The sequence below is a fragment of the Loxodonta africana genome, chromosome 19 (assembly GCF_030014295.1).
Source record: "Loxodonta africana isolate mLoxAfr1 chromosome 19, mLoxAfr1.hap2, whole genome shotgun sequence".
Taxonomy (NCBI): domain Eukaryota; kingdom Metazoa; phylum Chordata; class Mammalia; order Proboscidea; family Elephantidae; genus Loxodonta; species Loxodonta africana.
The window spans coordinates 3,183,947-3,472,304 of NC_087360.1; the positions used below are offsets into that span (position 1 = coordinate 3,183,947).

Consider the following 288,358-nt stretch of genomic DNA (forward strand, 5'->3'; position numbering starts at 1 on the left):
ATGTGGGGAACGGCCTTTGACTCCAGGTTTTCTTTACGCCCAGCAAGGTGTGGGAACTCTAGAATGATCCAGGGAATCCTAGAATGGTAAGTGACGTGGGAGGACACTGAAGGCAAGCTGGGCCTGGAAGAATCTTATGTTGGGACCAGGAATGACTCGGCTGATGTCTGCGTGGACGGAAGGATAAGACCAGATACACCTGTCCCACCCCACTGCCAGTTCAATGTCCTGGCACTTCTCCAGCCTGTTGGAACCTGGATGCATCCCTGGAGAGAAAGGAAGAAAACCTGAGTATTGGTTGAAATTAAATTCTTGTTCCTAAAGGTAAAAACTTCATAAGAAAAATTTAATTTCAATTATAGAGAAGAAAGAAAATTATAGTTTTTACATACCTGAGTTTGTGGCCTAGGAGCCAATCTACCCGAAATAAGTTTTCGTATCTTGAGGTTGTTTAAATTGGAAACACACTTGTTTTCACTATAAAAGCTTATTAAGCAAGTCCGCCTGAGGCCAGGAGTGCCCCGATGTAAACAGTGGAGAGTCACTGAGGAAGGGAGGTGAGGACCAGCTTCTGGTTTGCTACGCCTGCACCTGGACTCTGGGTGATCGTAGCCTTTCTTTTTCATGTAACTGATCTTCACCGAAAATGCCTACTAACTGTTTAACACTGCCCTGCACCCCAGCAACTGTACTCCTCAAAAATGTATTTAATTGCAGGGTCTGTTCTCCTGGGTGTGAAATTGGCAGTAGGCTGCGGTGGAATATGACATTTCATTTCCACAGGGGATGCTGGGAAGAGGAGTACTCCTCACTCAAACACAAGACAACACACACACGCATACACACACACCCCAACAAACTGAAGAATAAAACACATTCACACACACACACGCACACGCATGCACGCACCAACAAACCGAGGAGTGAAGATGGTTGTTGACCTTGATCCCACATCCAATCTTCGATTTGGGCTAGAGAAGTCCCACAGATGTCCTTGGTAGGGATTTTTGTCATTCGGTCATCATCTTAGTAAACGGCTGGACCATCCTTGCACCAGTTGCTCCAGTAAAAACTTCAAGATCCCTCCCTTTCTCTTGACCCTGGGTGTGGTCTGTTATCAAATCTTGATGGTCTTATGTCTTAGACTGAGTTTCTCCACCAGAACCTGGGACAAGGACTGAGAGAAAGGGATTTATTCTGAAGTAGTTTTAGTTTCGTCCCTGGGTGATGCAAGTGGTTAGTGCACTTGGCAGCTAACTTAAAGGTTGGAGGTTCACGTACACCCAGAGGCACCTCGGAAGAAAGCCCTGGAGATCTGCTTCCAAAAATCAGCCAACGAAAACCCCGCGGAGCGTAACGGTTGTATCCACAGCTGACCATGGGGTGGCGCAGGACCGGGCAGCACTTCATTCCGCTGAATGTGGGGTCACGATGAGTTGGGGCTGACTCAAGGGCAGCTGACAAGAACCAGCACATGTCCAGCCCCCGCCCACGCCGTCCCTCTAATGCACTGGTCCTCTCTCTCCACGGCTGCAGACACCCTCTGATGGCTGCGGCCCTGAGCATCATCACCAGCCCCGGGCAGCCGGATGGCACAGGATGGAAATGTAGATCCTGACCTCCAACCTCACCTCGGTTTCTCTAATCGATGCCATCTCACAGTCTAGTAATTTCTTCCCACACAATTGCCCTCTTAGGACAGGGGGGAAAAAACAGAGAGAGAGAGAGCTTTTGGACAGAACATTTTGGTCAGTGAAAGATAAATTGAGAAAAATGTCATAATTTGCCTCATTCTCTGAGACCTAATGTTCTCCCTGAAAGAAAAAGGGTAAGAGGATAACCTGACTTTCCTCTTCCTCTTTGCTCCACTTTAGAAACCCTGCTGGACACAAATTCTTAAAAGACCACCTCTGCTGAAAGGAAGACCTCCTGAAACAGGACTCGGCCGTCAGAGCTCCCGGACTGTTTCGTTCGTTAGTTTAGAAGCAGGAAACCTTCCAAGTGCAGCCTCTTCCAGCTATAAATTTTGAGATTCAGAGACCAGCCCAGTACACTCACATTTGGTCTCTAGCGGACAAGTGCCTGAACATCTTGGGCCGCTGTGAAGAACTTGCGGTGCTGTGGTGGGTTAGCGGTAGAATTCTCACCTTCCGTGCAGGACACCTGGGTTTGATTCCCAGCCAACACACCTCACTCACAGCCATCACCCTTCTCTCAGCGGAGGCTTGTGTGTTGCTATGATGCTGAGCAGGTTTCCACAGAGCTTCCAGACCAAGGGGGACTAGGAAGAAAGGCCTGGCAATCTACTGCTGAAAACTCAGCCAGTGAAAACACTGTGGGTTGTGACAGCCAGATTGGTTGATCACGGAGATGGCACAGGACTGGACAGCACTTTACTCCATTGTACATGGGGTCACCATGGGTCAGGGTCTGACTTCACAGCAGCTAATGACAAAGCATGCTACGGGGTCCTGAGAGGGAGGCAGGCTCTGACTGCTGAAGCAGAACTGAGTGGCGTTGGGCCCTTGGTGGCCCTGGACCTCATGATAGCTCTTGGCTCAGTTTCTAAGACGTGGCAAGTGCCTCAAGAGGAAGCATGGCAGCCAGCGTGGGCTCCCCTCAATACGTTTCACTTCTCCCCGGCCTCACCATCTTGACAGCCATGGCTGCTTTCCAGTGCCTTCAAACAGCCCTTTTTAAGTACAGTTTGCCACTTGTGTCTTTGTTACCCATGGAAGGGTTAGTCTGCAGGAGTCCCGTTGCCTCTTTGCCAGCGAGGATCAGACCAGTCCCTGGTGCGGGCATCTGTAGCCTTGACCTTTCACACCATCGTGCAGTGCTCCTGCCAGCCTCTTGGGAGCATTGTGTACAATGCTGCCTCCTCTCGGTGGGTGCAGCCAACAGTGCTTGACACCAGACGGTGCTTGTGTCCAAATAAGCGCCATGCACCCTTCCTCCAGCAGATAGGTGCAGGTTGACAAAGAGAGACCAGGCTGGATTTTAGCCCCTTCTGTCACTCCTAAGAAAAAGGTTGATGGTTTGAATCTCCCCAGAGGGACCTGGGAAGAAAGACCTGGCAGTCTGCTTCCAAAAAATTAGCGCTTAAAGACCCTATGGAGCAGTTCTACTCTGACACACATGGGGTAACCACGAGGTGGACTTAACTCAGCATCAGCTGTTCCCCCTCCCGCCCTTGGCGCGCCCCCTTATGCAGCTCACAGCCAGTCCCACGGGACACAGCAAGCCTGTCATCTTCTGTCTAGATCTGGGGAACTGCCCTTGTTCATTATGCTTGTTGTTGTTGATGGTAGGCACTGGCCAGTCGGCTCTGACTCATAGCGACCCCTACGTACAACAGAATGAAACACGGCCCCGTCCGGCACCATCTTCAGAATCATTGTTATGCTTGAGCCCATTGTTGTGGCCACTGTGTCAATACATCCTGTTGAGGGTCTTCCTCTTTTTCGCTGACCCTCTACTTTACCAAGCATGATGTCCTTCTCTAGGGACTGGTCCCTCCTGATAACTTGTCCAAAGTACGTGAGACAAAGTCTTGCCATCTCGCTTCTAAGGAGCATTCTGCTTAAAAGTCATTATTTCCAGTTTGATCTTAACTAAGAAGGAAGAAAGAAACACTAGGGCAAACACTTGTAAGGATGTCACCAAAGTGCCAACAGAGGTGAAATAAGTCATCCTCATAAATTTTCTACAATGCACATGGGCTACCTTTAAAAACCGGAAAAATAACTTGACAGTCACATCTATAATGATATATTTCCAAAACACGACCACAGCCTCGCAAAGCTGTGAGCAATATTAGGGGGCAAAAACAAAACACTCAAGCAGAGCTGCCCCACTGGGTTTCCAAGGAGTGGCTGGTAGATTCGAAATGCCCACCTTTTGGTCAGCAGCCTGAGCTCTTAACCACTGTGCCACCAGGGCTCCGAAGATTATATAGTTATTCACTTTTATTTCTGGAAGATGGGCTAGAGGTTTTCTCCTTTATTTCTTCTATGTTTTTTCATTTTCCAGATCTTCTGTAATGAGCCTAGATTGCTTTTATGTCAGCTTAATTACATTTTTAACACAGGAAAACACATGTAAAGCTTGTATTAGCATAATAAGACGAGAGTCCTTGGAGGTGACAAGCCTGGTTTGGTTTCCCAGGAGCAGCTGGCGGATTCAAACTGCCAACCTTTTGGTTAACAGCCGAGCTCTTAACCACTGCGCCACCAGGGCTCCATTTCTGTGATAGCAGCACTAGATAACTAAGACTCCTGGCCGTCTGCTGCGTGAAGATTACAGCCTAGGAAACCCTATGGGGCAGTTCTACTCTGTCACATGGGATCGCTGTGAGCCGGAATCCACTCTACGTCACCCAACGACAGCGCTAGTGAGTATGGAGTTCAGAATTGGAGAGTGGTCATGGCTGCACAGCTCTGTGAATACGCTAAAAAAAAAAAAAAAAAAAAAACTGGTGCCATCAAGTCGTTTCCGCCAAGAATAAGATGCACCAAATTGTACAGTTTAGATGAGCTAACTGTATGGTATATGAATTGTCTCAGTAAAGCTATTATTTAAAATAAATACCAGTACTTCGTCTTCTATCAAAAAATTCTCTTCCCCAACCAACCACAGAAACAACCATCCCACTCACACCTGGAACGACGACAACAGTTTCCCACCCAGTGGCTCTGCTTTCCTTCTTCCGCGTAAACCAGGGGTTCTCAGAGTGGGCTCCCCAGACCTTTAGCACCGAATACCCGGAACTTGTTGGCAATGCAGATTCCCAGACCCCACCTAGCCCCGCGGAGTCAGACGCCCTGCGGGAGGCCCGGGCCACCTACCCGTCTTCCCAGCAGCCTTGGGGTGATCCGGCACTGGCTCAGGTGGGAGATGCTGTGCCGAAGACGGCGGCGCTAAGTGCCTGAAGGGCTTCCTTGTTAGGAGCTACCCTGGGCCAGTTCAGAAGCCGGGAGGAAAAAGTGATTGGCCAATGTATCTTTTCCCTTTAGCCTAACAGGCAGCTTATTTCTTCAGCAAGTTGTACGTTTTGGGGGTGAGGTGGGCGTAGCAACTCAAAGAAACATAAGCACTACCCCCCTGGACACTGCCCTCCTGTGAAGGCGACGGAAACACGGGACGGTCAAGGCCAGGCTCCAACAGCGATGGGCGTGATTAACGTGACTGGACGGTAGGTGTGAAGACCCTGAAGTGGAGATGTCTTACTGCCTACGTATTCACCACAATTAATCATATCCCTGAATATTTTTAAATAAGACAAATACCCCACAAGATCCTGACGGGAAGCATTTTAATGACAACTAGCAACACAGGTATAAATAAATATTTCTTCCTTTTTGTCTGTAATATGCACCAGAAATTTCTTTTGTAAAGGTCCAGCTGAGGTTATGAGGCTTCCAGACCCCCTTAGTAGCAATTAATTTCAGTAATTAAGGAAGAATAACAGCACCCCTGGGTATCTACAACATCCCCGGCTGAGGGCACACAGTGCTGGCCAGATGTCTTCCTTCTGGGGTGGATGCTGACGCTCACCGGAACGGCGGGTGTCTGGGGATCAGCAAGGGGTTGACTTTGCCACGTGTGTCCTTCCCTGCCACGTTCCCATCACTGTGGACGAACGCGTGCTTGCAGTGAGCTACTTGTATAAGTACGCTGCTAAAAACAGGGCAGATTGACAATCTGACATAGATTCGTTTTTCCATTTATGCTGGTACACCCCACCGACCAAAGAAAAACAATGTAAAGGCCCCAAACAGTTTTCATCTTTGTGCATTTTTCAGCATTAGCATGTCTCAGGATAGACATTTCCCGCCTGATTGTTTCTAGATTATTCTCGGGCACGAGAACCCCCATGCCACCAGTGCTGGGGTCGCTGAGGGTAAGGAGCAGCCCAGGGTGGCCTGCCTGATTGGTGTTACCCTATGGTGATGGTGGTGGAGGGTCAACGGTGCCTGGCAGGGCCCCACCCCTCCTCCTAGGAGGATCTGAAAACTCTCTCAAATTGTAAAACCTGAACAAATTTCAGCAAGGCTGGAGGAACATAGAAAAGCATCCAAATGACTTCGTAAGAATTCATCTAATGGAGAGAGACATGATTTGTGCTTAGATTCGGGAAAATATACCACCCGACACTCAAAAATAAACTTAAATATAAACCAAACGAACACAAAAGGAAAGGAATACAAGGAGAGTGGAAACGGAGAAGGAGAAATTATTAAGGAAGGATTAGAAAAATCCTCAGGCCTCCTGCACGAGACCCTCCGTGCTCAGAAACACCTCCGCCGGCACCCAGGTGGACAGGCCGCCCTCAGAAAGGGAAACGGTGTATTAAAACGGAAGATGTCTCTTACAGGCCCTATTTTTTAGATTTTGCTCCTTTATTAGAAATATAAACAGATTCTGATTTCTGTCTCTTTTTATTTGTCTTTTTGCATTTTTTAACAAATAATTTTTGGTAGCTTGTCTGTATTATATTTTGATTGATAAAACACTATTCCTCACCTTGCCTGCCCAGTTCAGCGCCTCGGTCAGCCCACCTGAGTCTGTTCTGCCCACCAACTTCCAAAAACCCAGCATCTTCTACCACTAAAAAACCCTTGGTACAAAAACGTCCCTTCCCGGCTTCAAAACGGCCAGCTGTCTGCCATGGACTCCCAGCCCTGCCCTGCTGAGCCCACTCCAGCTCCTCCTGCCCCCCTGTGCCCGATTCTCAGGACCAGACAGATGGTGGGATAGCTGGGGGCTGGGAGCCTATGCCTTCTCTTTGAATTTCTCCCGGTAGTCTCTCAGGTCTCTGGAGCTGCCCGTGTCCTGGCACACCCACTTGATGTCCTCCTCGTGCCCGCCCAGGGTGGAGTTGATGGTGGGGCAGCCGTCGTCTGGGGGGATGGTGGTGAACGTGGTGAACTTGACCCGCTTCCTCCCAGAGGTGGGGGAGTGTAGGGGCTCGGCCCTGCCCCCAGAGTCCGCAGCACAGGGTGGTTGGCCCTGAGTGTGCCTCTGGGAGCCCCCATTGAGGAGGAGGTTGCCCTCCTCGCAGCACCCCAGCCCACGGTCCAGGATGGTAGTGTGCTCGTCCTGGGGCAGAGACAGGTCCCCAACACTCTCCACGAGCTCCGCCTCGTTCCCCAGCCACACCCAGTCGTGGGAGTGCGTTATGGGGGTCTGGCCTTCTGGGGGCACCTGCTTGTGCCTGAACTTGAGGGCAAAGGTGGCGCAGTTGATGAGGAAGACAAGGACGGCCAGACAGAAGACCCCCAGCAGGGCATACATGCCGATCTCCAGGTCGCTCAGCCCCCGAGGCGCCGGCACCAGCCCGCTCTCCTCCAGCCCAGCCCCCGCCCGGGGTGCGTCCACCTGGGCTGGGAAGTTGGTGAAGTCAATGGGGATGTTCTGTAGCTGCCCCTCCCCAGGCAGCCGACCCCCATCCAGCCGGCTGGTCCTCACCGCCTTGTTGTCCAGCAGCGACCGGGACGTGGTGGTGGCTTTCCGAAGCGCCCCCTCCTCGCGCCCCCCAGAGGGGCTGCCCAGGGGGTGCCCGTCCTGGCCCTTCTGCCGGCGGTCGCTGGCATGGTTCTCTATCTCCTCGTCTTTGTCATCCTGGCTGGGGCTGGATTCGGCCTTGTTCTGCCCAAACTTGACCCTCACGTTGCCGATGCCCACAGCCAGCACGCTCTTGCGCTTGAACTTCTGGCAGGCCTCTGCGATGGTCATGTCCACCCGGACCAGCGGCCCCTGGCCTTCGCCCTCAGCCACCACCATGGGCCACCTTGGGGAGCGGCCCTGGGAGACAGAAATGATGGCTTCGTTCAGGGAGCTGGGGGCCAGCGAGAAGTCCTTGGTGTCGTAAATGTCCAGGGGCGTCGCCGAGCCGTCACTGAACTGGAGCCACGTGCTGACCACCGCTTCCTAAGGGGAGACAGAGAGTGAGAGGTCTGCCCAGGGCACGCCCTGCTGAGATGGTTGCCTGCCCCCCCTGGAACAGGGGGCAGGACCCCAGCTCCAGACCCAGGGGCTGCTGAACCTGGGAGAAAGCATTCAGGCCACAGAAATCACCTTAATATAAACAAGAAGGACTGCAGACGTCCACTAACAGCCCCAGTGTAATCCTTATCAGAAAACAAAAACCCTGAGGTGCTCAGCTCCGATTGGCTTGCTTTACAAAGATGTCCTTGAACATGTTCACCAAAGTGTCTTCACAGAGAAGGACAGGGAGTCCCTGGGGATGCAAACGGTGAGCCCACTCAGCTGCTAACTGAAAAGCTGGAGGTTCGAGTCCACAGAGGCCTCAGAACAAAGGCCTGGAGATCTCCTCCTGAAAATCCAGCCATCGACAGCCCTATGGAGGAGCACAGTTCCACCCCAACACACACTGGGTCAGAGGGGACTCCAAGGCAGCTGGCTGGCTTCGGGTTCAGCTTTCCTCAGAACAAACAAGGTATATGGGGTAAGCACAGCCATGAGGCTTAAAACGCTTTCAGATTTTGTATTTAAAGTTGACATTATCAAGCCCAAGGTGCCAGCCTTTGACACCCTGAGGGCTGAGATAAAACACTGTTAACTCAGTAGGGAAAACCCTGGTGGCATAGTGGCTAAGTGCTATAGCTGCTAGCCAGAAGGTCGGCAGTTCAAATCCACCAGCTGCTCCTTGGAAACTCTCTGGGGCAGTTCTACTCTGTCCTATAGGGTGGCTGAGAGTCGGAATTGACTCGACGGCAATGGGTTGGGTTTGGTTTGGTAACTCAGTAGCCTAGCTCATCTTGGCTGACTGTTCATCTTGAATTAATTTTTCTTCACAAACTCTAGGCGGAGAAAGAACATAACATAAAATGAGCCCCCAGAATGGCAGATAATCTGAACTAAATAAACCCTCCAAATGCCCTGGGCTTACCAAAATCCATCTCCATCAGCCCCGCCATGTGACGGAGGCTCAGTGCTCCCGTTAGCCCATGGCAGCAGCATGGGAACACAGGGCTTTCTCAGGAGACGCCAAGTGTCTCCCCACAGATGAGAAATTGTGAATGTCTCCAAAGCACACAGGCCAGGAATGATGTGAAACACTGCCCTTTCAAGAGTCGTGTCCGCAGGTCAGATACCAACATCCCCCCGAGTCTGCCCTGAGGTCCCCCAGTAGTCTGAGGGAGAGAGGCAGCCCTGCCCCACCACGGAGGTGGTGATGCCCATCGTCCGCCCTGATTTACCACCCACTCAGCACACTGCAGCCCACTGTCTGCTCCTGCGTCCCTCGTTCCCCAGTTTCTTGCAAATCAGAACACAGGGCACCCATTCCCTGCCCTGGGGAAAAGCAAAGAAGCCCGGTGGGCTGGACTTGGAGTTGCAGGCATCCCAGGCCCCTCCAGCAGCCCCTGGCACCATCAAAGTCAGGTCGCGCCTGCCCCCTTGTGGCGGGTGGTCTCTAGAATGGCTCCCGCCCGAGATGTCGGTTCCCAACCCTCGGAACCTGGATATAAGGTGAGCTATCGCCTCCATGATGAGCTGTGTTATGCGGTACAGGTGACCTTAAGACGGGGGGATCTTCCTGGATTGTCGTCGTTGTCCGCAGTAAACCAGGTGCCATGGACTCAGCCTCGACTCCTGGTGACCACACGTGTGTCAGAGTAGAACTGCGTTCTACAGGGTTTTCAGTGGCCGATTTTTCAGAAGTAGATCACCAGGCCTTTCTCCCGAGGTACCTCTGGGTGGACTCGAATGCCCAGCCCGTCGGTCAGCAGATGAGGGCGTTAGCCGTTTACACCACCCGGGGAGGGTGAGGAGGACAGGTTTTATCCTGAGTGCAATGGGAAGCCATCGGAGGATGTTAAGCAGGTCAAAGGCATGATCTGATTCAGGTTTCTAAAAGACCTCTGGCTGCTGAGAGAACAGAGTGGAGGGGTAGGAGGCTGGGCCCCAGCTGTCCACGCATCCCCCTGTCCCCGTCACCTTGGCCAGTGTTACCTTAAAGAGGGAAGCCTTCGTCTGAATGACGACACGGGCCGTTCTGGAGCGTGGCTCAGCTAACCTGCCTGTTCCCCGCTACTCCCCTTGCTCTGGTCGGGCTCAGGCCCCACCTGCTCCCTCTGGCTTTCGGGAACCCACGCCCCTACCTGTTTGGGGGTCCGCAGCTGCTCCTCGGCCGTGGCCACAGCTGTGATGGCCTTGCCATTGTTGGGGCTGGGGTGGAGGGTGACGGACAGCCCAGCCACCAGCTGGATGGCCAGGTCTGTAACTGCCACCTTGTCATCTAACACAGTCACCGTCTTCTCCCCCAGGATGGAATCTGACAGTGGGGACAGGACCTGTGGGATGGGCAGACACAGACAGCCCGTCACACCTGAGTCCAGGGGTTGGAACTCTCCTCAGCAATGCTTCCTTCATCCAGGACACGGGCAAAGGGGCCGCATACCCACCTCAGCACACACTCTAGTCCACACTGCACCTGTGTGAATCAGGTAAAGTCAACCCCTCAGCACACAGTCTAGTCCACACCGCACCTGTGTGAATCGGGCAAAGTCACCCCCTCAGCACACACTCTAGTCCACACCGCACCTGTGTGAATCGGGTAAAGTCACCCCCTCAGCACACACCCTAGTCCACACCACACCTGTGTGAATCAGGTAAAGTCACCCCCTCAGCACACACCCTAGTCCACACCACACCTGTGTGAATCAGGTAAAGTCACCCCTCAGCACACACTCTAGTCCACACCGCACCTGTGTGAATCGGGTAAAGTCACCCCCTCAGCACACACCCTAGTCCACACCACACCTGTGTGAATCAGGTAAAGTCACCCCCTCAGCACACACTCTAGTCCACACCGCACCTGTGTGAATCGGGTAAAGTCACCCCCTCAGCACACACCCTAGTCCACACCACACCTGTGTGAATCAGGTAAAGTCACCCCCTCAGCACACACCCTAGTCCACACCACACCTGTGTGAATCAGGTAAAGTCACCCCTCAGCACACACTCTAGTCCACACCGCACCTGTGTGAATCGGGTAAAGTCACCCCCTCAGCACACACCCTAGTCCACACCGCACCTGTGTGAATCAGGTAAAGTCACCCCTCAGCACACACTCTAGTCCACACCGCACCTGTGTGAATCAGGTAAAGTCACCCCTCAGCACACACTCTAGTCCACACCGCACCTGTGTGAATCAGGTAAAGTCACCCCTCAGCAAACACTCTAGTCCACACCGCACCTGTGTGAAGCAGGTAAAGTCACCCCCTCAGCACACACTCTAGTCCACACCACACCTGTGTGAATCGGGTAAAGTCACCCCCTCAGGACACACGCTAGTCCACACCACACCTGTGTGAATCGGGTAAAGTCACCCCTCAGCACACACTCTAGTCCACACCACACCTGTGTGAATCAGGTAAAGTCACCCCTCAGCACACACTCTAGTCCACACCGCACCTGTGTGAATCGGGTAAAGTCACCCCCTCAGCACACACTCTAGTCCACATTGCACCTGTGTGAATCAGGTAAAGTCACCCCCTCAGCACACACTCTAGTCCACACCGCACCTGTGTGAATCAGGTAAAGTCACCCCCTCAGCACACACTCTAGTCCACACCGCACCTGTGTGAAGCAGGTAAAGTCACCCCCTCAGCACACACTCTAGTCCACACCGCACCTGTGTGAATCAGGTGACTTCATGCCCTCAGCACACACTCTAGTCCACACCGCACCTGTGTGAATCAGGTAAAGTCACCCCTCAGCACACACTCTAGTCCACACTGCACCTGTGTGAATCAGGTAAAGTCACCCCCTCAGCACACACTCTAGTCCACACCGCACCTGTGTGAATCAGGTAAAGTCACCCCCTCAGCACACACTCTAGTCCACACCGCACCTGTGTGAATCAGGTAAAGTCACCCCCTCAGCACACACTGTAGTGCACACTGCACCTGTGTGAATCAGGTAAAGTCACCCCCTCAGCACACACTGTAGTGCACACTGCACCTGTGTGAATCAGGTGACTTCATGCCCTCAGCACACACTCTAGTCTATGCCACGCCTGCGTGAGTCAGGTAAAGTCACCCCTCCCCCAAGTGCTGGGACACTGAAATGAGTATTAAAATCCACACAGTCTCTAAAAGGGAACAGCCCCTCCTGCCCAGGTGAGACATCTTTGTACAGCGTACAGCATACAGCCCGGTTAACCATCCGTGGTCATTCTGCTGACGGGACTTGTGGAGAGTTGCATACAGCCTGACTTCGTGCAGCCTGGACCATGGGCCATGTGATTTATGGGATTAACGAGGACTCCCACCACAACCTGTCCTCTGCAGAGTTTGACCTGCGGCTCCTCACATCAGCCAAAGCTGGGCGTGGGTATGCGGGGGACTGATAGGAGGACACCAGCTGCGTCCACACAGGGTGGTCCTGTAGGGTCTAGCGTGGCTTTGGAGGGGTGGGACTTGAGCACTACCCAGTCACCTTTTCTGGAATTCCACCAGAAATGTGGGTTTTCTTTGAGCAAAAGATAGGTGGTAAGTGTGCGGAGAGGGCTTGGTGAGTGAGTACAGGGCAGAAGCAGACAGTGGCTGAGAGAAAACGGGGGAAGGAAGGATGCAGCCTGACCGCTCGCTGGTGGGCGCCGTAGAGATGATACACTTACTCTAAGAGGTGTAGGAGGGGTGGATCTGCAAAGTGGGGCCTTGAGGGGCTCAGAGGTATGTGGGGGATTGGGGTGGTGGTGGGAACAGAGGGTGCGGCAGTTGACAGGGTGCTGTGGGTGCGAAGGGCATGTGGCCATTTCCTTCTCAGTTCTGTTGGAGGCAGAGTGGAGCTCAAAAAGCTGGTCCACCTGTGGTCCAAGTGCTAGCCTTCCGGCCCCTCTGTGACGCCAGGGACAGCCATCACAGCAGGCAAGGGTCCTCCACAACAATAGCCCACCCATCTTATGAGCCCCTCCGCTGGTCAGTGCTCAGGGCTGGGGAGGCAGGAATTCCAGCTCCTACCTGGATGGTCGTCATGCCAACCTCCCGCCCGACCAGGACCCCGCTGTCCTCGAGCGTGGCAATGCGGGGCTCCTCCAGCTTCATGAAGTCCGTCACCAGGTGGGTGATGTCGAGCTGCCAGTCGGGGCTCAGCAGGTGGTTCAGCTGGCCCCATGGGCCAGTACCCTCTGCCACAAACTGGGTGAGGACCCGCACCATGGCGTGCTGGTACTGGAGGGCACAGCCCCGGCCCCGCCGCTCCTCCTCATCCTCCTCCTCACTGTCCTGGGTGGGCCTTATGGGAAAGCAGAGGGAGACTTCAGCTCCAGAGATAGGACCAAGGTCCTCTGAGTAACATGCAGACAGGCAGGGGTCACCCACGCCAGCCTCGGCAAGATGACACCCAAGGCAAGAGCGCCAGTTCTTTCCCAGGTAGCTAGAGGGTTAGCAAGCTCCTTTCTGAGTACATTTATTGACAAATATTAGACTTCAGAGGTAATATTCACTAAGCCTGCACTGTCCATTAGCCATGTGTGGCTCTGTATATTTTAATTTAAATGAATGACAATTAAACAAAATTAAAAACCCAGTCCGTTAGTCACACTAGCCATTTGCATGTGCTCTGTTGCTAGTGGCTACCATATTGGACAGGGCAGTTCTAGAACATTCCACCCAAACAGAGTTCTATTGGATAACACTGTAGGACTTTCTTGAGATGTGCCAGGCCTTGTCATCTCCCACGTGTGGTAACTATTTTAATTCCATAAGACTATGAGGCAAAGCTAATTATTCTGATGTTTAGATAAGGAAACTGATGCCTAGAGGGGTCAGGAAGTTTGCCCAAGGCCACAAGCTGGTAAGCAGTAGAGCCTGTATTTGAACTCAGCCAGTCCCAGTTCTTCCCTCCTCAGGGACACGGAACAGCCATTGTCCTGGCCGCTCAGGACCACCAGTCTTCAGGACACGGAGCACACCCATTCTCTCTCTCTTTGTTTTTGTTGTTGAGAACATGCACAGAAAAACATACACCTATTCAGCAGTTTCTACATGGACAGCCCAGGGATGTTGATTACATCCATTCTCGCCCTCCTTTTCTGAAATGTTCCTCCCCATTAACATAAGTTCACTGCCCCCTAAATTTCCTATCTGTATCTTTCAAGTTGGTATTGTTCCTTTGATCCCATATAGGTAGATCTTAAAAGAGCTTACTGCTCAAACCAAAAAGCCCATTGTCATCCAGTTGATTCCAACTCATAGTGACCCTGTACGACAGAGAAGAACTGCCTCATAGGGTTTCCAAGCCATGGCTGGTGGATTTGAACTGCCAACGTTTTGCTTAGCAGCCCAGTGCTTAACCACTGTGCCGCCAGGGCTCCATACTGCTCAAGGAAGATATTTTTTACTAGTTAAACTAAACTACTATTTCATACTCATTCTCTTAGCCGCTCAGGACCACCAAGTTGTGCATGGACTCTTGGCCGCTCTCTCCCAAGCAGGCCAACCCTTCATGTCTTCCCATAGAAAATGAATTCCACAGCCCCCTTTCCAGTTACTCTTCTCGAGGTGTACTCGAATTTGTCCCTTAAAATGAAATGGTTTGGGATGAAGGATTTCAGGCAGGGAACCAGCAACTCAGCTACTGGCCTCATCCAGCTAACATAGGCTGAAGTGGGGCCCACAGAGACAGGAGCTCCTGAAAGGATGAAACCAGAACTCCTACGTGTCACAACCCAGAACCACACAATATAAATAAGTTAGAGGGTCTGTTTTGTTTATATTTAAGTAAGCCTACTGTCAGCACAAATGCAATTAAATTTTATCCCGTAACGTGATTTGCAGAGAGCTTTTCAAGCTTATATTCACAAAGCACAGGAGAAGGATTTGCCACTTCACTTGGAGCAAATAAACCAGGCCTCAAACTCCCTGGGGGCGGAGGGGTTAGACAACTTACGACTTCCCTTGTGACATCCTGGGCCACTTTCAAGGGGCGGTGTAACAGAAGCCCAGGTGCAGCCTCCAGACAACCAGCCGCTGAGCACCCTTTGTGGCTGCCTGAGTTACCCTGCAGCCTTGCTTTCCTCAGGGGCTTCTTGTTAGGGTTTGGGGACATGATAACCCCTCTGATCAAACTAGCACCTGCCCTGCACCAGGTCCACGACTAGCTCCTTCAGGGTTACGGTCAGCAGAGAAAGCCATTATTATCATGGCACAGAGCATCACCCAGAACCCGAGTGGCCCAAATCGTTAAATGCTCAACTACTAACTGAAAGGTTGGAGGTTCGAGTCCACCCAGAGGCAACTTGGAAGAAAGGCCTGACAATCGACATCTGAAAAATCAGCCACTGAAAACCCTATGGAGCACAGTTCTCTGATGCATGTGGGAACACCATGAGTCAGGGTCAACTAGATGGCAAGTGCTTTGGCTTGGTTTTGGAGCCTCTCCTGGCTTGGGCTCACCTCTTACTGGCCATGATGGGAACCCTCCAGCCTTTAATCTGGCTCAGCTCAGTGTCAGAGACCTCGATCTGCAGAGGCAGCCGGGGTACCCACACAGTGATGTGCAGGGGGGCACTCAGGTGCTGGTACGTAAAGTTCACCACTGCGTCCACTTTGCCTTTCATCTCCTTGCCGTTGACGAAGACGTAGTCACAGCGGTCGGACACCTGCAAAGACAGAGGGAGGGGGTGGAGGAGACGTTCACGGGGCCCAGGAGACCACCTTGCTTCCCTTTGTCCTGTTCCTTGGCAAAACACCGTGTTCATTGAGCTTGCTCCCAAAGTAGAGCCTGAGACAAGGGTTCAGTGCAGGCAGCTTACTTGAGAGGCAGCCCCAAGGAGCAGGGGTGAGAGAGACAAGGAAAGAAGAACAGGCGATAGAAAGGCCCATTATTTTGGTAAATTTGATTGTAGTAATATATTTTTTCCACATAAATTTGCTGTATGAACCATTTGTGGTGTATAATCCAACTACTCCCAAGCCTTTTTCATAACCCCAAACAGAAGCTTGTGGTGCACTTTGGAGGTGGCTGCTGTGCGTTGGGCTCAGTTTCTCCAGGGCCTCAGGAGAAGCATCTAGAATTGTCGACCTGATGAATAAGAGGTGGGAGTACTTATCTACCGGCTCCTATCTCCCACCAGTCAGGAGCTACCTCCTGGGGCACTTTCAGGGTATGATTGCACCAGGCCAGTGGCATCTGGGAAGGCTCTTCCAGGCAGCAGAAAGAGACATGCAGGGGGACTCTCCAGTCACAAAGTGAGCCTGGACTTGCACGAAGCTTCCCACTGCAGCTGTGGCTGAGAGCTGAGGAGGGGCCCGTGTGATATCTGCAAAACTAAAGTCCTTGAATGCAAGAAGTACATCTTATTCCCTGTTGGTCTGTTGGATCCCAGCACCAACTGATCATGAGTCAGGAGCTCAGCAAAGCATAGACTGGATGGATGGATGCATGGATGGACAGATTGATGATGGATGAATGGATGGGTGGGTGAATAGATATGTGTATGTGTGAATGGGTGGTTGGACAGATGCACGGATGGACGGACAGACGGAGGGATGGATGGATGGATGAGTGGAGGGATGGATGGGTGGATGAAAAAATACATGGATAGATATATGCATGTATATATGTATGGATGGATGATGGATGGATAGAGGGACAGATTGATGATGGATGAAAAGATAGATGAGTGAATGGATTATGCATGGATGGATGGATGGCTGAATGGATGGATGGACAGACTAATGGGTAGATGGAGGAATAGATGGGCGAATGAATTCGTACATGAATGGATGGATGAATAGATGGACAACTAAATGGGTTAAGTATGTACGGATGGATGGATGACAAAAGGATGGATGGGCAGACTGATGGGTGGATAGATGAATGGATGGGTGAATGGATTCATGCATGAATGGATGGATGGATGAACAGTTCTTTCTTCATGGGGACACCTGCTTCGGCGCAACCAAACAAGGGAAAGCTGAGGCGAGAGACTGAAAGGAAATGGTGCCCAGACCATCAGGAACACCATAAGATAATTTGAAAGCTTCCAAAAGGATCTCAGGTAGTGGTTCCTAACTGTCTTGGGGCCACTGATATGCATATAAAGCTCATTCTTGCTAGGCAAATTCACACACATACAGTCTTGGGTAAAACTGCAGAATTAATGAAGTCACTCGTGAACTGCTCACACAGCACTATGTTATAACTGTCCATTTGCTTATCCGCCTCTTTCTAGACTGTGGACTCCTAAGTGAACAGGATCCCCTTGTGTGGGGGAGGGCTTAAAAACACCCAGTGCTGAGCAATGAGCTCTTTGTGATATGACACCCTGTTTCCCCGGTTCAGGGCACTATGGACGGCCACTCTGGGCCCAGTTTTCATCTTCAACCTACATTTGTATCTGGAGGGCAGCTGGTGAGGGCTGGGCTGAGAGAATTTCTCCATCTGGCCGAGACAGTGGCGCAGAGCACCTGGGAGGGGGTGCAGGGATGGATCTTCTCACTTATGGTCAAGATTGGTTTAAAAATGTTTACATGTTGACTAAGGACAGAAACCAATTTTCGTTGCTGTCCCAGGCTTGTCATTAGGAGGTGAACACCATCCAGGATTTGGACAGACGTTAGCATAACAGCCCAGTAAGAGTTCTATCAGTAATCACTTCTTTAATCAATGTTGTAATTCACAGGCCATTGACTTGCCTCATTTATTACCTCTCTGAGCCCTGGTGAGAGGGAGCCAGGCCGCTCCAGAAGATATGAACAATTAAAAGGAGGCCAAGAGTACGAAGTTGCTGTGCATGAAAGAGTCACTGTCACTGCTATCCCTGACGGTGTCACGAATGTCTGGGGGAGGCTCGGCACATTAATCATCTCCTGAGTGACCAGAGGTGGAAGCCTCCGGATCACAAAATGAGATGTTCGCCTGCACAAAGGAACCTAAGCTCCACAAGGATCTTGTAAGTCCCTTGGGCTCGTTTCTGGGAGTCTCTTGCATCCTGCATTGAGGGTGGGCTGCCCACTGAGAAAATTTCCCACTGGTCTCTGCTTGCTCTGATGTTAAAAAATGACGACTGAATGCTTCGAAGGTCAGCGGAGCGAGGGCGGGGGTTTGGGGACTATGGCTTAAGGGGACTTCTAAGTAAATTGGCATAATAAACTCTATTATGAAAACATTCTGCATCCCACTTTGAAATGTGGCATCTGGGGTCTTAAATGCTAACAAGCGGCCATCTAAGATGCATCAATTGGTCTCAACCCACTTGGATCAAAGGAGAATGAAGAACACCAAGGTCATACGATACTATGAGCCCAAGAGACAGAAAGGGCCACATGAACCAGAGACCTACATTATCCTGAGACCAGAAGAACTAGTTGGTGCCCGGCCACAACTGATGACTGCCCTGACAGGGAGCACAACAGAGAACTCCTGAGGGAGCAGGAGAACAGTGGGATGCAAACCCCAAATTCTCATAAAAAGACCAGACTTAATGGTCTGACTGAGACTAGAAGAATCCTGGCGGTCATGGTCCCCAAACCTTCTGTTGTCCCAGGACAGGAACCATTCCCGAAGACAACTCATCAGACATGGAAGGGACTGGACAATGGGTTGGAGAGAGATGCTGACGAAGAGTGAGCTACTTGTATCAGGTGGACACTTGAGACTGTGTTGGCATCTCCTGTCTGGAGGGGAGATGGGAGGGTAGAAAGGGTTAGAAACTGGCAAAATGGTCACGAAAGGAGAGACTGGAAGGAGGGAGCGGGCTGACTCATTAGGGGGAGAGTAAGTGGGAGTATGGAGTAAGGTGTATATAAGCTTATATGTGACAGGCTGACTTGATTTGTAACTTTCATTTAAAAAGCACAATAAAAAAATATTAAAAAAAAAAAACGACGGCTGAAGCCACGGCAGCGACGGGGCCAGCGACCGGCAGGTTGTAGAGTTTGGGTTGAGCAGCACCTGTTCAGTTGTCATGTTCTATCGTCGAGTCCTTTTTGAAAATTTTAGATTTGTTTTTATTGTGGCAAAGATGCATGTAACAAAACACGCCTCGATGCAGCATCTTTTAAATGCACAATTCATTGAGATGGATTTCGTTCAATCGCATTGTACAAGCGTTCTCACTGTCCTTTTCCAGTTGGTTCCACCATCATAAAAGAAGTTCAGCGCCCCCGACACAATGACCACCGCCCCCGGTGACCACTAATAAACTTTGGTCTCAATGCACTTGCTTTTTTCATCTATGTAGGATCATATTTGTCCTTTTGTGACTGAATTGTTTCACTCAGCATATTGTTTTCACAATTCATCCATGTCATGGCATGTATCAGGACTTTACGACTTTTTTTAATTTCTGTTTATGGCTGTACACACACTATGCCATTGTGTGCGTATACCACGTTTTGTTTATCCACTCATCTGTTGATGGACATTTCAGCTGTTGCTGCCTTTTGGCTATTGTGAACAATGCTGCAGTGAACACTGGTGTACAGGTTTCTGTTTGTGTTCCTGCCTTCCCTTCTTCTAGGTACACACCTAGGATTGGGATTGCTGGGTCATAAGGTAGTTCTACATTCAGCTTTTTGAGCAACCACCACACTGTTTTGCACAGCAGCTGCACCATTTCCCATTCCCACCAGCAATGCATGAAGGTTCCAGTTTCTCCACGAGCCTTGGCGACGTCCTGATGATATCACCTGCCCCCTAGGGGAGAGGCTGGGGGCATGTTCCAAGGGAAAGCAAAGGCATCTTCTCCACATGGTCGGAGCACCTGAGCAAATCAGATGAACACCTGCAGGAGACCTGAATGACTGGTACCTGAGTAACCTCAGCCTGAAAGACCGATCTGTTAATGATTGTTTTGGACTGGTAAAATGATTGGGAAGGGGAAGTTATCCTCCAAACATGAAAGAACCATGGCTAGAAAAGCCAGGGGGTGGCCTGTGGTGCGACTGATTACTTTTATGTGGCCTTTCTAGCCATGGTCTTGTGGCTCCCACCCAGGTGACTGGGCGGGACTGTGTGATGGAGTGATTGTGGCCCATCAGAGGCACGTCATACCACCAAGAAACAAGAGCCAGGAGAATAGCACATCCTTTGGATCCAGGGTCCCTCTGCCGAGAAGCTCCTCAGCCGGGGAAGATTGATGACAAGGATATTTCCCCAAAGCTGGCAGAGAGAGAAAGCCTTCCCTGGGATAGGCACCCTGAATTCAGACTTCTAGCCTCCTAGACTGTGGGAGAATAAATTTCTCTTTGCTAAAGCCATTCACATGTGGTATTTCTGTTACAGCAGCACTAAGTAAGACAGAATTTGGTCACACAAAAGACATCCAACCATTGATGTCTCATGGGACTCTGTGTCTGAATCCTCCTCCAGCCAGCAGGGTTCTCAATCTTGAGGTAGCACCAGGGTCACTGTGGGGAGGTTGGGGGTTATTAATACAGATTCCTGGGCCCCGCCCCAGAGTCTCTCATTCAGTAGGTCTGCAGGGGGCCTAAGAATTTGCATTTCTACAAAGTCCCAGATGCTGCTGGCCCGGGGACCACACTTTGAGTCCTGCTCCTTGAACTAATACAGTTGACCCTTCCTCTGTGTTCACGCGGCATCTTATGTTTGTTGTTGTTGTTAGGTGCCGTCGAATAGATTCCAACTCACAGCGACCCCGTGTGACAGAGTAGACTGCCCTGGTGGCACAGTGGTTAAGAGATTGGCTGCTAACCAAAAGGCTAGCTGTTCGAATCCACTAGCTGCTCTTTGGAAACCCTGAAGGACAGCTCTACTCTGTCTGGTAGGGTTGCTATGAGTTGGAATCAACTCGACAGCAATGGGTTTGGGTTTTGTTTTTGTTTTTTTTTTTCATAATCTTTAGAGAAGCAGATGGTCAGGTCTTTCTTTCACGGAGCTGCTGGGTTGGTTCGAACCACTGACATTTCAGTTAGCAGCCAAATGTTTAAGTATTGTGCCACCAGGGTTCCATGGGATTTTATACATCCCGTAGTTACTGTAATTCTTCCGTTAGGATGTTTTAAACCCCACCTTTGTGCTAAAACCAAAAACCAAACCCACTGCCGTCGAGTCGATTCCGACTCATAGCGAGCCTCTAAGTCAGAGAACTGCCCTGTAGAGTTTCCGAGGAGTGCCTGGCGGATTCCAACAGCCGACCCTTTGGTTAGCAGCTGTAGCACTTAACCACTATGCCACCAGGGTTTCCCCTTTGTGCTAAGGACTCTCAAAATCCTGTCTTCACGTGTCCAGCCGCTCACTCAGCACCTCCACTGGGTCTGTAATCAGCATTTCAAACGAAACGTGTTCAAATATCAGCTCCTGAAACACTGTTCTAGCCACTTAGGGGGCAGGGGCTGGAAGTGGAAGTTAAGTTCAGACACAGAAGAATTAAATTTGCATTTCTTGCACGTTTCAATTTGTGTACCTGCTCCGTAATATAAAATATCAACACCCCCTTGCTTTACATTTTCAACGTGCTTCCTCCACCATTCTCACCCTCAGTCACTTCTGGAGCTACAGGCAGCATGAATGAATGAATGAATGAATCAGTGTATGAATCAGAGACCGTAAACCATGGCCCTGGGTCCCACGTGGCCTGCAGTATCTTAAACATATCAAGTTAGTCGCCAACACTGAAAAACCATTGCATTCGTCCTTGTTACAGGGCTGTGCCCTGGAAGCACTGGAGTTCTCTGCCCTGGTGCCAGGATGGAGGGGTGGGGGCGCTGGGAGGGCTGTCACCTGTGCCCGGTGTTACAAGCATTGAAAGCGTGCCCCCAGCCCTCAGCAGGCTGCCTCCCTCTGGTGTCTGTTTCCTGCTCTGCCGTCCACACCCAGCACCCAGGGGTTGTGAGTGCCAGGGGTTATCATTATTACTTTTGCACTGTAGCCCCAACCCGCCAGCCTGCACTTCCACCAACAGGGGTAGGCTGTGGGGTGGCTGGGGAGCGTGGCCCTGGGGACTGCCCTGCATATTACATCTTCATGCAAACAACGCGGTTCTCAGCAGAGAATCGAAGGGCCAGAACTGGTCACAGCATCTCCAGGGTGGAGTGTTGCCAAGGCAACCACGGCAGTGGGCGGGGGAAGAGGTGCTCAGGTATCTGGGTCACTGAGCGCTCCCCACACCAGGGACACTCAGCCGACTGCTCACACATCGCCTCTGACGCCCACCCACCACACGGGCGCATGTGCACACACACACAGACACACAGAATGCACCCCTGCTCACAGATACAGACACAGAGAGACACACAGACATATACATATATACACACAGATGTACACACAGACACATAACTCACACACAGACACATAACTCACACACATACACACAGACATACACCCCCACACACAGATACACAGACACAGAGAGACACAGATACATACATATACACACACAGATGTATACACAGACACAAATAGACACATAGACTCACACACAGACACACAAGTACACACATATATACATGTAGACACACAGAGATACAGAGACACGCGCACACAGTTGCACACATACACACACGCACACACACACCTGTCAGAGGTTGGTGTTGATGGGAAAGCCGGGCTGGGTTGGAAGGTAGGAGGAGAAGGGCTTCTGTGGGTAAGTGCCTGTTCTATAACAAGAGCAAACACCGAGGATCCGTGATAAGAGGTTCCATGGGTCTTTATGTGTTTATAAGTGTCCGCTATAAACATACAAAAGGATCTGCCATTTCCATCATATCCCTATTACCAATGTGGAAACTGAGGCATGGGAAGTGGGTGCAACTTGCCCAAGACGACAGCGCCTGTCATCAGCGAGTCAGGCCTCCAGGCCCAAAGCTTTGCTCTTCATGCACCGTCCTGGGGCTGTGTGACTGAGCTGTCCCTTCTGACTTGTCCCCGTCTCTCCCACCGTGGATGGAGGCTATCGCCCTTCCCGGCAGATGGCAGGCCTGGCCCTAAGGGATGGGCCAGCGTGGCCAGGCTAGATGACACTATTCGAGACATTATGAGCTATTCCGTACATGTGGTTCACATCTGCAATCAGCTGACTCCAAGTAAAGGAGACCACCCTCGATAATGTGGGTGGGCCTCATCCAATCAGTTGAAGAACTTCAGGGCAAAAACAGATTTTCTAGGAAGACTGAGTCCACCTGAGGGCTACAGCATAGAAATCCTGCCTGGGTCCCCAGCCTGCTGCATCCAGGTGCTGGACTGGATGGTCCTCACAATCCCATGAGCCGGTTCCTTAGAGTAGATATCTCTCCCCGTCTCGGTCATCTAGTGCTGCTATAACAGGAATACCACAAGTGGACGGCGTTAACAAACAGAAGTTTATTCTCTCATAGTCTAGGAGGCTAGAAGTCCGAATTCAGGGCGTCAGCTCCAGGGGAAGGCTTTCTCTCTCTGTCGGCTCTAGGGTAAGGTCCTTGTCTCTTTGGGCTTCTGCTCCTGGGCAAGGCTCCCCCATCTCTGCTTGCTAGCTTGCATTTCATCTCTTTTATATCTCAAAAGAGACTGACTCAAGATATACCGTACACTGATCATGCCTCATTAACATAACAAAGACAGCCCATTCCCAAATGGGATTATAACCATAGGCATAAAGGTTAGGATTTACAACACATATTTTGGGGGATACAATTCAATTCATAACACTCCCCTTTCCCTCTCTCTCTCTCTGGGTGGTGCAAACGTCTAAAGCACTCGACTACTAGCTGGAAGGTTGGTGGTTCAAACTCACCCAGAGGTGCCTGGGAAGACAGGCCCTGGCCATCTGCTTCCGAAAGGTCACAGCCTTGAAAACCCTGTGGATCAGTTCTACTCTGCAACGCACGGGGTTGGAGTTGACTTGATGACAACTAACATGAACAACATATACATATACATGTGTGTATGGGTGTCTCTGGGCGTTGCAGACAGTTAAAGCACTCGGCTGCGTACCAAAGTTTGGTGGCTCCCAGAATGCCTTGGAAGCAAGGCCTGGAGATCTACTTCCAAAAAATCAGCCATTGCAAACCCTAAGAAAAACAGCTCTGCTCTGACACACGTGGGGTCGCCATGAGTAGTAGACACAAGGCAACGGGCTGCTGGTCCAGGGTTGGGGAAGCTGCCCCATGACAGCCGCCTGCCTGAGTGGTGACCACCTGAGTCCCGGCCATCAACACCCAACTTTGGGCCAAAACCTCCCCTCCTGCTGCCAGCCCCTCGGTGGGTACCCCTAACTTTGGCACAACGTGTTCTTCTCCCGCAGCTGCCAGAGCCCAGGCTTTACATTTTAAGGCGGCCTCCGCCGCAGTTCAGCACTTCTCATTGCTAAAGTGCATTACGGCTGCTTTTCTGACATCTCTGGGAGAGAAGGAAAAAGATAAAGGTAGAGAAAAGCCAGAATAAGCAGTATTTTCGAGGCAGTTTCTACGCACTCCCTCCTTTCCTTGCCCCTTGCAGCAGGGGCCGACAGCATGCCAGAGCCAGGCAGATAAATCACACTTTATCCAACTGACAGCGCACAGCGCTGCCAAGACCTGGAGCATCGTGTCGTTCTGGTCTCGGGACTTCCATCCACTTGGGGCTGGTGGTGCGGCCGGGGCGGGGCCGGTGGGGGGGTGGCAGGCTGCCCACCCCACTTGGACCAGTGAGAGAGAGGCAGAGAGAGAGAAAGTGAGGAAGAGAGAGCGACGGAGAGAGAGAGAGAAAGGGAGGGGGCAGAAAGAGGGAGAGGCGGAGAGGGAGAGAGCCGGAAAGAGTGAGGGAGAGATGGGGGAGGCAGGACTGCTAAGCCACCTTGAACAGTGGGGCCCACCAGTTGGTCCTTGAGCCAACTCCAATTCATGGCGTGGAGTAGAACTGCTCCATGGGGCTTTCAATGGCTGATCTTTGCTAAGTAGATAGCCAGGCCTGTCTTCCAAGGTGTCTCTGGGTAGACTTGAACCAAGTAACCCAGTGTGTTAACCATGTGCACCCTCTAGGGACTCCAATCAGGTCCACAGGAAGGCAGCTTCCCAGACAAAAGGAAGTGCCTCATATGCATCTTAGGGACATGAGTTTGGGGCCAGACAGACTTGCATTTGATTTGGCAGATACTTCACTGCTCTAAGCCTCATTCGGAGTCCCTGGTGGTACTAACAGTTACCACACTTATCTACTAACCACGAGGTTGGAGGTTTGCGTCCACCTAGAGGTGCCTGGGAAGAAAGGCCTGGAGATCTATTTCCAAAAAATCAGCCATTGAAAGCCCTGTGGGGTACAATTCTGCCCTGACACTCACGGGGCCGCCACGAGTCCGAATCAATTCCACAGCAGCGAGTTGTTGTTTTGTTGTCGTTTCCCCTCACTCTTTAAGCCAATTCTCGAGCCTGAACCATTCCATATCTGTGTGGTTTTCCCTGAAGACATAACGAGCCCTTTGGAGGCTGGTATAAAAGGCTCCACCTTACGCACCAAACCCTTGTTCTCAGGTTGCTCTCAGCAGAGGGTCACAGAGGGGTAGGAGTGATAGCATCTGGCAGGAGAAAAAGCAAGACCCAGAAGAGAACTGTTTTCCAGAATTGAAAGCTCCCTGAGGGAAAGCAGGTACCCAGATCCCAACCTAGACTTCCCCGGCCTGGGGTGCATGGATTTAGCCAGCAACTTCATCTGCACGAAGACCCTTCATCCCCAGCCACACAGACTCCAGGGCTTGCAGACCTCTGTCCCCAGTTAAGCAAATCCAGACAGAGCTCCAGTTGGCACCACTAAAATCTGACTCATAAATGCACTGTGCTGTGTTGTGCGAAAGCCTTTTATTAAAACAGTCTTCTTTGTAACTTAAGGGAGAGGGTCAGGACAACCTGCTCTTCTCTGGCCAGTGCCGTGGTTTATTTTTACCATCAACCTCTCCCAGGAATGGATGTGGCGTAGCTCTCATCTGTCCGGTCGAAGGCTCTGGGTCTGTTTCCTACAGAACTTTCGGTGATGACGGACAAGTTCTTTATGTTCCAATAGCAGTCCCCGGGTGGTGCAAACAGTTGACGTGCTCGGCTGCTAAGCGGAAGGTTGGAAGTTCAAGTTCACCCACAGGCACCTCAGGAAAAAAGGCCTGGTGATCTACTTCTGAAAGGTTAACCATCGAAAACCCTAAGGAGCATAGCTGTACTGTGACGCACATGGAGTCGCCATGAGTTGGAGTCGACTCCACAGCGTGTGGTTTTTGCCACACGTGGCTACTGAACGGAGCCCTGGTGGTGCAACGGTTAAGCACTCAGCTGCTAACTGAAAGGTCTGCAGTTTGAACCCCCTAACTGCTCTGCAGGAGGAAGATGTGGCTCTCTGCTTCTGTGAAGACTGCAGCCTTGGAAACCCGAGGGGCAGTTCTGCCCTGTCCTGTAGGGTAGCTATGTGTTGGAACCGACCGGAGGGCAATGGGCGTTTTGGTCTGCTGGCCAGTGAACAGCTGAAATGTGGCTAGTGAATTTTAACTTTTATCTGATTCTGACCAATTTCAACTTAAGGAGCACACATGGCAGGTGGCCACCATACTGCGCAGCGCATTTGGGGTGAATCCCACCATCGTCTGTGAGGAGAACCCCATCCTCTTGTCCTTGCCTGAGCCCGTGGGTGGCCTAAGACCATCACAGGCTCAGCGATCAGGCACAAGTGAGTTTCAATCCTGGCTCTGCCACTTATCAGCTGTGTGGCTTCAGGCAAGTCACTAAACCTGTCTGGGCCTCAGTTTCCTCATCTGTGAACTGAGGCTTACAATAGGACCACTCACATACTTGCCAGAGTGATCAACTTAAAATCCAGACCAAAATGTCCTGTAGCAACCTACTGCTTTTAGAGTAAAATGACATTCCGACCATGGTGACTCGAAGGCCCTAGACAACCTGGCCCCTGGCTACTTTTCCACCTCGCCTCTCTCTGCTCTCCTCCTCACCCCCCAGGCTCCTGCCCCCCTGGCCCTTTTTCTGTTCCTTGGATGCCAGAGCTTGTATATACCCGAGGGCCTTTGCTCTCGCTGTTCCTTCTGCTCGGGAAGCTCTCAGGTCAACTGTGTGTCCTCAGAGAGGCTGCCCTGGTAACCTCTCCTTACCCCACTGCCCTATGAGGCGCTCCTCGGAGCATTTGTCAATGTCTGGAGTCATCCCGTGTATCAGGTGTGTTTACCTATTTATTTTCTGTCTCTCCTACTGTCAGTAAAGTGATAGATTCTTCTTGTTTCATCAGACAGTGACCATAACCCATTTCAGATGTCCGTGTTCAGGGCCCATACAAATAGACTTAGTGAGGTTTGCTAATTTAGGATTAAAGGTCTGTCCTCCCACTTCTCCACGTGGGTGTCATAAAACATTTCTCTCTCCCTTAACTTAGTGGAAGGGCCCTCTTTCCCCTGCTGACCACAAGATTGTCTCAGGGGTGAGGAAGGTCCTGGGGTCCACCCCACCCCATGTAAAAGAAAGCCTGCAGTGTAGACAGAATAAGGAGCTGCTGTTGGCCGTGCGTCGAGCAAATGCAATTCTGAGGGACAGAAAAGTCTATTTATATTCCAAATCTGTGGTTTATTTCTCTTTAGCCAGGGATTTAAAAAAGAAAAGAATTGCTGTTTAGTCAGAGTAGGACAACTGTGTTCCACCGGGTTCTCGATGGCTGATAATTTTCAGACGGAGATAGCCAGGACCTTCTTCGGAGGGACCTCTGGGTGAACTTGAACCTCTAACCTTTTGGTTAGCAGCAGAGTGCTTAACCGTTTGCACCACTGTGGGACTCTAAGGATGGGGGCTGTTTAGTCATTTCCCACACCTATTTCTCTGGCAAACATGCAGCTGCTCGTTCCTTGGGGTGCAGGGCCTCTGTCCAGGGGAGCAGGACTTTGGGCTCTGGAGAGTAAGCAGCATGTGCTGGGGACAACAGGAGCATGGAGTGGGACGGACGTGGTGGAGACGAGGCTGAGGGACAGATCACGCAGGGCCGTGCAGGTCGTGGCAGGTTCTTGTAGAGCAATAGGGAGCCACGGATTGCTCCTCAGGAGGGCAGTGGCTGAAAAGGCTGCCCTGGATTCTGCAGATTGCTGTGCCGACCTTGAGCTCCTTTTCTTTGGAAGCAGAGGGTGCTTGCAGACACAGACCGCCAGCATTCCTTCCAGTCCCTCGGGCAGGGGAAGCGCGGATGGAAAACCCTTCCTGCCTTGGGCAGACGTGGCCCCATCTTCCTATTGGGGTGTACCCCTACGTGGTAGTAAACCCACAGGCTCTTTAAAAACTCAGGCTACACCTGAAGATACTGGCTGTCTCCAGAAGGCTCTCTCCTCTCTCAAGGAAATCGATAGTAAATTTGGCAGAGAGGAAGTTTAGTGCTGACAGGAGCCAACACTCAGGGAAAAGGTAGCTGCTGCCCAGGAGAGGTTATCAACCGTGTGGGGAGCTAACGGATGCACCTCAGTCACCAGGGACGGCGGACCTGCCAGGTGCCCACATGCATTGCTTTTATCCTGGCACTGAGATCCATTAGCTGGAATCGTGTCCTGGAGGTCAGACAGGCTGCACTGGAAATTCAATAAACGAACTTTCTCTAATAAGGTTTTAAATCAGGGCACCCTGGCCCCATGTGGGCAGCGCCCTCAACCTGTGGCTGAAGAAGTCCCGGGGAATGTGTGGAGGCAGTGTGGGGCCCCAGGGACAGTAGGGAGGGGCCATCTAGCATGAGTGTCTTTAGAACAAGGGGAGCCCCACAGAGGACGATGGATGAAGAGGAACAATGTCAGCGGCCACGTTCATAGCCATTGTTCCCACACTAGGGCCACAGTGGCTCAGTGATAGAACTCTCTTCTTCCAGGCGGGGGGCCCAGGTTCCATTCCAGCCAGTGCCCCTCATGCGCAGCCACCACCCCTCTGTCACTGGAGGCCTGCGTGTTGCTGTACACGGAACAGGTTTCATCAGAGCTTCCAGACTAAGACTAGGAAGAAAGGCCTGGCGATCTGCTTCTGAAAACTCAGCCAATGCAAACCCTGTGGATGACAGTGGTCTGATCTGCAACAGGTCATGGGTACAGCACAGGACTGGGCAGCATTTGTTCCATCCTGCACTGGGTCACCATGAGTCATGGTGGACTCAACCACAGCTGACACAGTCCCCCTACTAACTGGCTCAAGTGTCCCCTCCTCAAAGAACACGCCATCCAAAGCAGCCCCGCGCACAGGTCACTCTCCAGAGTATAACCTGGTTCATGGTCCCCCTCACCACGTGTGCTGTTCTACGTGTGTCCTCACTGTCTCCTCCTCCGTCAGGACAGCACCACGTGTGCTGTTCTACGTGTGTCCTCACTGTCTCCTCCGTCAGGACAGCACCACGTGTGATGTTCTACGTGCCTCCTCACTGTCTCCTCCTCCATCAGGACAGCACCACGTGTGCTGTTCTACGTGTGTCCTCACTGTCTCCTCCATCAGGACAGCACCACGTGTGCTGTTCTACGTGTGTCCTCACTGTCTCCTCCTCCATCAGGACAGCACCACGTGTGCTGTTCTACGTGTGTCCTCACTGTCTCCTCCTCCATCAGGACAGCACCACGTGTGATGTTCTACGTGTGTCCTCACTGTCTCCTCCTCCATCAGGACAGCACCACGTGTGCTGTTCTACGTGTGTCCTCACTGTCTCCTCCATCAGGACAGCACCACGTGTGCTGTTCTACGTGTGTCCTCACTGTCTCCTCCTCCATCAGGACAGCAGCACGTGTGATGTTCTACGTGTCTCCTCACTGTCTCCCCCTGTCAGGACAGCAGCACGTGTGATGTTCTACGTGTCTTCTCACTGTCTGCCTCCTCTGTCAGGACAGCACCACGTGTGATGTTCTACGTGTGTCCTCACTGTCTGCCTCCTCCGTCAGGACAGCACCACGTGTGATGTTCTACGTGTGTCCTCACTGTCTGCCTCCTCCGTCAGGATAGCACCATGTGTCATGTTCTACAGGTCTCCTCACCGTCTGCCTCCTCTGTCAGGACAGGGTCAGGTTCCCTGAGGGTGGGGATGATACGCAGAACGATACACAGCAAATGGACCAATAATCTTTGTTTTATGAATCACTACCATGAATTTGGGAAAACACTGTATGCTGTCCAATCCAAGGCAGCATTCCTTATAGACCATAATTAACAAAACCACTGGCAGTCACAGTATGTCCCGTCAGTGACTGCAGGCCATATCTTTAGTGTTTTAACGAGCATGTTAGGTGCCATAGTGCCGTTGCTTGGGCACTGGAAGTGCTTGGTGGATGCTATAGTTCTCCTCCTATTATCGTTCCTGGATTGTGCTGGGTCAGTCCCGGCCCTTCCCTGGGCTTCTATCCTTCCATCTGTTAAAAGTAAATCAGCATGGATGTCAATGTCCAAGGCTTCTCCTGTTCAAATGCTACAACTCCTGTTAGCCCAAGCATTGGAATCGGTGCAGGCCCAGAGTATATGAGGCAGCTCATTTTCCAGATGCTTAGTTTTTTTTTTCAAGGTGCATCCCAAGGGGAGAAGGACGACACAGAAAGGCACAGGATGACTCCATTTCTGCAAACAGGCCATGAGAGAAAAATTCTTATTTGTGTGTGTTTAATATGCATATACACACACGTGTGTGTGCAGATAGATTTGCGGGAAAAAAGAGTCATGGTAAAAAAAAAAAAAAAAAGGCATGTGTAATACGACCCCAATCTTATAAAATCACATCTCTATGTATGGGTATATGTGGTTCAAAAAAGAGGTGTAAGAAGTGGTCCCCAAAATGCTCATGATGTTTTTCTAAGGGTGGTGGGTGCACAGGTAAATCTTTCTTAAGAGTTTTCTGGGCCACTTGCCTTGATTTTTTTTTTTTTAAACTAATAGTATACATTATTCATATAATCAGGAAAAAAATCCCCCACAATTATTGCAGTGTTTAAAAGCACACAAAAACAGATGGAACAAAATACGCAGACAGCTCATTGTTTATGGAGTCCTTCTGGGAATGGTAATCCGGCTCTAACTAGGAGGAAGCCTTAGAAAAACCCCAAATGAGGAACATTCTATTAAAAATGAAAAAAAAAAAGCCTGCACTCTTCAAAAATGTTCAGTGTCTTAATAGACTAGGAAAAGCTGAGGAGTGCCCCAGATTAAAGGAGCAGAGGACATGACAATTAAACGCACTACGTGATTGTCGACTGGAGCCTGTATTGTAGGACAAAATGTACCACATGCTGTTGGGTCACCTGGCGAAACTGGGAACCAGAAAGTGGATTAGACATCAAAGCTAAATGTATGTGATTATGTAAAAGAATGTCCTTATTCTTGGGAAATGCACACTGCAGTATTAGAGAGAGATTCTTGAAGATACTCTTCCCTGTCTTTGTTTTTATCTTTTCAAGGGTGTTTTATATGATGAACATCCCTGAGAGAGACAGTGTGTCTCCTTCTGGAGCAAAGGGCAGGTATGCTTACAGTCCAGTACAATAAAGGTGTTGTTTCTCTCTAGGGAGAAGATTCAGCAGGCTTACTGCCTTTTATAAAAGAGTTGTGTTCCCTAACCTCAGGGTTCTCTGTGGTGACGAAGCCCACCGCGTGTGCAGGTGTTCGGTGGTTCCCTTTGGGAAATGCAGCAAGGTAATGCTGATACTTGTCGTTTGTCTCTGACCCAGGAGTCTCATGTCGTCTTCTAGCATCAGGGAAACTGTGATGGGCTAATTTGTTACACTGCTCAAGGGGGAAATCTCAGACCCTGCAGAGTTCCTGGCAGAGCTCAGATCTGTCTAAATTCAAATCTTCATGGGCTTACTGCAGAGCAAAAAACAAGTTGCCATTAACTTGGCTCTGACTCATAGATATGAGTCAGAGTGTGTCAGAGTAGAAGTTCGATCTGTAGGGTTTTCAATGGCTGATACTTTGGAAGTAGACTGCCAGGTGCATACGGATGGACTCCAACTTCCAACCTTTCAATTAGCAGTTGAGCATGTTAAGTGTTTATGCCACCCAGGGACACAGTAGGCACTTCTTAATGCCGCTCCCTTCCAGTTCCTTCTCTCCATGGCATGCCGAGCTGTACCAACAAGCTCTGGCGGCATCACTGACCCCACTGACCCCAAGTCAGAGGCTGAGTCTGGCTGGTCGGGACTGAGCCCACGGAGCCCTCCTGCCGGGATACCGTTCCCTGCGCCTGCCAACCTGGGACTTCACGCTGCTTTGTCAAGGGCCAGGGCATCAGCGCGGGTTCATTTCAGGAGGCAACTTCAGTTTGGATTTGCTCGTTTCCCTAAAGACACGGATTATATTCCTGGAGCTACTGGTAACAGCCTCCATGTCAAAGTCATTCAGGAGCAGCTGAGGGAAGCTGCGTATAAAACTGTGAGGAATTCTGCTTCTGGGTTTCGTTTCCCTTGGTCTTTGCAGGCTAAAGGATGGACTCCCTGCCCACCTAGGGAAATAGTCAGTGCTGGAGGTGTCCTTTCAAAGGGTCACGTTTATCAAGGGTCCTGGCTTTCAGGGAAATTACAAATCAGTGGTAAAGGCCAATGATCACAAGGACCCGGTGTGTGGCAGCGAGGGTGAGGGCCGGCCCTGGACCCAAACCATGTGCCTCTCCCTCCTGGCCAAAGTTACTTTCCAGCCACCAGAAGGCGGGGTGTTCATCTAACCAGAATCGGAGCAGGGCTCTGTTAGAGCAGGGCTCTCAACTGGGGGTGATTTTCCCCCCAGGGAACATCTGACAATCTCTGGAGACATTTTTGGCGTCACAGCTCGGGGGGCACTACCAGTATCTGGTTGGTAGAAACCAAGGATGCTGCGAAACATCCTACAACGCTCAGAACGGCCCCCACAACACCTAGCCCAAACTGTCAACGGTGCCGAGCGTGAGAAGCCGTGCCTTAGACTTCAGATCTGTGCAAGCAGCCGCCACTCATGGCCGCCGAGCACCTGACGTGGGGGTAGTCCAAACTGACATGTGCCGTCAGTGACAAATACACCCCAGATTTCAAAGGCTTACTGTGAAAAAAATGTAAAAGACCTTTAATAACTTCTATACTGATTACATGTTGAAATGTGATCAATATTGTTGGCATTTTGATATGTTGATATTTTGGCTTAGAAATAAAATAACATTAAAATGAATTATACATGTTTATTTTTGCTGTTTGGAATGTGGCTACAAGAAAATTTGGAAGCACCTATACAGGGTTGCTATGAGCCGGAATCGACTCGAGGGCACTGGGTTTGGTTTGGTTTTGATGTGGCAGGAGATTATATTCCTGTTGGGCGGTGTGATTGAGAACGGCATCCCCGACCTCCTTCCTACAGAGCACTCGGGGTCTGCCCCATGTGAGCGGCAGTTGTGGTTCGGTGGTAGAACTCTCTGCTTCCATGTCACCCGTTTATACCACCTGCCTCACTGCCTTAGGCATTTGGGGTCTGACTCCGGTCAATGTATAATTGACTAAAGCTTGGCTGGCATGGAACCAAAAAACAAAAAAGAAATGGAAACAGAAGAGTTTAGTGAATCAACCAGAAGCAGGGCATACGTAAAAAACGGTCAGATATCTTATCTCTGCGGGCTGAGCAATCCTGCTGGCTGGGTAACCCTGCTGGCTGAGGAGTCACCTACCTTGACGGTGTCCTCATCAGTGGACGTGCACTCCACCGACTCCGAGATGTCCGTCACGGCGCTATTCTCCTCCACGGAGACCACCTTGATGGGCATGGCCACTGTCCTTCCCGTGAGGATGGCTGTGTTCAGGATTTCAGTGTCCTGCCGAGAGAACCAGACACACCTGTGCTGAGGAAGCGATTCCACTCTGTTGGAAACAAGACGATTTTGGAGGAGCCTTTTCTCAAGTTGGATGCCAGGGTGTCCTCTTGTTTGAACTTAGCACTTAACCTTACGAACTTGGGTGAAAGGGGCAATTTCCCAAGAATGTTTAACGATTTAGTTTCAGTTTAGGGTCAACAATCAAAAATAGCATTTTTCTCTATTGCAGAGACCAAGTAGATGTTACACGTCAGTTAGGTAGGTTTTGGCTGTAAGCAACAGAACGTAACTCTGGCTAGTTTGAGCAAAAAGGTCCACGGGAGGCTGAATGGTTCCCCTCGCCCCCAAAGATGTCCTTGTGCAAATCCTTGGAATCTAAGAATATGTTATCTTACGTGGTAAAAGGGGCTTTGCAGACGTGATTAAGGATCAGAGGGAGAGCCACAAGGGTCAGAGGGAGAGGAGGTGTGAGGATGGAAGCAAAGGCTGGACTGATGTGGCCACGAGCCAAGAGATAAGGCAGCCTCTAGAAGCTGGAAAAGGCAAGGAACTGAAAGACCCTGGAGCCTTTGGAAAGAACCAGCCCTGCCAACACGTTGATTGTGGCCCTGTAAGACACATTTCAGATTTCTGACCTCCAGAATGGTAAGAAAATTAATTTGTGGTAGTTTTTTTTTTTTTTGCAGCAGCAGCCATAGAAAATCGATACAGTTACTTTTGAGACAGAACTTGGGTCACTCACAGAATCAAAGGAGAAGTTGAACAAGACCTTGGAAAGAGGACCAGACAACCTTCCAAGATGTTGAAAGCAGGTAATAATGGCAGCCTTTCCAGAGTGAGATGGGATGGAAGATTCCAGCGTTTCTGTCCCTGAGTCACTCTGCTAAGGCTTTACATTTTCTGGAGGGAGATCTGACTGGTCTAGCTTGGGTCAAGGAGGGACAATTTGGCTGACAGTCATATCAAGACTCATTCCAATGAGGGAAAGACAGTTTAAAAAATCAGAACCATGTTATCAGAAGAATATAGAATGGATGGAGCCTGCCAGGCAACAACAGAACTTCACTACGAGACCAATGAGTCACGCAATTTTTATCCCCGACACCCACCATCACTGCATTTTAGCAATGGACACTCGGCCACTGGGGCTTCATTATGCAGACTCTTAACAAAATCAGACTGTCATCCTATGTCGCCCCATGGGAGCCATTCCACTGCAGTTTTAGGGGACTTTGTCTTATCCTGTCCATACTGATTTCATGCAAAATTATCAGCATCTCACTTCCCATACTTGTTGTGATTTGCAAAATGATGATGCAAAGGGTGTTTACCTTCTCTTTTGAGTGTGTGGAATACTGCTGCTTGCCCTTTTGCAGTCCTTCTCTTTATGGTCAAATGAAGATGAAAAAGGCCACGTGTCTTTGGAACCTCTTGACACCTTTTACCTTTGGGCTAATTGCTCCCTAGATCTCTCTCCAGAAACACTGCTCCAGTGTGAAGCAGGAAATGTAAGGAAAGAGATTTTCTGCGTTCTTTGTCCAGGGAAGCAATTGGCACAAATATGACCTCTTCTGGAAGAGCCATCAGTCATACGGAGAGCCCCAGCCTCCTCCCTGGTGCCTGTGCCCACCAGCCCCAGTGAACTGTCTGCCGGGCCTGGGTCCCCAGGATTCCTGAAGCAGGGCTGCCATCTCAGCGGCTCACACAACGGCTGTTACAGATGCTAAGAATACAACAGACATTCCCCAAGTCCATTTCCAGGTTCATTACAGGTAATGGGTTCAGAATTGAGTCTTTATATTTCCGTCTCAGGATAGCCCTTGGCTACTGGCTTCATTAAAGCAGCAAACACCCTCATGGACTAATTACGGTTAGTTTTTTAATGGGTGATGCGGTTTCACTCACCCTCCCTCCACGAAGACACACACACACACACACACACACACTCTCCTCTGCCTCCACTCCCCATCCCTAAACTACATTCCAGCAAGACTAAGGCTGGCTGGCTATTAGATTTTTTTTCATTGCTATTGTTGGGTGCTATCACGTTGGTTCCGACTCTTAATGACTCTGTGTACTACAGAATGAAACACTGTGCCATCCTCACAATCGTTGTTATGCTTGATGCCATTGCTGCAGCCACTGTGTCAAACCATCTCGTTCAGGGTCTTCCTCTTTTTCACTGACCCTGTTACTTCACCAAGCATAATGTCCTTCTCCAGGGACTGGTCCCTCCTGATAAGATTTTTTTTATTGGCCAATATCAATTTCAGGAGCACAGAATAAACAGCCATAAAAACACCCAATGGTTGAAGGGAACATTGGCCTCCAAGACAAACTGGCTAAGATACATAGGAGAATATCTCTTTATTTAAAAGCTTCTTTCCCAACCGACAATTTTGGTGAGTGTTAATTGCTTGTTGGGTATAGGAATTCTGCAGTCCTGGATTCTAGTCTGTGCTTTGCCATGGACTTACTGTATAACCTTGATCATATAGCTTACTTTCTCGGAGTCTCAAGTTCCTCCTTTTAAAAATTAGGATCCTTGAGGCCGTCAAATCTGAGACATCCATGAAGACTCAACAGTCCTTTTGCAAATCCTATTGTGCACCTAGCACATTCTTGTCATGGGATTGTAGTTAAGGCCAATTCCCAGGGACATGTTTTTTAAGCTGGGTTCTCTAGAGGAGCAAAGCCAGTGAAACGTGGAGAAAGAGAGAGAGAGATTTAGTTCAAAGAAGTGGCTCACAAAGTTGTGGAGGCTGTCAAATTCCCAAATCTGTGAGTCAGGCGTCAGGCTGGGGGTTCTGCTGACTCATGCGGTTGCAGGGGCTGACAAACCCAAAATCAGCAGGTGGGGTAGCAGGCTACTGGTTCACATCCGAAGAACCGGAGGTCAGATGGATGCAGGATCCGGAGCAAGCAAACAAGCAAGCCAGTGAGCCAGTGAGAGACGGCCTTACCGAAATGTGCATTTATACATTGGAAGCAGGCCACACTCCCAAGGAAACTCCTTTTCAGCTGACTGGCGGCTCATAGCAGATCTCATCATGGAGGAGATCAGATTATATCAGGTCTGATCATGGAGGTGACCATAATATATTAGATCTCATTGTGGAGGTGACTGAATTTTGGAAGAACAATCAGTCCAGTGTCTGCCAAACCACGGAGAAACATAGCCTAGCCAAGCTGCCATATAACATTGGCCACCACAGATGCCTAGCACAGTATTTGAGCGCATAACCCAATGCTGTTTTCTGAAATGGACCCAAACCCAGCTGGGCAGGAGATCCCTATTGTGTGGGGGCTAGCCCGGAGCAGATGCTGTCAGCTAGGCCCTGTCACTTGGTGCTGCTCTGGAGGAGGTCCAGGCTGCAGGCTGTCTTCACTCGGACAACCTCTGAGCATCTCAGAAGGCAGTCTCCTTCTGAAAGCTCAAGGTGTGTGCTTCTGTCGCTCCAAAAGATTTTAAAAAACGCTTCTCAGTGCTGTTCTGGAGCCTCGTGGAACACCACTAAGGCACGGCTACTACCTGGGAGCTTTTTGCATTGTTAAAATTGCTCTCCTCTCCTTCTACTCTTTCTTCTGTCCCTCCACCCCCTTTTCCATCATAAATCAGAGACCTGTTCTGATTAATTGAAAAGAGTCAATAAAATAAAGTACTTTAAATCGCTGTCATTTCAAATTTGAAAAAAGCCCAAGGTTCCTGTGAAAACAAGCCTTTTTGTTTGATTTGCCCTCATAAATGTAAATGTAAAACCACACAGTAAACTACACAGTGGTTTAAAACCAGGAAAGGTGTGCATCATCCTTTCACCATACTTATTCAATCTGTACGCTGAGCAAATACCCTGAGAAGCTGGACTACATGAAGGCGAATGCGGCATCAGGATTGAATGAAGGCTCATTAACAACCTGCGTGATGCAGATGACACAACTTTGCTTGCTCAAAGTGAAGAGGACTTGAAGCACTAACTAATGAAGGTCAAAGACCACAGCCTTCAGTATGGATTGCACCTGAACACAAAGAAAACAAAAATCCTCACAACTGGACCAATGAGCAACATCATGATAAACAGAGAAAAGACCGAAATTGTCAAGGACTTCATTTTACTTGGATCCACAATCAACACTCATGGAAGCAACTGTCAAGAAACCAAAAGACTCCTTGCACTGGGCAAATCTGCTGGAAAACACCTCTTTAAAGAGTTAAAAAGCAAAGATGTCACTTTAAGGATTAAGGTGCCCCTAACGTAACCCATGGCGTTTTCAGTCACCTCATAGGCATGCGAAAGCTGGACAATGAATAAAGAAGACTGAAGAAGAATTGATGCCTTTGAACTGTGGTGTTGGTGAAGAAGATTAAATATCCCATGGACTGCCAACAAAACTAACAAATCTGTCTTGGAGGAAGTACCATCAGAATGCTCTTTAGAAGCAAGGGTGGCGAGATTACATCTCACATACTTTGGGCATGTTACCAGGAGTGACCAGTCCCTGGAGAAGAACATCATGCTAGGTAAAGTAGATGGTCAGTGAAAAAGAAGAAGACCCTCAACGAGATGGACTGACAGTGTCTGCAGCAATGGGCTCAAGGACAGCAATGATTGTGAGGATGGTGCAGGACCAGGCAGTGTTTCGTTCTGTTCTACATAGGTCACTATGAGCGGGAACTGACTCAATGACACCTAACAACAACATAAATGTAAATCATTTTGGTCATTTTCGAGGTAAAGTGTATTTTTAACTCTTTTTTTTGTTGTTAATGGAAAATATTTATTCCAAGTTAGTTATTTTATGTGGTAGTTGTTCTCTTCATAACAGGCTTGCAATAGCCACATATATTAAATCTATAAATAATATTATCAAAATAATCTTAAATTTTTGAAATCTCACAGACATTTTTATTTTGCAATCTACCCTAAATATCAAGGCTGCAAAAATAACACATTTCCTATATCCGAATATTTTATAGTTGTATCCAAAACCAGGCTGGAGGGTGGCAGGAAATGAAAGGAAACCATATTTGTTCGGATAAGGACTCAAGTTACGGAGCCACCAAAAACAAAACAATATCCTAATTATTAGCATTAATTTACTACAACTCCCAAAGTCACTTTGCCACTGACAATGACTGTCCGAGCACAGGGTGAGTGCCCCACGGTCCGGAAGTAGAAGCTGCTGCGCAGACACGTCCATGTCCCCTCTGCACTACCGGGCTTCCCTGTGTGCGTCGCCCCGTGGGTACTGCCTGTGTACGTATATTTTAAAGCCTTCCCCACCACCCAAACTTCTATTAAACAAAAAATGGGGAAGAACAACAACAAAGCCTAAACAAGCCCATCACCCTGTCTCTGGGATGATTATTTCCCATGTGCACAAAGAATTCCACAATAACGTAAGAAAAGGAAAAGACGGATTTATACTGCACACTCCCTAAACACAGGAGCCGAGTTCCGGGATCCCATTTAACGGAGGGCGTTGAGAGTCCTAGTCCCAGGCCTCGTCATCTGATGTGTCACTGCCGCTGGCATCTGCCTCTGTGTCCTCCAGCTCGGCTGCACGCACGCTCCTCCAAGGCGAGAAGGGGCTGGAGCTGCGGCCCTGGGAGAAGCCCTTCTTCCCAAAGCCATTTCTTCTTAGCTGCTCCGTCTTCCTGTGGAACTCCTGGAGCTCATCCTCTGTGAGGGGGAGGCAGTCCTCCTCACTTTTGGGACATTCCTGCCATCCCATCGCTTTCAGTAACCTGTGCTCAGCTTCCAGAGAGTGCAAGGGGACCTTCCCTTCCTGCACCACGGGGAGAGCAAGGCCCTTCTGCAGACAGCTGTCCTCTGCCTTCTCCCTGGGTTCAGGTGTATGGTTGTTCTCCAAGTCCTGCAGCTTGTCTCTGCCCCTGTTTCTTGAGAAGTCTCTGTTCTGGTTATACTTCCGGATCCTCAGGGACGCACTCCTCATGTCAGTTTTTCTGCGGGTCACCTTGGTCAGACGTGAGGCGCTGGTCCCCGCTGGTGGGGTGGTGCCTTTGGGTGAGCTGGGAACTGTGCCACCAGCCAGTGCCACTGCTTTGGAAACAGAGATAGGGCTGGTCACAGCTGACTTTGGTCCAGGGTCTACGTTCTGGTTATACTTCAGGATCCTCAGGGACACGCTCCTCCTGTCGGTACTTCGGCGGGTCACCTTGGTCAGACGTAAGGCGCTGGGCTTGGAAGGAGATGGTACCGGCTTGAGAACCTGGCTCCTACAGACCCTTGGGAGCGCGGTGGATGATTTGTTCCTGTTCACGAGGTGAGATCCTGGAGAAGTGAAGGCAGCAGAGAAGGCAGCAGCAGGACCGTCTCCGGAAACTTTTTTGATGACCGGCATCTTGGAGGGTTGCTTGATACTAGGTGGGTTCTTCCACACTCCAGAAGGGGTCCCAGTAGGTCTGCATGGCTGATGCTGTTGGCCAGCTTGTGGATTCAAAGGAGGAAAGTCTTTCTGTCCGAGCTGCAGCTTTTCCACCTTGTCTTCTTTTTCTTTCCTCATCACTGTAGGTGGCTTCTCTTGAGCAGCAGAGGCTTTCCAGGTGTGGAGGCTGCTGTCCCAGTGGCTATGGTTCCCTGCAGCACCGCCGCTACGCTGGCTCGTACCATCATGACCCCAGGAAGAGCCATGCCAAGCAGATGGGCTCTCTGTGATTTCAGCGTCTGGTCCTCCCTTAGCGAGGCCAGAGCCCACGGAACAGTAAGATGGGTCAGCTGGTTCGAGGAACTTCCGCTGTCAGAGCAGTTATGTTGAGGACTGCCGGCTCCAGATCTACCTTCCCCTCCGGGTAGGTGCTGTCCGTGTTTTTCAAAGGCAGTTGTAGGTGACTTAGCTGACAGTGGTGTGGAGATGTTTAGCCAACGAGGAACAAAGCCACACTGTGCCATTATGTCCAGGGTCTCTTCTTCGCAGGGGAGTGTCTTCTGCGGAGTTCTCTAGAGAAGCAGAATCAGTGAAGCTCTTTATAAATTTATCTCAAGGGAGTGGCTCACAATGCTGTGGAGGCTGGCAAGTCCCAAAATACCTGGGTCAGATGTCAGGTGGTTGCAGAGGCTCACTCCAAAATTCGTAGGTCAAATGGCAGGCTGCTGGCTCAGGTTCCAAGAACCGAAGGTAGACGGTGACGAGTTGAGAGCAGGATCCAGAGCGAGCAAGCAATGGAGAGAAAGAGCATGAGCCTCCCTGGGACGTTCACTTATATCCTGGAGGCAGGTCACACCCCCAAGGAAACATCCTTTTCAACTGATTGGCTGCTCATAACAGATCTTATCATGGAGATGATTGTATTATATCAGCTTTCATCATGGAGATGATCGCATCATATCAGATCTCATCATGGAGATGATTGCATCATATCAGATCTCATCATGGAGATGATCACATCATATCAGATCTCATCATGGAGATGATCACATCATATCAGATCTCATCATGGAGATGATCACATCATATCAGATCTCATCACGGAGATGATCACATCATATCAGATTTCATCATGGAGATGATCATATTATATCAGCTTTCATCACGGAGATGGTTGCATCATATCAGATCTCATCATGGAGATTATCACATCATATCAGATCTCATCATGGAGATCATATGATGGAAGAACAATAACTCCAATGACTGCCGAGCCACTGAGACTCAAAGCCTATCCAAGTTGACGTGTAACGTTAGCTATCACACATGTGTAGCGCACTATTTGAATGCATAACCAGGTGCTGTTTTCTGAAATGGACCCAAACCCAGCTGGGTGGGAGAACCCCATTGTGTGGTGGCTGGCTGGGAGTGGATGCCATCAGCATGGCCCTGTCACCTGGTGCTGCTCTGAGAAGGTTCAAGCTGTAGGCCGTCTTCCCTCAGGCCCCGTGTGAACATCTCAGAAGGCAGCCTCCTTCTGAAAGCTCAAGGTGTGCACTTCTGTTCCTCCAGAAGATTTTAAAAAATGCTTCTCAATGCCGTTCCAGAGCCTCATGGAACACCACTAAGGCGCAGCTACTATGTGGGAGCTTTTTGCATTATTAAAATGGCTCTCCTCTCCTTCTACTCTGTCTTCTGTTCCTCCGCCCCCTTTTCCATCATAAATCACAGACATGTTCTGATTAAAAGAAAAGAATCAATAAAATAAGGTTTTGTTGTTCTGTGGCCTTCAGTTGGTTCCAACACATAGCTACCTCATGAACAATAGAATGAAACACTGCCCAGTCCTGCACAATCCTCACAATTGTTGCTGTGTTAGAGCCCTTTGTTGCCTCACTGAGGGTCTTCCACTTTTTCACTGACCCTCTATGTTATCGAGCATGATGTCCTTCTTCAGCCACTGGTCCCTCCTGATAATTTTTGCCAAGTACATGAGACGAAGTCTCGCCATCCTAGCTTCTAAGGAGCATTCTGGTTCTACTTCTTCCAAGACAGGCTCCTTCGTTCTTCTGGAAGTCCATGATATATTTAATATTCTTCCCAACACCATAATTCAAAGGTGTCAATTCTTCTTAGTCTTCTTTATTCGTAGTTCATCTTTCACATGAATATGAGGCGATTGAAAACACCATGGTTTGGGTCAGGTGCACCGTAATCCTCAGAGGGACATCTCTGCTTTTTAACGCTTCAAAGGATTCCTTTGCAGCAGATTTGCCCTATACAATATGTCGTTTGATTTCTTGACTGCTGCTTCCATGGCTGTTGATTGTGAACCCAAGTAAAATGAAGTCCTTGACAACTTCAATCTTTTCTCCATTTAACATGATGTTGCTCATTGGTCCAGTTGTGAGGATTTTTGTTTTCTTTATGCTGAGGTGCAATCCATACTGAAGGCTGTGGTCTTTGATCTTCATCAGTAAATGCTCCAAGTCCTCTTCACTTTGAGCAAGCAAGGTTGTGTCATCTGCATAATGCAGGCTGTTAATGAGTTTTCCTTCAATCCTGATGCCCCGTTCTTATTCATATAGTCCAGATTCTCAGATTATTTGCTCAGCATACAGATTGAATAGGTATGGTGACAGGATACAACCACGACATACCCTTTTCCTGATTTTAAGCCACACAGAATCCCCTTGTTCTGTTTGAATGACTATTTCTTGGTCTATGTTCAGGTTCTGCAGGAGCACAATTAAGCGTTCTGGAATTCCCATTCTTCATTCAGTGTTATCCATAATTTGTTATGATCCACACAGTTGGGTGCCTTTGCATAGTTAATAAAGCGTAAGTAAACATCTTTCTGATATTTTCTGCTTTCAGCTAAGATCCATCTGACATCAACAATGACGCCTCTAGTTCCACGACCTCTTCAGAATCCAGCTTGAATTTCTGGATGTTCCCTATCTATGTACTGGTGCAACCATTTTTTAATTATATTTAGCAAAATTTTGCTTGCATGTGATATTAATGATACAGTTTGGTAATTTCTGCATCACCTTTCTTTCGAATGGGTACAGATATGGATTATTTCCAGTCGGTTGGCCAACTAGCTGTCTTCCAAATTTCTTGGCATAGACAAGTGAGCACTTCCAGCATTGCATCTGTTTGCTGAATCATGTCAATTGGTATTCCTTCAATTCCTGGAGCCTTTTTTTTTTTTTTTTACCAATGCCTTCAGTGCAGCTTAGATTTCTTCCTTCAATACCATCAGTCCCTGATCATATGCTATCTCCTGAAATGTTTGAACGTCGACCAATTTTTTTTTTTTTTTTGGTTCAGTGACTCTCTGTATTCCTTCCATCTTCTTCTGATGGTTCCTGCGTCGTTCAGTATTTTCCCCATCCCATTGCCATCAAGTGGATTCTGACTCAAAGTGACCTTATAGGACAGAGTAGAACTGCCCCATAGGGTTTCTTTATGGAAGCAGACTCCCACACCTTTCTCCCGTGGAGTGGCTGGTGGGTTCAAACTGTCAGCCTCTGTATTAGCATCTGAGCGTATTAACCACAGTGCCACCAGGGTTCCCTCAGCCATTCTTCATCTTCTCTATATTTGCTTTATCTGAGGCTTGAGAAATGCCGGGCATGTTCTTCCCTTTCAGCTTTCCAACTCCAGGTCTTTGCATATTTCATTATAATACCTTAGTCTGTCTTCTCGAGCCGCCCTTTGAAATTTTCTGTTCAGCTCATTTACTTCATCATTTCTTCTGTTTGTTTTACTCGACATTGGAGAGCAAATTTGAGAGTCTCTTCTCACATTCATTTTCGTCTTTTCTTTCTTTTCTGTCTTTTTAATGACTTTTGCTTCCTCCATGTATGATGTCCTTGATGTCATTCTACAACTTGTCTGGTCTTCGATCATGAGTGTTCAATGTGTCAAATCTATTCTTGAGATGGTCTCCAAATGCAGGTGGCATATACTCAAGGTCATATTTTGGCTCTTGTGGACTTGTTTTAATTTTCTTCAGCTGTGCAGTTAGGTATTTATATTTCTCTTACTCTTAAAAATCAAAAGGTATAAGAATTCTTGTTAAAAGAAAAAAAAAAAATCAGACAGGAACTTGATATACTTTTCCCTGCAGGGAATAGCAGCTTCCAAGGCAAACTCCTTGGTAAAAGCTCCCAAATACATCTTCTATTTTTTTGGTCTTCACTATTTATAAATTCAGAGCAAATTAGAACAAGTGGAAAGACAGGAGTGAGGGGTAGTCAAAGAGGAAGACAGTTCCAAAGTGAGGTTTTCTTCTTTTCTGTTGTATGAAAATTCCAAAATTGAGGTGAGCCCTGAGTCCATCTTAACTTTTACTTTTTTCCCATGTAACCGTCAAACCCTTAGATGGACTTCAGTATTTAAAGGATTTCCCTTGTGACCATCTAACAAAAGAAACTAAAGATACAGGGAAAGGATGTTCCTAAGGGGAGGGGTCTTGAAGCAAGACCCTTATCGGGAATTCCTTCAGCAGCCCTCAGGAAACGTTTTAAGGTAATTACCTTGTGATCACCCTGTAAACCCCCCTTGTTGTTTTTGTTAGGTGCCCTCAAGTGGATTCTGACGCATAGTGACCCCATGCACAACAGAAGGAAACACTGCCCAGTCCTGAACCACCCTCATTATTGTTGTTATGCTTGAGCCCACTGTTGCATCCACTGTGTCAGTCCATCTTGTTGGGGGTCTTCCTCTTTTTGGCTGACCCTCTACTTTACCAAGCATGACATCCTTCTCCATGGATTGATCCCTCCCGAAAACATGTCCCAAGTATGTGAGATGAGGTGTCGCCATCCTTGCTTCTAAGGAGCATTCTAGTTGTACTCCTTCCAAAACATACTTGTTCGTTCTTTTGGCAGTCCATGGTATAGTCAATATTCTTCACCAACACCACAATTCAAAGGCATCAATTCTTCTTCGGTCTTCCTTATTCATTGTCCAGCTTTCACATGCATACGGCGTGACTGAAAACAGCATACAGTCATGTATTTAAACTAACCAACCCAAGAATATGTAACTGTACCCCACAAAGCCTAAAACCCTTTACAGAGAAAGTCTTGCTGACCCCTGAACAAGCGAATCATCCTCAGGATACGACATGGCCCTCGCCTGGAGGGTCTCTCTTAACCCTTTGTTGTTCAGGTCATTCTCTTTTGTCATCTAGGTGTTGTCGTCCTCGTAGATGCTAATCTCTGTCTTTGTCCTCATAGCTCTTCCTCAGTTGTTACCTACTTTATTTGGTTGAATCCTTGTTTGCCAGCAGCTTAGCACCATTTCAAGCAGGTTTCCAAAATCTTTTTACTTGCCTTAATTAAAGCCTGTACTCCTGGCTGGACTGGCCATAGATTCGCATCACATTTGAGGGACCCAGAAGCTCTGGGCCAGCGAGAAGGACAGACGCATTGCCCCAACGCAGGACAGACCCTAGTGTTAAGTCAGAAGAAGAATTTGAGCTGGGACTTATATTTTTCTTTTTAATTGTGGTGAAAGTATATATAACAAAACGTTTGCCATTTCTACGTATTTTATGTTCACGATTCAGTGACATTATGTTGTTCGTCATATTGTCCAGCCACCACCACTATCCATTTTTAATTTTTTCCACCATGATTGGGACTAATTTTAGAAGTGGTTAATCCTTTACAATCTGACTATTTCAGCGTACGTCTGCACAGGTTTGTGGCTGTAGGCGGGTGACCATGAGACTGGATTAGTAAGTCCTCATAATTGACCTGTCCAGACTGAAGCATAGTTGATGACCAAAACCTATTGCTATTGAAAAATTCCAACTCATAGCGACTCTATAGGACAGAGAGAATTGCCCCATAGGTTTTCCAAGGGGCAGCTAGTGGATCTGAACTGCCGACCTTTTGGTTAGCAGACGAGCTCTTTACCACTGTGCCACCAGGGCTTCTAAGCATAGTCAATGGCATTGCAAAATCAACTGCTCCCCAAAGAAAAGTGTATGAATGGAAAATCAATGACCAAGTCTTCCTGCTTCTCTAGGAGGACCGGGAGACACGCCCAACAAAGAGGATGCGCTGAGATGGCTAGGAGGTGCCACGGCTCATGTGGCAGAGTCTGCAAAAACCAAAGGTCCAATTTTGAAATTCCAGCCCGGGAAAGGAAGTCCTGCTGTCGGCACTCACGGGCTGAGGCCCCCATCGCTTCTATGAGCATACAATAAACCAATGTCCCTCTTGCTGCCTCTGGACTTGCTGTGTGATCTGGTTCCAGCCTCCTGCTCTCTGTGAGCTTTGTTTTCCTCATCTGTCAAATGGGCACAGTACCACCTCTGTCTAGGTTTGCTCTGGGAGTCAGCTGGGAGGAGCTGCCCCCATCCCCTAGCTCAGTGCCTGGCACAGAGGGGCCACTTGGGAACTGTAATCCCAGGACGTGAGCCCAAGGGTTAGGCCCATGAGGGTCAGTGTGCTAGTTCACAAGACCACTCTTGAGCTGTAAGAGAAAGACCATCCAAACGCCAGTAATTTGGGAGCTAATTTAGCATGCTAAGAAGCCAAATGGTTACCGGAATAAGGTTCTTGCCTCTCACTGGTCAAGAATGAGGTAGGGCACGCAGTTTTCCACACGAGCAAAGCTTTATTGAAGAGTCTTGCAAGCGGAGACGAGGAGGGCCTAGAGCAATGGTTACCTTCATCTCACAGAACAAAAGACAGCCTGAGTTTTTAGAAGTTCTTGGGCGGGAAAAGATTCACGTTTATTCATAGGCACAGGTGGGGATATGTTAACAGCAGTGCGCGTGCAGCAGGTTTCCAAGATGGCTCCTGTCCTGGAGACCTCTGGGATTTGTAGCAGGACTTATTATGGGGTGTCATGCCTGTGTGGTCTCTCGCTCCCCGGGTTCAATTCCTCGGCTGCGGCTGCAGCCCCTCACTGCCCCTGGTGGTAGGTCACACAGCGGTCACAGGTGGATGTTCTGAGCGTGTATGTCCCTGGGCCTGGTTTTCTCCAGCCACTTCTGAAAGGCAACTTTAAAGAAGTTTGTGGGCTAATTTTAGATACCCTGCCCCACTGTTCTGGGGAATGGCTTTGTTTCTACACCCTGGCCTATTTCTTGTTCTTTCGGTTGCAGATTTGGGGGCCTCTCTGTTCTGTCTTACTAAGTCTCTAGGTTCCACACCCAACCCCGTATTACCTCCCTGACCGTATAGTCTATTTTGCTTGCTTCTCCTCTAACCGTAGCAGTCTCTTCGCTATTTTTCAAACAGGCACCCTCTGATCTCAGGGCCTTTGTTCCCTGTCTTGGAATGAGGAGCTGCTTAATTAACTTTCCCTGCAGTAAGGCAGCACCATCAGTGGGTGCTGGGGTGTGGGGAGGGCCCGCAGAGCAGGGTCTGCAGTGCCTGAGGCTGAGCCCCAGGGTGGGGGGCCGGGGCACCTGGGGGCCCTCCGCACTGAGCCACAGGGGTGAGAAAGGAAAGAAAACAAGCCTTCATCACCTTGCCCGCCAGGCAGGGATGACAGATGTATGGCTCGGTGATATTTTGAGATATTAATCCATGCTATGGTTTTTCTTCTGGGGTCTTCTTTCCTGCCCTCCCGTTCAAGCAGGAAGCTAGCTCTGGGCCGTCCTGGGAGCCGGAGGCGAAGGCTGGCCAACCAGGCAGCAGCTGGTGCTCAGGGCTTAGCTTCCCCTGAACTCAGGGAGGGGAGGGGCTCTGGGGCTGACAAAGCAACTCGGCCAAAAATGGGGTGGGGGGCAGGGTTCCCCTTCACCTACCCTGGAAAGCAGGGAGTAAGATTCCTCTCTCTTGGGAGGTACCCACCAAGGGGGACAAGGGGTCTTTGGGGTCTGGCAGAGACAGGAAACACCCTGTTTCCACAGCACAGTGGGGGAAAGGTGGGAGCGGTCCCTTGTGGCAGCAGGAAAGATCCCGGTGTGCTGGAGGGACTAGAAAGGCAGGGTGAGACAAAGGCATTGACTGGGTGTGGAGGACCTAAAGAATTACAATATTGTAGCAAATTATTGCCACTCAGTATCCATTCCCTTTCTCCTTAGTCACTGAAACACCATTTTTTTTTTTTTTTTTTAGGTGAAGGCTCCCAGCTAAAAGACTATAAACTTCCACCCCCACCCCCGCCCCCGCAGTGACGTGTGAACATGCGACTGAGTTCTAGCACCAAACCAAAACCAAAACCCGTTGCGGTCAAGTCGATTCTGACTCATAGCGACCCCGTAGGACAGAGAACTGTCACATAGGGTAGACTAGAACCGCCAACCTTTGGTTAGCCTCAGAGCTCTTAAACGCTGTGCCACCAAGTTCTAGCACAGTGGTTTCCAGACCAGCAGCATCAGCACCCCTTGAGAACTTGTTAGAGAAGCACATTCTCTGCTCTGCTCCCCCCGCCCCCGCCCCCACCTGCCCAGCAGAATCAATCCCCAGCCCTCCAGGCAATGCTGATGCCACTGAAAGCTTTAGAACTCCTGCTCTGGCCTGGCTACAAGCTGAGCTATTGTGTGGCACTTTAGGACATCTGCTTGAGGGGCAGTCCTTGTCTTTTCTTCTTTCCTGCTGCGTGGAATGTGGGTGTGATGGTTGGAACATGGCAGCCATCTGGGACCATGAGGAACACTTGGAAATGAAGGCACCACCCACTGAAAATGGTAGGGTAGAAATATAGGGGAAGCCTAAATTGCTGATGACCAAGGATTGGTCATGAACTGAATTATGTAACAGCTATTTGTTCTAGCTTTATTGGCCAGGAGGGTTTTCTGTTACATGCAGCCAAACCTAAGGCTAACTCACATAGATGCTTCTTTGTACACCTGAGTTGGTGGACTAAGACTGCTACTTGGTACCCTTGCATGGGACATTTCCGGTTCTGTTACCATGAGAAGAGAGGCAGTGGTGGTCCAGTGGTAGAATTCTCGCCTTCCATGCAGGAGACCCAGGTCCAATTCCCAGGCAATGGACCTCATGTGTGGCCACCACCTGTCTGTCCGTGGAGGCTCCTGTGTTGCTGTGATGCTGAACAGGTTTCAGCGGAGCTTCCAGGCTAAGACAGACCAGGAAGAAAGGCCTGGAGATCTGCTTCCAAAAACCCAAAAAACCAAACCCACTGCCGTCGAGTCAATTCCAACTCATAGCGACCCTACAGGACAGAGTAGAACTGCCTGATAGAGTTTTCAAGGAGCGCCTGGTGGATTTGAACTGCCGATCTCTTAGTTAGCAGCTGCAGCCCTTAACCACTATACCACCAGGGTTTCCAAAAAACAGCCAGTGAAAATCCTATGGATCACAAGCGTGCAATCTGGAACCAATCATGGGGATGGCACAGGGCTGGTAGTGTTTTCTCCCATTGTGCAGGGGGTCACTGTGAGTCAGAGGCTGGCTGACAGCAGCCAAAAACCACCACCACCACCACCACGAGAAGGCGGCTCTGTGGCCAGTTGACAGCAGCCAGCAACCACCATCACCACCACGAGAAGGCGGCTCTGTGGCCAGTTGACAGCAGCCAGCAACCACCATCACCACCACGAGAAGGCGGCTCTGTGGCCAGTTGACAGCAGCCAGCAACCACCATCACCACCACGAGAAGGCGGCTCTGTGGCCAGTTGACAGCAGCCAGCAACCACCACCACCACCACGAGAAGGCGGCTCTGTGGCCAGTTGACAGCAGCCAGCAACCACCATCACCACCACGAGAAGGCGGCTCTGTGGCCAGTTGACAGCAGCCAGCAACCACCACCACCACCACGAGAAGGCGGCTCTGTGGCCAGTTGACAGCAGCCAGCAACCACCATCACCACCACGAGAAGGCGGCTCTGTGGCCAGTTGACAGCAGCCAGCAACCACCATCACCACCACGAGAAGGCGGCTCTGTAGCCAGTTGACAGCAGCCAGCAACCACCACCATCACCACCATGAGAAGGCGGCTCTGTGGCCAGGCTGCTGAGTCGGAAGGCAGGTAACTGCTCCAGCTGGATAGGGGCATGCATTTAGGGCAGAGCTATCTCCTGGTGAGGCAGGGGAGGGGGCAGGGCGTCTCCGTGGAGCAAGGCTGAAGGCAGGGCTGGTAAGGGAGGGGGAGGCTGGTGCAGAGACTGAGAATTCGGGCTAATTTACAGCTGCAGAAAAATTACTCCGCACAGTGCCTCCTTCTGCCCGTTCCAGGCCTCCTAGTTAAGGTGATGCATGTGCCGCTCAGCCCACGTGTGCTGATTATGAGGGTGGTTGAAGAGACGGTTCCAGATCCGCCAGAGGAAGCCTGGGCTGCGCCATCCGATTAGCAAGCTGACTGTGTTAGGCACAACCAGCTATTTCCATAATCCTGCGATTAGGAATACATCCCACGCACACAGGCGTCATCGGGAGGCCTCTCAAAATTCCACCACGAATACGATTTTCCCCTCAACAGGCCGTGGCGTGCAGCCACCCAGCTCTGCTGCTTGGGGCCTCTAATGATGCTTCTCGCGGGGAGAAGGCAGATGGAACCGGATCCTGATGGCCCCAAAGGGCAGCCTGCTCACCAGGCCCGACTGGACCTGCTCTCTGGCCACACTGCCACCCCCTTTCTCACTTCCAAACGAACCAATCCCCAAGAGTCCTGTCTGATTTTTCGTGAGATTGATTTAAAAAATGCCCAGGGAGATGCAATTGGGGAAGCGCACGGCCGATGGGAGCTAACGTTCTGTCATCATTTCTCGTCATTTCCTCTTTGCAGTTGCCCTGGGTTCCACAGCGCCGCGAGACGAGGCCGGGAGAGGAGAAAGATTGCCCTCCGAAGGCCTTCTCTTCCTAACATCTACAGGGAACACAGAGTAAAGACCTTCTCCCTCGATAAATGGGCAGACCTGACCATCTTGTTAAGGAAATCTGGTGGCGCAATGGTTAAGCACTCAACTGACAACCAAAAGGTTGGCAGTTTGAACCCACTCAGCAGCTGCAAGGGAGGAAGACCTGGCAATCCAGTCCTGTGAAGATTACAGCCAAGAAAACTGCAGGGCAGTTCCACTCTGTCACACGGGGTCGCCATGAGTCAGGACAGACCGGACGGCAGCCAACAGCAGCAGCCACCTTGTTATACTTTCTTCTCAACCACCCCTTGTATCCTAACATCACAATTCCTCCCAGAAATCTTAGCATGGCAGAATGTGGTACCAGTTACATACGTTTGTGAACACAGTTTTCTGTTTCCAGTCCAGCATTCTGGAGCAGAATAAACCAAAAAACCAAACCAGCTGCCACGGAGTTGATTCTGACTCATGGAGACCCCACGTGTGTCACAGTAGAACTGTGCTCCATGAGGTTTTCAATGGGTGATTTTTCGGAAGGAGAATCCCCAGGCCGTCCTCCTGAGGTGCCTCGGGGTGGGCTTGGGTTACCAACATTTTGGTTAGCAGCCAAGCGTGTTAACCATTTGTACCACTCAGGGACTCCAGGCAGAGTGTATTCGGAGCTGAGTGACAACGGCTTACCAACTAGCCGTGTAAGCCATAAATAATCAGACCAGCTCGTACTTACTGAGCATCTACCGTGCGACAGGCTGCAGGCAATGGCCTGCTGGGTACATAATAACGACAGTCATAGTACTCGTGCTGCTGCCTTTCCATCCTCTGCAGACAACTTTCACAGGGGCTTTTACTCCATTTGGTCTTCAGCACGGTGGGATGCATCGGTGATACCACCTGGGGGAAACCGAGGTCCGGAGGATTCAGACAGGGACCCTCTAGTCTCCTGACACTCGACACCTGCACCCTGAGCTTCCTCCTCTATGGAAACAGCCCCTCTGAGTGATCCCTGAATCTATCCAACCGGCACTGTTTTTCTAGTAAAAATACCAACCCCACACGGCCACCCCAGAGCCCGAGAAGATTTGGGCTCTTTCTAAGTGCTGGTGCTGTTCCGGGGGTTTCTGCGTGCACCGGCTGACTCACTCCTCCAGCAACCCTATGAGGCAAGTGCTGTAACTCTGCCCCTTCACGGACCGGGACAGGCTCACAGAGTTTCAGTAACTCACCCCGGAATCTACAGAGCTAAGGGTGGCGGTGGGTGGGGGAGGCAGGGCGGGGTGCAGGCCACGCTCTGAGACACCATCCCTCCGCGTACTGCAGCTCGGCTTTGAAAAGCAGAGGCGTATGTCAACCAGCTCAGGAAAGCTCCTTAAAAACAAAAAAATGTTCACTGAGGTACGATTCACACCATGCAGTTCCCTTACGGTGTGGTATTCAGTCCGTTCAGAGGTTTTTACTATATTCACAGAGCTCTGCCGCTTCACCACAATCTGATTTTAGAACAGTTTCATCCCCCCTCAAAGAAACCTCGTGCCCAGTAGCGACCACTCCCCAGCCCCTGGCAACCACTAGTCTACTTCCGGTCTCTACGGATTTGCCTGTTTGGGACTCTTCATACAAATGAAATCGTACAATACGTTTGGCTTCTTTCACGGAGCCTGATGTTTTCAAGGTACATCCATGTTGTAGCATCATCAGTACTGCACTCCTTTTCATGGCTGAATAATATTCCATCATAGGGACAGACCACACTTTGTTTACCCGTTCACCCACTGCTGGACGTACGGGCTGTCTCCACTTCCTGGCTGTGATGAATGGTGCTGCTATACATATCCTTGTACGGGTTTTTGTGCACACGTACGTTTTCATTTCACTTGGAGTGGAACTGCAAAAGCTGCTTTTTCAAACTAAGTAATCACATAGCAAAGATGCCACCTTGAAGACTAAGGTGGGCCTGACCCAAGCCATGGTGTTTTCAGTCACATCGTATGCACGTGAAAGCTGGACGATGAATAAGGAAGACGGAAGAAGAGTTGATGCCTTTGAATTGCGGTGCTGGCGAAGAAGATTGAACATACCATGGACTGCAAGAAATATGAACAAGTCTGTCTTGGGAGAAGTACAACCAGAATGCCTCTTAGAAGCAAGGATGGCGAGACTGCATCTTACATACTTTGGACACATTGTCAGGAGGGATCAGTCCCTGGGGAAGGACATCATGCTTGGCAAAGTACAGGGTCATTGGAAAAGAGGAAGACCCTCGACGAGCTGGATGGATAGTGGCTGCAACAACGAGCTCAAGCATAGCAAGGATTTTAAGGATGGCTCAGGACCGGGCAGAGTTTTGTTCTGTTGTATACAGGGTCAACATGAGTCGGAAATGACTCAACAACACCTAACGACAACAACAACAATCACACAGAAGGAGTCTCTGGCGGGGCAAATGGTTAAGCGCTTGGCTACGAGCTAAAAGGTTGGAGGTTGGAGTCCACCGAGCAGTGCCTGGGAAGAAAGGTTTGGTGATCTACTTCTGAAAAATCAGCCTTGAAAGCCCTGCGGAGCACAGCTCCGCTCTGACACATGCAGGGTCACCACGAGTCAGGGTCAGCCTGACAGCTCCTGGTTTCATCGTGCAGACGCTTCTCTAAGGCGAATTATCTTTCTGACTCCTTTGTGCTGATGAGTTAAAATAACCCCAAGGGTTCATGAAGGCCTTTCCTCCCATGTGGCCCAAGCAGTTTGCTAAATACTACTGAGCCCACCCTCCCAGTAACCCCGGGAGACGGCAGCGGAAGGTTGTGCTCTTTTTAGAGACAGAACGACTGAGGCGCTGATACAGGATTGGCCCCAGGTCAGAGGCTGAGGGAAGGGCAATGCTGACAGCAATCAGAGGTCCTGGACAGGTTCGCTGATCCTGGGAGCAACCTCAGACCCAGGTATGGGGCCCTGGCTTCCCCCTCCTCCTGTGAGCACTGCGTCTCCTGATGTCTGGAGCCCCAGACACTCCTGGACCTGTCTCCTTAGCTACAGCCCAGCTCACTGGCTGCATTTCCGGCCACACCTTAATGAGCGGCCTCATCGCTGCCCCATCAGCACAGGAGCTCTTCATCAGGTCTCCAGTCTTCAGGGTTTTGAGCAGGGATCAGTGAACACCAGGAGGCTACCCTGCTTCACTGTCCAGTTCAGGGGCAGGGCAGGACCCATCAGACTCTGTAGTCTGAGCCACACAGTCCTGGCAGGGACCCCGCCCACAGCCAAGAAGAAAGCCCTGTGATGTGCAGGCGAAGGACACAGAGAGGACCTGCCTCTGTCCAATGTGCGGTAGGACACACACATTGCTAAATAGTCCACTCTCCATGCCGCAGACGAGGGTGAGAACCCCCACACCTCCTGTTTCTCCCTTCCTCACTCCCCTCCCACTCAGAAGGAACCCCCTGAGGCCTCCTGGACTCTCGCTGCTACTTTCCTCCCCCTCAGTCAGGCGTTCCAGCCCCTGTGGCTGCTCTGTTGTGCCTCTGACATGCCAGAGTCTTTGAGGACACTGTTCCCTCTGCCCTGAAAGCTTTTCCTCCAGATACCCAGAGGACTCCATCCTCACCTCCTTGGGTCTTTGTTCAAATGCCACCTCCCCAGTGTGGCCTCCCCTGGCCAAGCCATTTAAAATTGCAAGGTCCAGTTCCCAGCACTGCCCACCCCTGCTCCTCCTTTGTTGCTCTCCATAGTCCCGGCCAATGACTGGTCATTTTCTTTCAGTTCTGGGGCAATGCTGTCTCCCTCCACTGGGCAAATCCTCTGCAAAAGACCTCTTTAAAGTTCTAAAAAGTAAAGATGTCACCTTGATGACTAAGGTGCACCTGACCCAAGCCATGGTCTTTTCAATCACGTCATATGCATGTGAAAGCTGGACAGTGACTAAGGAAGACCGAAGAAGAATCGATGCACTTAAACACGGTGTTGATGAAGAATATTGACTACGCCGTGGACTTCCGAAAGAATGAACAAATAGGCCTTGGGAGAAATACAACCAGAGTCTTCTCTAGAAGTGAAGGTGGCAAGACGTTATCTCGCTTACTTTGAACATGTCATCAAGAAAGACCAATCACTAGAAAAGGACATCGTGTTTGGTAGAGCAGAGGGTCAGTGAACACGAGGGAAAACCTCCATGAGATGGATTGGCACAACGGCCTCAACAATGGGTTCAAACACAACAACCGTCATGAAGATGGCGCAGGACCTGGCAACGTTTTGTTCTCTAGTACAAGGTCACTGTGACTCGATAGCAACGAACAGCAAGAAACCTTAATGTGACCCTTACACAGGCCTTCATGGGCTTCCTTGGGGCACAGGGAAGGTCAGAATACAGAATGTAGACGATCTCCTGAAAATGACCTGCCGGGGTCTGGCCATGTGGCTTTCACCTTGCGGAGAAGAGTGCTGGCCACAGGAATCACAGGAAGTTAAAACACGCCTCATTCCTCTTCCTTACTGCAGCTCCGAGTTCTGCCAGCAGTTACCACGGGAGAAACACAGACTCTGGTAGTAAACCACGTAATAGATCAATCCTGAGGAGTTGCCACTTGTCTCAAACGGTCGCCGAGCCAATCTCCCCACCTCCCTGAGGACATACGCTAACAGCTCTGCCAGCTGGGCTCAAAACAACAGCCCAATCATTCCGCATTCTGTCACTAAGGGAAACCCAGCTCCCACCTCATTTACGTCCAATTCCTGCTCCGCGAAAACTGGGGTGCAGGAGGCGAACACTACTTATCTGTCACTTTGCCTCTAATATAAGACGAAGATTCTATTCCAAAACGTGCATTTAAAAAAAGAAAGCAATTCAATGTAAGAAGGCACAGGTTCCCAGTAGGGCCAGCGCTGAGGCTAAATTGTTAAGCGGGAATGTCCTTTGGGGTGGCACATGGAATACCTGGCCTCAACTTCCCTGAGAAATCTTAAATTTTTTGCAACGCTGCCAAGAAAGGAGGCAGTTAAGAAATCCGCATTTTATTTTTCCAAAGTTGTAGTCTCTCTTGTAGTTTTCAATCCTTCTGCATCACTGAAGTACACACGGTTGGTCTTCACGATCTGCAGAGTCCACTTTGCGAATTCGCCTGTTAGAATGTGTTTGTGACCTCAAGGTCAATGCTAACAGTGCTTTTGTGGTGATGCACTGACATGCATATTGGTAGGTGCTGTGCAGTCAGTTCCAACTCACAGCGACCCTACGCACAAAAGAACGAAACACTGCCTGGTTCTGCGCCGCCCTCACAATTGTTGTTATGCTTGAGCCCATTGTTGCAGCCAGTGTGTCAATCCATTTCATTAAGGGTCTTCCTCTTTTTAGCTGCCCCTCTACCCTACCAAGCATGGTGTCCTTCTCCAGGGACTGGTCCCTCCTGATAACATGTCTAAAGTACGTGAGATGAAGTCTCGCCAGCCTTGCTTCTAAGGAGCACTCTGGCTGTACGTCTTCCAGGGCAGGCTTGTTCTTTCTTCTAGCAGCCCACAGTATCTTCACCGTTCTTCGCCTGCACCACAATTCAAAGTCGTCAATCCTTCTTTGGTCCTCCTTATTCATCGTCCAGCTTTCGCATGCATATAAGGTGACTGAAAACGCCATGGCTTGGATCAGGTGTACCTTAGCCCTCTAAGCAACATCTTTGCTTTTTAAAAGTTTCAAATGGACTTTTGCAGCAGATTTGCCCATGGACGTGGATAGAACAGCAAAAAAATGTGAATCGATGCTCCTAGCTGAGGTTGCACGTGGCGACACTCTGCCTTCGTGGTGCTGAAGTGCTGTCTGGCATTCCTAAGCACAAGGCTGTGATGTGGCTCACAGAGCAAATATGTGCGTTAGGTCAGCTTTGTTCAGGCATGTGGCACGGTGCTGTTGGCTGTGACTTCAGGGCTAATGAAACAGTGATATGTATTAAATAAGGTGACTTTAAACAGAAACACACATAAAACAAGATTATGTATTGATTGGTTGTTGACAATGTTGTGACCAGAGGCTGGCAGAAGCCTAACCCTATATTTCTTATGGAGCAATAGATCAAACAAACAAACGAAAAAAAAAAACCCAGTGCCATCGAGTTGGTTTTGACTCACAGCAACCGTACAGGACAGGGTAGAACTGCCCCACAGGGTTTGCAAGGCTGTAAATCTTTACAGAAGCAGACTGCCCCATCTTCCTCCCACAGAGCGGCTGGTAGGTTTGAAACACCAGCCTTTCAGTTAGCAGCTGAGTGCTTAACCACGGCGCCACCAGGGCTCCTGTTTATAGACTATAACCACCATGGATAAGGAGAATTCACTGCTATGAATCGTGGGTGTTTCAAAGGTCAGGCCTGAGGGCAGAGCCTGCCCTTGAGATCCTGAGATAGGCAATAGTGGCCTGTGGTCCCTGTGTTCCTCTGCCCCTTATAATCCTCCTGTCAAAAGCACACGCCTAGTGTTGGAGTCACTTCTGGGTTCACGCATACCTGGATCTCTCTCTTTCTGGGTCCCAGGGAAGAGTACACTTTGCAGACCCTTGCAATTAGGTGAAGCCAACGAAATGAATTTGAGGGTGTGTTCCACACTTTTCTCCCATTCTACCAGGGTCCGTCTATCGTGGCCCTGATTAGGACAGATGGTCGTGGCAGCCAGGCACCATCTAGTTCTTCTGGTTTCAGGGTAGAAGAAACTCTGGTTCACGCAGACTATTTGTCCTGTAGAATAGCTTCTTCTTTGAGTCTTTGGCTTCCTCCTTTCTCTTTTGCTATGTTGGGGTCCACTGGTACACAGTGTGTTTTTCAGAAAACATGCTCACGTTTAAATCTGATGGGCTGCAGGAAATGGGCAGCTCCTTCCAGAGGCACTGGCATTTCAGAGAGAACCACAGGAGAGGGAAAAGCTTAACGCAGAGGGAGGAGTTACCAGCGGTGGTCTCTGCAGCAATAGCGATGGGCTAGCAGGGAGAGAATGTTGGAGGCGGGCTTTCTGGGTGGCCATAAAGTCACCCTAGAGAGCTGTAATCAAGCAGGGACTTGGGGATATGAGCACAGAAACTAACCCTGGTAACTCAAGCCAGAAGGGAATTTACCAGAAGGATCGTGGGTATGTCATGGAACTGATGGTCAGGCACCAGGCTCAGGAACAGGTGGGAACAATGACTGGACCCAGGCAGCAGGGGCTGCTCCACGGTTTGCCTGGGGGGTGGTGGTGGTGAATGAATGAATGGGAGCAGTGGTTTCCTGTCCTTGCTCCATGCCAGCCAGCAATAAAAGGAATCCACGTGGCCCAGTTTAGTCATCTGCCCCTCACCTTGCACAGCAGAGTAGTGGGGAGAGGAGGGACTCGGTGGGGGGGCCTCCACTGGATTTGGGGGGATCCACACTGCCATGGTCTACCCAGCCACTCCACAGGCACAACCACGCCTTCACGTTCCCGGGTACTCTCCGGTGGGGGTCGGGGACTCTGCCAGGGCAGAGTCCATTCAGCATCTGTGAGCTACCCCAGATGTGGTGAAAAAAGTGGAATTGTTCACTACAGACTAGTAAGTAAGCAGAAGTAAGATCGTGCTTACTCTGCTTACTGGGTCATCTGCCCCTGGGACATATAGGACTCATTTTCCCCTTCAATGTTACATGTCCACATCTGTAAAAAACACACCATGAATCCTAAAACCCAGGGCTGCTGAGTCAATTCTGACTCATATGACCTACAGGACAGAGTAGAACTGCCCCATAAGGTTTTCAAGGCTGTAATCTCTATGGAGGCAGATTGCCACATCTTTCTCCTGCGGAGTGGGCGGGTGGGTTTGAACCGCCGACTTTTCGATTGGCAGCCAAGCGCTTTGACTACAGTGACCCCAGGGCCCTTTCCAAGAATCCCACTTGACCGTAACTGGAGATCCAAAGCCGAGCATCTACCACACAAACAATGGGCGACACTACCCCCTAGTGGCGGAGGCCGGCAACACACAGCATCAGAACAAACACATTTCCCACGTTTCTGACTTAACAACACAAACAAGCCGCAGGCCACACACCTGAGCAGAGGGACAGTTTATTATCAGAGTTTATTCCCTTAATGCTGTTGACTGCTCTGGAGCTCTATCGAGGTATAATATAATAAAAAAAATAAAATTTATTTATTTATTTTTTTTATACTGTAAAATTTAAACATCTTAAGTGTATAGTTCGATGCGTTTTAGTTATGAAACTTTTACCACTATCTAGCTTTAGAAAAATCTACTCCTGACTTATTGACTGTCTTATTATCTGACACTTCACATTGAAGACAACAGTAAAAAACTTACCATCTGACTATTTTGCACATTAACGACCTACCGAGGTCTGAGGTGAGAGCGACGCTGGCTGTAAAGGTAGTTAAGCTATATGTCAGTTTGGCTGGGCCATGATTCTCAGTGCTTTGACAGTTATGTAATGATGTAATTTGACAGTAGTGCAATGATGTCGTCATCCTCCATTTTGTGATCTGATGTGGTCATCCTCTATTTTCATATAATGCCAATTTTTGCGTAATTACCTGGTCGTGGGAACCCAGCCATGTCCGTAAGTGAGGAGTAGGTGTATATTTCTAATATATTCTATCACCCCAAAACATAATGTATTTTAATCATCCCCCAAAGTTTCCTTGTGTCGTTCTTAGTTCATCTCTGCTCCAGCCCCAGGCAGTCACTGATCTGGTTTCTGTCACTATGGTTTTACCTTCTCTAGAAATTTCGCACAAATGGAATCATGTGGTATGTCATCTCTTACGCCTGGCTCCATTCGGCCCTGTCGTTTGGTGCGTAAAGACTTCTTTCCTTTCTACTGCTGAGAAGCGCTGTCTTGTCTGGCTATTCAATTGTTCATCTGTTCAGCAGCTGGAAGACATTTGGGTTGATTTCAGTGTTTTGGGTGGGTAATGTTGCTGTAAACATCGGTCCACATGCCTCTGTGTGGACAGCTATTTTCATTTCTCCTAGACACCTAAAGATGGAAGTCCTGGGTTGCACAATTGGTGCACATTTAATGTATTAAGAAATTGTCAGATTGTTTTCCAACAACTGTTTGCCATTTCATATTTCTGCCAGCAGTGCACGGGGGTTCTAGCTTCTCCACATCTTCCCCAATCCTTGGTTTTGTCCGTCTTTTCCGTGTTCGTCCTTACAGTGAGTGGGATTTCATTGTGGCTTCAATTTTCATTTCCCCGATGACTAATGATTTTGAGCACCTAAATCCTACCAACATTTCAGATTTAAATTAATTACTATTGGGAGTTTGGCTCAAATTCAACGATCCATTGATCTGGCATCTCTATGCGAGGTGAATTTGGAAAAAAACATACAAACTGATAACAGAATAATAATAATAACAATAAAATAATTGAAATCTGAAGAAAACAAGAAACGTAGTTAAAAGTAGCTTGATATAGAGACACAACAACATGTCTTTTTTGTTTTGTTTTGCTACAAACCATTTAAACTAAATTTTAAAATACATACAGTTAAAAGTACTCACTATTGCCCCTCCCAAATTTCACTGTTTTTTTAAACAATATCTGCCTGCTGTCTATACCAACAGACACGGTGCCTGAATAACACACTTTTTAGGAGACCAAGTGCTGGGTCCTGTGCCCTCAGCCGGAAACCCTGCTGGCACAGTGGTTAAGAGTTCGACTGCTAACCAAGAGGTTGGCAGTTCGAATTCACCAGCCACTCCTTGCAAACTCTATGGGGCAGCTCTACTCTGCTCTGTAGGGTCGCTATGAGTCAGAATCAACTCCATGGCAATGGGGTAACAGGGGTGCTGAGCACCTGAATTGCAGCTGTTCCCTGGGTGCTCTCTTGGCCTTCCTTCCGATGAGCTCCTTGGCTGGCCCAGGTTTCGTTACCTCTTCCTTAATTGTCCGCGAGCATGTCTGCTCAGGGGTCTGGGAGAATCCGCAGAACCTGAGGTCCACATCAAAAGAAAAGGGTACACCAGACAGCCACAGCCAGGGGGCCTGGGCTACCCCCAGGGTGATGTCTCAGATTAACGCAAACCTTTCACAAATTAGTGGAGAAATTTCCCAGTCTCTTCTGACTCAGCCCAGCTCTGCAGATTTAATTCCGAGACACGTGAGCAGCAATCAGGAAAATATTTTGAGTTTTCCTTCTCTGACAGCCTTATACAGATTCTTGCAAAAGGAAGCGGAAAGTCAGAGAAGGAAAACTCAAATATTTTCAACTAACAGAGAGCGACAGAAAAGTGGTAAGATTGTACCCTGTCAAAGGCGGAAAACTAGTGAGAACCAGAAAAACAAAGCAGTCCTGTCAAGTTCCGGCTCTCATAGGCTTCACTGCAGAGCCAACACAAGGCATGGTGATGAAGAACATGGACCCTGCCGTCAGGCAGATCTGGGTTCAAGCCCCGACTCCACCACGCCAGGCTGCGTGACCACAGCCACGTGAACTTTGCCCACAGGCTCCCATGCCCTCAGCCATGAAATGAAAACAAGGCAGGCTCAACACCTCTGCAGCCACTGATGTTAGGATTCAGTGAAGTTATGCACGTCAAGCACTTAGCACAGGGCCAGCTCAGTAAATGTTTACTGTTACCCTGGGCATGAGACTAAATGCCATTCAGCAAGCTTTCATTCCCCAGACTCCCCAAACCAGCATAGCTCCGGTGATCAGAAATTCTTGCTAAGTTCGTCTCTGACTCTCTCCTGTTAGGTTCCCCAGGACTAAACGACCACATTTTCAGGGGGTCCTGGTGATGTTTGCTTCTAAAGAGGATTTTCCATGACCGACACTGACGAACATCAAACGAGACCATGTATGTGACGGTATTTTATAAACTGTAGAGTGCTAAGCAGACAGCAACGGGGGTTATGATTCTTATTGTTCAGCCTTCAGCTGCCCGCAGAACCAAGCCCAGTTCTTTATCCCAGCCTCTAGGCAGAACCGAGAAGAAAACACACAAAATCAGGCCCCCTTCCCTACGTAGAGCCTGAAGCCCCTGGAAGTTTTGCAGAGAATGGGGACATTCTCATATTCCCCTGGTGGCCCTCTGTAAAATGACTGTTTTGTACATAATCTCAATTAAAAGCAGCCCCAAGATTATAGGCGGCATTTTCTTTTGCTGACTCTGAAGTTCCCAGAGTCCCTACCTAGACACAGAAGCTGAGGAGTAATCAGGTCACGGAAAGGCAGATATTCATGGTGAACTTGGCAACGTTCTGTGCTGGGAACTTCTACTCTGCCAGCTGTGGGGTCCGACTGGGGTGTCTGCAGCAGGGGAGGTTTCATTGTGTCTCTGCATCCCCCAGAAGCAGGGTTGTATGGTGGGGAGAGGGGCGTAGGGGACGCCTTGAAAGAGAGAAAGCTACAGTGATTTTGAAAAGGTTGCAATAAAAAGTATGCCTTAGAACAAAACTCCACCCTCTTAGCTGGCCTCCCGGCTTCGTGAGTGGCTACCGGGAAGGAGAGTGATGTCAGACAGACCAGAGTTCAGACCCCGTGTCCGCCGCTTACTAGCTTCATCCCTCTGAGCCTCGGTTTTCTCACCTGTGAAGTGGGAGCAGTAACACCTGCCTGATGGAGCTTTTGAGATGACTTAAGGAGATACTGTCTGCAAACACTTCGCATGGTGCTAGCATGTGGTGGTGGTTAGCCGCCGTCCAGTTGCCCCTGACTCACGGTGACCCCAAGCAAAACAGAACAAAACGCTGCCCAGTCCTGCGCCATCCCTGTGGTCAGCTGCAGATCAGACTGTTGTGGCCCATAGGGTTTTCACTGGCTGATTTTCAGAAGCAGATTGCCAGGCCTTTCTTCCTCGTCCTTCTTAGTCTGGGCGCTCCTCCACTGAAGCCTGTTCAGCAACACAGGAGCCTCCGCTGACAGACGGGTGGCAGCTGCGCAGCAGGCGCATTGGCCGAGAACTGAACTCGGGTCTCCCACATGGAAGGTGGGAAAGCGTCCGCTCCTGCTGTTCGTGGGGCCTGCAGAGTGTGGGGAGATGTTCTACCAACCCTTTGGGAAAATCAGGAGGGAGTGGATGAGAGGAAATCCATGCAGCAGAAGTGACGGAGCTCAGATCTCCTTGGTCAAGTAGAATGGCGCTGCCATCAACTGAGCCAGGGGACAGTGTGCGGGCGGCTGCAGGGGACACCTGGACCCACTCCTGGGGTCTCTGAATGTACAATGGGCAGCAGCTTGTACTCTTGTGCTCAGCATTGTGACTTGGTCCCATTTCACAGGTAAGAAAACCGAGGCTCAGAGGGGTGAAGTCACTCACCCTAGATCACAAAGCTAGTTAGCAGCAGATATGGGGTCTGAACTCTGGTCTGTCTGACATCACTCTCCTTCCCGGTAGCCACTCGTGAAGCCAGGAGGCCAGCTAAGAGGCTGGAGTTACATTCTAAGGCATACTTTTTATTGCAACCTTTTAAAAACCATTTTCTGGCTCTCTCATTTTTAAGATGTCTTTCCGATGCCCCTCTCGCTACCATACGACCCTGCTTCTGGGCAACAGGGAACCCCACCCAGACTCCAGCGGGAAGGATCTGCAGCGAGGAGGTGGCAAACTGGCCGTCCACTTTGCGAACGACACTCATCTGGGGTACCCTACTGCTCAGAAGTCCTCTTTAGATTCAGAAGAGACTTGCAAGGAGCTGAGGACTTATCATTTTCTGCTGCAACCCTGGGAGGGTATCCCTTTGCCATGGGCTGCTTTTAGTTAACGGAGATCTGTTTCCAGGAGCTCACATGTAACCCAGTGGCAGGTGACCCCTCAAAGGGAACACGGGCTCTCCCACATGCATGTTTGAGAGAAAAAAGAAACACTTTTCAATAAAATAAATGAATGTGCTGATTTTGACCTTTTTATACTGCATGACAAAATCCAGATGGAGGCAAGGAGGGAAAAAAATCTCATTTCATCCAGCTGTTCTCATATTAATTTATAAAGCAAAATACAAAGATTAATTCTCATTCAAATCTGCACCCACCTAAGGTTCTTGAAAATGGAATTCCATTAACAAGTCTCTTTCATTTTTACTTTCAAGAATTTTTGGTGTGCAGGGACTAGGCGTCTGGAACATTTGAGCACAGAGGTGGTTGTATAAGCATTCGGGCCCCCCCCCCATTATATGGTACAATGCAGAATCTGAGAAAGGTTGTTGTTTGTAATACCTTAGCATTGTGCAAGGATGTATCTGAGAACATACCAGGAACACAACTAAGCGAATTTTACATCCCTTATAGCAACTGCTTTAAAACACTTGCTCTGAGTCACTCCAGGGCTTATCGTCTTTTTTGGCGATTCGTTCACCCACGCTGGTCAGCGTTTTTCAGTAAGAACGAGGACTGCTGGGGCCAGGATGGCTGCCTGGCAGCAACGCTTGGCAGAGGAACGAGGACTGCTGGATTCTTGCCTTCTGATCAACGCTGCCTCTTCCAGGCCCCTTCAGATGAGGAAGGAACGAAAGGGACAAGTGAATTAAGGCTCCGGTGATGCTCACTTGAGGCTCTGACACAGCGGTGCAGTGGTAGAATTCTCGCCCTCCATGAGGGAGACCTGAGTTCGATTTCTGGCCAATGTACCCCATAGTCTGTCAGCGGAGGCTTGCGTGTTGCCATGATGCTGAACAGGTTTCGGTGGGGCTTCCAGAGTAAGACAGACTAGGAAGAAAGGCCTGGCGATCTGCTCCTGAAAATCAGCCCATGAAACCCCTAGGAATCACGAAGGTCTAATCCACACCCCATCACGGGGATGGCAGAGGACTGGGCAATGTTCACTTCCTCCCCCCTTCATCCAGGTCTCTGCTGAAATGTCACCTCCTCACAGCGTGGCCCTGGACCAGCAGCATCTACAGCACCAGGGAGCTCATCAGAGGTGCACGTTCTCAGGCTCCACCCCCAGCTTGCTGAGTCAGACACTCTCTTAGGAGCCCTGCTGGTGCAGTGGTTAAGAGCTCGGCTGCTATCCAAAAGGTTGGCAGTTCAAATCCACCAGCCACTCCTTGGAAACCCTACAGGGCAGTTCTAATCTGTCCTGTAGGGTCGTTATGAGTGGAAATTGACACGACGGCAACAGGTTTTCCAGGAGATTATGAATTCCTGGTGGCACAATGGCTAAGTGGTTCAAACCCCCCCCCCCCAGTGATTCCAAGGGAGAAAGGCCTGGCTATCTGCTCCCATTAAGATTACAGCGTAGGAAACTCTATGGGGCAGATCTATTCTGTCACCTGGGGCTTCCATGAGCAGAAATCGACTTGACAGCACCTAGGTGATTTTGAGAGCCATTGGAAGAGAGTGATCAGCCTCCTGTCTTAGCCCACAGCTTGCATTTTAACTCTTGACTATTAACAGCCCTTGCGTGGCACTTGAACTCTATTCTGATTTGAACAACGGATGGATAAGGCTGTAGGGCAGGCCTAAATACACACAACAACTGCAAGGTAGACCGAAATGACTCCGGAGTATGCATTGCATCCACACAGACACAGTTTCTCCATCTTTTTTTCTTTCAGAAGATTTCCTCTTCCCCCTTGTGAAAATTTACTTACACTGAATTATAAATCCATTCAGAGATCTGAGCTTTAGCGCGTTCAAATGATGACATAATTATGGGGCTGGAGAATAAAGGCTGACAATTTTTAAGGGTGCCCTGGCACCGTTAATCATACACTGAACAGTAAAAATAACAAACCTTCCTTTAGGCTGGGTTAATTTAGGCAAAGTGTACTTACGCAGCAATCTCCATTCGTCAGGGGCTGTGCTCGGCGCCAGCAAGCAAATGAAGAAAAAGACAAGAGTCACTGACCTCAAGGAGCTTACACTTGGGTGGGGGAGACAAATCTGGTGGTGCGTCCTTCATAGGGAGGACCCCCAGATCTGTCTCATTCAACAGCTCCTTATTAAGCACCTACTGTGTGCCATGTGTTGTTCTACATGCTACTGAAATAGTGGTCCCTATTTTTATTCTAAAGGAGAAGGAGCCCTGGTGGCCAAATGGTTAAGCACTCAGCTGCTAACTGAAAGGTTGGTGGCTTAAACCCATCAGTGGCCCTGTGGGAAGAAGACCTGGCAATCTGCTCCCGTAAAGATTACAGCCTAGGAACCCTTATGGGGCAGTTCTGCTCTGAGTTGCTATGAGTCAGAATCAACTTGACGGCACACAACCACAATACAACACTTTAATGGAGGAGTCCTTGAACGGTGAAAACCAAAGATCAGCTAATGATGATGATAATACAGCGAGTGACAGCAATAACTACTAACACTTGTGGAACAATTGCCTTGTGCCAGGCAGTGCGGTAGGTGTCCATTTATTGGACAATTATCCAGTGTGATGTTATATTGTGTCAACTTAAGCAGGCCATGGTTCTCAGTGGTTCAGTAGTTATGTAATGAGGTAATCTGACAGCTGTATAATGATGTAGTCATCCTCCATGATGTGATCTGATGTGATTAGCCAATCAATTGTAAGAGGAGTTTCCTCAGGGGTGTGGCCTACATCCACTATATATATATATATGGACATTCTGGCAAAGCTTGTTTGCTTGCTCTGGATCCTGCATCCAGCTTGTCATCATCTGACCTCCAGTTCTGGCGACCTGAGCCAGCTGCCTGCTGTACTGCCTGCTGATCTTGGGATTCCTCAGCCTCCGCAGCCTGGGAGCCACTGGCCTGCTATGTGACCTGCTGATCTTGGATTTGTCAGCCCTTGAAGCTATGTGAGTCAGGAGAAGCCTCCAGCCTGACACCTGATCCACGGACTTGAGACTTGCCAGCCTCTACAACCGTCTGAGCCATTTCCTTGAGATAAACAACATATATATATATGCTTCACTGGTTTTGCTTCTTTAGAGAACCCAGCCTAAGACAGCCAGTAACCTTGCAAACATAACTATCAAATCAAAACAGCTTTGTCTGAGTCATAGGTTGCTTTTTACAGCAACATTTATGCCAGTTAATTGAACTGAAGGGCCATTTTCAAATTTAATTCCCAAGTAAACCTCCCGCTGTGACGAGGAAACATTTATTCTGCTCATATTGTTACTTTTCACTGAGCAACGTGTTTCACCTGCCCTACAATATCAAAAAGGGACCCTTAAAATGCTCTCAAGAGTTACAAACGTAAAACTATCAAGTTGAAAAGGAGCAGAGAGATCAGGCTAGGATGCTTTTGAAAAACAATAAAACTCTATTTTTTCCTTGTCTCTTTAAAAACAGTCTTCTCCACTCCCTGTCAAAGACGATTCCCTCACAGTCCTTACAGTGCCTGCTCTCTCCCTTCTGGAACACGGAGCATATCGCCAGCACGCTTCCCTGAGGACCGGAAGTGGAGGTAAGCCCCCCATCACTAGCTGATTGGCAGCTGAGTCCAACAGCATCCCAGGTACGCCACAGGCCTGCTGATGCACACCCAGCCTCACGGGTCTGGTTCCCTGAACCGAGCACAGGCAAGGGTGCAAAGAAGTGACCCCGTGATGTTTCTGGGTGGAAAAATCCAACAATGGCGCCAGTGCCCCGATGAGATCCCTAATCTCTCCCTTCAGTTTTGATTGTTTAGGAAGAGAGGAAGATGGACTGAGAAAGCGCTTTTTTAAAGATGAGTGCAGTGTGTTCTCTGTGAAGGAGAGCCTCAAGGAAGCATATAGCATTTACCCCTCAGTTCTCACCCAGGGTCCTGGCCAGCAGCAGACGGCCCACCGAGAGGCGCTGCTTCAGAGAACGTTACATGAAGCCTCCACCACCCCATCTGTCAGTCTGTCCCGCTGCGACGGCTCGCGTGTTGCTGTGATGCTGACAGCTCTGTCACCAATATTTCAAATAATAGCAGGGTCACCCATGGTGGACAAGTTCCAGCAGAGCTTCCAGACTAAGACTAGAAAGAAAGGGCTAACCATCTACTTCCAAAAACCAGCCAATGAAAACCCTGTGGATCACAACAGAATACTGACCGATGGAAGATGAGCCCCCCAGGATGGAAGGCACTCAAAATACACAGTGGCCACCACAATGGACTCGAACACAGCACGGGTAGTGAAGATGGTGCAGGACGTGGCAACATTTCATTCTGTCGTACGTGGGGCCCCTGTCAGAGCCAATTCAACAGAAACTGACAACAACAACAAATAAAATGTAACAACTTCCAGGGTGAAGGAATATGGGAAACTCTTAATATAAAAAAAAAAAAAAATTTTTTTTTTTTTTTTTTTTAAACATCGCCATAAGAAAATTGTAAGAAACATCCTGGGAAAGGAAGGTTGAGCAAGGATAGGATCAGGCAGCCACGTTCAGGGGTGTCCTCAAAAGCACAAGTCTTACCATGGGGAGGGGGACAATGCCCACCAGGTCCTTCTGGCTGATGAAGATCTCAGACACAGCAACGTCCGTGAGACCTCTCTGCGGGTACTCCACCTGCCACGTGATGGGCTGGGTCCCTGAGAGGCTGCTGAAGCCGGCGATCTCGAAGTTCATCTGTACCACCTCGCTGAATAGACCGGTGCTCCTGGAAAAGTGCAAGAGAAGAGCTTCAGGCTGACTTTGTTCAATGGAAGGGCCCTCCTCCCCCCTCTGCCCACCCTCCTCCACCCCACAACTCTGCCCAGAATATAAGGACAAAGGAAGCACTTGCAGGTGTTTTCAGAAGACCTGACACCATGTGTAGGCTCGGTGGCTTTAGGGATGACTGCCTAATGCCGGGAGTCCCTGGTGGTGCAAAGAGTGAACACACTTGTCTGATGATCAAGAGGTTGGAGGTTTGAGTCCACCCAGAGGCACCTTGATAGAAAGACCTGGCATTCTGCTTCTGAAAAAAAAAGCCTATGGAGTGCAGTTCTAGTCTGACACATACAGGGTTGTGTGTATCAGAGCCAGCTCCGTGGCACCTGGTGGGCCCGATGCCAAGTGTAAGCCGTGCCCCTGAGGCTGGCCCAGGCACTCCCTGAGGACGGCCACCCCCGAGATGGTGATTCTCAGGTATTCATGGTGGCCTGGGATTCACTCAGACGTGCTGGAGCAGGTTTACTGGCATCTGTCTCTGGGAAGTGACGCCGTGGTGCACGTTACAGTGGAGGGCAGGGACCAAGAAAAGCAGATAGTGCAGTCTGCCTGTCCTCCGTGCCTCCCTAGCATCCCTAAGCAGGCTAAAATCTCTGCTAAGCCTTTGCCTGGGAGGGGACAACTAGCCCCCATGCCAGCCTAAATGGGGCTTGTGATATTGCTGAAGTAATAAAGAGAGGAACTTAAATACTTCAGTGACTCCAGAGCGCACCCAAGAACCCCCACTTGCTGAATCAATAGTGTAGATTTATTGCAGTAACTCTAGAAAGAAATTTTCAAAATTGGCTTTAAGAAAAAATAAAACCTCTTACTCAGAAGCAAATGAATTCCCCCAATAGTCACAACGAGGTTTGAACCACTGGAAACCCGATTGACCAAACCTCTTAGCTTCCGAACTCTGTCTGGTAAGAAAATGGAGTCTGAAGTGTGTTAAAAAGCCAAAAGGGCTTCACCTCCCCACTGTGGGGTGTAAGGGTTTTTAGATCCAAAGTCATCAACTGACACTGACAGCTTAGTGCCTGCAGAAAGAAACGAGACTAACAAAATGAAGAAATCAACCTTGTAATAGGGAAACAGCTCTAGGAGAACAGAAGCGTTTGGCCCAGGCTTTGTTTTACTGATTCTATTTTATGTCAGTTTCATGCAGGTGAAGGCCATGTGCTTCTCCCCCTGGAACCTGGAAGGCAAAATCAAAGTCATGCCACACACCCAGAAAGGCTTTCTAGAAAGTTCCTCTGACCCCAGGGTTGACACAAAGGCCCTGACGGTCTGTGGGAGTTCTCCACGGTGCTGAGGCCAATCCTTCACAATCCCTCCAAGTTGCAAGCAGCAGAAAAAACTCGATTTGATTTAGACAGAAGAGGGAATTTAACAAACGCATCAAAATCACCAGGAAGAGAAGGGTGGAGAAAAAAGACCTGGAGAATGCTGCCGTTGGCTGCTGTTGCACCGGCTCAGCCTCATAGAGACCTTCTGCACCACAGAATGAAATGCTGCCCGGTCCTGTGCCACTTTCATGATCCCTGGTACGTTTGAGTCCACTGTTGTGGCTACCGTCTCAGTCCGTCTCCTTGAGGTTTTCCCTCATTTTCACTGACCCTCTACTTCACCAACCACAATGCCCTTTTCTAGCAGTTGGTCTTCCCTGATGACGTGTCAGAAGCAACAACATAAGGAGCCCCAGCAAAACCAAGAGAGGAACTGCCAACCAGTTGCCCTGTGCTGTGAGAAGTTGTAGCTGTTGGGAGGCGGTAAGCTTGGGGTGCTGGCTGAGCAGTGATGGGCCCTGACGAAGGTTCTGACTGCTGAGCTCTTTCTGTGTGCTGACTGGTTCCACAGCCTTTCTCGTACTTTGCCAGAAGGATAAGACAGAAGTAGGACTGAGAAGGCCTGAGAAGCACCCATTCCCCAGCCTCCTAAGGCCCTGAGTGCACTGGGAGTTTTGCCTCATTCCCGGAAGATCCCTGAGGTTAGCTGAGGGAGTGAACTGAGGCCGACCCTGACGTGGCCCGGAATCATGCAGAAGGGGATGGCTGCTGCAGCAAAAGTGACAGGGACTGTGCACTCAGGGTCACTGGGTGGAGCAGAGGGTTAATGCGCACAGCTGCTAACCAAAAGGTTGGAGGTTTGGGTCTGCTCAGAGGTGCCTTGGAAGAAAGGCCTGGCAATCTACTTCCAAAAAAAAACAGCCATTGAAAACCCTATGGAGCAAAGTACTACACTGACACACGTGGAGTTGCCACGAGTCGGAGTCAACTTGAAGGCAACTGGTTTTTGCACTGAGACCAGATAGAAAAACGGAAAACTCGGTGAATGTCACTATTAAAGAGTGGCCACGTCCAAGCATGAGATGAGAGTGGACATTCTGTGAATGAAGAGAGAACATCTAAAGCCCTGACGTCTTCCCCCGGTTCAGTGCCATGGGGACCCCCCTCCCCCCCGGGCCAATCTTGGGGAGAAGCAGACAGCCCTCCATAGACTGCAGGTTAACTTCCCTGCTGCCAGGTAGAATGGGGGCTCGAGGTGTAATTACAGATAAACAATGGGAGTCGCATATATTGTTTTGTACACCCGAGCTTGTAGACTGGAAAATAGACGGCATTTGTTAGCTGAAGATGAACGTGGTTTGACAACTTTTATCGAGTGACCGTTCTAAGCCTGGTCCTGGTATTAGCAATACTCTCATCTGTCTGTCAGTAAAGCTCTCTGTCTGTCTGTGGAACCTTGTTTGTCGCTGTGATGCCTAACAGGTTTCAGCTGAGCTTCTAGACTAAGATAGACTAGGAAGAAAGGCCAGGCAATCTCCTTCTAAAGCTCAGCCCGTGAGAAGCCTACAGGTCAAAATGGCCTGATCTGAAACAGATCATGGTGATGGCGCAGGACTGGGCAGTGTTTCATTCCACTTTGCATGAGGTCGCCACGAGTTGGGGCCAACTGAAAGGTAGCTAACAATGATGACAAGGACAAGCCATCCCCCAAACCCTGACAATAAGATGTCCTCCCGCTCTGATTGCTTTCCTGCCATCTTCTCCCCCGTACATTCCACTCTGGGCTCCGTGGTGTTCCTCAAACACACCCAGCCTGCCCCCACCTCTGTGTCTTCGCACTTGCCTTCACACCTGAGCATTATAGGGTCGTGCTCATTCTCTGTACTCATCCCTGTTCTCCACGGCCCCATTCACGACACTGACCCTAATTAATCCTTACACCCCCACACACCACTGTATACACTTACATGCACTTGGCAGCTCACCATCTGTCTCCCCTTTCCAGAATGCGGTCCCAGGTAAGCCAGGGCATTGACTGTCCACTGCTCTGACCTCACCACACCTTGGTGCTGACCCCGAGGAAGTGCTCCGCAAATATTTGTGGAGTGAATAATGAATGAGTGGTTGCACGAGGAGCTGCGTTCCCTGATATCCACACCTCTCTTCCCTCCCACTAGTCAGGTTAATATTAATTTTCCTACTCAAGGAGGGAGTAGGAGGCCCTGCTTCGTTGGGGAGAAAGGCAGGGGCAGCCTTCGAAGCTATCAGCGCTTCCAGAGGGTTGAACTCTTTCCAAGAGAAAACCTAAACGCAGAAACCACTGGAGACCTTCCAGAAGAGACACGCTCCAAGGTCCGCTATGAAAACTTCCCATTTCCCAAATATCACAGGAGAGAGGACTTGGATCTGCTCCAAAGCTTGCTGTTGAATTTTACACACGCTGAGCTCTCCCAAATACCTAATGAAGAGGCTGAATTAACTATGCAAAAGCCTGATTTACAGCTAATGTTTGTAATTGATGAGCTGGGGGGTCTCCATGGTAGCACTAACCGCTAAGACCAAAAGGCACTTGAGGGCAGAAAGCGAAGTTTTTATTTTTTAAATGGAGCCTTCCTCTGCTCAGTGCCCAGCCGGTCTGTCCATCCATCCACCCGTCAAGGGTCTTCCAAGTGCCCGAGCCCTGCCAGAGTCTGTGCTCAGACACCAGGGACACGGAATTGCCTGCTGTGAGGTCCATAGTGGGTCCCGGCTGCCTGCCGGGGGGAGCTCACACAAGCTGCTCTCTGTCCCCACTTACGTGGTTAAAGAAGCAAGGAGACTGTCTGGAGTGAACGCAGGTGCAGCACACCTGGGGGGTACTTTGCTCTTGTCCGTGGGTTCCTTTGGGTGGCACCCATCATCAGGGGCACGTGCCAAGCAGGCAGGGTTTTGCTAGAACTGAGAACGCAATCTAATTCTTGCTATGCCTCTTCTCTTTGTGCTTGGGGGCTCGCATTTTCATTCTGGAAGAAATTTTTGTTAGTGCTGCAGCTGTTGCATCAATCCGCCTCATGGAGGCTTTCCCTCGTTTTCACTGACCTCTACTTTACCAAACAGGATGCCCTTTTCTAGAGATGGGTCTTTCCTGATAACGTGTCCAAGGTAAGCGGGCTGAAGTCATCCTCGCTCCTAAGGAGCACCGTGGCTGTGCCCACTAACAATCTACATCCTCCTATTCCAGGCAGTGGCCTTTACCCAGGCTGCATGATGGAATAGCCTGGTGAGCTTAAAAAAAACACCCATCCAACCCTTTCGCCCTCCCCTTCAGAGTCCCTTAGCCTGCGGTGGGCTGGGATCTGATTTTTCCAGGATCTGATTATTCCGTTAGTACTTCCTGGCCACTCACGGGTAGCCAGGGTTAAGAAGTACCTTTTTTTTTTTTTTTTTAAGGGGGATAGTTTTGAATATGGAGATGGTCTTTCTCTTGTACCGATGTCAGCAGCAGCAGCAAGACAAGTCTCCTTGGGGCAGAAAGGCAGAGGCGGGCGTGTGAAAAGCCATGCCCCACCAGGACCCTAGAAGGGTTTGGTGCACTGGGTGCCATTTACACTCTGCTGAGCAGGAAAACTGAGCCTGTGCCAGGTGGTTCCACAGAGGGGATTTAATTCAGGGAACTGGTTATCACTGGGATAAAAAACCCAAAACTCACTGCTGTCAATTCAGACTCATAGTGACCCTATAGTCAAGTCAGACTCACAGCAGAACTGCCCGATAGGGTTGGAACTGCTGGTGGATTTGAACTGCCGACCTTTTGGTTAGCAGCTGAGCTCCTAACCACTGCACCACCGGGCTCCACTGCTGCGATTGGGGAGCTGAAGCGGCAAACGGGATGGCGAGGCAACCCGTGGACTAGGAACAGGAGGAGGTGCTACTACCCCTAGGGCTGTGGACGAAGGTAGAGGTGGTGGTACCAGACCCCAGTAGCTAGGGCCCACGCCAGGAGCTGTCAGTGGGGGCCGGAGCCACAGAGGAAAAGCAGAGGCCGCCAGAGACATCGTCAGAAGCAGAAAGAGCAAAAACTACCATGCCTTTCCCCTCCAGCCCCCCTCCAGTCTCTCTCTAGGGCGCCCACCAGGAAACTTCACCCCAGTCCAGTTGGCCAGGGGTTTGCAATGCAGTTTGCAGGGGTCACAGGAAGGGAGGGGGTCACAGGAGGGCAGACGACCAGCACACGTTCCCAGCCGAGCCCCTGCACGCAGAGTGCCCACTCGGCAGGACGCTGAGGCCCATTCACTGGAGAAGACAGCTTTGCTGATGAGAACACAGAGCAAATGAGCATTCCACAGACATCCAGTGGCTCATACTATGGGCTGGGGCATCCCTGGGTGGTGTAAACGGTTTATGTGCTCAGCTGCTAACCAAAAAGCTGGGGGTTCAAGTCCTCCCAGAGGTGCCTTGGAGGAAAGGCCTGGTGATCTATTTCCAAAAGCCGTACGGAGCACAGGTCTGCTCTGACTCACGTGGGGTTGCCAGGAGTTAGAGGTGACTTAACAGCAACTTTTTTTTTCTTTTAATAAATCCTAATTAGTTAAATGGACGAATCTGAGCTCCTCTGCTGTAGCCTTCAGCCTCGTTATCTCTGGATAGTGTGGCCGCCTGCACCAGCCAGCTCTCCTGTAGATCCACCTGCTGTTCTTTCCTCGTGGGACTTACCAGCAAGACCCTGAAGGGTGCATCCAGCTGGCTGAGCTGATTTGGGGAGGAAAATTTACCCTGGAGAAAAGTGGGGAGAAGAAACTCACTTCTGGAGGTGGACTGTTGAAATGCACAGCCGCAGTAATTCTTCAGGAATCTGCAATTCCTCACAGCTCAACGGGACTCACCGGCAAGCCTGGCTTTTGCACTTACAAGTCTTTCTCCCCGCTTTCCCCTTAAGAGTCCAGGAAGCAGACAAGGGGCCAGCCCTCCTAGCCACGCCAGCCCCTCTCAGCTCCACTAAGACTGTTTGAACCACTCAGCATCTCTGCAGAGGCCTTCACTTAGGAAAAGCTATTATTAAGTGCTTTAAAAGCATCCCTAATAGAAAATAGATGAGCTCCAAAGGACCACCACCTTGGAGGAACGTGAAGGCTTCAGTACCACAAGTCTGTGCGCTATGGCCATGGCAGGGCATTTGACTCAATTAGTGTTAACAAACGGGTTTCCGCCAGACAAGCTCTTGTGAGCGGTGGGCTTAAGTGTGATGGGGCAGTCATGTTACATGCAGGGGAGGTGGGTTCTTTACACTGTGTTTCCCATCTGCCTCTGGACCCACAGAAGGGCAGCCTGATGCAACAGACGGAACACTGGATTAGGAATCGGAAAACAGTCGTAGCCCTGAGAGAATGGGAAATTCTCATTTCAGAGTCTCCCACTACCCATCCTTTCTTTTATCATTATTTTTTAATTGTTGTAAAGTATATATAATAAGGAGTTCCTGGGTGGTACAAATGATTACCATGCTCACCTGCTAACTGAAAGGTTGGAGGTTCAAGTCCACTCAAAGGTGCTTTGGAAGAAAAGCCTGGCAATCTACATTAAAAAAAATCAGCCATCGAAACTTTGTGGGGCACAGTTCTACCCTGACACACATAGGGTTGTCATGAATTGGAGTTGACTTAATGGCCCCTGGTTTTTATATATAACATTTGCCATTTCAACCATGTTTATACGTACAATTCAGTGAATTAATGACTGTACTTCTGCCACGCTGTGCGACCATCACCACTATTTCCCAAACTTCTTCATCACCCCAAATGGAAATTCAGAACCTTTTGAGCAATAACTCCCCATTTCCTCCTCCCCCCACCAGTGACCACTAATAAGCGTTGGTCTCTATACACTTGCCTATTCTAGATATTTCATATAAGTGGGTTCATACAATATCTGTCCTTTTGTGCCTGACTAATTTCACTCAACGTAATGTTTTCGAGGTTCATCTGTGTCGTAGCATGTATCGGGACTCCATTCCTCTTTATGGCCGAGTAAATGTTCCACTGTGTGGCTAGAGCACGTTGTTCATCCATTCATCGTTGACGGACGCTTGTTCATTGCAGCATAATTCACAACAGCCAAAAGGTGGGGAAAACCCATCCTGTTCTAACAGCATGACGTGTCCTCTTGGGAAATCACCCTTCTATTCCACGGAGCTGGGATGGGAGGTTCATTTCTGGTGGTCACCTCCACCCTAAAGCTCAAGTGGCCAAAATATCCACTCTGCAGATTCGTACAGCCAAGGTGGTGTAACCAAGTGGATGTTCCCTTCTGGGACCTTGCCAACAAGGGTCAAGGGAGGAGGAAGGAATGGCCTGAGGTTGGTCATCACCTGGCCAGATGCTGACAGACGTTCCTGCAGGGGGCTCTGGATCCAGCTACCACTGCCCTGCCTCCTTCATTCCCTGGTTCCTGCCCATTCCAATCTGTCCTGCCTCTCGCCCTCTCACCAGCCCTGTAGCCCCTACTGTCGGCTTCAACACATTCCCTTTGGCTTACAGTTGCCATATTTGGTTTCTGTTGCTTGGTTTTGCCATTTCCCTTTCTCCCTCTCTGGGCCTCAGTTTCCCCCTTTGTAAAATGAAGATATTGTAAAATGGCCAGATAATCTCTTCTCTTTGCTTTAACATGCTAGACTCACCAAAAAAACCCCAAACCCATTGCTGTCAAGTTGACTCCTACTCATGGACACTCCGCGTGTTACCGAGTAGAACGTACCCCATGGAGGTTTCTTCCGAGTAATATTTACGGGAGCAGATAGCCAGGCCTTCTTCCTTGGTGCTGCCGGGTGGGTTGGAACCCCCTGATGTTTAGGTTAGCAATGGAGCACCAACTGTTTGCATCACCCAGGAACCTCGCTCTAGGCTATAGTGATGTTTATCCCGCATCTAACGTGGGCACTTTGTTGTTGTTGTTGTTTTTTTTTTTTATTGTGCTTTAGGTGAAAGTCTGCAGAGCAAGTTTCCCACTCGACAGTTTGTACACAAACAATGCATTGGCTGCATTCCCCACGATGTGTCAGCACGCTACCCATTTCTGCCCTGGGGTCCACGTTCGCTTTCCTCTGGATTTCCTACTCCTTACCTTCGCATCTTCGCTTTTGGGCAAATGCTGCCCTTCTGATCTTGTATAATTGATTGTTCTAAAGGGCTGATTCCTCCCAGGTGTTATTGTTTGTATTATGGGCCTGTCTACTGTTTGGCTGGAAGGTGGTCTCTGGGAATGGCTTCAGTTCCAGGTGAGACGGGTATCTTAGGCCATAGACTCGGGGTTCCTCCAGTCTTTGTCAGACAAGCAAGTCTGGTCGTTTTTGTGAATTTGATTTTTTTTGTTCTGCATTTTTCTCCTGCTCTGTCCAGGACCCTCTGTTGTGATCCCAGTCAGAGCAGTCGGCAGTGGTGACATCAGCACTTTGGAAGCAGATTCTGAAGAAATACGGCCCCAGAAATCCCTGCCCTCCTCACGTTCCCTGAGGCGGCACCGCTGCTTTCATCTCTCAGTGGTTCCCTGTGCTCCACACAAGGCAGTCTGGCTTGAAAGGCAGGCAGATGCCCTGGACGAACGGCCTCCTCCGTGGGGTACCAGGGAAAAATGTAGCGGGCGGAAAATAAACAGAGGCTTGAACAGCGCTGCCCCGCTGTCTTCCCTGGACAGCAGTGTTTTCCTCCAGCTGTGCGGACCGTTTGGCCCATCCTAAGGAAGGAACACTTGCTGGCAGGCAGTCCCAATCCTCCCATGTGAAGGACGCCGCTGCCACAGACAGTTTTCCCTGAGCAGCTCTGCTGGGGAGGGGACCATTTTTCAAATCGAAGGCACTGAAGCCATAACTATTTGGCCGAGGCAATCCAAGGGGACCTCCAATTTAGCAAAAGCCATCTCTAGGTGTCTCGGAAGCTGCCCGAATAGAGTGTAAAGATGCCGAAATGAACTGAGTCCTCTGAGAAATCAGTTTAAAGGCTGCAATTTCATCTTAGAGTAAACGTCGCTGATGCCTGCGCCCTGGGCTGCAGGCTGCAGGGACTTGAATAATAGTGTGTTCATGCTGGAGATGGAAAACTTCATCCTGGCTGAAAAATCCTCTCCATTCCAAAACCCCCATGCTCTGAGCAGGGCTACAAAGCACCCGGGAGAGCTGTTCCTATACTTCCCCCAGGTGCCAGCTTCTTGGGAGGGACAGGCTTGGAGATCTCCAGGCACAGGGCCAGGAGCCGCTGGCTACCTCCTTCAGCACGTGCCCCATGCATTCTCCCAGAAAAATTCACCGAGTGCCTGCAATATGGAATCCCTAGGTGGTGCAAACAGCCCAGCGCTCGGCTGCTAACTGAAAGATTGGAGGTTTGAGTCCACCCAGGAGAGCCTCACAAGAAAGGCCTGGTGATCTACTTCCAAAAAATCAGCCACTGAAGACCTTATAGAGCACAGTTCTACCCTGACATAGAGGGGGTCGCCAAGGGTCGGGATCGGCTCAGTGGCACCTGGTGTTTTGGTTGGCCTACGACATGCGAGGCACTTTTTGAGGAACTAGGGACACAGCTGGTGTGTGTGTGTGTGTGTGTGTGTGTGTGTGCATGGGGTGGGGGCCGGCAGTTAACAGGTAATAATAATAACCGTTGCTGTTGTTGTCAGCTGCCGTTGAGTCAGCCCCCAACTCACAACGACCCCATGACAAGGGAACGAGACGCTCCCCCTTCCTGCGCCATCTCCATGGTCACTTGAGGATCAGATGGTTGTGATCCACAGGTCTTTACTGGTTGATTTTTGGAAGTAGATTGCCAGGCCTTTCTTCCTAGTCTGTCTTAGTCTGGAAGCTTCGCTGAAACCTGGTCAGCATATTAGCAACATGCAGGCCTCCACGGACAGACGGGTGGCGGCTGCACATGAGGTGCATTGGCCGGGAATTGAACCCAGGTCTCCCACACGGAAGGAGAGAATTCTAGCACTGAACCACCACTGCCCCCAAGTAGACGTAGAACACTTAGCCTGGAGCCTAGCACTGTTAATTGCACAAGAAACCTTGGTTGGAATTTAATCCCACAGGCATATCCCCTTTCACCTGACTTCCCAAGCTGTAGGGGCTGCTAAGAGCTTATCAGGAACAGTAGTGTGCTGGGGAGGGAGGCACTCAGTGCTAACCCTGGATGAACTTGGTTCTCAGGCCCCAGGAGGCTGTAGGAGCCCTTGGTGCAGCGGAAGGGTCCTCACCTGGTCTATCTTCCTTCTTCTCTGTCTCCTTAGTGAGGGGCTCAGAACAAGCCTCACACTGGGGTACAAACAGGTCCCCCTTTTCCCTCCCCAGCACTCAGGAGAGCCAGGACTCAGAACCCAGACTCCTGACTCCCAGGCCTGTAGGCAAGAAAGACTCCACTACAGAGGGGTGGAGGAAGTGATACTGGAAGAATTAGCCACCTTGATACATCCCCCATCTTCAAAGATGACCCAGGGAATTAGGACTCAGCAGGTCAGCTGGCATACTCCGTTTATTGCCCGAGTGATCGTGGGGAGGTGTTTCTACTCTGAGATCTGCCAGGTGGGAGTACTACCTCACCCCTCACAGTCTGTTCTAGAGAACCGAGAGCAGAAGGCCCCTGGTGCAGCTGAGGGCAGAGATCTTGTTCTTACTTTAATCTGAAGAGAGAGAGAGTGTGAGACTGGTCCTGGAGGGAGGGAGGGGGGAGGAATCGAGGGAGAGGAGCAGAGGAGAGAAGAAAGAAAAAGAGCAAGAGAGTGAGAAAGGCAGAGAGGAGAGAGAGAAGAGGGGGTGGAAAGGGAAGGGAGAAGAGAAAAAAGGTGGGGTGGGGGAGAGGAAGAGGAGAATTTAGGGGATGGCCGCCTGTGTGATTTCACCGCGCCCACGGCAGAGCCAGGCTTGCTACAAGAGGAGAACGCAGACTTGATACTCAGAGCTGAGGGCAGTGTCTCAGTTCCTGAAGGGCCCAGGCCTCTTAGTCTTTGAAGAAGACAAACGGGAGGGCCAGGACCTGCTGTTAAATGGTCCGCATGGAAGCGGAAGAAGTGTGCAGCAGAGCCCTCGTGATGGAGGCAACCCAAGGTCACCAGCCAGCTCCCTTGAGTGCTCTATCCATCCAACCGTCCGTCCGTCCATCCACCCACCCACCCACCCATCCATCCATCCATCCACACACTCACTCACCCTCCCACCCACCCATCCATACACCCACCCATCCAGCCAGCCACCCATCTATCCATCCATCTGTCCGTCTGTCTGTCCATCCATCCCTCCCCCCCTCCACCCATCTATCCAATTTTTTTGGAGGAGGACTTCAGAGTCATCTACTGGGCTCTGGTGAGCGTCATTTTTGACACTCTAACCCCCGCATCATTTCATCGTCTTTAAAATGGGGATGCATTCAAGGACCCACTACACAGAGCTGTAATGAGGCTTAAATGAGTTAATATATAAAACATGCCTGAAGCAGAGCCTGGCTCGATGTTACGCTCTCCTTAGATGTAGAGTACTATTCTGTTATTTTTATTGCTATTGTCCTTTAGTGCCGTGTCTCCAAACTTCTAATGTGGATCACCCACCGCCTTTGTGACTTTCCGCCAAATCTACGTCTGTTTGTTCCATTATGTACTGTGTGGGTTTTCTCTTTAAAGAGGCTCACTTTTTCCGTAAACTTTCAAAAATTTATTTAGCAGAAAATTTTACATCAATGCACCAATGATACATTTCAACAGTACAAGGTGAAAGTGTGAGTCACTTGCCAATAAGAAAATAGCCCAGGGAACACATCCATTAGAGCTTGAGGCAGGAGAAAGACCAGAGGGGCCGCTCCACTGGCCTTGGCTGTCCCAAGGATGTGTGGAGGCAGATGTGGAGATGCCTTTCTCGCTTTGGGCTCTGACTGATTTAACATCCTTCTGTCTGCGATCTATATAAAGACATCTCATGGGATACTTTGGGAAAGGCTGCTTCTGGGGTTTGTCTGGCCACTGATGTTCACTGCCGGCAACACCCACGGCAACCACCCCGCATTGCAAGAGAACATTCTCAGAAGAAGCTGCAGATTATAGGTCCACGTGCCAAGAAGTTCTCGCTCGATTCTCCTTCCTCATCTATGGCCTGAAGTACCCAAGAGTACCCCACTAAGTGGACCATGCAGAGCAGCAACTTGAACTCCTGGTCTTCAGGTCCACAGCATTCTGTCTTCTGTCTGTTACTCAGGTCTCTGTACCCCCACGTCATCAGGGAAGACCAGTCGCTGGAAAATGACGCCAAGGGGTGTCAGCAAAAACAAGACAAACCCTCCATGAGATGGATTGGCATGGTAGCCACAACAGTGGGCTCAAACACACCAACCAACCATCATGAAGATGGCACAGGTCTGGGCAACGTTTCCTTCCGTTGTACGTAAAGTTTCTGTGAGCTGGAGCCAACTCGATGGCAACGGACAACAACAACGACTACACCCTCAGAGATGATAAAACCAAAAAACTAGCTGCTGTCAAGTTGACCCCGATTCATGGTGACCCCGTGTGTATCAGAGCAGAGCTGTGCTCCCTCCATAGGGTTTTCAAAGGCTAAATTTTCAGAAGTAGATCACCAGACCTTCCTTCCAAGGTGCCTCTGGGTAGATCCAAACTGCCAGCCTTTCAATTAGCAGACGGGCTCTTAAAGAAATGCCGCATCACGTTATCAGGGAAGCAGTGACCTTCCCAGCCAGCAGGGCGGCGCTCCTCCCCACTCAGCTGCCCTCTCTGAGTGCCAGCTCCCGAAGCCCGTGTCCCAGGGCTGAGATCTGCCTCATTTTAACCAACCACGACTGCAGAGACAAGTTAGGGGAGGAGTGCAGTGGAGAAACAAACAAAACCGTAAACCCAGGGTGCTCGCTGCTTAGGGCATTTCTTTTCAATGTCATATCATTTGGGTTCAAGCTGGCTCAATGTAAGAGAGGAACAAGGAGCCCTGGTGGCGCCGTGGTTAAAGTGCTTGGCTGTTAACCTAAAGGTCGGCAGTCTGAACCCACCAGCCACTCCGTGAGAGAAAGATGTGGCAGTCTGCTTCTGCAAAGATTACAGCCTTGGAAACCCTATGGGGCAGTTCTACCCCATCCTATAGGGTCACTCTGAGTCGGAATTGACTTGATGGCAACGGGTTTGGTTTTAGGTTTTTTAAGAGAGAAACATCTCCCTCCTTCTTCAGCTTAGCTTCCTGTTTCATATTGGCCACAATTTTCTTTTCACAAAAGGCATGATTGTTTTTCTTAGAGAAAGAGAAAAAAATCAGAAGATGCAGAGGAAAAGACTCGCCCATCATTACGGGGTATTTTAATAACGTCAGCAATTTGGCGGGTTTATTCGCTTATGTAATAGTGGAAAAAGACAAGCCCAAATCTCATTTCACCCGGTAGCTAATAATCCTTTGAACCATAACAGGGCAGAATTCTAGTCTTGCAAACTAGGTCACAGGTTGCTAAATACATATTGTTATATACATCTTTATAATATGCATGATGTATTTCTATAAATGTAATATAGTAATATAAATTATAAATAAACATACTTTATAATATATATATTGCTAAAATGTATTTGGCTACTGTAGTTATTTAACGATTTTTTTGACATTAAAAAAAATCTTAAATGCAATACATGCACACAGTAACAAAAACACAAACTCTACCAAAAGGAATATGGTATAAAGTAAGGTTCCCTCCCAGCACTGACCCTTAATTTCTCAAATCCCTTCCCGCTGTATAGCTCTCCAGAGGTTTGTTACAGGCCTTTTTCTTCACCCCAAATAGCAGCATGGCACACATACCACTCAATGCCTCCTTTTCTTCACTTAGCAATTGTTCTTAGAGAGCTTTCCAGGTCAGTGGACACAGATACGGCTCATTTTAAATGCTGTGTAATTCTCTATTTAATGGAAGTGCCAGGATTTATTTAACCAGTTGTTTGCCGTCTACCACAGCTAACTACAGGAGCCCTGGTGGCACAACAGTGAAGTGCTCAGCTGATAACCCAAAGGTTGGTGGTTCAAGCCCACTAGTGGCTCTGTGGGAGAAAAGACCTGGACATCTCTTCCCAGAAAGATTACAGACCAGGAAACCTGTCGTGGATTGAATGTGTTCCCCCGAAATGTCTGTCAACTAGGCTAGGTCATGATTCCCAGTACTCAATGAATGTCTACCATTTTGTCATCTGATGTGATTTCCCTGTGTTGTAAATCCTGTCACTATGATGTAATGAGATGGATTAGTGGCAGTTATGTTGATGAGGTCTACGAGTTTAGAGAGTCTTAAACCAATCTCTTTTGAGATATAAAAGAAAGAAGCCAGTATAGAGACGTGAGGACCCCATACCACCAAGAAAGCAGCTCCGGGAGCAGAGTAATCCTTTGGACCTGAGGTTCCTGTGCTGAGATGCTCCCAGACCAAGGGAAGACTGATGACAAGGACCTTTGTCCAGAGCCGACAAAGAGAGAAAGCCTTGCCCTGGTGTTGGCACCCTGAACTCAGACTTCTAGCCTACTGGGCTGTGAGAGAATAAGCTTCCCTCTGTTGAAGCCACCCACCTGTGGTGTTTCTGTTATAGCAGCAGCAGGTAACCAAGACAAAACCCTACGAGGCAGTTACACTCTGTCCTATAGAGTTGCTGTGAGTTGGAATCAACTTGACGGCACACAACGACAAAAAATAATGCTACAATGAACCAAAGACCAAACCAAACCCGTTGCTGTCAAGTTCGTTCTGACTCACAGCAGCCCTATATGACAGGATAGAACTGCCCCATAGGGTTTCCAAGTTTCATCTGGTGGATTTGAACCGCCAACCTTTTGGTTAGCAGCTGAGCTCTTATCCACTGTGCCACTAGGGCTCCCAGTGAACCATACCTCCTAGTATCCAGGTCTTGTTGAGCCCCTCCTCTGGAAGCTAGGCTGGCCTGGTATGTTATTGTCAGCTGCCTCCGAGTTTACTCCGACTCATGGCGACCTTATGTACAACGGAACAAAATGCTGCCTCACCCTCCTGACTGCCAGCATGTTTGAGACCATCCTTATAGTCACTGTGCTAATCCACCCTACTGAGAGTCCCCCTCACCCTCGCTGGCCCTCGTTCTACTTCACCAAACATGATGTTTTCCTCCAGTGACTGCTCCCTCCTGCTGCTGTGTCCAAAGCAAGTAAGTCGGACAAAGTTCTGCTGTGATTCACAGGGTCTTCACTAGCTGGTTTTCAGAAGGGCTCATGAACTCACCACCTCCTCAGCTTTCTATCTGACCTTCCCCATTGCTGGTGCCAACGGGATCCCGTATAGATGGTTCTTCCAAGGGGCACAACTCTAAAGGCAAACATTTGTTGTCGCTTGTCTTCATTTTCAAAAACTTACTATTCAGATACATGTTTGATAATGTACATACTATATCAGCATGGAAGTGCATCTATATATCCTGATAAAATTACACGCATATCGAATACCTGCTCAAAAACATTTATAATTAGGAGTGCAAAATAAAAATAAACAGAGAGCCCAGGGTGCATATTGATTTAATTAGTCCTTTTTCTGTTGATGAACTTTTAGGTTGTTTTCAGTGTTTTTCTCTTAAAAGTATCACTGCAATAAATAAAGTCTGAATGCCTCTATGTGGCTTTGTCTAGGGCAGTCACTAAGTGGGACTGCTGTATCGGAAGGGGGTGAACATTCACAAACTGAAAAGAAAACTCCAAATTGTTTCCCACGTGTCTGTACCAATAGTCCCACAGAGGGGTGTGAGTCTCTGCTTCTCCTGCCCCAGACAACATGTGATATTATTAAATGCTTGAATTCACACTGCCCTGATGGATGAGAAATGGAACCCTACTGCAGTTTTAATGGGGATCTCCCTGGCCCCGGAGCATTTTTTTCCTTAAGTTTATTACAACTTTTATTTCCTTCTCCATGCATTGCCTGTTAGTATTCTTAGCCTATTTTCCATATGGTTGTTTACCCTTTTTTTTCAGTCTCCAGTGCTGCTTCTTGTCTATTACATGGTATAGTGGCTCGAATGGCACTCCCCAAAAAGATACGTTCAGGTCCTAACACCCAGTACCTGTCAATATGACCTTATTTGGAAACACAGTCTCTACTGATGTCTTCAAGGGCAGATGAGGTCACACGGATTAGCTGTTAGCTGCTGTCCAGTTGGCTCCAGCTCACATGACTGCGTGTGCAACACAGCAAAACTCTGCCCGGTCCGGAGCCATGTTCATGATCTAGCACTATACTGGACAATATTCTTTTGTGACCCATAGAGTTTTCACTGGCTAACTTTCAGAAGGAGATCACCAGGCCTTTCTTCCTAGTCTGTCCTAGTCTGGTAGCTCTGCTGAAACCTACCCACCATGAAGGATCCTGCTGGTATTTGAAATACCTGTGGCAAAGCTCCCAGCATCACAGCATTATGCACGCCACTGCTATTTCAAACCCCAGTGGGATCCCCCATGGTGCGACACACTGACAGACAGGTGGGCCCTAAATCCAATGACTGGTGCCTTTATAAGCGAGAAGAGAGAGAGGTCTGGACCCAGAGACACCCAGAGGGAAGAAGACCATGTAATGATGGAGGCAGAAGCTGGAGTGACGCTGCCACAAGCCAAGCAATGCCAGGAGCCACCAGAAGCTGGAAGAGACAAGAAAGACTCTCTCCTAGAGCCTTCAGAGGGTGCACAGCCCTGCGGACCCCCTGGTTTTGGACTTCTAGCCTCCAGAACTGTGCCAAGAGTAACTTTCTGTTTTCTAAGGCACCAGTTTGTGGTTTTGGGTTTTTTGCCCCAGTACACAAATACACATGAGTTGTAAATATTTCAACCTCTTCTTTTTAAGTTTGTCTCCCCAACAGGGCATGTGGTCATGGAAGTTTGGGACCATATTGCTTTAATTCCTGTCTCCCTAATATCAAAAGCCCCTGGCTGGTGCAATTGGTTAATATGCTCACCTGCTAACTGAAAGGCTGGCATTTCAAGTCCACACAGCAGTGCCTCAGGAGAAAATCCTGGTGACCTACTTCCAGAAAGTCAGCTACTGAAAACCCCACGGAGCACGGTTCTACTCTGACACTCACGGGGTCACCACGAGTCGGAGTCGGCTCGATAGCAACTGGCGGCTTATGCCTCACGGTGGGGTGCAATGTTTGCGGAGTAAATGTAAGACGTGAGAAGTCCTGGATTGGAAGCTGCTCCTTCAGGTCTGCTAAGCTGGAATCTGAGGGCACCCCCTGCCCCTCAGTCTACAGCTCCATGTTCCCCGCCTTTTGTTGGTGGCATCAGACCTCAGCTATACATCACTCCAATCTGTCCCCTCAGGGAGCAAGGATAAAACACCTGCTTTCACCATTTCCTCATCCCTGTTCCTTTATGACTTGGCACCGGGCAGATGGCCCTGAACCAGGCCCCTTCGAGCTAACGCAGTAAAAAGGGAAGAGGAGAAGCAGGGAAAATCAACTTCAGCTGCCTGGCCCTGAAACCCGCTCCAGCTGGGCCCCACGAGTGCCTGCCATCCCGGCTGGTTATTATAGTGGCCAGTATTTTAAAGACCGGGGAAAAGACTCAGATCCAAAGAGACCGGGACTATCGCAGCCACTGTGATAAGAGTCGACCCTCTTCAAAGGGAAGTCCGCGTGAGCGATGAAATGCTGCCAAACCTCGGTGCCACGTGCCCTCTGCAAACGCAGTGAGAGTTTCCTCGCTCGCTGGTGGAAGCAGGAGTCTGCAAGGCGCCTTGTCGCTGACCTACGCTGCACACTTGTTCAGGGCTGGCTGGGCTCGGGAGTGCATCGTGATTTGCAGATTAAACATGTCTTTTCTTAGTGTGTATTTTAAAAGGAAAAGGAAAAAAACAATCCTGGGAATGGAGACTCCAACAGAGCTGTAGGTAGAGTCTGGGCGTTCCATCCTGGGGCAGTTCTACTCTGTCCTATAGGGTCACTATGAGTCGGAACCGACTCGAAGGCAGTGGGTTTACTTTTCAATAGCACCCTCAGCCTCGGGACGGCAGGAGGGTGATAGCTTCTCAGTCAGGGGTGATCTGCCTCCAAGGGGACAGATGACAAGGCCTGGAGACATCAGGGCTGGACAGAAAGACTGCCGCCGGCACCTAGTGGGTAGAGGCCAGGATGCTTCTAAACATCCTACGGTGCACAGGGTACTTCTCTCTCCAACAGAAGATTAGCCTCTTGCCCTTGAGTAGACTCTGACTCATGGTGGCCCCAGGTGAGTCAGAGTACAACTATGTCCTATGGGGTTTTCAGTGGTTGCTTTCTTGGAAGTAGGTCACCAGGCCTCTCTTACAAGGCACCATTGGATGGACTTGAACCTCCAACCTTCCGGTCGGCAGATGAGCATGGCTTGCCCCACCCAGGGGAACCAAAGCAAAGCCCAAACCACTTAAATTTCCCTAGCCCCCCTTCAGGTAAGCGTAATAGGGGGAAAGGGTCCCCTTGGGAAATAACTTGCCTCTGCTCCTTCACAATCAGAATAGATGCAGGCCTAATGAATTTGGATGCGTGGGCAAGAGAAAGGGTGACCCTGGTGGGGGAAGCAGACAGACCAAAGCCGTGGAGATGCAAGTGGGCCCTCACAGAGCTCCAGCTGAGGTGGGAGGAGGGCTAGGTGAGGTGAAGATAAGAATGTGAGTCAATAAAAAAAAAAAAAAAATTTTTTTTTTTTAGGTTGCCTGAAACCTGAAGATGGGAGCCTTGAATGCCAGACCCAAAGCCACCTCTGATACCAGGGGCCTTGAATGCCAGGGCCAGGGCCACCTCTGATGCCAGGGGCCTTGAATGCCAGGGCCAGGGCTGCCTCTGATGCCAGGGGCCTTGAAAGCCTGGGCAAGAGCCACCTCTAATATCATGGGGCCTTGAACGCCAGGGCAAGAGCCACCTCTGATACCACAGGGCCTTGAATGCCAGGGCAAGAGCCACCTCTGATACCACAGGGCTTTGAATGCCAGGGCAAGAGCCACCTCTCATGCCAGGGGCCTTGAACACCAGGGCAGTAAGCCACGCCCTGATAGCTCAGCCACCCCTATGGTGATCTCTGCATACAGCAAGCTGCGCTCAAGTTGATTTTAAGCTGAACAATCCAGGGTTGGGGGTGGCTTCAAGGCATGACCTACATTCTAATTCAAATGCCTCCTCTCCTTCCTACAAAGAGAAGGCTTAAGATGAAAGCTCTCTGGGGCAATCAGAGACCAGGAGGGAGCCTTTTAGGACCTCCTGACCCCCCTGGGGTGGAGACAAGTGGGCTTCAAGCCAAGAAGGTAATTGCATTTATTTTTATGTTTCCTTCTATTTATGGCAAATGATATTCACGTTTTGTATTCAGTAAATGACATACAGTTTCCCTTGGAAATAACTTTAAAGTAGGAAAAAAGAGATGAACTCACTTTAATAAGAAATGCTAACTAAATAATCCTAGTGCCAGGTTTCTGTGGCTTCGGCAAACATTGTGAATGGCATTTGGGAAACATCGTGATTCCAGCCCTGACAAGAGTGGTATTTCAAGCCAGCAAGGCAGTGAGTGGGGCAGCGGTGGTTTTGTGGGAGAATTTGTACCCCCTCTTTTTCTGGGGGAGACCCTGGTTCTGGTGGTTTTGTGGGAGAATTCATGCCCCCTCTTTTTCTGGGGGAGACCCTGGTTCTATTTTGGGCCAACACACCTCATGTGCGGCCACCACCCATCCGTCAGTGGAGGGCTGTGTGCTGCTATGATGCTGAACAGGTTTCAGCAGAACTTCCAGACTAAGATGGACGAGGAAGAAAGGCCTGGCAGTCTACTTCTGAAAATCAGCCAGTGAAAACCCCATGGATCCCAGTGGTCCGATCCTGTTGTACACGAGGCCACCATGAATCCGGCTGACCTGACAGCAGCTAACAATAACAAGGCAGCGAGGGCAGATGCGGGTTACCTGGAAGTGAGGAGGAATCTCACCCCAAGCCCTGGGGGGAGCCAAAGGCCACGGCCCTCTTTGTGACTCCAAGATGAGGTATTAAAACTTTTGAAAGATCAATAGCCACTTCCAGATGGTAAGGCCAGGGCGCAAGTTAATAAGAGCAGACAGAGCTGGTTCAATCTTTCTAGGGGCCAATTAGTTTACAAGAGGACACCTCCAAGGTGGGGGAACAGAGGCACCCCAAAGGCCCCAGGCAGTCATTTCACAGATGCAGTCTTTGGCTCCAAGGAAGCCTGAGGGAGGAAGCTTTGCTGGCACAGAAGGAGCCTCCCACCCTCTCCCAGCCCGAGCCGAACGGGACCACAGCCTCTGCGCGTAGCTGCTATGCGCCCCACACTTCATTGGCCAGGGTTTCTCCCCAAAGTGAAAAGAGGCAGCAAAGAATGGGACTGAGAACTCAGGTTCCTGTCGTTCATTCATACGATGGAATACTCCTCAGTCATAAAGAGGAATGGCGTACTGAAAATCACTACAACACGGACGAACTTTAAAAACTTCACGCTGCGCAAAAGAAGCCAGGCACGAAGGCGCAAACGTGGCCCGGCCCCACTTGGGTGAAATGTCTGCAAAAGGCGAGAATTTATACAGACAGAAAGCAGGTTGGCAGGGAAAGGGGCAGAATGGGGAATGACTGCTAATGGGTTTAGGGTTTCCTTTTGGGGTGATGAATACATGCTGGAATTAACCATCGGCGGTGACGGCTGTACAAGTCTGCGAATACACTAAAAACACCTGAGCGCACTCTGTAAAAGGTCTGGGGTGTAAATTATATTTCAATTTTTTAAAAAAGTATGGGAAACAGAAGACAAGACAGGGGTTAATCCTTAAAGCATCTTTAAACTGTTCTGAGGAGCCCTGGTGGTGCAACAGTTAAGTGCTCGGCTGCTAATCGAAAGGTTGGCAGCTTGACCCCCCAGTAGCTCTGAGGCAGAAAGGCCTGGCAATCTGCTTCGGTAAAGATTACAGCCCAGAAAACCCTATGGGGCAGCTGCACTCTGTAACACGTGGGGTCACTGTGAGTCGGAATCCACCGGACTTCATCATTGGCAGTAACAACAACAACACAGGCTCGGGTCCCAGAATCAGAAGACCTGCCCTCAAAACAATGCCGCTTCCAATCACAGGCGAGTTCCTTAGCCTCCGTGCATCTCTTTTAATGCAGGGACAATTGAAGAGGTTTGGGGTGACAAAGACGCAAGAAACGTGCTTATGAAAGTCTCCAGCAGCTAGACAACGTACCAACGTGCCAGCTATCGCCATGAATGAAGAGCAACAAGGCTTGGAGCTGGAGAGCCCCAAGACGCTGCACCCAATTCACGGATCCTAAAGGAAGTCTCCTTTCCAGGAGGAAGAACTGGGACCACAGGAACCACTGAACAAAGGGATCACGGCCACTGATGGGTGGTTTTAATTAACTGAGCACAAACAGAAGCACAAACCACCAGCCTGTCCTTTCTCGATGGCTCTGCCATCTCTGCCCTAGACGATGTCAAAGGTTCCGGGTGAGAGGGCTTTGGGTCCATCCCTGCAGACAAAGGGACACCGGAAAATCTCCCAAGTGGGTGCTGGCCACGGATTATACCACAGGGGCATTTGTGATGTCAGGAAGGGTACACTGTTTCAGCTTCCTGTAATTTCGTGGCCATATGTTGTAGGAAATATCTTTAAAGGTTTTGAAATGGACTGAAAGATGACCGAGTGTCCCCAATGAGAAACCATGCGTTATTCAGAACAGCGCCTCTGGTTACCTGGTTCTATAGGGTTGGGCCTTGTAAAAATGGCGCTGCAGCGACCTCATCTAACTTCAGGGGTAACGCGAATCCAGATTAGCCCAAGGCTGGTCCCTGTGAGGCAGAGGTCAGACAAGCCTCCACCTTCCAACTTTTTTTTTTAACAATTCTGACACCAGTGGTCTCTCTTACGGCACTCCCTGCTTCTCTGTGGGGTTTGATAATTCCTTGCAATGGCCACACAGAGCTCACAGACTATACTCACAGTTATGGGGCTTATTAGGGAAGTAACAGGTACAACTTGGGATCAGGATCAACAGGGTACAAGTCAACAACTCAGGCTACAGTTCTCCCATCAGGACAGCTTCTTCTTGCCTGTGCCTGCAGGCACACCTCTCTCTCTCTCTGAGTCCCCTGAGGACAGGCTTCTCTCAACTTGACCTTTGTCCTGCTCCAGTAAGCGTAACAAAGCTCTTTAGCTCCACCAAATAGTGCCCAGAGGCGTCCTACTCCACCAGGAAGCCTCCTGCCTGAAGGTGCTCAGCTTCCTTCCTCCATGGCTGGGAAGCCCATAGCACCACCTCCTGCTGGTCTCCTGGTTCTGCCGCCACGCCGTTTCTCTACCGCTGGCCTCTGCTGCTCACTGCTGCAGTGCTGTCTCTCGCTGTCGTCTTTAGTGTTTAGCTCCCTCTGTCCGTCTCTCGCTGTCGTCTTTAGTGTTTAGCTCCCTCCGTCCGTCTCTTGCCGTCTTTAGCGTTTAGCTCCCTCTGTCCGTCTCTCGCTGTCGTCTTTAGCGTTTAGCTCCCTCTGTCCGTCTCTCGCTGTCTTTAGTGTTTAGCTTCCTCTGTCCATCTCTCACCGTCTTTAGTGTTTAGCTCCCTCTGTCCCCTGGGTCTAGGAGCTTTTCAGAGCAGAGACCCCAGGTTCAAAAGATCAAAAGACGCTCTGCTCCTGGCTCTTCTTCTTGATGGCAGTGAAGTCCTCTTCTCACCTCTGGGATTGGCTCCCTTTAAGCCTAGCAGGATGGCAAAACTGGCCAATCCCCTTGTTAGGGTGCCATACACCTTATTTGCATGGTCTTAACCCCACAAGTGTTCCATGCACCTTATTTGCATAGTTCCACCAATCAATCATTTTGAGGGAGTCACCAGATCATGGCCAGAAGGGCCATATGAGCTAATTCACAGCACCACAGGCCTTCACTGTCCATCTACTTCACAACTCTCTAAGTTGTAGATCCATGATAAAAACCAGTTGCCATGGAGTCAACCCCGACTCGTGGAGACCCCGTGTGTATCCTGTGCTCCCCGGGAATTTCAATGGCTGGTTTTTCAGAAGAATACCACCAGGCCTTTCTTCCGAGGCACCCCTGGGTGGATTCGAACCTACAACCGTTTGGTTAGTAGTCAAGCATGTTAACCATTTGTACCACCCAGGGACTTCAGATAAATAATAGTAATGTAAATAACCCTTGTTTATAGACATACAAATAAAGTATGTCCAGTGGAGGGACAACTGATATCTCTCTCCACTCATGTGGGAAAAAGTCAATTTTGTACCTCCTTATAAATTTTTTTTTTTTTTGGCCTATACATGTCTCCGCTTTTGAAATTTTCCTTTGAACGGTCGTTACGTTTTACTGGTTCCCTCATTAATCAATACGTTAACTAAAATTTTTGACCCACGTTCATCTTATATTTGTAAAAGAGTCATGGTATTACATTTAAAAAAATAATCCTTTAATAATATAAAACCCCCCCAAAATAAAAAAAGCTAGTCTAAATTATTATTCCACAATCCTGCTGCCTAGAGAATTATAGAAGGCACAAGGGTGTTCATGTTCCAAAGAAAGACAAAGAATGAGTTGTGTGCACACAGAGAGGCGCATAATTTGAGACAGAAACTTCCTTAGATGTCTGTCCTTCACTCGGCCACAGGTTATCCCTGGTGTGGCTATTATTCACCTATTGACCAAACATGGTGACCCATGTGCTACATAGCATTTTCAATGTCTATGATTTTTTGGAAGTAGCCTGCCAGGCCTTTCTTCCAAGGTGCCTCTGGGTGAACTCGAACCTCCAGGCTCTCAGTAAGCAGGTGAGCACATTAACTATCTGCACCACCCAGGGACTCCTCATTACACCTGGGAGGATGAAAACCAGGCACCAGGACAGGAGAGTCTGATCAGGATGGAACCAGCTGAGGAGAAAATGGAGCCACTATAGAAAGAGAAGACGAGCCCAATGGAATGGTTCTAAATCCCTGCGCCCAAATGTGCCTGACTTTGTGGTTTCACGAATCAACATATTTCTTTGTAAAAAAGTTGTCTTAACAAAATTTCAGTTGGATTTCTTTGTTACCTACAGCCATAAAAGAAATACAACCAGAATGTTTCTTAGAAGATGTGAATTCAGTCCCCTTACTGTGAGTGTGTCATCAGGAAATATCACCCAAGTAAACATGATCTCCTCCCCAGACTTCCTTGTGCTCAGGGTGGCTATGGGGGTCTTACCTAGCCCATGGAATCTAGGCAGGTACCTATGGGCGGAAAGCTATTGTTTTCCCGATCAAAAGGAGCAGAACTGGCCAGACTTCCCCTATTGCTTTACCCCCTACGCCCTGCATTTGTCCTACCTGGAACACAAATATGGTGCCTGGAGCTTCAGCTGCCATGTTGTGAACATGAGGAAGGGCACCCCCTGCCAAAGATGGCAGAGCAGAAAAAGAGAAGGAGCCTGGGCCCCTGATGGCCACGTGAAGCCACCAAACTGTTGACCAAGCCCTAACCTGCTTACCTCTAGATATGCTGTGTTAGAGAGAGAAAAAAAAGAAAAACAAAAGGAAAAACCAACGATTTAGTTAGGCCATTGTTGTCTGGTTTCTGTTTACGGCGTTAGCAAGAGTATCCACGAAGGCAGAGTATGCATACACAAAGAAAAGAAAACTAACCAAACTCTGGAGGAAGGACCCCAAGACCCATTCATCAGAGCAGTTTTTCCCCGACGTGCGTGTCAAAACAAGATTTGTGAAGACCCACGGATGCACTCAAGTGTTGTTAATTATTTGGAAAGGAAACCGACAAGAGAAAGCACATCCCAAATGGCTGTGCTCCAGCAAAACGTCGGAATGTGAGAGTGTGTCTTGCATCTTTCTCAGTGTGACTGGAGTTAGGGGGTGTGTGGAGAGGTAGAGAGATGATAGGTAGTTTTTGGTTCTTGTATTTTTTTTTTTTTTCTTAACCTCTCCGCTCCTCTTTGGTGCTAAGGGGCTTCAACAACGAGAAAATAACCCCAGACCACCTCCACGGTGCGGTCTGTGCTTTTCCGTATTTTTTCCCCTAATATGGCTGGAGTGTATTCTTCATCTCTCCTCTCCCACTTCGCATGCTAACAGCACGATAATAAAATAGCATTGAAACTGATCAAAAGAAAATGTGGCAGACAAAGAAGGAATCCAGGGGCTTGGAGGGCAGGAATGACTTCAATGCATCCAACGCTGGGTTTTGATTTAACTTTTTTTTTTGTCTTTTATGATTTTGGCAAAAGACAGAATGCAGCCAAGGTCCTTCTGAGGCAGCTGTGTAAGCAATTCTCGTGTAAGGCTGGAGACAATGAAAAATTAATCCAAGCCCAGCGCAACTAAGTTTTCACGGAAACACTGAAACCTCTTGAATATTATTATCCTCAACAGATGTTTGCTGACTGTCTTGATTTACCAAATTACCTGTCAGGTTTTACTGCCCCCTCCACAAGAGCGTCTAGTGAGAGCTCCGTCTCGGTGTCACCTGGTTAATAAAAAGCTGACGGTATAAATGGAAAATGTAAATTGTGCTTTCTTTCTTTGCCTCCACTCCCTTCCTCCACTCCTTGGGTAGAAAATCCAGACTTGCTCTTTTTCAATGCATTCTTTAGAAGGCAAAACTTATATATGGATTCCTTTGTGAGCGCAGAAACCAAACCCATTGCCAAGGAGTTGGTTCCGACTCATAGCGACCCGATAGGACAGAGTAGAACTACCCCATAGGGTTTCTAAGGGCTGCCTGGTAGATTTGAACCGCCAACCTTTTGGTTAGCAGCCGAGTTCTTAACCACAGCACCACCAGGGCTCCTGTGGAGGTAGGGGAAAGCACTTTTTCTTTTTTACCCATTTAAGAGCTCACCTGTTTTCATAAGAGAGGTAGAGGAAAAACTATATTTGGACCTGCTTTTTGCTGAGGAAGGAGTCCCTACGTGGTGCAAACAGTTAATATGCTCGGCTGCTGACTGAAAGGTTGGAGGTTTGAGTCCACCCAGAGATGCCTTGGAAGAAAGGTCTGGTGATCTGTTTTCTGAAAACTCAGCATTGAAAACCCCACGGAGCACAGCTCTTCTCTGACACACAGGGGGTTGCCATGAGTCGGAGTCAACTCTACTGGGAACCGGGTTTAGCAATCTCGGGCGAGTTTCTTTTTTCCCATTTCTTATTGCTGTAAAATATATATAACACGACACTTGCCAATTTAACGTTTTTCCTGTCTACAATTTAGTGGCATCAATAAGATTAATCATTTTGTGCAACTACCACCAATATCCATTGTCAGATTTTCCGTTACCATAAACAGAAACTCAGTAGCTCCTAAATTATGATTTGGGGCAAGTTTCTTAATCTCTGTGCTTCCATTTCCTCGCATGGAAACTAGGAACGATAATAGTACCTACTTGGTAGGGATCTTAAGTATTAAGTAAGTAAATATGTGTAAAGTGCTTAGAACAGTGCCTGGGACGTGGCAAGCAGAGTTAAGTACTTGCTATTATCATGAATTGGAAATTCGTTCTGGCATGCTACATTGCATAAAAAATGTAGGGTTGTAAATCACCGAAAATCCTGTATGGTAAAAGGTGCAAGCACAAATAATAAAGCTGTTGGAGTGGAGCCAGAAGGAGAACGAATCCTCACTGCCACGCACATCCATGGTTTATTCTTGTCTTCAATCCCCATACTCCTAGGCCCTCTCCTTCTGGCTGGAACCCCTGCCTTCCACGAGCGGTTAAAGGAAAGGTCTCGTACCTCATTAAGGGGCCACGGAAAGGCATCCGGCTGTGATTGCAGAGAACCACTCTGCTCTTAGATTGCAAGATGACATTATTAAGAGGTGTTTTGGAAAGGAAGTCAAGCAACCACACCGTCTACTACATGCTCCTCCCGCGCCACTTGTTCCCCAAATTACACACCTCTTCTGAACCGTGGGGCCCTGGTGGCACAGTGGTTAAGAGCTCCACTGCTAATCAAAAGGCTGGCAGTCCGAATGTACAAGGTACTCCTTGGAAACTCTAGGGGGCAGTTCTACTCTGTCCTATAAGTCACTAGGAGTTGGAATTAACTTGACAGCAGTGTTTTTTTTTTTTTGTTTCCTGAACCATGGGGCACAATGGAGGACACTTGCACAAGATGCCTTTGTGAGACCCTTGCCTCTGGAAGGGCTATGGAACGGACATCAGTTCCCCCTTCTTCTGGCTTAGGGGTCCTCTCCTCCCTACCTCTCAGTCTGTGTGACTGTGGGGCTCCAGGTGCAGCACATGCCACAGGTTAGCCAATCAGAGCACATCCCATCACCAGGGCGCCATGTTGGTTTAGAAATGGGAATTTAGCCCAGGACCTTGATGTCAGAAGGGACCTACAGCCCCTGTAACAGAGCTTCTCTCTGCCCTACTGGACTGGAACTACAGAGGTCAGGAGTTTGGAGCTGATATGGGCACCTGGCCACCATGTGAAACAATGGAAGAGAGGAGAGAAACCAAAGTTTCTTAAAGTGAGGGAGGCCATTTTCTGTGACAGCATTTGAACTATCAAATCCCCTTGTGTAGAATTCAACCTTACCCTGGCTTTCTGTTTTGTTTTTCTTTTGCCATTCAGTTTGGGTTGGCTTTTCTTCCTTTGGCATTGAGTCATTTTTGACAACGACAGGTCTGGGTGGGGCACCCCCAAAGGAGGCATTGCCATGTTCTCCATCTGCGATTGGACCTCGGTGTCTTCTGAGGGGCCAAGGAGCTGCCTTTGCTCTTCAGTAGACACCTCTGTGTGATGACTCTGGTACTACACATACGTATGTCTCACTTTATAGAAGCCAGGGTCCTTGCAACAATGCACAGCAACAACAGTGCTTAATGTTTGCAAGGCACTATCGTAAGCACTTTAATTCTCAAAACAGCTGTAGGAGCTAGGGTCCCTGGGTGGTGCAAGAAGTTTGTGCTGGGCTACTAACCCGACGGTTGGTGGTTCAGACCCACCCAGTGGCACCATGGAAGAAAGGCCTGGCAACCTACTTCCATCAAGATTACAGCCAAGAAAACCCTATGGAGCACACTTCTATTCCACAGCACATGAGGTCGCCATGAGCCAAAATTGGGCCAATGGCATCAGGTTTTATGGGAGCGAGATATTATTATCAACCCTGCTTCACAAATGAGAAAACCTAAACATAGAGAAACTCGGTAACTTGCCAAAGACCAGTTAGTTAGCGCATCGAAGTGTTGGAATCTGAGCCCAGCAGTCTTGTTTCAGAGTCCACGCTCTGAACCACTGTGTCATGCTACTCAGATGACATGGCGGTAAGGCCAGGGGTATAGCCACGCATGCGTTTACCCCTTACTCCTACGGTGGAACACGCATTCACAGAGATCAACTTCATGGAGGCCGGGCACCACTCTTCCATCACCCTCAGAAGTCATCTCATAGGCGTTTTACGTCCGCCCGCCATACTCCAGACTGGGGGAAGCAAAAGCAAACCCTAACGTTCCCCTGTACTACAGTCACAATCAATACAGGGCTAAAAACAATGGTTTACACTTCCAGGTAATGGCTGAAACCAACCCAATACATTTAAATAAAACAGGTAAAGAAGCAAGGCTTTCAGGTGCAAAAAGCCAATAACTTCCTTAGGAAAACCTCCCCCAAACAACATACGTTGTCAGAAATATGCACATAAAATGCCAATCAATGTTCTCTATATTAGGCCAATGATTTTACGCTCACAATTTTTTCTAGTAGACTTCTTTAATGTGTAAACCCAGAATGCCAGGGAATCTGAAAGATCAGAGATGACTGATTTTTTAAAAACTTTTCCCTGTTTAGATTATATACACTGCTGATCTTTGTGCATATTTTACAGGTCAAGTTAGGGCAGAAGAAGCAGATTTTTGACAATGCAGAGAACGATCCCCAAAGAGATGGTGAATTTCTTGGAAAGAACATAGGATTTGAAGATAGATTACCATTTGCTGCCCCTCCCTAAACTACAAGGTGGTTTTGGGCTAATTACTTTTCATGCCTTTGGATCTCAGCTTCTTCGCCTGTGACAGTATTATGCATTGAACTGTGCTCCCACACACACTCAAGAGGACGAGATTACATAAGGGCATGAACACCAGGAGGAGGAAAAGAGGAGGGGAACACTGGGGGCCACAACAACTCTGGCTCAGCTGTTTGATTCCGGAATCTTCCACTTCAGAGCATTCCTCTAGTCCCAGCCCCCAGTGCCATCTTGGTTTTCCTCCAACATTCATCCTCTCAATACTTTCAAATTCCTATTTGTGGCAGAGGGTACTAGCTGTTCCGTCCTACTCTTGTGCCCTTCTAGCTCGGCACAAGACTAACTAGGACAAAAGACAATCCTTCCAATTTTCCCTTGCAGCTAGGATGGCCGAGTGTCTATGTCCTGGCCAAGGGATGTGAGGGGAAGTGCAAGTTCTGGGTGCTGCCTTTGAAGGGTAGAGACAGGCTCTCCAATGCCCTATCCCTCCCCACTGGCTGGAACTTACAGGGGTAGCGGTGAGCCATCTGAGATTGTACTAACCACGGCACTGCCTTGGGGTGGTGGAGCAACAAGTGGGAAGGAGTCTGGGAGCCTGACAACTTTGCAGAGCAGAGCTGCCTCACCAACTCAAAGCTTTGCACAAGGGAGAAATCAACTTCTATCTTTCATTTTTATTAATTGTGGTAAAAATATGTATACATAACAAAACATTTACCATTTTTACATATATAATTCAGTGACATTATGTTCTTCATGTTGTATAACTGTTATCACTACCCTTTTCCGAATTATTCCACCACCATTAACATAGACTCCATGCCCCCTAAGAAAAAATTCCTCTTGCCCCCTGCCTCTCACCCCTGGTAACCACTAATATTCTTTGGTTTCTGTTTTTGTTGTTGTTAAGTGCTGTCATGTCGGTTCTGACTCATAGCAACCCTATGTACAACGAAACAAAACACTGCCCAGTCCTGTACAATCCTCACAATCATTGTTATGCTTGAGCCCATTGTTGCAGCCACTGTATCAACCTATCTCATTGAGGGTTTTCCTCTTTTTCACTGACCCTCTATTTTATCAAGCATGATGTCCTTCTCCAGGGACTAGTCACTCCTGGTTTCTATACATTTGCCAATTTCATGTAAGTGAGATCATACAATATTTACCCTTTTGTGACTGACTTATTTCACCCAGCCCAATCTTTTCAAGGCTCATCCACTTCGTAGCACGTATCAGGACTTCATTTCTCTTTATGGCTGAGCAATATTCCATTGTGTGCATATGCCATGTTTTGTTTATCTACTCATGTGTTAATGGACATCAACTTCTATCTTGCTCCATCAGTGGTTTTGAGGTTCTCTGCAAGAGCACTTGACCCTTTTATCTTAACCAACCCACTACAGGATGACCATAGCAGGTTGCTTGCCCAACAAAGAGCCATGACTCTCAGCTGAAGCTGCCAGGGAAGTATTAAGGTGACTTGCTTTTATCCTTAACTTCAGCTTCAGCGCCTCCTCCCCAGGTGGAAAATTAAAGGCATGATGGATGAGGTCTCTTTGCCATTTAGCTGGCCTAGTTTACACACCGCCGGTGAGAAAATGCTGCACTTGAGATGGAACAACCGAGGAATAATAAGGACCACTTGTGAAGAATTAATGTGATGTTGGAAACAGAAAGAAAAAAAATTATTAAGTAACCCAGGAAAGGCACAGAGAACAGCCTCACAGAACAAGCTGTCACTACGCCTCTGAGAAGAGAAGTAAGTGAGGGGTCTGGAGGACCAATTTAAAGTTATTAACATAATCTCTCTGTGTTAGGAGACTGTCTCTTTTCTACACTGCCTTTTTTTTATTTTTTAAGTAGCTGTTGCTGTGTTTTCTCCCAAACAAAAACCTCTACCAATTTATGGGGCTTGGGTGCCATTTCAAAATGTTTGGTGCCAGGAGGGATGGATGCATGCAAATGGTAGAGAAGAGGGCAGACAAGGTCCCTGGGCTCATGGAGACAGTGGTTTGTGCCAGGTGGTCCTGGGAAGGTGGATAGAGACCCAGTCTTCACTTTGGGCCACTGCAACAATCTAACTGTATCACTCGTATCTTCTTGGACCCTTTAGGATCTCCAGTCCGTTCTCTACACACTTTGTTGTTGTCTCAGTTGTCTAGTGCTGCTGTAACAGAAATACCACAAGTAGATGGCTTTAACAAAGAGAAATTTATTTCATAGTCTAAGACGCTAGAAGTCCAAATTCAGGGTGCCACCTCCAGAGGAAGGCTTTCTCTCTGTCAGCTCTGGGAGAAGGTCATTGTTATCAATCTTCCCCTGGACCAGGAGCTTCTCACTGCAGGGACTCCTGGTCCAAAGGACACGCTAGTCTCCTCCTGGCTCTTGTTTCTTGGTGGTATGAGGTCCCCATATTTCTCTGCTCGCTCCTCTATTTTATATCTCAAAGGAGATTGACTTAAGAAATAACGTAATCTTATAGGTTGAGTCCTGCCTCATTAACATAACTGTCACTAATCCCACCTCATTAACATCATAGAGGCGGGATTTACAATACACAGGAAAATCGTATCAGATGACAAAATGGTAGACAATCCCACAATACTGGGAATCATGGACTAGCCAAGTTGACAGTATTTTTAGGGGACATAATTCAATCCATGACAGTTGTTTTTTTTTTTGTTGTTAGTTGCCCCTCAACTCATGGCAACCCCATGCACAACAAAACAAAACGTTGCCTGGTCCTACGCCATCGTCATGATCTTTCATATGCTTGAGTTCATTGTTCCAGCCACTGTATATTTTGAGTGCTTTCCAACCTAGGAGGCTCACCTTCCAGCGCTATAGCTGACAATATTCTGTGGCACTCCATGGTGTTTTCATTGGCTGATTTCATAAGTGGATCGCCAGGCCTTTTTCCTAGTCTGGCTTATTCTGAAACCTTTCCACTATGGGTGACCCTGCTGGTATTTGAAATACTAGTGGTATAGCTAAACCCTATGGAGCACAGTTCTACTCTGGCACACTTGGTGTCGCCATGAGTTGGGGTCAACTCGATGAGAACTGTTTTTTTTTTTTTTTAAGCTTGTTGGCCATGTGTGAGTACAGGTAACATGCCAACATCTATGAGGTTTACAAGTACATACACTATTTTGCTCAGCTAGTCCACTTCTGGAGCCCTGGTGGGGCAGTGGTTAAGAGTTACAATGAGCTACAGCTGCTAACCAAAAGGTCGGCAGTTCAAATCTACCAGCCACTCCTTGGAAACCCTATGGGGCAGTTCTACTCTGTCCTATAGGGTCGCTATGAGTCTGAATCAACTCGACGGCAACAGGTTACGGTTTTTTAGTCCACAGCTGGAATTTATTTCCCAGATATAATAGTAAAAGTGCAACATGGTGTTTGGACAAGGTTATTCAAAGCAGTATTAATAATGGCAAATGACTGGAAATAACATAAAAGCCAGTTATATGGGATTGGTTTAGATAAATTATAGTATATGCCATAAAATCCAGGTGTTTAAAAAAAAAGAATAAGGAACTTTATGTACTGATACAGAAAAATTGCCAAGATAAATTGTTAGGTGAAAAAAAATGATGTTTAAAGGTGAAGAGGGGGAGGAAATACGTGTGTGTGTGTATAAACATGGAGCCCTGGTGGTGCAGTGGTTAAGAGCTATAGCTGCTAACCCAAAGGTTGGCAGTTCAAGTCCACCCAGCTGTTCCTTGGAAACCCTATGGGGCAGTTCTACTTTGTCCTATAGGGTCACTGTGAGTCGGAATCGACTTGATGGCAACGGGTTTGGTATTTTTTTTATGTGTAAATCTCTGGAAATACATATGACAAACTGTAAACTCTACCTCTGAGGAGGGGAACTGGGTGGCTGGAGGAGTGGAGTAGTGTTTTTCATGTAAATTTGTGTTTGGGATTTTTGAGTTTTGGACTGTGCGAATGTATTACATCTTACTCTCAAAATAAGTTAAAATAAAAAAATAAAAGTAGAGGGGGAAAATGTGCCTTAGACAAGCCTTGGACCTTTGAGGTTGGCTTATAAATAGTTGAAGAAGCGGGTATTCAATCCACAGGTGCCCACAGGACACTGATGCTGCTCTGACTGGACACGGTCTTCCCCTGTAAGTTCCATCTGCCCTGACGCTGGGATCAAAGGGCAGAGCCAGCAAGCTACCGACAATGCCAACAAGAGTGTGAGCCCAGAGGGTCCCCAGGGACAAGGACGCAGGCCCCAGCAGGAACACGCTTAAGTGCAATTTTAGGGATAGAGTCTAAAGCGGTAGGCAGGGCTGGGGATCTTGTTAAAATGTAGATTCTGATTCAGTATATCTGGGGTAGAAATGCAAGCTCTTAGCCTGAGTTTGAATGGGAAAAAGAGCCAGTTTGAAACCCTGGCAGCAGGACAGGTGGCTGCGTGACTGCCACCTACCGGGAGGAGTCTGTGCCTTTGTCAGCATTAAAATGCAAAGAATTCAGGGCCACTGTGCAAAAAAAGTCTGGAAGAACTTAAGGAGGTCTTGCTTCCTGGAAGAATACAAGAACAAAGTTTGTATGTGGACACTTGACATGTACCAGCTCATTTAATCCTCACATCGTTTCTATTATGAGTTGTCGCCCCCATTTTCAGTACGACCCAGGAGACTCAGTAATTTACACAAAACAACCCAGCTTCCAAGGAGAAGAGCTGAGACTGAATCCAAGGGCCCTGGCTCCAAAGGCCATGTTCCAAATTGTGGTGCCATATTGCATCATGGGATCCCTGGGAATGCAGACACCAGGTGTTACAGATTGAATTGCGTCCCGCACCCCCCCCACCCCCCCCCCCCCCGCCGCCCAAATATGTACTGGAGTCCTAGCCTGTGTATCTTTGGACATAATCCTATTTAAAAATAAGGTTTTCTTTGTTATGTTAATGAGGACATGCCAGTGTAGGATGGGTTCTAAATTCAATCACATCTGAATTGTAAAAACTGCAGATTTAGACAGAGAAGGTCACACGCTGGGGAAGAGAGACACCATGTGAGGATAACCAAGGAACCAAGGAATGCGTGGGGCTACTGGCAAGGAAGGAATCCACACGGCCGAGACCCTGATTGGGACTTTGAGCCTCCAGAATTGTAGAAAACAAATTTCAGTTCTTTAAAGCCGCTCATCTGTGGTATCTCTGTTACAGCAGGACTAGCTAACGAAGGCACAAAGTGAGCAGTGCTCTCACTTTTGAGGCAGAAAAAATAAAAGTTAAATTAAAAAAAAATAAAAAAGAAAGCAGCTCATTTTTTTACCACAGTTTTCCGTTTTCTAGGTACAAGAAAGACCAATAACCTGAATGGGAGACCCTGAAATGTAAAGGATTTGGGCCAAGTGGATACAATCTGTATCTCATGACAGCTCAGGGGTGGCTGGGAGGATTCTGGAGTGTCCTCTGTGACACACTACGCCTCAAGGTACTGGATGGATGTCCCCACAACCCTGCTCTGTTACCTGGTTTGCTCTCTGAGACCAGTAACGGAGTAACCGTGGCAGCATAGCTTCACCTACACCACTGGATCACACAGGGCCTTTAAGGCAAGGCCAGGTGTTCTGAAAGGCACCTGCTCTGTGTCAGAGGCTCCAGCTAGGCCCCATAGCCTTCCCCTAATGTTGCTGGTCTGGCAACGGCTTGAGGGATGTGGTGAAAAACATGTGAAACTGTTTATAGATTAGTAAGTAAGCACAAGTAAGCCCATGCTTACCTTGCCCACTGGGCTCTCCGTCCTTGTCAGGGACTGTAAATTTGAAAAGAGGCTCTGATTCTGTAGGAAGGTGCTGTGGGGTTGGGAGAGACTGATGCTCACCATACCTAGAAGCAGAATCTTTGATGTGGTTAAAAAAAAAAAAAAGTGAAATTTTTCACTATGGATTAGTAAGTAAGCACAAATAAGCCTGTGCTTACCTTGCCTATTGGGTAATGCAAGATTGGGAGTAAAGAAAACAGAAACTCTTTGTTCTGACCATAAGACACCTTAAATGGGGCTGGGATGCACAAAGCAGAGGAAAGAGCTTCTGGAGGTGATGTTGGGATTGAGGGGTCCCTTTAGTTTAGGAAAACAAGCTCCTCCGTTTCTCTTAACGCGAGAATCTCTTCCTCGTTGTGGAAGCAGAAGGAGGCTTTAGAATTTGAATTTGTTGTTGTCAGTTGCTGTCCACTTGATAATAGGGTTAAAATACGAATGCTCCCCCTTAGTAGCCGTGCAAGCTTGGCAGGTGGTTTAACCCTTCTGAGCCCCCAATATTCCAACTATATGTTGCTTGTAACAAATCACTCTAAATCTTAGAGGCATAAAACCCACACATGGTTTCTGTGAATTTAGATTCCAGGAGGGCTTGGCTGGGTGGTTCTGGCAGTTGCAGTCAGATGGTGGCTAGAAATGAAAAAGGGGGCTGGAGCAGCTGAAGCTTGGCTGCACGTCATTCTCTCGTCATGGGGCCCGGAGGTTCTCCTTTGGCCTTTCCACACAGGGTAGCTGGGCTTCCTCACAGCATGGTGGCCTCGTGGCAGCCAGGCTACTTACACATTGTTTCAGAGCTCTTTTATGACTTGGTGTTAGAAGTCACATAATGTCACTTCCGCCATACATCATCAGTGAACCCATCACAAACTCCTACGCAGTTACAAGGGGAGCTGGATTCCCCTTTTAATGGGGGAAAAGCAAGGTTCTCTAGCCCCGTCTGTCAGTTCGTTGTGCTGTGGTGACTTGCGTGTTGCTGTGATGCTGGCAGCTATGCCAACAGTATCTGACACGCCATCAGGGTCACCCACGGTAGACAGGTTTCAGCAGAGCTTCCAGACTAAGACAGGCTGGGAAGAAAGGCCTGGTGACCTACATCCAAAAATCAACCAGTGAAAACCCTATTGCTTGATATAGGGCTGGAAGATGAGCCCCCTAGGTTGGAAAGCACTCAAAATACACAGTGGCCGCAACAACGGACTTGAGTATTCCAATGACGATGAAGACGGCACAGGACCAGGTGGTGTTTCCCTGTTGTGCCTGGGGAAGCCATAAGTCGGAGCTAAGTCAACAGCAACTAACAACAACAGCAGGTCTGAGAACAGCACGTGGGACGGGGTACCCACTGGGAACAGTTCTGGAAGATAAAACCAATCACAGACGGTGTCATCATCTCAAAACTGATTGTGCTGACATTTGTTGTGTACGGTGTGGGAAAAATTGGCGATGGTGTGTACAGTTTGTGAAGGTTCTCACAGAGCCATGTCCCCTAGACGCTACTCCCCAGCATCTACTCCTTCCCCATGGGGGCATCCTAATTTCCTTCAGGGGAATTAATTTCCTCCATTTCAGGCGGCCTTGGTGGGACGACAAACCATCCAACCCTGTACAGTCACACATCGTTTAACATCCACAATAGGTTCTGTGAAACAGGAAGTTATGCGATTTGGACACTGTGCATACACCATGGAGTCATGAGTTGCATAGCATCCATTCAGACAACGTCCGACTGCACATATGTCCATGGTCCCATAAGGTTATAATAAAGTTATGAATCCTGACAGGAGAACGGGATGTAGCGGACATAACTGGACGTAGCAAATGTACCAGCCACCTCCAGCAGCTTCCCTGGCACAGCCATAGCTTTGAACACAAGAGACATGAGATACAGGTGTTCCGTTCAGGAAGCTGTTGGTTTGCTCCGCCTAACTCCATCCGCTATGTCCCATTCTCCAGTTGGGATTTCTAAACTCTGTTATAAGCTTACGGGAACACGGATGTATATGCGGTTGGATGTTGGCCAAATGGGTGTTATGTGGTGTGTGACTGTACTCTTAAACAGCACCAGACGGTGCAGAAACCCTTTGGCCATTCCAGACATCAGATCAAGACTTGAGCTGCCAGAGCTGGTCCTTCAGTCTCCAAGAAAATATTTTCTCTCAGACCCCTTCAAAGCCATGTCTCCACCTCTTCCAACCAAAATGCTTCTAGAAAATTCTCTTGGAAGAATTTAACTTTTTACAAATGAGAGGAAACACCAACTTTGTGCTTTAACTGCTGCCCCAACCCCACACAGCGTTCAGGAAGCCAATGGCCTGGCCCCTTGCTGCAAATGGGAAGGGAGGGGAAGTTTTAGGGCAAAAACACACAATTTGTATATCAATAAATTATCCTGACACTGTTTATGTGAGCTGGCTATGAGTTTGGGGTGGGTGGAGTGGGAGACACTTAACTTCTTCCTTTGGGGACCCAGAATGTCAGCTTATGCCATTGATTGGGAGATTTTATTTGTGGTAGAACTTGTCTAGGATATTATCTGTGCTAACTTAAAATATTTCTTATAGAAAGCACTCAGTCTGGGCAATTTCCTTTACGGAAAAACAGATTATCTTAGATTCCACTATGCTCTGCTGAAACTGTTTACATTAAGGAGCTATGAGCATGTTCACATTCCAGAATTCTCCAAAAACAAATAGTTGAGTATACAACCGCTCTTCACTTATCACCATGGTTAGGTTCCAAAGACCAGGCTGGTATGTGAAAATCCATTATTATGCAAAAATTGAGGATGACCACATCAAATCACAAAATGGAGGATGACTACATCATCACATAACTGCCAAATTATATCATGACATAACTGCCAAACCACTGAGAATCACAGCCCAGCCAAGGTGACACATAAACTTAACCATCACAGCCAGCGTCACTCTCCTTTGCACCTTGGCATTCGTTACTGCCAGACGTGCATCATTAATGCAAAAAACTGTTGGGTAGTAGATTTTTTACTATTATCGTAAATGTAAATGTCAGATAAGGAGAGAGCTGATAAGTGAGGAACAGGTGTATTTATGTATGTAAGATTTACAACTCCCACATGTCTGTCAGATGGATCCTGGCTGAAGGCAGAGAATACCAGAAGGATGTTTACCTGTGTTTTTTTGACTACTCAAAGGCATTCGACTGTGTGGATCATAACAGATTATGGATAACATTGCAAAGAATGGGAACTACAGAACACTTAACTGTGCTCATGAGGAACCTTTACATAGATCAAGAGGCGGTTGTTTGGACAGAACAAGGGTTTACTGATTGGTTTAAAGCCAGGAAAGGCGTGCGTCAGGGTTGTATTCTTTCACCATACCTATTCACTCTGTATGCTGAACAAATAATACAAGAAGCTGGACTATATGAAGAAGAACGGGGCATCAGGATTGGGGGAAGACTCATTAACAACCTAAGTTACGCAGATGACACAACCTTGCTTGCTGAAAATGAAGCACTTACTAATGAAGATCAAAGACCACAGCCTTCAGTATGGCTTGCACCTCAACAGAAAGAAAAGAAAAATCCTCACAACTGGACCAATGAGCAACATCATGATAAACAGAGAAAAGATTGAAGTCGTCAAGGATTTCATTTTACTTGGATCCACAATCAACAGCCATGGAAGCAGCAGTCGAGAAATCAAAAGACGCATTGCATTGGGTAAATCTGCTGCAAAGGACCTCTTCAAAGTGTTGAAGAGCAAAGATGTCACCTTGAAGACTAAGGTGCACCTGACCCAAGCCGTGGTATTTTCAATCACATCATATGCATGTGAAAGCTGGACAATGAATAAGGAAGACCAAAGAAGAATTGACGTCTTTGAATTGTGGTGTTGTCAAAGAATATTAAATATACCATGGACTGCCAAAAAGACGAACAAATCTGTCTTGGAAGAAGTAGAACCAGAATGCTCCTTAGAGGCAAGGATGGTGAGACTGCGTCTTACATACTTTGGACATGTTGTCAGGAGGGACCAGTCCCTGGAGAAGGACATCATGCTTGGCAGAGTACAGGGTCAGCGGAAAAGAGGAAGACCCTCAACAAGGTGGATTGACACAGTGGCTGCAACAATGAGCTCAAGCATAACGACGATTGTAAGGTTGGCTCAGGACCAGGCAGTGTTTTGTTTTGTTGTGGATAGGGTTGCTATGAGTCAGAACCAACTCGACAGCACCTAAGAACAACAACAACAAGGTATACAATTGAGACTGCTTAAATTAATACTGATGGGTATTTTAGTCACTATTTTCAGATTTTTTTTTTAAAGGCCTTCTCATTTTATTACCCGCCTGATTGACTTTTCTCCCCTGCAGTGGAAAGCAGGGCTCTGAACTGGCTCATTTCAGTTCAACCCCTGCTAAGAATTTTAATTTCCACCCCAGATATACTGAATCAGAATCTACAGTTTAACAAGATCCTCAGGCAATTCTTATGTATACTCATCTACCCCAGATATGTTGGATCAAAGCCTACATTTAAAAAGATCCCCAGGTGATTCTTATGTACACCCACCCACCACAGATATACTGAATCAGGGTCTACATTTTAACAAGAACCATAAGAATTACCTGGGAATCTTGTTTATAGATCCCCAGGTGATTCTTATGTATACATAGGAATAATCTGAGAATCTTGTTGAAATGTAGATTCTGATTCAGTATATCTGGGGTGGAAAAAGCAATTTCTCAGCAGGGGGTCGAACCAGAATGAATCAGTTTGAAGCCCTGGTCTCTATAGTTTTTCCACATATGAGTTTTTTTCCATTAATTTATAGACATTAAAATTATTTTAAAAGAAAACCTTTTAAAATCATTGGCACAAGAGCTCAGTTGGGTGCCTTCTCCCTCTGAGTCCTCATTTCTTTATCAGCTCCATGGCGTGACTCCTTAGTACTCAGACCATTGAAAGGGTTTACTGAGCGTACATAAAGCACTGTTGTAAAATGTCAAGCACTATGAAATACACAGAATGTGACTGTTACTTAAAGTTCTATTTTTAAGATACTATGTTTGTCTCCCAGAAAGACCGTAATGGTAACATTTTAATAATAAAGCCTAAGAAAAAAACAAAACCAAACCCATTGCCGTCTAGTCGATTCCGACTCATAGCGACCCTATAGGGCAGAGTTGAACTACCTCATAGCATTTCCAAAGAGCACCTGGTGGATTCAAACTGCCGACCTTTGGTTAGCAGCTGTATCTCTTAAACACTATGCCACCAGGGTTTCCAAAGCCAAATCTGTTGCCATAGAGTCGATTCCGACTCATAGCAAACCTATGGACACAGTAGAATTGGCCCAGAGAGCTCCCAAGGAGCACCTGGTAGATTCGAACTGCCAACCTTTTGCTTAGCAGCTTACCTCTTAACCACTATGTCACCAGGGTTTCCAAAGCCTACGAGAAAACTTAGAAATGCACAGGTGAGTTGACTTCTGCATAGGCTCTGTGGGTAACACAGCCCAGGTGGCAGTTCAGGGGTCATGAAGGTGGTGTGTTGTCGTTAGGTGCTGTCCTTGAGTCTATTTTTGACTCATAGTGACTCAATGTGACAGAGTAGAACTGTCCCACAGGGTTTTCTAGGCTGTAATCTTTACGGGAGAGGGTTACCAAGTCTTTCTCCCATGGAGCTTCGGGTGGGTTTGAACCGCCAATCTTTCCGTTAGCAGCTGAGTGCTTAACCGCTGGGCCACCAGGGCTCCTCGAAGGTGGTGTTCATGACCCTTATTGGGGACCTTAGCTCAGTTACATCCTGCACTGCCCACACGGAGTCCCCTGTTAGCTTCAAAGAACACCCATGCCTTAAAGAAACACCTAATTTTTGGCATTGCCCCTAAAGGAATGAATCTGTTGGGGAGTCAGGCTCAGGGTGACCTGAGGGCAAACTCGTTTGCTAAACAAAGGTGCCACACTGGACTCAGAGGCAGCCAGGTCAGCTCTGCTCTTCCTCCACCCGGGGCCACCTCCCAGGCTTTATGAAATTCTTGCTTAGTGGGTCCCCAGCTGCTCAAACTGGCCCGAATGCCAAGCTTTACACCCAGGCCAGGATGAAGGGGGAGGTAAGGGGGGAGGGGAAGATGCCCCCAAGGAGCACAGCTGCAAGGAGCACGGCTGCAAGGAGCACAAAGGTGCTATCTTCTCACACCACCTTCTGTGCCCTTCCTTGCTGACCTCCAGGACACCTGGTTGACGTGAGTCCTGGGGCTCTGATGGAGAAAGGGTCTGAGCTGGATGCCAATGGCTGTGTGTACCGAAAGCGCAAAGGAGCAGGCTGTTAGCTGACTTTGCTGACTGCCGAGAGGCTCAGACACCATAATAGTAATCCAGGGACCAGAGACTAAATATGACACGGCTGTGTATGTATGGACCTGCTGCAGCTGTCTTCTCGGCAAGCATTTACACAGAAGGTTTCAGGACCATAAGCCCAGTAGATTTCCAAAGGCCCAGGGCTGTGGGGAGAAAATTTTCCATCTCAACAGGTTTCTTGTTTGACAGCTTTCCTAACTAGCTCTCTCTCCCAGGTGTGCACGCCTGTGTGTGTGTGCTTGTGTGCATGTGTGTGTGGAGCATCTAACACCGTCTGTCAGTGATTGATACTGTGGTGGCTTGCATGTTGCTATGTTGCTGGAAGCTGTGCCATCAGCATTTCAACTCTCAGTAGAGTCACCCATGGTGGACAGGTTTCAGTAGAGCTTCCAGATAAGACAGACTAGGAAGAAAGACCTGGCAATCTACTGCCAAAAATCTGCCTATGAAAACCCTCTGGATCACAACAGAACATAGTGCTGGAAGCTGAGCCCCCTAGGTTGGAAGGCACTCAGAACGCATAGTGTCCACAACATGGACTCGAGCATATCAACCATTCCGAAGACGGCACAGGACTGGGCCTCGTTTCGTTCTGTTGGGGCAACTCCATAGTGACCAACAAGAACATCTGGAGTCCGATGTGGAGTGTGTACTTGGAGTGGCTTTGAAGGATGGGACTGATGGAGATGGCGGGGTGTATAGCCTCCAGGCCGTACACCTCTCTGCACGTGTGTGGCAAAAGCTGAGTGTTTTGCAGACTCCCTGCTGCCCCAGCTTGTGTGGCAGCCCCTCCACAGACTAACCAGCACCAGGCCTTTGAAGCTGCTTCCACCTCCCAGTGCCCTGTGTTGTGAGCCAGACCACAGGGAGGCTGCAGCGCCCTGGAGACGTAGCTCTGGCTCTCATGGCTCACTCAGCCACTCACCTAATTGCAAAAGTTTTCCAGATGCCTCCCTGGAGCTGGAGGCCAGGAACAAACCACTCCTGGGCCTCCACCTGCTATCATGGCTCGTAATAACTCACAAAATTCTGCTAAGAGGCTCCCATGGGCAGCCACGAATTACAAAGTAGGGAGCGAGGGCTCAGAGGCAAAGGGACCCTCAGATAACTGACTGATCTAACCCTCTTGTTGAAGGAAAAATACCCCCTGCACACTTGCGGGCCAGAGCTGTCATCGGCACGCACTGACGCAGCCAGAGAGGGCACCCCAGCCACCGCGGCGGTGCCACTCATCGGGAAGACCTTAATACGTACCAGCTGTTATCCACCCTACCTCATGGCAACGGGTGTATCCGGGAAGAACTGTGCTCCGCAGGGTTTTCAGAGGCTGATTTTCTAGGACTTTCTTCCTAATCTTAGTCTAGACGCTCCAACATTTTGGCTGGACTTGAACCCCCAGCCTTTCAGTTAACTGAGTGCACCGCCCAGGGACTCTCCGTCTTAATATTGTTGCTGTTAGGTGCCATCTAGTTGGCTCTGACTCATGCTGACCGTGTGTATAACAGAATGAAACGCTGCCTTGGCCTTCGCCATGGTCACAGTCATTGTCATGTTTGAGCCCACTGTTGCAGTCACTGGGTCACCCCATCTCATTCCTCTCTCATTGAGCATCTTCCTCTTTTTTGCTGACCCTGTACTTTACCAAGCATGATGTCCATCTCCAGGGACTGATCCCTCCTGATAACATGTCCAAAGAATGTGAGATAAAGTCTCGCCATCTTCGCTTCTAAGGAGCACTCTGGCTGTACTTCCTCCAGGACTGATTTGTTCATCCTTCTGGCAGTCCGTGGTATATTCGGTGTTCTTCACCAACGCCAGAATGCAAATGCATCAATTCTTCTTCAGTCTTCCTTATTCACTGTCCAGATTTCACGTGCATATGAGGCGAATGAAAACACCATGGCTTGGGTCAGGTGCACCTTCGTCCTCAGAGTGATATCTTTGCTTTTTAACACTTTAAAGAAGTCTTTTCAAACCTCCGACCTTTCGGTTAACTGAGCGCACTGACCATTTGCACCACTCAGGGACTCCATCTTAGTATTAGACCTCCTCAACTACATAGGAAGGGGCCAGGAGTGGAAACGGCATTCACTGCCCCTGGGGGAGAAGAATGGGAGGTACCCTGATGACCTGAGCTTGGTGCTCCACCGAATCAAAACCTAGCCTTCCAGTGACTCAGGACAGAGTGAACATGACAGGTTCATCATATATCAGGAAGGACGTGGCAGGCAGAATGCTGGCCCCCAAAGATGCCCAAGCCCGAGTCCCTGGAACCTGTAACTATGGGACCTTATATGGCCGAAGGGGCTTTTCGGGTGTGATTAAGCTAAGGAACTTCAGCTGGGAGGGTGATTCTGGGTTATCTGGTTGTCCCAACGTAATCACAAAGCTCCTTATAATGAAAAGATGAAGGTCAGAAACACAGAGATTTGAAGATGCTACGCTGCTGGCTTTGAAGATGGATGAAGAGGCCACGAGCCAAGGAATGCAGGCAGCCCCTGGGAGCTGGAAAAGGCAACAAAATGGATCCTCCCTGGAGCCTCCAGAAAGAACCAGCCCAGCCGATACCATGATTTTAGCCCTGTGAGACCCGTGCCGGACTTCTGACCCCCAGAACTGTGAGATAATAAAGTTGTGTTGCTTTAGGGCCCCAAGTTTGTGGCAGTTGGTAACAGAAGCAATGGGAAACTAACACAAAGATAGAGAATGTTCCAAACTTGCAGAACGCATCACGCAAGAGAGTGGTTTCCAACATCATAAAAAGATACCTTCCGTCACCACTTGGTCCTTGAAAGTGGTGCTTTTTCAAAAGGATGCTGTGGTGCCTGGGGGTATTAGAGGGTGTCCGGATAGCCATTTAAGATAAATCTTAGGGCTTTGTAATAATTGTTATGGACATCAGAAACTAATATAATCAGCATTTTAAGCATATAATTTCAAGGATATCATCAGTAAAAATGAAGGTACTTTTTCTTACAAACAAGACAATTTAAAGGGGATGTTAAGAAATACTAACTGTGTCTGGGTGTGCGTGGACATGGAGGAGGACGATTTTAGGTGAGGTCCGGCTGCTGCTGAGTCTCCCCTACTACCACCCATTTTCCAAGCTGGTTCCACAGCCTTTTAGCAATATCCTTTGCATAATTTCCTCTTCTGCTCAAATCAGCTAGGGTTGTGGATTTTTGACGCAGGTAGTGACACAAAGTTCCCCTTTTAGTCACTGACTTATATTGTTGTTAGTTTCTGTCCCGTCCACTCTGACTCACAGCGACCCCGTGGGACAGAGTAGAATTGCCCCATAGAGTTTTCGTGGCTGTCATCTTTATGGAAGCAGATTACAAGGTCTTTATCCCTCAGAGCTCTAGGGAGGGTTTGAACTGCCAGTTTTCAGTTAGCCGCTGAGCACTTAACCACTGTGCCACCAGAGCTCCTTAGTCACCAACTTAAATAAAAAGGTCAACGGATTGGAAAGTTAGAGTTGTTTGCCGTCAAGTCGATTCTGACTTATTTTGCTGTTGTTAGGTGCTGTTGAGTTGGTTCTGACTTATAGGAACACTGTATACAACAGAACAAAACACTGCCTGGTCCTGAGCCATCCTCACAATTGTTGCTATGCTTAAGCCCATTGTTGCAGCCACTGTGTCAATCCATCTCATTGAGGGTCTTCCTCTTTTTCTCTGGCCCACTATTTTACCAAGCATGATGTCCATAGTGACCCTACAAGACAGGGCAGAACTGCCCGGAGGGTTTCCCAGGCTATAAACTTTATGGGAGCAGATTGCCAAAGTCTTTCTCCCATGGAGCAGCTGGTGGATTCGAACCACCGACTTTTCGATTAGCAGCTGAGCGCTTAAGCACTTTGCCATCAGGGCTTTTTAAGATTAGGGTAGGCAGTAATTAGTAGGGAAATGTGAATTTAAACTATTGGTCTGGCCCTCACGTCCCTCCATAACACGGCCTCAACCTGCCTTTCCACGGGCACCTAACTCAGGTCCTGACTGCAGAGTTGGGAAGAGATGTGGGCCGTCAGCTCTCACAAGCTGGCACATCTGATTTCAGCACGCAATTAACACCTGTCCTGACTGACATTCTTCCAAAAACCCAAAGCATCACACGAGGGAAGCTGAGGGCCTGCAGGCTACAGCCTGGTCTTCCACACCCCTGCCTGTGGCCAGCCTCATGGCAACGAACAGCTGACCTTCACAAGTGAGGACACACCAGGATGGAACCCCAGCACCTCTGCCCAAACCCCCAGAATGATTCCAGGACATCATACACAGTGGTCTCCCTCTCAGCAGACACAACTGGGCCCAAATCGGAGTTGCCAGAAGCCTCAGAACACGCAGCTTGCCGCCGGGACTCTCCAGAACTTGCAAGGTGTAGCTCCCTCACGTGGAAACTCCTTCTGATTCTGAGCTGAAGAACTACTTACATATACAAATTCATTGTCTCTTAATTAACGCTTTATTTGCAGAATCAAGACTAATCTTGTGGGGTAATTTGACTTTATGTGCATTCGATTCAGGAGATTTGATTTGCCTTCCGATCTCTTGCTTAGAACGACGGGCCCCTGCACACGTTTCTTCCCTGACATTTTTTCACAAGTTCAAACATCCAGACACCCTTCACCCCATCTTCACCCCAAGACACAATAAAAATCGCTCTTGGGGCATGGGTAGCGAACACTGCCGTTCGAAGCTGTACGCTGTTCAGGAGACCAGATGATTTTGCTGGCTACAGATTAAAGGAAGGGCCAGCGAGGGGGGTTTTAGATAATTCAACAGAGCGTTTCTAAACAAGGTGGAGAATGTGCGGATTTTTCACGGCAGCCTTACAGTATTCACTTCAGAAAACATGTACGGTAATTGGAGTTCCTGAGCAGTGCAAATGGCTAAACACCTAGCTACTAACCACAAGGCTGGCAGTTCAAATCCACCCAGATGTGCCTCGGAAGAAAGGCCTGGTGATCTACGTCTGAAAAAATCAGCCACTGAAAACCCTCTGGAGCACAGTTCTGCTCTGATACACACAGGGCGTCATGAGTCGGAATCTACTCAATGGCAACTTGCTTATGTATTTATTTTTTTGTTTTCTTGCCTTAATAGTAATTTCTTCAGGAAAACACCCTGGTGGGAGGTATCAAGAGCCCTAAAAAACGATCACATGTTTTGATCCCAAGACGCCATGATAAGGACAAAGGTGAGGACAGAGATTTACAGGGAAGGTGGTTTACTGCTACAGCAACCCTAAGAACGAAGTTTGGAAACAAGTAAATGTCTGAAAACATGAAAATGATTACTTACATTAAATCCATAGGATGGAATATCATGACGACATTAAATTCTTCTGGGGGAATATTAAATGTCGTGAGAAGAAGTTTTTAATGTAAATGAAAATAAAATTATCCTAAAAATCTATATGTATATTATGATATCAAATTTGTAAAATAAATCTACTACACATTTACTATATATAGATATTATATATGTATAAAACACTGAAAATAAATGAACCAATATGTTAGCAGTGGGTTATCCCCGGGCAGTAGGGCTGCTGATATATTATTTTTATTTTTCCCCATCTACCTGGGTTTATGAGACATTGGTGGTTCAGTGGTAGAATTCTCGCCTTCCAGGCAGGAGACCTGGGTTTGATTCCCGGCCAATTTACCTCACATGTGGACACCACCTGTCTGTCAGAGGAGGCTTGCATGTTGCTGTGATGATGAGCAGGTATCCATGAAGCTCCCAGACTAAGATGGACCAGGAAGAAAGGCCTGGGGATCTACTTTTGAAGACCAGCCAATGTAAACCTTATGGATGACAACGCTCCAATCAGGGGGATAGCGCAGGACCGGGGAGCCTTGTGACCCACGGTGTGTGGTGTCACCATGAGCTGGTAGCTAACGAGACAGCAGCTAACAACAACAACAACCTGAGTGTACCAAACATTCTACGATGGAGTATGCACTGTTTCTATTACTAGAAAACAATTACTGTAAGTATTCCGGTGTCTATATAGAATTGCACATAACACGCTTATGTTTGTGATGGTCACTGATGTCACCCCGTCTTTAGGTACATCTCATTGAAGACTAGATCTAGCCGACTGAGCTGAGGCTGGACACTGCAATGAAGCAGCCCTGGAAATGCAGAGAGCAAAGGGGATGAGTTGAGGTGGGGAGGACACAGAAGCCCGGCAGAGGGGACTAGGCCACCCTGACCGAGGCTGCCTGCTCGAAGCCCAAACCACAGCTTTGCAGCCTGGCGCCCTGCACTGCCCCACGGCAGAGTGCCAGAGGATACCAAGGTCACTGTAAGTGCTTCCAGATTTCAGGTGTGGGTTTCAGGGCTCCACGATGCAGTGGCTAACGTATGCCTACGTGGTGGAGCCTCCTAGACAGCAGCTGCGTCACTGGGACACGTGAGTGGCCTGCTGAGTGGCGGCCCCCTTACCTGTTGCGTGGCCCCGGCCCCAGGCGCTGACACACCACAGTGGTGGTGGCATGCTTGCCGCCGTTGCCCGTCTCCTGTGTGGAGTCCCACAGGCGAGGCTCGCTGGTCTGCGCACTCAGGATGTTCACGCCCTTCTTCACCTTGGCTCTGTGGGGATGAAAGGGCAAGAGAGAGCCGCGTGGTTAAAGACATGGCCTGTCCAAAAGCTCCCACGCCACCAAGCTGCACTCAGGCTTGTCTTTTCTGCTTTTCCACTGTTTTCATGCCTGGTGGTACAGATGACACCACAGACCAGATGGCATTAATGCCCGGGTTGGGCCGAGACAGTGTGGGAGAAAGACCCGCCACAGGCCCAGGCATCATGGAACTTCCTGTCCATCTCAGGGCGAGGGGAAGGGGCTCCCAGACATTCATTAAACCAGGAGGTAGTATACAAAGTGGTCAAGAGCACAGACTAGCCCACCTGGGTGAGTGCTTCTCAACCAGGGTGACTGTGTCCCCAGGGGACATGTGGCATTATCTAAAGAATTTTTTTCAGCAGAACATACACCAATTCAACAGTTTCTACATACACAGTTCTGTGACACTGATTACAACCTTGGAGTTGTGCAAACATTCTCACCCTCCCTTTCTGAGTTATTCCTCCCCCGTTAACAAACTCACTGACCCTAAGTTTCCTGTCTAAACTGTTGAGTTGCTGTTGTCAATTTGATTCCAAATAGTTTTTTTTATTTGAAGTTTATTTCAATGGCTTATAATTTTTTTACATAATCTATTGTACTTTTGTCATTGTCGAGAATATACACAGAACGTACATGAATTCAACAGTTTCTACTTGCACAGATCAGTTGATTACATTCTTCGAGTTGTATAACCATCCTCACCCTCCTTTTTTGAGTGCTCCTTCCCCTTTAAGATAAACTCACTGCCCCCTAAGGTTCCTATCTAACCTTTCCAGTTGCTCTTGTCAATTAGATCTGTCTGGAGAAATTTTTGATCGTCCTGATGTCGAGGGTGAGGTGGTTGTTACTGGCATCCAGTGGGTGGAGGCCAAGGATGCTGCTAAACACCCTGCAATGCACGGGCCAGTCCCCACCACAAAGAGTCTTCTGGTCCAACGTGTCAGTGGTGCTGAGGCTGAGAAGCCCTGGCTGAGGTTTACATCCTAGTTCCACCACTTTCTGGTGTGTGACTTTGAGTGAGTTATATAACCTGTGTCTCAATGTCCTCCTCTGTGAAAAGAGAATTATACTAACCCCCATTATAAAGATGTCGTGATGATTAAGTGAATTAACACATAGAAAGAGATTAGAGGAGTGTCAGCCATATATGGCCATATAATGAGCAGTTGATAAACGTTAGCTGTTGTTACATTACGCCACCCGTCTACCAGTTTGTTATCCCGTGGTGGCCTGAGTGTTGCTGTGACACTGGAAGCTAGGCCACCGGCACTTCAGATAACACCACAGTTTCCCATGGGGGGCAGGTTTCAGTGGAGCTTCCAGACTAAGACAGACTGGGAAGAGAGGCCTGGGGATCTATTTCCAAAAATCAGCCAGTGAAAACCCTGTGGATCACAATGGTCTGTTCCTATTGAGCATGGTGCTGCCACGAGTCGGGGGCCAACTCAGTGGTAGCCAACCACAACAATATACAGTTTTTACCAAATTTAGAGAACTATTTGACTACTTAACTTATGTGCAGGGGTTATCTCTTATGAAGGTAACATCTTTAAAAAATTATATATGTATAAGTTGTTGTTGTTGTAGTTGGATGCCATTGAGTTGATTTTCACTCACAGTGATCCCATGTGACACAATAGGACTGCCCCATAGGGTTTCCTAGGCTGTAATCTTGCTGAGAGCAGATCTCCAGATCTTTTCTCCTGTGGAGCTGCCAGGTGAGTTTGAGCTGCCAGCCTTTTAGTTAGCAGCCAAGCGCTTAACCATTGCACCACCAGGGCTCTCTCTCTCTATATAGACACACCCCTGCCCTGCTAACATCAGAGTGGAGAACATAAACCCGTGTGAGCACGTAAAAGGATAACCTAGCCGAATGAACGTGATGACCAGGCAGACACCACGAACTGGCATGGAACCAAGGGGCTGGGAGTGGTGATAAATCCCATCTCCACCTTCCACACTCAGAGTACCAAATCAGCACCAGCCCAGGGTGGGAACATCCTAGGAGCCTCAGCAGCCACCTTTCCTTTAGAAACTTCTCTCAAGTCTTACAATGATTTGCTGAACACGCTTGCTGGTCTTACCAGCCAGGAGTCCAGCTGTGCTGAGGGGACAAAGAGGAAATACACACTAGCCAAGTGGAAGCCTCCATTTATCCTAACACAGAGGAGTCGAGGACACCTCAGCTGTCTGCGTATCACGGGGACGCCCCAGCCGTCAGCGTATCACAAGGATGCCCCACCTGTCAGCGTATCATGGGGACCCCTCAGCTGTCAGCGTATCACGGGACCCCCCCAGCTATCAGCATATCACGGGGACGCCCCAGCTCTCAGCGTGTCACGGGACCCCCCCCAGCCATCAGCGTATCATGGGGACCCCCCAGCTGCCGGCGTATCACGGGACCCCCCCAGCCGTCAGCGTATCACGGGGACCCCCCCAGCCGTCGGCGTATCACGGGGACACCCCAGCTGCCGGTGTATCACGGGACCCCCCCAGCCGTCAGCGTATCACGGGGACCCCCCAGCCGTCGGCGTATCACGGGGACCCCCCAGCCGTTGGCGTATCACGGGGACCCCCCAGCCGTCGGCGTATCACGGGGACCCCCCAGCCGTCGGCGTATCACGGGGACCCCCCAGCTGTCGGCCTATCACGGGATGCCCCAGGCATCAGCGTATCATGGAGACCCCCCAGCTGTCGGCGTATCACGGGACCCCCCCCAGCTCTCAGCGTATCACGGGGACCCCCCAGCCGCTGGCGTATCACGGGGACCCCCCAGCCGTCGGCGTATCACGGGACCCCCCCCAGCTCTCAGCGTATCACGGGGACCTTCAATCTCAACTGCCCGGAATAAACGCCTCGTGAAATGGGACTTTGCTTGAAATGAGGTTTTGCAGGATCTGGATTTTGCTCAAGATGCCGGATTTCACTGAAGCCACAAACTGTTCTTCCTACTGAACGGTTCACGCAGATGGGAGGGTTCCTGTTGGCGGGTGCAGGGGTGGTTCCGTCTCTGTGCTGGGTGGGAGAGTAAGCCATCCAGATGGGAGAAAGTCGTAGGTTTCAAGGCCCCTGCTGCTAGTCAGGCATCTTCTTTGATGAGGACAGTGGGTGTTTCCGTCTATTGCAAGGAAATGGCTGTTGTCAGAGTCTGGGTCCAGGACCACAAAGTTGCCACAAGAGTCAATGTTAACAAAACAATTGGGGGATAAACCTGGAGGAAGGTTACCACCCAGGTACTAGTACCGGCCTGTGGCCTTCGAGTCGACTCTGACTCATGGCGACCCCACGCGTGTCAGAGTAGAACCGTGCTCCACAGGGTTTTTAGTGGCTGATTTCTCACAAGCAGATCGCCAGGTCTTTTTTCCAAGGCACTTCTGGGCTGGCTCAAACCTCCAACGTCTTGGTTAGCAGAGGAGCACGTTCAGGATTCGCACCACCCAGGGACTCCACTTTTCATGTCCACGTCGATGACAGTGACTCTGTCCCAGGCACCATGCTAGATGCTGGATGCGTCATTGTTGGATTCGGGCATGGGCCTGCCCTCGGGGTCTTTGGTCGTATCTGAGGGTGCCAGAACAGGGCTCAGGTGGGCCTTATCCCCACAACTTGCTTATGATGGGCTCTGTTACCCAGTTTTTCCCACCCCTCATCCATCAGTGTGCCCAGCTGTGGGGGCCTGCAATGTTGCCATGATGCTGAAAGCTCTGCCAGGCACTAGCAGAGCTTCCAGAACAAGACAGACTAGGAAGAAAGGCCTGGAGATCTACTTCCAAAAATAGTCAACGAAACCCTGTAGATCACAACAGAATATTGTCCGATACAGTGCTGGAAGATGAGCCCCCTAGGTTGGAAGGCACTCAAAATACACAGTGGCAGAAACAACGGGCTCGGCCATACCAGCAATCACGAAGATGGTGCAGGACCGGGCAACGTTTTGTTCTGTTGAACATGGGGTCTCCATGAGCTTAAGCTGACTTGATGGCAGCTAACAACAAAAACAATCCAGTTTTTCACTGGTTAAAAACCAAAATAGTTCCCCCTGTTTTCGGAATATGCTTGGCTCAGATGTAACACAGGGATGATTAATTGTTCCTTGAAGGAAATCAATGTTCAGTACAAATTCTGAACACAGGAACCCTAATTTCCATCCTCCAAGCCATCTATCCCAGGTCAGGAAGGATCTCCCTGTAAAATTCTCTCCTCTAGAAGCTTCTGGGGCGCTGGGATGTGTGCACACCCCTGTGTGATGAGGAGGATATGGGGAGGGGGGCCGGGCACCACCTGGACTCTGGTCCCTGTATGGCTGAAGTACACACTGCTCAGGGCTGAATCGGGCCCGCAGAGTACACGATTAGTTGCCAACATTAAAGTAAAACCAGAAGGTTTCCTATAAGAATCTGGATCTCTGCTTTCTTAAAACAAACAAAAAAAAACCCAAACCCGCTGCCATCAAGTGGATTCCAACTCACAGCGACCCTATAGTAGAGATTTATTCATTCAAGAAGCAGTTACCAACAGCGCAGTAGGTGCCAAGCGCTTCCTAGGGGAGGAGTGTCCAAGAAGCCCGGTTCTCTGCCCCTGGGGTGCTCATGTTCCAGCTGGAAAGCCAGGCAGTCAGCAAAACGGAAGTGAAATAAACGGTTCTTCAGGGTCACGGAGGTTATGGAGGAAAACGAAGCTGGGATGGTAAACACCGGGGTAGGAAGAAAGGGGCAGTTTTAAACAGGATGGCTGGGGAAGACCTCTCTGAAGGGCAGAGCCCCGAGAGGCGGTGAGGAGACAGCCATGTGGTCAACTGGGGGAACCCATTTCCAACTGGAAACCACCAGTGCAAAGGCCTGGGGTAGGCAGAATTACTTAGGAAGAGTTGTGTGTGCGTATGCGTGTCTGTGTGAGTGTGTCTGAGTGTTGCCGTGTGGGCATGTGTCTGTGTGTGAGTGTGTGTATGTGCGTGAGTTTGTGTGAGTGTATTTGTGTGAGCGTGTATGTGTGTCTCTGTGTGTATGCGAGTCTGTGTGTGTGTGTTTGTGTGAGTGTGTATGTGTCTGTTTATGAGTGTATGCGAGTGTCCTTGTGTGTGTCTGTGTGAGTTTGTGTGTATATGTGTGTGTACGTGTGTCAGTGTGTGTCTGCGTGAGTGTATGTGTGTATACATGTGTGCGTTGTGTGTGTCTGTATGAGTTTGTGTGAGTGGATATCTGTGTGTACGTGTGTGTATGTGTGTTATGTGTGAGCGTGTGTGTGTGCAAGTGTGAGTGTGAGCGTGTGTGTGTGAAGCCCCCAGAGCTGGCCCTTTCCCCCACGTACGTAAGTCGTTGCTCTCTGACTGACCTAGAGCTGTAGCCAGCTCATCCAGAACAAACGTCCCCACCCGTCTCAGGTCTACTGTGAAGGCTGCAGCGGTCAAACGCTTTTCCTATCGAGCGTCTTTTTCATCTCCCATTTCGCTCACCAAAACTGACCCCTTTGACCATTACCTTTTGCTGTGTCAGTTTTTCCTTTGACCTTTGGTGCTAATGAAAACTTTACCAGCAACTCATCAAGGGTCAGAAAAGGCTGGAGCTAAGAGACCACTGGAATTTCCATAGTGTTTTTGCTACTTCAAGCTCCGTATTTCTTTTTATTCCCGTTTTTCTGGTCCCAGACAATGGGCTAGACCTACTGTTACAGGCTGTGGTACAAGGATATTCATTCCTGAAACAAACACAAATGCTCTGTTTCCACAGGTTTCCTCCTGTTGTTGTTGCTAGATGCCGCTCAGTCAGCCCTCAGCTCGTGGCGACCCCATGCACAACAGGATTGGACAGTTGTGCTCCACAGGGTTTTCCCTGGCTGATGTTTGGAAGTAGATTGCCAGGCCTTTCTTCCTAGTCCATCTTAGTCTGGAAGCTCCACTGGAACCTGTTCAGCATCACAGCAGCACGGAAGCCTCCGCTGACAGATGGGCAGTGGCTGAGCGTGAGCGTGAGGTCCCAGGCAAACCTGCCTGCACCTCTGTAAACAGCCCCTTCAATGAAAATATTTTCCTTAAATGCTGAGTGTGCTTGTTTCCTGCTGGGACCCTAATACGTACCCTGCGGTTCTTCTGTCTATGGTGCATCTAGCTGCCGGTCCTTCCTGCTAGTTTGCAGTCACGTTGACCATGTTCTTCGTAACGACAAAGAACTCCATCCTCCCCAGTGACTGCTCACCTTCAGCACACTTCCCCCCAGGTTCCTGAAGGCGTTGAGCTGCTTCCATACACTGCAAAACCTGTCTTTTCATATCCAGCACGACGCACCTTTCCTTGGCATTTTGGCGACATGCTCAAGGCTATCTCTTAAATAAGTTTACTCAACCGCTGTGGATCAGAACAATGGCAGAAGGAAATAACATGATACATGTCATTCGGGCCAAAGATGGCAGAGTTTGTTGCGCCAACATTCTTTGTCTGGGTGAGTCTGACGGTGCTTTCTCTTCCATGAGAAGGACTGGCATTCACTCAGCTGTTTAAAAAAATTAGCATTGACTATTTCAAACAGTGCAGAGGAAAGGGGAGTATTATAATTAACCTGTGTGTACTCATTGATCAGCCTCAACTATCAATATTTTGCCAGCTTTGTTTCACCAACTGAGCCCACTTTTTTATGCTGGAGTACTGACAACCAAAACCCAGACAGCACACCACTTCACTCATGAATGCTTCATCATTTGTGTTAACATAATCACCTTGCCATTATCATACTAACAAAATGAACAATAATTCCCTAATAGAAACATTCCCCTAATTACCTGAAAGATATTGTTTTATGTAATTGATTGGCCTGTTCAAGTCAGAACCCAGACAAAGTGCGCATGTAGCACCTGATGTTATGTTCTTCAGTCTCTCTTACTGTGTTGACACTTGTTTCCCCTCCGCCCCACCACACCTTTTTATGCCATTCACATTTTTGGAGACACTAACTCATTTGCTTATAGGAAACCCTGGTGACGTAGTAGTTAAGAGCTACGGCCGCTAACCAAAAGGTCGGCAGTTTGAATTCACTAAGCGCTCCTTGGAAGTTCTATGGAGCAGTTCTGCTCTGTCCTTTAAGGTTGCTATGTGTCGGAATCAACTCGATAGCAACGGGTTTGCTGTTTTTTTTCAAAGGTGCACCTGACCCAAGCCATGATATTTTCAATTGCCTCATACGCATGCGAAAGCTGGGCAATGAATAAGGAAGACCAAAGAAGAGTTGATGCCTTTGAATTGTGGTGTTGGTGAAGAATATTGAATACACCATGGACTGCCAAAAGAACGAACAAATCTGTCTTGGAAGAAGTACAACCAGAATGCTCCTTAGAAGCAAAGATGGCGAGACCGCATCTCACATACTTTCGACATGTTGTCAGTAGGGATCAGTCCCTGGAGAAGAACATCATGCTTGGTAAATTAGAGGGTCAGCGAAAAAGAGGAAGACCCTCAACGAGATGGATTGACACAGTGGCTGCAACAATGGGCTCAAGCATAACAACGATCAAGAGGATGGTGCAGGACTGGGCAGTGTTTCATTCTGTCATGCATAGGGTCGCTATGAGTTGGAACCGACTCAACAGCACCTAACAACTACAAGTTGTTTGTCAAGGAGCCCTGGTGGTACGCTACTAGCATTAATTGGGCAGAGTCCAAGCACACTACTAAACATCCTACGATGCACAGGACAGCCCCACAACAGAGAACGATCTGGCCCCAAATGGCAGCAGTGCTGAGGCTGAGAAGCCCTGGCTTAAGGTAAAGCCAGAAAGGATCACAGCCAGGTGAGTCTGGCACACAGACAACGGCGAGCTGTAATTACCGGAAGAGCTGCAACGTGCCCCCAAGCCCCTGGCGTTCATCCGCTGCTCTGAGATGACCACGCTGTGATCCTACATGCGCAGAGAAATGCACTTTTATGATTGCCCCGTATCTATTCCTCAGTGCAGACTGGCATGATGCTTATTTAATTACGGGGAATAAACCACAAGGAGGATTGCTTGCACAGCTGCCCAGGTGTGCTTCCTTGCGAGGACCACAGGGAGGGAGAGCCTAGAACTGTGAAAAGCGAGGTTCCCCGGCTCTGGTCTGCGTGCCGGCCTGCAGAAACACGACCAAACGTATCTGTGCCTTAGTTATTAGATGCTTGTAGGGGCAGGGATGTGGCCATGGGGCCAGCATTTTGCTGGGTTTGCGAGAATGTTCAACACCAGCAGCAAGGACACCGTCAACACCGATGACAACAACAATGACAGCAGCAACAGCAGGGAGGCTCACCACTGGTATTTCCAATATCAGTCAGGCCCTCTGCTGAGTGCTTTTGTGCTTTTTTTTCAAACCTCCTACCAACTCCATTGAGTAGGTTCCCTTACTAAGTTCCTTTTTTAAAAACAGGTGAAAACACAGAGACACAGAGTGACCAAGAGACTTGCTCAAGGCCACACAGGAAGTAAGTGGCAGAGTTTGTGTTTGAACCTGTGCAGTCCGACTCCAGGCAAATCTGTCCATCAATAGAGGGACCAGGGCTCCGTTAGCAAGTGTGGGCCTGGACACACCGTCCCTGAGGCTGTCGTCTTCACACTGGGCGGGGTGACACACACACAGTCCCATACACACTCACACAGGCACACACTCACTCCCTCACACTCTCCTTCATACACACACACACACACAACACACACTCTCATACACACACACTCTCACTCTGAAACACAAACAGGCACACACTCACTCCCCCCCACTCCTTCACACATGCACACATACACTCATATATATTCTCATACACACAACAAACTTATACACACACAACCACAAACTCACACATATACACAGAAATACACACACTCATACTGACACACATACACCCACGCACACTCATATATACACACACACTCACTCCACTCCTAACTTGAAAACCAAAACTAAACCAAACCCTCTGTTGTTGACTTGATTCTGACTTACAACGACCCCACAGGGTTTCCAAGGCTGTAATCTGTATGGAAGCAGGCTGCCATATCCTTCTCCCGCAGAGCTGCTGGTGGTTTGAAACCACGACCTTTGGGTTAGCAGTCAGGAGCCTTGACCACGGCAGCCACAATTGTCCTTAGGGAAGAGTCAGTGGTGCAAAAGCCTGCGTTAGTAATAAAAACCAAAAAGGGCAGAAGAGCTCTCCCGGCCAGATCGGTAGTGGCTCCGAAGTCCCTTCTCACCAATGTCCGTGGGCTCCTTGGGAGCCTTGGTGGCTGCACAAGGCAGCTGAGCGGCTGGAGGACGGTCAGTGCAGCTGGCCCATCAGTATTTGATGTGCTGACCTCCCAGTGGCCCTGAAGGAGCTGCACTGCTTTTCAGGCAAGGGCGTGAGACTTTTCCTAATAACCAGCTGAAACCGGAGAGTAACACCAACCCCCGCTGAGGCAGCACCCACCCCAGACACCTTCCGGCCCCCCAGGGCCCCAGGACCCCATCTCTCTCATGCCCCTCGCACTCTGGGATGCCATCCACGAGGAGGGGACGCGCCGTGCTCGCTTCCCGGGTCTTGCACAAACTCCCCAGAATTTCTTCCTGAGCTGCAGCAGCAGGTTCTCAGAAGGGAACTGAGAGAAGCTTCCAGAGGCTGCGTGGGACACATGATTTCCTGGACTTTCCAGGAAGCCAGGCAGTGTGTGCGGATTGGAGCATCGGGCCCACCTGTCTGGGTTCGAGCCCTGCCACTTTCTACGTGCTCCCTGCTGTCACCTGCCATCATGTCACCCCCGACTCACGGGGACCCCACACACGATGGGACAAAATGCTGCCTGGCCCTGCTCCATCTCCATGGTGGGTGCGGACCGGACAATTGTGATCCACAGGGTTTCCATTTGGCTGATATATATATATTTTTTTTCAGTGTCCACCTGATTTAATTAGCTCACTCTTCATCAGCATCTCTCTCCCCCCCACTGACCAGTCCTTTTCATGCCTGATGATTTGTCTTCGGGAATGGTTCCTGTCCTGTGCCATCAGAAGTTCTGGGGAGCATTGTCTCCGGGATTCCTCTAGTCGCAGTCATACCATTAGGTATGGTCTTTTCATGAGAATTTGGGGTCTGTATCCCATTGGTCTCCTGCTCCCTCAGGAGTTGTCTGTTGTGCTCCCTGACAGGGCAGACATCGATTGTGGCCGGGCACCAACTAGTTCTTCTGGTCTCAGGATAATGTAGGTCTCTGGTTCACGTGGCTCTTTCTGTCTCTTGGGTTCTTAGTTGTCGTGTGACCTTGGTGTTCTTCCTTTGCCTTTGCTCCAGGTGGGTTGAGACCAATTGATGTATCTTAGATGGCCGCTTGTTGGCATTTAGGACCCCAGGCGCCACAATTCAAAGTGGGATGCAGAATGTTTTCATAATAGAATTATTTTGCCAATTGACTTAGAAGTCCCCTCAAACCAAGTTCCCCAGACCCCAGCCCCTGCTCCGCTGACCTTTGAAGCTTTCATTTTATCCCGGAAACCTCTTTGCTTTTAGTCCAGCCCAATTAGGCTGACCTTCCTTGTATTGAGTGTTGTCTTTCCCTTCACCCAAAGCAGTTCTTATCTACAGATTGATCAATAAAAAACCCTCTCCCTCCCTCCCTCCCTCCCTCCCCCCTTTGTAACCACATAAGTCTGTGTTCTTCTCCGTTTTTTCTATTTCTCAAGATCTTATACTAGTGGTCTTATACAATATTTGTCCTTTTGCAACTGACTCATTTCGCTCAGCATAATGCCTTCCAGATTCCTCCATGTTATGAAATGTTTCACAGATTCGTCACTGTTCTTTATCGATGCGTAGTATTCCATTGTGTGAATATACCACAATTTATTTACCCATTCATCCATTGACGGACATCTTGGTTGCTTCCAGCTTTTTGCTATTGTAAACAGAGCTGCAATAAACATGGGTGTGCATATATCTGTTTGTGTGAAGGCTCGTGTATCTCTAGGGTATATTCCCAGGAGTGGGATTTCTGGGTTGTATGGTAGTTCTATTTCTAACTGTTTAAGATAACGCCAGATGGATTTCCAAAGTGGTTGTACCATTTTACAATCCCACCAGCAGTGTATGAGAGTTCCAATCTCTCCGCAGCCTCTCCAACATTTATTATTTTGTGTTTTTTGGATTAATGCCAGTCTAGTTGGTGTGAGATGGAATCTCATTGTAGTTTTAATTTGCATTTCTCTAATGGCTAATGATCGGGAGCATTTTCTCATGTGTCTGTTGGCTGCCTGAATATCTTCTTTAGTGAAATGTGTGTTCATATCCTCTGCCCACTTCTTGATTGGGTTGTTTGTCTTTTTGTGGTTGAGTTTTGACAGAATCATGTAGATTTTAGAGATCAGGCGCTGGTCTGAGATGTCATAGCTGAAAATTCTTTCCCAGTCTGTAGGTGGTCTTTTTACTCTTTCAGTGAAGTCTTTAGATGAGCATACGTGTTTGATTTTTAGGAGCTCCCAGTTATCTGGTTTCTCTTCATCATTTTTGGTAATGTTTTGTATTCTGTTTATGCCCTGTATTAGGGCTCCTAGGGTTGTCCCTATTTTTTCTTTCATGATCTTTATCGTTTTAGACTTTATGTTTAGGTCTTTGATCCACTTGGAGTTAGTTTTTGTGCATGGTGTGAGGTATGGGTCCTGTTTCATTCTTTTGCAAATGGATATCCAGTTATGCCAGCACCATTTGTTAAAAAGACTATCATTTCCCCAATTGACTGACACTGGTCCTTTGTCAAATATCAGCTGCTCATACGTGGATGGATTTATATCTGGGTTCTCAATTCTGTTCCATTGGTCTATGTGCCTGTTGTTGTACCACAACCAGGCTGTTTTGACTACTGTAGCTGTATAATAGGTTCTGAAATCAGGTAGAGTGAGGCCTCCCACTTTCTTCTTCTTTTTCAGTAATGCTTTGCTTATCCGGGGGTTCTTTCCCTTCCATATGAAATAGTGATTTGTTTCTCTATCCCCTTAAAATATGACATTGGTATTTGGATTGGAAGTGCGTTATATGTATAGATGGCTTTTGGTAGAACAGACATTTTTACTATGTTAAGTCTTCCTATCCATGAGCAGGGTATGTTTTTCCACTTAAGTATGTCCTTTTGAATTTCTTGTAGTAGAGCTTTGTAGTTTTCTTTGTATAGGTCTTTTACATTCTTGGTAAGATTTATTCCTAAGTATTATATCTTCTTGGGGGCTACTGTGAATGGTATTGATTTGGTTATTTCCTCTTCGGTGTTCTTTTTGTTGATGTAGAGGAATCCAAGTGATTTTTGTATGTTTATTTTATAACCTGAGACTCCTCCAAACTCTTCTATTAGTTTCAGTAGTTTTCTGGAGGATTCCTTAGGGTTTTCCATGTATACGATCATATCATCTGCAAATAGTGATAGCTTTACTTCCTCCTTGCCAATCTGGATACGCTTTATTTCTTTGTCTAGCCTAATTGCCCTGGCTAGGACTTCAAGTACGATGTTGAATAAGAGCGGTGATAAAGGGCATCCTTGTCTGGTTCCCGTTCTTAGGGGAAATGCTTTCAGGTTCTCTGCATTTAGAGTGATATTGGCTGTTGGCTTTGCATAGATGCCCTTTATTATGTTGAGGAATTTTCCTTCAATTCCTATTTTGGTAAGAGTTTTTATCATAAATGGGTGTTGAACTTTGTCAAATGCCTTTTCTGCATCTATTGATAAGATCATGTGGTTTTTATCTTTTGTTTTATTTCTGTGATGGATTACATTAATGGTTTTTCTGATATTAAACCAGCCTTGCATACCTGGTATAAATCCCACTTGATCAGGGTGAATTATTTTTTTGATGTGTTGTTGGGTTCTATTGGCTAGAATTTTGTTGAGGATTTTTGCATCTATGTTCATGAGGGATATAGGTCTAAAATTTTCTTTTTTTGTAATGTCTTTACCTGGTTTTGGTATCAGGGAGATGGTAGCTTCATAGAATGAGTTGGGTAGTATTCCGTCTTTTACTATGCTTTGAAATACCTTCAGTAGTAGTGGTGTTAAGTCTTCTCTGAAGGTTTGGTAGAACTCTGAAGTGAAGCCCTCTAGGCCAGGACTTCTTTTTGTTGAAAGTTTTTTGATTACCGTTTCAATCTCTTCTTTTGTTATGGGTCTATTTAGTTGTTCTACTTCTGAATGTGTTAGTTTAGGTAGGTAGTATTGTTCCAAGAATTTATCCATTTCTTCTAGGTTTTCAAATTTGTTAGAGTACAATTTTACGTAGTAATCTGAAATGATTCTTTTAATTTCATTTGGCTCTGTTGTGATGTGGTCCTTCTCATTTCTTATTCGGGTTATTTGTTTCCTTTCCTGTTTTTCTTTAGTCAGTCTAGCCAGTGGTTTATCAATTTTGTTAATTTTTTCAAAGAACCAGCTTTTGGCTTTGTTAATTCTTTCAATTGTTTTTCTGTTCTCTAATTCATTTAGTTCAGCTCTAATTTTTATTATTTGTTTTCTTCTGGTGCCTGATGGGTTCTTTTGTTGCTCACTTTCTATTTGTTCAAGTTGTCGGGACAGTTCTCTGATTTTGGCTCTTTCTTCTTTTTGTATGTGTGCATTTATCGATATAAATTGGCCTCTGAGCACTGCTTTTGCTGTGTCCCAGAAGTTTTGATAGGAAGTATTTTCATTCTCATTGCTTTCTAAGAATTTCCTTATTCCCTCCTTGATGTCTTCTATAACCCAGTCTTTTCTCAGGAGGGTGTTGTTCATTTTCCAAGTATTTGATTTCTTTTCCCTAGTTTTTCTGTTATTGATTTCTAGCTTCGTTGCCTTGTGGTCTGAGAAGATGCTTTGTAATATTTCGATGTTTTGGATTCTGCAAAGATTTGTTTTATGACCTAATATGTGGTCTATTCTAGAGAATGTTCCATGTGCACTAGAAAAAAAAAGTATATTTTGCAGCAGTGGGGTGGAGAGTTCTGTATAAGTCAATGAGGTCAAGTTGGTGGATTGTTGTAAGTAGGTCTTCCGTGTCTCTATTGAGCTTCTTACTGGATGTCCTGTCCTTCTCCGAAAGTGGTGTGTTGAAGTCTCCTACTATAAATGTGGAGGTGTCTATCTCACTTTTCAATTCTGTTAAAATTTGATTTATGTATCTTGCAGCCCTGTCATTGGGTGCGTAAATATTTAATATGGTTATGTCTTCCTGATCAATTGTCCCTTTTATCATTATATAGTGTCCTTCTTTGTCCTTTGTGGCGGATTTAAGTCTAAAGTCTATTTTGTCAGAAATTAATATTGCTACTCCTCTTCTTTTTTGCTTATTGTTTGCTTGATATATTTTTTTCCATCCTTTGAGTTTTAGTTTGTTTGTGTCTCTAAGTCGAAGGTGTGTCTCTTGTAGGCAGCATATAGATGGATCGTGTTTCTTTATCCAGTCCGTGACTCTCTGTCTCTTTATTGGTGCATTTAGTCCATTTACATTCAGGGTAATTATAGATAAATAAGTTTTTAGTGCTGTCATTTTAATGCCTTTTCATGTGTGTTGTTGGCCATTTCATTTTTCCACATGCTTTTTTGTGCTGAGACGTTTTTCTTAGTAGCTTGTGAGATCCTCATTTCCATAATGTTTAACTTTGTGTTTGTTGAGTCGTTACATTTTTCTTGGCTTTTTTCTTGAGTTATGGAATCGATATTCCTTTTTGTGGTTACCTTATTATGTACTCCTATTTTTCTAAGTAAAAACCTAACTTGTATCCTTCTATATCACCTTGTATCACTCTCCATCTGGCAGTTCAATGCCTCCTATATTTAGTCCCTCTTTTTGATTATTGTGATCGTTTTTCTATTGATTTCCATGATTTCCTGTTATGTGTATTATTTTGTTTATTTATTTATTTTTTAGAATTAGTCTTAATTTGTTTGTTTTTGTGCTTTCCCTATTTGAGTTGCGTTGATATCAGGACGTTCTGTTTTGTGACCTTGTATTGTGCTGGTACCTGATATTATTGGTCATCAGGCCAAATAATCTCCTTTAGCATTTCTTGCAGTCTTGGTTTAAATTTTTGCAAATTCTCTAAACTTGTGTTTATCTGTAAATATCTTAATTTCTCCTTCATATTTCAGAGAGAGTTTTGCTGGATATATGATCCTTGGTTGGCAGTTTTTCTCGTTCAGTGCTCTGTATACGTCGTCCCATTCCCTTCTTGCCTGCATGGTTTCTGCTGAGTAGTCTGAACTTATTCTTATTGATTCTCCCTTGAAGGAAACCTTTCTTTTCTCCCTGGCTGCTTTTAAAATTTTCTGTTTGTCTTTGGTTTGGGCAAGTTTGATGATAATATGTCTTGGTGTTTTTCTTTTTGGATCAATCTTAAATGGGGTTCGATGAGCATCTTGGATAGATATCCTTTCGTCTTTCATGATGTCAGGGAAGTTTTGTGTCAGGAGTTCTTCAACTATTTTCTCTGTGTTTTCTGTCCCCCCTCCCTGTTCTGGGACTCCAATCACTCGCAAGTTATCCTTCTTGATAGAGTCCCACATGATTCTTAGGGTTTCTTCATTTTTTTTAATTCTTTTATCTGATTTTTTTTCAGCTATGTTGATGTTGATTCCCTGGTCCTCCAGAAGTCCCAGTCTGCATTCTAATTGCTCGAGTCTGCTCCTCTGACTTTCTATTACACTGTCAAATTCTGTAATTTTATTGTTAATCTTCTGGATTTCTACATGCTGTCTCTCTATGGATTCTTGCAACTTATTAATTTTTCCACTATGTTCTTGAATAATCTTTTTGAGTTCTTCAACAGTTTTATCAGTGTGTTCCTTGGCTTTTTCTGCATTTATTCTAATTTCATTTGTGATATCTTTAAGCATTCTGTAAATTAGTTTTTTATATTCTGTATCTGATAATTCCAGAATTGTATCTTCATTTGGGAAAGATTTTGATTCTTTTGTTTGGGGGGTTGGAGAAGCTGTCATGGTCTGTTTCTTTATGTGGTTTGATATGGACTGCTGTCTCCGAGCCATCACTGGGAAACTAGATTTTCCAAGTAATCAGCTAAAAAAAATGCAGTCAGATCCCTATCTGAATTCTCCCTCTGGCTCCGGGTATTCGGATGTTAATGGAGCCGCCTGGGGAGGGTGGGGAGGGATCAGAGAGCTAGGAGTGTAGCATCACAGAATATAGAGCTGATCACCACGTTCATGCTCCGCCCCCGTCCGCCAAAATCTGGGCGGGACAGCTCCCCGGTTGGGACACCACTCTCCCCACTCCGAGACCAGTCACTTCCTCCCGGGGACTTCTCCCTCCGGTGCGCGGCACTGCTCGCGCGAACTGGGTGGGCGTCTCCCGCACGAACGGGTGGGCCCGCCCCCAGGGTCTATTCAGGAGAATATAATTGGACCCCGCGCTCACGCCCTGCCCGCTTTCACTAAAATCCCAGCGGGACGTTTCCCCGACTGGGACGCTGCTCTCCCCGCTCCAAGACCTGTCACCTCCTCCCGGGAACTTCTCCCTCTGGTGCGCCGCGCCACACGCGCAAACTGGGTGGGCGTCCCCCCCGCACGAAAGTGTGGGCCCCGCCCCAGGGTCGCTTTAGGGAAATATAGCTGACCCCCCCCCCGCTCGCGCCCCCCCCGCTTCCCACCAAACTCCCGGCAGGACGGCTCCCCGGCTGGGATGCTGCTCTCCCCGCTGGAAAATCTGTCACTGCCTCCCGGGTGCTTCTCCCACCGATTGCGCCGCTACGCCGCCCACGCCAACCAGCTAGACTCTCTCCCGGGATGGGTTCGGGGGGGTAGGGCTGGGCCCCTTGTCTGTGCCGTCTGCCCCCCTGGGCTCTGCCCCAGATCGGGCTCCGAAGGTCACGTGCCTGGTACGCTGGCTCCTAGTTCTGAAAACGGTCTCTGTCTGCCTGTATTTGTTCATTTTCCGTCTCTAAGTCTGTGCTTGCTGTTCAGAGTTCGTAGATTGTTATGTATGTGATCGATTCACTTGTTTTTCCGAGTGGTTGTTGCAAGAGGGATCCGCGGTAGCATCCACCTAGTCCGCCATCTTGGCCCCGCCTCTTCTTCTTCTCCATTTGGCTGATTTTTGGAAACAGATTGCCAAGGTGCTTCTGGGAGGACTCAAACCTCCAAACTTTTGAGTTAACCGTTTTTTGCCCCTCCCCACTCAGGGACTCTATATTTTTAGAGAGGTGACACCTTACCTACAGGTAATTTTACTGTTTCCACATGTACCCTTTCTGGCGGGGGTAGGGGCGGGGAGAATGAGAGCAAAGAAACCCATCCACCCTTCCTCCCACCCCAAAGCCTGCTTTAGAAGGAAGTCCCAACCTGGAATCCTCACCGTGAGTTTCCTGCTGCAGAATTTTAATGAAGAAGGTTCTTTTCTCTCAGTTCACAAATTACTGTTTGTGGCTCCCTTTTGATGAATTCTGCCCTGGAGTTTGGTTTCTTGGGTTAGAATTCTATTGGTTGCAAAAAAGGTGGCCAACAAAAGGAAGAAATAGCATGTCGGGCCACAAATGGTAGACTATGCACGAGCTATATAGGGCTAAAGCCAGCAGGGGAAGTACTCTGAGAAAAAGCCGTTGTGTGTGTCTGTGTGTCTGTGCGTCTGTGTCTGTGTGTCCGTGTGAGCTCTCCTGGCTTACACACACGACCACATTAGGGTGCTGCAGAGACTCTTTATGCCAATAAGCAAGGTACACATGAGGCTTTCTTGTGCTTCCTCACTAATCTGTAGTGAGCATCAAGGGTGTGGTGAAACCCATGTGAAAGTGCACTACACGTTAGTAAGTAAACACGAATAAGCCCGTGCGTATCTTACTGTAAGCCGGAGCTGACCGTGCTTACCGGTTAACCTGCCCCAATGTCAACGCTAAGAATCTGAACGCACACTCCCAAAGCTGCAAGGCTACGTAGTGACTAGATCTGTGGCCTCTACGTGCCCCAATTTCCCCCCAAATGTCTCTTAGATTGAGGATACAGCTCCATCTGACTATCTAACAGCCCCCCTCCCCTTCCAACTGACCAGCCAGCTGCCATCCAGTCAACTCCAAGTCATGGCAACCCCCTGTGTGTCAGAGTGGAACTGTGCTCCATAGGGTTTCCAAAGGCCAGTTTCTCAGAAGTGAATCGCCAGGCGTCTGTCCTGAGATGCCTCTGGGTAGACTCCAACTCCTAACCTTTCAGTTAGCAGCCAAATGCTTAACCGTTTGCAGCACTCAGGGACTCGGCCTGACATATGAAACCAAACCAGTTGCCACTGAGTCAATTCTGATTCGTAATGACCCCACAGGCGTCAGAGCAGAACAGCTGCTCTGACGCCTGTGGGGTTTTAAGTGGCTGATTTTTCAGAAGTAGCTCACCAGGCCTTTCTTTCGAGGTGCCTCTGGGTGGACTCAAACCTCCAACTGTTCAGTTAGGGGTCAAGTGTGTCAACCACTGACACCACCCAGGGCCTCCCGTCCCTAACTGCTGACACCACCCAGGGCCCCCCGTCCCTAAGCACTGACACCACCCAGGGCCCCCCGTCCCTAAGCACTGACACCACCCAGGGCCCCCCGTCCCTAAGCACTGACACCACCCAGGGCCCCCCGTCCCTAAGCACTGACACCACCCAGGGCCCCCCGTCCCTAACTGCGGACAATGCGCAGGGCCCCCTACCCCTAGCCACCCTGTCTTAACAGCCCGCCTCCTCACCTTCCAATACAACACTCTAGTATTGTTCCCTTACTGCAGTGATCACTAACTGGAGTGGTCTCGTTTATGTTTTTGTTTTTTTATAGTGTGTCTTTCCAGTGGAATATAATAAGCACCACAAGCAGAGACCTTGTCTGTCCACGGCTGTATGTCCCCAATTTAAAACTGGCATTCCATAAACACTTGCAGAAGGTGTGAATGAACCTTTATGGAGTGTTCTAGACGCTGTGTTAAACGTTGCACATAAAAAGCTGAATTTCCTTGTTGGGGTTGCCCAGCTGCTCACAGGCTTGGGGACAGGGCAGGGACTGTGGTGTAGACAAACAGATATTTGGGGGAATTAATGGGTAAAACGCAGTGGGTGCTCAATGTAGGGTGGCACCCAGCAGTCATGGTTCTCAAAGGGTGGTCCAAGGATCCCTAGGGCTCCCCAAATCCTTCCAGGTGTCCACGAGGCCCTCTCTTTTCCATCTCCATATGCTTCAAGTCAAACAACGCAGCACATTGGCCTGAACACAGAAGTCAACAGGGGAGCCCTCTTCTCACGAAATATTGTTTGATTTTGAAAAATACTTATTTGTCTTAAAATAGGCTATTTATGTTAACATGCAATGGGTTTACTGTTGATATTTTAAATGAATTCTTCTTATTATTAATTGATTAGTTAAGAGCTCAGTTGCTAACCAAAAGGTCGGCAGTTTGAATCCACCGCCGCTCCTTGGAAACCCTATGGGGCAATTCTACTCCGCCCTACAGCGTCGCTATGAGTCAGACTCAACTCAACAGCAACGGGTTTTAATTATTAGCAGGCGCGGTTCTAGTCTGTCCTATAGGGTCGCTGTGAGTTGGAATTGACTTGACAGCACCCAGTTTGGTTTTTGGTTTTGGAAAGAGCCCTGGTGGAACAACAATGAAGCGCTCGGCTGCTAACTGAAAGGTTGGTGGTTCAAACGCACCCAGCAGCTCCATGGGAGAAAAGGCCTGGTGATCTGCTCCCGTGAAGATTACAGCCAAGAAAACCCTATGGGGCAGTTCTACTCTATCGCATGGGGTAGCTATGAGTTGCAAATCAACTGGATAGCGCCTAACGACAGCAACAGTAGGAGCCTGGGTGGCACAGCGGTTTACAACTGGCTGTTAACCTAAAGATGAGCAGGTGGAGCCACCATGCAGTGCCGTAGAAGGAGGCCTGGTGGTCTGTTTCTGTAAAGATCACAGCTAAGGAAACCCTATGAAGCTCAGCTCTACCCTGTAACACATGGGTTCTCCATGAGTCATAAACAACTCGATTGGCCATGGGTTTGGATTGGTTTTAATTTTTAGTAGTTATTGTAAAATGAATTTTTTAAAAAAGTTATTAGTTTTAATTTCTAAGACTGCAAATACCAACCAACGTGTACTGCCCACATTAAGAATAGCTCTTTCGGGTTCTCAGTGATTTTTAGGAGTGTGAACAGTCCTAACAACAAGTTTGAGAACCGTTGGTCTAGACACAGCACAGTAACATGCATGTTTTGTAAAAGCCCAGGGCTAAACGAACGCGGTTGGCCACAGAGCGCGATTTACAGGCCGACAGCATTCACGTAAGTTCTGAAGACACGTGTGCACACATTCACACAAGACGTTTTAGAAGAACACAGAAAACATGTTAGAAAGGTGGCCCTGGTGGGGAGGGCAGTCGTGGAAGAAAATAGACGAATGAATGAAGCGGCGGGGGGCACCTACGGACCACGGTGACCCCTGACTGTCACCGTCTGAATCCTCGGAATTGGAAGTCCAACAAAAAATGAAAATAAAGCAACACAGGCAAGCAATATCAACAACGGGTTTTCAGAGAAAGTGTACGTGAGAGGGGGAGTCCCGGGGTGCTGCAAACAGGTTATGCACTCTGCCGCTAACCGAAAGGTTGGAGGTTTGAGTCCTCCCAGAGGTACCTTGGAAGAAAGACCTGGAGATCTACTTAGGAAAAGTCACACATTGACAACACTGTGGAGCACGGTTCCACTTTATCACATGTGGGGTTGCCATGACTTGGAATCGACTTGACAGCAACTGGAGATTAACAGGAAGTGTACAGGGGAGGGGGGCTGTGAAGAGGGCAGAAGGTTGAGTGAGTCTTGCATTGAGCAGACCTGGAAACTCGTGGCCTTACTGCACTGTGGAGGAGCCTGAGCCTGGCGTGGCAGGCTCCCTACTTGCTGTGCACATCACTAATCGTTATGATGAGATGTTACAGGGCACATGTGTCATAGCTGTGGGGACATACACTCCAGCTCTCTTGAGACAGCGTGGAGCTCCCATTTTCTCCCCCATTGTCTGGCCATGGGTCAAAGCAACGTGTTCCAGCTTTTCTAGAAAACAGACTCCACAACACACAGGACGCGCAGCTCAGCTCTGAGCGGGGAATTGCTAAACCGGTCTCACACAGGTGGCGGTGATAGGACACAGCCCTGAGAGAATTATTTCTGCAGTAACCTTAACCTGGGAGTCCCTGGGTGCTGCTAACCAAAAGGCTGGAGGTTCAATTCTACCCAGAGGAGACTCGGAAGACAGGACTGGAGATCTACTTCCAAAATGTCACTTTTTTTTTTTTTTAATTCCACTAAGAATGGGAGTTAGTGTCTCAACGAGTCCACATGGCACAGCAAACTCTGGTCTGTGCATTCAGTAACTTGGTTCTTTCCCTCTCGTTCCCTGAGGACGAGGCCCCTGAATCACTGAACCTGCAGGTGAGAGATTGATCTCAGCGTCTGCAGCCGCCTCACCCCGCTCGACCTTGCCTTTCTTTCTCCCATCTAAGCTATTGCTGGGAAACCTCGTGGGCTAATTGCAAAGCAACTCTGGCCCAGAATAAAAGACTCCTGGAATATAGACCCAGGTGCTTTCCATTCCAATCTCATTAATTGTCATCACATTATTTCGTGTTCTGCACAAATAAATCAGTGGCCCAGAAAATACACGCTTTATCCACCAAGGGATCGGGGCAGGGGGCAGGGCCGAGCCTCTGAGCCTTCAGTGCAGATTTGTTTATGCCACATAAGATGTCGATTCTAATAAGAGAGAAAAAGCTGGGCTTAGCCACGCTTTCCCCCAGGGGTAGAGACTTCTGGTACCTGCGTCTCAACGTTCCTTGCCCCCCGAAACTTTCAACGCAACATAAACCGGAGGTCCCCGGCTGACAGGTTTGTTCTGGTCTTTGAGGCTAAGCTCATTGGGCAGCTGACGTGTCCCCTTTTGTATCTTCCTGAGACATTGCTCCCCAGCACCCTGGGAAGTTTTGCATAAATAGTCCAATGCAAAGAAGGACCACTCCACCCCCAGCTCATCTCAGCTCCCAGGACCAAAGCTCATTTCCCTAAAGCTGCCTTTGCCACCAGAAGGGCACGTTTGCAGTGTAAACCTCCAGGATCATATCCATGACAGCTTCTGCAATGTCTACGGGAATGCCCTTCCCCCCAAGATTTTACTAGGTAAAGCTCCAACATAGGAGAAGTGAGAGGAACTGTACAGTGAACACCCATACACCCACCACCAATATTCTACGATTAGCATTTCATTACACATGCTCTATCCGTGCCGCTCCATTAGTCCCTGGGTAGTGCAAAAGTTTCACATGCTGGATTACAAACCCAAAGGTTGGTGGTTGGAGTCCACCCAGAGGCACCTCAAAAGAAAGGCCTGGCAATCTACTTCCAAAAGATCACAGTTATTGAAAACTGTATGGAGCACAGTTCTCTAGGACATTCACGACAACACTGTGAGTCCACTCTACAGCAGTTGGTTTTAATGCTCCATTGTATGAATAGGCCCCACCCTCCAAAACCAAACAAACAAACAAACAAAAACAGGTGTTGTCTGGCCTGCTCTGAGTCCTGGCAACTCGTGTGTGGCAGAGTAGAACACATTCGGTACTTTCTGTTCTCTGCCCCAGGCACCTCTCCCCTCGGCTGATTTTAATCCGCATCCTTTCTCTGTAACAAACCACGACCGTGAGTATGACAGCTTTCAGTGAGCTCCGTGAGTCCTTCTAGTGAATTACCGCAGTCGGGGTGGTTGTGGGAGCTCCCTGAAATAGCACTTGCTGTCGGAAGTGAGCGTGTTCTTGTGGGCTGTGCCCTAACTTTGCGTTGGGCTACCTTCTCACTCTTCCACCAGATGTTCGCTGCCTGGTCTCGGCATGTGCCTGGCTTATGGAAGGCGCTCGACAGATGTTTACGGAGGAACGAGAGCTTGGGGGCAAAGCTAACTCCTGCTGCAGGGAGGACATTGCAAGCAGTGTCTACCTGGGCGTGCGGCATGGATGAATCCAGGTGCACTTTCACATCCCACCCACTAATGTTGTTGTTAGGTGCCAGTGAATGGATTCGAAATCATAGTGACCCCATGTGACAGAGTAGAACTGCCCGGTAGGGTTTTGTAAGCTGCAATCTTTATGGGAGCAGGTTGCCAGGCCTTTCTCCTGCAGAGCTGCTAATAAATGGTGGAAACCTCTGGTCCAAATGCCAGGTCCAACCACACAAGCTGTCATGCCGCACTCAACCACACCCATGGCTGTGGACTTTTTTGCAGGGCGGGGTTGGAGAGGCTTCCAGCAGGACCCAGAGGGGAGCAGCAACCAGCCGCAGCAGCACAACATGGAACTGTTGGACCACAGAGTGAACACGGATGGGTCAGCGGGCTCAGAGCAGAAATCACAGGCTTTCTGCAGTTTGGGGAGGGTAGGTGGCAGGCATGGAGCACCGAGAGAATGCTGCTGGCCAGGAGCCTGGGGAGGGAGGCCCCCACGGTGTCCACACCATTCCATGAGCTCCCCACTCAGCATCTAAGAGCAAGGCAGAGTCCTTGCCAAGGTCCTTTAATCCTGCTTGGGGTGACCTGCAGGGAAAGCGAAGCCATTTTGGCTCCCTCCTCTCTGGCAGCTTGGCGGGAACTGTGGCTTACTCGGTTCATATCCATCTGATGGAAGTCATAGCGAAGCCAGAGATGTTTGCATTCACTGCCAACTAGCCCCAGCCATGCGGAAAATGGGAGAAGAGCCTTCTAGAGCACAGGCCACCAGAGTTTACAAATGCAGAGTGGTGGGTGGAAATCAGAATGACCCTTCTCGGACAGAGCTTGGAAGACATGCGCCTGGGGAAGGGGTACAGGGTGGATGACATGCTCTCCTGGCTTGGAGTCTTTAAAGCAATGAGACGTCACCCCCTTGGCAAATACGCCATCAGCCAGGCAGTGCGCGTGCTGTTTATGATGGTGAACCATGTGCAAAATTTTCTTTTTCTGTCATTGTTCTGTTGGCCCATAAATTTTTTTAATATAATTTATTTTTATTGTTGAGAATATACACAGCAGAATGTACACCAATTTAACAGTTTCCACGTGTACAGTTCAGTGACACTGATGACATTCTTTAAGTTATGTGACCATTCTCACCCTCTTTTTCTCAGTGGTTCCTCCCCTTTAGCATAAACTCACTGCCCCCTAAGGTTCCTATCTAACCTTTTGAGCTGCTGTCCTCAATTCGATTCCATGCAGATAGTTCTTGAAAGAGCGCAATGCTCAAGGCAGACATTCTTTACTAGTTAAGCTAAACTACTGTTTGATTTTAAGACCTGTAAACATTTCTGGGTTAAACATCTTTATAGTCTGGCTGCTTTCGGGGTCCATCAACCAAGAGAAATCCGAGATTTCAAAGAGAGAGTAAATAAATGATATAAAAAGTTGGCTTCCCCAAGTAGATAGATACCAAAAGAAGGATAAGAACCAATGGAGGCACCCAGCACTAATCCCTGCCCAGAGTAGCTGGGATCCATTCACTAAACTTCGAGTTAGGGCAGGTGACCAGTCTGGGAGTGTTGCCTAATATCATAAGAACAACCTGTAATTTTGGAGTCACTGAGGCTGGATGAAGCCTTGAAACTATTGTCCTGAGATGATCTTTAAACCTTAAACCAAAAATACCCCCTGAAGTCTTCTTTAAACCAAACAATAACCTAAAACCGAACCTGTTGCTGTCCAGTTGACTTCGACTCATAGCAACCCTGTAGAAAAGAGTAGACCTGCCCCACAGGGTTTCTTCTTCTGCCCCACAGGCCGTAAATCTTTCTCCCGCAGAGCAGCTGGTGGGTTTGAACTGCCGATATTTCCATCAGCAGCTGAGTGCTTAACCATTGTGCCACCAGGGCTGCTCTCAACCAAACAATAATTTAGCTTAATTAGTACAGACTGCCTTGAGCAATGTACTATTTTTAAGATCTACCTGTACGAGATCAAACTGACAACAGAAACGGGAAAGATTAGATAGGAAACCCAGGGGCAGTGAGTTTATGTTAATGGGGGAGGGACAATTAGGGAAAGGAGGGTGAGGACGGTTTGTACAAGCTGAAAAATGTACTCAATGTCACTGAACTGTACATGTAGAAATTGTTGAATTGTGTATGTTTCGCTGTGTGTATTTTCAATAAAAATTTAAAAAGTAATAAGATAATTTTTCTTTTCAGAAAAAGAATGTCTAACCTTTCTGCAGCACAAAACAGGCCTCCTTTTACTTTTGTGTTTTCCACCATTGCCTAATCAGTGAGGACCAAGGCACAAGGATAAGGGGACAAAGATAGGAAAAGGAGTGAGCCAGTGGGTCTTAGCATTTACACCGAGCCTCTGATAGCGGGATGATACAATATTTTCCTTGCAGCGTTTCCTTCCATATTCCTGGAATACAGTACGGAAAGCCTCATCTCATTGTTTTTAGGAGGGTGGGGACACTGATCGTTGCCTTGAGAAAAGAAAACGTTTTGAACATCACTTGGAAAAACAGTGCCCTTAGGAGCTGCTCAACGGTGGCCTTGGACCTTACGGGTGGAGGAAACCCGCACCCCTTGAATTCTAAACGTAAAATGAAGCAAACTCATTCATTCATCTCCTCACTCAATAAGCATTTACTGAGAGCCAGGACTAGTGCTGGTTTGTAAAGTGCTGGAGATTAAAGGAGGAGTCCTGGTGGCCCAGTGGTTAAAACACTCAGCTGCTAACCGAAAGATCAGTGGCTCTCCGCTCTGCAGGAGAAAAGTGTGGCTTCCACAAAGATTACAACCTTGGAAACCCCATGGAGCAGTTCTACTCTATCCTATGGTGTTGCTATGAGTTGGAATCAACTTGACGGCAGGGGGTTTGGTTTGGTTTTATCACCAAATACGGAGCCCTGGTGGTGCAATGGTTAAGCACTCAGCTGATTACTGAAAGGTTAGTAGTTCAAACCCACCAACGGCTCAGAAAAGACCTGGGGATCTGCCTCCCTGAAGATTACAGCCTTGGAAACCCTGTGGGGCAGTTCTACTGTGTCACATGGGGTGACTATGAGTTGGAATTGACTCAGTGGCACTCAACCACATCACCAAATACCCTTGCCTTGGGCTGGCTAGTTCTCTCTGAGTAGTCCAGCCTCCTTCCGGGGCTTTGTCCTCCAGTGTGCTGTTACTTCAGTTCCTTAGCCGTTCCTGCCCCACCCTCTGAGGCTCGGAGGCCTAAAATCAGCGCGTTTTCTAGGCGCTCCCTGATCAGCCGGCTTGGGCCTTTGCACAGCTCACACCAGTCCACTGGCTCGTCATCCTCGAAGGCTTATTCCTGGTTCTCCTCGTTCAGTCATTCCACAAACACCGCCTGAGGTCAGCTAAGGCAGACCTTACGGATCACGGAGGTCAGATCCACAAACGATCACGGGATGGAGCAGAACGGGCAGCATTTCATTCTGTCCTGCATGCAGCCGTCATGATAAGTGGCCACCTTGATGGCGCTAACAACGGCAACATGTTAACTGGGCCAGTACTGGTCTGTCAGCGTGTCGTGCTGTGGGGGCTTGCGAGTTGCTGTGATGCTGGACGTTAGGCCACTGGTATTTCAAATACCAGCAAGGTCACCCGTACGGGCAGGTTTCAGCAGAGCTTCCAGACTAAGACATGTGACGAAGAAAGACCTGGTGATCTAAATCAGCCAATGAAAATCCCACGATCACAACAGCACACTGTCTGATACAGTGCTGGAAGATGAGTCCCCTAGGTCGGAAGGCACGCAGACACACAGCGGCCGCAACAATGAACTCCAGTACACCAACGATAGTGCAGGTGGCGCAGGACTGGGCAACGTTTTGTTCTGTTGTGCACGGGGTCACCGTGAGTCAGAGCCGACTCGAGGCAGCTAACAACCACAACCACCACTCGGAGATCAGCCTATTCGCTAGTAGCTAGTATCGGGACGTACTACACCGGTCAGAGCCGCGTCCAGGTGTGTCTGCATCTCCACTAACAATCTGTGAATCCCACTTCACAAGATAATCCTCTGCTTCCCATCGCACGATCAATTTCCAGTCTTCAATACTCTGCGATTACCCGTGGCAAAACCCGTGCAGTCTCGGGAGTCTCTTTCTCCTTCAAACCTGCTCCCAGGAGCGTTCCTGTACTTCATCATGGGCTTGGCTGGGGAGAGCTCTCTCACATCTTTTACAACATGAAATGTTTAAGCTGTTTGATTGGTTAGGATTTCTGGCTGTGCAGGCGGCCCCGAGAAGCAGCCCGAGAGAGAAACCCATAGCGGCTCCAAGTCATATCCGTTATACACAGAGATTTGTCAATGATTTCTAACCAACGTTTCTGGGGCGTTTTCTAAAAGACAATCCAAGGAAATGAAGTGTAGAAACAGTGCCTCCGGAGAAATGCTGTCTTTTGGATTATCATCTGAAAGATGGAGCCACAGGGCTGGTTTGGTCTTATAAAAAGACACAGCCTGTACAAACATTCCCACACAATCACAAAGGTTTCCGTTTCTTCTCTAAAAATCTCATTATCACATTCCTCTCCAGTGCAGTCCGACAGTTCTTAGGCACAGTTAGGTCTCCAGGTGAAGAATGTAGTAACAGAATAAAAAATAAAACTGGGAGAGGGGTCACCAGGGCGTGGGGCTCTCTGTGTGCCGGGAGTTTTTGGTTTTAAGCATCAGAGACTCAAGCGAGTTTAAGAAAGGAGATGGCGGAAAGCAGAAATGCCAACTCCCTATGAGTTAATCCCAGGACCTGGTCTTCCTCCATCTGGCTAGTAGGGTGTCTGTGCAGGCTTCATGCTCAGGGCATGCTCACCCTTCGTGGTGGCCAACGTGGCCATCACCAGAGCGCCTCCTTCCTATCAACTACGGCCAAGTCCCAGGACTGCGTCTTGTTGGCTGTTGGGTCACCACCGACTAGTTATCACTGAATTGACTCTCACTCGTGACAACCCCATGTATGTTAGAAGACAACTGTGCTTCATAAGGTTTTCGATGGCTGATTTTCAGGAACGGATTGCCAAGTCTTTCTTCCAAGGCACCTCTGGGTGGACTCAAACCTCCAACCGTTCAGTTTGCAGAGAGTGTGTTAGCCGTCAGCACTACCCAGGGAAGGACTCCAAGAGTGTTAATGATGTCGTTGTTAGGTGCTGTAGAACTGGTTCTGACTCACAGCGACCCTATGTACAACAGGATGAGACACTGTCCGGTTCTCTGCCATCCTCACAGTCGTCGTTACGCTTGAGCCCACTGTTGCAGCCACTGTGTCAATCCATCTCATTGAGGGTCTTCCTTTTTTCGATGGCCCTCTATTTTACCAAGCATGATCTCCTTCTCCTGAGACTGGTCCCTCCTGATAACATGTCCAAAATACATGAGATGAAGTCTCGCCATTCTTTCTTCTAAGGAGCATTCTGGCTATACTTCTTCCAAAACAGATTTGTTCATTCTTTTGGCGGTCCATGGTATGTATAGTCAATATTTTTCGCCAACACCACAATTCAAAATGAGTCTTAATAACTGGTAGTAATTATGGAGGGTATTCTAGATGTCAGGCACAGGGCTAGGTACTTGCCATATGTTATCTTTAATCTTTACAGTGGCTTTATGAGAGAATAAGTGGGCATTAGGCATATTTTGATCACCATACATTTCCTCTGTTGGGGTAATACACCCCTATTTCCCTATTTCATCTTGGGAGAAATTCCCCTTTTCTGGTGATGTCGGTAAGGCTGTCTCTCAAGGCGCCCTGCCTAGCCAAGAGCTAGTTGGCAAGTAACTCCAGCTCTGCTAACAGGGATGTCTCCTGGGGTTCTGAAATTTGAGCAGAAGGATGTCAGAATGGGGTGGAGAGAACAACATGCTGGAACTCATCCATCCCAGTGATGGTCGCTGTCAAGGCTGTGGGCTTGTGTGGCTGTTGCTACCAAAACAGCACATTGGTGCTGCTTCAAGTGACCTTGTGTGACATCCAAGGCTAGGTCATAAAAGGGTATTCAGCTTCTAATCTGTCCTTTGGGTTCACTTGCCCTTGGAGCCCAGAGATACCATGTAAATGGTCTGCCTGTCCTGAGGCTGCCATGCTGTGAGGAAGCTCAATTAACCCACATGGAAAGAGCACATGGAAAGGCCCTGAGACTACTTGGGGAGACTGAGATAGAGAGCGAGAGAGACAGAAAAAGAGAGGGGGAGGGAGAGAGAGAAGGAGGGATGGAAGCAGCCACCGTCTGCAACCACAGTAAGGACCATAAGCCAAACCCACCTGGCCAAGCCCTAACCCATATAAACCATGAAAGACAATAAATGATTGCTGTTACTGTTTTAAGCCACTAAGTATTGGGGTGAATTTTTACATAGTAATAGGTAGCCAGAACAATGGTTAAACGTTGATAGTCAGATCCTGATTTGAATGACAGCTCTGACACTAGTGGTATGACCTTCGGCAACATGCTTAACTGGCCTGGGTCTCCATTTCCTTATCTGGGTAATGATGAGAATGGTGGAAACTACCTCACAGGATTGTTGAAGGGATCAAAGAAAAGGACACAGTAAGCACACAAACAATTCACAGTTACCGTCCAGTTGACTCCAACTCATGGCAACCCCATGTGTGTCAGTATAGAGCTGGGCTCCATACTTTTTTGAGACTGTCAAAATCCCAGTACTTCATTTGTGTGTGTGTGTATTTTTAACATTTTACTGTGCTTTAGGTGAAAGTTTATATAGCACATTGGTTTTCCAACCAGTAATTCATACACGGATTATTCTGTGACATTGGTTGCGACCCCTGCCATCTGTCAGCACTCTCCCCGTTTCCTCTCTGAGTTCCCCATTTCCATTCATCCAGTTTCCCTGTCCCTTTCTGCCTTCTCATCTTTGGTTTTGGGCAAATGCTGCCCTTTTGGTCTCGTATAGTTGATTGTTCTAAAGAGCACATTCCTCACAGGTGTTCTTGTTTGTTTTATAGTCCTGTCTATATTTGGCTGAAAGGTGGCCTCTGGGAGTGTCTTCAGTTTCAAGTTAGAAGGCTGTCTTGGGGCGATAGTCTCAGGGCTTCCTCCAGTCTCGTTTATATCATTAAGTCTGGTCTTTTTTTTAATTTGAATTTTGTTCTACATTTTTACTCATTCTAACTGGGACCTTCTATTGTGGTCCTGGTCAGAGTGGTTGGTAGTGGTAGCCAGGCACCATCTAGTTCTTCTGGTCTCAGGTTAAAGGAAGTTGTGGTTCATGCAGGCCATTATTCTTTGAACTAATCGCTTCCTTGAGTGTTCAGTTTTCTTCATTCTCCTTTGCTCCAGGTGGGAAGAGACCAATAGTTGCTTCTTAGATGGCCGTTCACAAGCTTTTAAGACTCCAGATGCTACTCACCAGGCTAGGATGTAGAACATTATCTTTATGAACTGTGTCAGGCCAGTTGACTTAGGTACCCCCTGCGACTGTGGTCCTTAGCCTTCAAGTCCAGTAGTTCAGTCTTGATGTCTACGTAGCTTCTATAACTGTGTCTCCGTGTGCTCTATCATATGAGTATACACGCAGCATTTACAAACATGTATGCAGAAATACTCACCACCATGCCTATGTATATATGTGGGTATACGCCCTTACGACCTCCCTCACCTATTCAGCATGCAGATTAGCCTACGTATCTACTCACATATTATTGTGTTATTGCCGTTGTTGGAGGATTATATATGTTACGCATTTACTGTGGTTGCCCTTTATTCTTGTGTACCTCTCAGTGTCTTCCTTGGCCTTGGTCACATTGGGCCGACTTCCCCCATATTGGCTTTCCCTTCACCAGAATTCACGCCTGTCTACTGTCTAGTTAGTGATTCTCCCTCCCTCCCCCCCATCCCTGGTAAGCGTCAAAAAATATTTCTTTCTGTGATTAAACCATTCTTGATTTTTTATAATAGTTGTCTCATACAGTATCTCTCCTTTTGTGATTGACTTATTTCACTCAGCATAATGACACCCAGATTCCTCCATGCCGTGAAATGTTTCTTGGATTCATCGCTGTTCTTTATCGTTGCGTAGTATTCCATTATGTGTATGTACCACTGTTTGTTTATCCATTCATCCGTTGGTGGACAGTGACGTTGTTTCCATCTTTTTGCTATTGTGAATAATGCTTTGATGAAATGGGTGTGCATGTTCCATAGGGTTTTCAATGGCTGAGTTTTCGGAAGCAGATAGCCAGGTCTTTCTTCTGAGGCACCACTGGGTGAACTCAAACCTTGAACCTTTCAGTTAGCAGCCGAGCATGTTACTCACCTGCACCACCCAGGGACTCTAAGCACACAGGGGCACTGAGTACATGTTAGCTATGACTCAATGCCAACTAGCCATAACAACAATAAAGATATTATTACTGTTGTGTTAACGTGCCACACTAAGATCATGCCAATAGGAAAGACCAGAAACACTGAAGATCAGAACCAGAAGAGTTTGGGGAGTCTCGCCCAATTCCCCACTTCACAGACGGATACACTGAGGCCTACAGGCGTGTATTAGTAGCCCACTGGAAGAAAAAGACTGCTGTGGAACGTCGCAGGAGTCAGGCACAGACAGGAGTCATCAGGCTGTTCTCACCCAGGCAGGAAGCTTCCACCCCTTGCCTGCATTTTGAATTCCTCCTTGTGAATCAGAGATGGCAGAATTTTCTTGACTCTAAAAACTGTATGTCAAACTCTCATCTGATGAGCTCCCAAAGACTCACGCATACAAACTTTGCCTTCAAATGCGAGGAGCTCTGCTGTATGGGGGTCAATGATAGCCTTCAACTTTTCTTCACTTCCTTTAGGAGAAATTATTATTTAAAGGGGGGAGCATCGAAAGGAAGGCCTCGAGAGCTAATGGCACCATTCTGGCTCGAAGCCAGTGCTTCTGGGAACCTGAATAATGAGACACATTTTACCCTTCATGTTTCAACAATGCTTGAGGTAATGGCAGAGCTATTATCCCAGCTCTGACTGAAGCGGCCTTCTCAAATGCTCTGCGACTGGTTAAGTGGGACGAACAAAAAATGCTCAGGAGAACAGCACAGACGGAAAGTGCTATTCAAAGGAAGACAGCAGCCCTGCCTGGGCTTGGAGTCACGGAGTCCCCACCACAAGTGGGGGTCTTTGGGCAGGTGCCCTCCATTGGAGCCATCAGTGTCTCTGAAGAGGACAAGGTGACTCACGGCTCACCTGTCACCTTGGCTACTTCATGTCAAAATCAGGACTTGAAAACATGATGCTGAGTGAAGGAGGTCAGCTGCAAAAGGACAAACACTGTGCCATCTGGCTTATATGAAACATCAAGAATAGGCAAACGTGTGGAGACCAGCGTTTACTAGTGGTTCACGAGGGCGGCGGGAGGGAGGGAAATGGTGAGTTATTGTTGCAGGTGATGAAAACGTTCTGGAAATGGACAGTGGTGATGGTTGCATGACACGATGGATGTCATTAATGTCACTGAATTGTACGCTTAAAAATGCCTAAAATGGCAAACTTTGTTATACATTTCACCACAATAAGATTAAAAAAAAAAAAAAAACACAAAAACAAGAGGTTGCCAACTGCCAGTATCCTCCCCTCCATGTACCCTCTGCCCCTCTGAGGCATGGGGGCCCAGTCCCGGGCCCAGGAGTCCCTCTGGGGATGGTAGCCTTGATTACTGTAACTTTGCAAGAAGCTTGGAAACAGGGAAGTGTGAGTCCTCCCAATATGTTCTCTTTCCAGATTCTTTTGACTATTCTGGGTCTCTTGCATTTCCATATGAATTTTAAGATCAGTATGTCCTTTTTTTTTTTTTTTTGCATAGCAGCCAGTTGGGATTTTGATAAGGATTGCATTGCATCCATAGATCAAACCGGGGTATACTGCCCTCGTAACAGCATTCGGTCTTCTAGTTCCCGAACACTGGGTGTCTTCCCAACTACTCACATCTTTAATTACTTTCAACCATGGTTTGTAGTTTTCAGAGTATAAGTCTTATACTCATTAAATTTATTCCTATTTTTTTGGATGCTATTGTAAATGGACTGTTCTCTTAATTTCTTTTTCAGATTGCTCACTGCTAGTGTACGGAAACACAACTGAATTTTTTTTATGTTGATCTTATGTCCTGCAGCCTTGTTTAACTCATTTTTTTGCTCTAAGTCTTTTAGTGGATTTCTTAGGATTTTCTATATACGACGTCGTGTCATCTGCAAATAGAGTTTTGCCTCTTCCTTTCCAACATGGAAGCCTTTTGTTTGTTTTTCTTGCCTAATTGCCTTGGCAAAGAGCCCTGATGGCACAGTGGTTAAGCACTTGGCTGCTAACCGAAAGGTCAGTGGTTCGAACCCACCAGCTGGTCCACAGGAGAAAGATGTGGCTGTCTGCTTCTGTAAGGAGTCCAGCCTTGGAAACCCTACGGGGCAGTCCTGCTCTGTCCTATAGGGTTGCTATGAGTCAGAATCAACTCGATGACGGATGTTTTAAATTGCCTTGGCTGGAACATTCAGTACAATGTTGAGTAGAAATGGCAAGAACAGACATCCTGTTCCCGTAAGTCCCTGGGGTGGTGAAATGGTTAGTACACTTGGCTGCTAACCAGAAGGTTGGAGGTTGGAGTCCACCCAGAGGCACCTTGGGAGAAAGGCCTGGTGACCTACTTCTGAAAAATCAGCCATTGAAAACTCTATGGAGCAGAGTTCTACCCTGACACACATGGGGGCGCCATGAGCCGAAGTGGACTTGATGGCAACTGGTTTGGTTTATAGTGAAGTACGAGGATCCATTTCGCCGAAATACAAGCATAAGAAAAATCTGTAGATCCTTGTAGAATTTGTGGATCCTACAGAAAACAAAGACCCTAAGAGGGATTGGGAAGGACCATAAATCACCAGTCCAGAGGAAATCATCAGAAACATGGCTTGGAGGGAATGTTGTTGGCAGGCAGCCAGCAGGAGGGCAGCTAGGTAGGGCAGCCTGAGGTTCAGAGCTGGTGGCACTAGGACCACCCAAAGTCCTTGAGAAGGAGTGGCCGTCCAGACGCAGGATGTGGGTCGGTGCCGAGTCTGCAGGACAGGGATGAGCTCGGGGACAAGGCATGGAGGCTGGGGTCGAGCGCACCAGGGACTGGCTTGGAACAGGAGCAGGTTGAGGACAAGGTGAAAAGGGCCCGACGTGGCTTCAGGAAAGCGTCTTAAGTGCCTGGAGCGCTTACAGAATTTCTAAGCCTGCTTACAGTTTAGATCTGCACCAAAGAGAAATCACAGAAATAGTGCGGGACTCGCCTCTCATTGACCCTCGTTCCCCTGGGTCCAGTCGGCCAGCTGACGCTGCCGGGAAAGTATGTGTTCCTCTGTGCTGATGGGGGCAGGGCCTCTTGGAGCAAAATTCATGGACAGAATCAGTCAGTAATTCCGAACTTATTAAGATTCCGGAAATGTTCAATTGCAGCCAAATCCATCAAACTCAAAGTTGTCATTCTCCAAGAAAACTGGAGGCGCCAGATAGCAAGCTGGTTAAATTTATCCCATGGCCCTTTGTCTTCGGCCAACATTCCTGCTCCTTATCATTGATAACAGTGGTGCCTACAATGCTGCGGCTTGTTTTGTGTTGCCCACAAAGCATCCTCATATCCACCTTTTGTCTGTCCCCCGAGAGAACAGCACTGTGGTTCAGAGTTTGGTCTTCAGAGTCAGACTAAGCTGGGTTGAAGCCCAGCTCCTGTCTTTACTGACACTGCTTGGTGGATGGGCCACTTCCAACTGAGCCTTGGTTTGCTCATCTGAAAAAATGGGGATTAGCTCGTACAGTTACAAATTAAATGAGAAAATGTACGCAAAGCACTTAGGGCAGGGCTGGCATACAGTCATTGCCAAAGAAAAGGTACTTGCTGACGTGAATAAATTATCCCATGGAACAGAAAGGACGGATGCTATTTATTAAACAGGTTCAGATTGGGAAATTGGGGATGAAGGACTCTTCTAGAATCACACCAACCATACAGGAGTGGAGCTAGTTCTTAAACCTCCAAACCAAAACCAAACCAGTTGCCAGAGAGTAGACCGCAACTCATGGTGACCCCATGGGTGTCAGTGCAGAACTGGGCTCCAGACACAGCAACACATACATCAGCAATTTCTACATGTACAATTCAGTGACACCGATTACCTTCTTCGAGTCGTGCAACCTTTCTCACCCTCCTTTTCTGAGCTGACCCTCCTGTTAATACAAATTCACTGCCCCCTAGGGTTTCTATCTAATCTGTCCCTAAAACACAAGCTGTGACCTAGAATCACACCACCATGCAGAACAGGGCTAGTTCTTGAGCCAATCCTAAACTCTTGACTCAAAACCCAGTCTCTTTCACTGGTGAAGCAGTTAAGTGCTCAGCTGCTAACCGATAGTTTGGTGGTTTGTATCCACTTACTAGCTCCACGGGAAAAAGACCCAGTGATCTGCTCCTATAAAGATCCCAAAAAACCAAACCCATTGCCGTTGGATCAATTCAGACTCACAGCAACCCTACAGGACAGAGCAGAACCTCCGCGTAGGGTTTCCAAGGCTGTAAGTCTTTACAGAAGCCACATCTTTCTCCCTTGGAGCGGGCGTTGAGTTCATTTAGCAGCTGAGTGCTTTAACCATTGCACCACCAGGGCTTCTAGAAAACCCTGTGGAGCAGTTCTGTCACATGGGCTCACTATGAGTCGAAATTGACTCATTGGCACCTAACAACAACAAGTGTTCACTCAGGTAGAGGGTGTAGGGGTTTTATTTCCCGAATTATCACGCCCATTAGCCTACACGTGATTCTCCCTGCTCCACACTTAGTCCCCTTAAACCAAACTTCAGTTAGACTGTGTTTCAAAGAAATGGTTAAACTGTGATGGCCAGTCTGGACTGTGAGCCAGTGATTCTCAGTCTTTTGGGGGTTCATTTCAGGGCCCTGGTGGGGCAGTGGCTAAGAGCTCGGCTACTAACCAACAAGTCAGCAGTTTGAATCCACCAGCTGCTCCTTGGAAACCCTATGGGGCAGTCTGACTTTGTCCTATACGGTCACTATGAACCAGAGTTGACTTGATGGCAATGGGTTTAGTTTGGTTTTGGTTTGGTGAACTTTCAACATGATAATTTTGGTGGCACACAAATGAATTAAGGGTGAACTCTAGCTTCTCTTGGTTGTCTGTTTGCAGGAAAAGCACGTTCGGTACGCTGTAAAAAATTCCAGTCACCACACTATTCACTTGGTGGCTCTTTAACAAGATGGAGCTCTTGAGCACCTGCCCATGATCTCTGACAAACTACAAAAAAAGACTTGAAATGGACTCATACATTGACGAAGGCCCTGGGCAGTGCAAACACTCAACGCGCCTGGCTGCTACCCGAAAGGTCGGAATTTGGAGTCCACCCCGACGTGCCTTGGAAGAAAGGTCTGGAGATCTACTTCTGAAAAACCAGCCACTGAAAATCCTATGAAGCACCGTTCTACTCTGACACATGTGGGGTCGCCAGGAGCCGGAGTTGACTTGAAGGCAACTGGTACTTTTGGTTTTTAAATTATACCTCAATTAAAAAAAAAAAAGAAAAAGCTCTCGCATAAGTCAAAAGTCCAGGAGAGAAAAAAGTAGCTCAGACTTGGGAAGCTGATGTAAAACCCCTAAGAAGTGGTCATATTCTCCGCTGGAGAGGTAGGAACAGCGTAGTGAAGTGGATAACAGAGGAGGGGAAACAGGCACCATCTAACGAGCGGCTGGTGGGAACCAGGAGAAGCGGGGAGGAAGAGAAGGCCAAAGGCTTCCCCTCACGCTGTGCACGGTGCCAGCCTTTTCGGGTGCTCCTCCGCCTGCGGGGAGCCGGTGGCGGTACCAGCCTTGCTGGGTGCTCCTCTGCCTGCGGGGAGCTGGTGGCGGTACCAGCCTTGCTGGGTGCTCCTCTGCCTGCAGGGAGCTGGCTGCATGGTAAGAGTACAGCCAAGCAGTCAGAACCTGCCCCCTGTGTCCTGGTGCCTGTTTCTTCACTGTTGATGCCACGTGGGTTCAGGTAGGAAGTTTCTAGGCTACAATTGTTGTTGATCGTTGCCGTTGAGTCAGCCCCCACCTCCGGGTGATCCCAGGCACAACGGAACGAATACCGCCTGGTCCCGCGCCATCCCATGATCAGTTGCGGATCGGACCCTTGTGACCCACAGGGTTTTCACTGGCTGGTTTTCGGAAGTAGATCGCCAGGCCTTTCTTCCTAGTTCATCCTACACAGGAAGCCTTGCTAGAACCTGCTCAGCATCACAGCAACACGCAAGCCTCCAGGGACAGACAGGTCGTGGCGCTGTAGGAGGTACATTGGCCGGGAATCAAAGCCAGGTCTCCTGCACGGAAGGTGAGCATCCTCCGCCTGAGCCCCAGTGCCTCCCTGGGCTGGAGCGGGAACCCACAAGCTCGGGAGCATTATGACTCCTTGGTGCCATTTCTTTCCGGGATTTCACACCAGTACCAGCACCGAAACCGCTGAATCGCACACGTGTGTATGCCCATTTGTGTGTCTAAAAATACGTTTTAGCTGCACAGCACTTATTTCAGCAGGTATTGTGAGTTCTCTGCAGAAACGAGATTCACGTTCGTTGATAACGAGACGTAAGGGCAGCCAGAACTCCCTCCGATGCCCACGGCCCAAGGGGCCGTACCTATCAAAATCGCCGCTCACTCCGTGTAATTTAGTTGTCACTGTTTCTTCAAAGACCGTGAGAATACAAAGAGGGGAGTGGGAAATAAAGCAGGAAGGCATGTTGTCAAGGAAACAGCATTCCTCCAGAAAGTAAGTCTTCACATCTCGCTGACCCACTGTGTCCACAAGGCCAACACCGAAAACCAAACCCACTGCAGCTCAGTGGATTCTGACTCAGGGCGACCCCACGTATGTGAGCAGAACTGAGCTCCACAGGGTTATCAACTGCTGTGACCTTTGGAAGTAGATAGCCAGGCCTTTCTTCCTAGGTGCCCTGGGTAGAGTCGAACCTCCAACCTTTCAGTTAGCAGCCGAGTAGTTAACTGTTTGCACCACCAAGGCAGGGATCTGAAAAAAAAAAAAAAAAATCCACCAGGGGGCTTTTCTGAGGCAAAAAGTATGTTGTTTGTTGGTGGGGGGTGGGGAGGGGACAAGTCTTTGGCTCTTAGCCTGTAGATACATGTCGGCTCAATTTCCACCCCGTTTATTTTCTTCATTCTTAGTATTCAGTTTCATACGTTCCTCAAAGACTTTTTTACACTTAAGAATTATTAGATTCCTCCTGCTTTTCCTGCTGTTGCCTCACGCACCGTGGTCTCGGAAATGTGAAGGCAAGAACGTCTGAAGGATGCTGTCATTTCTCAATGTCAGACAACGTCACCCAAGGGCTCCAGGTAAAGATGACAAGGATCTTCAAAATGGCAACGCTTTGACGTCAGACTGTGAAAAATGAAACCGGCGGACGTACCTACCAAGGCCTCGCCACGCAGCCAACGTGACAATGTTCCAGGCCTAGAAGATGCAGCTGGGTGGACAACAGCTCTCTGCCTCAATCAGTTATTGCATTGTCCCATTTCAAAAATGAAATCAGCCCATAGTGTGTCACTCCAGTCTCCTAAATAAGAACAGAAACCTCTGCGTATCCAGGCAGAGGCCTTTTTTTTTTTTGACTCGACATTTCGGAGTCCAACCTTGAAGCATTACATGCTATAAACATGATATACGGCGGCTATAAAAGGAAAAGGGGATGAAAATCAAAACGAGGAGGAGGCAGTGGGGGCAATGCTGGCCGTCCCTCAGGAGCCTCCACCCTCTCTATCAGTCAGCCGCTGAGATTCCCCGAGGTGGCTGGAAGGGGGAGAATCCACAGCTTTGAAAAGGAAAACTCTCCTGTCGTCTGGCTGAAGCTCTCATTATGATGTAGAGCAGTTTCTCAACCCTGACACTCGCTAGGGATTTGAGGGGCTTGTGGGGTTGCCCTGTAAGATGTTTAGCAGCATTCCTGACCTCTACCCCACTGGAAGCCGATAGCCTCTTACCCCTTCCCCGCTGTGACAACTCAAAATGTTTACCACGACAACAAACAAACAGTCTCTGTGGAGTTGACTCCGACTCGTGAGGACCCCATGTGTGTCAGAGTAAAACTGTGTTCCATAAGGGTTTCAGTGGCTGATTTTTCAGAAGTAGTTTGCCAGTCCTTTCTTCCAAGGTGCCTCTAGGTGGACTTGAACCTCCAACCTTCCATTTAGAAGCTGAGTGAGTCCACCGTTTGTATCATCCCACCGGGATGGAATTCCTCCCTGAAAGGCCTTTCCTCCTCTCCTTGGCCTCGCTGACCTCCTGAAGCTTAAGGAGTCGGAAGTGAGCCTTTGACGGTGTCTTTAAGAGCCATAAGTGATAAAGATTGGAAAAAAAAATCAGTGTTTTTCAATAAACAGCTGACGGCTAAATTGCGCTGGAAGTGCAGTCGTAATCACGGCTAACGAGCACTCCTGGAGCGTCTATCTGCATGTGGCACGGCACGCGTCCCTTTCACGCGAGCTCAAAGGAAATGACGCACTGACCTGTTTTGCTTCAAGAGACAGCCTTCGCCTGTTTGCGTTTCAGCAGGGTTTGGAGGCCATGAGGACTTGGAAGAAAACTACTCATCAACCCAGGAACTCTGGCTTGCAGGGAAAGGAAAGGCTGGGGGCCCTGCTAAGATTATGCCTTTCGTCTTGCTATGTCATTATTTTCTTCTCTGGACAAACCAGGCCTCTTGGTGGGAACACACGGCTACATCTCAAATTCCATCTTAGAATGACCTGGCACCAACCTCCATTCTAGAGGGCCGTCCCCACCACGCAGCGCGGAGGTAAATACCCACCCGTGGTACTACATGTCCCAATTCTTTACCCTCCTCGTAGCCCTGACATGGGGTTTGTAGTGCCCTTCTATTTGGAGGGAGTTCCTGGGCGGTACAAGCAGTTAATGTGCTCGCTGCTATCTGGAAGGTTGGAGGTTTGAGTCCACCCACCCAGAGGCGCCTCAGAAGAAAGGCCTGGCAATCTACTTCCAAAAAATTAGGCACTGAAAACCCTGTGGAGCACAGTTCCACTCTGACACACATGGGCTCACCATGAGGCAGAGCCTTTGACTCAAAGGCAACTTTTTCTTTTTTAATTGAGTCCTAAGTAAGTTACTCACTTGACTGAGTACCGCTTCTGGTGCATGGGGTCCTCAGTGTCACAGGTAACCAGGAGAGGAGTATGGGGCTATCGGAGACCAGCTTGAAGGGGAAGCCTACCCTTCACAGCCTGCCACAGGGAAGCAGTGCTCAGTGGCCGTTTCACATCGCGTGGTCCACAACACCCTATTTGATCGCCCCGACAGAGCTTGGGAGCAAAAGCTGCTGGTGGAGCAGAATGTTCTGTGGTTTTCGGGTCACTCTGAAGGCCTGGGAGAAGCACCCACCCCTCTGTATCAATCCCAGCCTGGTCTCTTTGTAGCTACGGGGGCCCATCGTACACTACTGGGAGGCTTTGAGGGGTTTAAGTTCGTAACTGTGGAACCTCGCTATGAGCACTCTGCACATATTAAGTGCTCAATAAATGTCGGTTTTAAGATAAATATTTGAAAGACCTGAACAAAATTTAAATGGCAAAACGATGGGTATTGGCTGCACTCTCTACCATTTTGTTTCCTGGATAAAGATGCCTTGGCTGCATCCCTAAGCCAGTCATTCTTTGAATGGAGACGTAGTTCACGTCCCTGTAATTCACCATTTTAACGCGTATTCAGTGGTTTTTAGCATAGTCAGAGCTGTGCAACCATCAACAGAATCAGTTTTAGAGCATTTTCATCACCCCGAAAGAAACCCTGTACCCATTAGCAGCCATTCCCTATTCCCTCTTCCCCCAGGCCCTAAAAACCTGTTGCCATTGTGTCAATAGCGAGCATATCGAAAACAGTAGAACTGCCCCACAGGGTTTCCAAGGCTGTAATCTTTATGGAAGCAGATGGCCAGGTCTTTCTCCTGGGGAGCCGCTGGGTGGGTTCGAACCACAGACGTTTTGGTTAACACTTAACCATTGTGCTCCTAGGGCTCCTGGCCCCCAAACCCCAAAACCAAAAAGAAAAAAAACGAAACCCGTTGCCATTGAGTTCATTCCGACGTATAGCGACCCTATAGGACACAGTAAAGCTGTCCCATAGGGTTTCCATGGAGCGGCTGGTAGATTTGAACTGCCGACCTTTTGGTCAGCAGCCATAGATCTTACCCACTGTGCTAATCTACTTTCTTTTTCAATCCATCTGCCTATTCTAGACATCTCATGTAAACGGGATCATACCATATGTGGCCTTTTGTCTAAGCCTGAGTCATTTTTATCAGAAAAAAATACTACTGGCAACTTTGTGGATGCCTAAGAAATGGCATACAGGGGATGGTTTTGATCACACCAACCTCCCCTTGTCTTTTGGCTGTGTCACCTGGTTTCTCCACTGCCTCGCTGTGCAGTGAGTTCTCCTGGGCTGAAGACCTCTTACCAACAGGCCTCGGCACCCTGGCCCTGCTCCCTCCCACACGGCCTCACTGCTGGGCTCCTGGGAGGGCACAAGGCATTGGGGAACTCACTGTCCTGAGCAGAGAAGCACTCCAGAGTGGGCATCGTTGAGACCGTCAGGCACGGAAACCCACAACATGGCTACTCCCTGCTGCTTTATACCAAGGCGTCGTTTTTAAGGAACGGGCTGGCGATTTCAGAGACCATTTTCCACCAATTTGTATAGCTCGCTGCTGGGAAGTTCTCGGCAGACCAAGCCTCAAAGGGAAAACACGGCCGTAATCCTGGAACTCATAACAAAAATAAGGAATCGCATGGGGCGTCACAAGCAGATGGTACTGAAGTTCCCCTCCTGGGATGTCAGAGGGGTCCCCACTTCCAGGAGTGCTCTCAGTGGGCAGTCTACTTATCATGACAAATATGGACATATTGCCTTTGTTGTCATTGTAATCTCACCTAAGAAAATGTGTCTGCATTTAAGAAGTGTTGTTTTGTGATTTCTGCAAAATATATCCTGTCTCCATCAGAGCTGCTCCACGTGGCAGCTGGCCAAGCCATCCTCAGTGCCCAGTGGTACCCTTGGGAGTGATGTTGTTCCCCGGAGGATCCCGTGTGCCAGAGGCAGGGAGGCCTTCATGCCACAGTCTGGGGAGTGGGGCATATCTGCAAGCATAGATCATAAGCAAATTGTGGGCCCGGACTGCTTGTGAATTCTCTCAGAGAAAGTGCACTAGACCAGCCGCTCTCAAAGTGTGGTCCCTGGGCCAGCAGCTTCAGTATCACTTGTGACTTGTTAGAGATGCAAAATTCTGGTTTCCACCCCAGACTTGCCGAATCAGACAGTCTAGGATGAGGCCCAGTAATCTGCATTTTAGTGAGCGCTTCAGGTGGTTCTGATGCACACTCAAGTGTAAGAACCACCGTTCCAGAGTTTCAAAACCGGATGACCCATCGATGCGAACGATTGGTTGTAATAGGGATCCTAGATGTCAATCAAATAAGGGTGTTACCAATAGCATCAGTAGTTTTCAAGACGGCATGGTCTGTCGTGGGCTAAATGGTGGCCCACAAAAAGATAAGTTCACGTCTCGGAATCTGTGAATGTAACCTCAATTGGAAAACAGGTCTTCGCAGGTGTAATGAAGTAAGGGTGTTGCAACGGGACCATCCTGCATTATTCGGGTGGGCCTTAAATCTAATGACAGGTGTCCTCAGGAGAGACACAGAGGAGAGCAGGGAGGAGAAGGCCACATGAAGACGGAGGCAGAGACTGAAGTGATGTGGCCACAACCCAAGGAATGCCTGGGGCCACGAGAAGCAGGGAGAGGCAAGGAAGGATCCTCTCCTAGAGCCTTCAGAGGGCGCACGGTCCTGCCAACACCTTCATTTTGGACTTTGGGGCTCCTGAACTGTGGAGAATAAATTTCTGTTGCTTGAACTCCCCTAGTTTTGGTGCACTGCCATTGGGCAAATTTGCTGCAAAAGACCTTTTTAAAGGGTTGAAAAGCAAAGACATCACCTTGAAAGACTAAGGCGCGCCTGACCCAAGCCATGGTGTGAAAGCTGGACAATGAGTAAGGAAGACCAAAGAAGAATTGATGCCTTTGAATTATGGTGTTGGCGAACAATATTGACTATACCACGGACTGCCAAAATAATGAACAAATCTGTGTTGGAAGAAGTACAGCCAGAATGGTCCTTGCATGTAAGGATGGCAAGACTGCGTCTTACATACTTTGGACATGTTATCAGGAGGGATCAGTCTCTGGAGAAGGACATCATGCTTGGTAAAGCGGAGGGTTAGCAAAAAAGAGGAAGACCCTCAACGAGATGGACCGACACACCGCCTACAACAATGGGCTCAAGCACAACAACGATTGTGAAGATGCGCAAGACTGGGGCAGTGTTTTGTTCTGTTGTGCACAGGGATGCTATGAGTCAGAATAAAAGCCATGGCACCTAACAACAACAGTTTTTGCAGCTTGTATGGCAGCCCTGGGGCACTAACACGTGGCCCGGCTTGTCTATAATGTAGACTTCTGATTGCATGGACCTCGAGAATGGCTACACACTGTGGTGCCATTTTCTAACTAAAGGACATGGGATGAGGACAGTTGTTCTTAGGGTCATTGTGTGCAAAGGTGCCTGACACATTGTCCCTATGTGAACCAGAGCCAAAGGTCACACTTTCATGACTGAGGTCCTTCCCTTCCTGGTCAGTTCCCCATCCAGGACTCAGCCCAGAGACTTTCCTGATGCCCATACAGATGGCACCTCTGCTGGAAATGCCCGGCAGGGCTGCAGCCATGAAGGCATGTATGCGAAGGGCCTGCCTCGATCCCCTCAAAGCTCTCGTGGGCTGCTCAGCTGCACTCAGGTCTGAGCCCAGGCCCAGATGGAGAACTCTCAAAGGCGGCCCTTTCCAAGCTGCACAATGTGGCTCTGAGTTCCACAGAAGGGAAAGACTTTGACCTATGCCCCTAAGAGCCCCACTGCCCTTGTTCTAGTAAGGCTCGAAGGAGTCCTGCAATACAGAATCCTGTCTCCCCTGAATTAACCTGTTGTTGTTTGCTGTCGAGTCGGCTCCGACTCATGGCGACCCCGTGACAGAGTAGAAGTGCACTATAGGGTTTCCAAGGCTGTAATCCCTACAGAAACAGATCGCCAGGTCTTTCTCCTGCGGAGCTGCTGGGTGGGTTGGAACCGCCCACCTTTTGGTTAGCAGTCGAGCGCTTAACTGTTGCACCACCAGGCCTCCTTCCTTTCTTAGTGCTGCTCTAACAGAAATACCACAAGTGGGCGGCTTTAACACACAGAACTTTGCTTTCTCACAGTTTAGGAGGCTAGAGGTCTGAATTCAGGGTGCGGGCTCTACGGGAAGCGTCTCTCTATGCCTCGCCTCAGCTTCCTGTGCCGCCTTCTCAGCATCCCTTGGAGATCTCCAACAGGCATCTGTCTTTCCCCCATTCATGCTTGCTTGCTTCTCTGTGCCTAATCTGCTCTTTTTATATCTCAGTAGCCATTAGGTTTAAAATACAGCCCACACTGACATGGCCTTATTAACATAACAAATAAAATTCTATTCCCAAATGGGATTACATCCACAGGTATGTTGTTCTTTTACACCCTCGAGCCAATTCCAATTGATAATGACCCCATATGGCAGAGTAGAGCTGCCCCCATAGAATTTTCTAGGCTGTGATCCATACAGAGGAGCCCTGAGTAGACAGGGAGGTAGCTTGGGGTACCCACAGTTTGTTTTTAATCTTGGGGTCTCTGGTAGCCCCAAACACCAGCCTTCAGTGGCGGCTCCAGTAGTCACCAAAGAATCGGTCAGAAGCCTGGTGAAAGCACAGAGCCTGCTCTCCTGGACCAGCTCCACCCAGAAACCTGAGTACTAGCACCTCCTGGTGCCCCGTGAGCCTGTCTCAGGATACCCTGGCTTTGGGGGAGTAATCTTTCATCAGCATTGTCCCAGACCACCCCACACTGCACCTGGAGAGCGTTGTTGAATTTCCAGGATTTTCCACAAGCAACCAAACATTTCCAAATCTCCAAGTTTAGTGAGCCCAGGAATTTGACTTTCGGGACATCCTCCTTTCCTTTAGTGTTTATTTTATTTATGCTTTTTGATGGACACTCACAGAGGGTTTGCTTCAGGCTAGACACCATCTAAGTAATTTAAAATACCAACTAATTCCACCATCAACACAGCCCTATCAGGTAGGAACTAACATTATTCCCATTTTACAGATGGCAGTCACTGGGAGGCGCAAATGGTGAACACGCTTGCTGTTAACCGAAAGGCTGATGTTTTGAGTCCACCCAGAGGCTCCTCGAAAGAAAGATCTGGCAATCTACTTCTGGAAAATCAGCCGTTGAAGACCCTATGGAGTACAAGTCTACTCTGACACACTTGGGGTCGCTGTGAGTCAGGGTTGACTCAATGGCACCTGGTTCTGGTTTTAGAAATGAGCAAATCAAGCTGAGAGTTCAAGTGACTTACCCACTCTTGCATAGTTTAAGATCCCATTCTGCTTTGAATTTTTTTTTTTTTTTGATACCACGTGTTTTCATTAATGGAAGCATGCTGAGTCACGGGGTGTGTTTAAATTTTTGATAGCTAATACAGATTTTGAGAAATATTATTTGGAAATACATGGGTCCCCCAAACCTTGGGGGCTCTTGGGTGCTATGATTGCTGGGTGCTCATGTACCTCACCAGTCATAGGTGGCAAGATGTAGTGTGGGGTGCCTTCCATTAGGTTGGAAACCCTGATGGCACAATGGTTAAGAGCGATGACTGCTAACCAAAAGGTCAGCAGTTCGAATCCACCAGGCACTCCTTGGAAACCCTATAGGGCAGTTCTACTCTGTCCTATAGGGTCACTATGAGTTGGAATTAACTGGATGACAATGGCTTTTTTTTTTTTTCATTAGGTTACATGGAGGTACCTCTAGTTTTCCAAATATGATACATACATACAAAAAATAAAACCAAACCCACCAAGGCTCCCTAGCTATCACAAGGGAAACCATAATTATGCTTTAAAGCCTTATGTACAAAAGCCAAAAGAGACAAAAGTTTTACCCAATCACACTTCCTGGATACACAACCTCACATTTAAGCCTCATACCCCAGCTATTTTGCTTCAACAAATGGTTCTTTAGGCTTTCACCACTACACAAGTCTCTGCTGGAGGGCAGCAAATACTTTCAGTGGACTCCCAAGAAACCTGAGAGGTGGAAAAAGTAGGTGGGATACCATACATCCCATGGGTCATGAAAGAGATGGCTGGGAAGTGGTGGAGTCAGGATTACGGCCGCAGGGTCTGTGCATGAATCCACTAAGCTATGCTGCTTCTCCTCCCTTAAAGCTCATTCCATTTTAAACCCTTCTGCCAAAGATAACTCTCTAAACTCTTATCTTAAATATGCCTCTCCCTCTTCATAGCTATGCCCAGGGCCAGCAGCTCTTATTTTCCTTAGAATATGGAAGATCAGGATTCACAATAGTGATTAATCATATAAACAACTCCCGGGGAAGACTCAAATTCCAAACCTCACAAATTAATGCTGTAATCCCTTGGCCAAAAGGGAGGGTATCAATGGTGAGGAATTAAAGCAGAGTTTCAGTCAAGGGTGATTTTGTCCCCCTGCCTCAGGGAATTTGGCAATGTCCAGATACATTTTTGATTGTCAGGATTAGGGAGTCGGGTGCCACTGGCACCTAGTGAGTGAAGGCCACGGGTGCTGTTTAAACATCCTACAATGCACAGAACAATCCCCACCACAAAGAATCATCCAGTCCAAAATGTCAATGGTGCCGAAGCTGAGAAATCATGTTCTTCAGAACATAGTGTATTCCAGCAACGTGAAAAGGTGCATGATTTAGGGCAGGGCTCAGCAAACCACGGTTCAGAGGCCAAATCTGCCCTGCTGCTTGTTTTTTTTAAATAAAGTTTTTTATTGGAACACGGTCACACTCATTCATTTATGTATAATCTATGGCTGCTTTTGCAATAAATGACAGAGTTGAATAGTTGCAACAGAGACCATCTGGTCTGCAAAGCTGAAGATATCTACTCTCTGATCCTTAATATAGAACTCTGGGGGTGCAGTGGTTAAGAGCTTGGCTGCTAACCAAAAGGTTGGCAGTTTGGATCCACCAGCCACTCCTTGGAAACTCTGTGGGGCAGTTCTACTCTGTCCTATTGGGTGGCTATGAGCTGGCAACGGGATTTTTTATGGGGTCCTTTATATAAAGAAAACGTTTTCCAGGCCTGACTTAGGGGTCCATTGAAATTTAAATGCATTTCTTTTGCATTGTAAAGTCCATTTAACCAGGTTTGAGGTATATGCCCCAAGTGGTCAGCTGAGTGCAGCTCCTGGCATCAACAGGATTTGATCACTCCTCAGTGCCTGTGTGACTACTTCGTGCTAAGTAGTATCAACGGGGTTATTCCCCCGGGCCCTTTCCCTCAGTGTCCTGTGAATTTTCCTTCCAAATTAGCGAACATTGGAAAATTGGTCCACGTGGAACAGGAGGTAACAGAGAAGCAGGTGATTAACAAGCTATTAGGAGGTTCTTTGCTGCGGCCCAAGCTGAAGAACCAAAGAATCAACTAGGCTTGGGTGACGTTTGGTGCAGGAACAACAGGACATTCAGTCAGAAGGTGACAGGTGCTTCTTTGATATCAGAGTTCACTGGTCTGAATCCATTCATCATAAGTAGGACAGACTACACCCACTCCTCACTTGCTGACCTGGTTAGGTTCCAAAGGCCAGGTCATTATGCCAAAATCAGTATTATGCAAATATGAAGGATGACTACCTAATTACACAACTGCCAAATTACATCATTACGTAACTGCCAAACTGCTGAGAATCATGGCCCAGCCAAGTTGACACACAACCTTAACCATCACAGCCAGCGTGACTCTTACCTCGCACCGTGACGGTTGTCACTGACAGACGTACATTGTCGATGTGCAAAATACTCTGACGGATTTTCCCTATTGTCAAAAATGCAAAATGTTGGCTAACAAGAAAGTCGGTAAGTGAGGAGTGGGTATAGTAAGCTACCAAGCCACTTCCTCTGCTTGGTGGCTAGCCTCCCTCTCCTCATCTCCTGGCAAAAATGAAACAGGTGGCCACTGGCCATACACACCAGGCATCGCCTCTTCATCAAATGGATAACCCCCCTGACCTTCTCTGCGTCCCTGGATAGCCAGATTCTTGTGTGGTCCTTCAGCTAACACCTGCCTTGCACGTTTTCCTCTTCACACTTTATTTTAGACTGTATTCACATATTTGTGTGATCATCAGATATATACCTGTCTCCTCCACTGAGCTGTTAGGGTGGGGACAATCCCCATGGCCTAATACATAATCCGTACACATCAAGTGTTTGTTAAAAGCGTGGGTGGGTGGATGGATGGACGGAGAGAGGGAGGGAGGGACAGAGGGACGGACGGATGGACGGACGGACGGAGGGACGGAGGGACGGACGGACGGACGGACGGATGGATGGATGGATGGATAGATGGACAGGCAATGGAGAAACAGATAAACAGAAACAGAGAAATAGGGGCCTGGAGAGAAGAGGGACTTGTCCCTAGCTCATCTAATCAGAAGCTGAGTAGTAGAATTAAAGTCGCAGTGTCTTCACCTAACTTCTCAGAAACCTCAAAAGCTTTTAGCCAAATACACCAGGAACACAGTCAAACGAGCACCACGCCGGTGCTGGGGGTGTCTGCTTCCTTTAGCAGCGCAGCGTCAGCGACCAGGGCCCAGATCTGACTCCTGCTACTGACAGATTTCGAGGCCAACTTGGAGCATATTAGTTCCAGTTCATGGAATAACGACAACAAATGGACAAAAAGGGTGGTGGGGGGAACAAAACAAAACAACTTAGCTCCATTTGCTCACAAGCACCCGTAACGATCAGCCTCTGATTGGCCACCTCGTTAAAATACAAACTAATCTAATTCCATCATTTAAGCAATAACCCAAGCCGGCACAGCCATTATCATCAAAAGCCTTATAATGTTTGTTTTCTACGAGACGTGACAATGTGGCGTTTTTATTAAGAATATGAATTTCCTGCGGGTGCGGAGGAGAGCACCTTCCAGCAGCTGCTGGTGCCCATTATTCTTGCATGCCAAGAACATCTTTCATTGTTTCCCAAACAAAGCGATTAGGGAAGAAACCACCCAAACACTCCTGGGGTATGATACGATAGTGGGTGTAAGTAGTTCATAAGGAGGACTGTCTTAGCGAATTAGCAATGCGTCTGATGCCTGCAGTCTGAAAGCAGCAAACTCCCAGTTGCACCAGGGTTTCCCACGGCAGCTGCAGCAGACGCAGGGGCAGATTGCCCAGTCAGCAAAGTAAGCACAGACTTACTTGTGCCTGCTTACCAATCTGTAATCACTGATCTTTGATGCGGTAAAAAATAAGTGAAATTGTTCACTATGGATTAGTAAGTAAGCACAAGCAAACCCGTGCTTACCTCACTTACTGGGTCATCACCCCTGTCAGGGGTTGTAAATTTGAAAAGAGGCTTTGATTCTGTAGGAAGGTGCTTGGGGCTTGGGAGAGAGACAGAGAACAGCTATGCAGTGACAAAATGTGAAATTGTTCACTACAGGTGATCTGGTAAGCAAGGCGGGCACCGTGCTCACCTTGCCTGCTGGATAACCTGCCCCTGAGCAGATACCAAAGCCATAATCCTGCTTAGACATCCAGGCCTTTATCTCTGCACACCTGCCCTTCATCTGCAAACCCTCCTCTTCTTTACCATGTTGAAATCCTACTTATTCCTCAAACGCCAGCTCAAAGGCTTCACAAGGTCCCCACCTAGTTTTGCTGTTTGCTGCCACTGAGTTGGCCCCCAACTCATGGCAACCCCGTGCACAGTGAAACAAAACGCCATCCTCTCCTGCACCTCCCCATGGTCCGGTCGTGAATCGGACTGTTGTGATCCATAGGGTTTTCACTGGCTGGTTTCCAAACAGATCGCCAGGCCTTTCTTCCTGGTCTGTCTTAGTCTGGAAGCTCCACTGAGACCTGTTCAGCATCAGCAACACACAAGCCTCCGCTGACAGACGGGTGGTGGCTGCGCAGGAAGTGTACTGGCTGGGAATTGAACCTGTGTCTCCCGCATCGAAGGTAAGAATCCTACCACTGAACCACCAATGTCCTCTCACCTGGTTTACCACGACAATAATAGCCCCCCTCCCCAACACATCTACAGCTTTAGCTCATTCAGTATGAAGCCACGGATCAGGGATCCCAAACCTGAATGCCTACTGGGGCCAGGATAGGTAATGTCAAGAAGTGTAGCCATCCAGCTGTGGGAAATCGAGACCTGGAGATGGGGTCATGCTCCATTTGGCTCCAGCTGATCCAGAACTGCTGAATATCCCAAATTTTCTTGAGTAGTCAGAAAAGTAAATTTTCAAATGAAAAGTCTAAATGTTGGCAACTAAATTAGTAAAACGTAAATCTTTGTATAAGCTAAACAGAGCATGATTCCAGGTCAAATTGAGCCCATGGCTTCCATTTTTTCTGCCTCCACTATAGGATTTTGCTTACACAGCAGTTCTGTCCAAGGGTCATGTGGGATTAGCCACCTTGCACGCCAAGGGGAAGGTCAAGGGCATCACAGAGGCAATAACCCAAAGCCTAGGCATGGTTGAGCTGTTCAACCTGCAGTACCCACGTCCAGGTTTCTCCTTCTGTAACGAAATAAATCACTATTTGTTCCCCCCACCCCCGTGCCATCAAGTCGATTCCGACTCACAGCGACCCTATAGGACAGAGTAGAACTGCCCCATAGAGTTTCCGAGGAGTGCCTGGTGGATTCGAACTGCCGACCCTCTGGTTAGCAGCCGTAGCACTTAACCACTACTCCACCAGGGTTTCCACCTGTTTAAGCGACTGTTATTTCAGTATTCTGGTACTTGCAGTCAAAGCATTCCCAGCTGATACATCCAAGCTGAGGCTGCCATCTCTTCCTCCTCCTGCTGCATCTCCCTTCCTCCTCCTCCTGCCATCTGCCTTCCTCCTCCTCCAGAACAGATATTACCAGATGCTAACAGAGATTAACAGAGATTACACATTGTCCTAGTTATCTAGGGTTGCTATAACAGAAACACCATAAGTGGGTAGCTTTCACAAACAGAAATTTGTTTTCTCACGGTTAAGGAGGGTCCCAGTCCCTCAACCCCCAGTGCCGTTGAGTCGATTCCAACTCATAGCGACCCTATAGGACAGAGTAGAACTGCCCCACAGAGTTTCCAAGGAGCACCTGGTGGATTCGAACTGCCGGCCCTTTGGTTAGCAGCCGTAGCACTTAACCACTATGCCACCAGGCTTTCCTTTAGGAGGGTAGGAGTCCTAATTCACCAGCACCAGCTCCAGGGGAAGGCTTTCTCTCTATATAGGCTCTGGGGGACGGTCCTTGTCTCTTTTCAGCCTCCGTTTCTCAGCTCCTTGGAGATCTCATGCGGCCTGGCACCTGTCTTCCCCCATCTCTGCTTGTGCCTAATCTGACCTTTTTAAATCTCATAGGTGATTGGGTTAAAACACACTCAACACTGGTAAGGCTTCATTAGCATAACAAGGAAAACCCTACTCCCAAAGGGGATTATATAGGGGTTAGGATTTGAGTTGCTATGAGTCGGAATCGACTAGACGGCAATGGGTTTGGTTCATTATTGGGAGATGCAGTTCAGTCCATAGCACAATTTAGTTTTTTTAGAGGAGGGGTCTTATATGCATTCGGACTCTGTACACATTTGTTATAATAGTTATCATAGAATAGTAAAGGAAACCTGGTGCTGTGGTAGTTAAGCATTCGCTCACTGCTAACCAAAGGTTGGCGGTTTGAAGCCACCAGCCGCTCTGAGGGAGAAAGATGTGGCAGTCTGCCTTGGAAATCCTATGGGGCAGTTCTACTCTGTCCTATCGGATTGCTACAAGTCAAAATCGGCTCGACAGCAGTTAGGATAGTAAAATTAGAAGAGGTAAGTAAGGAAGTTAGGGTTTTATTTTCTCATTTGGAAGAAAGAGCAGGATAGTATGCAAATGGCCTTTTTGTGTTTTTTTACCACAGTAAACATTTATTTCTTACAGAAATATTTAGTTTTTATCCTTTAAGCCACAAAGAATTCTGGCAAAACCAACCAAACAAACAAACCCCACAAGAACTGCAAGGAGAAAGAAAGAATGCTGAAATAGGGAATGGAAAAGTCCAACATCAGTGCCACTTCTGCAGGGGCCACTTTGTTGCCTGTTGCCTTGAACTCTTCTCAGGTCACCTGATACCTCTACCATTGTCCATTCTAAATCCCACCTTTTATGTCCCCCTGGGGAATTATCTATCTAAAATGTGTTACCCTGGTCCAGGATTTCATAAGAGAGAGAATTCTCACTCTACCCCAATGGACAAATAATTTCTTTGGAGAACCTTCATCACTCTGTAAAGGCCACTCATCTGACAATCACCGCGCACCTACTGTGTATCAGGTACCTGCCCGGGCCTGAGGAAGCAAGATGAACAGGGTCCAACCCCACCCACAGGATGTCATAGGTTAGCAGTGGACTTGGAGAGGAAAAACAGAAAGTCTTATACGAAGTCATGAACTGCATTCCTGGGGAACTCGGGGAAGTCTTCCATCAAAATCAGCCCTGGAACGTGATGGGAAGCCTTTGGGCAGCCTTAACCAGATGGAGCTGACGAGCCCTGATTTATGCTGTATAAAATCTCTCTGGCTGCCGGGAGGGGATGGATTATGGAATGGAGGGGAAGCCGGGAGAGCCATCGGGCAGCATTGCCGTTGTCTAGGTGAGCGATGACGGTGGCCAGGTGAGTGATGGCGGGCTGGGGTCACTGTCGGAATACTCTGGAATAGAGCTGACAGGGCTCACCAAGCAATAAATGGGGAGGAGTTAAGCCTGAACATGACTCGGGTTTGCGGCCTGAGCCCCCGGCTGGGTGGTGGTGCCGTTTAGTGAGATGGAGAACGCTTGGTTGTTCTGCATCATTGCCGGCCTTCCTTTGTGGGAAGGGCTGGCAGGAGGAGTGTGTGGGCAAGGGACCAAGGGTTTTGCTTTGTCTGGTGTGAGGTGAAGAGCAGACATCCCATGGAAATATCAGTGTGAGGCTGGATTTACAAGACAGGAACCTGGGGGGAGCTCAGGAATCCCATCACCTGGTGAGTGAAATACCAGCCCCTTACCTGGCTTCCTGCTGGGTTTTCCACTCTGCTCTGACACCTCTCTCTCCCTGGCCTTCCACACTCCAGCCACAATTATCCTTCTGCATTTTGAACATGCCAAACTCATTCCTACCTCAGGGACTTTGCACTGGCTGTTCTCACCACCTGATACACTCTCTGCTTAGATCTTCACACGGCTAGGTCCCTCCTGTCTTCACATTCTGCTCAGATGTCACCTGTTCAGGAAAAACTTCCCTGGCAACTCAGTCTAACACAGCCACTCTGCCAGCTTTCCGTTACATCTCCCTAGGGAGCTGTCAGGAGCCCTGGTGGCACAGTGGTTAAGAGCTACTGCAGCTAACCAAAAGGTCAGCAGTTTGAACTCACCAGCTGCTTCTTGGAAACCCTATGGGGCAGTTCCACTTTGTCCTATAGCATCGCTATAAGTCGGAATTAACTCAACAGCAGTGGGTTTTTGTTCTGGTATGAAGCTTCCAGACAAAGACAAACTAGCGAGAAAGGCCTCCTGATCGGCTTCTGAGAATTAGCCCGTGAAAACCCTATGGGTAAGAACAGAACACTTTCTGCGGTAGTGCTGGAAGATGAGCCCCTTGGGCTGGAAGGCACTCAAAATACACAAAGGCCGCAACAATAAACTCCAGCATACCAACGACTGTGAAGATAGTGCAGGGCCAGGCAGCGCTTCGTTCTGCCGTACATGGGGCTGTCCTGAGTCGGAGCTGACTCGGCAGCAGCTAACGACAGCTGTCTATTGGTATCTGAGGTTACCTTACGCGTGCGCTTGTTAGTTACTTATCGTCCACTTCGCGCAGCTGGGATGGCAGCTCTAGGCAGGATGGATCCGTGGACCGTCTTACTCCCCACAAGCTGTAAGAGACCCTGACACATAGCAGGTGTTCAATAAACCTTTGTTGACTATAAGAAAATGGCAGGGACCTTTCTCCATTACTTAATACCAACCACTGTATCTTAACTCTACTTTGTAAGAATGTATACAAAGGGGAAGCTATATTTGTTCCCAGAGCACGGAGGAGGTAAGATTTCAGAGTGAAAAAGGCTCCCACCATCTGCTGCACAAGCAGAGCCCAGGCAGATAGGCACATTCGCCCTTTGATGGGCACCTAAGATGCTGCCGAAACCTTGTAGGTGTAGAACGAGGTGTCGTCCAAACACCAGCTGAACCATCTGCCCGAGAAGCCTTTTTACAAGTGGGTCCTGATCCTGCAGATGGAGGTCAGAAAGATGGGCCTGGGCAAGTTCAGCAAAGCAAAGGAAGAAGCCTCTCCCCGGGCCGTGATGGGAAGTAATGGAGAAATAGCACGTATAGTGCCTTTGAGAGGATTACAAAAAAGTCTCCCCTCTGGGCGGACACAGATTCATGGCTTCCTGGTTTGGAGAGCGATGGGTGGCCTGGATTTCAGCCCCCATCCTTTGCTTGGCTCAGCCTGCTTGGCCAGTGATCAACCTGAACAACTGTGCACAGCAGTCCTGGGCAGAGAGAGAAGAAGCCTCCCTGGACGGAGGCTCAGTGAAGGCTTTGATTCACTGAGTTACTTTCACTCCCCCCAATGCACAATTAAGGTTGGTGCAAACAGTTAACATGCTGGGCTGCTGGCTGAAAGGTTGAAGGTTTGAGCCCACCCAGAAGCACCTCGGAAGAAAGGCCTGCTGATCTACTTTCAAAAAATAAGCCACTGAAAATGCGGCAGTTCTACTATGACACACGTTGTTGTCCTTAGATGCTAGGTCGAGTCGGTTCTGCCCCATAGTGACCCTGTGTACAATAGACTGAACCACTGCCCAGTCCTGCGCCATCCTCACAACCGTTGCTATGCCTGAGCCTGTTGTGGAGGTCACTATGTCCATTCCTCCCATTGAGGGTCTTCCTCTTTTTTGCTGATCCTCTATTTTACCAAGCGTGATGACCTTCTCCAGGGGTGTGAGATGAAGTCTTGCCATCCTTGCTTCTAAGAAGCATTCTGCTTGTATTTCTTCTGAGACAGATTTGTTTGTTCTTTTGACAGTCCATGGTATGCTCAATATTCTTTGCCAACACCGTAATTCAAAGCCGTCAATTCTTCTTCAATTTTCCTCATTCCTTGTCCAGCTTTCGCATCACATGAGGCAACTGAAAACACCAAGGCTTGGGTCAGGCGCACCTTAGTTCTTAAAGTGGCATCTTTGCTTTTTAACACTTCAAAGAGGTCTTTTGCAGCAGATTTGCCCAATGCAATGTGTTTTTTGATTTCTTGACTGCCGCTTCCATGGGTGTTGATTATGATCCAAGTAAAACGAAATCCTCGACAATTTCAATATTGGTCCAGATGTGAAGTTTTTTTTTTTTTTTTTTATGTTGAGGCGTAGTCCATACTGAAGGCTGTGTTCTTTGATCTTCATCAGTAAGTGCTTCAAGTCCTCTTCACTTTCAGCAAGCAAGGTTGTGTCATCTGCATATCACAGGTTGTTACTGAGTTTTCCTCCAATCCTGATGCCCCGTTCTTCTTCTTATAGTCCAGCTTCTTGGATTATTTGCTCAGCATACAGATTGAATAGGTGTAGTGAAAGGATACAATGCTGACACATACCTTTTCTGATTTTGAGCCACTTAGTATCTCCTTGTTCTGTTCTCAGGGCTGCCTCTTGGTCTAAGTTCAGGCTCCTCATGAGCACGGTTAAGTGTTCTGGAATTCCCACTCTTTGCAATGTTATCCATAATTCGTTATGATCCACGCAGTTAAACATCTTTCTGATAGTCTCTGCCTCCAGCCAAGATCCATCTGACACACCTGGGGTCGCCATAAGTCAGAGCTGAGTCGACGGCAACCGGTTTTGACTCGATGTGCCATCTTATGTACCTGTCTGGCCCCTCGTGGCACCTGAAGGAAGAGAAGCAGAGCACGCCAGAAAAGAGTTTAAAACGCCGGCTGCCACTTTTCCCCTTCTAATTAACAGCTGCCACATGAAGCTTATACACAGAGGAGATAAACGGCTTTTTAATTCAGGTGCTGCGTCACCAATACGACTGTGTTATTGTCATTTTTTTTCAAACATGCCTTCCTTAACTCTCTCTTCTAAAATAGGACAAAGAAGTCCCAGGCTTCTGACGAACATGCTCCTTCTCCCAGCTACTCGTTTTCAAATTAAGTCAGCACGGCAGGCTGAGATGCTGGAAGGCAGGGGCTGCCCCGGCCTCTGCCCTTTTTCTTTGGTGAGCTTTTTATAAAGCTTTTTATAAAGCTCACTACCCAAAGTGTTGCTAAGCAGTGAAAATTCAGCAGCAAGAGCCCAAGACGTACTGAGCACTGAATACATCCGGAGCAGAGTTCAGGTAGTCGGTACATGACAAGAGCATCTGTGAGTGTCCCTGATGTCGCTGCCCCTGCTGTTAGCTGCCCTCCAGTTGGCTCCAATTCACGGCGACCCCTTGTACAACAACAACAACATTTTTTTTCTTACTTACCTTGTACAACAGGATGAAGCACTGCCTGGTCCTGCACCATCTTCACGATCGTTCATACCTTGTGTCCATCCGTTGTTGTGGCCACTGTGTATTTTGAGTGCCTTCCACCCTAGGGGGCTCATCTTCCAGCACTATACTGGACACATTCTGCTCTCATCCATAGGGGTTTTCACTGGCTGATTTTCAGGCAGATCTCCAGGCCTTTCTTCCTAGTCTTAGTCTGGAAACTCTCCTGAAGTCTTTCCACTATGGGTGGCCCTGCTGATCTTTGAAATATCAGTGGCAGAGCTTCCCGCATCATGAAGTGTGATGAAGTATGGTGCACATTAAAACAGCCACTCCCCTTTCCCCTGGAAACTCACTTTAGTTGGCAGGCTTCTGCTGTTTTGGTTCACCCAATATCAATTCTCTCTCTCTCTTTTTTTTTTTTTTCTTTTGGGAGGCCATTTCCAATGACTGGGTTTAGCTAGGACTGAACCCAATATTTTCACTTATTCCAGGGATGGGGACGGTATTCAATCCAGGCCAAAAAGGAACACAGTGATTGGTTCAGAATGGTCATATCACTCAGTCTGGGCCACTGAGAACCAGACCACGACTTGGCTTGGACAACTGGGCTTGCTAAACTGTGAGGATATAGACCCGGATCAGCTGGCACCCGGCTGCTACTCTGTGAGGAGAGGCTGCCCAAGAATGAAGCCGTCACAGAAGAAATGAGGCTGGCTAAGGAACACGCAGCACACTGTGTTGTGCCTGCACATACCCTAGGCTTTGCCTCATCCTTAAAGAACAAACAACAGCAAAACAAACTTAAAAATTAGACTTCTGTGACAAGTAGAAAAGTTCTTCAGCCACCTACCAACCCATTTGTTTAAAGACTATATCCTGGACTCCAGAAGTTTGAACCCGAGCTCACACTTACTTGTGTAAACTTAGACTAACACTAGTACCTATTTCATAGGTGTGTTGTGAGAGATAAACTAAATATATACCACTACATGTCACTCACGGAGCCTTGGTGATACAAGGTTAAGCCTTGGCTAGTAGCCAAAACGTGAGAGGTTCGAACCGATCGGCTGCTCCAAGGGAGAAAGATGTGGCAGTCTGCTTCTGTAAAGATTACAGCCTAGAAAACCCTTTGGGGCAGTTCTACTCTGTCACATGGAGTCTCCATGAGTCGAAATCACTCGAAGGCGCCCAACAACAACAACAACATGGATGCATATACCAGCATGGAGGAATCTCAAAAACATGCTAAGAAGCTGGATAAGATAGTACAGTATTTATAACTCCATACATATGAAGCTAGAGAACAGGCAAATTAATCTATCGTGATGGAAATCAGAGCAGCGGCTGCTCAGTGTGGGGGCAGGGGATTGGCCAGGAAGGAACACAAGGGAACCTCCTGGCATGATAACATGGTCCCATATCTTGATAGGGGGGTGGGTTACATGAGTATTGGAATTTGTCAAACGTGACAGGGCATATAAATAATAAAGATCTGTGCATTTTAATGGATATAAAGGATGTATGAATAAGAACACTGTATAAAGGTAAACATGAAACTTGTAAGAATATCTGTTGATCCCATACAGATAGAACAAAGGAAGAGAAGAGGAAAGAGGAAGGAAAGAAAAATTCCATGCACATCAAAGCTGTACTGGCCCTCAAATTTGTGACGTTTGGGTTTGTCCATCCCTGTGTCTGCCGTCAAGGCTCCAATGTTGCCTGAAAGGAAGAGAGCTCAGTTACTGAAATAGCACACGTGGTTAGCAAGCTGCCGCTCTGCTTCTTCTTGTCCGTGCATACGTCAACAATCAATTCCCTCTTCCCCTAAACTCAGGCAAGGCCTCATAGTCTTTCTTAACATGTCATGCCAGGCATTCACTGTACGTGGACCAAAGCTGACACCTTCACCACCCCTGGACTAGGCATGTGTCTTAGTTTAATGCTGCTATAACAGAAATACACAAGTGGATGGCTTTAACAAACAGAAATGTGTTCTTTCACAGTCTAGAAGGCTACAAGTCTGAATTCGGGGTGTCAGCTCCAGGGGAAGGCTTTCTCCCTCTGTTGGCTCTGGAGGAAGTTCCTTGTCATCAATCTTCCCCTGGACTAGGAGCTTCTCAGGACAGGGACTCTCAAAGGACATGCTGTGCTCCTGGATCTTTCTTGGTGGTATGAGGTCCTTCTTCTCTCGGCTTGCTTCTCTCTTTTATAGCTCAAAAGAGATGAACTCAAGATAAAACCTAATCCTGTAGATTGAGTCCTGCCTCATTAACATAACTGCTTCTAATCCTGCCTCATTAACATCACAGAGGTTAGGATTTACAACACACAGGATAAGTACATCAGATCACAAAATGGTGGACATCCACGCAATACTGGGAATCACTGCCTAGCCAAGTTGACACACATTTTTGGGGGATACAATTCAATCCATAATGGCATGTGAGCATAGAAAGTTGGTATCTCATCCATCTCTGTTGTACAAACACCCAGCACAATATCTGAGGCACAGTGCTTGCTGACTGGATACTGCAACACACCCACCGTCATTGCTTCTGGGGCTGCAGTATGAGCCCAGTGGGCTGGTCGGCTCCCAGTGCCTCGCCATTACCCACAAGCCAGTGTCTATGCTGCACCCTAGCCTCCTCCTTTCTCGTCTTTGTTTCCGTGGCTTTTCTTATGTAGGGCTGGTGCCCCATCTGCCAATTATAAACCCCCAAAAGCCAGAGGTCGCCTTCACTCATTATCCGCAGAATCAGATCTTACATTTCTACTTTGTTGATTAAAACGACACGATAATGGAAACGCCATCTCATCTAGCAACGTAATTAAGAGGGACGGTTTCATGAAAACGTTCGCATTCACATAACATGCATCTCCGTGGGAGAAAGATCGTCCTCCACAATGAATGACACGGCTCTTCCTATTTTCCAAGGGTCCCACTTACTGATTTGTCATCTCAAAGTACCAAAATGTAACCCTGATGGGGAGAGGAGGAGTCCCTGGGTGGTGCAAATGGTGAAATGCTGGACTACCAACCAAAAGGTTGTCGGTTCAAACCCACCCAGAGGCACCTCAGAAGAAAGGCCTTGGTGATCTGCTGCTAAAGGGTCACAACCTTGAAAAGCCTATGGCGCATGGTTCTACCCTGCATACGTGGGGTCGCCATGAGTCAGATCTGACTCGATGGCAACGAACAACAACAATGGGTAAGGAGCCCATGTCCCCATCCAAGACTGACCGTGGACATCACCCAAGCAGAGGTGGCTGAACCAGGAAGCACACCCCTGAGCTCAATGTTTTCCATTCTGGGTTGGGAGTCTGGGTCTGGAGCAAACAGGAATTCAGGCTGCACACCAGTCACCCAGACCCGCTTAGCTGGACTTGACAACCATGATTTATCTACCGAGCGGCTCTTTCCTTCAAATGCAGTCACCCCTGAGACTCAGCTTAGCTCAAGCTTACTCGGGGTCCCCCAAATTCAGATTTCTCCTGACGCTCGCTAGTTGGAGTAGAGGAGTAAGGACAGGAGGGATAAAACCAAAAACAGCTTTTTGAAAATTTTAATCACGTGGCCTCTAGTTCTTAACTTTCAAAGTTAGTTTTGCTGGTAGGAGGAAGAAGGAAATCAGTTTGCATTATCCTAACTCTGGACTTCCTGGGTGGCAGAAATGGTTGACGTTAGTCGAAAGGTTGGAGGTTCAAGTCCACCCAGAGGTTCCTCGGATGAAAGGCCTGGTGATCTACTTCTGAAAAATCAGCCATTGAAAACCTTGTGGAGCGTGGTTCTGCTCTGACACTCGAGGGGTTGCCATGAGTCAGGATCAGCTCCACAGGTTCTGGTTTATTTTGGGGTTTTGGTTACTAGGAGGGAAGACGGCCAAATGCAACTGACTCCCGGTCTGAGGACCATCTGGAAACAAAACCGGCATATACAGAGAGCACGATTCCAGTCGCTGTAAAACTTCCCAACGCTGGGAGCGTGTATCTAACTGGGCCCTCCACAACGTGTCCCCAGTGTGGCAAGAGACGACGTTAAGTCCGGGGAAAGCTGAATCCATATCTTGTGGCCCAGGAATTAGACTTGGCTATTTCATTTCCAGGAGTCCCTGTTGGTACAAACGTTAACGTGCTCGGCTTCTGACTGAAAGCTCGGAGGTGCAAGTCCACCCAGAGGCACCTTGGAATAAAGGCCTGGAGGTCTATTTCGGAAAGAGCACTACCTACCGCTGTCGAGTAGATTCTGACTCACAGCGACCCTAGAGGACAGAGTAGAACTGCCCCACAGAGTTTCCAAGGCCGCGATTTTTACAGAAGCAGACTGCCACATCCTTCTCCCTCAGAGCCGCTGTGGGTTCCAACCGCCGACCTTTTGGTTAGCAGCCAAATGCAGAACCACGGCAACACCAGGGCTCTTTTTTTTCTGAAATAGCTCAGCCACTGAAAACCCTACGGAGCACAGTTCTACCCTCACATGCGTGGGGGCGCCAAGGATCGGAACTGACGCCCCAGCAACTGGTGGTAGCGCTTCTTCCAAGCATCTTCCTGTGACCGCTGTCAGGTGGGAGAACCACTAAACGACCTTAGTCACCTCCCGCAGACAGGTGGAGGGTCTCACCTGGAAGGGACGTGCCCAGGTGGGGGATCGCATGGGTTATAAACAGGATATACTGATAAAAGGAAACCTGTTGCCGTCGAGTCAGCTCCGACTCACAGCGACCCTACACCGATGTACTGGTACGAGACGCTGTTATTAAGCACCCCTCTTTCAAGTATGGCCGCGTAAGCCTGTCAGGTCTGTTGGACGCAGCCACAACCACCGTCCTGAGGATACACGCGAGGGGTTTCACATTTGTATTTATCTTTTTTTCTTGGTTCAGATTTAATTTATCCCAAGTGAATCATCTACTTTTTATGTATTCTACAAATGTCAGAAGGTGAACCAATTCCTCGGCATTACATTTTCTATTAATTTAACATCACGTTTTAAATAGAAAGCAGTTTTCCTTTAATCGCCTTGGCCTAATTTTATCTTCCACCCAGCCAAAAATGTATATTCTCCAGAAATACCATTTAACCCTGGCAGGGAATGCTTGGAAAACTATTATCACACAGATCTATAATGTTTCATAGCCAAAGTGCTCCGGGCTTTCTGCAAACAGTAAGTATGCAAAGGACCTGTGGGCATTTGAAACATCAAAGCAAAGTAGAAAAGGGGAAAGATGGCAAGATAAACAGAAAAGGAGCCCGGGGTAGGGAAGGAGGAAGAAGAAAGGGTCAGAAGAGACATCCACCATGAAAGGAACATAACATTTGCAAATAGCAACCTCACACACAGAGGCAACAACACCTGGAAAAAGACCCACACTGAGGTCAGCAATGCCTCTTTTAAGACTGAGTTTTCTTTTTCTCCCCCCTCACTAATGTCTTCAGAGCTAAATATTAAAGCGTGTACGCCAAGATGATAGTGATGTATTCAACTCAAGCTGGTTTCACTCAAAACACGGCTAGCTCAATGGCTTCAGACCCAGTTGCTCCAGAGACCTAGTGAACTCCAAGAACTCCAGTTCCTTCCTTCTTTCCTCCCTGAAATCTCCCACGTTGGCTTCATCATCAAACTGTTAGAAAGGAAAAAAGGCCGCTGAATTCCAAGTGTCACACCAGACTCAACAGCATCCAGAGAAAGATGAGAAACTTTCTCTCAAGTGGCATGTCAGGACCCGTGCCCGCTCCTGAACCGCTTGGTAGTGAAGGGAACAAGATTATCCTTAGACCAGTGGTGGTAGTTTTAAGATGTGGTCCCGAATTCTGACACTCCTTCATCAAGAAGTGGGGTCTACATCCCCTCCCTACGACTTTGATTTGTAACTGCTTGAACCAATAGACAGTGGCAGGGAGGATGACCACGAATTCCAGGGCTAGGACAGGAAGGATCTCTTGGAATGCCTGCCCTGAGGGAAGCCAGCCACCCTGTAAGAAGTCCAGCGGCCTCTAGTCCACCATATTGACGAGCTGCTCTTGACAGCCCCAGCCGAGGCCATCCCCACTCAGCCATCTTGGATGTCTAGCCCAGTAGACAAAATGCCAAACATGTTGCTGTCAAGTTGACCGCGACTCATGGAGGCCTCATGTGACAGAGTAGAACTGCTCCAGAGGGTTTTCTTGGCTCTGATCTTTACGGAAGCAGATCACTAGGCCTCTCTTCCTCAGAGCCGCTGGGTGAGTTTGAACCACCAACCTTTAGGTTAGTAGCCTAGCAACCAGGGACTTACTGAGCCCAATAGGGCCTTCAGATAACTCCAGCCCCACCCAACATCTCTGCAACCACATGGGAGACCCCAAGTAAGAACTGCCCAGCTAAGCACTCTCCCACAAGATCATGAGCAAAACAAAACAGTTGTTCTAAGCTTCTAAATTTCACAGTAATTTGCATATGGCAGTATTAACCAGAACACCAATCGTGTAAATTTCTGGATCTGAAGGAGGGATCAATGTTCCCTGAGGAACAGGGATGGGTCAGGAGGAGTGAGAACACGAACTTCAACTCTAACAAGAATCTGTTATGACAGAGGGAGGAATGGAAGCTGGGGAGGTGGCCAGGAGTATTTTCCACAGCTTTGAAGAACTCAATGCATAAACCTCCCTCGAATCAATGTGTGCCAGAAATTAACATAGTGCCAGGCATATAATAAGGACGTGATCAATGACAGCTATTACTATTACTGCTGTTTGTCTAAATGCACTTAAGAGTTTCTTAGGTACCTCTCAAAGAGTTCACCAGTGAAATCTGGTTATCTCGTCTATTCCCTGGTGACCTAGATGGTAAAATACACGAAAGCAAGACAAATAAATCTCCCTTTCAAATAAAAAGGACCCTGAAACTAGGTCTCTTTCATTGTGCCTTGTCTCTCCTTCTTACCTCCTGGCCGGCCGGTGGCCTGCCCCACACTTTCTCTCTCATTGAGTCATAGCAGTGTTCCCCAGACTGCGTTTTTGTGTTTTCAAGCCTAAGGTGTTGACTCTTGCCCTGTCAGTCTTCCCATTGCCCCTGCCTTTCTGCATTTCTCCCTTCTTCTCTTATCCTGAAGACAAACAAACAAACAAACAAAACCCATTGTCAGAGATGGTGCCCGGCTACCACCAATGACTGCCCTGACAGGGATCACAAAAGGGGGTCCCAGACAGAGCTGGAGAAAAATGTAGAACAAAATTCTAACTCAAAAAGAAAGACCAGACTTGCTGGCCTGACAGAGGCTGGAGTAACCCTGAGAGTATGGCCCCTGGATACCCTTTCAGCTCAGTAATGAGGCCACTCCTGAGGTTCACCCTTCAGCCAAAGATTGGACAGGCTCATGGAACAAAACAAGACTAAAGGGGCATACCAGCCCTCGGGCAAGGACTGGAAAGCAGGAGGGGACAAGAAAGCTGGCAATATGGAACTCAGGGTTGAGAAGGGAGAGTGTCAACATGTCGTGGGGTTGTTAACCAATGTCATAGAACAATGCATGTACTAACTGTTTGATGAGAAATTAGTTTGTTCTGAAAACCTTCATCTAAAGTACAACTTAAAAAAATTTAAAAAACCCACCCTTAAGGAAAATTAAAAAACAAAACAAAACAAAAAACCCATTGTCTTCAGCTGATTCCGCCTTATAGCGACCCTGTAGGACAGAAGAGAACTGCCCCACAGGGTTTCCAAGGAGCGGCTGGCGGGTTTGAACTGCCAGCCTTTTGGTTAGCAGCCATAGCGCTGAACCGCTACGCCACCAAGGCTCCTCTTATCCTGAAAGAGCCTCTAATCCCCAACGGCTGTGCACTGGCTCAGTGGTTCAGTGCTCCGCCACTAACCGAAATGTTGGAGGTTCTCCTTGGGAGGAAGATGTAGCAGTCTGCTTCCGTAAAGATTACAGCCTTGGAAATGCTATGGGGCATTCTACTTTGTCCTGTGGGGTCGCTATGAGTTGGAATTGACTTGAAGGCAGTGGGTCTTTTCTTTTTTTTTTCTTCCCAGTTTGGTTATAATCTCATCAGGGAATGGGTTTTATTCTGAGACCATATCAGTTTTAAGTGTGTCTTAAGTCAACCTCTTTTGAGATAGAAAGGAGATTAAACAAGCAAGCCAGTAAGCAGAACTGGGGAAGATTGTTGCCACACCACAAGGTCACCAAGAAACCCAGGAACAGGGACCTTCCCCCAGAGCCGGCAGAGAAAGCCTTCCCCTAGAGCCTGCATCCTAAATTTGGACTTCTAGCCTCCTAAACTGTGAGAAAATAAGTTTCTGTTTGTGAAAACCACCCACTGTGGCACTTCTGTTCAAGCAGCACCAGATGGCTAAGACAGTGCTCTGGGTGCTCTGGGAGCCCTGAGCACCATGTGAAGAAGCCCAGCTACAATGCTGGAGAAACCACGCAAGCGGGTGAGACTCTAGAGGCTGAAAGACCTCAGGAGAGAGAAGCCCCAGCCACTTAGCCACCAAGGCTGCCAGAACAGGCATAGGGGTCAGCCCACCTTAGATCCTGCAACCCAAACTGCCGCTGCAGGGGGAAGCCCAGCATACACCCCACGAAGTAAGGGCCAGAGTCCTGGCCAACGCAGGGAAGCATGAGCAAATAACACAGCAGCTTGTTTGAGCCACTAGATTCAGGGTGTGTGCTACGGAGCAGCAGAAAACAGAGACAGGTAAACCACCTCGACAAGGCCTCTCGGTCACACTGTGGTGGTGAAAGAACCTACAAGGTCTTGTCTTCCGTTTCCTTCTTATTATTTGCGCACAGAAGATGTTGTCGTCCGCTCACTGCAACAATCGCCTGTGTCCTGCCACCACAAGTTTTCTCAGATCCATATACTGCTGTTGTTGTTAGCTTTCTGACTCACAGTGACCCCACGCACAACAGAACAAAATGCTGCCAGTCCCGCACCATCCCCACGATCGACTGAGTATCAAATCGTTGTGATCCACAGGGCTTTCAGAAGTAGATGACCAGGCCTTTCTTCCTAGTGCGTCTTAGTTTGGAAGCTTTGCTGAAACCGGTTCAGCATCAAGGCAACATGCATGCTTCCACTGACAGACAGGTGGTGGCTGGGAAAGGAAGCTTGGAAAACTCACGTCCCTTGGTAAAAATGGATGCTAACCATGACACTAAATACGCAATTATGACCAACTAAAAGTACTGGCCCAGGGACTGCCAGAAACGTTCAAAGCACGCTTGGAGAAACATCGCTTTAACTGTGTTTATGAAAACTGCCGCTTCTTCTGTTCTTTGTTTTCACCTTTTTTTCAAATCATTTCTGGATATAAGGCTTATTAAACTATTCTTTAGAAAATGCAATTTTTGCTTTGTTCGATTTTTCTTCTTAGCACTTATTACTCTATTTTCAAGTTATCACGCTTCATTGTCTGATAATTGCTTAATTAATTGTCATCAAGTCCACCCTGACTCATGGCAACCCCACGTGTGTCAGAGAAGAACTGTGCTCCACAGGGTTTTCAACGGCTGAGTTTTCAGAAGCAGTTCACCAGAGGCTTTTCTTCTGAGACACTTCTGGGTGGACTCCAACCTCCAACCTTTTGGTTCGCAGCCAATCGCATTAAGAATTTGCCTACCTACCCATAAAATATAAGCTCTGTTCAGGCTGTTTTTGTCTATTCTGCTCACTCTTGAATCGCTAGTATGTAGGAGATGGCACTTTGTAGGTACTTGATAAATACAGTTGTTGATGAAATGAATGAATGAATAAATTAATGATTTATGGTGCAAAGCCCCTAACTCACCTCTCCCTGCAAAGAGGAATAACTGGTTGGATTACAAAGACTCTCCCAGGAACTTCTTTTTCATCCATCAGTACTGTCTGCACAAACCCAAAGTGAAATGCTCACTGCCCTTCATCACTTTAGTCAGAACTGCAATCCATCTTTGATGGTGTATTTATTTGCTGTCAAGTCACACTAGGTCTTGTGAAAAACGGGTAGCCTTGGACGCTGGAACGCGCGAGGAAGAATAACGCGTTGACTAATCAGCCTCACCAAACACGCACCCTCCCTCCCGCAGGGATAGCAGGCGGGGTCACACACAAATTAGCAAGGATGAAGAGGGTGAGTTTTCCGGGCATCAGAAAGCAGAGGGCGCCCCAAAGAACTCAAAGGCACATTTTAGCCTCAGATGCCTGTGTCTTCTCTTCCCATACTGAGGACAAACAGAAAAAACAATTATTTTCCCCTTTTTTCATTAATCACCTAATCTCCTCTTTCCTCTGATACTCTAGGAGAGGAAATGGCAGCACACAAATGCAATTTTTTTCTTGCCTTTTTTCCAATTGGGGGGTGACATCTTGTAGCCAAAAAACTGCATTCTTAGCCAAAGGAAATGGTAAATAACCAAAATCCCGGACACCAACCTTTCAATGGGGCTTTCACCCTCTGACTAGACGGCGACAAATGAAAAACTTCCGATCCATTTTTGTTTTCAATAAAAATCTTGTTCAACAGCATCATGAATATTCATGTCTTCGGCTTACTTCCAAATAAAAACAAGAGGAGCCAAATGAAACAAGGAAAGAAAAAAAGTAGCCCACTCAGCTGCACAAAGGTTTGAAGGACAAGATTTTGTCGTAAGACATGGGCATTTGTTAAAAAAAAATTAAAAAACACACAAGAATCAGAGCACAGAAACTGCCAGCATCTACACCAAGATTTCTTACATTTCAGTCATTTGCTTAATAATTTTGAAATTTGCCATATCTGAGGATCAACTAATTCACTGTTGTTTGTATTTTTTTAATTGAATTTAATCTAGCTCAATTTAAAAAAAAAACAAAAAACTTAGTCTCAATTCCTGTCTAGGTCATCAATAGTCTGACTTTCTAATTAGTATGGATTGAATTGTGTCCCCTGAAAAGATACACTGAAGTCCTAACCCCTAGCATCTTGTTTGGAAATAGGGCCTTTGAAGACAGTATCAGTTAACATGAGGTCATACTGGAATAGGGTGAGAGCTAATCCAATCTCCACCAATAAGGCAGAGTTCCTGGGGAGTGCAAACAAATAATGGCTGGGCTGCTACCAAAAAGCTGTAGGTTCTGGTCCACTCAGAGGCACCTCGGAAGAAAGGCCTGGCAAGCCACTTCTGAAAAATCAGCCACTGGAAACCCCATGAGCACAGTTCTGTTCTGACACACGTGGGGTTGCCACCAGTCGTAACTGACTCGATGGCAGCTGGCACTGGAAATCCAGTCTGAGCGGTGTCCTTACGAAAGAGGGGGAGAAACTCAGAGAGACGGTCAGAGGAAAGACGGCCCGTGGAGATGTATCTACAAGCCCAGGCATGTCCACGATCCTCGGAGCCCAGAGAGCAGGAAAGGACCTTCCCCTGGAGCCTTCGGAGGGAACTCGGTCCATGAGACGATACAAGTCTGTTGTCTGAAGTCACCCACCAAACCAAAAACCAAACTCGTTGCTGTCGAGTCGATTGCTACTCATAGCGACCCTCTAGGACAGAATAGAACTGCCCCATACGTATCCAAGGAGCGGCTGGTGGATTCGAACTGCCGACGTTCTGGTTAGCAGCCGAGCTCTTAACCACTGCACCACCAAGTCGGCAAAGCCACCCACAGTTTGTGGTATTTTGTTAAGGCAGTCCTAGGAAACCAATATACTAATTATACTATTCTTGCACATTTTAAAATGCTGTACAGTAGCCCCTCTCATCCACGGTTTTACTTTCCGAGGTTGTAGCATGAGGAAACCTTGCACTGTTCTGCTCTGCCCGTCCAGGGATCACATTCACATAACTTTTTTTTTTTTTTTAAATCTCTTTTTTTTTTTTTAATTAATTTTTATTAAGCTTCAAGTGAACATTTACCATTCCAATCAGTCTGTCACATGTAGGTTTACATACATCTTACTCCCTTCTCCCACTTGCTCTCCCCCTATTGAGTCAGCCCTTTCAGTCTCTCGTTTCGGGCCAATTTTGCCATCTTCCCTCTCTCTCTATCTTCCCTCTCTCTCTATCTTCCCATCTCCCCTCCAGTCAAGAGTTGCCAACACACTCTCCAGTGTCCACCTGATTTAATTAGCTCACTCTTCATCAGCGTCTCTCTCCCCCCAACTGACCAGTCCTTTTCATGCCTGATGATTTGTCTTCGGGGATGGTTCCTGTCCTGTGCCATCAGAAGTTCTGGGGAGCATTGTCTCTGGGATTCCTCTAGTCGCAGTCATACCATTAGGTATGGCCTTTTTATGAGAACTTGGCGTCTGTATCCCATTGGTCTCCTGCTCCCTCAGGAGTTGTCTGTTGTGCTCCCTGGCAGGGCAGACATCGATTGTGGCCGGGTACCAACTAGTTCTTCTGGTCTCAGGATAATGTAGGTCTCTGGTTCATGTGGCCCTTTCTGTCTCTTGGGTTCTTAGTTGTCGTGTGACCTTGGTGTTCTTCCTTTGCCTTTGCTCCAGGTGGGTTGAGACCAATTGATGTATCTTAGATGGCCGCTTGTTGGCATTTAGGACCCCAGGCGCCACAATTCAAAGTGGGATGCAGAATGTTTTCATAATAAAATTATTTTGCCGATTGACTTAGAAGTCCCCTCAAACCAAGTTCCCCAGACCCCAGCCCCTGCTCCGCTGACCTTTGAAGCTTTCATTTTATCCCGGAAAACTCTTTGCTTTTAGTCCAGTCCAATTAAGCTGACCTTCCTTGTATTGAGTGTTGTCTTTCCCTTCACCCAAAGCAGTTCTTATCTACAGATTGATCAATAAAAAGCCCTCTCCCTCCCTCCCTCCCCTCTTTGTAACCACAAAAGTATGTGTTCTTCTCCGTTTTTTCTATTTCTCAAGATCTTATAATAGTGGTATTATACAATATTTGTCCTTTTGCAACTGACTCATTTCGCTCAGCATAATGCCTTCCAGATTCCTCCATGTTATGAAATGTTTCACAGATTCGTCACTGTTCTTTATCGATGCGTAGTATTCCATTGTGTGAATATACCACAATTTATTTACCCATTCATCCGTTGACGGACATCTTGGTTGCTTCCAGCTTTTTGCTATTGTAAACAGAGCTGCAATAAACATGGGTGTGCATATATCTGTTTGTGTGAAGGCTCTTGTATCTCTAGGGTATATTCCGAGGAGTGGGATTTCTGGGTTGTATGGTAGTTCTATTTCTAACTGTTTAAGATAACGCCAGATGGATTTCCAAAGTGGTTGTACCATTTTACAATCCCACCAGCAGTGTATGAGAGTTCCAGTCTCTCCGCAGCCTCTCCAACATTTATTATTTTGTGTTTTTTGGATTAATGCCAGTCTAGTTGGTGTGAGATAGAATCTCATCGTAGTTTTAATTTGCATTTCTCTAATGGCTAATGATCGGGAGCATTTTCTCATGTATCTGTTGGCTGCCTGAATAGCTTCTTTAGTGAAATGTGTGTTCATATCCTTTGCCCACTTCTTGATTGGGTTGTTTGTCTTTTTGTGGTTGAGTTTTGTTTGACAGAATCATGTAGATTTTAGAGATCAGGCCCTGGTCTGAGATGTCATAGCTGAATATTCTTTCCCAGTCTGTAGGTGGTCTTTTTACTCTTTTGGTGAAGTCTTTAGATGAGCATAGGTGTTTGATTTTTAGGAGCTCCCAGTTATCTGGTTTCTCTTCATCATTTTTGGTAATGTTTTGTATTCTGTTTATGCCCTGTATTAGGGCTCCTAGGGTTGATCCTATTTTTTCTTCCATGATCTTTATCGTTTTAGTCTTTATGTTTAGGTCTTTGATCCACTTGGAGTTAGTTTTTGTGCATGGTGTGAGGTATGGGTCCTGTTTCATTCTTTTGCAAATGGATATCCAGTTATGCCAGCACCATTTGTTAAAAAGACTATCATTTCCCCAATTGACTGACACTGGTCCTTTGTCAAATATCAGCTGCTCATACGTGGATGGATTTATATCTGGGTTCTCAATTCTGTTCCATTGGTCTATGTGCCTGTTGTTGTACCAGTACCAGGCTGTTTTGACTACTGTAGCTGTATAATAGGTTCTGAAATCAGGTAGAGTGAGGCCCCTCACTTTCTTCTTCTTTTTCAATAATGCTTTGCTTATCCGGGGGTTCTTTCCCTTCCATATGAAATTAGTGATTTGTTTCTCTATCCCCTTAAAATATGACATTGGTATTTGGATTGGAAGTGCGTTATATGTATAGATGGCTTTTGGTAGAATAGACATTTTTACTATGTTAAGTCTTCCTATCCATGAGCAGGGTATGTTTTTCCACTTAAGTATGTCCTTTTGAATTTCTTGTAGCAGAGTCTTATAGTTTTCTTTGTATAGGTCTTTTACATCCTTGGTAAGATTTATTCCTAAGTATTTTATCTTCTTGGGGGCTACTGTGAATGGTATTGATTTGGTTATTTCCTCTTCGGTGTTCTTTTTGTTGATGTAGAGGAATCCAAGTGATTTTTGTATGTTTATCTTGTAACCTGAGACTCTTCCAAACTCTTCTATTAGTTTCAGTAGTTTCTGGAGGATTCCTTAGGGTTTTCCATGTATACGATCATGTCATCTGCAAATAGTGATAGCTTTACTTCCTCCTTGCCAATCTGGATACGCTTTATTTCTTTGTCTAGCCTAATTGCCCTGGCTAGGACTTCAAGTACGATGTTGAATAAGAGCGGTGATAAAGGGCATCCTTGTCTGGTTCCCGTTTTCAAGGGAAATGCTTTCAGGTTCTCTCCATTTAGAGTGATATTGGCTGTTGGCTTTGCATAGATGCCCTTTATTATGTTGAGGAATTTTCCTTCAGTTCCTATTTTGGTAAGAGTTTTTATCATAAATGGGTGTTGAACTTTGTCAAATGCCTTTTCTGCATCTATTGATAAGATCATGTGGTTTTTATCTTTTGTTTTATTTCTGTGATGGATTACATTAATGGTTTTTCTGATATTAAACCAGCCTTGCATACCTGGTATAAATCCCACTTGATCAGGGTGAATTATATTTTTGATGTGTTGTTGGGTTCTATTGGCTAGAATTTTGTTGAGGATTTTTGCATCTATGTTCATGAGGGATATAGGTCTAAAATTTTCTTTTTTTGTAATGTCTTTACCTGGTTTTGGTATCAGGGAGATGGTAGCTTCATAGAATGAGTTGGGTAGTATTCCATCTTTTTCTATGCTTTGAAATACCTTCAGTAGTAATGGTGTTAAGTCTTCTCTGAAGGTTTGGTAGAACTCTGCAGTGAAGCCGTCTGGGCCAGGATTTTTTTTGTTGGAAGTTTTTTGATTACCATTTCAATCTCTTTTTTTTTGTTATGGGTCTATTTAGTTGTTCTACTTCTGAATGTGTTAGTTTAGGTAGGTAGTATTTTTCCAAGAATTTATCCATTTCTTCTAGGTTTCCAAATTTGTTAGAGTACAATTTTACGTAGTAATCTGAAATGATTCTTTTAATTTCATTTGGCTCTGTTGTGATGTGGTCCTTCTCGTTTCTTATTCGAGTTATTTGTTTCCTTTCCTGTTTTTCTTTAGTCAGTCTAGCCAATGGTTTATCAATTTTGTTAATTTTTTCAAAGAACCAGCTTTTGGCTTTGTTAATTCTTTCAATTGTTTTTCTGTTCTCTAATTCATTTAGTTCAGCTCTAATTTTTATTATTTGTTTTCTTCGGGTGCCTGATGGGTTCTATTGTTGCTCACTTTCTATTTGTTCAAGTTGTAGGGACAGTTCTCTGATTTTGGCTCTTTCTTCTTTTTGGATGTGTGCATTTATCGATATAAATTGGCCTCTGAGCACTGCTTTTGCTGTGTCCCAGAAGTTTTGATAGGAAGTATTTTCATTCTCGTTGCTTTCTAAGAATTTCCTTATTCCCTCCTTGATGTCTTCTATAACCCAGTCTTTTCTCAGGAGGGTATTGTTCATTTTCCAAGTATTTGATTTCTTTTCCCTAGTTTTTCTGTTATTGATTTCTAGCTTCATTGCCTTGTGGTCTGAGAAGATGCTTTGTAATATTTCGATGTTTTGGATTCTGCAAAGATTTGTTTTATGACCTAATATGTGGTCTATTCTAGAGAATGTTCCATGTGCACTAGAAAAAAAAGTATATTTTGCAGCAGTTGGGTGGAGAGTTCTGTATAAGTCAATGAGGTCAAGTTGGTGGATTGTTGTAAGTAGGTCTTCCGTGTCTCTATTGAGCTTCTTACTGGATGTCCTGTCCTTCTCCGAAAGTGGTGTGTTGAAGTCTCCTACTATAAATGTGGAGGTGTCTATCTCACTTTTCAATTCTGTTAAAATTTGATTTATGTATCTTGCAGCCCTGTCATTGGGTGCATAAATATTTAATATGGTTATGTCTTCCTGATCAATTGTCCCTTTTATCATTATATAGTGTCCTTCTTTGTCCTTTGTGGCGGATTTAAGTCTAAAGTCTATTTTGTCAGAAATTAATATTGCTACTCCTCTTCTTTTTTGCTTATTGTTTGCTTCATATATTTTTTTCCATCCTTTGAGTTTTAGTTTGTTTGTGTCTCTAAGTCGAAGGTGTGTCTCTTGTAGGCAGCATATAGATGGATCGTGTTTCTTTATCCAGTCCGTGACTCTCTGTCTCTTTATTGGTGCATTTAGTCCATTTACATTCAGCGTAATTATAGATAAATAAGTTTTTAGTGCTGTCATTTTGATGCCTTTTCATGTGTGTTCTTGGCGATTTCAGTTTTCCACATGCTTTTTTGTGCTGAGACGTTTTTCTTAGTAGCTTGTGAGATTCTCATTTTCATAATGCTTAACTTTGTGTTTGTTGAGTCGTTACGTTTTTCTTGGCTTTTTTCTTGAGTTATGGAATTGATATTCCTTTTTGTGGTTACCTTATTATGTACCCCTATTTTTCTAAGTAAAAACCTAACTTGTATCCTTCTATATCGCCTTGTATCACTCTCCTTCTGGCAGTTCAATGCCTCCTGTATTTAGTCCCTCTTTTTGATTATTGTGATCGTTTTTCTATTGATTTCCATGATTTCCTGTTATGTGTATTATTTTGTTTATTTATTTATTTTTTAGAATTAGTCTTAATTTGTTTGTTTTTGTGCTTTCCCTATTTGAGTTGCATTGATATCAGGGCATTCCGTTTTGTGACCTTGTATTGTGCTGGTACCTGATATTATTGGTCATCAGGCCAAACAATCTCCTTTAGCATTTCTTGCAGTCTTGGTTTAGTTTTTGCAAATTCTCTAAACTTGTGTTTATCTGTAAATATCTTAATTTCTCCTTCATATTTCAGAGAGAGTTTTGCTGGATATATGATCCTTGGTTGGCAGTTTTCCTCGTTCAGTGCTCTGTATATGTCGTCCCATTTCCTTCTTGCCTGCATGGTTTCTGCTGAGTAGTCTGAACTTATTCTTATTGATTCTCCCTTGAAGGAAACCTTTCTTTTCTCCCTGGCTGCTTTTAAAATTTTGTTTGTCTTTGGTTTTGGCAAGTTTGATGATAATATGTCTTGGTGTTTTTCTTTTTGGATCAGTCTTAAATGGGGTTCGATGAGCATCTTGGATAGATATCCTTTCGTCTTTCACGATGTCAGGGAAGTTTTGTGTCAGGAGTTCTTCAACTATTTTCTCTGTGTTTTCTGTCCCCCCTCCCTGTTCTGGGACTCCAATCACTTGCAAGTTATCCTTCTTGATAGAGTCCCACATGATTCTTAGGGTTTCTTCATTTTTTTTAATTCTTTTATCTGATTTTTTTTCAGCTATGTTGGTGTTGATTGCCTGGTCCTCCAGAAGTCCCAGTCTGCATTCTAATTGCTCGAGTCTGCTCCTCTGACTTCCTATTGCGTTGTCTAATTCTGTAATTTTATTGTTAATCTTTTGGATTTCTACATGCTGTCTCTCTATGGATTCTTGCAACTTATTAATTTTTCCACTATGTTCTTGAATAATCTTTTTGAGTTCTTCAACGGTTTTATCAGTGTGTTCCTTGGCGTTTTCTGCATTTATCCTAATTTCATTTGTGATATCTTTAAGCATTCTGTAAATTAGTTTTTTATATTCTGTATCTGATAATTCCAGGATTGTATCTTCATTTGGGAAAGATTTTGATTCTTTTGTTTGGGGGGTTGGAGAAGCTGTCATGGTCTGTTTCTTTATGTGGTTTGATATGGACTGCTGTCTCCGAGCCATCACTGGGAAACTAGATTTTCCAGGTAATCAGCTAAAAAAAATTGCAGTCAAATCCCTATCTGAATTCTCCCTCTGTCTCCAGGTATTCGGATGTTAATGGAGCCGTCTGGGGAGGGTGGGGGAGGGATCAGAGAGCTAGGAGTGTAGCACCACAGAATATAGAGCTGATCACCGCGTTCACGCTCCGCCAACGTCCGCCAAAATCCGGGGGGGACGGCTCCCCGGTTGGGACGCTACTCTCCCCACTCCGAGACCAGTCACTTCCTCCCGGGGACTTCTCTGTTTGGTGCGTGGCACCGCTCGCGCGAACTGGGTGGGCGTCTCCTGCACAAACGGGTGGGCCCGCCCCCAGGGTCTATTCAGGAGAATATAATTGGACCCCGTGCTCACGCCCCGCCTGCTTTCGCCAAGATCCCAGCGGGACGGCTCCCAGGCTGGAACGCTGCTTTTCCCGCTCCGAGACCAGTCACTTCCTCCCGGGGACTCCTCCCTCTGGTGCGCTACACCGCTCGCGGGAACTGGGTGGGCGTCACCCACACGACCAGGTGGGCCAGCCCCATGGGTCAATTCAGGGGAATATAATTGGACCCCACGCTCATGCCCCGCCCGCTTTCACCAAAATCCCAGCGGGACGGCTCCCCTGCTGGGATGCTGCTCTCCCCGCTCCAAGTCCAATCACTTCCTCCCGGGGGCTTCTCCCTCTAGTGCGCCGCGCCACATGCGTGAACTGGTTGGCCTCCCCCCACACGAAAGTGTGGGCCCCGCCCCGGGGGTCGCTTTAGGGAAATATAGCTGACCCCCCCCGCTCGCGCCCCCCCCGCTTCCTGCCAAACTCCCGGCGGGACGGCTCCCCAGCTGGGACGCTGCTCTCCCCACTCCAAGATCAGTCACTGCCTCCCGGGTGCTTCTCCCTCCGGCTGTGCGGCTACGCCGCCCGCGCCAACCAGCTAGACTCTCTCCCGGGATGGGTTCGGGGGGGTAGGGCTGGGCCCCTTTTCTGTGCCGTCTGCCCCCCTGGGCTCTGCCCCAGATCGGGCTCCGAAGGTCACCTGCCTGGTACGCTGGCTCCCAGTTCTGAAAACGGTCTCTGTCTGCCTGTATTTGTTCGTTTTCCGTCTCTAAGTCTGTGCTTGTTGTTCAGAGTTCGTAGATTGTTATGTATGTGATCGATTCACTTGTTTTTCCGAGTCTTTGTTGCAAGAGGGATCCGTGGTAGCGTCCACCTAGTCCGCCATCTTGGCCCCGCCTCCTCCTCACATAACTTTTGTTATGGTCACCTGGTTGCCATCGAGTCAATTCCGACTCAGCGCCTCTATAGGACAGAGTACAACCACCCCATAGGGTTTCCCAGTAGTGGCTGGTGGATTTGAACTGCTGACTTTTTGGTTAGCAGCAGAGCTGTTAACCACTGTGCCACCAGGGTCCCTTTATTACGGTCTATTTTTATTTATTTATTTTTATTGTTATAGCTGTTCTATTTTCTTATTAGTTATTATTGTTCACCTTGTTAAGCAAGATATGCACAAACTTAAATTTATTTTAGATACTAAACTTCCAGAAGTCAGGGGTCCCCCATCAGACTTCTCCTGAACATTCTGTGCTATCCGATAGGGTAGCTCCTAGCCACATGTGGCTGTTGAAGTTCATATTAAGTAAAACCCCAAACCAAATCAAACTGATTCCGACTCATAGCAACCCTGTAGGACAGAGTAGAACTGCCCTGTAGGGTTTCCAAGGAGTGGCTGGAGGATTCAAAGAGCTGACCTGTTGGTTAGCGGCCACAGCTTACCGTAGGTCTTAACCACTGTGCCACCAGGGCTCCTAACTAAAATTAAATACAATTAAATATTTAGTTCTTCAGTCATACTGGCCACATTTCAACTGTTCAATAGCCACATGAGGCAAGAGGTGATCGTTCTAGGTGACACAGATACAGAATATTTCCAGAAAGTTCTATGGCCAGTTGCTCTAGGAAGCACAGTGTATTCCCTCTATACCATGGATCTATTTTTAGTAACGCGTTTGTGAAACGTGGAAACCCTGGTGGCGTAGTGGTTAAGTGCTACGGGTTTTATCCAAAAGGTCAGCAGTTAGAATCCGCCAGGCGCTCCTTGGAAACTCTATGGGGCAGTTCTACTCTGTCCTGTAGGGTTGCTATGAGTCGGAATCGACTCAATGGCAACAGATTTGGTTTTGGTTGGTGAAATGCAGACCCGTGCATTGCCCTGTAAGGAGGCTGGGACCCCTAATCTTCATAGGCACTCCGGTCCTCTGGTGGTGCGAATGGTTCGCGTTGACATTAAATGATGGCAGTTCGAATCCACCCAGCAGCACGGTGGAAGAAAGGCCTGGTGATCTGCTTACAGCCAAGAGAACCCTGTGGAGCACTCCGACTCTGTTACACACGGGGTCATCACGAGTCAGAATCAACCGAGTGGCAGTGGGTTTGGTTTCACGGGGGGTGCAATGGCTAATCTGCTCGGCTGCTAACTGAAAGGTTGGTGGTTTGAGTCCACCCAGGGGTGCCTCAGAAGAGAGGCCTGGTGACCTACCTCCAAACGTCAAACACCGAAAACCCTGTGAAGGGCAGTTCCATTCCGACATGCACGGGGTCACCATGAGTCAGAATCCCCCGGACGGTGATGGGTTTGGTTTGGTTTTTGCCTGAGTATTCAACTCGATTCCATTTCCTCATTTATGCTTCCTTGTGTCAAACACTCCGTCCTTCCCCGGCCAAGAGTCTCCGAGTGGAATCTTCCAGTCACTTTGCCAAGAAGCAGTAGTTTCACTCACGTTACTCCCTGCACTGCTAAGTAGACGCCTGTCACGCATCGCTGCTATTTTGGAAACACTGGGATTATTGACAGCACTGTTATTTTGTCGTCTGGAGGGTGACACTGTAATACAAGCACGGCAAAGCCGTGATGAGACTGGTCTTCACACTACCTACAGGAAAACTGTTATTATTCCCTCCGTAATGGGGTCCTCACAACATCAAACAGTCAGTCCAGATGGAGAAGTCATCCTAAGGAACTGACGTAGGCCCAAAGCGTAGACTAATAAAAACAGTTATCTGGTCAACCTGTTTGCAGCACTGCAGTAAGTTAACACAATTTACTCTCTGAAGCAAAAGTCCACAACACGCACCAATATTGTAAAGTAGGAACTGTAAACAAAACGCCTCCAGGCATCAGCAAGTAATTTAAGTCAGTACGAAGGCTTGTCTGGAGATACTGTAGGACGTGATTGGGGCTATGGTGGAGCAGAGAGCACAAGTCTCCAAAAGCCACCAAAAACAAACAAACAAAACCTTTGCCCTCAGGTCAACCCCGACTCCTGGAGACCCCATGTATTTCAGAGTAGAACTGTGCTCCATAGGGTTTTCAAGGGTGTGCCCTTTCATAAACAAATCCCCAGGCCCTTCTTCTGAGGTGCCTCTGGGTAGACTCGAACCACCAACCTTTGGATCGATAGTTGAGTGCTTAACAGTTTGCACCACCTAGGCTCCGAACAGCTGCTACTTGACTCCAAACTATTGGAGCAGAAAAATGGGTTCAATGTTTCAGATTTGCTTTTTAAGAGAAAACAGAAGACCAGATTCTTAAGTAAAATTTCTCAATTGTTAAAAATGCTATACAGGCCCACTGAGACATTTGTGCATGCTACCAGATGCTAACCTGTGTACTAAACAACATTTTGACGAGTTGGCCAATAAAGGTTATGCCTTGTGGTAGACTCCTGAAACGGCCATGATGCTGTCCTTCCCTGAATCCCTGGAACTATTTTTCAAAACACAGAATTGCATCAGTCCTCGGAGGCAAACTATGAAAGTATTATCAGGCTTGTTGATTTTTAAGTGTCCTCCATTAAAAAAATAATAATTTATTTTATTTTTTGTTGCTGTTGAAAATATACACAACAGAACATACACCAATTCAGTTTCTACAGGTACAATTCAGTGACCCTGATTTACATTCCTCAAGTTGTACAAACGTTCTCATCCTCTTTTTCTGAGTTGCTCCTCCTCCATTAACATAAACTCACTGCTCCCCAAAGTTCCTATCTAATCCTTCAAGGTTTTTTTTTGTCAATTTGATCCCATGTAGATAGACCTTAAAAGAACATAAAGCTCAAGGCAGATATTCTTTACTAGTTAAGCTAAACTACTGATTGGCTTTAAGAAGACTTCAGGGGAAATTTTTAGTTTAAGATTTAAAGATTATCTCAGGGCAATAGTTTCAGGGGTTCATCCAGCCTCCATGGCTCCAGAAAGTCTGGATTCCATGAGATTTTGAAATTCTGTTCAACATTTTCCCCCGTTTGATCAGGACTCTGCTATAGAACCTTTGATCAAAACGTTCAGTAATTGTTGCCAGGAACCACCCAGTTCTTCTGGTCTTATGGCAAAGGAGGCAGTTGTTCATGGAGGCGATTAGTCACACACACACTGTGTTTCCTTTTTACTATTCCTGAGTCTCTTTCTTCCTCTGTTGCTCCAGGCGAATAGAGACAGATTATTTATTTATTTATTTATTTCATAGGACGTCTTAAATCAGGACTGAATGAGGCTCAGAGTTCCTGAACTACCCCAGCCCTCTGAAACCCAGGGACCACCCCTGATGTGGCAGGATGCAAAGCCCTTGAGGACAAATCCAGGCTCAGAATTCCGAAGTCTACAGAGCCAATCTGCTTAAAGTGCTGATTCACGCTGCTTCACTTCACGGCTGCCGTGGAGTCCAGTATGCAGCTGTTTGTTAAACAGGTAATTCTGGAGTCCCTCGGTGCTACAAATCGTTAACTCATGCAGCTGCTATCCCAAAGGGTGTTGATTTGATCTCCCAGAGGCACCTTGGAAGAAAGTCCTAGTAATCTACTTGCAAAAGGTCACGTTGAAAACCCTATGGGGCTGCCCTACTCTGTACACATGGGGTCACCACACGTTTGAAGCCACTAGACGGCAACAGATTATTTTGTTTGTTTGTTTTGGTGGTGCAAACAGTTAACATGCTTGGCTGCTAACCAAAACGTTGTAGGTTCCAGTCTACCCAGAGGCACCCTGGCAGAAAGGTCTAGAGATCTCCTTCCAAAAAATCAGTCATTGAAAACCCTACGATGCACAGTCCTACTCTGACACCCAGGGGGTCACCATGAGTCAGAGTTGGCTTGATGGCAACTAGTTACACAGTTGATTGAATGAATGAGATGGAGAAAGGTAACCGCCTGGAAAAAGCCATTTAGGAAAACAATAGAGCGGGTACCTTACATTCTGGAAAAGACAGTGTTTCTGAGGTGTGGTCTCTAGAGTCAGGTGCCAGATTGTCTCCTAGAAGACATTGGGTGCTCAGCGTCTTGTCAGCGTACGAGCATCCTGCATCCCAGGTGAGACCCTTCATTCTTTGGCAGTGCTCTCATCCGAGGCCGGCCATCTGTCTGTCTCCCCCAGGGGCCAGGGATCCAGAACTTCGTAGTTCTCAGGCTCGAGCTTAGCAAACAAGAACTTCCTGGGAGGGCCAAGGCTGGCTCTCGCCCATTCTCTCTGCCCCCGGAGTCTGGTGTCTCTGGAATTGTTGCTGATTTCTCCAGCAGTGAGCTGAATCTTGCATTCAAACTACTGAACACAGTTACCTTAACATATCTGGGATGCTGGATGAGTCCGACCAGTGATAGACATCGGACCACCTAGCGATCGCATCCTTGGCTTCTCAGTTTCTATTTGTTGTTTTTGGTGTTAGGTACCATCGAGTCAATTCCGACTCATAGCGACCCACATAGGGTAAACTGAATAGAATTGCTTATAGGGTTTTCTAGGCTGTAATCTTTATGGGAGCAGATCCCCAGGTCTTTTCTCTCGTGGGGTTGCTCGTGGGTTTGAACCACCAACCTTTAGGTTAGCAGCTGACACCAGGGCTCCTTTTATTTTCCATGAGAGTCAGAAAAAAAAAAACAACACAAGGAAAACGCAGCGTTATAAGCTGTCAGTGGCTTTGAAAACAACAGAGATTAATCATCTCACATTCGTTACGGCTCAATTACTGTAGTTCCCGGCTGTTCGGTGGCCTCTCCTTTCATGTTCCACAAACAGGGGCTCGGCTGTGTGTTTGAAGGCAGAGCTTTCTAGAAGCTAGCGCAAAGCCCCCAGCAGGGACCTTTTAATCCCCATTTACTCCATTATGGAAAAGTTCACTCTTATTCCACACAGACTTTTCAGCAGGTGCCAGAACGCTGAGAGAGACACTCTCCCTAGAGGCTTTGCAAACACGAGACACTCGGCGAGCCCTTCGGACACCAGCCAGAAAATGTTCCCTGCAGTAGTCTCGGGGATGCTCACCAGTTAGTTACAGGAGGGGACGGACCAAGGACGAAAGAAGAGAACTTGTCTCCTGCCGGACAAGCTGGCTTTCCTGAGGGATGCCTGCTCCATGAGGCTCCTGGCTTCTTCCCTGGATATGACCCAGACATAGCATTTAAAACATGACAAATCCTGTCACGCTGCGAATGGTGATGGCTCTGTTTCCCAGCCAATGCACCTCGCGTGCTGCAACCACCAGTCCATCAGTGGAGACTTGCATGTCACGATACTGAGCTTCCAGGCTAAGATGGACTAGGAAGAAAGGCCTGGCAACCTACTTCTGGAAAACCAGCCAATGAAAACCCTGTGGATCTCAATGGTCCTATCCTCAACCGATCAAGGGGATGGCACAGGGATCGCATGTGTCAGGGGCCAACTCGACAGCAGCTACTGCAACAATGTTTATTTGAACGTGAACAGAGAAATGACAGAGAGAAAGGCAAAGAACTAAGAGCATGAAACCTTAGGGGATGAGACGACAGGGAAAAGGAGGTCAGCTGAATCTTACAAATTGCACCCTTCTCTTCATCTGCCTTTCTCTTTGTTCAATTCCATTCTAATAAGCACACTCCTGAACTGTTTAAACTAGATGGCCAAAGTGCTGGCAATCTGGAGGCAATGGCAAAAGGAAAATAGTTGGAGGTATTTTTTTAAAGTAGCACTTTCCTTAACTTTTTATATGCAAAAAAAAAAAAAAAGTCAGCAGTTCCCATAATGACAGACCCATCACCTGCTTCTTTGGAGGCAGTTAAAGAGCTAGCAGACTGAGCAGCAATGCCAGGTGACTGGATTTCAGAATTTCGTATGAGGCTTTTCCAGGTACAGGTAACTTTTTTTAAATATGTAGAGTTTATTTTTATTTTCGTTGTTGCTGTTGAGAACATACCTAGCAGAACATACACCAAGTCAGAAGTTTCTACGCATATAATTCAGTGACGTTGATTACAATCTTCGAGTTGTGCGACCATTCTCACCCTCCTTTTCCAAGTTGTTCCTTCCCCATTAACATAAACTCACTGCTCCCAAAGGTTCTTGTATAGTCCTTGGAGTTGTTGTCAATTTGATCCCACGCAGATAGACCTTAGGAGAGTACAATGTTCAAGGCAGATATTCTTTACTGGGTAAGCTGAACTATAGTCTGATTTTAAGAAGACTTCAGGGGATATTTTTTGGTTCAAGGTTTAAAAATTGCCTCAGGGCAAGTTTCAGGGGTTTATCTAGCCTCCGTGGCTCCAGAAAGTCTGGATTCCATGAGAATTTGAAATTCGTTCTACATTTTCCCCTTTTGATCAGGACTCTTCTAAAGAATCTTTGACTAAAATGTTGAGTAATGGTAGCTGGGTACCATCCAGTTCTTCTGGTCTCATGGCGGAGGAGGCAGTTATTCAGGGAGGCAGTTACTCATGGAGGCAATTATCCACACACCATATCTTCCTCCTATTCCTGGCTCTCCTTCTTCCTCTGCTGCTCCAGGCAAACAGAGGCCAATTGCTGTGCCTTAGATGGCGGCTTGCAAGCTTTTGAGACCCCAGGCAGCAAGCAACAAACCAACAGGTAGACCCGAAGCGCGAAGCACATTATTAGGCCAATAACTGGGATGTCCTACGAGACGATGACCCTAAACCTCCAAACCAAGGAACCAAGTCCCATGAGGTGTTGTTGTTATTGTTGTAAATGTATCCATTGCACAACTTTGTCAATTCGCCTTTTTGGGTGTACACCTTACTGACAGCAATTACATTAATCAGCTGTGTAGCCCTACCTTAATCAAAGCGATTTTTCAATCACCATAAACTACAACTCAGCACTCCGTAGGCAATAAATCTCCCTCCCCCTCCGCCCCACAGATGCGGGTAACTTTCTGTTCTTGTCAGAGTAATGCTCTTAGTGGCTTCAATTAACCTCTAGGGAGAGGAGCCCAGTATAATGACCTTTAGGCCTCCGAATAATTTTTAAACATCTTCCTTTTAGTCTTCTCTCCCTCTGTCTCATTTAAAAATAGGATTTCTTAATGAATTCTTTGGATCTTGACTTAAGACCACTTCCTAATGGTCTTTCATCACAGAGCTAATTGCTGCAACTGTATTTCAAGTGCAGTGGGTCAGGGGACAAAAGACGAAATCCAAATCGAATACTGTCTGTGCCAAGGGGGAGGAGCCACCGAGGGGTGGCTAAGTCTTTATCTCTTCCAAAGAGAACAGGAAAGGTATTTACTGCCTCTCTCTTAGGCCAAAGGCAAGCTGGTATTCTTTCTTTCTAGAAGAGTTGGCTGCGTGAACGTGGCCCAGCTTGATATCCAGAGCCAGAGCCTCGCACCTCCCTCCTGTGACTGTCATCACAAGACAAATGACAGCAAAATCTGAAATTTACTTAATTCATCACCTTTTACTGCCTTCCTGTACGCAAACACCAGGGGCATATTCGTTGTTGTTGTTAGATGACTCTGCATTGATTTGAACTCATGGTGATCCCATGTGGCAGAGGAGAACTGCCTCATGGGGTTTTCTAGATTGTAACCTTTACCGAAAGGTGCCCTGGTGGTGCACCACTTAGGCGCTCGGTTGCTAACCAAAAGGTTGGCGGTTCAAACTCACCAGTGGCTCCACGGGAGAAAAGACCTGGTGATCTGCTCCATAAAGATTACAGCCTAGAAAATCCTATGGGGCAGTTCTACTCTGCCACATGGGGCTGCTGTGAGTCAAAATCAACTCAACAGCATCTAACAACAACAGAAACAACTTTATCTCAATTCACAAACTTGAAATTTTGCCATATAATTTCGTTTTCCTCTCCCGAGATACACGCATGTACACGCATGTATGTATGTATCACGTAGCTTTTCTTTATGATCCATTTGAAAGTCTGAAGCAGACACGATGACATTTCACCTCTAAACACTGCACACACAACCCCTAAGAACAGGGAACTTCCCCCATGTAGCCAGGACGCACTGTCACACCCAAGACACTGATTACACACCCAATAATACCACATAATATAGAGTCTGTAATCAAATTTCCCCACCTGCCAGGGGCTGGGGGATAAGGGGCGATGGGGAGTCACAGCTTGATGGGGACAGGGTTTCCTCTGGGGGTGACGGAAAGCTCTGGCTGTAGGTGGTGTTGATGCATGGACACCGTTGTGAAAGCATGAGATGCCCCGAACTGTTCACTCTAAAATAGTTCATTTTATGTTATGTGAATTTCACCTCAAAATGACAATAATAAAATTTCCAAATTGTCCCAAAATATTCTTTGTAACTTGTTTTCCAATTTTGAAATCCAGAATCGTCCATTTCATTTGTTACCATGTCTCCTTAGTCTTTGTTCACCTCAAGAGTCCCCTCATGTTTTTTGCTTTTCAAGACATTGACATTTTTGATGAGTCCATGCCAGCTGTCTTTGGAGAATGACCCACACTCTGGATTTTTCTGTGACTAGATTCGGGTTAAATACTTTTGGCAAGAATAGATGTCACAGTGCCTCCTTCGCCATGAGACCAGAAGAACTGAATGGTGCCCGGCTACCACTGCTGAACATTTTGATCAAAGATCCTATAGAAGAATTCTGATCAAAAGGGGGAAATAATGAACAAATTTCAAATTCTCATAAAAACCGGAATTTCTAGATTCGTGGAGGCTAGATGGACCCTCAAAACTATTGCCCTGAAATAATCTCTAAACCTTAAACCAAAAATATCCTCAGAAGTCTTCTTTAAACCAAATACTAAACCAAAAAAACCCAGGGCCAGCGAGTCGATTCTGACTCATAGCGACCCTACAGGACAGAGTAGAACTGCCCCATAGTTTCCAAGGAGCGGCTGGTGGATTCGAACTGCCGACCCTCTGGTTAGCAGCCATAGCACCTAACCGCTACGCCACCAGGGTTTCCAACCAAATACTAGTTTAGCTTAGTTAGTAAAGACTGTCTGCCTGGAGCACTGTGCTCTTTTAAAGAACTATCCGTATGAGATCAAACTGACAACGGCAACTCAAACGTTATATGGACGCTTAAGGGGCAGTGAGTTTATGTTAATGGTGGAAGAACAACTCAGAAAAGGAGGGTGAGAATGACTGTACAACTTGAAAATTGTGATCAGTGTCACTGAACTGTACGTGTAGAAACTGTTGACTTGGTGTATGTTTTGCTGTGTATATTTTCAACAACAAAAAAATGAAATAAACTATTAAAAAAAAAAAGAACAGATGCCACAGGAAGAAGAATTACATCAGAAACTAAGAGAAGTGGTTACCTAGCGGGGAGACGGGGGAGTGGGAATGGGGGGCAGGGGATACTGTGGGGCTGAGATTTCCCACCTTGAAGGCCAGATTCCCCTTTCACAGATGGTCAGGTGGCGGTAGATTTCTGTGGCCTCAAATCCCAGTCCTTGGAAGTGAATATCCTCCCACTCTTGCCAAGTGCTTGACACCTGACAGCCGTGAGAACAAGCTAGCTGGCACTGCACTCACCTCTGTGCAGGTGACTGCCGGGGACATCACATAGCTCCTCAGGGCCCCGGGTCTCCCCTGGGTGAGCAGGGCCAGTGTCCCTTGTCTGAAAGCTTATCTCAGGATGCGGGTTTCAGAGGATACCTCCAGGCTAGGAAGCAGCTCTGTGTCTACTCGTGGGACCAACTATTCCTTGAGCCACCGCCCTGCAGCTAGCCACACAGCATTGGAAGGGGAACGAACAAAGTCACTAGGTGGGCCACAACCCGAATTCTGCTTAATTAGACAGGCGAGCCAAGTGCCAGGTGGGTAACATATGAGTGAAGTGGACTGGGGCTCAGATGCGGAGCTGGAGCGCTCACGGCCACCCAAGGGGGCAGCTGCCACTGGGCCCCAGGCATGTACTGCTGGGAGGAAATGCTATCTGCATAGCCAGACACTCCCAGTTTCCAAGAGAAGCCTGGCATTCTGTGTGAAGTCTCCTGATCTTTTTTTTTTTTTAAGTATTAGCAACTAGGCAAGGAGCCCTGGGGGCGCAAACAGTTAAGATAGAGCTGCTACCCGAAAGATCGGAGGTTCAAACCCACACAGTGGCTCAGTGGGAGGACAACCTGGAGATTTGCTCCCATAGAGTACAGCCTAGAACATCCTATGGGGCAGTTCTACTCTGTCACATGGGGTCCCTCTAAGTTGGAATCTGCTCAACAGCACCCAATAAGAAGCGACTAGGTTGGGCATTTGCCTTGCTTTTGGAATACTCAGTCTCATATTTGGAATTTCCCCCACTATCAGTACCATCAAGATTCCTGGGTGGTGCAAGTGGTTTGTGATCAAGTACTAACCTAAACGTTGGTGGTTTGAACCCACCCAGAGGCATCAGGGAAGAAAGGCCTGGCAATCTCCTTCTGTAAAGTTTACAGCCAAGAAAACCCTATAGAGCAGTTCTACTGTGACACATATGGGATCTCCATTAGTCAGAATCAATTCAATGGCAATGGGTTTTGTTTTGTTTTGATCAGTACCACTACCACGAGGGGAGCCCTGGTGGCACAGTGGTTAAGAGCTATGGTTGCTAATCAAAAGGTTGGCAGTTTGAATCCATCGGCCACTCCTTGGAAACCCTATGGGGCAGTTCTACTCTGACCTACTGGGTCGCTATGTGTTGGAATCGACTGATGGTAACGGATTACCAGGAGGCAGAAGCCAGTAACTCACTTTCCCAGACACCCTTGCTGCTGGTGTGCGGTCATGTGACTGGGCCTCAGCCTATCAGCCCTGGCCATGTGAGACACTGCCATGGAAAAGGAGCGCGAGTGGGCATTTCCCGGCATGCAGGGAGCTTTGGGACAGTGACAGGGACATGATTTCACAGCAGTGCTCCAGGTTCAGGGTGACAGCTGCAGGCATCATTCTGGGTTGCAGTGGGGGCTTTAATGGAGATGTCTCCACAGAGGGTTGGTCCATTGCTCTGGGCTCTGTGGCCCGAAGCCTGACGCTGGTTCTATGAAGATGTTGTGAGATACCAAACAGGCTTTAAGACATTCATTTTCTGACTAACCCAGCCAGGGCAGGTTCTGTTGTTTGCAACCAAGAACCATAGCTAATAGAGCAAGTAGTGCCATACATTTTAAAGCCCCACAGAGACCAAACAAAACGCGCCCGTGGGACTGATTTGACTCAACACGCAGCGTCTGTTGTTATCTGCCTCCGACTCGTGGTGATCCCATGCACAAGGCAAGGAGATGCTGCCCAGTCCGGTGCCATCCCCCGACTGGTTGTGAATAGGATTGCTGTGACCGTAGGGCTTTCACTGGCTGATTTTCAGACGTAGATCGCCAAGCCTTTCGTCCCAGTCTGTCTCAGTCTGGAAGCCCCACTGAATCCTGTTCAGCATCACGGCAACACGCAAGCCTCCAATGAGAGACGGGTGGTGGCTGCACTTGAGGTGCACTGGCCAGGAGCGGAACCTGGGTCTCCCACAGGGCAGGCGAGAACCCTACCACTGAACCGCTACTGCTCCCACGCAGATTCCAGGGCAGGAGAACAGGAGGAGTATCCCTGGACCTTGACAATTCTCTCAGTTGTGGTTATCCTCGAGGCTCCCAGAAAGAGCCGTCAGAAGGAGGATGCCCGGGGCACTAACGGGATTCTGTAACATGCGGTGCACACACTCCATGGAGCGGCCAGGCATCCCTGCTGGAGGCGAGAAGGAAAGCATTCCTGGAAGGGGACGATCCCATATGGCACTGACCTCTCGGGCTGCTCGCATGGCTGGGACGTCACGGAACACGCATCCCCTGCGTCCTCTGCTCCACACGTCCATGCCGCCTGCCTGTGCATGACCTCAGGGTCTGTGTCAAATCCAGTCCTGGCCTCTCCTCGCCCACTCTTCCCTCTAGCCAGCCACGAAGAGGAAAGCTGAAAATATGGCTTGGGAGAAGGCCCCCTGGGTGACCAGATGGCCTCGACTAGGGTGAGCTGGGAATCTTTTCTTTGTCCTACCCAGAAAAGGTTTTTTTTGCAAATTTTCTAGACGTTACTTAGGCATAAAGGATCGAATGAAATGACTATAGACACACAGCAAATTTCTTTCTCTTGGATGAGAAATCCAACCAGTATAGATTTCATTCTACAAACTCAGAGGTTCCATTTCCCACGTATAATTGAACTAATTTCTCTTCTAGGCCATTTTTTCGTAACATGGCAAAGCTTAGTCTCAGTGCGTGGGGCTGCTCGTTCTCTACCCAACTGTCAATCCCCTCTTCGTCCCGGTTAACGGACCCTCAATGTCCTCAGGGAGACCCTGTGTGCTGCAAACTATTAAGTGCTCAGCTGTTAACTGAAAGGTTGGCAGTTCAAACCCACCCAGAGGCACCTTGGAAGAAAGCCCTGGTGACCTGTTTCATAAAATCCGGCACCGAAGACCCTATGGAGCACGGTTCTGCTCTGGGGCCCAGGGGTTCCCCGTGAGTGAACCAACTCGATGGCTACTGGCTATCTTAAGTTTGTCTGGGAGAAAAGCCCTGAAGGTCTGCTTCTGAAAAGCAGCCCGTGAAAACCCTGTGGATCACAGCTGTCTGATTCACAACTGATCACTGGGGCGACAAGGGACCGGGCGGCATTTTGTTCCCTTGTGCATGGGGTCACCAAGGCTCAGTGCAGATTCAGTGGCAACTAGCAACAACCATGTTGTCTACGAAGCCTGTACCCAGCTCGGCTGCACAAGAAGTAATCTGTGGATGTGTGTGTGTGTGTGTGAGTGTGTGTCTGTGTGTGGATATGTGTGTATGTGTGGATGTGTGTGTGTGTGGATGTATGTGTGGATGTGTGTGTGTGGACGTGTGTGTGGATATGTGCGTGTGTATGTGCATGTGGATATGTGTGTGTGGGTGTGTGGATGTGTGTGTGTGGATGTGTGTGAGGATGTGTGTGTATGGGTGTGTGTGGATGTGTGTGGATGTGTATGGATGTGTGTGTGTGCATGGACGTGTGTGTATGGATGTGTGTGTGGATGTGTGTGGATGGATGTGTGTGGATGTGTGTGTGGGTGTGGATATATGAGTGTGTGTGAATGTGTGTATGTGTGTGGGTGTGTGTGGATGTGTGTGGGTGTGTGTGTGGATGTGTGTGTGTGGATGTGTGTGTGTGGATGTGTGTGTGTGGATATATGAGTGTGTGTGAATGTGTGTATGTGTGTGGGTGTGTGTGTGTATGTGTGTGGATATGTGTGTGTGGATGTGTGTGTGTGGACGTGTGTGTACGGATGTGTGTGTGGGTATGTGCGTGTGTATGTGCATGTGGATATGTGTGTGTGGGTGTGTGGATGTGTGTGTGTGGGTGTGTGTGGATGTGTGTGTGTATGGATGTGTGTGTGGATGTGTGTGTATGGATGTGTGTGGATGTGTGTGCGGGTGTGTATGGGTGTGTGTATGGATGTGTCTGTGTGGATGTGTGCGTGTGGATATGTGTGTGTGGATGTGAGTGCGGATGTGTGTATGTGTGTGGGTGTGTGTGTGGATGTGTGTGTGGGGGTGTGTGTGTGGGTGTGTGTGTGGGTGTGTGTGTGGATGTGTGTATGTGGATGTGTGTGTGTGTGGGCGTGTGTGTGGATGTGTGTGTGTATGGATTTGTGTGTGTGCATGGATGTGTGCGTCTGGATGTGTGCGTGTATGTGGTTATGTTTGTGTGTGTGTGGATGTGTGTGTGCATGTGTGTGGATGTGTGTGTGTGGATATGTGTGTGCATATGTGTGTATGTGTGTGTGGGGGGTGTGTGGATGTGTGTGTGGATGTGTATATGGATTGTGGATGTGTTGTGTGGATATGTGTGTGTGGATGTGTGTATGGATGTGTGTGTGTGGGTGTGTGTATGGATGTGTGTGTGTGGGTGTGTGTGTGGGTGTGTGTGGATGTGTATGGATGTGTGTGTGTGGATGTGTGCGTGGATGTGTGCGTGGATGTGTGTGTGTGTGTGGATGTGTGCATGGATGTGTGCGTGGATGTGTGTGTGTGGATGTGTGTGTGGATGTGTGTGTGTGTGTGTGTGTGCGGATGTGTGCATGGCGCCTTGGAGACAAGCAGCTGCTTCCACAAAAAGCCAAACACCTCCATCCCAGCCACCACCTGCCAGGATCTCACCGAGGCATGGATGATGAAAGCAAACTTTGTGCCTTTTGTGAGAAGCGCATGACCACGATGTTGCTGCCCAGGCTCTGGATGGGGGTGGGTTATCCAGATGTGTTAGGTGGCTCGCATCTCTGTTGGGAACAGCAACAAAGCTCCCCTTAAGCTTTTTTTTAATAATTTGTTTTATTTCTTTTTTGTTGTTGTTGAGAATACACACGGCAGAACATACATCAATTCAACAGTTTCTACCTGTAGAGTTCAGTGACATTGATGACATTCTACAAATTACGCAGCCTTTCTCTCCTTTTCTGAGTGGTCCCCCCCAATCAACATAAACTCACTGCCCCCAAAGATTCCTGTCTAATCTTTCGAGTTTCTGTTGGTCAGTTTGATCCAATACAGATAGACCTTAAAACAGCATCATGCTCATGGCAGATATTCTTCCCTAGTTAAGTTAAACTACTGTTTGGTTTAAAACAGACTTCAGAGGATATTTTTGGTTTAAGGTTTAAAGATTATCTCAGGGCAATAGTTTCAGGGGTTCATCCAGCCTCCATGAATCCAGAAAGTCTGGATTCCACGAGAATTTGAAATTCTTTTCTGCCTTTCCCCCTTTTGCTCAGGGTTTCTTCTACAGAATTTTTAATCAAAATATGCAGTAACAGGAGCCCATGTTATGGACTGAATTGTGTCCCCCAAAAATGTACGTCAACTTGGCTAGGCCATGATTCCCAGTATTGTGTGATTGTCCACCGTTTTGTCATCTGATGTGGTTTTCCTAGGCATTGTAAATCCTACCTCTATGATGTTAACGAGACAGGATTAGAGGCAGTTATGTTAATGAGGCAGGACCCAATCTACGGGATTAGGTTGTATCTTGAGTCCATCTCTTTTGAGATATGAGAGAAGCAAGTGAGCAGAGAGGTGTGGAACCTTATGCCACCAAGAAAGAAGTGCCAGGAGCGGAGCACATTCTTTGGACCCCGCGTCCCTGTACTGAGAAGCTCCTTGACCTGGGGAAGACTGATGACAAGGACCTTCTTCCAGAACCGACAGAGAGAGAAAGCCTTCCCCCAGAGCTGGCATCCTGAATTCAGACTTCTAGCCTCCTAAACTGTGAGAAAATAAATTTCTGTTTGCTAAAGCCACCCACTTGTGCTATTTCTGTTACAGCAGCGCTAGATAGTGACGACACTCGGGCACCATCCAGTTCTTCCGGTCTTATGGCAAAGGAGGCAGTTGTTCATGGAGACAATTAGCCACACATTGCATTTCCTCCTCTGATTCCTGACTGTCCTTCTTCACAGCAGGGTGTCTTGCCATGTGACCATGTCCCCTGTGCTGAGTAAGTGACATTCCTGTTACAGACCCAGGGGAGCTGGTGGCAGAAAGTGCAACCCTGGGCTTGTATTATAGATGCCAGTCTGAGTGTCCTTACCTTGGTTATTACAATAAAACATGGAGCGGGGACCCAGAGTAGGTAAATCCATAGAGACAGAGAGAAGTGGTGGTTGCCAGGGGCTGGGTAGGGAAGAGTGGGGAGTAACCACTTAATGGGTATGGGGTTTATTTTTGGGGTGATGAGAACGTTCTGGAACTAGACAGAGGTGACAGGTGCACGTTATGAATGTACCAAATGCCACTGAATTGTTCATCTTACAATGGCGAATTTTATGTTATATGAATTTCACCTCAATTTTAAAAAAGAGTTTTTTTTTTTTTTTTTTTTTTTAAAGGGGAGAAGGATATTCCTAGACTGACCGGTATTGTGCCTTGTGGCCTGGGCCCAAATGAGCTAGCAGCAGAGTCCTCGGACTTTTCAGTCTCTCTCGTGACTCTGTGAGAGAGTCCTGAACAAGGATGGCAGGAGACCCAGGACCAAAGCAGCTGACACTCAGCGTCTGTTACTCCGCACAACACAAACCCAGCACATTGCTATGAAGAAACAACACAATCAGAAAAACAAGAAGGAGAACACAGAATATATGGAACTTGTGGCCAAGAGAATGGAGAAGGCCAGGGAAAAGTGTCAGGAGTAGACTGTTCAGAGACGGAAGCTGTCCTGTCTGAGAGCTTCTACCTCCAAGCTGGCCAAAATAAGATTCTCTAAGTGTAACAAAGAAAGAAGATCAGACATAAAAAAAAAAAGGACAAATATTGTATGATCCCACTTATATGAAATACCTAGAATGGGCAAATATATAGAGACTGAGTTTATCAGTGGTTAGCAGGGGCAGGCTGGAGGGATGGGGAGAGGGCGTCACTGCTTAGGGGGCACTGGGCTTCTGTTAAGGGTGATGAAAAATTTGGGAACGGATAGTGCGACAGCTGCACGCAAACGATGAACACAATGTCACCGAGCTGTAGACGTGAAGAATGTTCAAAGGCAAATGTTTTGTTACATATATGTTTACCACAAAAAAGATTAAGGAGTAAGTCCCCCACAGAAGGGTGGTGGCCGTCACCTTGTAAGCCACACAGAGTCCTCAGTAGGCAGTGAGGAAGGCAGCCTGAGGTTTTTTTTTTCTTAAGTAATTTACTTTTGTTGTTGTTGTTGTCACTGAAAATATATACAGCAGAAAACACACCAATCACTGTTTAATGAGAAGCTAGTTTGTTCTGTAAACCTTCGTCTAAATTACATTAAAAAATTATTTAAAAAAATTAAAAGGAAAGAAGACGCGCCAATTCAACAGTTTCTACACAAACAATTCGGTGACACTGATTATATTCTTTGAGTTGTGCACCCTTCTCGACCTCCTGCTCTGAACTGTTCCTCCCCCATTAACAGGAGCTCACCGCTCCCTAAGGTTCCTGCCTAATCTTTCACGTTACTGTACTCAGTTTGACCCCATATAGATAGTTCTTTACAAGAGCACAACGCTCTGGGCAGTTTTTACTAGTTAAACCAAACTACTGCTTTAATTTAAAAAGGCTTTAGGAGGTATTTTTGGTCTAAGGTTTAGGTTTAAAGATGATCTCAGGGCAATCGTTTCAGGAGTCCATCTGGCCTCAATAGCTCCAAATATTCTGAAGTCCGTGACAATGTGAAATTTTGTCTTGCATTTTTCCCCTTTTAATCAGGATTCTTCTATAGATGTTTTGATCAAAATGTTCAGTGACGGTAGCTGGGCATCATCCAGGTCTTCTGGTCTCAGGACACAGCAGAGCCTGAGTTCTTGATGACATGGAGCCGCTGAAGCACCCCCAGGACAGCGGCTCCCCCAGCTCCTTGTTCAGTAACTATTCTGTGCTTATATTACACACCAGTGGTTCCCAAAGCCGGGTTTCTGGACTAGCAGCAGCAGCAGCCCCTGGGAACTAATTAGAAATACAGATTCTCTGGCCCCACTTCAGATTTATTGAATCGGAAAACTCCAGGGGTGGGTCTGGCAATCTGTGTTTTCACAAGCCCTCCAGGTGGTTCTGATGCAGCTCCAGTGTAAGAGCCGCGGTTTAAGCCACTGTTGGTGAGTGCTGTTACCTGCAGCTGAGAGCATTCTATCTGATGGGCTCCATCCCTAGGGTAGCAGCTACAGTCTTCATGGCCAGTGAGGCATCAGGTCCTCAGGGTATGGAGCACTGGCATCTGCTAAGCTGTCTGTGTCCATCCTTAAACGATATTCCCAAATCAACAGAGCTACTTCACAGGCAGCCCACTGGTGTGTCTTCTTTATTCTGACAACACAGCCAGCCTTCTCTCTTCCTTGCTTCTGCGTCCCTTTGTACTGCACAGGAAACACTGGGAATTTTGTGGAGCCCTGACTGCACAGCAGTTAAGCAGCTTGGCTGCTAACCGAAAGGTTGGCAGTTCAAACCCACCAGCCACTCTGAGACAGAAAGATGTGGTAGTCCGCTTCTGTAAAAATTACAGCCTTGGGCACCCTACAGGGTAATTCTACTCTGTCCTATACGGTGGCTATGAGTCGGCAATGAGCTTTTTTTTTTTTGGTAAGATCTTTTTGGGAGCCCCTGGGTAGTGGAAACGGTTAATGTATTTGGCTGCCACCCAAAGGTTTGGAGGTTCGAGTCCACCCAGAGGTGCCTTGGAAGAAAGGCCTGGTGATCTGCTTCTGAAAAACCAGCATCGCAAACCCTGTGGAGCACAGTTCTCCTCTGACACACACGGGGTCACCGTGAGTCGAAGTCAACTCGAAAGCAACTGGTATTTTGGTTTTAAGACATTTTTAATTTTTTTTCTTGCAGCTTATATTCTTTTTTTTTATTTACTGTGTTTTGGATGAAAGTTTACAGCACAAATTAGTTTCTCCTTAAAAAAATCTATACACAAATTGTTTTGTGACATTGGTTGCAACCCTCGCAATGTGTCAGCACTCTGCCCCCTTCCCTTCCTACCCTGGTTCCCTATGTCCATTTGTCCAGTTTTCTTGTCGTTTCCTGCCTTCTTGTCTTTGCTTTTGGGCAGGTATTGCCCATTTGGCCTGGTGTACTTGATTACACTAAGAAGCACATTCCCCATGTGTGTTCTTGTTTGTTCCATAGGCCTGTCTGTTCTTTGGCTGAAAGGTGGACTTCAAGAACAGCCTCAGTTCTGAGTTAGCAGGTGTCCGGGGGTCATGGTTTTAGGGTTCCTCTAGGATTTTAAGACCTTTGAGCCTGTACATCTCTCAGCCATATCCACCCTACTGCTCTTTTCCCATCAGGAAAACTCTGAGATCTTGCTTCTCTCTGGGCTTTATCCAGAGGCAGGGAAGAGATACCCACTGCTCTGGGGTTTTCTATATCTCTGGGATTTAGAGCAGTGACGTCACTAGGGTTGGTTTCACCCAGTGGGGTTACTCATGGTGTTACCCCCTGCCGGGGAACCCTGCCCTCCTGCCCCACCCCATGGCTCCCTAGCTCCTCCCCTCTCCCACTGGCCAAGGCGGGGACCCTCCTCTCTTTCCAATGGTGGGCGCCACACCCAGCTGCCCGCACCCTGACTGGCAGGTGACAGGGTGGTGAGGAGTTAGGGCACTGGGTGACAGGTGACACCAGCCCTCGTGACATCACTGCCTTGGCGGCCCCTCCCCCTGTAGTGCCAGCTCACCAGCCACCACTGACCCTGGGGTCCTTTAGATGTCACCCTTCTGACAGCACCATGGGATGTGGCCCACACCCCCGTACCTCTTTGGTGATGCCACTGGTTTAGAGTTTAAGACCCCTCTCAGAGTCCCACCAGCACTTAACTTCTTCCACCTCCCACCTGACACTTTTGTTCACTTTCCCCTCAATTTCAGAAACCTTTACCTAATCTTTGGAACAAGAAGAAGCCTGCTTCTAACACGGGTTAACTTTCCAATTCTTTTTGTCCAAATCAAAAGTCAAGAGTTTGACTCTGTACTCTACCGTTTTGCTATGCTATTCCATTCTTTACGGAAATGAGTGTAATATGCTCTTTTCATGGTTTGGATCTTGAGAAGAATTGTGGAGTAATAAGAAACACAGTTGGGATAAAGATCAGTTATTATGGAGTCCCTCAGTAACACCAGGAGCCCTGGTGGCATAGTGGTTAAGAGCCCGGCTTCTAACCAAAAGGTCAGCAGTTCAAATCCACCAGTTGCTCCTTGGAAACCCTGGGGCGGTGGTTCTAGTTTGTCCTGTAGGGTCGCTATGAGCTGGAATCACTCCACAGCAACGGGTTCGGTTTTCGGGTGGGTAGCACAAACAGTTAAGCGTTGTGCTAATAACCAAATGGCTCATGGTTTAAACCTACCTCGAGGCACCTTGGGAGAGAGGCCTGGCGAAAGGCCAGCTTCTGAAAAAGGAGCCACTGGAAACTCTAAGGAGCACAGCTCTACTGTGACCCACACAGAGCCTCCACGAGTTGGAATCAACTTGACAGACACCCTCAGAAGCAGTTCCATCTGAGAGACGGCCACAGTGTAGGTCTGAGCACCCTGGTTCCCTCCAGTGGGAGGTTCCCAAGATAGGAGACTGGGGACGAAAGTTTTAGGTGAAGTAAGTTAAACTAAGGTAAGAAGGCCAGGCCTTGAGAAAGTATATCCGACCCTGGAGGAAAGAGGGGGAGAGAGAGACCAGAGGGATCCAGCCTGGGGGAGTAAGATGGCCAGGCCCTGGGAAAGTGGCCGAGAGCCGGGTCTCCTTTCTCTCTTCTAGGGTCCCTGGGTGGTGCATGGGATTAATATGCTCAGCTGCTAACCAAAAAGTTGGAGGCATAACTTCACTCAGAGGTGCCTCTGAAGAGGGGCCTGGTGATCTGCTTCCGAAAGGTGACAGCCATGAAAACCCAGTGGAGCTTTACTCTGTACACATGGGGTCACCATGAGTTGATATCGATTGGACGGCAATGGGTTTTGTTTTTTTATTTTCTCTGTAAGTCCCTCCAACACCACCTCCTTCTCCTGTTTTTCTGATGTCTCCATTTCCAGCACTCTCCATTCTAAAAACGCTGGTCATCCTTCAGGAAGCAGGCTGGAGCACGAGCTGGCTCTGAGGAGAGCACACAGGATGAATCAACACCAGCAAGTACCTTCAACTTCTCTAGGATCCTGGGGAACGGGAACTGTAGCCACAATGGGATTTCCAGAAAGATCCTAAGCAGGGGGGATGCAGTCAGAATGTTTTTGAAATAAATACCCTTTTTGCCCCAATTTAAAATTTTAATTTAGCTTATGAATTGTGTGGCATCTCAAGACATAAATGCTACAGATTTCAGACATGTGTTTTTGTTGTTAATAGCCGAGTCAGCCGAAACTCATGGCAACCCCACGGACACCAGAATGAAACAATGCCCGGGCCTGTGCCATCCCCGTGACTGGCTGCAGATCAGACCGCTGTGATCCACAGGGCTCTTCTTGGTCAGTTTTTTGGAAGCAGATCTCCAGGCCTTTCTTCCTTGCTATCCTAGCCTGGAAGCTCCACTAAAACCTGTTCAGCATGATAATCTGTTCAGCATGATAAAACAAGCCTCCACTGACAGGTGGGTGGAGGCAGGCTGCACATGAAGTGCACCGGCCGGGACTCAAACCTGAGTCTCTCACATGACGGTGAGATTTCTAGCACCGAACCGCCTCTGCACCCATTTCAGATAGTTAGGAACCCTAAATTCAAGCACACTACCAGCATAGCAGGACTTAAAAATCACCGTCGTGCGCAGGAACACAGAGCGCTGTTCCTGCAGTTATTACCTGCCCCCTTGGTTTGGCTGCTCCTCCCCAGACCTTTCCAGGCAGAAGGGGCTGTGGGCCAAGCCACGTATGCACCTGTGAAATCTCTGCGACAGACAAAGCTGTGATCTGGGGAACTCGAAAACTCAGACGACTTTCAAATGGGCAAAAGCACAGGGAACAAAGGAGGCAGGAACCAGGTCGCAGGGCCCTGGCTCCTCTCTTTTCACAGAGCTGGAGTCAATTTTATGTTTAAACGTTTCCCACAACAGTGAAGTCACTGCCGAAGCAGGGCTGCCTGGCAACCCAGCTGTGTTGTGGGGAGCTGCAGAGCGGGTGGGGGACGGGCAGGAAATATTATTTCTTCGCTTCTTCCCAAGCAGAAAGAAAATCGGTCCTTTTCTCTGTTCCAGAAAAACATATTCGAAACGATGAGCTGAGGAAAACGAAAACAAACCCTTCCTTTGGAGACGTTCAGCAGGGGAAATGCATTCTAGACAGGGTATGGGAAAAGGAGTTTCCAGACTTTTCTGAATTCACCCCAAATTTGCAGTCAATGCAAACTTAGAAATGTTGTTGGGTCCGCTCCTAATGAGTTTACTGACAGTCAAGTTGTTCCCAGGGGTTCCTCTGGGCCCTGTGGGTTTATGCCTCCTTGGAAATGAAGAGCCCTCAATTACCCCAGGCAAGCCAGGTATCAGGAAAGGGCCTTCAAGGGTCTTTTATATCCTCTGACACGAAAGGGATGAGGGAAAAAAACACTCCCTGAAATTAAATTATAAGAGCATACGTCCAGGCTGTGCTGAGCAATTAGGGGAGTGGACTTGGGCATGGCCGTCCAGACTCATCCCGGGGAGAGGACTGTATATTCCACGTGAGTCAGACTTCTGAAGTGTGGCTTTGTCTTCTGACCACAGGGAGCATCTGCTGGTGCCAGGGGGCACAGCAAATCTAAGGAGCCTAGAGTGTCAGGGCTGGAAGCCTCTGAAACACAGGTCGTCCATTTTCTCTCTACTGGGTTAAGTAGTTTTCCCCCAGAATACATCTCCACCAGGAAGCTGTGAATGTGACCTTATTTAGAAATAGGGTCTTTGCAGATGTAATTAGCTAAGGTTCTTAAAAAAAGGTTCTTAGGTAGGCCCTAAATCCAATGACTGTTGTCCTCAGAAAAGAGAGGGAGGTTTGAGACAGACCCGGAGAAGATGGCCACATGGAGACCGGAGGTGGTGCAGCCACAAGCCAAGGGATGCCAGGAGCCACTTAACAAAGCAACAGAAAAATAAACCCGTTGCTGTGGAGTCAAATCTGACTCACAGCGACCCTAAAGGACAGAGTACAACTGCCCCATAGGGTTTCCAAGGAGCAGCTGGTAGATTCGAACTGCTGACCTTTTGGTTAGCTGCTGAGCTCTTAACCACTGTGCCACCAGGAGCCACTAGAAGCCCAGAAAGTCAGGAAAGGACACTCCCCTAGAGACTTCAAAAACAGTGTGGTCCTGCCAACACCTCGATTTTGGACTTTAAGCCTTTGAAATAAGGAGTCCTGGTGGCTCAACGGTTTGTGCTCGGCTGTTAACCAAAAGGTTGGCGGTTTGAGCCCACTCAGGGGCTCTGGAGAAAAGACCTGTCAATCCGCTCCCATAAAGATTACAGCCTAGAAGACCCTATGGAGCAGGTCTACTCCGACCAGTAGGGTTGCTACGGGTCAGAATGGACGGCACCAACACCAGCCTCCAGAACTGTGAAATAACAGATTTCTGGTGTTTTAAGCCCCCAAGTTTGTGGCACTTTGTGACTGAAGCCCTGGGGCTCTAATGCACCCTCCCTCTGTCCCTCCGCCCTGAGCCATGACTTGGATGGAGCCTACTCACAGTGACGTCTGAAAAGGGATTCTGTTGGAAGATGGTGCTTAGAAATCTCCATCCACAGCTTCTTTCAAAACCAGCAGATCTGGTGGAAACGGACTTGGCTTCTAGCTTGGAAACAACGACTTGGGGAATGAAAAGCAGCTGGTCCCTTTATTAAAGGCGTGTGAGCCCCTATTCACAGATGTCCCCAGCAGTGGTGGTGCCACGATTTCCATGAGGGGAGAGCACGCAAAACTTGCCGATATTTGTTTCGGAACTGTGTTTACGTAACTAATATACAGTTTTCATTAGATTACGTGTTGATCTGGGGTAGTTTAGGGGCTGGCTAATGGCAATTATGGGGGGCTGAGGTCCTCTGAAGCGCCCTCTTGGCATTGCCACGTGCCCCTCCCCAGCCGGTCACCCATCAACATCCCCCGGCTGGACAATACTGGAATTTCAATCGGCCACTTTCAGCCTATGCTTCTGATTGAAGCTGCTGGTCTCTACTTCGGACATTCTCATTAGTCAAGAATGAAGTGGCTTCTGAATTGGACATGGGACAAAGAAAGCATAAGAGAAAGATATTTTAGTGGGAAAGTTACACCATGGCAAAGGTTCTAAGAATACTGTAAGTGTGGGTGAGGGAGTTAAACATTTGATGGAAACAGCTTCTACAGACTAGATTTTTTTTTTTTTTAACTTGTTCAATATGTGCTGTGCGGCTAGTTTAGAGGTGGAGTCTGTGGGTAGTACAAATGGTTAACCAGTGGGCTGCTAACTGAAAGGCTGGAGGTTCGAGTCCACCCAGAGGTGCCCTTGGAAGAAAGTCCCGGCAATCTAATTCCAAAAAATCAGCCACTGAAAACCCTGTGGAGTACAGTTCCACTCTGACACACGTGGGGTCACTATGAGTTGAAGTTGACTCATAGGCAAGGTTTCATTTTTGTTTTGTTTTTTAGTTTAGAGGCTGTAAAGAAGGCCACGGTAATTTAACCTTTCCTACGCCAGACGCCATTTCTCGAGGTTTTTTTTTTTTCAGTTTCATTTCTTTAATGTGCGATTCAAAGGTGTTTCGTACAGTTGCAGGTTGTGCCACTGTCCCCACTACCTAATTCCAGAACATTTTTGTCACTCCAAAAAGAACACTCATGTCCATTAGTGGCCACTCCTCACCCCATACACACCCTCCAGCCCCTGACAGCCACCAACCTACTCTCTGTCCCTCTGGATTGGCCCGTTCTGGACATTTCGTATAAGCAAAATCGTGTGGCCCTCTGTGTGTGACTTCCTTCACTGAGCACCATGTTTTAAGGTTCACTTATGCTGCAGCATCCATCAAGGCTTCATTTCTTGTTATGATCGAATACTATACCATCGTATGGACAGTCCACGTTTTGTGTATCCATTCATCAGCTGATGGACACTCGGGTTGTTTCCACCTTCTGGCTATTGTGAATGGTGAGGCTGTAAACTGACTGTGTAAGGAGATTCCATTTTGTGGGCCCATAACTGGCTCCCATCTGTTGGCAGCCACCTGCTCCCTGAATCCACAGCTCCCCCCGCCCCCAACCAAGGGGCATCCATGGCTCTCCCCTTTGTGCTGGGCTGGTTGGGCCCTTGGTCTTCCCGTAAAGGACTGACCTCAAAGAACCCCCTTACTGGAGGTGCGAGCCAGTCTTTGAACTCTGCCTGAATTCCTTCCTCGTACACTCAGGTTCTAGACATTAATCCACCTCAAAATCTCACCCTGTTTAGAAAAACAGTACTTGTCTCAGAAGGCCTGTGGTATTTCAGGCAGTCACTTCAGCGCCTCTTTCTAAAGTCTGTCCTCCCCACACCCACCCATCATCCTTTTTATGTATTTATTTTGGAGCATGCTGGGGACATCCCGAAGCTGTTAAGTACCCTCGGCATTGTGTTGACTTGGCTGGGGAACATTAACAATAATGACTATGCAGGCATCCACGGTCAGACCAGGACAAAGCTAATGACAAGTTGGGTCCCACATCTAACGGCCGAGGAAGAACGGGAACAGTGCCTTCCAGGTGCTAGCTGAGAAAACCACCCTGCTCTTATTTGTGATCTGCCTCCACAAAGCAAGGGCTGTCAAAGACAGGCCACTCAGCACAGTGCAGTCTCTCTCCTGCTGCTTCCTCACCCTTCGCGAAGGACTACCTCCTTACTTCATGGTGCTTTAATGGAAAGAAAATCATTTCTTAGGACATATGTCCCGAAGGCTCCATTATCAGAGCCGGCACACAAAACCTACCCAGCAAAGGCAACGCAGTGTTGTAAATTGCTGTTATATTGTCAGTTATTCTTGAGGAACATCACAAGGTCCACAAGGATGAGCAGAAAAGGAGAGAGACAGAGATTTATATTTTTGCTTCTGTGGAATGGTCCATTGTGTTGAGGTATCAGCCAGCTCCTGTTGAGGGAAGGGTTGGCAGCTGGGGCCCGGCTGCCAGGACTTGGGGAAGCTACTTGAGGTCGACAGAAATCCAGAGACACGTGGAATCAAAGACCCGCAATGCAAAATATCTTGTCTTCTCTCTTCCTCAACCATCTTGTAAATATTCGGGATCCTTCACTTTCGATTGATTCTCTTGCATTGGACACTTGGCTCTTGGGACGGGGCCAAGTGGGTTAAGGGGCACACAGGAGATCACAGTATTATTTTTGCAACTTCTCATGAGTCTACAATTATTTCAAAATAAAAATGATTAATAATAGTAAAATTCAAAAACTACATTCTACCACGTGGGAGGGATAAAAGAGAGGGGGCGGGAAGATAAAGGAAGGAAGAGAAGGAGACAGGAAGGGGAGCAACGGGGAGAAAGACAGGCAGGCAGGCTCCACACAGAACAAAACTTCACCTGACAGACTGTTGTCAAAAGATCATTTTGAAAGACAGCTCCAGCTCAGGCGCAAACGTCTACAGCCTTTAACTCCTCCTGCTCTAACCCTGAAATCCCATCACGAGGATGAGAAAGGACCCGTGGAGACTGGTCTTCAGGTAATTTGTCTGTCCCCCGTTATCTGAATCTTCCACGCCAGCAACACCAGGACTTTCATGTGCACGTCTTTGGGGGACTCTTTTGCTTGGAGTTTCTAATGAGCGACTGCTTTGCAGCCCTAAGGAAACCTGCTTCAAACACACAGTCAGAGGTGAGGGCCCAGACACACGCCAGGCCCGGGTGAGCAGCAGGCGAGATGAGCCAGCTCTTCTGGGACTTCGGGCTGTGGCTGCAAAGACACGTGAAGAACCAGGAGGGAGGGAAGACAGTTTCTGCCCTAATTTATGGCACTAAACAACGCGCCTCGGCTTCCTAGGGGGCAGTTCTACTCTGTAACACATGGGGTCCCTGTTAGATGGGAGTTTCCCAGGGCTGCCACTATAAAGTGGTGGCTTTGAAGAACAGAAACTTATTGCCTCATAGTTCTGGAGGCTGGAAGCCCAAATCAGGGCATCAGCCACGGGGACTCCTTCTGAGGGCTTTGAGAAAGGAGCTGTTCCACGCCTTCTCCCTGTTGCTGGTGGTGGGTGGCCAGCTTGGAGCACCTGTGCTGCTTATGGACGTCTGCCTCCGTTGTCACGTGGCACCTGTCTTCCCACTGGGTGCCCTCCATTTTATAAGAAGGAATTAGGCCTAGGACCCACCCTACTCTAATATGACCCGGTTTGACCCAAATGATAACAAAAGAAGAACCCAATTTGTCCAAACGAGGTCACGTTCACAGTTACAGGAGGTAGGACTCCAACATATCCTTTTGGGGGACACAATTTGGTCCACAACAAACACTCTTTAATGTGACAAAGCCTTACAACCCAGAACCATGCCATCGTTATCCTCTGTGCTCAAAAACGGTCCCTGGCTGGTGGCAACAGTTTATGTGCTTGACTGCTAACAGAAAGGTGGGAGGTTCAAGTCAACCCAGAGGCACCTTGGAAGAAAGGCCTGGAGATCTACTTCTGAAAAATGAGCCTCTGAAAATCCCATAGAGCACAGTTCGACTCCAGCACACGTGGGGGCGCCACGAGTCTGAGTCGACGTGATAGCAACTGGTTTGTTTTTTGTTTTTTTTTTTGGGGGGGGGAGGTTATGTGCCAGACACTGTTCTAAGCACCTAACAGATATAAGCCCACTGCACCCTCGCAGCCACACTAGGGAGTAGGGACTGTGGGTATCCCTGTTTTACAGAGGAGGAAACCGATGCCCAGGGAGGTTATATAAGTTGTCTAAAGTCACAAAGCCAGCAGGTGGACAGCACAAGATCAGAATTCAAGTCAGCTTGTTCCAGGATCTCCGTCCCCACCTCCATGCTGGTCTTTGTGATGAAGAATGAAGAAAAGAGTTTCTCATCTCCATGAGCCATGTCTGACCATCTCCTCCTTCCAGGGAGCAGCTGGAAGGTCCAAGTCCCTCAGACCTAGGGACCTAGGTGGCCAGGCTCACATTCACCCCTGGTAAAAGTTGTCACTGTTGTGTGTCGTGGAGTCGATTCCAAGTCACAGCGACTCCATGTGACAGAGTAGAACTGCCCCAAGGATCTCCTAGATTGTAGGTCTTTCTCTCACGGAGCCACTGGATGAATTCGAACCACCAACCTTTACGTAACAGTAGAGGTTGCATTTCCTGAAGTGGGCAGTTAAGCAGACACGGGAGATGATTAGGATTCTAAAATTTCAGTACTTATTAGCAATGCCATCATTCCCATGTCCTTTTATGTCTTAGTTTCAAAGCCATGGCTGGGTGTGTAATAGTCTGTAATCTGTAATAAACAAATGTAAGTTGGGTAAATAAATCAGAAAATATTACAACTGAATGACTTGGAAATAAGAGAGCTGAGGAACTTACTGAGAAATAAATTCAAGTCTCCCAGGTCAGTATATTTCCCCACCCAGTGTGGGAGGGAACAAACCCGGACCCGTTAACCTACGTATTTACTATCCTCTGCTGTCAGTTACACAGACCCAGCGTGTTCAGCCACAGCCAGGAGCTCTCTCCCTCCCCACCACGGGGTCGGCCAGCACCTCCCTGACCACTGGATGTTACAAGGCAAACGCAGTGGGGATCTATGGGAAGGTGAAGTGTGAAATCTTTTAAAGGATGTAGGATTTTCTGAGGTCCCTGCAAGCGATGTTGTATCCAATCAAGTTCAAGGACACTGAAAAATGAGGATCTGGCAAAATATGTCCCCTTAAAAATTGAAAAAAAGAATTTATAAGGATGACAGCCAGACAGACACCTCAGGAGAGACTTACTTGAGTACCTAAGGGTTAAAAAATACCTTGGAGAACTTATTGAAGATTCTGGACACTTTTTGTAAAAAAAAAAAAAAAAAATCATTATAAACATACTATAAAAGTATAAAATCATGGTATAACATCTTATTATTCTTTTTTTCAAATATTTTTCCCAGCAAATCATTCCACATGAAATTCATTTTTTATTCTAAAACAACCACAGCACAGCGGCACTTATAACCTAAGTCTTTCTTTACTACAGTAGAAAAACTTATTTTCATAATCTTTAGGTCCTTTTTTTTTTTTAAACAAATCTCAATCTATTCTTTTTTTGTTGTTAGAAAATTCTGGTCCACATTTAAACAGGATTTGCTTTAAGGAGATTTTCCTCCAGCATTATTTAGCCTCAGAGAACAGACGCTTCTGTACCAAACATTAGAATCATTACACAGACTCGTCCGCAAATGGTCAACGTGTTCGGCAGCTAACCAAAAGGTAGGAGGTTCCAGGCCACCCAGAGATGCCGAGAAAGAAAACCCTGTCAATCTACTTTTGAAAAATTAGCCACTGAAAACCCTACAGGCTTAGCTCTACTCTGACACACAAGAGGTTGCCATGAATCAGATGGCAACTGGTTTTGTACCAAGCGGTCTTACTGAAACTTTGGCACCGTCTGCTGCACCACCAATGGTGATGGGAAGTGGATCGTTCTGTTGTTTTATTTTAGTTTTTTATATATATTTTTTAAATATCAGATGGAATACCTCTGCTGAATAATTTTCTGTTGGGCAGGTTTCTTTAATCATTGCCAAGCAGTACTCAGGAACTGAGGCTTTCCCACCCACTCACTGGCAACACTGACCCCACCAAATAACAAGAATGGACGACATTCCTGGTTTCCAACACACATAGACCCAGAGTGAGATGTTATACGCCTGTGTCTTCTCTTGCCCCCGAGCATATACTTTCAGCCATGCCATCAACTCTCTTGCTGTCTACCAAAGAACAGAAAGCAAAAGGAAAACCAAGTCCCTCTTCCTATCTGATAACTCAAGGTCAAAGAATGTCATTGGTTTAGTTTAGTCTCTCTTCTCTTACATACAATTTCTGTACCCTCCCCCATCTTCGTAATACACAGGGTAAGAGGAACAAAGAGTACTGAATATACCAAGAACGGACAAAAGAACAAACAAATCAGCATTAGAAGAAATACAACCAGAATGCTCCTTAGAATCAAGGATGCTGGGACTATGGCTCGCTTTCTTTGGACACATCATCAGGAAAGACCAGTTGCTAGAGAAGGACATCATGGTTGCTAAAGTAGAAGGTCAGCAAAAAAGACGAAGACCCTCCGTGAGGTTGATACTGTAGCTATAACAATGGACTGGAGCATACCAGTGATGGTGAAGACAGCCCAGGACTGGGCAGCGATTTTGTTCTGTTACGCATAAGGTTACCCTGAACTGAAGTCAACTCAATGGCGACTAACAACAACAACAAAAGGAGCTTATGCATACATGTGGTCAGGGACGTAATCTGGCTTCCACTGAGTATCTGAAGGGTCCCTAAGGTAGCAGAAACCGAGTCTTCTAGAGTATGTGTCCCCAGGCCTCAGTCCAATCCCACATCTGGCATGGCATGGCAAAGATCACCCATGGGCCAGCCAGGGCACGTACCTCAAGATGAAGAGGTCCACAGTGGAGTTGCTGGCGATAGTGACGTAGGCAGTGACCACGTCTCCCTGCTTGACCGGCCTCGACGGCAGCCAGATAACCACGTTGCCGTCCAGCCGCAGCTCACTGAGCTGGGCACTGGCCTGGGCCCGGTAAAGGCTGACGGTGCCGATCCTCTGTAGGTGTGAGGTGGTTTCGCTCAGCCCGTCCTTCCCTGGCCGGATGGCGTTGCCTTTCCTGACGTCACCCACAGCACAGTCCCCACGCTCGTCCCCCGGCCGCACGGTGTAGTAGAGCTCCACCGGGCTCCCGTCCGGCTGCTCCGCCGCCTTCTTCCTCCCGGCCACCACCATGGGGGTGCTGAACCAGCCGGGCAGCAGCTCCAGCTCGGCCACACACAGCCCCAGCTCCCCTCTCAGCTGGCAGCTGCCCCGCACCTCCCGGGTCTCTCGGAAAGCAAACACCCGCAGGCACGGCAGCTTCTCCGTGGCACTGTGGTCATCCCAGTCTCGGCCCACGATGTAGAACAGAACCTGCACTTTGGGCCGGCTCAGGTAGACTTTGTCCTGCAGGATGTAGGCTTTCAGTTTCCAGTTGAAGCTGAACTTATTGGTTGGGCCTAGAGGGTTTGAAGTCAACATCAAGTCCAGAGGCACAACCTTTTCCACTGAAAAAGGCCCATAGCTAGCGTTTAATATCGGGGCCCGCTTGGCTTTGTAGGTGAAGAAAGACTCAACTCTGGACTGCAAACTGGAGTTGCGCATGAAGTCCTGGTTGGTTTCCTTTAGGAAGAAGGAGGCCTCTGCTCTGAGGACATGATAGCTCACAGGGAGGTAGGGAGGCAGCGAGGAGAATCTCTGGATGTTGTCTGCGACCCCACGGCCCTCTATCACTAAACGGGGGAAAAGAAGACAAAGATGGAATTATTAATGGGCTCCTCAAAATATGTTAGTTCTACAAGTTCTCCAGTCCCTGGAGAAGGATGTCATGCTTGGTAAAGTAGATGGTCAGAGAAAAAGAGGAAGACTCTCAACAAGATGGATGACACAGTGGCTGCAACAATGGGCTCGAGCATAGCAATGACTGTGAGGATGGCACAGGACAGGGCAGTGTTCTGTTCTGCTGTACAGGCATCACTATGAGTTGGAATCAACTTGACAACACCTAACAACTACAACAACAAGTAATTGAAAAATGAGGGAAAGGAATTCTGAACTTTGCTTGACTGGAATTCTCATATTTCTTCTGGGATCAGCCAGTAAATGACTCTGCACAGCCCACAAATTAGACTCTCATTAGGTTGAAATGTATGAAACTCACATTTCTGTAGGTTAAGAGTGGTTGAATAGTTTCAATTTCATATAGTTCAACATAACAGAAAGCTGGCAAGTTACCCATGAAAAGTAGAGTGGGCATTTTTATTAATAATTTGCATGAGTTTAAAATGCATGTAATGGTACTGGCGCATGAACAGACAAACTGACCAAGGGAAAAGAATAAAATTCATAAATAACCAAGCATATAGGGAAATTTTGTTTGTGATAAAGATGGCATCTCAAATCATGAGGCACAGACTGGATTCTTAACAAATGTGCTGAGACAGCTGGTTAACCATTTTGAAAAAAGATAAAATTAGATCCATACCTCACACCATATACAAGAATAAACTTCAAATGGATCAGTGATCTAAATGTAAGAAAATGAAACCTTTTCAGTACTAGAAGAAAACATGGATTAATCCTTCTATAACCTGAGTGTAGGGAAAAGCTTTCTAATTATGACTCAAAACCCAAGTGCAATTTAAAAAATGATAAATTTGCCTGTAAAACATTGTTTTAAATTTGCTTGACAAAAAATACCATAAACAGAGGCAAAAGAAAAATGACAAACTTGATGAAAATATTCATATCACAAATGAAGGGCTAATATTCCTAATATAGAGAGTGCTTGAAATTTGAGGAAAAACAGATTAAAAACAATTTGAGAGAAGAATGGGCAAAGAGTATGAGCAGATAATTCACCAAAAAACATGTTAAAATCACCCGTGAATATATGAAAAGACACTCAAAAGACAAAGAGAACCATAAACGAGTACCATTTCTCACATACCAAATTGGCAAAAACGCCAAAGTAAAACAACGCACTGCTGGCAAAGCGACAGGCAACAGGCACTCTTTCATACTGCCCTGAAAAATGCAAAGTCGTCTGCCCCTTCTGGAAGGGAATTTGGCAATAGCTAATAAAACTACGTATGCATTTGTCTTTCACTCACCAATCCCATTGCTAGGAATCTACCCTGAAGGTACACCTCTGGCAGTTCAAAGATATACAAGATCACTCACTGCTGTGTTGTTTCAAATTGCAAAATAGTCTATACAACCTACATGCCCATATATAGGAGGATGGTTGGATAAACTACAGTAAAAACAAGGAATAAAACACAATGGAGCACTGTCAGCAGCAAAGAAGAATGAGGAAGAAAGATCTTTACGAATGAATATGGAGTGATTTCCAGGATCCACTGTGACTTAGATGCACTAACCAACAAATGCCCTACCTTGTTGCCACCATCCCAACCTTCTCCTTCATAGCTGGGGAGAAAGTGTCTGGTGCTGGCTATTCCAGATAAGATGAGTAGGTCAAGCTAAATAAGTATACCACCTTCTCTCCACAGGATGGGAGCCCTGCTCCAATGCCACTGGGTCCCTCTGACCCACCACTCATGGGCTGGGCTCCGCCTGGATTTAGGTCCCTGGGTGCCCAGCACTGAGGCATGATTCAACTGCATGCCCTCTGCCCTCCAAGTTTCTTCAGATAAGGCTTTGCAAACTGCTCACCACCAGGCGCCATCAAGCCTGAAGATGGGACTGTTTGCCTTATGGTATTTTAAAAGACTTTTATGAACTGGAGCCCAATTTTAAAACTGAGGAGCACCTGGGTAGCCAACTTCTCTTCAAACATGGGAGGAACTGGCAATACTTAGACTTTACGCCCTCCTGGCAACAACAGAGGTGCTGGGTACCCGAATGCCAGCTGTTACCCTACACCCAACAGATGTTGCTCAATGACATAACCTCTTGGCCCTCAGGTACATTTGAGTTTAAGACCCCTGATTTAGAACCTTTCAACCAATCAAGCCAACTTACTCTGGGGGCAAGAAGTTCACCACTGAGGCAGGAAACAACAGTGAGTCATCCTCTTCTTTCTGTCTTTCTTGATCTGTTTCATACATCCATAGTAGCACAGCCAGCAGGCTCCTGCCTGTGTGAATGTCGTCCTAAAGTTCCCTGTGGGTTTTTACGTACATGGCTGAGAGCTGCACTAACAACTTGCTATATAGCTCCACGTCTCTTTGATGACTAAGGTGTGCCTGACCCAAGCCATGGTCTTGCCAATCGCCTTATATGCACGTGAATGTTGGACAATGAAAACAGAAGACAGAAGAATTGATGCATTCAGACTGTGGTGCTGGCGAAGAATACTGAATATACCGTGGACTGCCAGAAGAACAAACGAGTCAGTTTTAAAAGAAATACAGACAGAAGGACTCAGGAGCAACGACAGGACACTTCACATCACTTACTTGGGACACATCATCAGGAAAGACCATTTGGGAGAAAAGGACATCACCGTTGGTAGATGGTCAGCACAATCGACGGGACCTCTCAAATAGGTGGGTGGCTACAACAGTGGCCACAGTGGACTCAGACATACCAACGATCGTGAAGATGGTGCAGGACCGAGCAATGTGGTTTTCTGTTGCAGTTACGGTCGCCATGAGTCGGGGCTGACTCAACAGCGATGAACAGCAACATATGCTCCAGCACACAAGACGTTAAAAAGACCCAGCTGCTAACTTTGCAGCCCCACAAAGCCCATCTTCTCGCACTTGTTTTTCAAAACAAGCCCAGAAAATCCAAACAAGCCTCCATTCATATACTCAGAGAGAAGACGACGGGAGTTCCTCTCTCTCCTCGGCTCCAACCTGCACACTTCCCTTCTCCCCTCCCTCTAGTGGAAGCATGCACCACCCATCCAGCATAAGGGCAACCTCCTTCTCTTCTGGAAGCTCGCTAGTCCTTTCCCGGCAGGCACACTGGCTGGCAGATCAAAGTTGCCTTCGGTTCTCCAGCCAAACGACTTGTATTGTCAAGATGGCTTTTCAAAGCAAGAACATTCTCCCTGTTCTCAGGCCTGGCGCCTTGTTCCCAGGTCCCTAATTACCAGGGCATGCTTGCCCCTTTCTCTCTGGGGACGGGTCAGCACTCCCATTGAACACGCTCATTTCAGGCCTGGATTGCCACTGTAGTTTCAATGACCTTGCCAAGGTACAGCATTCCAGAAAAGGTTCTTTCTGGTTGGGTGACCTAAATCATTGACCATGTAAGCACCTTGTAATATTTTGTTTAAAAAAAAAAAAAGAAAGAAAGGACTAATTGCCACATCTAATGCTTTTATTTGCATGCATTTATTCATCTCTCTCAAAAAAAAAAACTCCTAAGCCTTGAAGTGCAGAGATTTAGTGACTAATTTGCTAGGAGAAGATAATGGGCCAAGGACTCGATGAAGAAGCAGAGCACAGGATCCTAAGCCCACCTGTGGAGTGGCACTTTCCACCACAGGAAGCACTTGTCAACAAGCTTTCTCGTCATGCTTCATTCTTCCTCACACAAGGATTCCTTCTTTTCTACTTTTTTGTCTTTTTACTTAAAAAAATTTTTTAAATGCCTAAAAGATGAACCTTTTGATTTGAAGCAAGTGCAGAACGTATTTTCTATAACATGAAGATGGAGTGGGCTTGTTCTCATGTGACCCTTTGCATGGAGCAGAAAATGCCTAGCTCATACTTTCTTGCTGAACCTACTTCTGGATTATTCCAGAACATGAGAGATTTGACTTCAGTCAAGAAGAGACAGACGTAGTAAAGCAGGGAGGGGTCCAGTATGGTGGCTCAGGCCATGAAGGCTGGCCACAGAGAGACCCAGCGTTGATGTACTCACCAGGCATTTGACCTTGGGCACATTCATACCTTCTTGGAGCTTCAGTTTCAGTAGCTAACTAGCTAGACAGGAAGGTAGACAGACGTATCGAGAATTTACTGAGCATACTAATAATGTGTTTCGTGCTTCTGTTCTACCTCCTAGCTTTTTGGTAGTGCCTGGGGTCTCAAGGCTTGCAAGCAGCCATCCAAAGCACAAACGTTGGTCTTTATTCACCTGAGCAACCGAGGGAGAAGGAGAGTTAGGAACAGGAGGAGAAAATGGAATGTGTGGCTAATTGCCTCCATGAACAACTGCCTCCTTTGCCATGAGACCAGAAGAACTGGATGGTGCCCGGCTATCATTACTGAACTTTTTGATCAAAGATTCTATAGAAGAGTCCTAATCAAAAGGGGGAAAATGCAGAGCAGAATTCCAAATTCTCATGGAATCCAGAATTTCTGGATCCATGGAGACTGAATAAACCACTGAAACTACTGTCCTAAGTGAAAAAAAAAAGAATTTACTGAGCATATACATATGTGCATAATCCCCTCCCCTCCAGGCACAGCTCTCTGAACACAAGATAGCTCCAACCTACGGTGGTGTTTCCTGAGCTTCAGACACTCAGGCGTCACTTTCATGATGTTAGTCACATATACATTCTAATTACTAATTATAATTAGCCATCATAAAGTAAATAAAAAGTTTATTAATTAGTAATTAATACATTTAGAATAATGTATTGATTGTGATAACTTAATAATTGTGTTTAAATAATCCTACTATATATCAGGAAACCCTGGTGGTGTAGCAGTTAAGAGCTATGGCCACTAACTAAAAGGTCGGCAGTTCAAATGCATTAGGCACTCCTTGGAAACTCTATGGGGCAGTTCTACTCTGTCCTGTAGGGTCGCTATGAGTCAGAATCAACTCGAGGGCAACGGGTTTTTTCACCGTGTATCAAAAACCAAGACCACATGTCCCAGTTAGTACCTGCTGGTGGCTCTGAGCTTGTCATCTCTTTGTTGAATGGGGAATTTTTTTTTTTTTTTTGGTGCTAAAGATACAGCGACGCCAATACTAGACTTTCTCTGTAATGAAACTAGAATAAAACAGAAGTGACACTGTCTAGGAAGCAGTGAGCTTTTGTTTGTGGTGACGGGAAATCTGGCAGAAATCATGGGTGATAGCCCAACAACATGATGAACGTAATTGAGTTTGCTAAATTGCACACCTGAAAAATGTTGAATTGGCAAATGTTGCATTATATATTTTTTTACAAAAACAAACCAGAACTGAAGAGGGAATACCTCGCTCATTTGTGAGGCTTGGTGATTTCACGTCACGCCCATGTGCCCTCAGTGACCAACCATGCAGATGCACACTTGGGTGACTCCTGGCGTTGGGCAGGGCCTCGTGGCGTGCTCACACACCACGTCCATCACCGAGAGTCATCTCACATGTCAGAAATCCCTGATCTGGCAGATTACAGAAGCAGAGGTAAGGACCAGCCTTTGCTATGCCTTTTTTCCCCTAAAACTCTATCTCCTGGTTGCTAGTAAACCATTCCATGGCCGTGGGGATGCAGTGAGCACTGACAAATACCGTACTTTTATCCTGGGTCCTCTGCTCAGTGTCTTCCAGAGACAGGACTGAAGGCTCTAAGTGATCTCCATGGATCTGAAATACCTGTGGTACAGCCTGGATCTGGTGTCCTAAGGCTGTGGCGGGGGAATTGTTGACATTACACCTTGCATCTGGCCTGCAAGCTGACAGCGAGTTCATTTGTGGCCTTCCTTCCCATTTACCCATTTCCTTCATCTGCATTTATCTGCCAGTGTTGGGAATATTGTGCGCTCTGTCAGTTGTTGGTCAGAGAACTCTACCGCAAAGCCATTCCTGGAAATTGAGTTTTTGAGATTCCAAGATAGTGGACACAGGACAAGTCCGTGTCGTCTAACACCCAGAAGGAGTATCACTGGAGGATAACAGCCCTTTCCGCTCACAGAATAAATCACCTTCATCAGGATGCTCCCTTTTGGATGCGTTGGCCAGGGATGGATTCAGAGAGCTGATTGTCTCTGAGCTGGGACCTGAGGAGGGGTAGGACCCTGGGCCTTGAAAACACAGTGCTGAGTGACATCAGTCAGTCACAGAAGGACAGGTATTGTATGATCTCACTTACATGAATTTTCATTGCTCACTGTGTCATGGCACCATAGAATAGTTTGCTAGCACTTACTTACAGGAAATGTAATAGCAGTTATATGAAATATAACTTCTAGCAAGCTATTCTACGGCCACATGACACAGTGAGCAATGACAAATATCGTCCTCTTATTCTGGTTCATCTGCTCAGTGTCTCCAAGACAGGATTATGGACTGTGAGTAATGTTCACTGATCTGAAACAATGCCCCTGGAATAGCTAGAATAGAAAAGCTTTATATATATATATATATATATATATATATATATATATATAATCTACTGCTGTAGAGTTGATTCTGACTTATAGCAACCCTATAGGACAGGGTAGAACTGCCCCATAGGGTTTCCAAGGAGCGGCTAGTGGATTTGAACTGCTGACCTTTTGGTTAGCAGCCACATTCTTTAAGCACTGCACCACCACGGCTCCCGAAAAATGTATACAGACTAGATATCTAGAACAGGCAAGCGTATAGAGACTAAAGTTTATTAGTGGTTACCAGGGGTGAAAGGAGTCCTGGTAGCACAGATGGCTAAGCACTTGGCTGCTCACTGAAAGGCTGCCAGTTCAAACCCACCAGCCGCTCCACTGGAGAAAGACTGGTGATCTGCTCCTACAAAGATTACAGCTTAGGAGACCCTATAGGGAATTCTTCTCTGTCACATGGGGTCACTATAGGTCAGAACTGACCAGACAGCACATAGCAGCAACACCACCAGGGGCTGGGAGGGACGGGGAAAGGGAAGGTTATTGCTTAAGGGGCAACGAGCTTCATTAAAGGTGATAGAAACATTTGGAAACAGATAATGGTGATGGTCAAACAACATGATAAATGTGACTAATGTCACTGAATTGTACAAGATGTTGAAGTAAGAAATGCTTTGACTACACACATATTTGCTACAATTAAAAGAAAAAAAAAAAAAAAAAGGAGCAGGCAAGGATTCCAGGATGGGAACACTGTGAGTGAAAAACTGGTGGAGGGAAAGCACAGGCCTGGGAATGGGCGGTGTGGCAAGTCAGTCGAGGAAGGTGGGATGGCTGGTGTTTGCTCTAAATGTGTAAGCCATGGTGCCCATGAGATACCTGGGTAAAAGTGGAATTACTTTTAGGGTACGTATGAGGGCGTGAACAATACTAGATGGGCTCTGTCTGCATAAGACCTGAGAGAAAACCAGCACACCTAGTCTGACGTTGACCTGGGCGGGGAAACACCACCAAACACCTGACCCCATGGTAACGGCAACTGGGCAAAAACAAGCCCATCCGTCACAGGTTAGACATGCTTTTTCCTGGTCCCCTTGCATGAATCCGTGCTCATGAACACTAGGAATACAAACCCACACCCCACACTGCCCTGCGTGGACCTCTACCCAGATGACTAAGTCCACACTGCCCTGCGTGGACCTCTACCCGGATGACTAAGGCCACACTGCCCTGCGTGGACCTCTACCCGGATGACTAAGTCCACACTGCCCTGCGTGGACCTCTACCCGGATGACTAAGTCCACACTGCCCTGCGTGGGCCTCTACCCGGATGACTAAGTCCACACTGCCCTGCGTGGACCTCTACCCGGATGACTAAGTCCACACTGCCCTGCGTGGACTTCTACCCGGATGACTAAGTCCACACTGCCCTGCGTGGACGTCTACCCGGATGACTAAGTCCACACTGCCCTGCGTGGGCCTCTACCCGGATGACTAAGTCCACACTGCCCTGTGTGGACCTCTACCCGGATGACTAAGAGCACTGCTGTCTGTCTTGGGAATCTTGGCACCGACCTCTGTCTGTTAGTTCACTAATAAAGCTAGATTTGATCAACCTGGCTTTTCTCACCTCTTTTTGGGGGGTGAATCCAAGCTGTGCCCCTCGGAGCCACTCCTGTTGCTGGTGTGGTGGGGTGCCGCAGCATGCAACATGCTTCCACAAAGAACATCTAAGTCGTCTAAGTTGGAGGTTCTCAGCCAAGGGGGATGTCAACCCATCCCACCCAGGAGGACATCTGCCCATATATGGAGGTATTTTGGTTGTCACAACTGGAGATTGGGAGCTACTGGCATCTAGTGGGTTAAGATCAGGGATGCTGCTAAACATCTTACAATGCACAGGACAGCCCCCGCACAAAGAATTAAACGAGTGCCGAAGCTGAGAAACCCTGATTGAACTGATTTGCACAGAAATTAAATGGCTGGCTAAGGTAAGAGAAAGAAGCCGGAGAAGGGTTTTAACCAACACCATCTTCAGCCCAGGAAGAGGAAACGCACCCTGGTTGTTAAGAACATTCCTGGAGTCAGAAAAAATCCAACAGTGAGTCTCTGTCCCGCCACTTACTGGATATGGGTTATTTATTGTTTTGAAAATACCTTAGACTTCTGAGCCTCAGAACCCTCACCTCTATAATGGTAATAATATTAAAACTGCCTCACTTGAAGCAGTAAGCAAAGCACCCAGAATGGGGTAAGTGCTCAGCATCTAGGAGAAGTTGTTGGTACCACCATCATAATCATCATCACCACCATCACCATTATCTTCACCACCTTCATAACCATCATGACCATCATCACCACCACCACCATCCTCATCACCATCATCATCATGACCATCATCACCACCACCACCATCCTCATCACCATCATCATCATCACCATCATCACCATCACCACCATTGCCATCACCATCACTATCACCACCACCACCATCACCACCATCACCATCATCACCGTTACCATCACCACCATTGCCATCACCACCACCACCACCATCACCATCATCACCATCACTATCTTCACCATCATTACCACTATCATCACCATCGCCATCACCACCACCATCACCATCACCATCACCACCATCACCATCTTCACCATCATTACCACTATCATCACCATCGCTATCACCACCACCATCACCATCACCATCATCACCATCACCATCTTCACCATCATTACCACTATCATCACCATCGCCATCACCACCACCATCACCATCACCATCATCACCATCACCATCTTCACCATCATTACCACTATCATCACCATCGCCATCACCACCACCATCACCATCATCACCATCACTATCTTCACCATCATTACCACTATCATCACCATCGCCATCACCACCACCATCACCATCATCACCATCACTATCTTCACCATCATTACCACTATCATCACCATCGCCATCACCACCACCATCACCATCACCATCATCACCATCACTATCTTCACCATCATTACCACTATCATCACCATCGCCATCACCACCACCATCACCATCACTATCTTCACCATCATTACCACTATCATCACCATCGCCATCACCACCACCATCACCATCATCACCATCACTATCTTCACCATCATTACCACTATCATCACCATCGCCATCACCACCACCATCACCATCATCATGATCATTACCATGATTTCCATCATGTTGATAAGTAACAGTAAAAAAAATTTCTAAGAATAAGAGGCTACAGGAATGCAAAAAAAAGGCTGGGTGATATCTATATGTGAAAAAAAAATTGGGTGACATCCATGTGAGAAAAAAATCTGAAATGAAGGGAAGCAGACTCCTTTCGTGGTTCCCCTGGCAAGTTCTAAATCAGACCTCTCGTGTTCGCCCCCGAGACCTCAGACTCCTGCGGAACAGAGCCTGCCTTCCCCCACCTGCCGCAGGTAAACCCTGATTGGATTTCGCTTCCCAACCCCGCAGCTTGCTTGAAACATGAGCCACCTGAGTATTTCAGGGTTGATTTTTCTCCTCATTTGTGATTTGTTAGCATTCGCCAGACACAGAGTGTCTCTCTGCTAAATCTGGCTCCTCGTTTCTTTTTTATTGAAACAAAAGCACCTTGATAAATGGATTATTCGATTTTAGTGCCTTTTCCGAACACACCCCAAGTGTCCTTTGCTGGAATCACCTAGTGTGGTTTGCAGTCTCATAGGAGCGAAACTCTGCTATAAGGGAGCAGGCACTTACACTCCCGGCGGGCCTCGGGGGGTACCCCCTTTTGTGCTGGGAGAACGCTGTAATCCCTCTCAGGTGCTACTCAGTCAGCTCCTCTAAGCCAGCAAAGGAGCTGTGCCTTTTAGAGACAGATCCTCTACAACGTCCAGAATCAGGCTTTATTAGCCTGAGAACGGTGCCCGGAGTAGGCGCAGGGGGAAATACCGACCAGGCAGCTATAAATCTAACGTGGGGTGTTTCAAACGCATGGCCTTTGTATTTCCTGCAGGCAGGCTCGGCAAATGGCCAACGAGGTGGCCGACTCCCCCGCATTCGTTCCTGAACCCCCTGGACCCTGGGAACGCAGCTCAGATCCCAGCTCTACAGGGAGCCTTGACGTGTCCAAGCTGGTGGTTCTCCTCCGGGAAGGTACCCCCTTGCCAAGGTTCATGAGTCTCCTATGGACGCTGTAAAAAATTTCTACAAACTCAGTGGCTTAGAACAACACAGATTTACTCACAGCCATTATCACTCTAGCATTACTTGACCTGGTTTCTCAGAGAATGATATTTGGTTCTACAAAGACAGCTAACCATCCATCCTCCAAGAAACATACTGTTGCTTGTCATCGTATGTGTAAAATATTGCATTCTATTGGAAATTTTGCCCAACGATTTAAAAAGGAGGAAACGTAATCCTTTTCAAGGGCTAAACAGACTTCCAGCCATTTTGATAAATCCTGAGATTGTGTTAAAACAGTCGTTTTATAATAACGGTACTGAAAGAGCCTAGAAGGATGAAAGAAATATATGTATCTACACACACACATATATATATAGATACATTAAAAAATAGAAATGTGCACCTCAGTATTTTACAATTGGATTGTATGATCATTTAGTCTATCTGTACTCAAGTTTTTTTTTTTTTTCATTTTTTGATAAGCTTATTTAAAAAATTGAACCCACAACCAAATTAAAAAAAAAAAAAACACTCAAATTTATCCTCTTATAGTTCTGGAGGTCAGAAGGTCTAAACTCAAGGCCAAGGCTGTGTTTCTTCCACACTTGTTTCCGAAAACTGGAGGACCTGGGTAATGAAAACTGTTAATGCACTTGGCTGCTAATCAAAAGGTTGGAGGTTCAAATCCACCCAAAGGCGTGGCTATCTACTTCTAAAAAATTCAGCCATTGAAATCCTATGGAGCACAGCTCTACTCTGACACACATGGGGTTGCCATGAGATAGAACTGACTCGACAGTAACTAACAACTTGTTAAGCCAATGCACAGGACGGCTCCCACCACAAACAATTATCAGGCCCAAAATGTCAACAGCGCTGAGGTTGAGAGACCCTGGCCCAGGCCAATTTGGGCCAATGAGAAGAGGTGTGATGGAACGTCTAGGAAAGAAGTACCCTCACTCCTAAGAGGACCACCAAAGCAAATGAGGGACCAGTTTGCCCATTCATGCTTCGGCCATCTCGAAAGTACACGTGATATGCCCAGAGGACAAATCAGCATGGGGCTGGCCAAATGGTGGGATATAAGATCCAGGTCTTTGAGACAATATGAGGCCAATGGATGAACCAGTCAGCATCCTGTCTTATCACTCTCTTTCCAGGTATGTGAGCCAGTAGACTCGCACACTGCTTTCTCTTTCTTCCAGACAAAAACTTCTTAGATGATCTACCTTGGCTGTGTCTACGCTCATGCTATTTGACTTCAAAAGCTGTATAGATTAGGACTTGGCAAACTTTCTCTGTAAAGGGGCAGAGAATAAATGTTTTAGGTCTCTGCTGCGAATACTCAACTCTGCTGTTGTAACAGAAAGCAGCCATAGGCAAAACGTAAACAAACGATCGTGACTGTGTGCCAATAAAACTTTATTTATGAACACTGAAATCTGAATTTCATGTAATTTTCACTTGTCAGAAAATATTATTCTTCTTTTGATTTTCTTCTCCAATGGCTTAGACATGTAACCAATATTCTTAGCTTGCGGTCCATACAAAACTGTGTGTGGGCTGGATTTGGCCCACAGGCCCTAGTTTGCCAACTGTGACATGCAGGACGCCCTTCTTTGAGCTTGTTTCTTGTGGAATATCACATTCTTGATGTTTTCTTCAGTGCTCTTTGCAACCTGAATGGTATATCAGGTTTATCTTGTTGATCCAAAAAGTACACATGGCTTTTACTATGCCTCCAAAACAGTTTGAAAATGGAAGGAGAAGAGGAAGAAAAAAAAAAATCAGATTCAAACATCAGGAGGGATTTAGAGTTGTATAAATGTAAGCATTTACAGCAGAATTAAAATTACTGCATTTGCCACTCATATAGCATATGGTTGGAGAATGTTTAGCTGTGTCTATTCAAAGAGGGAGCCGTCCATTTATTGCAGATGGTGGTATTATTTATGATGGAACCTTGCGTTTATCCTGACTGTCCCAATTATTGCGATTCATGTAAATTAAAAGGAACGGCGTTCCTGTTCTTTACGACGGTCTTTTTCCTAAAAAATAAGGAGCTTATTTTTAATATGGTCCACATATTTTCTTTCCCACTAATTACAGATAATTTAAAAAGAAAAAAAAAGAAGCTTCTATATCCCATTGACTCGTCCACATTTTTCCCACATATGAGTCTCATTTGCATGCTGGTTAGCATCTGTAGTTTTGTTTGGTTACACCAGTATTTAGAGTGATTATATTAATGAGAAGTCTTTGGGTAGAAAGTAGAAAATGCTTTCCTGATGGCTGAATAAACAAAAAAAGAAATGAATACATCAGAAGATGAAAGCGATTTTCTTTTTCGTAATAAAGTCTTTAGCTTTTCGCATTGTGAAAGAGAACATTTAATGAACTCTTTGAAAAGAACGGGGACTTTTAGGGGAGAATTCTGAAAAATCAAGGAAAACAAAGTCCCTTAAATTGAAGGTGAAATTGTAGCCTCATAGCACCTGCACTAACAAGAAAGGAGGCTGGAAAGAAGAGCAGCCGACAGTCCATGGCACGTAGGTCCATGCGTGACTTGTTGAACAGAAGCTCAAACTTCCCACACCTCTGTGTATGCTTCTGAAAGATCGCAGCCTTGAAAACCCTACCAAGCACAGTTCTACTCTGCAACACACAGGGTCGTTGTAAGTCAGAGTCAATGTGACGGCGGCTGACAAGAACATGTGTTAGGTGCTTTTATTGTTTCCATTTTAAATATAAGGAAAGTGATGCTCAGAGAGGCTACGGTTAAGCAAGCTGTCCAATGCCAAGCAGCTAGAAATACCAAGGTTGGGATTTGAACTCAGGGATTTGTGCTCACCTCTATAGTGATGTAGAAAATACGCCTTATTTTGATTCACAGTTTACATCCAGCTATGTTTTTCCTGTGGAGATACTGGTTTAGTGCTTGATAAAAATAATACTAGTATCTAACAGTTGTATAAGATGGCTTGGTGGTGCAACAGTTGAGCACTCAGATGCTAACCCAAAGTTCGGCAGTTCAAACCCACCCAGTAGCTCCGCTGGAGGAAGACCTGGCGATGTGCTCCCGTAAAGATTACAGCCTAGAAAACCCTACAGGGCAGTTCTACTCTGTCACATAGGGTCACTATCAGTCGGAATCAACTCAACGGTACCTAACAATGACAACAGTTGTGTAAGTCTGGAGGGGCTGGAAAGTAAAGTCAACATTGAAGAGTGCTCAAGAGATACCATTTACCAATCGCCGTCAAGTCCACTCCGACTCATGGCGACCCCATGTGTGTGCGAGGCGAACTGTGCTCTACAGGGTTTTTAATCACTGATTTTCCACAGTACATCACCAAGCCTTTCCTCTGAGGTATCTCTGGATGAGGTTCTATTCAGCTGAGTGTGTTAACTGTTTGCCCCTGGATCCAGCAGGGCCTGAAGCCAGACGGTCTCTGGATGTTTCCCTTCTTTATTTAATCTAGTCTGTGATAAGCTTCCTGTCACTTTGAGCTAACTGATACTCAACATCCTGGTTTTTGTTTGTTTGTTTTAACTGACAAGCCCACTGAGCTTACAACTGTTCATATTTAACAATACAGGGACAAGACATCAATCTTGGCCTTAACTTTAATCTCAAAAAAATAAAAAATCACCTAGGGAATAATATGCAGAATGGTCTTCATTCACTGGACATTAACTGAGAGGCTTCCCTCTGTCAAGTGCTACTGGCTCCTCTGGGGGACACACAGATAAATGACAGGTCTCTGTGTGCAGTCCCCGGGTGGTGCAAATGATTGATGCACTCAGCTGCTAATTGAAAGACGGGGTGGTTTGAGTACACCCAGGGGCACTTCGGAGGAAGGCCTGGTGATCTACCTTTGAAAAATCAGCCCGTTATGGATTGAATTGCATCCCCCCAAAATGTATGTCAACTTGGTTAGGTCATGAATCCCAGTACTGTGTGGTTGTCTACCATTTCGTGATCTGATGTGATTATCCTATGTGTAGTAAATCCTAACCTCTATGATGTTAATGAGGCTGGACTCAATCTACAGGTTTGGGCTGTATCTTGAGTCGATCTCCTTTGAGATATAAAAGATAGAAGCAAGCAGAAAGGATGGGGACCTCCGACCACCAAGAAAGCAGAGCCGGGAACAGAGTACACCCTTTGGACCCAGGGTCCCTGTGCTGAGAAGCTCCTAGACCAGGGGAAGATCAATGACAAGGACCCTCCCCAAGAGCTGACAGAGAAAGAAAGCCTTCCTCTGGAGGAGGCGCCCTGAATTTGGACTTCTAGCCGACTAGTCTGTGAGAGAATAAATTTCCATTTGTTGAAGCCACCCACTTGTGGTATTTCTGTTATAGCAGCACTAGATGACTAAGACACAGACATTCAAAACCCCATGGAGCACAGTTCTACTCTGATCCGCATGGGTCACGATGAGCCAGGGTCAACTTGACAGCACCTGGTTTTTATCAGGCTACAGAACTTCAAGCCAAGGAGAGAAGATTGGCCACGAAAGGGAAGAATTAAGATAGGAAGAAATAACTGTGTAAATATGATACAACAGAGGAGGTAAGATGTGCACCTTAATGACTGTGTTACAAAGTTGAAGGTGGCCACACAATCAGAGAAGGAAAAAGACAGGGGTGCAGGACTGACGAGGCTGGAAAGGGAGTGGGGGGGCCAACATCTGGGAGGGGGCATTAGCACTGGGCGGAGTCTTAGCAAGGGCAGGGCTGGAGGGAGCAGTTCATCTCCCTGGGGGGCAGCGCTCTACCACTTGAGATATTTCCAATTGCTGGCCCATAGTGACAATGAAAAGCAGACCAACTTCCATTTGGTTTTATTGTTGTTTTTGAATTCCCTACAGAAAACACCCTAATTGCCTCCCACTGCCTGGGAAACCCTGGGGTTGCAGTGGTTAAGAGCTATGGCTGCTAACCAAAAGGCTGGCAGTTGGAATCCACCAGGCACTCCCTGGAAACTCTATGGGGGTAGTTCTACTCTGTCCTATAGGGTCGCTATGAGTCAGAATCGACTCGACAGCAACATCATGGGCCTTTGCCTGGGTACACACCAGGTACCAGGCTTTGAGGCCATCAGGGTTTAGAATGATCCCAGAAGGACACACTTCCTCTGGAAACCAGCAAGCCAAAAGCGGCATGTGTGAAGGTGAGTGTGGGGAATCATGGAAGGCCTGGTGAGGCTCCACCCCCCTCTGCCTTCCTGGGCAGAAGCCTTCTGCTGAAGGTGCAGCAGACCCTCAGCCACAGAGCTCAGGCCCAGGGGGGCCGACGGAAGGGAAAAGAAAACACTCCGCGCATGGGGGAGGGGCCCAGATTTCTAAAAGTTTTCTCTCCCTGGTGAGGGTGCAGTGATTGGTGCTGCTGCTTCGGAGAGAATATTCTCAGGACCCGCTGCTGTTTTCACTGTGTCCATCCCAGAATCGACTTGACTGCAATGGGTTTCCTTGGGTTATTTTTGGATCCTCTGACCTCTACTAAGCACGGTGCTTACCTTGCTTATCAGATCATCTGGAGTGAACAATTTTACCTTTTTTTCAGAAAATCAAAGATTCTGCTTCTAGGTATGGCTGGAATCTTGTCTCTCTCCCAGCACCTTCCTACAGAATCAAAGTCTCTTATCAAATGTACACTCCTGGACAGTGGTGTATGACCTAGTAAGCACAGGTAAGCCCATGCTTACCTTGCGTATTGGAAAATCCACCAGCAGGTCACCCATGGTGGACACGTTTCAGCAGAGCTTCCAGACTAAGCTTAGGAAGAAGGTCTGATGAACTACTTCAAAAATCAGCCAATGAAAGCCCCATGGATCACAAAAGAACACTGTCCAATGTAGTGCTGGAAGGTGAGCCTCACAGGTTGGAAGGCACTTAAAATACACAGTGGTTGCAACAATGGACTCCAACATGCCAATGGCTGTGAAGGAGATGCAAGACTGGGCAATGTTCCGTTATGTTATACGTGGGGTAGCCGTGAGTCAGAGCCGACTAGACAGTAGCCCACAATGACATCTGCTGCCCTAAGGCTATCACCGCTCAGGAGCTACTGTAGTTGATTGCACAGTGGCCCCTCCAGCTACGTCCACCTGGTACCTGGGAATGTGACTCATTTGGAAAAAATGTCGTTGCAGATGTGACTAATCTATGGTTATTGAGATGCAATGATCTTGGACTAGGATGGGCCCTCGATCCAACGACAAACGCCCTTAGAAGTGAAGTTAGGAAGACAAGGAGACACACAGAGAGGAGATGGCCGAGAGGACGGAGACAGGGACTGGAGGGACGTGTCTACAAGCCAAGGAACGCCAAGGATTGCCAGCACCCACCAGAAGCTGAGAGCAAGGCAAGGTCTGGACCCTCCCCCAGAGCCTCCAAGAGGAAGCATCCCTGCCAACACCTCCCTTTCAGACTTCTGGCCTCCAGAACCATGAAAGAATAAGATCGTGCTGTGAGCCGTGCACATTGTGGTGATTTGTCACGGCCGCCCCAGGAAGTGAAGGCAGCCCCTGGAGCCTCTTCGCTTACATGTGCAGGCAGACACTTCCAAGGTGCACACAGCAGCACCGTCTGTAATTGCACAGAACTAGAAATGATACAAATGTCTGCCAACACTCTGAAAACATGCAGAGAATTGAGGTGACAGATAGCACCCCAGTTAAGCGGGCAACTCTGGGGCCAGTCCACCCAGGTTCAAATCCCAGCCTTACCAGGTTCAAATCCCAGCCTTATCAGGTTCAAATCCCAGCCTTACCAGGTTCAAATCCCAGCCTTACCAGAGCACAACTGGGCCCCAAAGGGTTGTCAAAGGCTGATTTTTAGCAATTAGATCACCAGGCCCTTCTTCTGAGGCATCTCTGGCTGGACTTAAACCCCTGACCTTTAGGTTGGCCACAGAGCATGGTGGCCGTTTGCACCACCTGTGGACTGAGCCCCGAGCAGAGTCCTCAAGGGACTGGGGAGGGGAGAGTCTGTGTCACACGCACACACCCCCTCCGGAGACAGTCTGCAGCGGAGCTCAGCATATTTTTTCTGAAAGGTCCAGATAGTGGATATTTTAGGCGTCGCGGGCCAAGAGGCAAAATCGAGGATATTATGTAAGCACTTACATAACCATTGAAAATGCTGCCACTTAAACATGTGAAAACTATTCTGAGCGCACAGGCCATACGAAATCAGATGGCAGCGTTGGCCCACGGGCCACAGCTTGTCAGCCGCTGCCGTAGACGCAGGCACTGGGGCAAAAGCCAAGTGCTCTGACACCGGCTGCCTGGGTTTCCATCTTGTCTCCACCACTCAGCAGCCGTGTGACTGACCGCAATAGATTGGATGGCCTCATGCCTCAGTTTCCTTCTCTGTAAAACCAGGGCAACAAGAGTAAAACCTACCTCCTAAAATTGGACCAGGGAGCCCTAGTGGTGCAGTGGTTAAAGCAATCAACTGCTAACTGAAAGACTGGTGGTTTGAAACCAGCTGCAGCTCCAAGAGAGAAACATGTGGCAGTCTGCCCCCGTAAAGATTTAGAGCCCCGGAAACCCTACGGGGTCTGAGGATTTTTTTACTGGACCGAGGATTAAATATGTAAATGCATATAAAATGCTTAAAACAGTCTGACTTTCAGGAAGGGTTCCATAAATGCCAACTATTATCGTCCCTCAAGTCCATCACACAGCGCAGAGCTACTTTATCCTTTTGGGGGTCTTGGGTACTTTAGGGAAGCTGATAAATAAATATGAGATGCCCTTCCTAAAGCAAAATGCACGTGCTCGCTAACATACACCTGAACAAAATCTGGAGGCTCAGAACCCCCTCCTCAATCCATCACAGTGTACCTCTGCTCATGAGGTGTGTGCACCCACCCCACAATCGATGCTGAAGAAGGGCCTCCTGGCTTTTCCCAACAGGCCCCTCTGCTGAGGGCACCCTGCCGGCCGGCTGTGTCAGACACTCAGGACAGCAGAGGCAGGACAGAGGGCTCAGAGCTGGGGCTCTCAGGCCCCTCTGCTGAGGGCACCCTGCCGGCCGGCTGTGTCAGACACTCAGGACAGCAGAGGCAGGACGGAGGGCTCAGAGTTGGGGCTCTCAGGCCCCTCTGCTGAGGGCACCCTGCTGGCTGGATGTGTCAGACACTCAGGACAGCAGAGGCAGGACAGAGGGCTCAGAGCTGGGGCCAAGCTGGGGCTCTCAGGCCTTGGCATAAGTGCATCAGAATCACCTGGGGGGCTTGTTATTGAGGCCCCGCTCCAGGGGCTCTAACTTAGTAAGTTGGGGGGTCGAGAATCAGCATCTCTATCTAGTTCCCAGGAGTCCCTGGGTGGCACGAACGGTTAAGCGCTGGACCACTAACCAAAAGCTTGGTGGTTCAAACCTAGAGGCGCCTCAGAAGACAGGCCTGGCGGTCTCTTTCCCAATGGTTCCAGCCACTGAAAACCCGATGGAGCACAGTTCTACTCTACACACGTGTTTGGACAGAACAAGGGGATACTGGTGGGTTTAAGGTCAGGAACGGTGTGCGCCAGGGTTGTATCCTTTCTCCATACCTATTCAATCTGTATGCTGAGCAAATAATCCGAGAAGCTGGACTATATGAAGAAGAACGGGGCATCAGGATTGGAGGAAGACTCATTAATGACCTGCGTTTTGCCAATGACACAGCCTTGCTGGCTGAAAGTGAAGAGGACTTGAAGCACTTACTGATGAAGGCCAAAGACCACACCCTTCAGTATGGATTGCACCTCGACATAAACAAAACAAAAATCCTCACAACTGGACCAGTGAGCAACATCATAATAAACGGGGAAAAGATTGAAGTTGTCGAGGATTTCATTTTACTTGGATCCACAATCAACAGCCATAGAAGCAGCAGTCAGAAAGCAAGACACGTTGCATTGGGTAAATCTGTTGCAAGGGAACTCTTTAATGTGTTGAAGAGCAAAGATGTCACCTTGAAGACTAAGGGGCGCCTGACCCAAGCCATGGTATTCTCAATCGCATCATATGCATATGAAAGCTGGACGATGAATAAGGAAGACCAAAGAAGAACTGACGCCTTTGAATTGTGGTGTTGGCGAAGAATATTGAATATACCACGGACTGCCAGAAGAATGAACAAATCTGTCTTGGAAGAACTGCGGCCAGAATGCTCCTTAGAAGCCAGGATGGCGAGACTGCATCTTACATACTTTGGACATGTTGTCAGGAGGGATCAGTCCCTGGAGAAGGATATCATGCTTGGCAGAGTACAGGGTCAGCGGAAAAGAGGAAGACCCTCAACGAGGTGGATTGACACAGTGGCTGCAACAGTGAGCTCAAGCATAACAACGATTGTAAGGTTGGCTCAGGACCGGGCAGAGTTTTGTTCTGTTGTGCATAGGGTCGCTATGAGTCGGAACTGACTCAACGGCACCGAACAACAACAACAACAAGTTCCCAGGCGATGCTGATACTGCGGGTTAGGGACTAATTCAGAGCACCACTAGTAGAGCAGGGGTTCTCCAAATTTATTATACAGAAGAATCACCTAGGGATCTTGTTAAAATGCAGATTCTGATGCAGTATATCTGGGGTGGAAATGCAAATTCTCAGGAGGGGGTTGGACTGGACTCAACCGTTTTGAAGCCCTGAATGTAACAGGAAAATCATCCTGGGTCATCCAGCTGGGGCCAATGGAATCAGAAGGCTCCTCAGAAGTGGAAGAGAGGCAGGAGAGGTGAGTCGGGGGGAGCTGTGCTGGAGAAGGGTCAGGGAGACGCTACACCACTGGCTTTGAAGACAGAGAAAGGGGCCACAAGTCAAGGGATGTGGGTGGCCTCTAGGAGCTGGAAAAGGCAAGGAAGTGGATTCCAGCAGGGAACTTCCCTGCCTCCCTGCCAGCATCTTATAATTGTTTACATGCCTGCCTTGGTAGTAAACATTTGCTGAGTTGTTAGTTGTCACGGAGTCGATTCTGACTCATGATGACTCCATGTGTGCAGAGTAGAACTGCTCCATGGGGTTTTCAAGGCTGTGAGTTTTTGGAAGCAGATGGCCAGGCCTGTCTTCTGAGGCGCCCCTGAGTGGGTTTGAACTGCTAACCTTTCAGCCAGTAAAACAGCACTTAAACAGGGACTCCTTCTGCTGACATCTGCACTTTAGCCCAACAAGACCAGCACCAGACTTCTGACCTCCAGAGCTGAGTGGTAGTAAATGCGTGTTGTTTTAGGCCAGTGAAGTTGTGTTTGTTTGTTACAGCATCAATAGGAAACTGATACACCCTCGAATGGCTCCTCTATGCATATACACCAAAATCTAAACTGGGCGTGGCAGGGGCCAGGCTGGAATGACCTGCCTGAGTCACCTGCCCAGCTCTGCCCACACTTCAGGCACATTGCCTTCACGACACATGTGATCACCGGCACACCCAGCACCCACATACTGGGCGCCTACTGTGTGCACTGTTCTGGGTGCTGGTGATACTGCAGTGAACAAAACTATGTCCCTGCAGTCACGGCGCCTAAGGTCCAGACAGACAAACATAAAGACAAGGGCGGTGCCTGCTTGGGAGACAGCGCACCTCCTGGCCATCCCAGCCAAGGCGGCCCTCACCCCAACCCTATGGTTCCCAGCAGATCCCCCACATAACAGCCTGCTGGCTCTTGCCTGTGGCTCTGAAACGATTTTATTCATTTGTTAGTTTCTTTGCGTAGGAGTCCCTGGGTGGTGTCAATAGTCCACACTCAGCTGCTAACTGAAAGGTTAGAAGCCAAGTCCACCCAGAGGTGCCTTGGAAGAAAGGCCTGGCGATCTACTTCTGAAATAGCAGCCATTGAAAACCCTGTGAAGTGCGGTTCTTCTCTGACGCGTATGAGGTCAACGTGAGCTGGAAATCGACTTCATGGCAACTGGGTTTTTTTCTTTCCTCCTTGCTTAGTGTCTCTTTTCTCCTACTACATCCAGGAACCCGTGAGAGAGCCTTTATCTTCTCCATCTCAGGTGTAGGTCAGTATCTGGAACGTGGGACTGCTCAGTAAATACTTTCTGAATGAATAAATGGATGAAATAAATGAATGAATGAATGAAGAAGTGAGTGAAGGTGCAAATGAACAAATGAGTGAGTGAACAAATTAATGAATCAGCAAATGGATGAATGAATGAATGAAGTGCATCAGTAAGTGCTCCATGAGCCCAGGCCGCTGAGTCCCCCATTCCGGCGTCCCTGGCCGACCTCTCTCCAAGCGAGCCGAGCCGTGGAGCCTGACAAAAGACAGCCTGCGTAGACTCTTCCAGAACTGCCTCCTGTGAACCGAGTATCTGGTATGTGTTCAGACAGCTGCCACTGTTTTCCTCAAGCTAAGTGTGAACCAACACTCTGTTATAAAGTGGAGACAAGATACTTCCAGCTACTGCATCAAATCCAGGGCAACAACACAGACAACAAATTCAGATGGGAGAGGAAGCTGCTGGGTGTCTACCCTGTGAGGCATCCATGCCTGGTCTGCTGCTCCTGGCTCATGGAGCGTTTGGTCCACGGAGCACCTGGCCCACGGAGCACTTGGCCCAAGGAGCACCTAGCCCACACAGCACCTGGCCCAAGGACTACCTGGCCCATGGAGCACCTGGCCCAAGGAGTACTTAGCCTGCGGAGCACGTGGCCTGTGGAGCACCTGGTCTGTGGAGCACCTGGCCTTTGGAGCACCTGGCCCACAGAGCGCCTAGCCTACAACACACCTGGCCCAAGGAGCAACTGGCCTATGACACACCTGGCCCAAGGAGCACCTAGCCTGTGGAGCACCGAGCTCATGGAGCACCTGGCCTGTGGAGCACCTGGCCTGTGGAGCATCTGGTCTGTGGAGTACCTGGCCCTTGGAGCACCTGGCCCACGGAGTGCCTAGCCTACAACACACCTGGCCCAAGGAGCAACTGGCCTATGACACACCTGGCCCAAGGAGCACCTAGCCTGTGGAGCACTGAGCTCGTGGAGCACCTGGCCTGTGGAGCACCTGGCCCGTGGAGTACCTAGCCTGTGGAGCACCTGGCCCATGGAGTGGCTGGCCCATGGAGCACCTGGCCCATGGAGCACCTGGCCCAAGGAGTACCTAGCCTGCAGAGCACCTGGCCCACGGAGCACCTGGCCTGTGGAGCACCTGGCCCAAGGATCACCTAGCCTGTGGAGCACCAAGCTCATGGAGCACCTGGCCTGTGGAGCACCTTGCCCGTGGAGTACCTAGCCTGCGGAGCACCTGGCCCATGGAGCACCTGGCCCAAGGAGTACCTAGCCTGCAGAGCACCTGGCCCATGGAGCACCCGGCCCATGGAGCACATGGCCTGTGGAGAACCTGGCCCGCAGAGCACCTAGCCTACGACACACCTGGCCCAAGGAGCACCTAGCCTGCGGAGCACCTAGCTCATGGAGCACCTGGCCTGTGGAGTACTTGGCCCATGGAGCACCTGGCCTGCAGATCGCCTGGCCAGCAGCTCTATAGGGCTTCAGAGTGTCCTGAGCTGGTCTCTCAAGCCAGCAGCCTTGCTTCCTACTGGAGAGGTCTGCCCCAGTCTGGGCTGGTGGGGGCCAGGTGCTTGGATTCAGGAGGGGCTCAGTCACATTGATTTCACTGTATAGTGCTTAAAATAAAGACTGGAGGAAGAGAAAGAGAGAGAGATAAACAGAGACAGAAAGAGAAAGAGAGAGAGAAGGAACAAAGGGAGGGAGGAAGGGAGGGAGAGAGGAAGAGAAGAAGGAGAGGAAGAAAGGAGGAAGAAAGGAGGAAACGGTGTTGAATGTTGGTGAAAGAGAAGGCCACATTCCTACCCAAGGTGGAGAGTGTTCCTGGTGGGTAGTGAATGGGGCCCCTCCAGGGCCCCCGGGGAAGGAGCTAAGGAGTCAAACTCCATATCTGACACTGCAGAGCCTCTCAGATTCTACCGGAGACGACCCACTAAGCAGAATGCCCATCCAAGTAAAGGCTCAATAACACACAGCCTGCAGCACGCGTGCTCTCCTGGTCCAAGCGGATGGTACCAACCACCCCTGGAGCCAGCCAGAGAAACGTGCTTCAGAACTTACTGAAGACTGTCCCTGGGCTGCAGTCCAGCTCTCTGCAAAAGCCCAGGCCAAGAGGTGGCTCCAGAGGGGTTTTAAAGGCACAAGCCTGGCTTCACCAGTAATTTGTGGGGCCAGCCCCGCCCAGGGGCTCTCGTTCTCTGTCTGCTATGGCAAACCAAAGCTGCAGATGCGGTTTTCCACCCTGGTTACTTCTGGTTTGTTGCATTTTATGCAACACAGGTGTTGTTGAGGATGGTGCAAATCCAATTTCTTACATTTCCTCTCTAACTTTTTATTATAACTTTATAAAAGATCTTCCCCCAAACAAAAGACCATGCTCCCTTTAACAGATACGCATTTATCTACATTCAGTTACCGGGAGGCCCAAACAAATGTAGGCTTCATTTCACTACCTTTTTTTTAAAATTTATTTATTGTTGTAAAAATATTGATAACAGAGGATCTTGTAACATTTTCCAGCAAATGAAGTATTTATGATTTACATTCTTATTGCTGCTAGGTGCCATGGAGTCGGTTCCAGCTCATAGTGACCCTATGTACAACAGAATGAAACACTGCCTGGTTCTGTGGCATCTTCACAATTGTTGCTATGTTTGAGCCCATTGTTGCAGCCACTGTGTCAGTCCATCTTACTGAGGTCTTCCTCTTTTTTGCTGACCCTCTACTTTACCAAGCGGGATGTCCTTCTCCAGGGACTGGTCTTGCCTGATGACATGTAACCAAACTGAAGTCTTGCCACCCTTGCTGCTAAGAAGCATTCTGGCTGTATTTCCCCCAGGGCCAAATTTTTATGAAACTGATTAAAATCCCAGGACAAACGAATAACGCAGACAAAAAGTAAATGACTGTAAAAACAAAAACTAAAACCAACGTCGGGGAATCTCAGTGCAGCCCTGTGTCAGGGAATCATGGGGGCAAGTCCTCCCCGCAACACGGGGGCTTAACAGAAAGTCACAGAAAGGCTTAGATCCGTGGCAGCCAGGCTAGCGCCGCTTTAAATAATAGAAACTCTGGCATCTGATCTTTGACATAAGATCCCCTGAATGGGGTCCTTCAAAGCTCTTGACCCCTTCTTCACTTGACGGAAACCAAACAGTGAAATCCTTCCTTCGGAAGGCTTGGGGACACACGCTGCTCCTGAACACAGGCTCCCATGGAGATGAATCCACACCCAATCACAGGCCTGCTCTTACGTCTTCTGAAAAAAATAAAAACCCGCTGCCGTGGAGTCGGCTCCAACTCACAGTCACCCCGTGTGTGTTACAGCAGAACTGCCCTCCACAGGGTTTTCAGTGGCTGATTTTTCAGAAACAGATCCACAAGGCCTTTCCTCCAAGGTGCCTCTAGGTGGGCTTGAACTTGCAAACTTTCAGCTAACAGCCAAGTGCACTGACCATTTGTACCACCCAGGGGCTCCAAAACCAATTTCCATCAAGTCGTTTTCAACCCATGGTGACCCCATGTGTGCCAAAGAAGGACTGTGCTCCACAGGGCTCACGGTGGCTGCTTTTTTGGAAGTAGACTGCCAGGCCTTTACTCTGAGGCACCTCTGGGTGGACTTGAACCTCCAACCTTTTGATTAGCAGCTGAGCATGTTAACCATTTGTACTACCCAAGGACTCTGTGTCTTCTGAAGGGAGCGGAGGAGTCTCCCAGTTCTTCTTCCACCCACGACCCAGGAACACGTCAAGCGTGCCTCAGACCAACAACTTGATTTAATTAGTGCAGAACTTATTCTCTAGACTGTTTCCTTCGTCTTCGGGAACAGGCTTCAACCCCTCAGATAACTGCTCTGCGGGGCTGCTCATCTGGTCTTTCCTTGCTCTCTCCCCTGAACCTGGCTGCCTCCTTTGTTTTGTGTTTTTTGTTAGGTTTCTATCTTTAAACTAAGCAGCTTAGCTGAAATCCACTCTTTGGTATTAGCAATACGGCCAAAGCATGCCGGTTAAACAGATGCCAGTCCTCTTTAATAGTCTAAAAAGCACAGTAATACTTAGGTAATCCATAAACACACCTCCAATTTTGAGGAATTTCTCAGTAAAAAGGCTGGTTACAATACCGGAATTCCGAGAGCTCAAGCAGGGCTGGTTAGGAAAGGCAATCCCTCGGCCTTCTCAGCTTGTGGGCTTGTGAATCCCCTCCTGCATTAACTGTGTCTTTATGGAAACGTGCTCACCGAGAAAGGCTCATTCAAGCCACTTCCAGAAATATGCATGGTCTCCTGCCCCGAAAAGACAAGAGCGGGGAGGGGGAATAAGACCCCTGGGGAGGGGGAGAAATTCCCTTTGAACTCGGGAATGATAAGGTGATTAGGAGGGGGGAGGGGCTTTGTGTTATTAATCTCGCCTGCCTTCATCTGGCCCTGAATCCAGGGACACCCAGGGGCTCCGGGTCGGATACCCAGGGCCCGAGCGTCATGGGAAACGCGCAAGCCTCCAAATCTGGGGTGGGCGGGCGGGGCACGGCTGTGAGCTCTTTGAGGGGCGGGTCATAGTGTTTCAACCCTGTGGTCACTGCACTGCGTGTGGCTGAGGGCGGGGGGCAGTTGTGAAGGCTAAAGACGCATATGCCTCCGACCCAGCAGTCCCGCTTCTAAGTGTCTGCTCTAGAGAAGCACACACGTACACACACATACACACACGTACACATATACAGGCATACACACATACATGCACACACATGCATATACGCACACTCACCCACATATGCACAGATACACACACTCACACATGTACGCATATACACACAGGTACACAAACATGTACACACATACACTACATATACACACCTACACATACACACACATATACAGACTTACACACATACACACACACATACACACACCCCCCACATGCACTAAGACACACGTACAAGGGGATTCACCGTTTCACTTGTTTTCACAGAAGATTGAAACAACTAAACGTCCCTCTATCACTAGGGCAAAGGGGGCTGAACCGTAGTGCATTCATGCAAACAAATACTGTGGGTACAGAGGCTCAGAGCAGGAATCTAGAAACGAGACTGCAGGTGATCACTGAAGCAGAGGGTGGGTGTGGGGGCATCTGTTACGTTGTCCTCTTTTCTGTATATGTTTGAAAATCTCTCGTAATAAAACGTTAACTTAAAAAAATAGCAAAAAGAATCATCCAGACCTGAGACCGCTAAGACGGTAGCCACTAGTCACGTGTGGCTACTGAAATATAAAGGAATCAAAAATAAGTAAAATTAATAAGAGTTCCTTAATCTCACTAGCCACATATCAGATGGCTAGTCCATCACTGGAGCCCCGGTGGGGCAGTGGTTAAGAGCTTGGCTGCTAACTGAAAGGTCAGTAGATCAAATCCACCACCCATTCCTTGGAAGCCTTATGGGGCAGTTCTACTTTGCCCGGTAAGGTCAGTATGAGTTGGAATCAACTCGACGACAATTGGTTTGGGCTTTTTTGGTCTTAGTCCATCATTGTCAAAGTTCTATCGATCAGCACGAATCTGCATCTATATTTAGCAGTATAGTTAGATATTAAAAATGCACGGAGTTTATAAACAGTAAGTGAAAAACAGTATGTACAGTAGGATGGCATTTATGTAAGTTCTCAAAACTCAGAACGCGATGCCTTCCATTCTTCTATGGGCACGTACTTGTGTGTGTAAAAAGCATCAACAGGGTCTGAAAGTTTACAGCTAACTCAGAGCAGGGGCTCCTTTGGCGAACGAGAGGACCGAAATCGGGGAGGAGGTGGTGGCTTGTGTTGCAGAGGAAAATTAGTGACAGATATCCAACTTTGATTTTAAGGTTTTTCTTGTCCACAAAACCAAATATTAACTTAAAAAGCCTGACCCAAACTGCAAAAGCATTGGCTTGGTCCTGCCAGAAAAGGGCAGTCACGCCACAACCATTACCTCCTGATTTAATGAAAGACTCTACCGAGAAAACAAACTCATAGTGGCTGTAGAGGACAGAGTAGAACTGCCCCATAGGGTTCTAAGGAGCACCTGGTGGATTTGAACTGTTGACTTTTTGGTTAGCAGCCATATCACCTGCCCACTGCACCACCAGGACTGCAGTGGAAGACTCTAGGATCTCCTAACTTAAGTCTCAGAAAGGTATGGCTGTGGGTGTGTGGAGAGCCAGGGGTCACACTGTGACCTGGTATCAGCTGGTCTCAGTAAAAGGGGGAGGGCAGGGTTCCCTCAATCATGTGAAGAGGAGCCAGCGGTTGATCTGTTCTTCTGTCTCCTCTTCCCTTTATCAGCCTCCTTGTCACCAGCCTACTTCCAGCCATTTGCTTTGTTTTGGAAACAGAATGGTCTCTCTATAATGCATATAGAATAAGCGCTCAGAATAAACTTTATGCTTCAATTTCTTTGAGTTTCCATGATTTTCAACCATTTCTAGCCCATGAAAAATGAGCTTTACCATTAAGGAATTCATGCACATGTCTGTGCCTAAAAACGAACTTAAAAATGACTACAGGAAAAAAAAAAAAAAAAAACACCATGGTAAGGAACGTTGAGAACCACCTTTCTTCACCAGGACACAGACTAAGAGAAGGAGATGAGACAACCAGTAAGGATCAGAGATGGTTCCCCTCATCCTGGCTGGCCGGCCGGCCACTCAAAAGCAAGCCCCGGTTTCCTCTTAAGATGCTGATGGGCCTTCCACCACTTTCCCTGCTGACAAAAAACAAGCGAAGTTTCAGAGAAGTGGTTCCCTTTGAGCCCCTGAAGTTTGTGTCTTGCCGCTGGCGCTGTTTCAAGCTGACAGATGTCTCCACCCTCAAAGCTGCTCTTTGTGGCCATCCTGGTACTAAATCTGGTCCGGGCTCCCAGCTGGGACGGTTCCTTTCCACTATCTGCCTCTGCCCAGAACGCCTGAGATTACAGCCTTCAGATGTGGTCCTCCGAGCAGCGCTTCGCAGGCACGAGATTCTGGAAGTCCTTTCCTCCGGAGGGTGGAAAGTGATAGGTGTTCTTTCTCACACCCATGCAGGGTTTTCTTTCTTTCTTTTTTTTTTTTTTTTGAGCCTTTTGAAAAGAGCATCAGTAACTAACTCTTCTGAGGCCAGACCAGATTCTAGCAAGCTGATTCTCTGCAAAGATCGGAGGTTTCCTCTTTGACACATACGTTTAGCATTAACGGCTTTATGTTTCCAGGGAGTATCTGATTCTATTTGCCAGAAAAGTATGCAAAATAAATACGTATGTAAGGGTCTTAAAAACAAGACCCCAGCCAAGGAAGGGCAGGTTCGACTCAGCTGTATCGTGATCTATTTTTCACCAGTCTCTCTGCATTTGGAAAAGGTGGGAAACTTACATAATATAATTGGCTGCATTATTACTTGAAACCCTGTGGCATACTTCATTGTTAATAAGAGACACCCAAGGCGTTACAGATTTGGTGTAAAACCCACTGCCGTGGAGTTGATTCGACTTATAGTGACCCTACAGGATAGAGTAGAACTGCCCCATAGGACTTCCAAGGAGTGGCTGGTGGATTCGAACTGTTGACCTTTTGTTTAGCAGCTGAGCTCTTACCCACTGCTCCACCAGGGCTGCAGTGTTGAAGAAATAATTCAGGAAACGGGGGTGGGAAGGGGGGAAGGTGAGCTCACACATACACAAGATCTTTTGTGAGAGAAAACCTGATGTGGCTTCCCTCATTTCATTCTCACAGACATCTGGCAGCATGCCCTGTGGCAGCCCCTTACCCACTCTTCATTCCACACAGATTGCTGAGCACTTACTATAGGCTAGGCTCTGTGCTAGCATGCACAAGAAATCAAAAGACTCATTGCATTGGGCAAATCTGCTGCAACAGACCTCTTTAAAGTGTTGAAAAGCAAAGAAGTCACCTTGAGGACTAAGGTGCGCCTGACCCAAGCCATGGTATTTTGAGTTGCCTCATACGCATATGAAACCTGGACGATGAATAAGGAAGACCTAAGAAGAACTGACGCCTTGGAATTGTGGTGTTGGAGAAGAATATTGAATATACCTTGGACTGCTAAAAGAATGAACAAATCTGTCTTGGAAAAAGTACAACCAGAATGTTCCTTAGAAGCAAGGATGGTGAGACTGCGTCTCACATACTTTGGACATGTTGTTAGGAGGGATCAGTCCCTGGAGAAGGACATCATGCTTGGCAAAGTACAGTGTCAGCGGAAAAGAGGAAGACCCTCAATGAGGTGGACTGACACAGTGGCTGCAACAATGGGCTCAGGCATAACAGCAGTTGTGAGGATGGTACCGGACCGGGCAGCGTTTCGTTCTGTTGTGCACAGGGTCCCTCTGAGTCGGAACCAACTGCACGGCACCTAACAACAACAACAGCAACAGAGTCTGTGCTGGACGCTGGGGTAGAGCAGGTAACAAGACAGATGAGAGAAGCCCTGCCCTCCTGGGGGTGACCTTCCGTTGAGGGAAGAAGACGATAAGCAGATAAGCACACCGTACGTCAGGTTTTTGACACATGCTATGCAGCACAATAAGGAGTGGCTTCAGGGCCCCGTTGCTGCCTCGTGGCAACCCCCTGTGCTGGAGCAGAACTGGGCTCCACGGGGCTTTCAAAGGCTGGTTCTTCAGAGGTCGATCACCAGGCCTTTCTTCTGAGGTGCCTCTGGGTGGACTCAAACCTCCAACCTTTCAGTTAACAGCAGATCGCGCTAACCATTTACACCATCCGGGGGCTCAAAAGGAAAAGGGGGGGGGTAAAGTTTCAATATGTTGATCAAAGAAGACCTCACTAAGATGATGATATTTGAGCAAAGGAACTTTAGGAAGAATGTTTTATAGCTAAGGAAACTGAGGTACAGGGGTATTAAGTGGCTTGTTGTAGTCCTTTGGCTCATCAGTGGCAGAACCGTGACAACCACTGGCTTGCCGGGTTCCCTGTATTCCTGCCTGTCCTTCCCCAGCAGACTACCCCCATCCACAGCACAGTGTAAACTCTGGCAGACAATTATTGACCAGAACTCCACTCTAACCCATTATGTGTCCTCTCTTGGGTTGTACGGTGGGTTGAATGGGAGCCTCCCAATGATATGTTCACATCCAACCCCCGGAACTTGTGAATGTGACCTTAAAGGGTCTTTGCATTTGTAATTACTTTAAGGATCTCAAGATGAGATCATCCTGGATTATCCTAAATCCACTGTCAAGTGTCCTTAAGAGAGAAGAGAAGGGGAGGAGGCCACCAAGGACAGAGGCTGAGATTGGAGCGATGCAGCCACCGGGATTGCTGACAGCCACCAGAAGCTGGAAGAATCAAGGAAGGACCCTTCCTGAGAGCCTCCACAGGGAGCATGGCCCTGCTGACACCTGATTTCAGACTTCTGGCCTCCAGAGCCTTGAGAGAGCCAACGTCTGTTGTTCTAAGCCACCCAGTTCAGGATAATTTCTTACAGCGGCCGTAGAGAACTCACACAGGTTGTAAAACCCGGATGAGAAAAAAACCTATCAAAGCCCACCAAATTGTGCAGGCTAATCTGCCAAAGGTGTCCCTGGGTGGTGCACACGGTTAAACGCTCGGCTGCTAACTCAAAGGTTGGCAGTTCGAGTCTACCCAGAGGTGACTTGGAAGAAAGGCCTGGCAAAGTGCTTCTGAAAAATCAGCCACTGAAAACCCTATGGAGCCCAGTTCCACTCTGACACACACGGGGTCACCGTGAGTCGGGGTCACCGTGAGTCGGGGTTCACCCGATGGCAGCTGGTTTCATTTTTTGCTTTAATCCACCAAAGTGAGCAGAGTAAGGGACAGGAGGGAGTTGCTCGGCTAATTTTGTATGAACACCCCCAGGAAATTAATCTCTCTTTCTCCCTCCCAACCTACCGTTCAGCTGACATCTCTTCTTCTCCCACCAATAAAGACCTAAGCCTGCATGAAGGTCTCGTCTGGGATACAACGATGCCCAGCTCAGATGGACGACCCATCACAGCATCCCCGGGCCTTCCCGGAGTCCAGGGCAGAGGGGAATCCAGATGTCTGCGCCTCACGAATGGGTCCTCTCAGTACTCCTGAGCCCCGCAGAGGGTCAGCATCACTGGGACAGCTCTTGCCAGCAGCAGCAACTGCTAACGGTGAGAGGCACCTTAATAGTGTCAGTTATCTGTTTGAGGAGGGCATTTCTGAAACTGTGCTCTCCTGTCAACAACGGTGAGGGGCACTGGATATGTTTGTTCTGTTCAGTCTTGGTCTCCTCACTGGGTTATGAAAGTGTAAATGAGTAGTTGTACTTAAGGTTGCTTTTTTTTTTTTTTTTCCTAATCTGTTCTCCTCTTGCATCTCCAAGTGATCTTTTAAAATGGGTACCATAACAAGCCTCAGTGGACCTGTGCAGTGATGCAAAGAGTTAAAGCTCTTGGCTGCTAAATGAAAGGTTGGAGGTTCAGAGACACCTCAGAAGAAAGGCCTGGCAATCTACTTCCCAAAAAAACAGCCACTGAAAACCCTATAGAGCTCAGTTTTACTCTCACACACATGGGGTCACCATGAGTTTGGGAGTTGACTGGGGGGCAAGTGTTATTTATTTACTTACTTTTAACTAACTTCAAATACTGCTGACATCACTCAGACTCCTGGCTCAGTTCTCAAGACATGCTTGTGTATCAGACTCAGTCCCGGATCTCACACAAACACAAGTAACACAGCAATGGAAATGATGTGGGCAGAGAGATTTGAGAGGTAAAGCTGGTGGCCACTGGGGCTCAGAGTCATACTCGTGACTCTCACTGACGGCCTGAGACAAGGAGCCTGCGCTACTCCTAAGGAAGGAAGGTCTGATCAAGTGAAGTGTTGATTAACTACAAACCTGCAGCTGACCCCTCAGGCGCCTTGGGTGCGCCGTGAAACTGCTTTCTCTGCTCGAGGACTCAGCAGTGAAGAGGGTGCACGGGAACTCTGGAGCAATGGCTTTGAAACCATTTCTGGGTGTGAGCCACAGTCTGAAACATATTTCATCATGTCTAGGACACACACACACGCACACGCAAATATATGAATTCAGCTAATCAAAATGAAGGACCCCTGGTGGTAGAGTGGTTAAGACCCCCGCTGCTAATCAAAAGGTCAGCAGTTTGAATCCACCAGCCGCTCCTTAGAAACTCTAGGGGGCAGTTCTACTCTGTCCTATAAGGTCGCTATGAGTTAGAACGGACTTGACGGCAAGAGGTTTTTAATCAAAATGAAAGTTTCATTCTGCAGTACTGTCCATTTTCTGTGCTATTCTGTTCCAGCACATTCCATGCCATTCGGATTCTGTTTGTTAGAAAAGGGAACAAAAACAAAAAACCTACCCACTACATTTATATCATCACCTTGAATGGGTCATTACTTACAATTTTAAAACAAGCAAAAACAAAAAATGGTGCAACGGAATCGCATATTATGTGGTGGGTAGGTTCTACAGTTGGCTAGTGAGGCAGAAGTACGTGGTTATGTTTATCCTTAGAAACACGGGCAGGAAAGTATCAGGCTGAAGAGCGACACAAAGCCTCTTCGTTCGGCAAGTCCAGCAGGTTCTGCCCTCGGCAGCAGAGAAACAGGTGTTTCCACAGTTGAACGCTAGTCGTTGCTGGCATGCTTTTGGGAACTACCTTGTAGCAACATGTATCTTCATACGGTAAACCTGCCCTATGAAAATCACAGGGGGACTGAGACAAACCGAAGGAAAACGGATTCCCTTTCTGCTCACTTCCTGGATATGCCCCACGAGCGGAGCAGCAAGCGATCGCTTTCTCTTTACAAATTTCCTGTTGTAAACACACCATGAGAGCCATACATTTTATGAGTATGTAAAACAAACATATATATATCTATAAATAGTGCTTCGGGTGAAAGTTTACAGAGCAAATTAGTTTCTCATCAAACAAGTAACACACTGTTTTGTGATACTGGTTGCCAATCCTGCAACATGCCAGCAGTCTCCCCTTCTCGACCTCAAGTTCCCCCTTTCCATTCGTCCAGCTTTCCTGTCCCCTCCTGTCTTCTCGTCCCTGCCCCTGGACTGGTGTACCCATTTAGTCTTGTATACATGGCTGAACTATATGTGTTATTGTTTGTTTTAAAGGCCTGTCTAACTTTTGGCTGAAGGGTGAACCTTAAGAGTGACTTCAGTACTAAGTTAAAAGAGCGTCCGGGGGCCATGCTCTCAGGGGTTCTCCAGTCTCTGTCAGGCCAGTAAGTCTGGTGTTTTTTCAACAAACACATTTGAATGCCTGGTGTAGTTGAAGTCCTTTGGTGGTGCAAACAATTAAATGCATGACTACTAACTGAAAGGTGGACAGTTTGAACCGACTCAGATGTGCCTTGGAAGAAAGGCCTGGCAGTCAGCTTCCACAGGGTCACAGACTTGAAAACCCTATGGAGCAGTTCTACTCTGACACATGGGGTTGCCATGAGTCCACAGTGACTTGACAACAACTAATTTTTGTTGTTGTTGTTAGCTGCCATTGAGTTAGCCCCCAACTCCTGGCGACCACACACACACTAGAACAGAGTGCCACCAGTCCCGCACCATCCCCCTGGTCAGTTGTGGATTGGACCATTGTGCTCCACAGGGTTTTCATTGGCTGATTTTCAAAAGCAGATGGCCAGGCCTTTCTTCCTAGACTGTCTCAGTCTGGAAGCCCCACTGAAACCTGTTCAGCATCACAGTAACACCCAACCCTCCACTGACGAATGGGTTGTGGTTGAGGTGCACTGGCTGGGAATTGAACCTAGGTCTCCTTCATGTTGTTGTTGTTGTTGTTGTTAGGTGCCGTCGAGTCAGTTCCAACTCATAGCGACCCTATGCACAACAGAATGAAACACTGCCCGGTCCTGAGCCATCCTTACAATCGTCGTTATGCTTGAGCTCATTGTTGCAGCCACTGTGTCAATCCACCTCGTTGAGGGTCTTCCTCTTTCCCGCTGACCCTGTACTCTGCCAAGCATGATGTCCTTCTCCAGGGACTGATCCCTCCTGACAACATGTCCAAAGTATGTAAGACACAGTCTCGCCATCCCTGCCTCCAAGGAGCATTCTGGCCGTACTTCTTCTAAGATAGATTTGTTCACTCTTTTGGCAGTCCATGGTGTATTCAATATTCTTCGCCAACACCACAATTCAAAGGTGTCAGTTCTTCTTCGGTCTTCCTTATTCATTGTCCAGCTTTCATACGCATATGATGCGATTGAAAATGCCATGGCTTGGGTCAGGCGCACCTTAGTCTTCAGGGTGACGTCTTTGCTCTTCAACACTTTAAAGAGGTCCTTTGCAGCAGATTTACCCAGTGCAATGCGTCTTTTGATTTCTTGACTGCTGCTTCCATGGCTGTTGATTGTGGATCCAAGTAAAATGAAATCCTTGACAACTTCAATCTTTTCTCCATTTATCACGATGTTGCTCATTGGTCCAGTTGTGAGGATTTTTGTTTTCTTTGCATTGAGGTGCAATCCATACTGAAGGCTGTGGTCTTTGATCTTCATTAGTAAGTGCTTCAAGTCCTCTTCACTTCCAGCAAGCAAGGTTGTGTCACCTACATAACGCAGGTTGTTCATGAGTCTTCCTCCAATCCTGATGCCCCGTTCTTCTTCACATAGTCCAGCTTCTCATATTATTTGCTCGGCATAGATTGAATAGGTATGGTAAAAGGATACAACCCTGACGCACACCTTTCCTGACTTTAAACCCATCAGTATCCCTTGTTCTGTCCGAACAACTGCCTCTTGATCTATGTAAAGGTTCCTCATGAGCACAATTAAGTGTTCTGGAATTTCCATTCTTCACAATGTTATCCATAATCTGTTATGATCCGCACAGTCTCCCTCATGGAAGGTGAGAATTCTATCACTGAACCACCATTGCTCCCAATTTAAATAATTACTATGGCCAAGGAGCCCTGGTGGTTAAGTGTTTGGCTGACAACCAAAAGGCCAGCAGTTCGAATCCACCAGCAGCTCATTGGAAACCCTATGGGGTAGTTCTACTGTGTCCTACAGGGTCACTATGAGTTGGAATTGACTCTGTGGGAGTGGGTACTATTGTCAAAGCACAGTTCTAACTTCCAAAATTCCCAAAGGTTCTAAATATTTTCACTATTTGATCTGTCTTTTATAAGATGAGTTGCACCTTAGTACTCCAGCCCTTGAGACACCTAGAACCCATGTGGTTTACCTGCTGCTACAAGTTCCTCACTTTTTCTGTCTCTTCATTCTCTAAGTCCCTGTCTGTATTTTCCTCTTTAAAATAACTATCACCTAATTTTCTTGATATTGAAAGTTGATACTTTATCATTAGAGATCTTCTGAAGGCTTCGCCCCCCTCCCCCATCAAAAGCATGAGCAAATAATCAATGAAATTTTGTCTTGAGGCAGAACAAAAGTCTCAGGTTCCTATGACGACATCCCAGGATGCATTTTATCAGCAATTTCAAAATTCAGACCCTGAGACCTTCAGGAATCGGAAGAAAAACAATCTCTCCAGTGCACCTGGGTACTTTGAGCCCAGGAAATAATCAGGGCAGGCTACTGCAGTATTCCTCTGGTTCGCTTCCTTCTAAAATATCCTGAACTGGTGATTTCAAACATTCTCTTAGTGATTACGGCTTCTTGATGGTTAACAGCTGCGAAGTCACTGCTATCTTCTAAAGCCTTCTCCAAATGGAAAAACCTAAAACCAGAACAAACCCGTTGCAAACTGCTGGTTAAAACTTTGAGCCCCACACTGAACGAGAAAAAGAAAGCCAGAGTTCTTAGGATGGCCTCTGAGACCCAGCATGGTCTGGCCTTTGCCTACCTTTCCAAACACACCCTCTAAATCCCATCTGGATCCCTGCACTCTAGACCCGGGGCCATCTTTGCGTTCTTTGGACATGCCATGCTTGTTCTTGTTTCAGCTCCATCTCCCCTGAAGTCCCTTCTTCCTGGAATAGCCACCCTTCTCAGTTTTTTATGTGCCTCATTGCCACACTTCACTTATGTCCTAGTTCATTTGTCACATCCTTTGGGAGTGTAATAGGTTGAATAGACAGCAGATAGCTGCCATCAAGTTGACTCTGACTCATGGTGACCCCCATGGACGACAGAACGAAACGTTGTCCGGTTCTGCATCATGCTCACAATTGTTGGCATGTTCAAATCCATTGTTTCAGCTATTGTGCCAACCCATCTCACCCTTGTGGGCCCTCTTCTTTACCAAACATGATGTTCTCCACTGGTGATTGATCCCTCCTGATGATATGTTCAAAGCAAGCAAGTTGGACAATGTCCTGTTGTGATTTATGCAGTTTTCACTAGCTAATTTTCAGAAATAGATTACCAGGCCTTTCTTCCTAGTATGTGCTAGTCTGGAAGCTCTGCCAAAACCTGTCCACCATGGGTTACTGTCTTCTAAAGACAGGTGATGGAGTGGGTTGAATACTGTCTTCCAAAGATGGGTGGTGGAATGGGTTGAATACTATCTTCCAAAGATGGGTGGTGGAGTGGGTTGAATACTGTCTTCCAAAGATGGGTAGTGGGGTAGGTTGAATTAAAAAAAAAAAAATTTTTTTTTTTTTTTTACTGTCCTCCAAAAAGATGTGTCCATGTCCTAAGCCCCAGCACTGGTGAGTGCGACTTTATTTAAAAACAGGGTCTTTGCAGATGTAACTAAGAATCCTGTGATGATATTATCATGGATTAACCTTGTAAATCCTAAATCCAGGGACTGCTGTTTTTATTAGGAGTCCAGGTGAAGACACAGACAGAGAGAAGAAGGCCATGTGACAATGGAGGCAGGAACTGGAGTGATGCAGCCACAAGCCAGGGAAAGGAATGCCAAGGTTTTCTGGCGACCACCAGAAGCTACGAGAGAGGCCCGGAACAGGTTCTCCCTCAGAGCCTGTCCACAGTCTTGATTTCTGACTTCTAGCCTCCAAAACTATGAGAGAATAAATTTCTGTGTTTTATGCCACCACATTTGTAGTAGTTTGTTACAGCGGACCCAGGAAACAAATTCAGGGATACTTCCCTTAATCTCATGATTTAAACTAGCACTGTGTCCTTCCCATTTACTCAGTAGCTTCTCAACCAAGGTGATTCTGCCCTGCAAAGGACATCTGGCAATATCTGAAGACATTCTTCGGTTGGAACAACTGGGAAGGAGGGTGCTAATGGCATCTATTGGGTAGAGGCCAGGGATGATGCTATACATCCTACAAGGTCCGATAGCCCCCTACAAAAAAGAATTACCTGGCCAATAGACAATAGCGTCAAGGCTGAGAAACCCTATTCTAACCCTTTACATTCCTTAACTTTTTTCTCATAGCCTTGTCTCTGCACGGTGAGTATCATGTGATTATTGATGTATTGGTTTACTGTCATCTCTCCTTCTAAAACATAAGCTCTAAGGGGGGAGGGACTTGGCTTGTTCCATGGCTATCCCCAGTGGCTGGAATGGCAGTTGGCACAAAGGTGCTTGAGATATCAGATGACTGGATGAACAGCTGCTGGGGGCCAAATGGTCAACCCACCCGTTACCCCTCACACATCTCCATACTATAAACGCTTGTTGTCCCCCCACAGTGCCGCTGTGCTGATAGACTAAATTCATGTTCAGTCATTTTAGGTGCACCACCAACACTGCCCCACCTAATTAACGAACCCCAAATCCTGAAAACTCTCTTGATGCCTCTTGTTCCTTCACCCCACTCATCAGCAAGTTTTGAAAATTTGATTCCTTCATATGTCTCACACCAACTCCCCTTTTCAGTCTCATAGTTTAAGTCCTGTCATCTCTCATACCGACTGTGATATGACTATGGTCTCCTACCTCTACTTTTACCCCCACACCAATCCATTCATCATCATCATCGTCACTGTCATCACCACCACCATCATCATCGTCATCAACACCACCACCACCATCTTCACCATCAGCACCATCACAGTCGTTATCTCACCATCATCATCACCACCATCGCCATCATCTCAGCATCATCACTGTTGTCATCATTATCACTATCATCACCATTATCATCATCATCTTCATCATTGTCATCATCTTCATCACTCACACTTACTGAGCAAGAGCTTAACACGTGGCAAGCACAGTTAATAGTGCTTTATCTGTATTAACTCATTACACCTCAAGACAATTTTAGGGAAATAGGACTCTTATTATCTCTGTTTGGTTAAAAAAAAAAAATCTGGTAGATGAGAAAAATGAAGCAGAGAGGTTAAATGGGGGAGACAGGATTTCGACCTAGAAATCTAGGTTCCAGAGTCACCACATATCATAAACCCAACCACTCGCCTGATTAAAGTCACTGAATGACAGGCTGATACCCTGGGATGTGGACTCAAAGAACAGCATGCACGGCCATCTATGCCCTGCCCCTCCATCTCTCTAATCTCATCTCCCTGACTCTCACGCTATGATACATTAACACCAGACCACTCGAGCTTCCTCCAAAACGCCAAACGGATCTGGACTTCTCTCTGTCTTAACTCATGCTGCTGCCTTCCACGTCCTCCCCACCTCTCCTCCTCTAGTGAATCCTTATTTATCCTTTAAGATTGAGCTCAGGATTCAGCAACTTCGAAATTTCCCGGATTCCCTAATGGGCCAGGTGCCCAACTCCAGGGTTCTGGGGCAGACCATGCACGCCTCTCTTCTACGCACAGAACAGCGAAGCCATCTAGCTGGGAATAGGTCTTATTCGTCTTTTTGTCTTTGGCAGACATTGCCAGCTTCCTCCCCAGTATTCAGTCCCATCTTCTTTCTTGCCAAGGGAACGTGATTGCATTAAGTTCAGCAAGGTGACAGTAATTGGTCTGTCAATCAGCAGTCTCACTTCTCTTTAACAGTTTCTCTACTTGAAGGTAGAGGTGATTCAGTTCTGGACAATTACAATGAAGGGGATATCCAATAATCAGGAAAATGGTGCAGGAGCAGGCAGTGTTTAGTTCTGTTATACGAAAGGTCACCATGAGTCTGGGCCAACTTGATGGCAACTAACAACAATAACTGCCTGGGGAAGACTTTTCCTTTCTGGATAAGAAAGGACTGATAGGACCAGTTCCACCCCTCTTACTTTCTTGATCAAAGGTACGATGCCTGAAGGAGCAGGAGTAATTTTTTTTATCTGAGGCAAAAAAGCCAAAAACCTAAGGAAAGCCAAGCAGAAAGAGAAAGATCCTGGGTTTCTGAGGACACATTAGGTCATTGAACCAGTCCTTGAACCCTTCCCCCCACAGGACTTCTTGTTATTAAAGATGACTAAAAATAAGAGCCATGACAATGGGCTGAGGCACACCAAGAATCGTGAACATGGCGCAGAGCGGGGCAACAGTACATTCTGTTCTACACAAGGTTGCCACGAGTCAGGGCCAACGGATGGCAACTAACAACACGACAACGAAAACCTTTTTTTGTTTAACACACTACTGTTGTTGTTGGGTGCCGTCAAGTCGATTCCAACTCCTAGCGACCCCATGTGACAGAGAAGAAGTGCCCCATAGGGTTTTCTAGGCTGTAATCTATATGGAAGCAGACCACCAAGTCTTTCTCCCATGGAGCTGATGGGTGAGTTGGAACCTCCAACCTTTCATTTAGCAGGTGAGCATTCCTGACTGATCTAACACCCTTAAGTAGAGTAGATAGTAGTCTTTGAACTAAACTCCATCCATGGATGCTACTGAGACATCCATACCAACCCTATAAAACTGCTTTTAAAAACGATGGAGTAGCCCAAGAGAGAAATTCGGCCACTACTTGATTTCAAACTTATGAATATCAAGTTTCTTGAAACTAAGCATATTTCCCTCTTACTATTGTTTACTATAAAATCTAAGGGTCCACTGTCATCAGTCTTTAAAAATTGTGCCTAAGTCCTTGTTTTATTTATCTAGTGCTGCTGTAACAGAATACCCCAAGTGGGTGACTTTAACAGAAATTTCCTCTCACAGTCTAGAGGCTAGAAGTCTGAATTGAGGGTGCCAGCTCCAGGGGAAGGCTTTCTCTCTCTCTCTCTCTGTTCTGGGGGACGTTCTTGACATAAATCTTCTTCTGAATTTAGGAGTTCTCAGTGCAGGGACCCTGGATCCAAAGGACTCACTCTGCTCGCAGCTCGTCTTTCTTAATGGTATGAGGTCCCTCTCTGTCTGCTCATTTCTCTCTCCTTTTTTCCCTTGTAAGATAAAAGGTGATACAGGCCACCCCTCTGGGAAAGTCCCCTTACATCAGATCAGGGCTGTGACCTGAGTAAGGGTGTTGCATCCCACCCGATTCTTCTTTAACATAACCTAATCTTGCCTCATTAACCACGGGCAGATTAGGATTTACAACACGTAGGACGATTACATCAGATCACAAAAGGAGGACAACTACACAATACTGGGAACCGTGGTCTAGCCAAGTTGACACATACTTTGGGGACACAATTCAATCCATGACAGTCCTTGTGTTAGTATTTTGCTCACCAAGCTTTCTTTCCGCTCCAGCTTCCTTCCCAGCCCTCATTTTCCCTTTGCTTCGTTTTTCTTCTTTTAATTTACTTAATCTTCCTGTCTCGTCAGCATCTTTGTAAGCCTTCTTTTTGGAACGAGACAGGAAATAGGAAATTAATAAGTACGCATTCAAAGTGTATTGTGCAAAGGAGTAGCAAGGATACCACCAGCTTTGCTGAGGATAATCACTTGTGTGCATCACACGCAGCTTTTTGCCATCAGCAAACCTAATCTTTGTTCTCCTGCTTATGTCTGTTTTATCTTGAACCCCCTTTCTGTCTCTCTCTGGGATATAATTTGGATACTTCCAACATATTAGTGACAAAAAACCTAGCTGAAATTGGCTCACACAGACATAACTCACTCCCTTTTTATCTTCTTCCCCCTCTCTCCCTCTTTTCTTTCCCTTCTCTGACTCCTCCTCTCCCTCCCGTCTCTGTCTCTCTCTCACATGCTCACACACACACACACACACAATTTTAAAAGGTGAGGGTCTCGGATTGCCTCTTATAAATGGAAATTCCAGGGGTGAGCCTTCAGCAATAATATCACGGAATTCAGTTTCTCTCCCTCTCTGATCTCAGACAGGAGGCCTCCCTCCAGGACAACAAGATGGCAGCCAAGGATCAGTAGAGGCAAAGGAGAGTACCGGTTGCCTGGGTCTTGGAGTGGGACTGAGACTGAATTGGGAAACGGCATTAGAAATGTTATAAAACTGGAGTACTGGCGATAGTTGCACAGTAGAGTAAAGTTACTAAAAATCATAGAATCGTCTACTTAAAAGGGTGGGTTTTACTGTACATAAATCAGTATCCGGCGGAAACAAGGACAGTGCTCCAAGAAAGGACACATCTTCGAAGGCTTCTGTTCTTGAAACAAACCAATGTCCTCACCAAAACCCTCTGGGATCTGGGCCTGGACAGGCTGTGTAAGCGCATATCTTGTTCTGCTTCCTTTTATTCTCTCAGCCCCAGTCACACTGGCTGGCTTTCTATATGGACCAGGAATTCATTTCCTCCTACCTCAGGGCCTTTGCGTGTCCTGTCTTCTCAGTCCAGAATGCCCTTCCCAGGACTGCCTCCATCTGGTCATTTGGGTCTCAAGTCAAATGTCACCTCTGCAGAAAGTCTTCTCTGATCACGTTGTCCAAGGAGCTATAAACCCAGGCCCTTTCTCAGTTACTCTCCATCACTATTGGGTTCCCTTCCACTGCTTAGGCACACGTCTATTTTCTGTCTCTTTGCACAGGAAAGTAGTGTGGGACTTTGTCTTTTTTATTCAGGTCTACTATTCCCGTTATGTAACACAGCAACCCCTGTTGAGTCCATTCCGACTCATAGAAACCTGATAAGACAAAGTAGAACTGCCCCATAGGGTTTTCAAGGAGCGGATGATGGATTCAAACAGCCAATCCTTTGGTTAGCAGCCCAGCACTGTGCCACAGCTCCCAGCACACTACAAAACCAGTTGCTGTTGAGTTGACCCCAACTCATGGTGACCCCACTTGTGTCAGAGTAGAACTGGGCTCCATAAGGTTTTCAATGGCTGATTTTTTGGAAGTATATTGCCAGGCCTTTCTTCTGAGGCACCTCTGGGTGGACTGAAACCCTCAACCATTTGGTTAGCAGCTGAGCGCATTAACTGCACTGCCCAGCACGTACCAAGTGCTTAATAAGTGCATGTTAAAGGAATGATTAAAGCTGAGGTGTCGTAGAACACTTCCGGTACAATCCACAAATGCACTGGAAGAAAATGCTGAGAGCTGAAGGGGGCTGGTTTACCATCAGGGGCATGGCAAGATGCCCTGTTCTTTGCCTGGCTGCCTGTTGGGTGGCAGGAACCCACTTCCATTACACAGGGCTCCCACTTAATGAACGGGGAGGGAGACAAGGGCTACTTCCGTGTCCTGTGTACTGAGAGGTCGCACTTGGCCGCTGGGATCCAGGAAACCATCAAAGGACTCTGTGATTAGGAGCTGAGAGGCTGGAATGGTACTGGGGGACGGGGGTGGGGGGGGATCAAATGCGTGGTTGAGACTGGTGCCTTTTTTAACTCCATCCCCCGGGATCCACAAGGGGAAGTGGGCGAGTCTGCACTGTGTCCGAGCCTTGTCAGCACTAGGGAAGACAGAGGTAAGAGTCTGCATCCAGCAGCGTGAACAGCTCACCCCGCACAGGCTGGCAAACAGGGAGGTGCCAGGAGAAACAGAACAGGGAAAAGTGAAGAAGTCTGAGTTCCCCTAGGAGGGAGGGGGTTGGTAGGATGAACAGCGCCTTCCCCATCCTCTGCCCTCCACCAGGGGAGGCAGAGGGCCCTCGCCCCCTCCATCCACACACCCCTTCTCTGGGAGCCCTGCAAAGGGACACGCATTCACATCTGAAACCCCCTCGGCAACAAAGCAGGCAATGTGTTTCATCTCGGCCGCGGATCCAGCTGAGCTTACAGCAGTGGGTGGCTTTCAAACCTAACATTTGATCAAAATGAAAAAGTAGCCCTTCCTTTCACCCTGTGACAAGCCGGAGAGTATAAATCACAGCCTTCCTGGGGAGGACTCCTCGGAGCACAATCGATGAGGCAGCCCTGCCACCTCCATCCCCATCTGGACAAAGGGGGTGGGGAGCTTTCAAGGGCCCCGAGCTTTTAAAGGCCCCTTGTAAAAACCAAGCTCAGACACCATTTGGAGCCCAACCGCGGGGGGCAGGGAGGAAAGCTGTCCCTGGAGATTTGCATTTTGTTTGGTGCTGAAGCTCAGCGGAAACCAGGGTTCCTGGTGGGACACGGAGCCCAACTCCAAAGCTGAACTCAGAGAGGGGCCAGGCCTTTCTAGCTTTCAGACCTGGTTCTACGGCAAGAGAACTCAGAAACATACGTGAGCTGGGAAAGAAGTATACGGATGATAATGAGGATGGTTTTAAATTAGTAAATGTTACTTATTAACTAATAGTAAGATATTACGTTGGTATAAGAGGGCAGCGATGGTTCCGTGGTAGAATTCTCTCCTTCCCTGTGGGAGACCCGGGTTCGATTCCCAGCCAGCGTACTTCCTGTACAGCCACCACCTGGCTGTCAGTGGAAACTTGCATGTTGCTGTGATACAACAGGCTTCAGTGGAGTTTCAAGACTACGATGGCCTAGGAAGAAAGGCCTGGTGATGTACTTTTGAAAATCAGTCAATGAAAACCCTATGGATCACAACGGTCTGATTCGCAACTGATGGTGGAAATGGCTCAGGACCGGGTGGTGTTCTGTTGTACTGTGCATGGGGTCACCACGAGTCAGGGCAGCCTCGACAGCAGCTAACAGCAACGACTCCCAACGACAGTGTCTTCCACAGGTCAGATTCTGGCTCATGGACTCCCACGGGCAATCTCTTAATTAAGACTTAGTTGCTTAATCACCTTGCTCTCCAGCCAACCAGGGGTTGCTAATTGGCTCTGCTTTCCCTCTGCCTCAAATTCCCCCTCCCCTGTTGCCTCCTGGGGAAAGGGTTTCTTTTCCTTCAAGGCCTCCTTGATGTCTCCTCCTCCAGGAAGCCCTCCAGGTGCTTCCTGGAGGATCACTTCCTCCTCTTTGAGACTGCTATCTTCCTGGGTTGCAGTTACTGGAATACCAGTCTACCTGCCCCACCACACTGCATATGAGATTCTTGAGGTTGGGGAGCCCATCTTTTTATTTATTCTCATCTCCCCAGTCCTTAGCTGAGTGTGTGACACAAGGCAGATGCTCCCAGCACAAGCTCTGTCATCTTTACTGTTTTGGGGACCAAAGGTGGAGAATCGTGTGGGCACCTCATCTACACTAAGCCAGTTATATGGATAACACAGGACGCCCGGAAAAGGACAAAAAGAGCACGCACTTCCAACACACAGTAAAGTTTCAATGTAAACAGTTGAGGTAGCAGAGAGGGGAGGTTTTGTTTGGCACTGTCTTTTGAAAAGTAAAAGTTATTAAAATAACTACATTTGATCTGCCTTTTAACAACATGTAGGTTTTAACTAAAAGCACGTGCTTACTCTTAGAACAGAGGGAAATAAATATTACTTTTGGTGAAAAAGGGCAAGATAACTTTTTCCTACAAAACTGAGCGCCCGCATGAGAAGCAAATATTTATGTGACTTATGCTGCTCAATGGAGCTCTGGTGGAGCAGTGGTTAAGAGCTACAGCTGCCAACCAAAAGATCAGCAGTTCGTATCCACCAGCCTATCCTTGGAAACCCTACAGGGCAGCTCTGCTCTGTCCTACAGGGTCACTATGAGTCAGAATCGACTCGACAGCAGTGGGTTTTTTTTATGTTGCTCAATATAAAGAAGATGGTCTTTTCCTCCCCTCTCCCAAAGGCTTAGAGTATTTCCTCAGTTTTCCTAAGGCCCTCTCTTAATCCTTTGGCATTTAAATCATTTTCTTCTTTCTCCTTCTTCTTCAGTTCTGAGCTGGTCTACTGCCACCAGAAGCTCACTTGACATTTTTCCGTGGCTTTGCATATGATTGGAGCAGATAGGTCAAAACCTTGCACGGACTTCAGCAAATCCTGCATCTTTTGCAAGATCTGCAATTTCACTTTGTAAAATATTTGCATTGTTTCTGCATTATATTGGTGGATATTTCCAACACCCAACAATAAGAGATTGACCAAGAAAATTAGCTGTTGTCGTGTGTGGACCAGTTGATTCTGACCCTGAGTAGAATCGCCCTGTAGGGTTTCCTAGTCTGTAATCTGGGTTAATCTTTAGGTGAGCAGATTGCCAGGTCTCTTCTCCTGCAGAGCTGTTGGTAGGTTCAAACTGTTGTCCTTCCGGTTAGCAGCCAAGTGCTTACCCGTTGCACCACCAGGGCTCCTTGAGAGAAGACGCACAGATGATAGCTAACTTGCTTTTTGACTAGTCACGTCATTAATGAATCTTTTCTTGAGATGAAAACATTAATTTCCCAATACAACCTTGTAACTACAGACAATACCATTAGAAATATCTGAATTTTGAGAAGTTGAAAAGAATCATAGGTAATGGGGTGCCTTGCCTTCCCCTAAGCTCATATTTATTCTCTTGCTTGGAGTTTCAGGCACCATTTGTTCGCCAACTCCTGTTGCTGTTAGTTGCCATCGACCAGCTGCAACTTGTGGTGACCCCACGTACAACACAATGAAACGCTGCCTGGTCCTGCACCATCTTCACAGTCGTTGGTCTGCTTGAGTCCATGGTTGCAGCCACTGTGTATCTTGAATGCCTTCCAACTTAGCGGGCTCATCTTCCAGCACTACAGCAGGCAATAGGCTCTTGTGATCCACAGGGTTTTCACTGGCTGATTTCTGGAAGGAGATTGCAGGCCTTCCTTCCTAGTCTTAGTCTGGAAGCTTTGCTGAACCCTGTCCACCACAGGTGATCCTGCTGGTATTAAAAGCCCAGTGGCAAAGCTTCCACTATCACCGCAGCACACAAGCCACCCCAGTACAACAGACCGACAGACGGGTGGTGGTGACTATTGCTACCATTTTTATATTTCTGCCATTGGGAACAGCATCTGGCCTGGTTTTGAACTGAGCCCGTAACTGCTGCTTACCCAACCTGGTCATTTTGTGAATAAGAATGCGGCACCTGGGATGCTGATGGCGGCAGCGCAAGGAGTGAGTGATGGGACTGTCTAAAACGAACGATCCTCTCCTCCAGAAATCGAGGGCAGACACGCTCCGTCTCGCCGACCTGCTCGTTCCTGGTTCGTTCCGCTGGCTTCTTCATCTTCACATACATCTGATGAACGAACTTCCCAAGTTTCAAACCTGCTGAAGTTGCACAGTCCCGGGGTTTCAAAGCTTTCTGTGATTTACATTTGTTTCCTGATGGGAAAAAAAGCAGCCTCCCCTTCCGAAAGAAAAATGCTTAGAGGAAAGGGCCTTATCAAAAAGACTCCTGGGTCCTCGGATGGCCACACATCAAACAGCTCCTTCCCAAGCAGATTTTGGAGAGCTGAGAGCTCAGGAATTGAAAGCATATGGCCTTCATCTCCGCCCACAGGCACAGGGGTAGAAAAAAAAATTAAAAGGAAGAGGAGTTTGGAGAAATATGTTTCCGTTTTTGTCGAGTCTCAACCCTTTGAAAACAGTTCAAGATGTTGCCCCACACACAAGCTTATCAATCCCCTTTATTTTCTTTTCCCAGTGCTAAATATTTTAGGACCACCAATAGAGACGCTGGCTGTTTGAGGACTTCCGGACTTCAAAAGGTCTGTCCTTGCTGAGACAGATGGGGATGGCAAGGGCCAGGCAGGCACCGTCTGATCTCTCTGGCACCCACGAATTTGAGATTCCCTACACAGGCTTGAAGACACCCTTGGAACGTCTGGCCAGTCGCTCACTCTTCACTAAGTAGGCAACTGAACACAGCAGTACTGAAAACTTCAGGAGTACTCACTTCATGTTTCCCCCTCTTGACGAACACACAAACGTTCAGTCAGCCCAGCCCGCCTCTCTGTTTTGTCGTGGCACAGGTTTTAAGACAGGAGGAACTTCCTGCCCCACCTTGGTCAACCTTTTGTTACAGATGAGGGAACAGGACAACTGTTCCTATGAGTTGCCAGCAAGTCGGCCAGACTCACGGTGACCCCATGTACAACAGAACCTAGGGTTGCCCCACCCTGTGCCACCTTTATGATCCTTGGTATGTGTGAGCCCACTCCTGTGGCTATTTGGGACAACAGAAACAAAAAACCCATTGCCATTGAGTCGATTTTGATTCTGACTCATAGTAACCCTACAGGATAGAGTAGAACTGCCCTATAGGGTTTCCAAGGAGCAGCTGGTGGATTCAAACTGCCAACCTTTTGGTTAGCAGCTGAGCTTTAACCACTGCACCACCAGAACAACAGAAGGAGCGTGAATCTTTTGAGAACAATTAGGACCAAACGCAGGTATTGTGACTTTTAAGGTCAGGGCTGTCCACTTCCCCCTTGCCCTGATCCTACACTTTGCTTCTTAAATGCAAAGACTGTCTGACTTCTGTGCTCCCAAGGCCTTGAACAGTGCCTAGCACGTATTGTTGTTATTGCTGTTAGTTGCCATCGAGTTGATCCTGATTCATGGCGACCCCGCGTGTGTCAGAGTAGAACTGCTCCATAGGGATTTCAAGGCTGTGACCTTTTGGAAGCAGATTGCCAGGCTTGTCTTCCAAGGTACCTCTGGGTGAGTTCAAACCATCAACATTTGGCTAGTAGTTGAGTGCTGTACCACCCCGGACTCCTGCCTAGCACAGAGTGGCTGCTCATTATATGTGTGTTGAATAAGTGAATGATATCATGGGGGTGTCTAGGAGATACTCTATGAGCCAGACAGAGTTTTGACTTGCACGCAAAGAAAAACAATTCTGGCTCACGCGTGCAGAATAAGAATTTGGCAGCAGACTCTGGCAGAGCTGGGGACGCTTATAGGGTTGAAGAAGAACCTCAAGAAACAGGCACCCAGAAAGGACAGCGTGGGGCAGCTCCTGAAATCTAAACACATGCACTGATTGACAGACTTTAGAGGTATCAGCCCTGGATAATCCATTCCAACAGCTTTCCGATCCGTGTTCAAGATTCAAACTCTAGGAAGAGAGCATCGGACTGGTCTCTCTCCACCATTCATTGCAGCCGGGTGGTTCCATTCTTGGATGCACTGTCCTGGAAGTGGGTAGGGTTGGTCACATCTGGTCACATGGACCAAGAGGGAGTGACAGGTGGTTCCCAGGAATACCAAGGAGCCATTATCAGCTGAAGAGGGAATAGGTCTTAGGAAGGCAAAATCAATAGTTTCGCCCTCAGATATGGATAACAAACACACCGCTGCACCTTGAGGGAAGGGGGATCAGGCCTCATATTTGTTGGGGCTCCTCCTGACCTTCTAGATATTCACATTAAGACGCTACTGCTGTGAAAACCATATGAACTTGTGCACACAAAATTGAGATGAATCCCACCCGGGTTTACTTATCCTATAATAAAACTTAGAGAACATTGGTGATTCAGTGGTAGAATTCACACCTTCCATGAGGGAGACCCAGGTTCCATTCCCAGCCAACACACCTCACGCGTAGCCACCATCCGTCAGCGGAGGCTTGTGTGTTGCTGGGATGCTGAACGGGTTTCAGCGGAGCTTCCAAACTAAGACAGACTAGGAAGAAAGGCCTGGTGACCTACCTCTGAAAATCAGCCAACAAAAACCTTACGGATCACAATGGTCTGATCCGAAACCGATCACACGGATGGCGCAGGACGGGGCAGCATTTTGTTCCATTGTGCATGGGGTCACCATGAGTCAGGGGGCAGCTAGATGGCAGCTAACGCCAACAACAACGTGATAAAATGTAACTTAGTGCATGAGTTCAAAAGCCTAGATGTGAAATCATGTCTGCCCAAGAACTTGCTAATGGTAATTATCACTGTATAATAAGAAAACATGGGCTGACAGGACAAGTACTTATATAAAGATGTGGTTATAGTGTAAAGGATTATAATGACATGCTCAAAGGCCTGGAGTTAGAAAACTAAAGGGAAGAACAGGCTTGGCATTTCTCAAGCTCAAAGAACTTAAGAAAAAATGCAAGCCTTGAATTGCAATACTGAAGGATTCTAGGGGCAAAATACTTGAAAGACGCAGGAAGCATCCAAAGAAGATGCTAGGAACACAGAGTTGCTGTACCAAAAAGGATTGGTCAACATTCAATCATTTCAGGAGGTGGCATATGATCAAGAACCGATGGTACTGAAGGAAGAAGTCCAAGCTGCTCTGAAGGCATTGGCGAAAAACAAGGCTCCAGGAATCAATGGAATACCAACTGAGATGTTTCAACAAACAGATGCAGTGCTGGAAGTGCTCACTCGTCTGTGCCAAGAAATTTGTAAGAGATCCTGGCCAACTGATTGGAAGAGATCCATATTTATGCCTATTCCCAAGAAAGGTGATCCAACCGAATGCAGAAAGTATCGAACAGTATCGTTCATATCACACGCAAGAAAAATTCTGCTGAAGATCATTCAAAAACGGCTGCAGCAGTATATCGACAGGGAACTGCCAGAAATTCAGGCTGGTTTCAGAAGAGGACGTGGAAGCAGGGATATCATTGCTGATGTCAGATGGATCCTGGCTGAAAGCAGAGAATACCAGAAAGATGTTTACCTGTGTTTTATTGACTATGCAAAGGCATTCGACTGTGTGGATCATAACAAACTATGGATAACACTGCAAAGAATGGGAATTCCAGAACACTTAATTGTGCTCATGAGGAACCTTTACATAGATCAAGAGGCAGTTGTTTGGACAGAACAAGGGGATGCTGATTGGTTTAAAGTCAGGAAAAATGTCCGCCAGGGTTGTATCGTTTCACCATACCTATTCAATCTGTATGCTGAACAAATAATCCAAGAAGCTGGACTATATGAAGAAGAACGGGGCATCAGAATCAGAGAAAGACTCATTAACAACCTGCGTTATGCAGATGACACAACCTTGCTTGCTGAAAGTGAAGACTTGAAACACTAACTAATGAAGATCAAAGACCACAGCCTTCAGTATGGATTACACCTCAACATAAAGAAAACAAAAATCCTCACAACTGGGCCAATGAGCAACATCATGATAAACAGAGAAAAGATTGAAGTTGTCAAGGATTTCATTTTACTTGGATCCACAATCAACAGCTAGGGAAGTAGCAGTCAAGAAATCAAAAGTCACATTGCACTGGGCAAATCTGCTGCAAAAGACCTCTTTAAAGTGTTGATAAAGCAAAGACATCACCTTGAAGACTAAGGTGCCCCTGACCCAAGCCATGGTGTTTTCAATTGCCCCGTAATGCATGCAAAAGCTGGGCAATGAAAAAGGAAGACCGAAGAAGAGTTGACGCCTTTGAATTATGGTGTTGGTGAAGAATACTGAATATACCATGGACTACTAGAAGAACAAACAAATCTGCCTTGGAAGAAGTACAGCCAGAATGCTCCTTAGAAGCGAGGATGGTGAGACTTTGTCTCACATACTCTGGACACATTTTCAGGAGGGACCAGTCCCTGGAGAAGGACATCATGCTTGGTAAAGTAGAGGGTCAGAGAAAAAGAAGAAGACCCTCAAGGAGATGGACTGACACAGTGGCTGCAACAATGGGCTCAAGCATAACAATGATTGTGAGGATGGTGCAGGACCGGGCAGTATTTTGTTCTGTTGTCCATGGGGTTGCTATGAGTCAGAACTGACCTGACAGCACCTCACAACAACATAGTGTGGGGCAGAGATGAAATCGTTTCTCAGGGATAAAGAGGCTGATACACGCCTTGCTCAAAAGGCATCAGATGAATGGAGTAGGCAGATGGATGGAAGGTGTTTTGTTGTGTAGAAAAATAACCTTTGAGTGTAGAATCCACCACGATGGAATTAGGAGTTAGATCAAGGTGGACCAGTCGATGCTACCTGATCAGGACAGACCATGAATCACTTATCACCTTCCACTAAGCCTCTGAAAGGAAGGACGGAGGAGAGGGATCTGCACAGTCAGAATAGGGATGGGAGAGGAGGAAGCTGGCGTCGCTCTGGCCACACACACCAGGGCCAAGTCCTTGGTGGACAAGGGAGCCGGGTCTTCTCTGGGCCCGAATACCACCTCCCTAAAAAGAGAAAAAACCAAACTCATTGCCATCGAGTCCATTCCTACCCATAGAACCCTACAGGACGGAGCAGAACTGCCCCATAGGGCTTCCAAGGCTGTAAATCTTTATGGAGGAAGACTGCCACATCTTTCTCCCGAGGAGTGGCTAGTGGGTTCAAACCGCCAATCTTTCCATTAGCAGCTAAGTGCTTGTCCACTGCGCTGCTGGGCTCCCCTGAATGCCCAGGAGACACTTCCTGGGCACCTTCTCTAGCATGACTCTCAGACAACTCATTGATTTCAGTCATGCTGTAAGGAATGTCAGGAGGAAACATCCCAGAAGGAATCAGAGACAGCACACGAGATCAAAACCTGCAGAAACTATAGCAGCCCTGCCTTTGACATGTCAACATCAGAGCTCTGGTTGCTTAGGAGGGGTTGTAACCTACCTGTACCATGGAACAGCACTGACAGTGTTCCTTGATTGCATTCAATCCTCTCCACCTCCACTATCCCCATCCAAGTCTAAGTTGCCTCTTGCTTGGACAACTGGTCTTACTGCTTCCCCCTGAATTACTGACAACCCAGTCTCCCCGTAGCAGCCAGAGAGGTTTTTTTTTCTTCTTCTTCTGGGTTTTTTTTTTTTTTAGTTTATTTTGTTTTTTGAAATAATTATAGACTCACAGGAAATTGCAACACAAGGTCACATGTACCCTTCACGCAGCTTCCCCCAATGGAGACATCTTGTATAGCTGTAATACAAAGGCAAAACCAGGACATCAGAGCATCACCGTTAACTAGACTGCAGGTCTTATTAGACTTAACCAGTTTTCACAAGCACTCAATTGCGCGTATGTGTGTGTGCATACACTGTATTTTTATGAAAATAACGATGCCTTCGACATTTGTTTGCCAGCTGCTCCCTTGCCCATGAGGTATTTTCCTAACCACACCATGCTAATCTTTTTTACAGCAACACGTAAAAAAATTGTCATATTGGCACTAACGAAAATACCTCTTGATTGGCAAACAAACATAGAAGACACACATTATTTGTGCAAAAATATGGTAGCTCTGTGCAACTTAATCCCATGTATTGTTGTTGGGTGCCATCAAGATGATTCCAACTCATACTGACCCCATGTGACGGAGTAGAACTTCCACATAGGGTTTTCTAGGCTGCAATCTTTACAGGAGCAGATCAACAGGTCCTTCTCCTGGGGAGCCCCTGGGTGGGTTCGAACCACCAACTTTTCAGTTAGCAGCTGAGCCCTTAACCACTGTACCACCAGGGCTCTGTAACGTCTACAAGAGCAGGCATCACATTGGTTTCGTGATCATTGTATATCTGGTGCCGAGCAAAGCGTTAGCGTGGAGCCAGCAGTCAGTGAATACCTGCGGGACAAAGGCACAGGCACTGTATAGTCTCACCATATCGATTATCATTCTTCTTGTGATTTAACAGAAATTAAAAAATTAAAACATCATCACCCATCCTCCTGGGTTCTAAATTAATATTTCGCCTTCCTTGCTATAAAGCTTTGCTCTTATTAAAAAAAAAAAAAAAACTAGTGATTAGCATGCTTCAAATTAGCTTCATCCTGCTGTAAAGACTAATTAGCTGCTGTCTCTAAGTTGGTGCCAATCAGGATCCTGTCGAGTGGCGTCTGTGTGACGAGCAACACGACCACCCGAGGAAAAGGACGGCGTGTCAGAGGTGATGGAGACCCGCCCAGCTGCCACGCTCAAGGCGATTGAGCCGCATTTCATCGCGGGGTTCTGCAAGCTGGAAACATCCTCAGAGGACCGAAAACCAAGTAAGAACTTCTGTGTGTGTGTGTTTTCAGACTAGGGTGAGGGTAAGGGTGCGTGTAAAAGGAACTTGTGGTTTTGCTTCCCACATAGCTGAAGAAAATAACAAGTGGTGGTCTGGTGGAGCAACAGTTAAGCGTTCAGCTGCTAACAGGAAGGTCAGCGGTTCAAATCCACCCAGCAGCTCCACCGGAGAAAGACCTGCCGATTTGCTCCAGTAAAGATTACAGCCTAGAAAACCCTATGGGGCAGTTCGACTCTGTCACGTGGGATCACTTTGAGTTGAAGTCCACTCGACGGTGCACAACAACAACCCCAACAGGTCTCAAAAGCTCTCCCAAAAACCAAAGAGGGAAAATGACAGAGAGACTTGGAGAAGCACAGATTCCGGAGGCAGGCTGTGTGGGTGAGCCCTGGGCTGTGCCACCTGTGACCTCGGGCAAGTCCTGCAGCCTCTCTGAACCTCAGTTTCCTCATCTGCAGGATAGGTGCGGTACCACCTCCCATGTTGCTATGGGATTAGACACACGTGAAGCACCATTACAGCACCTGACACAGTTATGCACTCTCCCCTGGCTGACCGTTCCCACGTTCATCACCTGTACCAGCCTGTGATTCACATCCTATTTCTTTTAGGAGAGGTTAGCAAATGAATTCAAGTAACATCAGTATATGAGCAGGTTTTTCTTATCACCCACCTCGAAAGCCCACATGCGCAATTCAAATTCCGTACCTTCTTCTTTTCCAACTTGCCCAGGTCTACTTATTGTCACTGGTCCAATGCACAGTCCTGCTATAAATGGCACGGTCAGCTTTGGGGCCACTTGGCTCGCCAATGCCTCGCCCCAGGATACATGCTGTGGCCTCAGGACCACGTGAGTGGTTCAGGGCCTGTTCCTTGTCCTGGGCAATCAAGGTATTCAGCCCCCAAGACTATCACACTTCAGACAGGTTCTGTTGAAGCGCAGGCACCCCCCGCCACACGATTTATAAAATAGTTGAGACACTCGTCTGTTACTTCTTCATAGCACTCACTACTGATGTTTTTAGGGAAAAGTCAAACTGACAGTAGAAAGTGTAACAAGTATTTAGTGGTCAGCGTCCCCATTTTAGTTTTTAAAGACATGCATGTTTCATCAGCTGTGATCCCCAAAGACAAGCTGAATACTGCTCCTAGAGCCCCATCTGAGAAAGGGTGCTGGGTTCCAGGAGCAGAGGAAAAACTCTACTTTCTAAACCCTGAGGATTTTCAAGGGCAAGTCGCTTATTCATTCATTCATTTATCCAACACACACACGTGGAGTGCCTCCTGCAGGCGCTGAGGATACGGCGGAAAATAAAACACAAACTCCTCCCTGCAGGCAGCTTACCTTCTTGTGTGGAAGACAAACGTTAACAAGACAGCTGGTACAATATACAGTAGGCTAGCAGAGACAGAGAGGAACGTGTGTGGAAAACCCAGTGCCGGCAAGTCTGTGCTGACTTCTAGCCACCCCATTTGACAGAGTGGAACCACCCCATAGGGTTTCCTAGCCTGTAATCTTCATGGAAGCAGATCACCAGGTCTTTCTTCCAGCGGAGCAGCTGGTGGCTTTAAACCCCCAACTTTCTCGTTAGTGCTGAGCGCTTAACCACTGCACCACTAGGGCTTCTTTTTAGGTGTGTGCAAAACCAGACAGACAAACCAACCCATTGCTCTTGAGTTGATTCTGACTCATAGTGATCCTACAGGACAGAGTATAACTGCCTCATAGGGTTTCCAATCAGAAGCTGGTAGATTTGAACTGCCGACCTTTAGGTTAGCAGCTGAGCTCTTAACCACTGCGCCACCAGGACTACAGGGTGTGTGGCAAGGCAACAATCTCAAATAGGGGGATTGACGAGGACTTACTGAGCAGAAGGGGACAATATAGCCCAAGAGCAAGAAACAGGAATGCAGTGCCTTACAGGTTCCACTTCCCCAAGGAGCACTGGTAGTACAGTGGTTAAGCACTTGGTTGTTCACCTAAAGGTTGGCAGTTCAAGCCCACATGGAGTCTCCTCAGAAGAAAGATCCATAAAGACTACATCTTAGAAAACTCTATGGGGCAACTCTAAGAGTCAGAATGGACTCCACAACATCTAACAACAAACAAAGCTTCCCCAGAAAGACTCTGGGCATCCTTGCTCACAAGGGCTCAGCTTTTCTCCCAACCTTGGCATTTTCTACACCCTTTGCCTCCAGACCTCACTCTAGCTCACGGGGCTAAATGAAAACCTGTTCTGTCTCCTTTGTCTCAATTCCACTGTCATCAAAACTGCAGAAATAAAACCCTTGTCCTGACTCTTGCTTCCCGGGGGATCCCGTGTAAACTGTTGTCAGGCAAACCGCTTGGATACTAAAGGGAAAGGAGAGAAACAGCAGGGGCGTGAACTATCAGATGACCAGCAAGACATCTTACAGGTGTAAGACAGGAGCTAAAATGATAGAACTCTTAGAAGAAAACACAGGAGGAAACCTTTGAGACCTTAGATGAGGCAGTGGTTTTCTACAGATAACCTAAAAAGCTCAAGCGACCAAAGATACAGATAAATTGGACTCCATCAGTATTAAAAGGTTTTATGCTTCAAAGGACACCATCAAGAGAGAAAATATTTGCAAACCATGTGTCTGATAAGAGGCGTGTACCAAGAATACATAAAGAGCTCTTAACAACTCAGCCATAAAAAGACAACCCAATTTTAAAAAATTGTTATATGGTTTGAATAGACATTTCTCCAGAAAAGATATCAAATGGGCAATAAGCAAAGATGAGAGCTTCAACATTATTAATCACTAGGGAAGAGCAAATCAAAACCATGAGACGCCACTTCACATCCACAACGATGACTAAAATTAAAAAAAAAAAAAAAGAACCAGTGTTCGTAAGGATGTGGAGAAACTGGAAGGAACCCTTATCCATTGCTGTTGGGACTGGAAAATGGTGCAGCCATGTTGGAAAGCAGTTTGGCAGTTCCTCAAAATGCTGAATTTAGAGTTTCCATGTGTCTTAGTCATCTAGTCCTGTTATAACAGAAATACCACAAGTGGATGGCTTTAACTAACAGAAATTTATTCTCTCACAGTTTAGGAGGCTGGAAGTCCAATTTCAGGGCACCAGCTTCAGGGGAAGGCTTTGTCTCTCTGTCAGCTCTGGGGAAAGGTGGTTGTCATCAGTTTTCCCCTGGGTCTAGGAGTTTCTCAGTGCAGGGACCCTGGGTCCAAAGGAAGCCCTCCCCTCCTGGCTCTTTGTTCTTGGTGCTAGGAGATCCCCATCTCTCTTCTGGCTCCTCTTTCCTTTTATTTCTTGTAAGATAAAAGGTGATACGGGCCACACCACAGGGAAGTTCCACTTAATCAGATCAGAGCTGTGACCTGGGTAAGGGTGTTGCCTCCCACCCTAATCCTCTTTAACATAACCTAATCTTGCCTCCTTAACCACAGGCAGAGATTAAGATTTACAACACACAGGATAATTACATCAAATCAGGAAATGCAGGACAACCATGTAATACTGGGAATCTTGGCCTAGCCAAGTGGACACATATTTTGGGGGGACACAGCTCAATCCATGAGATCACATAACCCAGCATTTCCACTCCTACGACTACATCCAACAGAAAGAAAACACACATCCACACAAAAACTTCTACATAAATGTTCACGGCAGCACTATTTGCAAGAGCCGGAAGGTGGGAACATCGGCGTGTCCATCAACTCGTGAAGGGATGAAGAAAATATGGTCCACCCATACAACGGAATTATCATCCAGCATAAAGAGGAATGACGCGCTGATACATGCGGCAACATGGACGAACCTGGAAACAGGAGGCTAAGTCAAAGCAGACAGATGCAAAAGGCAACATATGGGATGAGTCCACCTGTAGGAAACCTCAGAACAGGCGGGAAAGAGAGGAGCGTTTGCCTGAGGGGGGGCAGTGCTAACGGGTACAAGGCTTCTTTTTGGAGTGATGAGAATGTTCTAAAATTTGACAGCGTTGCTAGCAGGACGCCCAATGGACTAGAAAATCATGGAGTTTTGTAGACCCGAAGAGGGTGAATTTTATTAGAGTGTGTACATTGTGTCTCAACAAAGCTGTTATTTAAAATAAAGGCATTCAGTGGAAGAAGTCAATCACTTCCTGGGCCAGAGAGGAGAATACTAAATTATAGCTCTCCAAGCTTCGAAAAGGTCGCTTGTATTATTAGTTACTTTCTGAATATCTGTTGTGAGCTGAAGTTGAGTGGACTTCAACTCCCAGCAACCTCATGGGACAGAACAGAACTGCCTCCTCAGGTTTTTCGGCTGGAATCTTTATGGAAGCAGGTCACCAGGTCTTTCTCCTTCGAGCCTCTGGGTAGGCTTGAACTGCCAACCTTTCTGTTAGCAGCCCAGTGCTTAACCACTGTGCAACCTGGGTTCCATTCTGAATACCTGTTGCTGTTAGGTGCCATTGAGTGAGTCCCAACTCGTAGCGACCCCACGTACAACAGAACGAAACACTGCCTAGTCCTGTGCCACCCTCACAATTGTTGCTATGTTTGAGCTCATCTTTGCAGCTCCCATGTCAGTCCATCTCGTTGAGGGTCTTCCTCTTTTTCTCTGAACCTCTACTTTACCAAGCGTGATGTCCTTCTCCAGGGACTGGTCCCCGTGATAACATGTCCAAAGTACGTGAGACAGAGTCTCACAATCCTCTAGAAAAAACCCAAGAGGTAAATAAATCAGCTCCTTCCCCACCACCTTAGCGGGCGGGCTGTACCTGCACAAACGCCTAAACGGCCCTCCCCATCCCCAGCTCCCACTTGGTGTCATCTGTCACCCAAACTTCTGCTTGGCCATCGACAGGCAGAGCCCACTGCGCCCGTGTGCTGAGCCTCCGTGGGGACCATCTCAGGGATCCTGCCTGCTCTGCACCATAAACACGACATTTACACCTCCTGAAAGCTGCTGTAAAGCAAATCCCCTCCTTGGGCCACTGGGAAACCCCAGTAGCGTAGTGGTTAAGTGCTACGGCTGCTAACCAAAGGGTCAGCAGTTCGAATCTGCCAGGCGCTCCTTGGAAGCTCTATGGGGCAGTTCTACTCTGTCCTACAGGGTCGCTTTGAGTCGCAATCGACTCAATGGCACTGGGTTTGGGTTTGGTTTTTGTGCCACTGTGCATTTAACCATGGTCAGCAAAGCCCGTCCTGAGGAGCTCCAGGGGCAGAGGCAGGGGGAGGCAGAAAAAGCTCTGGCCACTAACAGGAAACACCCCGACCCCAAGGGGCCTGGAGCAGAGGAGAGCAGCAGCATCAGGTGGCAAACTCCATCCCCACCGTCCCTGGGAAGGATCAAAGCCTGGGGCAAAGGAAACCCATCTGGTCAGAGAGCAGCATAATCCGATGCAAAGGCTTCTAGACACCTGCCCGACTTTTGTAAGCACCCTGCCAAAGAGAAGTAAAGGAGGAAGGGGCAGCGGGGTGATCAAACTCCCAGGGAAGGACGAGCAACACCCGAGCCAGGGGGGATCCGCTGGGAGCCTGGCCTCTGCTCCTCCCTCCAGTTCAAAGAGGTTTTGGGGAGCTTCTCTCCTAGGCTGTTAGGACAATTAGAAACCTCGACTAATACTTGCACATGGTGGTAGTTAGCAGGTGTTCTGAGGAAAGACTTAGTCCAAGAACGCTTTCCTTCCCTTCCTTCTTCTTACTGAACAATAAGTGTGGCTGGCAGGGCAGACAAACCAGTAAGCAAGGTATACACAGACTTACTTGTTTTTACTTACTTATGTGATGTGAACAGTTTTACGTGGGTGAAATGTGCATTACAGATAACTGAGTAAGCGCGAGTAAGCCTGCGGTATGTTGCTTATTGGGTAATTCATCCCTGGTGGCTGGCGAACTTGTAATGAGGGAAGTGGGGTTGGCTATGGTCTGGAAACCATCAGAGAGAAAGCGAGAGAATAGTATCAGTTAGGACAACTCAAAATACCACTGGCTTATATAAGAAGACAGAAATGTATCCCCTCTCATTTAAAGTCCAAAGAAATAAAGTTGTCTAGGGTTGGTGTGACAATTCCATGGTGTGAGAGACTCCTACTATGCAAGATAGTCTCTGCCTGTGGCTTCTACCTCATAGCCCAAGATGGGTGCACAAGTTCCAGCTATCATGCCTACATTCTAACCAGTGGAAAGAGGGAAGAGGTAGATGAGCCCATCTACCCTTTTAAGGTCATTTCCTAAAAGCTGCTCATTCCACATCAGTTTATATCCTATTTCTCCGAACTTAGTTACCCACCCCTGGCTACAGAGGATGCTGGGTAATGTAGTCTTTTATTTTTCTGGCAAACTACATATTTTTTCTTGAGGTCTGTCTCCCTCCAAAAGTATGGATGACACTGAGCTGAAATATTTCAAAGTCCTTTAGAGAAAAATAAAGCACCTTGGGAGATAAGTGGTTAGTAATTACAGCAATTACTCTTTCACATCAACAGACCACTTTTATCTTCCTTTACTACTCCAAATGAAAATACTTACTGAGTATTCCCCTGACAACAGTAAAAAGAACAAACGTGGGCAGGATGTCTTTCCATCCTAGGCTTCTGGGAACAAATTTAAAGTGACATGGAAGCTGGTCACAGACTTCGCCAGCAGACACCCAGAGAGTAGAGTGCAGCAATTGTAAGCAGGCTGTTTCCCCAAACACCCCACATTTCACTTGTCTTCACAGAATTCCTTTCAGTACAGGATCCACAGTTTGGATCAATGAAGAGTGCTAATGCCAAAATTGGCAGACTCATTTATTGATTAATTCATTTAATATAACGAAGCCTTGGTTTAAGTGACTATTCCTGACTCTTAACTTTTTTTTCTCCCTTTTCCTTACTGGGTTATTTATATTTCCTTACTGATTTGTGCCAACCCTTTATATATATATATATAAAATACTATACCTTTTTCATCTTGTAATAAAGTGTTAATTTAATAAAATACAGGCTTAAAAAAAAAACTCAGAATGAAGAACCACAGGTAGAGTTTCCAAGTTTATAAAAATAATTAGGCAGAAGTCATTTGGACCTAGGGAAATAAGATGATAATTCTCGACAGGGTGAATGTGAGAAAGCCAAACACGCCTCCAGTGTGGACACTGCAGGTATGAAGATCTCCACACTGTTAAGGCTGCCTGTTGTCAAACTCTGAAGGCCTTTAGCACATATCTGAACGTCCCGGGATGGTACAAATGGTCCATGTGTTCAGCTACTAACCGAAAGGTTGGAGGGTCAAGTCTACATACAGGGCCCTTGGAAGAAGGGCTTGGCAATTTGCCTCCGAAAAACCAGCCATTGAAAACTCTATGGAGAGAAGTTCTACTCGTACACACACAGGGCCGCCATGCGTCTGAGTCAACTCCAAGGTAACTCAGAAGCTACTGAAGGGGTGGGGGAGACAGAGAGCTCTTGGCTTCTACCAAACAGAACAGGTGCCCAGGCCAACAATGGGCTGCTTTGAGTCACAGCCTCGGTATACAAGTGAAAATGAAATCAGTGAACACCCTCACTTCTTGGAACTTCCTGACCCCCTTGATCAGCCAGCAAAGGCACGATTAAGCCCAGAGAGAGAGAGAGACCCCAGCCCCCAGGGCTGACAGGCCTGCCCTCCCAGAAGAACTTAGAAGCTTTGTAACGTGATCCCCCATTGCACTCAGAGCCGGAGCTCCTCTGAGGTACCTGGCAAGTTTCCCTGAATGCAGACCACATGCTGGTGGGGGAGGTGGGTGCGCTAACCTCGGTCCTTTGAACTAGGGGACGCCCCCCAACACATACCCTTACTCAAATCAGGACCAGAAAATAAGCACACAGGCTCGGAAACACTTTGGAATTTCCCTGCCAGATGTAAGAATCCAGGCAGGCCAGGAGGGGCACTCAGAAAGACAGGGAAGAACCATGAATGCTTAAGTTAAGTCCTCCTTAAGGATCTCCCGCTAATCATTTAAGCCACCCCAGCATCTTTACAAAATCGAGGGAATTACTCAAAGCCCTTTGTGCTGGGTACTTCTAAAACAGCTCAGCCTGCCTCCACCCCTGACATCATGTGAGGTGGCTCAGGCAACAGCTAATAAACCTAAGACCACGGATGGATTTCATCTTCTGTGCAGAAAAAAGAAAAAACTGGATATCTTGAGAAAGGCAACAAGAAAGAAGAGGATCTGAGTGTAATCAGCTGGCTGATCAGAAAGCTGGAGGCACAGGCAGCCAAAGGCTTCAGAAGAGGTGGGGGTGGTAGCATGCTGAGAAGTCTTACTCAGAGAATTCTCCCCAGCTATGACCCCCCTCCTTCCATTCAGCAATATTTATTCAGCACCCACCATGTGCCAAGCACTTTGCTAGACAAACAAGATACATCAGTGAGCAAAAGAGACAAAGGCTGCCCCTACCCTGTGAAGTGAGGGCCAGGGGAGACAGACAATAAGTACAAATAATAGAGCCAGTAAACCAGTTGCCTTCAAGCTGACTCCGACTCATGGCACCCCCATGTGTGTTAAGAGTAGAACTGTGCTCCACAGGGTTGTCAATGGCTGGGTTTTTGGGAGCAGATTGCCGGGCCTTTCTTCTAAGACACTTTTGGGTGGACTCAAAACTTCCAATCTTTCAGTTAGCAGCCAAGTACATTAACTGCCTGCACCACCTTTTTTTTTTCCACCTAGGGACTCTATACCAATAATATTTTATAAAAGGTTAGATAGGTATTAGTTTTCCAGGGCGGCTGCCACTTACTACCACAAAACTCTCACAGTCTTGGAGTCCGGAAGTCTGAAGTCAATATGTCAGTAGGGCTGTGCCCCCTCTGATTTAGAAAATAATATTGGAATTATTATTACCTGTCCTTGAGCAAAGAGAATATGACCCAGCTGAAGCTGGACCCCCGAAGACTCCCAAGGACATATCAACTGGGCCCTGAGATAAAGACAATAGATGGGACAATCTTAGAAATTATCTTTTAGGGAAGAAAAGTATTTTTACGGAACTTTTCACATAAAGCCAATCAAACAGAACACGAAAGACTTCTCCAATCCTATCTTTTTCTATTAACACTTAGTGAATAGAAATTTGCTGGACCAATGAAGACCCTCCTGACTGTCGGTTACTGAAACCTGTACCAATGATTGTTAAGAAAGGCAATTCAAAATGTAAGAGCACAGTTTCTGGCCAATCTGTGAAAACGTGAAGCTCTCACCCATTTCTGTGATGTTAATATATGCTGATGATCCTGTAACCTCCCCTGGATTCGGCCAACATCAGCTCTGGCAGCAGGCTTGTCTGCTTGCCACTTCTGTCTTTTTGAATACATGCCGAATAGAACTCACTTTTTGCTTTACTAAACTTTGTCATTTTTTCCCCTGCAACATCTCTGAAGGCTCTGAGGAAAGATCTCTCCTTGCCCATTCTTGCTTCTGGTGGTTGCCCACAACCCTTGGCTTCTGGATGCATCACTCCAGTCTGTCTCCTTCACATGGCTGGCTTCCCTGTGTGTCTCTATCTCTGTGTCCAAACCTCCCTCTTCTTATAAGGACATAAGTCATATTAAATTTAGCATCCGCCCTAATCCAGTGTGACTTCATCTTAACCTGATTCCATCTGCAAAGACCCCATTTCCAAACAAGGTCACGTTCACAGGGAACCTTTTTGGGATAAAACCAGTGGTGTGTTCCATTGCTGTTCCCGACGGACTCACCAAACTCCTGCCTTGTCAAGAGCCAACCTGCTTTCCCATCCACAGCTTCCTGGGAACAGACATAACTTCCACCCTCACAGGTCTCAAGGTAAACTCTGTGGCCACAGCAGACCTCTGCCGATTCAGGGCCATACCCATAATTTTCCTCTCTAAACCGACTTTATCTCTTACTTTCTTCTCCACACGTTTACCCAGGAAACTGCATCTTTAAAGCTTTTGGCCATTGCTAGAATGTCTCACTTGTCTGGAGAGGCAGACTGTGAAATTAACTGCCACTAATCAGAAGAAGCCAGCCAGAACCCGCATCAGGCAAAACGAAAACAAGAGTCGCTGAGCTTCCAAAAGTTTGTTTTAATAATCGTTGGACTTGTTTTCTTTAAGAAGTTAAGAGCTCCACTGCTAACCAAAAGTTTGGCAGTTCAAATCCACCAGCTGCTCCTTGGAAGCCCTGTGGGGCAGTTCTACTCTGTCCTATAGGGTCACTGTGGGTCGGAATCGACTAGACAGCAAAGGGTTTGGCTTTTCTTTCTTTAAGAAACACCTAGAAAAAAGGTGGTCTTTTTTTTTTCACATTTAATTTTCAAACAGTTCTAAGTAGCGCCATCATTTGATTCTCAAGTACAAAGTTTATTAAAATGGGCTGATTCAGGTTGGCAAGGTCAGGATGCCCTTGAGGCCACTTAAGAACAGGGGCGGGAAGTAATAAATGACACCGGGAAGGAGTCGGGAAAATGGGCAATTTCTTCAACACTCCCAGATCCCAGCAGTGAGGTCGTTTCTCACAAGGATAAGCAGCTCCACCTCCCTCCGCAGTTTTTAACAGGAGCACCCTATTACCGTGGAATAATGGAACAGCCATGGAAGTTGCTAGCAATGCACCAGAACTAAAACTAAAAAAAAAAAAAAACTAGCCCCAAATAAATGATGCTCCTGCCCTCTGTCAAAGCAGCCAGTTAAGACCGTCATACGTGCAGACAGAATGTCTACCTGAGTCCTTGAGTGGCACAAATGGCTAAGCACTCGACTGCTAACCAAAGGGCTGGCGGTTCAAGCCTACCCAGAGGCGCCTCAGAAGACGGGCCTGGCAATCTGCTTCCAAAAGGTCGCAGCCCTGAAAACCCTGCGGGGTGCAGTTCTCCTCTTACACACTCAGGGTCGCCAGGAGGTGCAGTCAACTCAAGGGCAACAGGTTTGGTTTTTTCGGAATGTCTACTCCGAACATGGAAGGAGCACTAGTGATGCAGCGGTTAAAGTGCCTGACTGCGACCTGAAAGGTTGACGGTTTGAACCCACCAGCTGCTCCGTGGGAGAAAGATGTAACAGTCATTTTCTGTAAAGATTTACAGCCTTGGAAGCCCTATGGGGCAGTTCTACTCTGTCCTACAGGGTTTCTGTGAGTCACAATGGACTTGGGGGCAATGAATTTACTCTGAATAAGGAAGCTGTTACAATACCGGCAACTG

The 288,358-nt window shown here is 47.6% G+C and overlaps 2 protein-coding genes across 2 annotated transcripts; both read right to left on the minus strand.

Annotated features, from left to right (window-relative positions):
• Positions 1-6,774: 6,774 nt before the first annotated feature.
• Positions 6,775-223,516, minus strand: TMEM132C (transmembrane protein 132C; the record flags this gene model as incomplete). The annotated part of the gene is made up of 8 exons (XM_064272046.1): positions 6,775-7,932; positions 10,128-10,319; positions 12,993-13,266; positions 15,429-15,634; positions 33,553-33,696; positions 68,190-68,373; positions 116,263-116,409; positions 222,624-223,516. Coding segments are annotated over 8 exons (3,198 nt in total), but the record flags the coding sequence as incomplete, so codon positions are not given.
• On the minus strand, positions 38,858-40,607 carry LOC104847048 (vasculin-like protein 1). The gene is given in 2 exon segments (XM_064271948.1): positions 38,858-40,442; positions 40,445-40,607. Coding segments are annotated over 2 exon segments (1,419 nt in total). The 3' UTR covers positions 38,858-39,186.
• Positions 223,517-288,358: the final 64,842 nt, after the last annotated feature.